The 288,358-nt window shown below is 45.0% G+C and overlaps 1 protein-coding gene across 1 annotated transcript; it reads left to right on the top strand.

Moving 5' to 3' along the window:
* Positions 1-10,549: 10,549 nt before the first annotated feature.
* Positions 10,550-196,369, top strand: LAPTM5 (lysosomal protein transmembrane 5). The gene is made up of 8 exons (XM_086957509.1): positions 10,550-10,788; positions 99,633-99,723; positions 137,172-137,248; positions 145,140-145,268; positions 146,907-147,035; positions 147,670-147,765; positions 169,591-169,689; positions 191,281-196,369. Exons 1-8 carry the CDS (start codon positions 10,699-10,701, stop codon positions 191,350-191,352), a joined length of 783 nt encoding a protein of 260 aa, XP_086813635.1. The 5' UTR covers positions 10,550-10,698; the 3' UTR covers positions 191,353-196,369.
* Positions 196,370-288,358: the final 91,989 nt, after the last annotated feature.

The raw sequence follows: 288,358 nt of genomic DNA on the forward strand, positions 1-288,358 counted from the left end.
TCAACATCACCTATATTGACGTTGAAGCGATAAGGGACTGCGCCTTCTGTACAAGGCAGAGTTATGGGGCATATGTATCAAGCTATTTTGAAGTCGCAAACACTGTGAATTGCGAAAAAACTGTTTACGATCGTAAAATAGTCAGCTCCGATGTATAACAGACAATCGCAGTGCAAAATAGGTATTCGCAAAATTAGAGAATCCTTATCTTGCGATACCCCAAATCTGCTAATACATTTGGCGAGTACGCATATAGCGACACGCAATTTGCAGTAATTTCAAAAAGCGTTATCGCAAATTGCGCATTCACAAACATGTATGAAAATGTCGCAAATTGCGAATTTACAAAATTAGCAATATTGCTAATTTATTTTACCACCAACTCAAAGCAGGTAGTAAAGAGGTGAAACCTATTTAAACTTGCCCACAATGCAACATGAACTTCCACAATGGCAGCGCTGTATGTGATAGCCAGGAGGATGCGAATTCAAGCTGCAGCACAGAGAAGGAGGGGCCAAGAATGGATATTTAGAGTGTACATCGCTCCGTTCCAGCAGACAGAGGAAGAGATCCATGAGAAGTATAAGATGGACTCAGCTACCATTATGGACTTGACTGATGAGCTAAAACCCATGCTTGAACACCCAACCTGCAGGACCCAAACTATTCCACCACATGTGCTAGTCCTGTGTTCACTGCATTTACTGCAATCAGGGAGTTTCTAGGGGGTGATAGCCTCAGCAGGAGGGGTCTCCCAGAGTTGCCTGTTGTGCTTCTTCCATGCATTCTCGGATGCACTGGTACAGAAGCTACATCATCATATCTGATTCCCCACCACACAACAGGCAGTACAGCAAACAAAACAGGACTTCTACCAGATTGCCCAATTTCCCCATGTCATTGGCTGTATAGATGGAACCCATGTAGCCCTCTCACCCCCCTCAAACAACGAGTATGTATTCAGGAACCGCAAATCATATAATTCCATCAATATACAGGTAATCTGCAATGCTAAATATATCATAACGGATATAGTTGCAAAATACCCTGGCAGTACACACGACTCATTTATATTTAGACACACTGGGATATACACACGTCTCACTGGTGGCGAATTTGGCGAGGGCTACCTGCTAGGTAAATGCATGTCTAACACTCTAACATACAGGTAAGGCTTGAAGTGAGAGAACAGTGATTAACAGCATGTCTTTCATCCTGTAGGTGACAGTGCACATGCCGCACAAGATTTCATCCTCACACCATACCTCAATCCAGCTAATCCAAGGGAGCGAAGATACAATCGCGCACACAAATCAACACACTGTGTGATTGAGCGAACATTTGGGACACTGAAGAGCAGGTTCCGCTGCCTGCATAAAAGTGGAGGAGTACTACAATACAGCCCAGAGACCTGCTGCAAGATTGTGGCTACTTTTGCCATGCTCCACAACATTGCAACTAGAAAAGGCATACCAGTTGAATTTACCAACACAGATTAATTTGAGGATGAGAGCCCAGGTCCACGTTGCAGACCAGCAGGTGATGTTTGGGCAGCTGCGGGCTGACAGAGACGTGATGATATAACACAAAACTATTTCTAGGTGAGTAATGATGACACAATGCAAAAGTTGATTTGTGCAAGACTGTTGTATTTTTCCTTTAGCTGCAGGTAAATATCAGTCACACAGCCTAAAAACACACTTTATGCGTGTCACAATCTGTTGCACTTGTCATGTCCACAGTGTCTGGATAAAGGCTAAACAAAAGTCCACATGCAATGGGTTACTTCACCCATTGGCATTCTGCTGTGGGGCCAGTTTATTTCTTGCATGCACGTCCTGCTGTCGCACGCTCAGGGTGCTGACTGCTCTCCGATGAGGCATCCGGTGTTGCTCCCTGCCTCACACTGCGCCGTCTGTGTTCGGCAATTGGTGGGGTGATGCTGCTTCAGCTTGAGAGCTCCTCCCTATCTCCTTAGCCCAGGAGACCTGTGTCACCTATGGTAGCTGTCTTCAGGATGAACCAACTCTTTGGCCACATTCTGGCTGCAGTGAGCCATTTCGACCTGCATGCTAACTGAGCGGCGTGACAGCACGGAAGTGGCATTAGACAGGCGGGTGACCGCCTTGCAATACGTCCTGTATAGACGTTGTCTCCCTCTGTGTCTGTCTTCCTGGTCTCTTTTTATGGTGGCACAGAGTTCTTTAATTGCACCCTTCATTTCTCTGATGCCCTCCTTCATGTCACTCAGGTTATGGTTAACAGACACCAGCTGCCTGTGTATTGACCTCATCGATTTTGTTTGCAGGCACTGTACCTTAACCATAGTGCCTTCCAGGCTGGTTAACACCGTAGGATCCTCTATAGCAGCTGCGCTGGTGGTTGCCCTTGGCCTGCGTCTCCTGCATGTTTCTTCACTACGGTGCACAGTGGGCTGATCATGGACCTGTTGTGCCTGTTGTTCCTGGTATGGCTGGGCCTCATTCCCTATGGACTCTGGTTCTCCCTCTAACAGTGGAAGTGGAGGCACAATTTTACGCTGTCTCTGTGGGACAGGTGTTGGCAGTGTCGTCTACTCTGTGTCCTCTTGCCCTGCCGGGACCTCTATGTGTGCTGCCTCTTCAGCTGCTGAATTGTCATCCTGTGTTTCAGGTTGAACTGTAAATGAAAAGGAACATTTTAATTGTGTGTTCTGCTTCACATTGTTCACTGAATAAAGTTTTTTGATTTTGGGTTAGCTAAGTACTGTCTAACGTTTTTTGCCTTTACTAATTTACTTCTACTGATTCTACATTGCTGTGTCTCATTGCTCCACTGTATAATGCATGTGAATACATCTCCCATGATGCATTGCTGGGTGTGCTGGAAAAAGTGGAATGGAGTTGCATTGTTACTTTGTTGTTGGTGCATTTCTGAGTGTATGCTTGTTTCCGGTCCAGGGAAGACATGGCTAGGCAGTTCGGGCTGGACTGTTCTCCTGAGGCACAGGGTCAGACTGATTTGCATATGTCTGAACCGGGGTGGCGGAGTGAGCTAAAGAATGATGATGGATTAAACCCAGATCAGTTGACTGGGGGTGAGTGCTTGCAATGTTCAACTCTCCGTCCATCATCCCTTTGGTTTTGCTTTGTTTGCCCTAAGTTGGCAGGATATGCCCAGACGTGGGTCCCTTGCTCACTTTGCTACTGGATTCAAGCTAGCCTGACTGATGATGGCTGATTAGCCAGAAACCGGTCCCAGGATGCTTGTTTCCGGTCTAGGGAAGACATGGCTAGGCAGTTCAGGCTGGACTGTTCTCATGAGGCACAGGGTCAGGCTGATTTGCATATGGCCATGTCTTTGCCAAAAGAATTGAGGAAGCGGCAAACTCCTGCAAGGAGATTTTCTCAATTGTTCGAGAATTTACTACCCCGCGTTCACCCTCTGTACAGGATGCTCCGGCTGAGACCTGGGCCAACACCATTGCTAATTTTTTTACCACCAAAATTAGGCAAATACAGGACTCTTTTCCTCCAAGACCAACAGTTGAGCCTCTGACTCTGCCGAACGAGACAGTTCATCTGTCTACCTCGGGCCCAGTTCTGCTAGACTTCCCGCCCCTCACGGTATCCTCATCCTTAGCTTTGATGAGGAACCTTAAATCTGGCTCACCGCGCGATCCTTGCCCAGCAAAATTTCTAGCGAGAATGGCAGATGTTGTCAACCCCATAGCCAATCCCATTCTTAACCTCTCCTTGAGTCAGGGAGCCCTGCCACGCCCCTGGAAACAGGCCATGGTCATTCCTCTCCTTAAGAAGCCCAACCTGGACCCAGAAGCCCCGTCCAACTACAGACCGATCTCGCTCCTCCCAGCACTCACCAAAATCTTAGAGAAACACGTTCATAGCGTGCTCTCTAACTTCCTGGAGTCGAATGAGCTTCTCCATGAGTCCCAATCGGGCTTTCGTTCGAACCTAAGCACCAAGACGGCGCTCTTGGAAGTCTCTGAGATTGTGAAGGAGGTGCTGGATGCCGGAGGCAGGGTGATGTTAGTCATGTTAGACCTGTCGGCGGCGTTCGACACCGTCCCCCATGAGGATCTCCTCACTAGGCTACATGACATCGGTCTAGGGGGGACGGTGCTCAACTGGTTTCGTTCCTTCTTAGCCAACCGCCGACAGACGGTCTGGGTCTCATCTGGATCTGCCGAAATGCCGCCATTGGGAGTTGGAGTCCCTCAGGACTCAGTATTGAGCCCTACTCTATTTAACATCCTCATGACCCCTCTGGCGACATTGGCGGAGTCCTATGGGGCCCGGATCGTCTCATATGCTGACGACACCCAGCTTCTTTTCACCTGCCGCAAGAGCGAAGATTTCGATGGGGAAAGTATCCGTGAGTGCCTTGGGGCTGTTTTCAACTGGTTCCAACTGAACAGCCTCAAGTGCAACTCGGATAAATCCGAGATACTTTTCTTCGGATGCCCATCGGAACCGGATTGGCATGGTTGGTGGCCTGCCGACATGTTCCCCCCAGCTCAGTCATCTAAATGGGCTAAGAACCTGGGAGTTAAAATTGACAACGAGCTCACGCTCAAATCCCAGGTGGCTACTCTGACAGGGACATGCTTCGGGATCCTCAGGATGCTTCGAAAGTTCTTTCCTCTACTTTCTGAGGAACACCGGAGGATAACTGTAAAGGCACTCATAGGATCCAGATTGGACTATGCTAAAGCTTTGTATCTGGGTCTGCCGGAATATCTCTTACAGCGCTTGCAGGTGACCCAGAACGCTGCAGCACGAGCGATTTTTGGCCTGCATCGCCGTACTAGTGCCTCAAACCTGCTCCAATCCCTCCATTGGCTTCCTATACGGAAGAGGATAATGTTCAAGGCCATGACCCTAGCCCATAAAGCCCTGCATGCCAATGGTGCAAAATACCTCCAGAAGAGGCTGGATTTTTACCGTTCTGCATGATCTTTAAGATCGGAGTCACTGGCTCGGGCTGTGGTGCCACGTATAAAGAGGGCCCGACTGGGCGGTCGGTCCTTCAGATTCCTGGCCCCCCAGCTATGGAATTCTTTACCGCTGTCCCTGCGGGCCACATCGAATCTGCTTGCCTTTAGGAAAGGTCTAAAGACTTGGTTGTTTTCTGGTTAGTGCGCTTTCCCCTTTTTTAGCCTCTGCTCTCTTTTCTGTTATGTTTTTCCAGTCTTTATGGGTCTGGAGCACAAAGCGCCGGGACACTCCTTTGGAGTAGCCGTTGCGCTATACAAGACTCATATATAACATAACATATATAACATATAACATAACTGGGGTGGCGGAGTGAGCTAAAGAATGATGATGGATTAAACCCAGATCAGTTGACTGGGGGTGAGTGCTTGCAATGTTTAACACTACGTCCATCTTCCCTTTGGTTTTGCTTTGAATTGGTAATGTGTCAGCGCTGATTTGGCATGCATCTTACCTTGTTTGGTGTTTGGAGGGTCGGAGCTGTCGATGTCGGCCACACCACTGATACTCTCAGGGTATAGGGTTGACTCCACCAATTCCTCAAGGGGTGTGGACTCAGGCTCAGTGGATGTTCCCCCACCAGTCTTCTTCGCCTCTGCAAGCCTGGTTGCCACCCTGTCCTTGGACCTGGAGCGCATATCATACCAGCGCTTGGGTAGGTCAGAAACGGAGCGCTGGGTTACACCAATGGCATTGACTTTTACCTGAATGTCCAGCCATAGTTTTTATTTTGGGGATTCTGGCACATGAAGGGATTTTCACCTAAACAGCAACTCATGGCTCAGGACCATTTCTTCACTTAGAACCTCCTGCTCCCTCTCACTGAACTTATGCTTCCTTTTCCTCCCAGCCTCCTCCTTATCCTTAACTTCTCCTGGGTATTCATTTGGTTTGGGAGCTGTTGCAGTCCAAAGTGGTCTGCTTCTCCTCCCAGCCTCTCACACAGCCTCAGGCAATCAGGAACAGCATGGGCAGTCTCACTTCCTGGGTGTGATGTCATCAAGCTGCACCTGAATTGCCGATTTGCTAATTTTGCGATTGCATATTTGCAAATTTGCAAATAAGAAATCGCTAATAACGAGTTCGCAAACGTATTCTGTGAATTTTTAGGAGTTGTGATTTTTTATTTACATTGCATTTTGCGATTCTCAAATTGTGATTCGCTGAAAATCGCAATTTGAAAATCACAATTTCCTTTTTTCATACATATGGCCCTATGTCACTTAGTGTGGGTTAATGCTGCCTTATACATAAGGCCCCTTTCATGCTATGATTAGCGTGAAAGGGGTGGGCAGTGGGTGTTCCGGTGGGCATTCCACCGCAACACCCATTAATTTTGACGATGCCCCCTATGTACAAGGGGGGTGTACATAGGAGGCAGCGCCAAAATTAAGACAAGGTAAAAACGGGTTTTAAGATGGCAAAACGAGGAGCAATGCAATATTTCTCCTCGTTTTTGGTTTTTCCCTGTGTGCTGCCTTGTGCAGCACACATGGAAAAAGCTAAATGTTGTTGTTTGGTTATGTGTTGGAAGATGTCCCTTCCCGAACATAAACAAACTTTTAAAAAAAATGCCATTTTGTCACTTTCATGTGTGCTGCATGAAGCAGCATGCATGAAAGTGACAGAATGGCATTTCAAGGATTGCTTATGTGCAGGAAGGGACACCTTCCTACACATAAACAATTCTCCCCTGCTTTCAGACACCCTTGCACTCTGGTGCAAGGGTGCCTGCGTTGGCGCTAAGTTGATAAACTTAGCATCATCGCATTGGGAAACGCAAGGCTGCACCACGTTCTTGTAAATATGGCGCAGCCTTGCGTTTCAGAAGTGGAGGAGAGAGCCATTAAGCCAGAAAGGCTAATGCCTCTCTCCTCTACTTCATTGTACATATAGCCCACAGTATTGCAGTCAGTAGTAAAGCATTTACAAGCATTTTTGTGTTCCCCGATTACTACATTTAAGAGTTGCCATCCAGCCTAGGCTGATGCTGACTGGTGACCTAAGCACTGATTATCTTACCTGCATTGTTCAGGATATTTTCCCAGAACATTGCCACCTTCGGACTGGCTCAAAGTATATGTTGCATCTACCCAGCCAAGATTTGAAGTATTTTCATTTATGAAATGGAGCCTGTGTGGGGTAAGTTGCCCACAGAGCAGAATATTACTAGTTGCAGCCCCCACTGTACATGTGTGATTCCTCTGTAGGCATTGCAGAATATGGGGTTCCATTACTCCAGTGGAAATTCCATCCCCAGTTACTTTTCCCAACTGATCTGTGCCCCACATTTTATGGTTGTTAGCTGTTTACTAGTAGAGGGTATATCCATGTGCTCAGACAAGTGTCCTCTGATACTCTTGTTAGTCATTTTTCAAAGTCCATAAGTGGATGGGTAGATGCCTCTTTAATCTCTTTCAGAAGAATTTAGAGGATAATATCAGTGTATCTATTGAGTTCCTTTTCTCCCAAAGCAAAGTCTCTCTTTACTTGTTCACAGGATTTTATTTAATTACTATGGAATTTATCACCTATTTTAATGGGCTTTTCCCGCTCTCGACTGCTTAACCCCTCCCTTGCTGGTGACGGAACCGTTCCATCACGCCCCTCTGGTGGGCTGTGCTGGTGACGGAACCGTTCCATCACGCCCCTCTGGTGGGCTGTGCTGGTGACGGAACGGTTCCGTCACGGCCCGCTCGCCGCGCCTGCGCGGCACTGATTTCCCGCCTGCGTGGCGCGTTCTATTGAGTGGGCGGGGCCGTGACGGAACCGTTCCGTCACAAGCACAGCTCACCCAAGGGGTGTGACGGAGCATTCCGTCACCCGCGTGGGAGCGCTGAGCGCCCCGCCCCTTAGCACTGCGGCGGAATAGCCGCCGCAGTGAAAGGGTTAAAGTCCTTTTCAGCTGGGAAAATTCTAGGTTCCTAAACAGGGGTGTAAAAGGGGCTGGATGTTTCATGAGCCCTAGATATTATTCTATTGTGTTCCATATTTGTATCTTAGTTATGGGGGACCGTGTTAAGTTGGTGGTCCTACACGTCGGTTTTTGCCATGGAATTTCCTAGAGGTAGCCCCTGCCAAGTGATGATCAAAACAGCACCATTGGCACTCTTATTCCAACTTAGGCAATTCTAATAGGAAGCACAGTTGCTTGTTAAAAGGTCTTAAAAAATCAGTGTCCCCAGACCTCCCTTTCTCAAGGGATGGTAGGTGTGCTCTGCTGCCATTCTAGATTTTTTACCCTTTTATATAAAGTCTATAGAGGTCTGTTGTAGTTGTCTCAGGACATCCAGGTAAATCGTTAAGAGGCTCTACCTGGAAAACAAACAACACTCTCGTCAGCACATTCATCTTAATAAAGGCTATACAACCCTGCCAAGCGAGAGAACCGCAATGCCAGCTCTGTTGATCTCTTTTTTTTCTCTCAGTAATGGCGGGAAGTTGGTGTTGCAAATTGGTCTCAAGGTGGGCCCAAGGTTTATCCCCAAGTATCTAATTGTGTGCTAGTAATTTGGTTGGGGGAGTCCACTACGTTCTTCCCAGTGCCAATTCAACCCTTAACTTACAAGAATGGGATACAACTCTGTGCTAAATCTTCTTCTAGGCAAAAGATCATAGCCACTCTTTTTGATTGTAAACTAAATCAAACCAAGTTCATCAACGTCATAATTAACAATTTAAGTTCAGTCAATAATGAGAGTTTTAAATCAGTTTTACAACTTTTATTCTCTTTAAGAGGTTAGCAATTTCTTTTTATTTAATTAGTAAATCAGATAAATCCTTTTACAGACATTATCAAAGAAAAATATGGTTAAAGTCATCAATAATTCAAATTGACAAGCGTGTTCCATAAAGGGATTAGCCCCTAGTCTACCTAAGGGAAGCAAAAGCTAATATAAGTCATAAAGAGTTCTGGAAAGGAGTGAAATCAAGTTTGAAGTCAAAATTGAATAGTTGAACTCCCAATAAAGAGAAGTTTGTGAAATTCAGTCGAGTCTCAATCTCCAAAAAGCATCAGCATACAGTTGCAGTAGCAAATTGTACAAAAATAAGACTCAACAAGGAAATAACGGAAACAGATGATGCAGTAGCTACACGTGTCAGGATAGAAAACTATAAGGTAGCGCCACCTCCAAAGTGGCAGGCAACAGTAATCGCCATCAGCAGTAGTACACAACAAATCACAGATCCTATAAAGGAAAAGCTCTGGGTGCATGGGAATTTGAGAGTGTGTGTGATGAACTAACTAGAAACACGTAGTAACATAAAAGACAAGAAAACATGCAGACAACAATTTTGTGGATTAGTCACTCCTGTCCAATTAGAAGACATGTTTCAATAATGAGAAGCTTTGTTCTTCCTTACCCACGGAAAACACATGGGGCAGATTTACAAGCCCCATGCGCCACTTTTGCGCCACCATTCTTTCACTTTTGTGACACAGTGGCAGTGTAAAAAATGCAGCCAATTTACAAAGTGACACAACTAGGGAGATGCGCCACGTCGTAAAGCCCTTCGTCACATTATACCTGCGACAGGTATAATGTATGCAGGGTGGGCTTTCCAACACAGGAAAGCCTCTTAAAAGTGATGCAGTAAAATCCACAAGATTTCGCGGCGTCACTTCTAGGACGCCACTGCGTCAAAACCTTACGCCTGCTTGAAGCTGGCATAAGGTGTTACGCACTGGAGTGGGAATAGGCCTCAAAATGAATTGCTGGAGTTGCATCATGCTTGCGAAATGACTCCAGCAATGCGTGACTTTTGCCCCAACAGATGCGTCAGAATTTCTGACGCATCTGTCAATTCTTGCGCTATGGTGCTCTGTATTGTAAATACAGAGCATCCATGGTGGCGCAAGGGTTTCCTAGGGTGGAGCAGGGAAAGTGACGTGCTGATACGGGTCTCTATTGGGTTCTCCATTTTTGCCCCCACCATCCGGGTCGTAAAAAATCTTAACTCTGAAGCAGTACCACCCCCTCGCTGCCTTTGGTGTAATTTCAAAGAGACTTGTTATAGGTCTCATCATTTCAGAACTGAAGCATTTTCAGTATTATATACAACAGAACCATAGTTGTTGCTTATTTATCTTATGCAACTAACAACCATTCACAAAGCCAATAGTCCTGGGTTGCTGTAGGTGTAATGTTACTTGTTGACTTACATATCTGGATACAATGGCAGAAGCTGCAAAACACCAGTTGGACCGCACACTATGCTAAGCACAGATTTTTAGCTTAGGTATTTTTCAGCCTCGGCCTTAACTACCTCGACCACGCCCCTTTGAGAGACCCCCATGTTTTTTTCAGCCCACTTAAACCCCTGGCCTCGCCCTAAACATATCTGAGGCATCCCATTGGTACCCTCTTAAAATGATCCTCACGTTCAGCAGTAGCCCTGTCCACCACGTGGTGCGGTCTTATTATTCTATGTTGCACTAATGCCAAATATTGGATGATTCAAGTAAATGATTTGCAATTCAAATGCGTCTTGCAAATGAGTTCCTTTCTGCTTTCGACAGCGAGAGTAAACCTCCTCACCACAGTCTAGTCAGCGACAGATGACACTGAGATCCAGGAAGGAAGCGACGCGTGTGACTCATCCTGGCCTTTTCTCTTCCTCGCAAGTAGCCGCACTAGTGCTCTGACAGCTTGACTACAACCCTCTTGGTGGTGGCTAAAGAGTCTACAAGCCCACTCTGAAGATGACCGCGCAAGCTTCACCAGGGCCTCTGCGGTGCTGCCTCTGCTTCAGTGTCCAGGTGACCACACTGTGCCTGGCTGTCTATCACATGGTAAGTGGACTTTGCAACTCGTGGCCCACGAAGATACTTCTAGGACTGAGTACCCACCAGGGGCATGGATCATTGGCTCTGTTCATGTAGACGCTGAACATGTGAAGTCATTGTAGGGTCCTTCCAGTCCAGCAACTGCTCAGGAAATCAACCAGATTGGTTTTTGTAGCGACTTACATACAGTATGACAGACCCACTGAGGAGGACAAAATAGAAATGAAGTCATGGGAAACATCCCGCTGTTTCCGAAGTTTTCTTTTTATTATGTTAATTTGCCCACTATATTTGTGCTTTATTATTCATTATATAGAGATCCGGCGACCCAAGAGTGCTTCTCACCACTTTACACATTACAAATTTAAAGTGCTTTAATATCTTAACAATTAAATACCACAAAAATGGAATTTAGTACATTAATTTAAATTATTTTACAGAGAAGAATAGAAAGAGAAGTGAGGCAGGTAGTCTTTGGTCGGTGGGGTACTGAAGAATGATTCAATCATTGGTTTTGTAATTGTAAATACATTTTTTCTGAAGATCTTGCTACTTACAGCAATCCACAAATCTATCTCTTAGCAAGATAGTAATTTAAAGTGAGAGGCAGTACAACTTTGAAAGAATTCTAGCGTGAAACAGAAGTGGATGAAGAACACTTTCAGTGACTCGTTCCCAGACACATCTCCAGGATTTTGAGAGGTCCCTCGTGCCCACCCTCCTGCTGAATATTTGATTTGTCAGGCGAATTGGAGATACCAGTTTCACAATATTTTTCTTAGTGGACCACACACAATTTATATTTTGCAAAATTTGGTTCGTTTTGTGATACGATGAAATCAACTTTGGTATGATTCCTTTTGCCTTCATGGAAAAATAAATTCGCAATCGTGGTTTCAAAACAGCAGTTGCAGTGTAGCCCAATCTAAAAATATATGCAAAATTCTTTCAATTGTGCTTTCCGACAAATGAGCCCACCTTCTTAGTCAGAGCGGCTGAAGGGATCAGGACCCACTTATTGAGATCAGCTAAGTGGGTTTTGGAAAACAGATTAAGAGGGCCCCATCTAAGCCGGCCATTTTCCTGGTCAATTCAGCCAGGTACCACTCCCTGTTCGTCATCCCGATCTGGTGAAGAAATGTACCTGTCCAGCCGACGGTAATAGCAACAGAAGCGGCCTTAGGCATGTGCAAGCTGTGCACCTGCACAGGGCCACCGAACCCCAGGGGCCACCACGCCAATATATATCCTTAATATAATAATCCTCTGAGGATGGATACATATTTGCGTGGCGGCCCCTGGCAGTGATTTGGCAGCCTCCGGCTCTGTTCCACTTCCAAACACCTTGACCCCCCCCCTCTTTACTGGCCTCCGTGCTCTGCCCCGCCCGGACCTCCTCTTCCGGGGCCCCCTACCTACGCTCCCTGCCCAGGGCCACCATGAGCCTATAGCCGCCCCTGACAGCAAGCAGTGTTGATGTTCAAGTGAACGCTGACCCTGCCATGATCTGGAGCAGCAACTTGTTTCCCAGAGGGACTGTGCAGCCTCCATTGATAATCTTCAGTCCTCGCTCAGGCAGAAGCGGCCACGCCTAGGACCGCCACTAAAGATTCCACGCCTAGGACCGCCACTAAAGATTCCACGCCTAGGACCGCCACTAAAGATTCCACGCCTGGGACCGCCACTGAAGACTTCTAATTCTCAGACTGCTCAGAATAAAAAACTATTTCCAGAAGCATCACCATCTCATGTCTGAGCGAAACAGCCATTGCTTCTCCCTACTAAAGTCATGCATGACCACAGAGGCAGGATAGGATTGGTAGTTCATGGTCTATTTCTGTATTAAAAATGTAAATATACAGCAAAAAACTAGCGAAGTTATGCTTTGGTCTGTATTGATAGAGCTGTGAAGGAGAAGGTCCTCTCGGACCGTGTCCTTCCTTTTGTCATTTTTACGTGTTCTGAACACACACACGGGCATGAGAAATAAGCGGGCAAGTGTGCTGGGAAATGGTACTAATTTTGAAGGATACCCGCCGGTTACCAGCACTGATCATTCCGAATAAGTATGAAAATAACACATACTCCATCTGGCTATCAAGACCATACTTGTGACCGACACCATGTCAACTATGTAGCTCTAAACGTCACTGCCTGAGCTCTACCTTACAACTCCAGACTGTGTGTGGTAAGCCTCTGAAGCTGCCAGCGTGTCAGTGTGTGTTCGCCATGTTAGTTTGGACTTAGAAAAACACCCAAGTAATTAAAATAAACTTGACCTATGCAAAATAGGATTTTCATTAAGGTTTGATCAATATTTGAGGCTAACAGAGGCCTCCCAGAAATGCACAGACTCAAAAACAGGGTGGTCTTCATCATTTTTATTGGTAAAATGAACGGTGTTAGCATGGCCATATATTTGTGTGGCAATAAAGCAGATTTTTCTAGTCAAATTCCACACCGTCGACTGATCCGAGGCCTGAGATTTAAATTACTAGATGAAAAGAGCCTGTGTGGCATAATGCTACCCATCTCTTCGTTTTTTGGTTTAAAGCTGGGTTTCCATGCCTCCTGGATCTATGAGGCAAAGTACTTTATTCGTTTATTATAGTCACGGTCACTGAAATTATGTGGCATTGCAGGACCAAAATATCTGGCACTTCTGTCTAAATTATGTGGTACGAAAATGCTAATTATTATGTGGCATAATATGGCACTTACTGTGGTGCATTATTTTATCATTAACATGCGTTATTATTATCACCGCATTAGTTTCAGTTTAACACATACACCAAAAGAACACAAGATCCCTTTGTAAAGCGGCTGCCACAGAGTGACACTCAATGTGATGTTTTTTAGAGTAACTTTTGATCCGCTTAAGCTCGAAATAAAGTTTTGGAATCTGCAAATTGTGCCTCAAATGGTGGGTTATGTACCAGGTGGAGTAAATTCATCATAAAGATGTAAAAACAGCAGTTGCAGAATTGCATTTTTTCTAGTAGCCCTGTTAATAATAAAATCACTAAAATACAGAGAGGACACGCCGTCCATTGGCCTGGGAACTCAGTGAATTGGCCCAAGGTTTCTCAGATGACCCATGAATGATTCAAGTAGGCAAAACATTTTACATCCCATGCCTGAAATTATACAAGGTAATGTAAATATGTAAAGCATTAAACTTTTCAATGTTGTATGCCAATTAAAGTAACTACCCTCTCTCCGTTGATCCTTTTTTCACAAATTTTGTGTCGACCAAATCCCAAACTGCTATATATGCCCCACTTCTAGTCTGAGAGGCTTTTGGTACAATAACATAAATTGGCAAAGCCAGCAGGTTTGTTTTTTAGGTTTGGCTTACATCGCAGCTGTTGCCATACCTTCTGTGAACAACGGCAAAGGAGCTTCAAGAAGCACTACAGAGAAAGGAGCGTTATATTTGCACAAATCTTGATTTTCGCGATCAAAGAATTTGATTGGGCATAAAATGTGTGCTTCTGCTGAAAGCAGTGCTTGTATTGGACGTTTTGCCTGGTGGGGACATTTATAGCAGGACTGAATAGGCTATGATGGCAAGCCTATGATCAAGGCCACAGGCCTGATCACTTTGATGTGAAAGTACAAAAAAGGCAGTAGGCATTGCTTTTTACTGAGAAATGCATATTTTAAAGCTTTAAATGCTAGCTGTTAGAATTGGAGCCTCTCGTTGGGAGAGGTATGCACCCTTTCAAGTAGGGAACACCACTCTAGTCAGGGTTAGCTAGCTACACACTAAAAGATGGCCTGTGCTCACCCTCTGGTAGCTGGGAACAGGGCAGTCAGGCTTATCTAAAGAGGCAATGTGTAAAGTAAAGTATTTCTGCAACACACACACACACACACACACACACACAGAGTAACACATTGAAAACACCACAAAGAGACCCCACAATAGATTAGAAAAAAAAGAGAATAATTTTATGAGTAAATCAAGACCAAAATGACAAATGCTCAATAAGGAGAAGTTGAGATATGAATTTTTAAAGAATAAAAAGAGTTCTAGCGATTAGTAGCAATAAGCGCTAATGGGAGAGATCTGGTTGCAGTGAACCGGGGAAAAGTCAATAGTACGGGCTGACCATGATGGTGCACAGTCTGGCTACAGGATCCACGCAGACCCCAGTGAACAAATTACCTTTTCCTGGTCGCAACAGCAAGTTGCGGGGTGTGTTCCAACGATGCGCTGAGAAAGGCATCAATATCAATACCACAGTAGATAATGCTTCGATTTTCTCCATGCAGTGATGGCAATGTGTCAGTTCCGTAGATGAACGTGTTATGTACAACACACACTAACACTGAGTAACACAACCATTAATCAAGGGAAATAAATCAAATTAGTAGCGAGTATTGTCCTTTATTTTACAATACCGGATTACAATCAATATAGAAAAATTCCTATCTAATCGATAGCCCCAATGGGGGGAGGAAAGGAGGGGAGGAAAGAATGTGCTCAGGGCGGTGTCAAGTCAGAAAAAGGTACACACAGTCATAAAGAATTACGAATTATAACAGTTTGCAATTCAGAGTCAAAACAAATCTGATACAAAAAAGCCTACATTTTTGGCATCCACTAAACTACTGTTATATTGTGGACATTCAACGGACACATACACAGTTTCAAATGATCAGGGGCATGTGCCGGAAGTCTGAAGAGAAAAGGCCGTCGACGTTTCGACCCCTAGCAGTAGGCTGCGTTAAATCCTTATACGGGGTCTTCATCAGGACGTGTGCAGGAGAAGGGAGGAGTAACGAGGGGCAATTCGGTCTGTAAAATGTAAAAACAGGAATCAGGATAATATATATAGAGTTGTCATCTTACTAGACATTATGACCAATATAATCATTGAGTAGAATTTACCATGGGGTCTGGGCCAAGGCCAGGCCTCAGAACATGGAATGTGAGTAAGACCCAACCAGTGGTCAAGGTCGAACTCATCGATATTCAATAGTACAGAGGAGAGATTAACCAGTATGGTGTAAACCAAATTAAAAGGGGACTGTTCTGTCTTGCAAGGTTGAATATGGGAATTCAAATCACATAGGCCTCTGCCAAAGAGCCATGGTTATCATCCTAATTGACAATTCTCAAGAGAGCTAGGTGTTGTCTATAGATGGAGAATGGATCAGTTAGGTCAGACGACAAATACAGCAGGAGCCAACAATGCAGTCTATAAAACCACTTACATTGGATACACAGGTGAGGGGCGTTCAACTTGGCACTTAGGGCGTCGTAAAAGATGAAAACGTTATAGGTCACTGTAAATTTGGAAATTAATAAAAAACGTATTGGTGACATGCCACAAAAATAATTACAACTAATGAGCACCAAGGTTAAATGGCATACCTCTAAAGTGATTAGAAACCAGTTTCCATGGCGTCGCACTAGAAAAATACACATGAAATAGCCATTTCTGTGTATGGTAAACTTCAGCGGTGATTAAATCAGACACTTGGGTCACGCGCTGGAGCTGTAGTTTAAAGGAGTGCCACTATACCCGAATCCTAGATGGAGGAAACGACTATTTAGAAACGCGTGGAATTACTAAAAAATGCAAGAGCTGATTTGCACGTACATTCCAGGAAAAGGGTTCGAGGCCACTTGCAATTTATTCGGAGGCTCATCTCTGTCAAAGGATTACACGTGAAATAGCCATTACCGTGTACAATAAACTTCAGCGGTGATTCTAGATGGAGGAAACGACTATTTAGAAACGCGTGGAATTACTAAAAATTGTAAGGGCTGAATTTACATTCCAGGAAAATTTTGACGATGTCCTGTGTATCTGGAATGGCAGCAAACAATATCAATAGAAATAGTAGTGATAACACATATAATCCGCTCGAGCAACTCTCGCACAGGAGGTTGTACACGAGTCATAAGTTGACACAGTAAATAAATCTCAATTAAATTGACAGTTAAATATTTTGGTATTACATTGATCAACAATAAAGCACATGTGCAAGGCTGTAGTTGGAAACCCATGTAACACTCGTGCACTACTCAAACATGAGGGTGTAGACGAGCCACTTACTTACATACTGACATATATCATATGACAATATGGACCAACTCATGCACTTCTCAAACATGAGAATGTAGACGAATCCAATGTACACATTTATCTTGTCAATTAAAAAGATGTTTCAACAGAGATGTAAGTGTCTGTATTCACACACTAGATAGTGTAGAATAACCAAGTGACAGCAGGGTATGGGATATATTAGCCAAGCGCTGCTAATTGTGCCAGACTACTGTCCTGTTCATTTAGTCCATTTTTTATGGAGTCCAAAAGGGACATCCATTTGGATTCGCGTGTATTCAGAATTGTCAATAGATTACCACTTCTTCTCCCTAGAGATACCTTCTCGATGACCAACCATTTTAAATCAGGCACTATATGTCCTGCCTTTTGCCAATGTTCTACCAAAGGCGCTCCTAACACTTTACATCGTAGTCTACTACAATGAGAGGAGATGCGAGATTTGATTTTTTGTTGTGTTTGTCCAACATATACATATACATGACTGCATGGACATTGAATGATGTAGATTACACAAGTCGAATTGCAATTAGTGTAATGTTTTAAGGTGTAGACACGTCCACCATGAGCAAATGTCTTTGTCTGAATGGTAGTGTCACATGCTGTGCATGTGCCACATCTGTGATGTCCAACCAGAGGAGGTAAGTTCCATAAGGTAGTAAGGGTCGGTTGACTTACTGGTTCCAGGTAGGAATGGACCACCAAATCCCTTATGTTTTTGGCCCTTTTGAAGGAGTGAAGTGGAAGGTCCGGTTGTTTAATCTCGTCAGCCACCAGAGACCAGTTCTTATTGATGATTTGTTTAATCTCATTACTTCGTGTTGAGAAAGAGGTAACACAGATGAGACGTTCAAGCTCAGTTGGATTGGTAGTTTCAGGGTTCAACAGGCTCTCACGAGGGTTATACCAGGCCCGTTTTCGGGCCCGTGTTACCATTCGTGCTGGGTATCCACGGGCAACCAGGCGCTCATTTAGGGTCTCAGATTCTTTAATATAATTTGCTCGAGTGGAGCAATTTCTTCTGATCCTCAGAAACTGCCCCACCGGCAAATTGTCTTTGAGACCACTGGGGTGGTGACTCCCATACTGCAACAGAGAGTTTCTTTCAGTAGGTTTCCTGAAAAGTGTGGTCTGTAAGTGATCCTTATCCACATAAATCGAGATATCCAGGAATGGAATGGTCTCATTGCTGGATTCCATTGTAAATTGAATGTGCGAATTTCTAAGATTGAGCCAATCATGAAATTCTGTCAGTTGTTGTTTGCTGCCATTCCAGATACACAGGACATCGTCAAAATTTTCCTGGAATGTAAATTCAGCCCTTACAATTTTTAGTAATTCCACGCGTTTCTAAATAGTCGTTTCCTCCATCTAGAATCACCGCTGAAGTTTATTGTACACGGTAATGGCTATTTCACGTGTAATCCTTTGACAGAGATGAGCCTCCGAATAAATTGCAAGTGGCCTCGAACCCTTTTCCTGGAATGTACGTGCAAATCAGCTCTTGCATTTTTTAGTAATTCCACGCGTTTCTAAATAGTCGTTTCCTCCATCTAGGATTCGGGTATAGTGGCACTCCTTTAAACTACAGCTCCAGCGCGTGACCCAAGTGTCTGATTTAATCACCGCTGAAGTTTACCATACACAGAAATGGCTATTTCATGTGTATTTTTCTAGTGCGACGCCATGGAAACTGGTTTCTAATCACTTTAGAGGTATGCCATTTAACCTTGGTGCTCATTAGTTGTTATTATTTTTGTGGCATGTCACCAATACGTTTTTTATTAATTTCCAAATTTACAGTGACCTATAACGTTTTCATCTTTTACGACGCCCTAAGTGCCAAGTTGAACGCCCCTCACCTGTGTATCCAATGTAAGTGGTTTTATAGACTGCATTGTTGGCTCCTGCTGTATTTGTCGTCTGACCTAACTGATCCATTCTCCATCTATAGACAACACCTAGCTCTCTTGAGAATTGTCAATTAGGATGATAACCATGGCTCTTTGGCAGAGGCCTATGTGATTTGAATTCCCATATTCAACCTTGCAAGACAGAACAGTCCCCTTTTAATTTGGTTTACACCATACTGGTTAATCTCTCCTCTGTACTATTGAATATCGATGAGTTCGACCTTGACCACTGGTTGGGTCTTACTCACATTCCATGTTCTGAGGCCTGGCCTTGGCCCAGACCCCATGGTAAATTCTACTCAATGATTATATTGGTCATAATGTCTAGTAAGATGACAACTCTATATATATTATCCTGATTCCTGTTTTTACATTTTACAGACCGAATTGCCCCTCGTTACTCCTCCCTTCTCCTGCACACGTCCTGATGAAGACCCCGTATAAGGATTTAACGCAGCCTACTGCTAGGGGTCGAAACGTCGACGGCCTTTTCTCTTCAGACTTCCGGCACATGCCCCTGATCATTTGAAACTGTGTATGTGTCCGTTGAATGTCCACAATATAACAGTAGTTTAGTGGATGCCAAAAATGTAGGCTTTTTTGTATCAGATTTGTTTTGACTCTGAATTGCAAACTGTTATAATTCGTAATTCTTTATGACTGTGTGTACCTTTTTCTGACTTGACACCGCCCTGAGCACATTCTTTCCTCCCCTCCTTTCCTCCCCCCATTGGGGCTATCGATTAGATAGGAATTTTTCTATATTGATTGTAATCCGGTATTGTAAAATAAAGGACAATACTCGCTACTAATTTGATTTATTTCCCTTGATTAATGGTTGTGTTACTCAGTGTTAGTGTGTGTTGTACATAAGGTTCTCCTTGCGGGGACCCTTCCTTACACATACCACACAGCGCCCAGGTCCCCGCGACTGTATGGGTAAAACCCCCCTTTTGCAAAGTTCGGTAGATGAAGCGCCAAAATCGAATTGCGTTGGTTCCAAAGTGATGCACCGGGTTTCTCCACACAGTCGAGGAGATGGGTTGATCTCACCAAGCTGCTGAGGCGGCGATGCACGGTTCTGTGCGTCGCATTCTGCAGGTGCTATGGTGGTTCAGATACTTATGCACTGAGTTCCTCTCCTGCCAAAGGGATAATGTGTCTATTTCTACTCTGCTGTCAGCGGATGTGTTGGTGCCTCTGAAGCAAGTATGTGGGTCCACTTCCAATGAATCAGGCACAAGAGCATGAGTAAACACTTTGATATCCCCGAATCTCAAGCAACAGGAGGCAAGTCAACAAGCCCTTGGAGATTACTTTGATGCAAGGCAGAGTCCAGCTCTCCTCAGCACGGTCAGAGAGCAGCAGGCAGCAGGGCAGCACAAGAGGAAAGCAGGCTTTTCAGATCAGTAGTCCAGCAGAGTTTCAGTACTTGTTGTAGCACAGCAGTTCTTATGACAGATTCTAGTTGAAAAGTGTCTGGTTATGAGGGTTCAGAGACCCAGTGCTTATACCCAGTTGTGCCTTTGAAGTGGGGATGACTCCAAAGAAAGTTCTTTGAAGCGCACAGATGTCCATTCTTCCCAGCCCTGGCTCCAGACTATCAGTAAAGGTTAATAAGCCCTTTGTGTGGGGACTTGACACTACCTATTGAGATGCAAGTGTCAGCTTCTTCTTCCACCCCTGCCCAAGAAGATGCATCAGAATGGAGATGAGTGCTCAGACACACCTAACCTTCCTGTGCCTAGAGGGAATGCACAAGGTGAAGCTGTCACCCACCCCAGACGTTTATTGGAGGCAAGCTTCAGTCACACAGTGCACTAAGAACTGAGAAACGCCCACTTTCTACAATTGACATTTCTAAACAAGTAATGTTAAATTTAACTTTACAAATAAAGAGGATTTATCATTACCATTCCAAAGATATAAAACATGATACAGCTACTCCTTTCTAAACAGGAATTATGGCTTTAAAGTGTATTAAGGAATTCCCAATGTTAACCTATGAGAGGAGTAGGCCTCACAGTAGAAAAAAAAGAATGTAGGCATTTTCACTACCGGGAAATGTAAAAATGAACAGTACATGTCCTTACCTTTTACTTACATAGCAACATAGCACCATGCCCTCTGAGCCGCCTAGGAACTACCTAAGGGGTGGCATATAAGTAATAAAAGGGAATTTTAAGGCTTGCAAAGGGTTTTAAATGTCAAGTCGAAGTGGCAGTAACCTTCACACACAGGTACTGCACTGGCAGGCCTGAGACAGGTTGTAAAGGCTACTTGTGTAGCATTTAATTTACAGGTCTTGGGTATATGGCATACCACTTTACAAGACACTTACAAGTAAACTAATTATGACAATTGTGTATACACCAATGTTACCATGTTTAGGGGAGAAGCACATGCACTTTAATACTGGTCAGCAGTGATAAAGTGATCAGAGTCCTAAGGCCAAAAGAAAGAATCAGCAAAAAGAGGAGGTAAGCAGGAAAAACGCTGGGAGGAAGACCACCCTAAGGATGACAGGTCTAACACCATGCAATACTATTCCTTGATGCGAGTCCTTGACTCCTTGCCTACAATAGTAGGAAAGGGTTTTGGTGTTGATTTACACCTGCGACAAACACTCAGGGTAGAAGATTTTCACTTTCAGAATCCTCGTTGTGGTGTTATAGAAAGGACTAAATATTGTTTTGCCAACTGAAATTATGTACATATATTGAATTTATTTGGAAAACAGACTTGCACCGGGCATAGTGCTATATACTCTGTTGTGCAGCAGTCATATAATAGATTTATGAATAATAATATACTCAATACTACTATTTTACAAAAATATTATCTTTTTATTTCTTTTTCTTATTACTTCTTATGACTGATGTCATATATTATAAAAAACACATACATACATATAATCAATGATCATTTGCTTAAAAAATACATCATAAATCTTTTTCTATGCACATATAACCACCAAAAATGACAGTGAGGTGTGGTCTACCTATAAGGTGCTGATAGCTTAAATTCAGACAAAGATAATCACAGTTGTTTCCGTATATATAAATAATGTGCAATGCAATTCATGCCCTTTTACAAGTGAACTGTTTGCAATTGGTGATTGCCGCACATCTGGTCTGCACTTATTATGCCACCTGTCAGGTGGCACTAACAGCTTGTAACCAGTGTCTTTTCCATAATAAGTGCAGACAAGATGGGCGACAATCACCAATGTGCCCATACTTTTACTTTTTATAAGAACAGTTCCCCTACTTTTTGTGAAAGAACAACCATCTTGGGACGGTTAACTTCGAGAGTTGAAATGCTTCAGCTGCATTGTAAGGTAGAAAGCTTTGTGTGCTGTGACAACGAGGGAGAGGCAGACAGCTAAACAAGCCTTCTTGCCAGGGTGTCTGCTTCTCTGAAATAAATGTAAATACACACACCAGGTCAATCTGCAAATGTAAAGGGTGCTTGGATGTCTGTATTGGTTTTAATTGATGGAATCACTGGAAGCTTCTGGATTACAAACATTTATTCATTTTGAGAAGTATTGTAAGTGAGCTACCATCCAATCTGTGAAGTGTGTGATTTTAAGATACAGTTATAAAAAAATGCTTCCTGATGACACACTTTTGTTCTTTTTGAGAGGTGTTGTCAGGGAGCCACCAGCTAACCTGTGAATCTTTTAAGACAGTTATAAAAAACTGTGCACTACGTACAGTCTGGGCATTACTTTAATCAATATTTTGGAAGCACTTTTTTTATCTTAAACCTTTTTGCACATTCTGAAGCAGTGTATTTTATACTGTTCGTAATCCTAGTGTAAAGTAATGACTTACATGTTCACAATACTTTCTCTCACAGACTAGGCCCTAGCCTTCAACCTACACTAGTCACTATTCTCCGCTACACCAATCAGGATTCGCTCTGTGGCTCTCTGGTGCAGTGCATTGACTAATAGAGGATTCCTAATGTACGATAGTACTGCTGAATAACATTTTGCATTTAGCTGTGTGTTATTTTCTATGTAGTTAGCTGAAGTTGAATGACCAAAAAAAGTTACTGAATATATTGTTTTTTCAGCCACGCCTTTGGCCACGCTTCCTCACTCACTCCACCCCCATTGCACATAGCATCACAGTTCCCATACTTTCTTAATGCTAAACTTCGAACACTGCCAGTGATGTACCCTTCGTTTGTTAGGTATCACTCTTGGAGAAACAATGGGGCATATTACCAACAACTAGAGATAATTTTTGTCTCTAACTTGTTTAGAGACAAAAATTATCGCCGCACATCGGCGATTTTTATCGCAGATAAACCTTGCTATTAGCAAGGTTTATCGCAAATGCGATAAAAAACGGCCGCAATGCATGAATATCGCTGAAAAGTCAGCGATATTCATGCATTATCGAGCAAATGCTCTTAGCCATGTTATCCACCTCCCATTGGATAACATGGCTAAGAACTGCTCAGGGTAGGTGTTAGCTTTTGGAGATATTCGCGCTTAGCGCGAATATCTCCAAAAGTTGGTAATAGGAGATAGCGATGTTAGGGACTGTTTCCAGTCGCTAACATCTTGGCACGCCCACTTTGCATGTCATTAGTGATAAATATCACTGACATGCAAAGCGGGGCCCAAGATGGTCGCTATCTCCTATTAGCTGTCACTAACTGGTGTTAGCGACAGCTTGGTAATAGGGAGATAATTTTATCTCCGCTTTCTTGGCTTTTAAAGCCAAAAAAGCGGAGATAAACCCCCTTGATAATATGCCCTAATATTTGCAGAGGGCGTATACTTTTATTGACGCTGAAAGAGAGAAAATATGTTATGGAAAAACAGGGCTTTAAGTGGGAAGAAAAAAATGGGGGGGGTGTCTCTAAAAGGGGGGTGGGCAATGAAATGAGGTCATGGCTTAAAAAGTAAGCTACAAATCTGTGCTTAGCTGCTTCTTTCGTTGCATCCAGATATATAATACAAGTAAAATTACACATACGACAATCCAGGACTATTGGTTTTGCCAATGGTTGTAAGTTACATAAGCTAAATAAGCAACAACTATGGCATTGTTGTATGGAATATTGAAAATGCTTCAGTTCTGAAATGATGAGACTGTTAAAGAGCTAAAACGAGTCTCTTTGAATGTAGATCAAAGGCAGTTAAGGGTGGTACTGTTGCAGGGCTAAGATTTTTGGTTCACTCTGAGGGTGAGGGCAAAAATGGAGTGCCCCATAGGGACCCGTTTCTGCACCTGCTTTTTCGAACTGCTTGTACTGAGCACCAGCAGGACCGGCCCACTTAAAGCCCTTCGGAAAACACCCAGAAACCAAGGAATTTCAACGGAGCACTGCCTGAAAACGTGTCACTCACCAGGTCAAGCGCCCCAGCATCGCCTGAAGGTAGTTAATCGATATGGTGTGGAGTTAGCTGCCAAGTGATCCGATGTCACGTGACGTCATAAGCATGTCCTGGCTGGTTAGCCACCGCTCGCTTTGCATTCTGGGGCTGGCAGCCTCGATGCTGCTGTTACGCTTCCCTGGCAACAAATACAAATTTGCCTAAAAGACCAACGCAGCTTACACATGTAAGGATAACACGCGGCCTCTTTTCGGATCATTTATTAATGTTTTCTCAGCAGAGACCTGAGAGCACCACAGAAACGCAAACAACTTCGTGAGCCACGTTTCCACGGCAAGCAGTTTATTAAATTAAACCATAGCCGAAAGCACGCATGAATCTTATTTTCGGCTGCTGAAGAGTTGCTTGAAATATGTTATTGTTGGAAAATGCTGTCAGCATGGGCTTCATTAAGGAGAAGGACGACTCGTAGTGGCGGAGTAATTTGAAAATTTCATTAATGCTAGAAAAATTGAAGCAGCGGGAAATATTTAAGTAAACACTAATCATCCATCAAATACGCATAAATCTTCTAGTGATGTCCCTATGAAGAGTTGCACCTGGATAAGTGAAGCAAAGTGACGTTTCACCCCAGCCCAGAGTTTTAATACTATTAATGCGTGCAAAAAACACAAAGTATTCTGCATAGTGGTTTATGGGTCGAAGCACCCTGTCTGGTTTATTAATGGCATCTTGGGGACATTCAGACAACTTCCCTAGGAATGCCTTCCACCCATTGCATATCAATGGCTTTGTGGTTTGTAACTCACATTTTCTGGCTTTCTATTTGCTGGCTCCATTCGGTTTGTCCCTCCCAAGGAGCAAAGTCGTTTCACACTACCTCTCCTTGTATTCTTCTATGAATGCTCCTTTCTGTAAACAGGCTTGCAAATTTTGTTCTCATGTGGTCACATTTGCTGTGCATTCAAAGACAGAGGTCAAATGTCAGGCTCTGTCTTCAGAGGGAGCCTGGTGTTTACTTTCCTTTCTCTGACTTCATAGTGAGAGGATTTATGTGACGATTTTGCAGGATACTGGGGGTAGAGCAAAGGATTTTTTTTACCTAGCCCACAACAACATTTAAATAAACTATAAAAGTATTTCAGAATATACCTGAATTAGAAAAGCACAAGTGAAACTAATTTTTTTGTTAATTCTAAAGTGTGTTGGAAACAAATACTTTAATATGATTAAAACTATCAATTGACTAGGTGATGCCATTTCCACACATTATCGTTTGTGTGCTTTGTAATTTTATTAGTAAAACTGAATGTCTGTGCAAATGTAATGGTCATTTCAACTGAAACAGTGTTGTTTGTAATGGCAGTGTGCTGCCACACCATGCATACTTCACTCTACTCCACTCCACTTCACTCTGCACCACTCCACTCCACTTCATTCTGCACCACTCCACTCCACTTCATTCTGCACCACTCCACTTTACCCATGTCACTGAACTCTGCATCACTGCACTCTACTCCCCTCTGCACCACTCCACTCTACGCCACTTCACTTTAGGCCTTTCTACTCTACTTTGCACCATTCTACTCTATGCCAATGCACTCTATGCCACTCTACACTAGTCTACACTGCTCCAGTCTAGGCCACTCCACTCTGCAACACTGCACTTTGTGCCACTCTACTCTATGCCCATACACAGCAGCAATGGACTCTACTCTGTACCACTCCACTCTATGCCTCATGCACTCTGTGCCAATCCACTGTAAGCTACTCTAATCTACTCTCAACAACTGCTCTCTATGCTATTACACTACTTTACGCCATTACTCTACACCACTTCACTCTACCGTGCACCACTCTACTCTGAAACAATCTATGCTATGCCACTGCACTCTATACCACTGCACTCTATGACACGCTACATCATTGCACTCTATGACATTCTGCTCTGCAACTCTGCACTCTCCGCCACTAAACTCTACACCACTCTACTCTGTGGTGTTCCACTTTATGCCACTGCCCTCTGCGCCACTATAGTCTACTCTGCACCACTCTATACCACTGCACTCTATCCCACTCTACACCACTTTACTTTGCTCTTTACCAGTGTACTCTACGCCACTGCACTCTATGCCACTCTACTATGCACCACTTCACTCTGCTGAATTCTTGCCGCCACACTCTAAGCCACTATACTTTATGCCACTATACTATACAACACTCAACACCAATGCACTCTACACTAGTCTACTCTACCCTCCGCACTCTACTGTGCACCGCTCTACTCTACGCCACTTCACTCTACACCAAAGCAGTCTCCAAAACTGCACTCTACAACATTCTACACACTGCACTCTATGACACTCTACTCTGCAACACTGCACTGTATGGGTAAAGTGCACAGGGTTTTTGTAGACAGGAAAGAATGGCGCTCTGCAAAATGTAACGTAAAGTGTGAAGTTGGAAGCAATTTGGTATTGTGCCAACCCGGAAGGGGAAACCCTACAACCCCTTAATCTGTGAGGAGAATCCTAGCACAATCGAATATAGCAATAGTCCCGTGCACTCATACAGTCTAGTAGTACATCGGGTCGACGTAATGTAGAAGCAAATGGACCCAATCCAACGTTGTTGTTCTTGAATTCTTTAATTGGTCATCAAACAGAAAGACAACAGCCAGCCGACACGTGTTTCGTTAGAGAAACAATGTACTCCGAATCTTCAGGGCTGGGAATGATACAAGGATGACCTGAGAACAAGGTATAGAATCAAAACGTATTGCAAACTGCAGCTTCTCACAATTGTGGAGAATCAAAACATCATCCAACACGCGTGGAAACCAATTAAAAAGATTATAATACAACCCTCAACAAGTGGTGAAGTGAACTACTCAATGCTTTCTTTTACACTCAAATTAAGTATCACACATGAATATCTGATTTAAACAAGCAATGGAAATGCAATAGGTCTCGCATTAGAAAAGTTGGAGCTATTGGTCTTGTAAATGACAAATATTTTATTTATTTGTTGGTTTTTAAAATAGCTAAATTGATAGCTTTGTCATTTACAACGCCAATAGTTATAACTTTCGCGAATGTGACACCTATAGCATTTGGAATGCAACATGTTTTGTATTTACATGACTTAGATGGCATCTCTGGTCGTTAGGCCACATCTCTAGAGAGCAGGAGAGTGCAGCAGGGGAGAAAAGCACAGCAATGCAATAGGTCTCGCATTAGGAAAGTTTGAGCTATTGGTATTGTAAAGGACACATTTTTTATTTATGTGCTTGTTTTGAAAATAGCGAAATTAATAGCTTTGTTATTTACAATGCCAATAGTTTTATCTTTCGCAAATGTGACACCTATTGTAACACAACATGTGTTGTAGCACTGAGTGGTGTGAGGGTGAGGGGTGTGAGGGTGAGGGGTGTGAGGGTGATGGGGTGTGAGGGTGAGGGTGAGTGGGTGTGTGAGGGTGAGGGTGTGTGATGGTGTGTGAGGGTGTGTGAGGGTGAGTGAGGGTGTGGGTTAGGGGGTGTGAGGGTGAGGGTGTGAAGGTGACTGAGGGTGTGTGAGGGTGAGGGGATGAGGGTAAGGGTGTGTGAGGGTGTGGGGGTGATGGTGAGAGGGTGCGAGGGTGAGGGTGTGTGAGGGTGTGCGAGGGTGTGTGAGGGAGAGGGTGTGTGAGGGTGAGGGTGTGAGGCTGAGTGAGGGTGAGAGAGTTGTGAGGGGGGTGATGGTGTGAGGGTGAGTGAGGGTGTGTGAGGATGAGGGGGTGAGGATGAGTGAGGGTGTGAGGGTGAGGGTGTGTGAGGGTGTGTGAGGGTGAGGGTGTGTGAGGGTGAGGGTGTGAGGCTGAGTGAGGGTGAGAGGGTTGTGAGGGGGGGTGAGGGTTTCCTTTCATTTGCCTCTTTTGTGAAGGCCTATAATTTGCCACCGCAGCAATGCGGGCGGAACTGCCCTCCCTCCCGCTCGAGGTAACTGAAGACAAGCCATCCATCTCCCAGCCCCCTTTATTCTCCTTTCAACTGTATATACAGACGGGGTCAGGCAGTTCACGCACAGGGAATAAGCCATCTTGCCATGGAGCGACTTTATGCAATTTCTGAACTGTATTTTTTTTTAAAAGCTTACGACTTTACTATTTAAAGAGGAAATGACAGACACCTTAAAAAAACTGAAGGAAGTAGGCAGAGTACTGCTCACCAATAGTCATAGTCAAAATAAATTGAGAGTGCAGAAAATAACTGCTGAAGCAAATAGGCGCTGAAGAAAGTAGACAGCAACTGAGACAAAAACACGCACGCTCACGTCGTAAGCGCACACGTAAGAGTACCAAAAAAGAGATCAGGCATACAGTGAAGTAGTGTGGCTCACTGGTTAGAGGCGGCAGACCCGAGAGCAGAGGACGGCCCGGGACCAGGGTTCGATTCCCGGCGCGGCAGGTTTCTGGACCAGGGTCAGCGGACTTGATAATTCTCTCGCCTCGGTGCCCACTCTGATCAGCGATCACACTCGGCAACTCTGGGCATTAGCTTGCCTCATCTTCACTAACGGCCCCACCAGACCGCCGGGGATGCCTGGTCTCACCCTGGAGATACCCATTAAGGGACCATCTCTCAGGGAAGCCAGGAAGGGTTTCGCAGCGGTCGAAGCGCCTTGGGACCCTACGGGTAAGTAGAGCGCTATATAAATGCCAATACATTTACATACATTTACATTTACATTTACAAAATGGGGAACGAGATGAACGAGGTAGAAGCCCACTTGGAGGTAATACAAAGGGGACATCTAGAGACCGGGGGAAGTAGTGAAAAAGCCAGGGCGATGGGGCAGAGAAATAGAAGGAGGGAAAGTTGAGGTGCGTGATAAATTAAGAATTAAGGCAGAGAGAGGAGAACAAGGGCGAGAGCGAGTAAAAAATCATTTGTCGGACAGATGGGCGAATGGATTGAGAGGAAAGGTGGGTGGATGAATAGATTGATGAACGGATAGGTGAGTGGCTGGGCGGATGGGTGAGCAGGCTGATGGGGGGAAGCCGACGGAAAGACGCGAGAGTAGGAAGACAGACTGCTACTCAGCAGTAATGAGTGTAAGAGAAGTAGGCAGAGTACTGCTCACCAATAGTCATAGTCGAGTGGCGCATAAGGAGTGTGGAGACACTGAGCGACATATACAAACACCAGAGAACAGAGACAGACCGAGTGGGATGATTAATCATATTAGATGCTGGAAGATGTTTCATATTAAAACAATGTCGCTACTATTAAGTTCCCGCAGCCACCCATTATTAAAAGTCTGGGCTGTGCTGAGCTCACTGTTCAGAGGGAAGGGAAAACAAGACGGAGGGTATTGCTGTGTAGGAGGGGGGAGGAGAAATGCGACACAGCCGCAGCAGGGGGCGGAGCAGGGAGAGCGGCGATGGGGGAGAGACACAGCCTTATGGCCGTGAATAGTGTGAAGCAGCAGGGGCCTTTGAAGTGAAGCTAAGCTTCACTTCAAAGGTGTGGGAGGAGTGCTGCTAAGGCAGAGCGCACGCTGGGGGAAGCTTGTGGGGCGGAGTGGGAAGAGCTGCTGGGGAACAGATGGCTGGCGATTTGATGATGTGCACGCGCATTTTAGGTCAATGCGCTTGCGCATTGACCTAAAAGCGCACGGGCACAGAATCAAAAAGCCAGTCTAGGTAAGTCTTGTTTAAGCCCCTATAGTCTTGACCGCTCAATGCGCATGCGCATTGAGAGGCGAGACCTAAAAATATATATCGCGCACTCTTTCGTGAAGATATTATTGTTAATCCTAAAGTATGTAGGTATATCTCGTGAAAGGCCCTGCATGATAATGATACCTAAATTAAGGGAGAAGATGGCCGATTCATGCATGTGTCCACTATATACATGGAATTGAACAATTTATTTCCTGTGTTAAATCTACAATGGGTGCGCCCGACAAGTCTAACTAAAAAGGACGGTACCTCTGTGGCTGAATTCAAAGTCTGTGGTATCTAAAATGACAGAAAGAGGATAGGAAGGGAATAAAAGGGGAGAGGGGAGGGGGGGTGGGAAAAAACAAAAAGGGGATGAGTATTCTAATGTCCAACCTGGTAGGTAAATAGTAAAAATTATTAACCATCCCAAAGCAAATCCTTACCCCAAAGCCTGTGATAATTCCAACCGGGTAGGGTATGATCAATCTTGATGGGGCAGTTGCCTGACAAGAGTAAAAGTACGAACTGGAGGGATTTAAGAGAATGAGGAAAGGTGTGTCAAGGCGATTTAAAGAAAACACAGACACATGCACTTTGCGAGGCGGTATGAAGGTACCTAGTCAGTAAGGCACCACCGATGGCTTGTACTGCCCCACCCTACCTGGTTGGAATTATCACCGGCTTTGGGGTAAGTATTTGCTTTGCAATGGCTAATAATTTTCACTATTTACCTACCAGGTTGGACATTAGTAAGTATGAGCGCAAAATCTGTTCCGCTCGCGGATTTTGCGAATTTTCGGTAAATTCGCGATCCGCGAACTCCCGCGAATTTACCGCGAATTCGCAAATCCGCGAGCGGCGGATTCCGGGGGCAAAAGTTGAAGCCTGGCTGGCCTGTCAACTTGTAACTATTTTAGGATGGCGCCGGCAAGCTGCCAGCGCCATCCTAAAATAGTTACTAAGTTAGCTTCAACAGGAAGCTCTACTAGATAAAATAAAGCAGGTGCTCGCACCTGCTTTATTTTATCTAGTAGAGCTTCCTGTTGAAGCTAATTTAGTAAGTATTTTAGGATGGCGCTGGCAGCTTGCCGGTGCCATCCTAAAATAGTTACAACATGCCCTTCCTGTGAGCCCAAAAACAATCGTGAGCGTCGTCGAGGCAGGTGTGCCTTCTTCACAAATCTACAGTGGAAAATCAGCTGTGATGCTGGATAGAGGCTTTTGCATCCTTGACTTTCACGAGTGCAATACCCGTGCTGTTTCTGTGACCAGGAGCTTATTTCTCTTCATCTGCTGAACTGATCTTTCTCTGACCTTTTATACACACAAGAAGCATGTGTGAACTCGCATGGTAGCCCTGCCCGTTTGGCCCCGCCCACACACTCGCGGTTTGCACCGTCTTCCCGCCATTCACCCACTATGATGGACAGCTCACTCAAGGGACCCCTGCGCCCTTCGGGGCGATTGCATAGTAACACACACATGGTCGCTCGAACTAGTTGATGCTCAAATTCAGTGACTCATTCATTAGCCCAAAAACAATCGTGAGCGTCGTCGAGGCTGGACAGGTGTGCCTTCTTCCCAACTCTACCGTGGAAAATCAGCTGTGATGCTGGATAGAGGCTTTTGCATCCTTGACTTTCACGAGCGCAATACCCGTGCTGTTTCTGTGACCAGGAGCTTATTTCTCTTCATCTGCTGAACTGATCTTTCTCTGACCTTTTATACACACTAGAAACATGTGTGAACTCGCATGGTAGCCCTGCCCGTTTGGCCCTGCCCACACACTCGCGGTTTGCACCGTCTGCCCGCCATTCACCCACTATGATGGACAGCTCACTCAAGGGACCCCTGAGCCCGTCGGGGCGATTGCATAGTAACACACACATGGTCGCTCGAACTAGTTGATGCTCAAATTCAGTGACTGCACTCGCATGGAAGCCCCGCCCCAAATCCGCAGATCCGCAAATCCGCAAAATCCGCGGATTTTGCGGATCCACGATCCGCAAATCCGCAAAATCTGCGGATCGTGGATCCGCAAAATCCGCCCATGCTTAGACATTAGAATACTCATCCCCTTTTTAGGTCTTGCGACCTGCGCAGCAGTGCACTCGCAGGTTGCGAGACCTTTAGTAAGTGAAAAATGGGGTTTTGGAGGTAGCCTATGAAACGTACATGCTCGTGCGTGTGCTTTTCCTATTGTGCTACCCCATTGGCCTTTGCGTGCGTCTTATTCTAAAAGACTGCACGCAATTGGCCAGAGGCGGGCGAATTGCTCAGCCCATGGCCTATTGGTGTCTATTATGTGCTTGGTGCGCGTAATAGACACCATTAGGCCATGGCTTGCAGTGTTGCGCACTCACACCACTCGCGGGCGTCTGTTTTTTTTTCAAGCCGAAGTGAGAGTGAACGCTTCCTTTGCCGCTTGTTGTTTCTGCCGCTAGTTCTTTTCAATTATACTCTGCTGCTCTGGCATTACCGCTGCATAATGCAAGCTACCAAGCTGCTTTCCTTTTTGGAGTTTAGGAAACTATTTCCAGGAACAAAAGTGGTTTTCTGTGACAGACAATGTAACAATATGTGCTGTTAAAACTTGTGTTAACAAGATATGAGCCCCGGTGTGTTTAACTTGTTATTGTCAAATTAGTTTGCCGGCCGCTCCTCTCCCCCCCGCCAAGTGACGAAATGCTCTTAGCCATGTTATCCACCTCCCATTGGATAACATGGCTAAGAACTGGTCTGGGCAGGTGTTAGTATTTGGAGATATTCGCGCTTAGCGCGGATATTTCCAACACCACGCCTGCCTTGCTAATAGGCGATAGCGACGTTAGCGACTGCTTTCAGTCTCTAACTGGTTGGGTACGCCCACTTTGCATGTCATTAGAGATAAACATCGCTGACATGCAAAGCGGGCCCCAAACCGCTCGCTATCGCCTAAAAGCTGTCGCTAACATGAGTTAGCATCAGCTTGCTAATAGGGCGATAGAATTATTGCTGCTTAGCGGCCAAAAACGGCTGCTAAATCGGCGATAATTGCCTATCGCCCCCCTTGGTAATATGCCCCAACGAGTCTTAAAATGGCCGGCTGCTTCTAGTTGTCATGCTTCTGCGGCATGTTCTTGCGTGCTGTGCCTCTCGCCAGCTGCCGTACACTCCATTTTGCGAGCTCACATGCAGATTATAGTGTGTCATCCCTGCAGTTTGGTGTGTCCCATTTTCTCCCAGCTGGAAGCTGTGGATCTAAGTGGTTTACTCAAGGTCGACAAGTGAGTCAGAGTTTCAGCTAGTGCAGTCATAAGTTTTGTGTTTTTCTAGTCCAAGCACGCTGCATACATAAAACAGTATTGTAATGCTGAGCAGCTATTTACAGCTTCTGATTGGTCGAGAACCTCAGGGTTACTGTCTTTGTAGAACACCACTATGTCACTAGTTTCTCAAAAAATATCATGAGTCATTTCATGGATCTCTCTTGGAAGAGACAATCTGGAACAAGCACTTGCAATGCAATAGGTCTCGCATTAGGAAAGTGTGAGCTATTGGTATTGTAAATGACAATTTTTTAAAATATGTGTTGGCTTTGAAAATATATAAATTAATAGCATTGTTATTCACAAAGCCAATAGCTTACAATTTCCTAATGCGAGTTCTCTTGGCTATGGCAATGCTTGTTGGTAGCAAGCAAGGACAGTGGTGTTGTGGTCTGGGTGATAATGTGGTTGGGCTGAGTGATATGGTGGTGTATTAGAGTGATGTGGTGGTGTCCCAGAGTGATGTGGTGGTGTCCCAGAGTGATGTGGTGGTGTCCCTGAGTGATGTGGTAGTGTTCCTGAGTGATGTGGTGGTGTCCCTGAGTAATGTGGTGGTGTCCCTGAGTGATGTGGTGGTGCCCCTGAGTGGTGCCCCCGAGTGATGTGGTGGTGTCCCCGAGAGATGTGGTGGCATTCCTGAGTGATGTGGTGGTGTCCCTGAGTGATGGGGTGGTGTTCCTGAGCGATGTGGTGGTGTTCCTGAGTGATGTGGGGGTGCCCCTGAGTGATGTGGTGGTGCCCCTGAGTGATGTGGTGGTGTCCCCGAGTGATGTGGTGGTGTCCCCGAGTGATGTGGTGGTGTCCCTGAGTGATGTTGTGGTGTCCCTGAGTGATGGGGGTGTTCCTGAGTGATGTGGTGGTGTTCCTGAGTGATTTGGTGGTGTTCCTGAGTGATGTGGTGGTGTCCCCGAGTGATATGGTGGTGTCCCCGAGTAATGTGGTGGTGTATTAGAGTGATGTGGTGGTGTCCCAGAGTGATGTGGTGGTGTCCCAGAGTGATGTGGTGGTGTCCCTGAGTGATGTGGTAGTGTTCATGAGTGATGTGGTGGTGTCCCTGAGTAATGTGGTGGTGTCCCTGAGTGATGTGGTGGTGCCCCTGAGTGGTGCCCCCGAGTGATGTGGTGGTGTCCCCGAGAGATGTGGTGGCATTCCTGAGTGATGTGGTGGTGTCCCCGAGTGATGGGGTGGTGTTCCTGAGCGATGTGGTGGTGTTCCTGAGTGATGTGGGGGTGCCCCTGAGTGATGTGGTGGTGCCCCTGAGTGATGTGGTGGTGTCCCCGAGTGATGTGGTGGTGTCCCCGAGTGATGTGGTGGTGTCCCTGAGTGATGTTGTGGTGTCCCTGAGTGATGGGGGTGTTCCTGAGTGATGTGGTGGTGTTCCTGAGTGATTTGGTGGTGTTCCTGAGTGATGTGGTGGTGTCCCCGAGTGATATGGTGGTGTCCCCGAGTAATGTGGTGGTGTCCCCGAGTAATGTGGTGGTGTCCCCGAGTGATGTGGTGGTGTCCCCGAGTGATGTGGTGGTGTCCCTAAGTGATGTGGTGGTGCCGCCGAGTGATGTGGTGGTGTCCCCGAGTGATGTGGTGGTGTTCCTGAGTGATGTGGTGTTGCCCCCGAGTGATGTGGTGGTCTTCCTGAGTAATGTGGTGGTGTTCCTGAGTGATGTGGTGGTGTCCCTGAGTGATGTGGTGGTGTCCCTGAGTGATGTGGTGGTGTCCCTGAGTGATGTGGTGGTGCCCCTGAGTGGTGCCCCTGAGTGATGTGGTGGTGTTCCTGAGTGATGTGGTGGTGCCCCTGAGTGGTGCCCCGGAGTGGTGCCCCTTAGTAATGTGGTGGTGTCCCTGAGTGATGTGTTGGTGTTCTTGAGTGATGTGGTGTATGAGGGTGAGGGTGTGTGGGGGTGTGAGGGGGTGAGGGTGAGTGAGGGTGATAGGGTTGTGAGGGTGAGGGGTGTGAGGGTGTGAGGTTTTGAGGGTGAGTGAGGGTGTGTGAGGGGGGGTGAGGGTGTGAGGGTGAGTGAGGGTGTGTGAGGGTGAGGGTGTGTGAGGGTGAGGGTGTAGGAGGGTGAGGGGGTGAGTGAGGGTGTGGGGGTGTGAGGGGGTGAAGGTGAGTGAGGGTGAGGGGGTGAGGGTGAGTGAGGGTGAGTGAGGGTGGGTGAGGGTGAGTGATGGTGAGTGAGGGTGTGTGAGGGTGGGTGAGGGTGTGAGGGTGAGTGAGGGTGTGTGAAGGTATGTCAGGGTGAGAGGGTGTGAGGGTGTGTGAGGGTGAAGAGTGGTGAGGGTGGGGGTCCGAAGGAAATAGTGGTAGGGCAGACATCATAAGACAGAGAGAGGAGACTGCATGGTGACTGTGATGGTCAGTTTCAGAATCAGAAGGGGCAGAGTCAGCACAGTCTGAGAGGGATCAACGTGTCTAGAGGCAAAGCATAGCGGATGTAGCATTGCAGCTAGCAAGTCGAGTGTTTTCAAGCTGAGTGTCCCTAGAGAGATGGCAACACAGCAACAGCATTTGAGGAGCAGGGCTACTGTAAACAAGCACGGTAGGCTTTCACTTTCGTCCAGAAACAAGCTCTCAGCATTGCTGTGGCGGAGGAACGGGAGCGCATTCCTTTGTAGTCTGATGCGCGGGACGGGGGAGCGGCAGCCTTTGAAGTCTGATGCCGAGGCACAGACAAATACTGATGTGTTCTGTGGCTGACTATGGTGTGCACGCGCATAGATCACATGAACTGTATGCGATCCGCAGCCATTTTGGAAGACTTTTCTTTTACGCTTACTATAATCTCGCCGGAGCAATGCGCAAGCGCATTGGCTCAGGCGAGACCTAAAAAAACAATGCACTGGGGGAAAAACCAATGCACCGGATGTGGCCAGAAGTGATTTCCGGTGCCTTAGACTTATTGAGGCATTCCACATATAAGCCTTGTGTTTTCCCGAGTGTGATGCTCGAAGGGCAGTGGTATGCCCCGATACTGTCCTTAAGCCATATCCCTGACGAGGCCTAGAACCTAACCCCTTTCGTTTGCTTGTGTTTCCCTTCGGAGGAGGTACTTGCCTGGACGGTTGTGGGGATTTTTCTTTTGGAGCAGGTTATAGGCTGATTTGCACATGCCTTGTGTGTTTCTATAGTCAGTGCTTGAAATGGAAAAATAGAAGTGTAGGTACCCTATACCAGAGCCCCTGCTTGTTTCAGAGAAGTGCTATACGCTCCGATTAAACGTATTACGTCACTCTTGAAAGGTGCAGGTTCTCTCCCTCTCAAAACAAACAAGCATTTGCAATGCAAAAAGTCTTGCATTACTGAAAGTTTGAGCTATTGAGTTGCAAATAATAATGCAACACAAATAACTCAAACTTTTAGTAATGCAAGACCTATTGCATTGCAAATGCTTGTATTTATGTGTTTTGAAAACATGGAAGTGTTGCGTTAATTAGCACTTTGTACTTGTAATCCTTGCTTACGACAAGCAAGTCTGACAGCAAACGAGGAGCAGTTACTACCAGCCTTGGTTCTCGTAAGCAACGACTATAAGAAGAAAAGTGCATGTTTACGACGCTTGTTTTTATAGATGAAGAATTGTGCTAATCTTATCGACCTCGGAAGGATGAACATCTTAGTGCTGCTAGGTAATTTTACGCTCTGTCAATTAAACAGCAGCCCAGTGCTGCTGTTCAAAGTGGGGCTGCATATTATGGTCAGTAGGGCTAAAAGTGACCCCCGGTCATACTTTGAAAATCCAAGTTATATAACACGCATTTTCAAACAAGCATTTGCAATGCAATAGGTCTTGCATTACTAAAGTTTGAGCTATTGGTGTTGCATTATTTAGCAATGCCAATAGCTCAAACTTTAATAATGCGAGACCTATTGCATTGTAAATGCTTGTTGTTTCTTCCCACTCCCCTTTTATTCCCTTCCTATCCTCTTTCTGTCATCTTAGATACCACAGATTTTGAATTCAGCCACACAGGTACCGTCCTTTTTCGTTAGTCTTGTCGGGCACACCCATTGTAGATTTAACACAGGAAATAAATTGTTCAATTCCATGTATATAGTGGACACCTGCATGAATCGGCCTTCTTCTCCCATAATTTTGGTGTCATTATCATGCAGAGCCTTTTCCGAGATATACCTACATACTTTAGGATTAACAATAATATCTTCACGAAAGAGTGCGCGATATACATTTTTTAAAATCAGATATTCATGTGTGATATTTAATTTGAGTGTCAAAGAAAGCATTGAGTAGTTCACTTCACCACTTGTTGTGGGTTGTATTATATTGTTTTTAATTGGTTTCCACGCGTGTTGGGTGATGTTTTGACTCTCCACAATTGTGAGAAGCTGCAGTTTGTAATACGTTTTGATTCTATACCTTGTTCTCAGGTCCTCCTTTGTATCATTCCCAGCCCTGAAGGGTCCGAGTACATTGTTTCTCTGACGAAGCACTTGTCGGTTGGCTGTTGTCTTTCTGTTTGATGACCAATTAAAGAATTCAAGAACAACAACGTTGGATTGGGTCCACGTGCTCCTACATTACCTCGACCTGATGTACTACTAGCCTGTATGAGTGCACGGGACTGTTGCTAAACACTGCACTGTACACCACTGAACTCTACTCCACTCTACTCAGCACTACTGCATTCTATGACAATACACTCTAAGCCACTGCACTCTAGGCCACTCACTTCTGCATCACTCCACTCAACAACACTGCATTCTGCAGTACTTCACTCTACGCCACAGCACTTTATGCCACTGTGCTATCCGCCACTATACTCTACTCTGCACACTCTATGAAACTTTACTGGGCACCATTCTACGCTCCTTAACTGTGAACTACTCTACTCCACTTCAATCTATGCCACTCTACTCTACTCTGCACCACTGTACTCTATGCCACAGCATTCAACTATGCAACACTCTAATCTATGCCACTGCATTCTACGATGCTGCATTGTACGCCACTGAGTTCTATGCCCCTGCACTCTATGCCACTGCATTCTATGACTCTATACTCTGCAACACTGCACGCCAATGCACTTTACACCAGTTCACTCTATTCCATGCCACTCTACTTCATGCCACTCTATGCAACTCCACTCTATGCCACTCCGATACATGACACTCTATGCCACTCCACTCTACAACACTCTACTCCACTCTTCACCATTCCACTCTATGGTACTCCACACTACTCTCCTCTATGCTACTAACTTTTATCCATGCTGAACAGCAGCCACGCTGGTGTAGAGCACGGCTAAAGCACATTGGCAAAGCCAATGGCTCTTGCCTGGGCAAGATTTATTGGCTTTGCCAATGCTTGTTGTAGAAGTGGCACTTTCCATCATACACAATCAGCTGTTTCCTGATGTCGTATGATTCTGACAGAGCTGGCGGACTCGGTCCGCTCACTGAGCTCTGGTGCACGGCTGCACTGATGGAATGTGATGCACTGAGCATGGAGGCTTAAGGCCTGTTAGGATGGTCAACTTTTCATCATCACTTCGCAAAACCCTTTGCTTGTGAGTAGACACTTTTTACAAACTGAGATACTTTGGGAACCTGGGCACATCAGAAGACGTTTGTTGGGGGGCAGAAGGGATTAAAAGTTGCAGAAATAATTTTTGAAGTTTAATCCCATAACCCCCTACTATAAATTAAGGTCTTTTAAAATATCGGAAGCTCAATACACAGATGATTCAAAGGGCTGATCGCTATGCTATGCTCTATTTGAGTTCCAGCTTCTTTACCACCTCCTCGAGTGAGACTTGACAGTTGCTATTGACATCTTTGGATAGACAAGTTTACAAATGAATAACTCCATCATCCTAAAGGAATGAAATTGCCTTAAAACCTGAAACAATAAAGGTAAACAACAGTATCCACCACGGACACTGTCCATTGACCACCTAATGCCCCAGGATCTAAATGAAAGGTCCCACGATCTACTTCTGCCTTTTTTCCATTCTATGGAAATATTGAGCAGAATGGGGGCTTAGAAATAGGCACAATAAAGATAGCGAGTGCTATAAAAAAATACCTTGACAGGACTCTAACATAGTGGGCAGTTCAGTGGGGTGGGTAGACACCACCACTAGACTTAACATCTAATCCTGGCTTCACCACTTTACCTAAATACACTGGAAATTAACTTAGAATTATAAATCTTGGCAGGGCCCAAATTATAATGGCATTTCTCTGGGAAAGGTAGTTTCTTGGTCTCTCAACCAAGATCTTAGCCACCCCTGGTGCGGTCTAGTGGGCTAGTTGGAAACTGTGGAACCAGCTTTGGCCAAACAGTGTTCTCTTAGCAATCACCTTTTTAATTTATTCCATTTCTATGTCCCCATTTCTGTATAAGACTTGTAGTATTTAGAATCACCCCAAAACCTGTTAGTTACTATTGGTTTAAAAAAAAAAACACTGGATATTCCCTCAGAGTCAAGTGGGTAGACGGTGCCCATTCTCATACCCTATTCACCAAATAACAATATTCTGCTAAAATAATCGTCCATACAACAAGTAGTACTTCATTACCTTCTCAGGTTCCCAGCGTTATCAAACTGTTTAAGCTACGCCAAGTCGTGTTCTTTTATCTAAGTGTGTGAGCGTTGAAGGAGGCTTAATGGAAGAGATAACCACCAAAGGCTTTTTCACAGCATAAGCCCCAGCACGATTTTCATTCACACAGTCAGGGCGGTTTAACTTCAAGTTTCCACATTCCCCATCAGCATATCAAGGGGCCCGCAGCCAATGAACCTCTGACACGACCTTCCACCGATCCAATCCCAGCTCACTTTCTTCTAGCTGTACACCTGTTCCTCATTCCTCGTTGATTGTCAGCATCGAGCTGCATGCCGTGCGTTCAGAACAAAAAATGATCGTGAAATCACTTATTTTAAGCCTAATAGGTGAATTGAGAGTTTTCAAAAATGTTACTTGTTAGTGCACATTACCACAGTTTTGACAGCATGCTAAATTATTCAAATTTTATGGCAAACACTATTCTATGCATTATTATAACAATTACTGTTATATATAAGAATAGTGAAAACTTTCACTGACACTATGCTTGCGAATATTCCACGCTCATTATAGCCTCAGTTTCAGTATTTAAGAAAAGACACAATTTCAAGATGGTTATTTTATTGAACAAATTAAATGACCAATCATAGGGAGGCAACAGGCACCTTTGTTTCTCGTGGCTGACCCTTCGCGAGTAAGACTCAGTCAAACTAAGAAGCAATATATCATTACTCAAGATAACTTACATCTAAATCACTGAATGACTTTCCTTTGGGCAAATTCCAAATCTGAATGACGCTGTAAACAGACCAATGGCTGAAGGGAACTGGCTTCTGCCCCTCTATATGTTTGTTATCCTGTGGGCTGATCCAAAATGTGAATGACACTCCTACGAAGCAATGGCTACAGGGGAGGGTGAACTATTTATGATCGATTCATTTCAAATGCTCTGAGAGACAGACAGCTCGCATTGTACGTTGCACACCTAAAAATGTTCTCTGCAAAGTCCACCACGGCTTCTTCGAGCAATAATGGTATTAAAAAAACGTAATTTATAATAATGCATGAGTATATGTACGAAGATGGTTTGCATTTGTATTTCCGTTGCAGTCACATCCACCTGGTAGACAGAAATGAAAAAGCAGCACTGATACATGGAGGTGTGGGCCATCTGACTAGACTCAGGCTACCCAAGTATTTGGTGGTTTGACTGGACATCAGAAGTTTTTATGTTTTTGTTGATGATCAGCAACTGTTAGGTAAAGCTATCACAACAGATACTCAAATGTAGGAGTGACAGAATATCAACCGTGCTTACCACTGAGCACAGTTCTGTAAATAAAAACACTTTCCCTGGTTCCAGAGTCAGTAAAGTGTGAAATACAGAAAGGGTGGTAAACTGGATAGCCCAAAGAAGAAAAGAGAAATGCAAGTGCAACTGCAGATGTTGTATCTGCATCAAAATGAGCTGCCAACTTGGACCCCTTGGGAGGGAACCTGAAACTGTTAACATAGGTGATAATTAGTATGTTACGTTTGATTCCTTGCATGCTGCTGAATGACCTAAACTTCAAAGCACAAGATACAAGCCCACCGGTAAGGACAGAAGGAAAGGACAAAAATTAATGGACAGCAAACCTTAGATGATCAACTACATTTTAAGAATGTGATAAAATCTAATTAGTTAAACAATACATCTGGGGAATTGAAAGAGTTGACTCCATAGTGTAGGCCTCCTTAACCGTTCATGTGTAGGCATCTAAACCGCTGTTGGGATGTGGGAGGGCTAGGGAAGGGGTTCATACATTTTCAGTAAAATATTGTATGGAAATGTAAGATTAGTTGAGCACTCTTTGTGTCCATGGATATATGATCTTTATTGAGATTTGTTAGGAGACAAGGCAATGTTACAACCATCATCAGGGTGTGAAACAGTTCAATGTGGTAGTCTCAAGATCAATAAAACAGTCAAAGCCCCCACTGAGCTCCCATTCCGCCCGCTCATGTCTGGGATCATTTCATAGATAATAAGAGTTAACTGTTTGTATGTGTATTGTGAGTCGGTGTTTAAAGGAAGAAGGAAAAAAGAGGAACTGTCTGCCACAGGGGCGTACCCTGTGGGTTCTTTAAGTTTAAAGAGCATGGCTTGTAATGCCTGTAGGTTGTCTACTAGTTTGTCGTCTCTTCGGACTTGCTTCATACGGACCTCATCAGCAGTCGCCCATTCCATAACGTCTCTTAACTGGGCTCTATGTTTTGGGGAATCCGAGCAAAATAATGTCCTCCTAAGGAGTTACAGTCACTATCTTTTCATTTTTGGACAGACATGGATTCTTCTATTTTGGAGAAGGGTTGGGGGACCATAAGGACATATATGTGGTATACGGTTCTCTGTATAGTATCCTTGTGACTGCCCCCTCCCAGATCCTGCAGATCAAGCGCACTAGAAATGGCATGTCCGACAGCACTCCCGAGACCCTCATCAAAAGAGCAGGAAGAGGGTTGTCCCTGAAGTAGTAATTTCTCCCAAGTCTCCCCTGTGTTCAACCAGTGGACTCCATTTTGAAGATGTGCAGCCATATATTACAGTTCCAGTTGAGGGACCTCAAAATTTGGGTCCATACCTATTTTTTGTAGTAACTGTCACAAATAGGACCAATTTAGGCAATCAAATGCCTGTTCAATGTTTAAAAGGGTTAGGGCACTGGGGGTTTGTCATACCTGAGGAGAATGAAATATGAGGGAGAGTCATCTGAGGTTATGCAGGGTGCTCCACCGAGAAATAAACCCTGATTGGTCAGAATGGACCAAGGTAGAGAGATGAGGGAACAGAAGTGCTGCCAGGATTGTGCTAAGGATTTTAACATCAATGTTTAATAACGAATTTTGGCTGGCAGGAAAATTTTTCAGGAGGTCCTTACCTGCTTTTCGTATCATTATTATCTGGGCTCCTCACATCGTGTTTGGTAGGGTCCCGCACCGGAGGGCCTCTTGGGTACACCTCATAGTTTATCGGTTACTTGTTCTGCATAACAGTGCTAAAACTCGGCAGGAAGCCCATCATTACTATGAGATGCAGCTAATTTCATACTCCGAATTGCCGCAAAGATTTAATCTCGAATCAGGGGGTTATCCAGCTGTGTGGTGACAGCAGTGTCTAACAATGGGAGCGGAACAACCCCCAGGTAATCTCCTGAAGTGACCATCGGACCCCATCACATCTGGCGTAAGTCTCGCTGAGGTGCTGCTTAAAGACAGGTTTATGGCTCGTTGGATGCAGACTAAAGAACCCTGAGCAGTCCAGAGGGCTAATCTTTTGGTAGAGTGGGCTTCTTCACGAATCATTCTGGCAAGCATTGCATCTGTCTTTTCATCCTCTGCATGGAGTCGTTGGCGATAAGTAGTGTAAGAGTAGTCTCTAGGCATCTCCTACAACTTTTATGGGTATGGGTAAGGCCTTCTCAAGGGCATCAAGGTAGTACACCCTCATGTTGTTGGAAAAGCCTTTCTAGTTACTGTCGAACCCCATGCGCCGTTTTTAAGCAGTTCCCCTTGATGTCATACCACTCTTTCTCTGGGAGACTATGTGGAATTTCACACTGTGAGAGACGTGTTATTTCCTTTTCACATGTCCGAACAATTGAGCTGTGCTTTTTTGCAGTACCTACTTTGAATATTTTAAGTTTGGGAATCCTCAATACTTCTACATCTAGTAGGTGTAGAATAAAGAATCCAGACTAAAAACAGTTTCAATGTCACATCCTTGATATTGACTGCCTCAATGATGGCCCTGCCAACTACCTTGACATCACGAGATGCAGCTATTCCTGTGCCTGTAAAATGTTCAGCTTCCTCCTACCTTCCTATAGGTCAATGTTAATGTCTCTCTCTATAAGAATGCAATTTTCTAAGACATCTGCAAAGAAAGTGAGGAATTTGCTCCTGTGGGATAACTTCTACATTAAGTTCAGATTCATGATTTTCATTGAATTCACAAAGAATGGCAGGTGTACTACTGAGAACCAGTGGAAAGCTACAACTGTTGCAGCTTCCCATGAGCACACACACGCATTATTATATATACATTGAGAAGTCCAGAAAGTTAGATAAACAAATTAGAAAATATTAGGCGTTAATGCATTTTGTCTTTCGTTTTCCACAGGCAAAATATTTTCATCATCAAGAAACCCCTTCCATTAAACCTCCCTTGATTTTGGCATATTCATTTCCCTTTATCATGGGGCTATATTACAATAAGGGCCCCGGGGCGCAATAGTTGTTTGCGCCCGCTGTGCGTGCCCCCGGGGCACTTTGGAATTACAGAAGGTGGCACAGATGCTTGTGCTTCCACTTCAGTAATACTGATAGCACTGGGGCACTTAAAGCGCCAGCGCTACCTTCATGGGGCCTTCCCTCATTTGCATAGGGGCATGCCCTATGCAATGGGGGGGTTCCTTTGCCTCCACGCCCGCGCCATATTACAGACACCCGCTCAGAGGTAAAGAAGATCTCAGAAGGCGCACTAACAGTGCGCCACCTATAAGGTGAGATGGGTAAAGTTGCCTCCAAAGGAGTTTGTTTTGATAGATAAATTCAATAACTTCTGTAAATTAATTTACTACAGGTAACTTAATCGTCCTGAAAAAATTGTTTAAATAAATCGAATGAACACATATATGAACAACATTAAATAGACAATACTCAACATAAACAATAACCAATAGACATGTGTATAGGCAAAGTGATAGATTTTATCAAATTTAAATCAAAACGGGAAAATACAATACAGAAAAATTGTAAACAGGAATACAGGACAAATGTATGAAAGTAAATCACAAAAATCTCTGTAGGGCCTGTTAACCGCCTATCCAAAAACAGATGTCTGAGTTCTCCTTTGGATCAAGCAGGAAGTCGACGTTTCGGTCTTGTCTGAGTAATTCTATAAGACCATCATCAGGACAGAAAAGTAATATTATTGTAACTCCCTAGTGAAAATAAATGAAACGTTTTTTACTCAAATATGAAGACTTAATCAAACATCATGTATGCACTATACACATCATTACAAAAATAAACATCAAAACTCTGTTAAAAGTCTATTGAAACATAAATGCACTTCACTTAATACAAAACATACAGACAATATTTACAAATGACAAACAGGAAGACACAATTCATTTTAGTAGTTCAACTCATTAGGGTGAATTCATAAAACAATTCATTAGGGTGAATTCATAAAACAATTTCAGCAGTTCGAATACCAGGGTGGTTAAGGAGATCTGCCTAATACCACACTGGATAGTGGACGTTGGATTAGAATCGAAAACAAGATTTTATAAAATGCCCTGTTTCCTCATATACATATATACAAAGTCTGTTCCACACAAATCTATTAATTCAGACATCAAACATTTTCTAGAATGCCCTATTTATTCAAATGTATGTAAACATCTGGTCTATTCACTACTAGTCTATTGATTCAAGAAGCAAACATAACTAAAAAATACATTGAATGATCGAGTGTTAGGCTTTGTGGCTATTCCACGCATGTCTATTGATTAAAAGAGCAAAACGTACCCAAAAACGAAAGGCTCACAAGAAGATCGAGTGCATTAAATTCTATGGGCATCAGAAATGTTGCTTCATACCTGATCTGTAAATATTAAATTGATTTCCGATATCATCACTATCATTAGCTAAAATTTAGAGGTCAGTCCATTTAACATCATTAGAGGCGTACCTTGGTTCTGTAACCGTCATTCAGTATGGTCAGAACGTGATGGTTAGGACAAATCGGGCGATGAATCAAGGATTAGTCTGTAACATTTGAGGAAATGGTATCAATGTCAGGAATCAGTTACAGTTATTTTGAACGGTCTAGTCTAAACTTAACATTAACTAAAGTATAGAGGCCAGTCTATTTAACATCATTAAATGCGTACCTTGGTTTTGTAACCGTCATTCAGTATGGTCAGAACGTGACGATTTGGACAAATCGGGCGATGAATCAAGGATTAGTCTGTAACATTTGAGGAAATGGTATCAATGTCAGGAATCAGTTACAGTTATTTTAAACGGTCTAGTCTAAACTTAACATTATTTTACCTTTCTCGATGTACCAAGTTGAGTGACCAAAGTTCCACTCTTAATGAGTCATTCAATGCACACTCGTCAAAGTTGATCGCAGTGCGCCAAGAGATCGTCACAAATATTCGATCTAAGGAAAAAAAATGGGCGAGGAATTACAACCCATTTCTAGCTTAACCACGTTGGTTAGCTGACTGCACGTGAGTCACAAGAACTCTGTTTATCGGTAAAGGACATTTACCTGCGTGAATGTTGAGAGCTGCAGCCGCGGGGCATCAATCGTCACTCTGCAAGCAAGAACCTGCCTGTGCAGAGGCTCGGGTTTTAAGCTCACAGTGTTTGGAGATCGAAAGAGGACTGGGCTCATGTTTTTGAGCGCCATCTTTGAACAGTATCAAGTGAATCGTTGGCTAAACGGAAAACTTTATTGTTTTCAGTAAGACTATTAGTAAGAGTCCATGATATTTATAGAAAGTTTAAATGTTAAAATGTATCGCAGTATCGATCGTTAAGTGATACATATATGACGAAGGCCTATATATCTTAAGAGGCTATTGATCTTGAAAGGATTATATTCATAAAGATCACGTCTGCTGAAATGCTAGACAATCTATTAATTTTTAAACTGCTCATCTAGCAGTGTGCTGAAAAATGGATGTTTATACACAGCTTAAACAGTGGTATTAGTTATGTAGTAGGATGAATTTGCCCTTTAGGACGGAAAATATCAAATTGCATTCATAACCACAATTAGTATGTGTTTACATTCTCATAAACAAAATAAGTCGGTCAGCATTCACAAGTTGCAACAGATACCATTACGTAGTTTCACCTCTTCAAATTCAAAGTGAAAGAACAGTAATTGACACAAGGACTTCATGGTAGGCATGCCAATGAGTGCCACTCCGTAGAGGAATTAAGTCCTTTGTTTACAGTGTCCGTAATACATATCAATTTGCCCTCTCTTAAAGAGAGAATTCTGTCCATATTATTTTGTCTTTTGTTAGCTTTAATGACCTCCAAAACCCACCAGGTCATATCGGTTTCTTTGTGGCCCACACTGAGATAATGCTCAACTAGTGGTGCATTATCCTTCCTACATCTGATCCGTGACTGATGCTGTAGGATCCTTTTTTTGACCGGTTGGACTGTTTTCCCGATGTAGTAAAGTTTACACGGGCATTGAATACAGTATACTACAGTGGTAGTGTTGCAGTTTGAGAAGATCTTCGCTGTAAATTTGATACCATTTATTTCACATGATTTGACTGTTAGAGTTGTGGAACAAGCTGTACAGTTATTGCATTTAAAATGCCCTACGACAGGAGTGGTTTGCAACATATTAGTCAAAGAATTTTTTACCACAGGTTCCTCATAGGCATGAACCAATCTGTCTCTAATATTGGTGCCTCTTTTAAAGGCAAACAACGGTTTCTGTGCTAGCTCGGGGATTGATGTAAGTAAATTCCAATTTTTCGAAATTATTTTCTTGATGTTGTTTGAGTGTGTGCCAAAGGTGGACACACACACCAAATCATTTTTAGTTTGGCGTTCACGAGTGCTAAGCAAAGCTTCCCGGTTATAATACCAAGCTCGTTTCATAGCTTTGCGAAGTAACCGCGAAGGGTAGCCACGTGCCATGAGTTTCAATTTAAGTTTGTTGGCCTCTGAGAAATAGTCATTTTTAAAGGTACAATTTCTCCGCAAGCGGAGAAACTGTCCAAAAGGAAGGCCATCTTTGAGGGCTTGGGAATGATGACTTTTATAGCTGAGCAAAGTATTCCTAGCAGTTTTCTTTGTGTAAAGGGTTGTGTAAAGATTGTTCTTCTCATCTATTTTTATCGTGATGTCCAAGAAGGGCATTTCAGTTGAAGGTTTATCAGAGGAGGGACGAGGAAAGCGTGTCCATTTATTTCCCCAGGTAATATCAAAGTTAATCAAGTGAAGAAATGGACACTTGTAACAGATCCAGACCATTGGTTGGAAAAACTATGGTACCCTCAAAAGACCCAATGTAAATAGGTTTAGCGGTATATATCGTTCCTCCGCCCCTACATTGTGGTTCGTTGGCAGTTATCATTGGGTACCATAGGTAGTGTGGGTGCCTGCCTCAGCCAGAGGCTCCTCTGGTCTGGATTGCAGTGACCAGAGAAAATTTTTTTTCTTGTGCAAGGAAAAATCAAAAAATAACTGTTAAAAATAAGATCAGCGCCTAATGAAAATTTAATGAAATGGTTTTGATCTTATAATAAAACCAATGGGTACTTAACCTAGATCAAGTTAAGGGATCCGGAAGTATAATTATTCAAGAGTGTCGACATGTTTCAGCCCCCCTTGGCTCAAAGGAGTCTACGGGGCTTTCGTCAGGACAAAAAGGGACAGACAAACATAGAAGTTCTACTCACACGTATTTAGTGGAGTTCAGTGCGATTGAGGGTCAAAAATTATTTGAACCACTCGGATATGTATAAGCCTGTAAGAGACAATACAAACAGACATGTTGTGCAAAAATAAAGAAACTTTCATACACAATGCTCAAATGAGGTAGGCACAATAGTAAGCAATTGTCTTAACTATTACAGCATAGCATAATTAGCTAAACACTTCACATTTCGATTTCTAAACAAAAGGAGCTTCCCCTGGTAGGGTAGAGGAGAGAGCGGAAGGTGAAGAGCGATGAACAGAACTTTAGAAGTGTAAAATGTATAATGTTTTATACAGCGTTATTTTTTATGTATGAGTCTTGTAGAGGATAAATATATTCATATATATAAACCTCCGATGAAAACTACCCCATTAAGCATGCTCAAAGGTAAAGAGTCAATTTCTACTGATACCAGGGCAGAGGGTACGTGTTGCTGCAGTTAAACACACGCTGTTACTGAAGAACGCGGTGTCCTTCACCCTAATACACTCCGGTAGTAAAGACGCGTCGGAAGGACGCTCTTGTATGGCACTTACCCCCTTATGTGGAGATTGCTGCTTCTATCGGGGAGGTTCAGAGCTGGAGGAAAACAGGTGTAGGTAGGTTAGAGTACTCTTACCTCGTCGGAACAGAAATTTAGAAAGTACCGACAGAGACCCGCAATACGCCATTACCCGCGTGGTTGGGATCCTGCACCGCTTGTGCTGACTCTGCCCCCGGACATCGAGCTAGCGTCCGGGGGCGGGTTTTAAGGCTACGTGTTTTGAAAAAACTTTATTAGGGTGATACAAGGAAACCTGAGCAGTTGTAAGTACACAGTGCCGTCAGGGAAAAAAGAAATTAAATTATGATTGTAAATAGAGCAACGTAGACTGTGAACTGGAAAACTGCACAACTGCCTTGGGTTCAGGGCTGATTGGCGAGTAGACTCTAAAATGAATAGCTACCCAGGGTAAAGGACTGAAAGCGAGTAGACTACATAACTAATCATGTTAGAGAAACGGACCAGTGCCAACATTCACAGCGGTGTGGAACACTCCACAGAAAGGATTGTTTTCTAATCAGAGAGTAAAGAAGGACAACCATGCCTCAAGTTTGAGGGGGAAGTATAAACTCAAAAACTGGAATGAGTTCAGTGAACCGCAAACTGATGCCAAGGGACATTATCATTCATCCCAGAGATGTTGGTTTTCAAACGGTCCACCCACCGTTGTTCTTTTTCGTGCAGAATTCTTTCTGCATTGGGGGTTTTTTCGGTTAGCATTTCTATGACCGTCCACCTGATGTCATCACATGAATGTCCTTCCTCTAGGAAGTGGGCACATAGTTTTGTGGTAGTTTTTTTCAGGCGAATATTGCTGCGGTGTTCCCCTATTCTGATCTTGATTTTGCGACATGTCATACCTATGTATTGTTTTTTACATGGGCAGTTAACCAGATATATGACACAGGAAGAGTTGCAATTGGTGTGTTGTTTCTGGGTCCAATTTAAGGTCTCTGATAATTGTAACTGTTTAGTGTGGGTAGTAAATTGGCAGGCTGTGCAGTTGCCACAGGGATAGTGTCCACTGACCGGAGACATGGATATGTTCCTGATGGTTTCTTGTCTGTGTGTTTTTCGTGGCCGGGTATGGACCAGGGTGTCTTTAAGGTTTTTTGTTCTCCTATTCGCGAAACGTGGTTTCGGCCAATTAAACTTCCCAGTATTGAGGATTTTCCAATTCTTATTAACTAATTTCTGGACTTCATAAGAAGATGGGCAGAAAGTAGTAACGCATGTAGTGAGGTCTGGGATAGGGTCTTTTGGATATGTTTGTAGAAGGCACTCCCTTGGTTGATGATTGGCACGTTTCATGCATTTCTGGATGGTCTTAGGTGTGTAGTCTCTCTGTTTCAGTTTTATACACAGATCTTTTGCTTGTGCTTTATAGTCCTCGGTCTTAGTGCAGTTTCTTTTTAAGCGTAGAAATTGACTATAGGGTAGATTGTCCCTGAGAGGTTTGGGGTGATGACTTTTGTAAGATAATAAACTGTTTTTGGCAGTAGGTTTGGTGAATGTCTTTGTTTTTAATTGGTTATCTTCTGCAAAGATTGTGAGATCGAGGAAGTCAATAGATACATTGTTGGCCATGTGTGTAAATTTTAACCACGGGTCTTTTGCATTTAACCACCTCAAGAAAGGATCAAGATCAAGTTTGATGTCCCAAATGAGGAGGATGTCGTCAATGTATCTCTTCCAGTACAGAATACTGGAAGAGAACGGATTAACCTCATTGAGCACAAACTTTTGTTCAAAATTGCTGACGTACAATCCTGCCACCGAGGGGGCAAAGGCACTGCCCATCGATGTCCCATGTTTTTGTAGGTACAACGTGCCGTTGTATTCGAAGAAATTCTCTTTAAGTGCAAGTTGGCAACACTGTAGGATAAAGTGTCTGGGAGTGTGGTATTCCCAGTCTTCCTTGTAGAGGACATCTTCCAGCATTTGTAGGGTGTCGTCTTGGGGCAGGCTGGTGTACAATGACTCAACGTCGAGACCTACCAGGAGCATGGTGTTCTGATCAAACGGTATATCTTTGATTTGTATTAGTAGGTCGCGTGTATCTTTAAGGTAAGTGGGTGTCTTTTGTACTATTGGTTTTAGGAACTCGTCTGCAAATTTTGACAGGGGTTCGAGCAGTGACCCTATGCCAGCCACAATAGGGCGTCCAGGTGGGGGTGATCTGTTTTTGTGGGTTTTGGGTAAGGAATAGAAAAAGGGGATTTTAGGTTCCTTAATGCATAGATAGTCAGCTTCCTTCCCAGTGATCCACCTGTTGGTTTCAGCTTCATTGATCATTATATTGATTGTGTTCTGGAGCCTTTCTGTGGGATCCTCCTCGATTATCTCGTAGTACTTGGTATCTGAGAGGAGGGAGAGACACTGCAGATCATAACCTTCTTGGCTGAGGATCACGATCCCTCCCCCTTTATCAGCCGGTTTCAGAATGATGTCTGTGTTAGATTCTAGGGCTTTTAAAGCCTGTCGCTCACTCTTACTCAGATTTTGAAAATAAGGTTTCTTTTTTGTGGTCAGTTCGTCTATACCTTTTAACAATGCCTGTTCAAAGGTGTGAATTTCGGGTGGTATACTGCCAGCTGGAGGGTTAAAGGTGGATCTCTTTCTTAGATTAGTGTCGCCTTCAGATGGTGAGAGGGGTTTGTCGGCAAAAAACGCTTTAAGTTTCAAAGTGCGACAGAATTCCGCTAATTCACATTTTAGCTTAAAGTTATCAATTGGTGGAGTGGGGACAAATCCCAGCCCTTTTTCCAGGACATTCCTTTGATCTTCTGTTAGCTCTATGTTGGCAATGTTGACTATTAGCGTGTGTTGGTTTTGCTCGTGCTCGGTTGGGCAGACGACATGCTTCTTGTTTGGACATTCCTCTGCTGGTCTTGCCAGACTATGGATTTCTTCCTGCCTCTGAATTGGTTTTGGCCCCTGCCTAAAAAAGGCGGCTGTTGCTGTTGTTGTTGTCCCTGTTGGCCTGGATGGTGTTCATTCCCTAGTTGTGGCATCTGTTGCATTCCATAGTTATATGGTGTCATCCATCCTCCATATGGTGGCATGTAGGCTTGAAAATGGGGCATGTTCATATTTGGGTAAAAGGGTCTTTGCCAACGGTTGCCCCTCCTGAATCTTTGTGATCGGTTATTGAATCCACCCCTTCTTGGTGTGTTGTCCTCAGAGCTACTTATCGAATTGTTTGAAGAGGCTCTGCCTAAGGATTCATTATCCGAGCTTTGGTCATTGGGGTTGAAGTCCTCTTTAGTGTAGGGATGCATTTTCTCCTGACTGAACTTTTTTAAGTCCTTACTCAGTTTCGATAGTTTGCTTGTCATTATGAATTCCTGTGTTTCTTCCATTTCTTTTGTGAGTTCTTCCAGTTTCTTTTTGTAAGTTAATGGATTTATTCCTTTTTTTAGTTCATTTTCAAGAGTCTGAATTTCTACTAGCAGTGCTTCAGAGAGTCTCTTTGCCGTCTTGATGATTAATACTAGATAGTCAAGGGTACATTTCCACGAGATGGAAGACCAATCTTTTCGAAAGGCCAAATCATGTAAGAAGATACGGGGAGCATTACTCACCCAAAGTCCTCGTGGAGCTGTTTTTTGACGGAGATATTCGGTCATAATGATACCGTGGATTGCAGTCCGTAATTGTTCTCTCTTCTTTTCTGAGAGTGTGTCCCAGTTGTCTGTTTGTTCCAAGGCTTCAGTTAGGTCTTTATTCTGAAGAAGTGATTGACCAGCTAAAATTTCTTCTATGTCGCTCTCACCAAAGCTCAGTCCAACATTACCCTCCATAGTTAGGCTCCAAAGTAAAGAAAAGTCAATATTGTGTTGTTTTGTATTAGGAAAAAGTTCCCGCAGCTGTCCGCTGCTTAGTACAAGGTTTATCAGAGGAGGGACGAGGAAAGCGTGTCCATTTATTTCCCCAGGTAATATCAAAGTTAATCAAGTGAAGAAATGGACACTTGTAACAGATCCAGACCATTGGTTGGAAAAACTATGGTACCCTCAAAAGACCCAATGTAAATAGGTTTAGCGGTATATATCGTTCCTCCGCCCCTACATTGTGGTTCGTTGGCAGTTATCATTGGGTACCATAGGTAGTGTGGGTGCCTGCCTCAGCCAGAGGCTCCTCTGGTCTGGATTGCAGTGACCAGAGAAATTTTTTTTTCTTGTGCAAGGAAAAATCAAAAAATAACTGTTAAAAATAAGATCAGCGCCTAATGAAAATTTAATGAAATGGTTTTGATCTTATAATAAAACCAATGGGTACTTAACCTAGATCAAGTTAAGGGATCCGGAAGTATAATTATTCAAGAGTGTCGACATGTTTCAGCCCCCCTTGGCTCAAAGGAGTCTACGGGGCTTTCGTCAGGACAAAAAGGGACAGACAAACATAGAAGTTCTACTCACACGTATTTAGTGGAGTTCAGTGCGATTGAGGGTCAAAAATTATTTGAACCACTCGGATATGTATAAGCCTGTAAGAGACAATACAAACAGACATGTTGTGCAAAAATAAAGAAACTTTCATACACAATGCTCAAATGAGGTAGGCACAATAGTAAGCAATTGTCTTAACTATTACAGCATAGCATAATTAGCTAAACACTTCACATTTCGATTTCTAAACAAAAGGAGCTTCCCCTGGTAGGGTAGAGGAATATCATACCTGCGGGTCTTCAGATTCGTAATATCCCAATCATCTTCGTTGATGACGAGGAGTTTAAAATAGGTTTCAGTTTCTCTGCAAATCGCTGCTCAAGAACATGGATGGTTCTAAGCATCGAAACAGCATTGAGACAAATTAAAATCCTCACAAAAGAAATTGAGACCTTAGAAAGTAAGATCACAGGTGACAGTACCATCACTAATAGCAAAGCTCTCCTTGATAAAGTCACACAAACAGTAAAAGAATTTGAAGAATTCAATTCCCACAAGAAAACTGAGAAATTACAAAACGACATCAGGCGATACAATAAAGAACACACGTATCCCTATCTCAGAAAGGATTTTTATACTAATCAAGGAACCAACCAACAGCAATCTAAAAGAGTCACCTTCTCCGATTCAGGTTCTGAATCAGGAAGTGAAAAATCTTATGACCCCAATTACCATCGGTATGAGCAACAACCATCTACATCTAACAAAAGTTTTTTAGCTCAGGACCAAAGATCTACCAGGCCCCCTCGGAGACCACAGCCACCCAAGCGAGGATGGTACCGCAATCAGTACACCCCAGGTTTCCGGAAAACACGGAACCAATATTACGAATGGTAGAAAATGATTTAACCATCCCAATTTTCAACCTTTCAACTCACCTTCTATCAGAACATGAAATATCAGTACTGTCCCAAGGATTAAGTTATGTACCCACATATAGAAATGATATTTTCAACACGAAACTTGAATTATATCGTTTCTTTCGTACCATTCGTCTTCGCAACTATTTTGCTAATAACATTAGTGACCCTAAGATAGGCATTACCGGTTTAAGAAATCCATCTACTTTTTATCCCACTGATGCGATGGTACGTAAGGAAATCCCCATTTTTGAAAATGCAACACTCATTGAAATAGAGAATCTGTTCAAAAAACCTCTAGGCTATAAATCCAACTTAACCAAACCCGAACAACAGGCCTTACAGAATCTGCAGAATCTCCCTACTGCTTTATTAAAGCCTGCAGACAAGGGAGGAGGAATTGTCCTCTGGGAAAAAGCTAAATACAACAAAGAAATGAATAAACAACTGTCAGTTCCATCTCACTACAAAAAACTGAGTGGAAATCCCTCAACACGCATAATGAAAGAAATTGAATTCCTCAGTAAACAAGGCCTTGAGGGAGGCTGGCTTAATGAAAAAGAAGCTTCATTCCTTGTTAATAAGTCAGCTACCATTCCGGTAATATATTTATTACCAAAAGTACATAAAGATTCGGTGGACCCCCCAGGCCGCCCAATTGTTTCAGGGTGTAATTCAATCCTAAAGCCCTTGGCACAATATGCCGATTTCTTTATTAGACCCTTTGCAGTAGACAATCCCAATTACATCAGGGATACCATGTCAGTAATCAATGCGGTGGAAAATCTAACTTTTGATCCCAATGGTGATATCCTAGTCTCTATGGATATAGAGAGCTTATACACCAATATTCCCCAAATTGAAGTACTAGACCTCCTACACAAACTACTAGACTCAAGACCTCGACCACATTCGGTGCCAACGACATTCATTATGGAATGCATCAGAATATCCCTTTGTGAAAACTTCTTTCTCTTTCAAAATTGCTATTTCCAGCAACTTAAGGGAGTAGCGATGGGAGCAGTTTACGCTCCAGACATCGCCAACATTTATGTCTCCTCTTTTGAGGACGAACATGTTCTCAATGTAGCGAATCCATTTGTCGATCATGTACGCAAGTGGATTCGTTACATTGATGACGTTTTTATGATATGGCACGGTAACATTGAAGAACTCCAATCATTTCACCTTTGGCTTAATTCCAGAAATGCTAACTTAAAGTTTACCCTAGACCACAGTCCAACTGAAATGCCCTTCTTGGACATCACGATAAAAATAGATGAGAAGAACAATCTTTACACAACCCTTTACACAAAGAAAACTGCTAGGAATACTTTGCTCAGCTATAAAAGTCATCATCCCCAAGCCCTCAAAGATGGCCTTCCTCTTGGACAGTTTCTCCGCTTGCGGAGAAATTGTACCTTTAAAAATGACTATTTCTCAGAGGCCAACAAACTTAAATTGAAACTCATGGCACGTGGCTACACTTCGCGGTTACTTCGCAAAGCTATGAAACGAGCTTGGTATTATAACCGGGAAGCTTTGCTTAGCATTCGTGAACGCCAAACTAAAAATGATTTGGTGTGTGTGTCCACCTTTGGCACACACTCAAACAACATCAAGAAAATAATTTCGAAAAATTGGAATTTACTTACATCAATCCCCGAGCTAGCACAGAAACCGTTGTTTGCCTTTAAAAGAGGCACCAATATTAGAGACAGATTGGTTCATGCCTATGAGGAACCTGTGGTAAAAAATTCTTTGACTAATATGTTGCAAACCACTCCTGTCGTAGGGCATTTTAAATGCAATAACTGTACAGCTTGTTCCACAACTCTAACAGTCAAATCATGTGAAATAAATGGTATCAAATTTACAGCGAAGAGCTTCTCAAACTGCAACACTACCACTGTAGTATACTGTATTCAATGCCCGTGTAAACTTTACTACATCGGGAAAACAGTCCAACCGGTCAAAAAAAGGATACTACAGCATCAGTCACGGATCAGATGTAGGAAGGATAATGCACCACTAGTTGAGCATTATCTCAGTGTGGGCCACAAAGAAACCGATATGACCTGGTGGGTTTTGGAGGTCATTAAAGCTAACAAAAGACAAAATAATATGGACAGAATTCTCTCTTTAAGAGAGGGCAAATTGATATGTATTACGGACACTGTAAACAAAGGACTTAATTCCTCTACGGAGTGGCACTCATTGGCATGCCTACCATGAAGTCCTTGTGTCAATTACTGTTCTTTCACTTTGAATTTGAAGAGGTGAAACTACGTAATGGTATCTGTTGCAACTTGTGAATGCTGACCGACTTATTTTGTTTATGAGAATGTAAACACATACTAATTGTGGTTATGAATGCAATTTGATATTTTCCGTCCTAAAGGGCAAATTCATCCTACTACATAACTAATACCACTGTTTAAGCTGTGTATAAACATCCATTTTTCAGCACACTGCTAGATGAGCAGTTTAAAAATTAATAGATTGTCAAGCATTTCAGCAGACGTGATCTTTATGAATATAATCCTTTCAAGATCAATAGCCTCTTAAGATATATAGGCCTTCGCCATATATGTATCACTTAACGATCGATACTGCGATACATTTTAACATTTAAACTTTCTATAAATATCATGGACTCTTACTAATAGTCTTACTGAAAACAATAAAGTTTTCCGTTTAGCCAACGATTCACTTGATACTGTTCAAAGATGGCGCTCAAAAACATGAGCCCAGTCCTCTTTCGATCTCCAAACACTGTGAGCTTAAAACTTGAGCCTCAGCACAGGCAGGTTCTTGCTTGCAGAGTGACGATTGATGCCCCGCGGCTGCAGCTCTCAACATTCACGCAGGTAAATGTCCTTTACCGATAAACAGAGTTCTTGTGACTCACGTGCAGTCAGCTAACCAACGTGGTTAAGCTAGAAATGGGTTGTAATTCCTCGCCCATTGTTTTTCCTTAGATCGAATATTTGTGACGATCTCTTTGCGCACTGCGATCAACTTTGACGAGTGTGCATTGAATGACTCATTAAGAGTGGAACTTTGGTCACTCAACTTGGTACATCGAGAAAGGTAAAATAATGTTAAGTTTAGACTAGACCGTTTAAAATAACTGTAACTGATTCCTGACATTGATACCATTTCCTCAAATGTTACAGACTAATCCTTGATTCATCGCCCGATTTGTCCAAATCGTCACGTTCTGACCATACTGAATGACGGTTACAAAACCAAGGTACGCATTTAATGATGTTAAATAGACTGACCTCTATACTTTAGTTAATGTTAAGTTTAGACTAGACCGTTCAAAATAACTGTAACTGATTCCTGACATTGATACCATTTCCTCAAATGTGACAGACTAATCCTTGATTCATCGCCCGATTTGTCCTAACCATCACGTTCTGACCATACTGAATGACGGTTACAGAACCAAGGTACGCCTCTAATGATGTTAAATAGACTGACCTCTAAATTTTAGCTAATGACAGTGATGATATCGAAAATCACTTTAATATTTACAGATCTGGTATGAAGCAACATTTCTGATGCCCATAGAATTTAATGCACTCGATCTTCTTGTGAGCCTTTCGTTTTTGGGTACGTTTTGCTCTTTTAATCAATAGACATGCGTGGAATAGCCACAAAGCCTAACACTCGATCATTCAATGTATTTTTTAGTTATGTTTGCTTCTTGAATCAATAGACTAGTAGTGAATAGACCAGATGTTTACATACATTTGAATAAATAGGGCATTCTAGAAAATGTTTGATGTCTGAATTAATAGATTTGTGTGGAACAGACTTTGTATATATGTATATGAGGAAACAGGGCATTTTATAAAATCTTGTTTTCGATTCTAATCCAACGTCCACTATCCAGTGTGGTATTAGGCAGATCTCCTTAACCACCCTGGTATTCGAACTGCTGAAATTGTTTTATGAATTCACCCTAATGAATTGTTTTATGAATTCACCCTAATGAGTTGAACTACTAAAATGAATTGTGTCTTCCTGTTTGTCATTTGTAAATATTGTCTGTATGTTTTGTATTAAGTGAAGTGCATTTATGTTTCGATAGACTTTTAACAGAGTTTTGATGTTTATTTTTGTAATGATGTGTATAGTGCATACATGATGTTTGATTAAGTCTTCATATTTGAGTAAAAAACGTTTCATTTATTTTCACTAGGGAGTTACAATATTATTACTTTTCTGTCCTGATGATGGTCTTATAGAATTATTCAGACAAGACCGAAACGTCGACTTCCTGCTTGATCCAAAGGAGAACTCAGACATCTGTTTTTGGATAGGCGGTTAACAGGCCCTACAGAGATTTTTGTGATTTACTTTCATACATTTGTCCTGTATTCCTGTTTACAATTTTTCTGTATTGTATTTTCCCGTTTTGATTTAAATTTGATAAAATCTATCACTTTGCCTATACACATGTCTATTGGTTATTGTTTATGTTGAGTATTGTCTATTTAATGTTGTTCATATATGTGTTCATTCGATTTATTTAATTAATTTTTTCAGGACGATTAAGTTACCTGTAGTAAATTAATTTACAGAAGTTATTGAATTTATCTATCAAAACAAACTCCTTTGGAGGCAACTTTACCCATCTCATTACGTTTTACCCAAGCCCCCAAAGGTTTATTGGGTTGATCACTCTATTGACTATACCACCTATAAGGTGGCACACAGTGAGTGCGCCCCCTGAGAAACAGCCCACTGAAGGAGAGAAAGGGGGTCTTTTGGACCCCCCAGACATCCTCTTGCAGCCGCTCTGTATTTTCACATGAATGCACAGCCCCCAGTGCTGCACGAGTTCACGGCTGCTGTGGGGTCAGCACATACATTGAAATAGGGCGCATTGTCATTGTGTGCGCCAGACGCACCTTTTAAAAGGTGTGCCAGACGCAAACAATGAAAATGCTTAATACCGCCTCTGAAATGGGTTTACTTCTCCCCTTAACTGGTCTACATTTGTGACTGTTATAAAGTGTGAAACTACCCACAAAATGCCATTTTCAAGTGTCCCCGAACCTGCGAGAACAAATTTACTCACGCATGAAATTAGAGCATACTATGGGGATTTCATTGAAGAGTGCACTTACATATGAGTACAAATTCATGCTCTGAGTTTCACAAAGTCGAATTTCTACTCCTAAATGCTTGATTTGTACATGTGTAGGTCACTTAGATGTACAACAGCTTTTGAGTATTGGACCCTACGAATATCTTTCTGAGTGCTATCACCATCAAGGGTAAAATATCGTCAGCTATTGGTGGGAGAGTTTGAGGAGTCACAAAGAATAGTTCCTATACTGAATTGTTCATAATATTTTGCATGTTCAATGTTTGCCAAAGCTTTGGTTCCTAAAGACTGTAAATAGCAGGGGCTTCTATACCTGGATTCTGTTATAAGTAACCTATGACCCTCGAAACGATGACTGACTGGAACAACATAGCAGGTTAGATCTTACTGGTTTCAGGTTACACACAGGTCTCTTTACACTTGACCTTCCAACTAATTTACTAGCTTAGATCAGTGATTGGTTTGCCGCTGATGATTAAAAGGAAAACATTGATCTGGTGGTGTTTGCCACTGAATTAATTTTCCTAGAAATCTTTGCAAATAGCTGCATTTGCTTGCGAATTAAAGAACAGACAGATGTTTGCAACGTTAAGTTAGATAATATATGGAGGTGTAGACAGCTAAGGCACCCAGTGAATATCACTAGTTTCACAGGTGTGCTCAATAAGGAGTCCACTGTTCAAAGCGGCTGAGTATACACACAGGTGAGATACCAGGGGCCTGATTCACATAAGGCGCCCGCAGTCGTGGTGGAGGTCCCGCAGTCATGACGGAGGTCCTGCAGTCATGGTGGAGATCCCGCAGTCGTGCCAGAGGTCCCGCTGTCATGGTGTAGGTCTTGCATTCATGGCCGAGGTCCCGCAGTCATGGTGGAGGCCCGCAGACATGGTTTAGGTCCTGCTGTCATGGTGGAGGTCCCGAAGTCATGGCGGAGGTCCTGCAGTCTTGGCTGAGGTCCCACAGTCGTGGTGGAGGTCCTGCAGTCATGATTTAGGTCCTGCAGTCATGGTGTAGGTCCCGCTGTCATGGCAAACCTCCCGCAGTCGTGGGGGAGTCTCTGCACTTGGGGTTAAATCTCCACAAGGGGAAGTCTCCACACTGCAGAGGCTCCATTACAAGTGCGGAGCAGCCGTGGCCCTTACAGATAAGAGCGGCAGGGCCTGGTGGTGGGAATTTCGAACAGACGATTATGAGGGAAAATGAATTAAATACAAAAATTTTCCTCGTCATCGTCCGTCGAAATCCCCCCTCAGGGGCCCACCGCCCCACCTCTCTTACCTGCATGGGCTGTGGCTAGTACGGAGGTGATTTGTGAATCAGGCCCCAGGTGTTAGTTAAAAAAAAATGCATCATTTACAAAAGGGCACATGAAGCCGGGTCTGACTCATTTAGCAGAGAGAAAGAACATTATCATCTTATTTTTAGATCTTCATGACTTGCACAAATGTGAACTTTAAATTACTTCTGAGAAATGAGTGAAAAGGGCCCCATAAGTTAGCACCTTCAGCGCTGTGGTTTACAGACAACAGGAAAGGGGGAAGTTGCACATTTCTTGGCAGGTTGAGGAGTCGCCGCCCCTTCCCCATGGCAGCTTTCTCAGAAATGTGCAAGAACAAAATTCAACTTTTTTAAGATGAAGGTTAGTTGGTTGGGGGCTGGGAGATTGTGAGTGTAGATTTGGGAGCAGGGTCTGCCTGCTGATTTCATGTCCCGCTCACTAGTATCATTGCTGTGGTAAAGGGCCCACCATACTTCCTCTTAAGATGTAGAAACTTACTTCAAACTCATCTCAGAGTAACCATGCGAGTTCGGGCAGGGTCGGATTGGGATCACAATTCGGCCCGGGCACTGACGAAAAATGTGGCCCACATTCAAGAGGCGTGGCCCATATTTAAGGGGCGTGGCCCACATTCAAGGGGCGTGCCCTTTCATGAAACACCATTTGCACAGACGAGTAATGAAAGTGGGAGGATACTGTTCTTGCACAGGACACAGGGCCAAGGTGACAATGGCCTACATGCTGAGCAACTAAAAAAAATAGTAAGGCCCCTTTTTGTCACAAAATTATTCCAGCCCTCCAGCACAGGAGCACCGGAAAAGCAGCAAAGCCCCTGCTATTACTAACCTACTTAGCCCTCCCCAGACCTTCAGCACAGGAGCACCTGAAAAGCAGCAAAGCCCCTGCTATTACTAACCTACTTAGCCCTCCCCAGACCTTCCGCTCAGGAGCACATGAACAGAGGTAAGGCCCCTGCAATAAGTAAATTTATCAACCCTCCAGGCCTTGGGAAAATGTCCTGGCAGGGGAGCACAAAACACAGCTTTCTGCGTCATCCAAGGTAGCCAGGTAGCCAGGGGGGAGCCTGAGGTGAAGCTGGTGCATGGGAAGTGCCTTCCCAGTGTGTTCTGGCAGTTTGAGTATTTACCATTTACTGTAGTGTTACCCTTGTACCTGTGTATGGTACCCTTTTGTAACTTGCACACGTCACTTTTCTCTTGTAACACACTGTTTGCTACCTCTGATTTTTGTTTGCTTTAGATACTTGCACAAGTGCCACCATTGCCTATGTAACGTGTGTTCTTGTGCTGGAGTGTCTGCCATTAATTGCAGTATTATACCTCTACTTGTATTTTGTACGCTTTTGTAACCTGCACACATATCACTTTTCCCTCCTGTAATGTATCGTTTGCTCCTCTTGTATTTTGGTTGCTCACTATTGTCACTTTTGATTCATGTAACTTAACGTTTGCTTTTGTAATTTGTCCACTTATAATTTTCTCCTCATGTATTATTGCTGTTCGTAGTGTGAAGCGCTCTGACACCTTCGGGTAAAGTCCGCGCTATATAAAATCGCATAAATAAATAAATAAAACAAAAAAATTCCAAACATCACCAGGCCCCCACAGCAAGACCCATTCTTCCTCGCCCACTATGCCCTGAATGTGAAGGGCTGTGGGCGAGGTGTTAAGACTAACACCGTTTCTGGGCTGCATGGGCGCCAGGGGGCCGAGGTGCAAATGGCTCAAAGGCCTGAGAAACACCTGGCCCCCAGGGAGGCCGATTATTGCAAACAATCACCCCTGCCCAGCCTCAGCTTGATTGCTTGGCAGGGCAGGGGTGAAGGAGAGGCCACAGCTGACAATCGCTGTCCGGCCGCACAGCGAGGCTGCTTTAATTTTCTGTGTCTCTGTCTCCGTGAACTCTGTGGGCCGTTTTTTTTTTCTCCCCTTTCCTAGTCCACTCTCTGTGGACTGGGACAGGGGAGAAAAAAACGGCCCACAGAGGGCACTGAGTAAGCATGGGCGGAAAATCCGTTTCGCTCGCGGATTTTGCGGATTTTCTCGAATCTCCCGCAAAATCCGCAAATCCGCGAGCAGCGGATTTTGCTCGCACTGTTCGCACTGTTCGCGTGAGTTCGCGCCCCGCGAATAAGTGCAAAATTGCAGAAATACGATCTTAGCAAAACTGAAACTACTTACCAGGTTCAAAAGTTCAGGCTCATCATTAGTAGCCATTTCCTGTAGTGCTTCCTGAGGGGCCCCTCCAGAGTTCAGTTGCCAGTTGCAACTATTATGTGACCCTGCTCTGAACCTCAGAATAGTTACACATATGCCACAAAGGTCCTGAATTACAGCTAAGGGAGACAAGCAGGAGCCAGGCTGGAAGTTCAAATCCATTAATCAGCCCCTAATTCATTATTGTCAGTTGGGGCAGGGCAGGTGTTGTAACTAATATTGCAACAATGAAAGCACTTAGCAAGTGCAAAAGATCACTAATCAGGAAGCACTAAGGAAGCAGGTGCCAGCTAAAAAATATTCTGTGACACATCAATCCGCCCCAAATTAATTCAGGTCACTTGAGGCAGGGAAGGTGTGCTTGCGTTGCCATAATAATGTACACTGACTGGACAACCAGAGGGTGCTGTGATGAAACAGAGGGTGGCATGGGTGGGCCAGAGGGTGGCATGAGTAGTCAGAGAGTGGCAGTGGTGACAGAGAGTGGCAGTGATGAAGAAGAGTGTCCCAAACAGGCTGGACACGTAGAAACAACAAGTTCGCGAAACTTGCGACCCGACAGGTAAGTTCGCAATTTGCGACATTGTACAAAACCCTCGCGAACTGGCAGAAACCCGCGCAAACACAAAAAAAAAAAATCCGCAAATTCGCGAGAATTCGCGGATTTTGCGGATTGCGAGTTCGCAAATCCGCAAAATTCGCGAACGCGAGATTCGCAAAATTCGCCCATGCTTAGCACTGAGGCACCGGCCCTTCGGCCCATTCCCGAATGCCCGCCTTGCCAATCCGCCCCTGAGTTCGGGTCATAGTCAGCAGCCGCGGCCCGTGGAGGAAGTTCCGTGGGGCAGGAAGGCGGGGCGGGGGAGTGTCGTGTTCTGTGTGCGTGTCGGGGGTTACACCAAACACGGGACTCAGGTTAGTCTCACATTTCTTTATTGGCATTTCTCATTGCTGCTGGTCAGCCCCTCGCGCAGCTGCTGGTCAGCACATCCGTCTCCGTCCATGTCCTGGTCATTGTCTGTCCCCTTTCCTGTCTCCTCACCGGATCTGGTGTCCGGTGACCTGGTCACTCTGCCTGAGGACCCACAGGGTCCTAGCGCCCTACTGTCTGTCGCCCACACTGTCGGAACACGACATCGAGGGGCAGGGTAGGGTTCGCTAAACTACGGAATATGGATAATGTGAGGTACGTAAACAATTTAATAAATAAAACTAATTTCGTAGCGTGCCCTGCATCTCAAAATGCGACGCAGGGCGCACTACGAAATTCATTTTATTTATTAAATAACTTGTTTGTTATTGTCCAAGATCACAGAGTGCACTGACTTGCCAATGTGGTGAGATTAGCTATTTACCAGTTCCTAGCAGCCCTGGTTTGAATATTTTTAAAGTCCCAGGCAAAATGGTCATCTGCCATTTGGGTGCTCCCTTTACTCTAGCAACAATATCATTTGTTACATTCTGTCACCCTCTTGGGTCATGGTGGTGGGCAGGGGCCAACTATGACCGTATTACACCAGGTGCAAGCAAGGACATCTGAGGCCGCTTTACACAAAGTGCCCGAGGCGCAACTGACATGTGCACCCGCTTTGTACGCTCCGTCGCATTTTGGTATTAAAGAATGGGGGGCAGAGGCTTGTGTGGCCCCTTCTGTAATATAGATAGCGCGGGTACACATGTAGCACCAGTGATATCATAAGAGGGCCTTAACTTTGCCTCTGCACCTGCACCATATTATGGATGCAGCGTAAAAAGGAGTGCCTCCGAAAGGCAGCCCTATGGAGGAGAGAAAGGGGGTCCATGGACTTCCCCAGACATCACCTTGCAGGTGGGTGCAGTCACTCACTACCACCGCCTACAGGAGGATCTCTTTCCAGTATTAAAAGTGAAAGCGAATTGCGTCTGCACTGTGAAACACCGAGCTGCTTTGAAGCAGCTGCTCTATATTTCACTTGAATGCACTTCCTCCAGAGCAGCACGAGTTTTCGGCTGCCCTGGGGACAGTGCCTTCATGGCAATATTGGGGCATATTACCAAGCAATAGCGATAATTATCGCTATTGCTCGGTTAGAGACAAAAAATTATCGCTGACCTGCGGCGATTTTTATCGCAAATAAACCTTGGTATTACCAAGTTTATCGCAAATGCGATAAAAAACGGCCGCAATGCATGAATATCGCTGAAAAGTCCGCGATATTCATGCATTACCGAGCTAATGCTCTTAGCCATGTTATCCACCTCCCCTTGGATAACATGGCTAAGAACTGCTCAGGGCAGGTGTTAGCTTTTGAGATATTCGCGCTTAGCGCGAATATCTCCAAAAGTTGGTAATAGGAGATAGCGATGTTAGCGACTGTTTCCAGTCGCTAACATCTTCGCACACCCACTTTGCATGTCATTAGTGATAAATATCACTGACATTCAAAGCGGGGCCCAAGATGGTCGCTATCTCCTACTAGCTGTCGCTAACTGGTGTTAGCGACAGCTAGGTAATAGGGAGATCATTTTATCTCTGCTTTCTTGGCTTTTAAAGCCAAAAAAGCGGAGATAAACCCCTTTGATAATATGCCTCATTGTGCTCTTTCCCTGTTTGCATACTGCACACTTATTTAAAGGTACTCCGTGGCACAAACAGGGAAACTGCGCCACATATGTAAATCAGACCATCTGGCCCTATCTTAGTTGGCTTTCTGGTGCAGAGCTGAGCACCTCTTTTATACGCCTGCTGTTGATTTATTTAGCTTGATAATTCTTTGAGTTGTTGCTTCTGATATAACACCTTAGAAACAGTGCCCATGGTTGGCATCTTTCTGAGCTGCGCTTTCTGAAGATAAAGCAGTGACTCAGAGAAATATCGCATTAAATGAATTCACTTTACACCCTGCAGGCACATAAAACAGGTGCTCGGCTCTGCTCCAGAAAAAAACCATCATCATAATTGGGACCCTTACGATGCACTAAGAGAACGAGAAGAGAACGAAAGATGGCACAAAATGGCAGATATTTTAGACATAGGCAGGAGCGGGTCTTATCTGGCAGTGGACTGTTGTATTGAGCAGTTGCAGATGTTCTCGTGTGACTCAACAAACACAATCTCGCTTCCTTCCCAGATACTACATGCGTCTTCAGCATTGTTAGATTTTCTGATTATGCGGGGTTGTGAGGGCCTATCTAGGGGAAGTGGCAGCGGAAATGATGCCACTTAGATTAGCGTCGTGCTCACTGGCACCCCTGGGAGGGAACCTACGAACTTCCTTCCTGTGTTGGCCTTTTGCAGTGTCCACCTAAAAGTGGAGGTGGATCTCAACGCGGTCTATTTTGGAATGCCTGAATGTGAATGGGGCCCAGAGAGCACATAATGTATTCCCTTTACAATAATCACTTCACTTGATCGCTTTCCAGAATAGTGCGGTCAGAATCTATGCTTACTAAGATAGTGCCAATCCCAAGTCATGGTAGCAAGCTACACAAATGAGGCACAAATAGCAGCTTCAAGAGCTCCCCCAGCACCCCTAGGAGATTTTAAAAAACTCCTATTGAGTTATAGGTAGTATCTTAACCTATAACAACACCACAAATTGAGTCAATGTACCCAGTGATGAAGATAGGTAAGTGACTTAAACTTACCTACCACAGAGCAGTTTGAATTTACATAACTTTCACCTCAGTCCTGATGAAGGTCTGCCGATCTATAGAGACATTTAAGGACTGAAACATGTCGACCACCGATAGCAATACTATATAGTGCATTGGACCACTTACACATCCACTACAGCACCTGTTGCTGTTTTTTTTTATAATCAATTTTTATTGAAATTTCTGAAACAAACAAGTACATTGGCAGCGAATCACATTGCAATGTTAAAAAACCTTCCCCACCTTGGCAACAACACTGGCATAATAAGTCCCCCCTGAGTGGATACAATAGCTTCCATATTACGTATATGCATAATGAGGCTCGGACCCTCAAGAAGGCAACAAGTCGAACCATTTTCCCTACACCTTGCTGAACATTTCCGGGCAACCCCGGGCTTCAAAGAGGGACTCCTCCTGCACCCCACACCAGTCCACACCCCGCCTCCATTTCCGTAGCGTCGGGGCCGCAGCTTGGGACCAACCAGCCGTTATGTCCCGCTTTGCCACTGCCAGGGCCGTTCCGAGGAAGCGCTTGTCAGCCCTAGATCCATCTAGGCCAGCGAATACACCAGCAGCAGGTGCCTCGGGTCATGGGGAACCTCCCACCCCAGAGCCTGCGCAAGCTCTCATTCCACCCCCTTCCAACACGGCTCTAAGGCTGGGCACAGCCACAACACATGGTAGAAGTCGCGCACATGCCGGGGAGGTTCTCAAGCCAGCTCGGAAGAGACGTGCTGGGGTTAGGTATGCTGCGTGTAGATAGCAAAGTTGGACCAGGCGTAACTTGGATGATGTAGTCAGGGTTTTGGGTGCCATAAGGGCGTCACGGCAGTCTGCGTCGTCTAAAGGACCCACCCACCCTACCCAACACTCCCTAAGCCGGTCCAGGGATGTAGGGCAATTGTTTACCAGGGCTCGGTATATACGGGACACCCACCCCCCCTCCCAGGTCCCCCATCATTACCTGCGCTTCCAGAGGACTGAATTCTGGGAGAGTGGTGGGTGCTGAGAGATGTGTGTGTAGTGCGTGGTGGAGTTGTAAGTATTTGTAGAACTGGGAGTGGGAGAGGAAATGTCTGTGTTGTAGGTCCGAGAAGGAGCCAATGTGGTCCCCCAACCACACATCCCCGAGGAGCAAAATCCCCACTAGTTCCCAGCGACGGAAACCTCTTAAGGACGAGACCTCCCTCAGCCAGGCGCCATGCCATAATGGTGTTTGCCTAGTTTGCCTCTGGTCCCATCTCACAAGTCTAAGGACCGCGCGCCTAGCCAAGAGCACCATCCTAGTGACTGGGGGTAAGGCCTGTGGCACTGGGGAGCCATAGAGGAATCCTTGGAGCTGTGTGAAATCTAAGGTAGTGAGTTCTACCCGGTAAGCTGGGTCGGACCAGCCGCCCGCAAACCAGTTGTGGATCACGATGAGCCTCGTGGCCAAATAGTAAAGGTGGAGATTGGTGACTCCCATGCCTCCATGAAAGGGGGGAACCCGGCAATGAGACAGAGACATTCGCGAACGCCCACCTCCCCACAGGAATCGTGTGAGTGAGCTGTCCAATTCCCGAAACCAGCCACTCGAAAGGTGGACCATGGTGTTCTGACCTGTCGCTGTTTTTAATCTCACCCTTCCCTGATGAGTAAAATACTTTTTACAGGAAAGGAGGTATTTTTAACTTCACACTTTTTTCCGCTAATTTTCAACAATCATGACCATCACAGAACCAGATGATCTCGGCCCAGGAGGAGGAAATTTGAGTACCAGGAGAACAGGAAACTCAGGCGAAAAAGAACCCAATGATGAAACCACTCACCTCACTTCGTCAAGCACAGAATCAAAGTATACTTCTACCAACTAGTTAGAGTGTATGAGGGCCTTTGTACAACATTCTAGACTCAGGTATTCCATGACACGTGATTTATTACTCCTTGATTTATCACAATGAATTAAATAAGGCAGCAGGGGGTGCCTTTTGTGTACAGTAGTCAGTACCTGGATGAGCAGAGACTGGCCCGTGAACACAAACATCCCTGGACCTCCCCCAGCTCACTTAAATTACTGATAGCTTGGCTGTCTCACTAGATGATGGTTTTGTTGATGTGTGCCAGCAGGGGTCAAAGGGTGAAGAGAGGCCAAGCAAGTGGGCACGAGGGGTGTTAAAAACATGGATTGCTGTATGACTAAAACCACTTTAATCTGGTGAATAAGACGGAAACAACTAACAAGCAGGGACAAGGACAAGGCTTGAGCAAGATAAGAAGGGTGCTGCTGTTGGCATAAGTTTAATGCCTCACTGCCTTCCAGCACGGCAAAAAAGGAAAAATAAAATGACAATAACACGTTGTTATTATCATTTTATATTTTCATGATGAGGCAGTTTTGTGGGGCAGGGCTCAGCAGGGCAGGGGGAAGGCTTGGTGGTACCCGCCTAAGTGCGCATGAAAGTTTGGCCGGTCGTTTCGGGCCGGCCAAACAGTAATGCGCACTTTGCATGTTCTCCACTCAGGCTGCATTACAGCCTGGGCAGAGAACATGACCATGGAGCGCCGAACCATGGAGATCAATCACAACACTGCATTGGGGAGCATGGGTGCTTCCTGCTTGCACAGAAGCCTATAAGAGGATGGGAGGACAGTAGAGGACAGTAGAGAGGTTGCGGCAGGCCAGCCGGCCGACCAACAGGTAAATGTTCTTTTTTTTAAAAAAAACATAAACAATTATAAATGGCGATTTGAAACTTCCAGATGTGCTGCATTGTGCAGCCCATATAGAAGTTGCAAATCATAATTTTTTTAATGATTGTTTAAGTACGGCTGCACATAAACAATCATTCATGGCGTTTTGCTGTTTCCATGTGTCCTGCTCAATGGAGAACATATAAACAGCAAAAACGTGGAGGAATATAGCATTTCTCCTCGCTCCGCCATGCTAAGATCAGGTTTTCCCTGGTTTTAGTTTTGGTGCTGCCGCCTATTTACGCCACCCTAGGTAGCAGCGTCAAAATCAATGGGTGTTGCGGCGTAACACCCACCACAACACCCATCGCCCACCCCTTTCGCTATAAGTGTAGCATGAAAGGGTGCCTTATTTACAAGGTGGTGTTAAGTCACATTAAGGTAAATTCAGCTGGCCCTATTAATTGTGATATTAATACTTGTTTCACTGGCAGACACCCAAGTACACACATTTATTTATCTAAATGCTATGTAAACTACTTCTTAGTACGTAACCTAGGGTGACCAACTGGCATGGGTGTAAATTCAGGACTGTGAGTGTAAAAATTCAGGACAAAGGGTCCGAATTCAGGACAACAATTCAGGACCGAAGGTCAAAATTCAGGACAAAAGCTACATTTTACAGAAACAACAGAGGAGGTCATGCAATAGTATATAAGTAAGTAAATAGACAACCAACATAAGTACAAGTCAAAATGAGTTTATATTAGGTTGAGACAATTGTGAACTTCCTATTTTTTGGTATGCTTGCAGCTTTGAGCAAATATGTAGGTCTTTTTATGGTATTTCATATGATCTTAATCTATTTATATGGTTACTGTACTGGGTTGTCCAGATTGATATTTTATTTACAGTTTATGGTCCTGAGCAGGCATGTTTAGTAAAAGAAGTGATCTATAAGATCTGATCGGATGGACATTGTTACTGGCATCTCTTATCTGATTGCCATTTTCAGATGGAAAGTAGCACGTGTAGAATATAGCTAATGGGGTCCTGCAATGCTGGACTAGAGTACAATCTTCCGAGTGGCCAGCTTTATGTGTCAGATCGCTTCACGTATTCCATGTCTGTTCAGCTAGTGATGACTGTTTTAGGGGTAGGTACTTTACTGAGTGATGAATAAGACCCACAGCAGACAGGCCTTGTGTGAGGGTAGGAGCAAGAAGCGGGAAAGGGGAGTTCTTAACCAGCCAGCATGAGCCATAATTGGCTACAGACTGCTGATTGTTATGGCATTATTGTAGGCCAGAACGGGTAGATAGGAGTTTACATTACTACATAATGCCCTGGCTAGCCTTTATCAGCCCTCCTTATTTTTCCTGTATATGGGAAATAGTATAGTGATTGGGCCATTTCATTTCTGTGAGCTGTAAACTGTAAACTGCAGATTCTCATTGATGCACAGTAGTGAGCTACAGACTAGAAACTGTGTTGAAGCATTATTGTAGGGCAGGACGAAGCACTGTTGTTTACATACAGAACATTTTCCATTGCATGGAAGCAAAATGACAACATGCAGTTTTAGTGATAAAACTATGTAGCGCACAAATGATAATGTGTGAAAATGTGGTTTTAGAAAATATGTATCATTTTAAAATCACCAAGTAAAGTGTCTGAATTACAAACAAGTGGTTTATTCGTGGTTTTCTAACTGTTGACATGTTTTGAAACATTTTCAAAGTTGATTTACAGGTATTTAAAAGTAGTTGTATGTTACAAAAAAACTGACAGCTTACACCTTTGTTTTCACAAGCCCTCTACCACCACAAGACTTTCAAGTAGTCCACTTTACTATTCTGTCTTTGACTGCAAAGTTAGAAAATGTTGTAAACACCAGTCCACATGTTAAAAGAATACTGCCTGACATATGCCCTAATTGTTTTACCACAGAGGGCCAGATTCTGAGTTTGGCGGTGTGGAAGCAGGGCAACATACCACTGTTCCGCTCCCACACTACCAAAACTCACCGACGGCCAGATTACGAGTTCTCATCTAAAGGGCAGTCCTTTGGCTTTCCCATGGCAGTGTCTATTAAGATGGCACCTCAATGGGAATATCAAAGCAACTTCCTGCACGGCACACTACATCCCCCCCTGCATGCACTCCCATGGCCCAGAGGCACCAGTTCCCTCACCACCAGCCTTTTAATGGCCTGCTCACTGCCAGGAAAATGGTGGCTGTGAAAAAACTCATAATATGCTTGGCAGTGCAGCAGCTGCACCACCAGCATATTACTGCCTCACACCGCTGCAAATCTGCCGGGGAACGGTGGTTCTGCTGCAGTTGCAGCGGGCCTGCGGAAGTCTGACCGGCAAACTCAAAATAGGGCGGTCAGACCACCGGTGTGGTGGCAGCAGGTAATAAGGGAGGAATCCATCCAAGGCTGCTGCACCACTTACTTGCCTGACAGGTTACAGTGCAGCACTAGAAGATTTTGGGATTAGTGCCGGTCATGTTATGTTAGACTTTTCTAATTGTGCTCTTCGTTCTCCATTAACTGGAAATGTTGAAATAAAAACTGTTCGGAAACAGGTATTACAATACAATGAAATTTCTCTGTTTATAGACTATGCCTTACTTCCAGTACATCCCACAATCAGCTCCTGAAGTGCTTTCGCCTTAGGGCCTGGGCTTGAACCTGGGGCTACAGGAATGAGAACTATGCCCCTGGCAGAGCCGGCTTTACTGCTGGTTCCACCCAGTGTGACAATCTTTGTTGGTGCTGCCTCCCAAAGACCTCATTCTCCATGGATTCCCTCATTACCACCATTCAACAGTGTCCCTCTTTTCTCCATTTATCCTCTCCCATGTGCACTCTTTTATAGTGGTACTCATCCCAATATAGTGTTAAGAGCACTGCACATCACACACATATTATTCACAGACAGTGACTCAGTAGTGTGTAATCAATGTAGAGGAAATGTTACTTAAGACAATGTGGGCTGCAAGATTGTAGGAGTTACATGTCATTTATACTGGTTGGCATTATACGCAGGGTCAATGGAATTATGCGGCAGTGTTGACTAACTTATACTGCAAGTAAAGGCAAAATATGCAGCATAATGCTGCACATATTTTGTAGTATTACTTTTATATTTTTTTATTTCAATACATGGTAAATTGGTGATACTGTCTGAGTAAAGATTTCACCTCATCAGTACCAGCTTAACAACTAAATACATAAATAAGCACCAGTAGATGACCTTTGAAGGGCCTTCCACTACTCCTGAACACAATTTGCCACTCTTTTAGTAACTTTCGATGCATTTGAGCTATTTGCAGATTAAGCAACAGGTAATGGGTATATTGTAAATGCGACAAATCAATAATTATGAGACAAAAACTGCGGCTGCAACAGTGCATAATTTAAGTTGCCCCAATTATATGTTAAGAATGCTTGGTCTGGAGAAATACAAACTCAGGGTTTATAGCATAACTTAGTGCTTGGGGGTTGTTCTTACTAATACATATTTATTATTATCCAAAGGAACCCACTGAGCTATCTACATTAAATCTATTTTTTTGAACTGCATGTTACACTTTGTGCTTTGCATTAGGCAAATTATCCCTCTGCTCTACTTTAAAACTGAGATCAGTCAAAGCTCAGATATCTCTCAAGGAGATACATTAATCACCAGCGTAAAATTGACATTCTTATGGTGGCATAATAATTGCAGGCTGGCAAAGAACACAGAAGTATTTACCATTAGCCCTGACATCTACTTCAAACTGCAGCTCACCAGGACCCCCAAAGCATGGCTCCTGTTTCAGTTGCCCTTAATTTGAATTTAGTTTGTTATTTATTCATCCTTCTGAACACTGGACAGAATTTTACTATTAAGTATGTTAGCAAGACACTTCAATTATGCGTGTCTGTCTCCGAAAGTTTATGGATTGCACCTTAGTTGCAAGATGTTGTTTTCAAAAGCAGAATGCAGACACACCACATGCTGTAACTTCAGCATAGCCCATTGTCATTCTGTATGAGAGAATATGCCACAGGCAGAGTGACAATGGGGCTAACTGACACTCTGCGAGGTCTGGGAGGGGCTGTTGAAGCCTCTTCACTTCAAAGAAATGCGAGCTGGCCCCCAACGGTGAGTGCTCTAAAACTCCTGAGGCTTGTCCCAGGGGCATCGCAGATTCCTGTAAACCCCAGAACAGGGGCGGCTCTAGGCTCATGGCGGCCCTGGGAAGGGAGCGTAGGTAGGGGGCACCGGAAGAGGGGGTCTGGGCGGGGCAGAGCATGGAGGCCAGTGAAGAGGGGGGGTCAGGGTGTTTGGAAGTGGAACAGAGCCAGAGGTCACCAAATCCCTGCCAGGGGCCGCCACACAAATATGTATCCTTCCTCAGAGGATTGTTATATTAAGGATATATATCGGCGTGGTGGCCCCTGGGATTTGGTGGCCCTGTGCAGGTGCACAGCTTGCACATGCCTAAGGCCGCCCCTGCCCAGATTTACGGACAAACAGCGCTGTAAAAAGAATTATGGTGGACAATGGACTTGGCAATAAAATGACAGATGGTCTGTGAAATTTAGGGACGGTTGGTCACCCTAACGTTACCCCTCCTCCCCATGGGAAGGAGTTCACTGTTGTTTTGACCTTCACTGATCCAGATTTGACCTCCCCAAGTTGGAAGTGGATAGGCGGTGCTTAAGTTGTAAAAAACATAAGTGCCAGGGCCTCCTCTCAGGAGGCCAATGCACTTTGCACCAACCGTTGCCCCTACCAGTGCTGCCAATGACAGTACCTACACAACTACTAACCATAACATTCCTACAAAGTGTGACGATTCATGCTATTCAGGCCCCCCAAGCTATAGAAAAGGCTGGGTTACTAGCTGATAGTCATTTTAGTGTATATATTACATTAATAAACAACTCTTGTTGAGCTCATCTCTAAATTGCACAAACAGCGCCATTAAGTGCCAGACTGTCATAAGTGTTGGTGTTGACAATGAAGTGCCGCTGCTTGCACTATAAAACGCCGGCTCAAATTAATCACTGTTTCAGGGGCACATTGGTCAATGTGGCAGAAACCAAGCCCATGCCCTGGGCGGATTGCACCATTTATTAAACTTGCGCAACATTATTGGTTGGCATATGTTGCACCTCATTAGTACCAGTTTAACACCCAAATAGAACAATAAGCAGCAGGAAGGTGACAAGTCAACCTTTGCAAAGGGCCTTCAACTGCGCAGCAAAGTGCGTCACTGCATTTTTTAGTGACTTTTGAACCGTTGGAGCTTAAAGCAAACTTTTATTGTTAGAATCTGCAGATTATGCAGCAGGTGAAGGATTATGTAGAATATGTGTCAAATGCATAATGATGCAAAAAACCCTGAAGACGCACAATCGTATACTTGCAGTGTTCTTGAGCATAACCCTTGCCTTTAATGTAATTCCCATAAAATTCATGGAAATGCACAACGTTCTTTCAGGCATGCCCTCCGAAAAGGGGCCAATTACATTCTTCCACACAGGCATCCTCATCGATGTACTAAATTTAAGAGGAAAAACAAGATTACACAGGAGGAAGAAATAACAAGAACCAGGGCACTTAATGCAGTTGTTGCTGACCAGCTGAGGAAAGGTCAGTTTTGTCGCCAGCTCCGTGCTCAATAAAGATACGTTCTTTCCTGATCATTGCGGACCCATCCCTACCTGTACAAGAAGATTTGGCGACAAGGGTGGAATCACCAAATCTTGTACTTTTTTCAGGCAGAGGTAGCAGGACATCCCCTTTGCTGGCTGCATATTTATAAAACCTGTGTTTTGCATTATATTATTGTAATCTTGCCCCCAGGTGGTTCATTGTGCCTTTCTGATTATTTCTGCTGTATTTAGTTTTTTTCCCCTCGCCGCTGGTGCCCATCTCCCCTCTCAGCACCCCTCAATGTCCCTCGTCACTGTTTTTCCCGCTGTTTCTCTCCCCCGCCTCCCAGCTGCTTGTCCCTCCCCTTCCCCTACTTATGGCGATTGCTGCATGACCGCTAAGGCAAGCCCGTCTGCGCCCATCTGCGACCAAACCATGGCCAGCACCAGGAACCCTGGATCTCCGGGACACCTCCGATACAACTCTGCCGAACTCCACACACTCAGCCCCGGAAGACACGCCGAATGCCAAAGATCCTCGCCTAAAAACACCCATGAACTGTTCTCGTGCAGACGCTGCCGAAAATCCTTCACCATCAACAAAACCACCACAACTGCCGAAGGCCCACCTGACGCACGCGTCGCCGAAACCCTGACATGTATTCTTCTCAATGTGCACTCCCTACACCGATACGGCGTAGAGATCTGGGATCTGTTCGACACCCTCTTGCCCGATGACGCATTCTTCACGGAAACCTGGACCAATGCCACCTCTGGCCTGACATCGCCACTACCATCCCCGGTGGCTACAAGATCCAGAGAACGGACCGCCCCCACTGCCCAGGAGAAGGACTCACCATTGTACACAAGACCCCTGCCAACTCTCCACATCCAGCATGAGTGACCCCCACTCCAACACAGAACACCTTCACTTGAATCACTTCCAGATCTAGATCAGCCCCAGAACCAAGCTACGCGGCACCCTCATCTACAGACCGCTGGGACCTCGCACCCAGTCTGCAACTACCATCGCCGAGCTCGCCGCCCCCCACGCCATCACCTCCACGGACTACATCCTACTCGGGGACCTGAACTTCCACCACAACAACTGCGAAGAGCCCGACTCCACCACTCTCCTCGACAACCTCGTCAACCTCGGACTGAAGAAGCTGGTCAACACGCCCACTCACAAAGCTGGACACACCCTCAACCTCATCTTCGTGGGAGGGAAAAACATCCGCTTCAGCCACACCATCCAGGCACTGGATGGACCACCAATGTGTCCATTTCACTTTCAACACCACCACTGCACCCCAGCGCCTGCCACGAAGTAACTGGAGCAAGGTAACAGAGGAACACATCAACACCCCCCTCCTCCAAGACCCCCTCTGAGACATGACCAACGCCGACTCTGCAGCCAAAGAACTTCACCACTGGATCTCCCGCTGCGCGGACAAGCTCACCCCCCTCCGCCACCCCACCAAACAACACCATCTGAAGGCCACCTGGTTCACCACTGAACTCCAAGAAACCAGAAGCTCCTGCAGACGCCTAGAGAGAACCTGGCAAAACCAGAAAACCACTGAAGCACGGAACAACCACAGGATTGCCCTGAAGGAATACAACCAGTGCATAAGAGACACAAACGGACCTTAATAAGAAACAAAGTCCAGACCAACGCGACCAACGCCAAGGAACTGTTCAATGTCATACAGCATTTTGCAAAACCCCTCAGCAAAGCCACGGCGGTCACACCTTCCTAGGAACTCTATGACAAGTTCAGCTCCTAATTTCATCTGAAGACCAAGGCCCTCTACGACTTCTTCAGTGAACAGACGCCGGACACCCCCCTCCCCCTAGGCCGACGATGAGCCATCCTTCAAGACCTGGAATCCCACCTCTGTAGAACACATCACTGCAACCATGAAGAAAACCCACTCAGGAGCCCCCTACAGGCCCCTGCCCTTGGCACATTTTCCACAGGGCCGCTTTCGCACCCGAACTAGGACGGACCATCAACAGACGACTGGAAGAGAGCGGAGGTTAAACCCCTCCTCAGGAAGCCAATGGCCGACCCAACAGACCTGAAAAACTACAGGCTCATCTCTCTCCTCCCCTTCATGGCCAAAGTCACTGAGAGACTCGTAAATGCCCAACTGGCCACCTTCATTGAAGAGAACTCCATCCTGGACGCCTCCCAGTCTGGATTTTGCAGCAACCACTACACAGAGACTGCCCTCCTTGCAGCCACCGACGACATCTGCATGCTACTCGACCAGGGACACACTGCAGCCCTCATCCTGCTAGACCTCTCTGCAGCCTTCGACACGTCTCACATCGCACACTCACAGCCAGACTTAAAGACGCAGGGATACAAGAAACCGCCCTTGACTGGATCCAATCCTTTCTCTCCGGCCGAACCCAGAGGACCAGACTCCCTCCCTTCCTCTCCAAACCCACAGATATCAACTGCAGACTGCCCCAAGGATCATCGCTCATCCCCACGCTCTTCAAAATCTACATGGCCCCCCTCGCTGCCATCGTCAGACAGCATGGTCTCAGCATTGTATCCTACACCGACGACACCAGCTTATCCTCTCACTTATGAAGTACCCCGAAGACACCAGACTGTTTCCTGGAAGGGATAAAGAACGTTTCAGCCTGGATGAAAGACAGCTGTTTGAAGCTCAACTCAGAGAAGACCAAAGTTCTCATCCTCAGACCCTGCACATCCACCTGGGACAACACCTGGTGGCTCTCCGCCCTCGGCAACCCTCCCACCCCTACAGACCACGCACAAAACCCTGGCATCATCATCGACTCCACCCTCTCCTTGAACTGCCAGATCAATGCAGTCGCCTCCACCAGTTTCAAATGCCTACGCATCCTCCGCAAGACCTTCCAATGGATCCCCCCAACTGCCGAAAAAGGTCCGTCACCCATGCACTCATGACCAGCAGACTCGACTACGAGAACACCCTATATGCCGGAATCAACATAACCCTTCTACACAGACTCCAAACCATCCAGAATGCCACAGCCAGACTCATCCTCGGGACTCCGCACCACGAACACATGACCCAACACCTACAAGACCTCCACTGGCTCCCCGTGGAGAAGCGGGTCACCTTCAAACTACTCACCCACGTCTACAAATCCCTCAACAACATCGGGCCCAAATATCTCAACGAGAGAGTATCCTTCCACGTACCCAAGAGGAACCTCAGCTCTGCTGAACCTACCCTGGCAGAGGTCCCACGCCTCCGCAGAAACAGAACTGGGGGAAGAGCCTTCTCCTACATCACGGCCAAGACCTGGAATGATCTCCCTGTGAACATCAGACGCGCCCCGACCCTGCACACGTTCAGGAAGGACTCAAGACCTGCTGTTTGCCTGATCCGGAGCTGCACCCCCCGCACCCGCACCCCCTCCCCCCCCAGCTCCTTGAGATCCTCACGGGTGAGAAGCGCACTTTACAAACCCCTTGATTGATTGATTGATTGATTGATTGATTGATTGAAACCCCGCGTCCTTCAGTCTAAGCTTAACAGGAAAAAACACCTGACATAAGAAGGCGGCAACCAGGTTATTCACCAGTTATTTTATAATAAATGACACTGTATTATTTATTTATTTATTTTATTTAAAGAGTTTTATATAGCGCTGGCTAAACCCAAAGGTATCAGAGCGCTTTACAAGAGAATCAACAATGTATCAGAAAAAGAACAGCAGTTACACAATACATCAAATAAATAATCAATACATTAGGAGAGGAGGGGAAGGAGAGAGAAAAGTAGTGGAGGGGGCAGGAAAGGTGAGAAAGGGAAGATAAGGGAAGAGACAACAAGGAGAGATGAGAGGAAGTCTGTCTAAAGGCCGACTGGGTAGGTGACGACCAAGGAGAGAGTCCACGGCCCATCTCCCCTATAGCTAAACCAGGTAGCTCCATCGGGCATCAGACAAAATAGTTCTGTCTCAATACATTGAGAGAGGAGAGAAGGAGAGACATGAATAGAGGGAGGATGCAGGAAGAGACGTCAGGAGAGATGAAAGGAAGTCTGGCTAAAGGCCAACTGGGTAGATGACATCCAAGGAGGGAATCCCCGACCTGTCTCCCCTATAGCTTAACCAGGTAGCTCCATCGGGCATCAGACAAAATAGCTAGATCTCAAATGACGAGGGAAAATTCACAGATAAACAAGGTGGGGACTAAGGGCCAGGACAGGTGAGGGCAGAGGTCAGTAGCAGGAAAGTGGAGAAGAGTAGAGCGGGGAGGGGTAGGGGGTAGGTAGTTCGGTTAAAGTTCCCATGGCTCCGCTTCGAATCATTATAAAAGAAGGTCCATTCCTTCTCAGGCGCCATCTTGATGTTAAAACGCTGGGCATAGCAGTGTAGTTGCTGAGTGGGGGGGCCCTCGCTGAAGGAACTATCAGTTGCAGGAGGCCCTGTCAGCAGGTTCACTTATCTCAGGAGGGTGCCAGCAGATGGTGTAGTATAGAAGCACAACTGAAAGCTGCAGACCTCAGGGACCCATCTGCAATGCGCGCTTTACAGCATCGTGTTTAGTGAGCAGCCGCCATCTTAAAGTCAGGCAGGGGTAGATGGAACGTTTGGGAGTTAGTGAGGCATACCCCGTGGGTGTAAGGGGCCCATCTTCTGCAGATGTGCCTCAAGTGTTGCCCCCTCTTGTCCTCTGCTGCGTATCTAGTTCCCCGGGGGATAGCAGTCCCCCGTGCATGTCTCCCTGCGAGGTGAGAGTGAGCCTTCCCACCCGCCTGTGGCGCTCAGCAATTATCGGGCTCAATCACCGCTTCGTAGGGCAAAAGGCGTCGGGCCCCCACAGGGTTGTGGAGGGGGTAGGGAGAAGGCGTCAGTCCCCGCAAGGAAGGGCACCCACGTCGGACCGTTGCTGCCGAAGCCTCTAGGTGGCTGCCATTTTGCGAGGACCGGTAAGGCGTATCCGCAGAAATCAAGCAGTCTCACTGAAGTTGGAGACTGACTTAATGGGGCCCCTTCGTTTCTTCTGGCAGGTCTGGGGTCGCTAGTGTCTGCTCCGGGTGAGTTGATCACATCAGGGAGCTCGCCACACACCCTCTCCTCATGCCGATCGCGGAGCCCCCAAGCCTTCTGTGGCGCATCGCAGATTTTGGGGTCGCTTACCGCCGTGGATAGCGGGAGTCTCAGGATGCTGGCACAGACGGGAGCAAGCTGGAGAGAAGCCTCCGAATTCTTACAACGGAGCGTCGGTTCAATGCCGCTCCCGGGTACTCGGTTTGAACTAATTGCTGTAGTTCAAACCTAACTAACAGATGTAAGCAGAACGCCGGAGATCATTTTATTGCATCAGCATCCTCAGAGCAGGAGATGTACACAGAGTTGTATTAAGTCTGGGGTCCTGTTCATGCTGCATTACAGATGCCAGGGAGGAAACATGTAATTAGGGATGTAGCACAGCCGTTCTCAACCTTTGATGTCTGTGAACCTCCACGGAATCTTTGCTGGGAGTATTTTTAAGGATTTGGACCTCCGAATATTACACAAAAATGCATACTTTCATTGAAAATTCAAATTCTGAAATATTTTATTTCATTCACAAAAAAATTATCACAATTCGAAATTTTAATAAGATTGTAAAGGTTGGAGCGTTACAAAATGTAGCTTTAGTGCGAAAAGACGAACTGATTTGCTAGACTGTAGCTAAAATTGGTCCTTTTTTGGTCCTAGTGCATGTCCTCTTTTTAACGGTACATACCAGTGCCTCAATTGAGGACACCAATCGCCCATACCACAGTAAGTTTGCTGCACTTGTACTGGTCCCATGGGTCAAGCTTAGTATATCGACTTGATTTTTAGGCTCCATTTTCAAATTCTGCCCCATTTACTGTGTTTTTAAATTTTATTTTTTCCCTTTTTTTTAGTATATATAGCTTATTATTCTGCTAATATTATTTCATTTTCTAAACAGTTGGCAGACACCATGTGGCACATGGTATGTTTTCTGCATCATGCGGTTACACAATTTTATAACCGAAGGCACAAAGGAATTTATTTATTTGTCCAGAATTAAATAGACTGGTGATCAGCTAACAATCCAATTTCGATATCTGGGATGCCAGTTAAGCAACCAAGCCATATCAGTTTTATATTAACACTGGCTTGATAAAGGATACCATTTTTATAGCAACATAGCTTAACCCATACATGTTTCTTTATTTGTCAGTCGTGAAGACATTGGCTAATATACGACTGTGAATGAACCAAGAAAAGACTGAACGCAAAATATGCGAAAAATGATAATTAAAAAAGTCAAGCGCCTGATATGCTAAAGTTTTTCCCTCACTTAAGACAGTCTTAAAATTTAGAGATGCCTTAAGTCACACAGTAAGCGCCTTATTTACTAAGGGGTTGTCTTCTGGCTTAAGAGACTCTTACTACAAATGGATAACTATATTTTTAACTTAAGACATTTTTAAGACTCATTTCTGGCTTCAGTCAGTTTTATGATTGCTTGAAGCCATGGAAATACTTTAGTATAATATGCCCTCACTTCCGTTCGAACCCATAACCATCTGGTAATGTCACGGGCTATTAGGAAATGTTGTGAAATGCCACACATGGTTCAATGCCACTCTGTTTATGGAACAAGACTCTAAGGAAAAAAACGCCCTGTGTTGCCACATCCACTCATGTGGCTCAAAATCCAGTCGAGCAGTCATTTTAAGTTATCACCCATGACGCTGTTTGCAACTCACCAAGAGTGAAGATGCAAAATACTGGGGCGAAAGAGGGGAAAAAGTAAGTAAACTGTTGCTCTTCTGAACCGTTGCATAGCTAGAAGTCACATGATGGAAGTCACAAGGCTATAAAAATAGCAAAAGCAAGTTTAAAAAAACAGCTGTTAGTATGACATGTCACCGTCCAGCTAGAGATCTCACTTGTTGTTAAGAGCATGTTTTGTTCCACATGAGTAAAAACTGCACTGATGTGCCTTCTTGTGTCTGTCATCCATCTGCATGGCTCCTGTGAGCCGCAACCGCCAAGCGGGCCACCACTCTGCACGCTTCTTGTTATCTCACTGTGGTTTGAAGATGTTCATAGTTTCAGTAAGCAGTGTGCCATCTAATACTCAGAGCTTCAAGTGGGAACAAGCCTGGGCAATGCTAACAAGTCTAGCTTTAATATCCTGATCTCACATAGGCACAGTGTTTACCTCTGGCTTACTGGCAGTAGGAGCAAGAACCATGAAAGAGCACCCACCTGCTATGGTGTGATGAACATAGGTATTTTCGTTGCATTGCTGGAAAAATACCAATACTGTAAGTTTCACTATTTACTGGGTGTAGTATTGCCCATCCATTGTGAGTGACACAGGTTGGAATGAGGCATAACATGTCATACCAGACATTCAGTTAATCAATCAGTTTTCCTTGAGCTCTAATGCTCACTCCCACCTCTAATCTCCAATCTAACTTGCCTATCCTAGCACATCAGCTGAACGACACACACTCCTCCCATCCCCCAGCGCTGTAGTCAGTCACCCACCAGTTGTAACCTCACCACACCTCTCATCCACGCGTGAGGACTACTCCCCCCCATATATCCCAAGCGCTGTAGTTGGTCACCTACCGGATATAACCTCTCCACTCCCCCCACCCAATGGCGGAGATTTCTCCCCCTCATACAGCCTCCATACCCCCACCTTCCCTACCCCCCAACTCTCACCTCCTATGAGTCTCGCAGAACCCTCCATCAGCCGGAACTTATCCCCCCCGCCCTGCGGCAGGTCCATCTCTCACACTATCTCCCCTCCCACGCTTACTCCCCACTACCCCACTCTCCGAACCAGAGTCGCGGAACACACCACCTCCCCTACCTCAACCCCTCCTCCTCGCTCCCCCCCCACTCTCAGCCCCCAGTACCCTCGACACACCCCCACTGTCTCCAGCCTCCCCCCACCCCTCAACTCACTTGCTCCGCCCCCCTCCAGCACCCCCACCTATGCCTCCAACACCCCCCCTACCCATCCACACCCCTCACCCACATTCTCACACACCCATCGAATGACACCCCACTCACTATTACCTCAGAGCCCGGCACCAATGCTAGCATAGCCCCCCACCCCCTTGCCAGTCCCCATTCCAGCTCCCTAATCAACGACTCGCCCACGGCACCCATCCCTCACTCCACCCCTAACCCTCCTCTGGACATGACTATAGCCACCCTCTTACAAGTCAAAGAAGAGCTCCACACCATCAAAGATCTACTTACCACACTCACCAGACAACCCCTACCTATCACCGCCCCCTCACGCAACAAATCCCCCTCCCACCCTACATACCCTCACAAATCATACTCCCCGCGTTGGCCCTCTATCCCCGCCCGCAATCACGCACGCCCCCCGTTCGCCCTCAACCCCCTTTCGGACCATGACCTATGCACCCTCCTTCGCTCATTCAGCACTGGTCCTTTAAAACACACAACCGCTACACACCTCCCCATTCCCACAATCCTCACTAATCCACTTAGGCCCCCCACTCTGAGCAACAGAAGTTCCGTCCCCAATAACCTCAGAGAAGTCCCCCGCTCTCTAGAACAATCAATCATCCTTCTCTCCCCCAGACTCAAATGCATCCTACTCAACTGTAGATCGGCCCCGATACACTCCTCCGACATCGCGGATCTCATTATAGCATTGGACCTCGACCTGGCCATTCTGACTGAAACGTGGTTAACTGAAACTTCTACGCCTATAATGGACATACTAGTCTCCCCAAACTACCACATCATTAGGCTCGACAGGACCGGCAAGACGGGCGGTGGAATCGCATGCACTTTTAGGAGCACCCTCTCTGTGACCAAAGTCACCTCCTCCACCCTCACTTCCTGTGAACTCTTCTGCCTCGATATCTCCAGCGAGGGCAAACCTGTATGCTCTTTACATGTCATCTACCACAACTCATGGACACGATCTCATCCAATGCCGGTCGGCAGTCCACTCAAATTTACCTGGGTGACTTCAATCTCCATTGGAATGATCAGAAAGACGCAGTGGTGAATAGTCTCAAAACTTTCCTTAATGCGCTTGACCTCACCCAAATCTGTATCAGCCCGACACACGACAAAGGCTCGATCCTCGACCTTATCATCGCCAAAGAGGACACTACCCAATTGGGGTCGATCCAACCCTGTGACTGGTCAGACCATCACATTATCTCTTTCTTCATCAACGAAAAAGTTAAACCTAACATGGCTCAACCCACCAAATCCAAGATCTGAAAAAGGGACATGAAGAATCTCAACCCGAACTGCCTGCCTTCTCACACTCGCAGTCTCCTCCTTCCCCCTGTGGGCGCCCCTGATGGTCAATCATTGACTGACCTCTACCTCGATTCTATGAACTCAATAATCAATGAAGCTGCCCCCCTGCAATTGAAAAGAGTCTCCACCAAGAAATCGAATCCCTGGTATGATGGCAGACTCAATGAAGACAGACGTGCCTTGCGAATGGCAGAGCGCACCTGGAGATCTGACCCCTCAGCACTGCACCTTAAAATGCTAAAGAACAAGAGAAATGCCTACTTTAGGAAGATCAAGCGTTCGAAATCAGACTTCTTCAGCCTCCAGCTGGAAAAAGCAAAGAACCGACCAAGGAAACTGTTTGATCTAATCAAATCTCAAACCAAGATGCAACCCTCACAATCAATCAGCGCAACAAGCGATATTCCACACTGTGAAGACTTTTCCGCATTCTTTAAGTTAAAGACCGACAACATAAGAAGTGATCTTCTCATTGATGCAAGCCGATACTCCAGCCCCATCAGCGTGACTACCACTCACCCTAAAAACAACGCATCATGGACGCCATTCGACACCTACACTGAAGAAGCAATTCGCAAACTACTCACCACCTTGAAGCCCTCTAATCACTTCACTGACCCCCTACCTGCTAATGCTGTGAAAGACTTCACCCCCCTGCTCCTCCCACTCTGGACTAAAATCTCCCTTCAACAAGGCCTCATCCCAGACTCCCTCAAGGTGGGGCAAGTCACACCTATACTCAAGAAACCTACAGCTGACCCGGCTGACTTGAACAACTATCGCCCTATCACCAATATCCCCACCTTGGCCGACTGACTAAACACATTGATCAGTTTGACCTCCTCAACCCTCATCAATCAGGCTTCCGAGCGAAACACAGCACGGAAACGGCTATGACTCACATAATTGATGACGCCCTCCAAATCCTTGACCGCAACGATTCCTGCCTCCTCATCCTTCTTGACCTCTCCTCAGCTTTTGATACTGTCAAACATGAGAACCTTCTGGAGCTGCTAAAGAACAGAATGGGGCTATCCGGAACTGTTCTCAAATGGTTCACTTCCTTCCTACATAACCGTTCACAGAAGTTCAAGATCAACAACGTGCTGTCCTCACCGGTGCCGGTAACTTTAGGCGTCCCACAAGGCTCCTCCTACCCCCACTTTGTTCAACCTCATCATGGAACCACTCACCTCCTTGCTTCAAGCATCCAATGTACTCTTCCATATGTACGCCGATGACACTCAACTTTACCTCAAGCTACAATCCCCGGAAGACATTAAGCTTCTGAACTCCACACTCAGAAACACCCAATCATGGTTGGCCGATAATCACCTCAAATTAAATGCTCTGAAAACTGAGTTCCTTCTGATCTCGCCCCCCACGAAAATTGCCATCACCCAAACCTGGCTCAATCAGCTAACTGCGCTCATTGTCTAACCCACCATTGTGGAATCTGCGAAATCCTTAGGCATTACACTTGACGCCAAGCTCAACATGCAGCAGCACATTAACAAAGCCACTAAAGGAGCTAACTTCCAAGTCAACACGTTGAGGAAACTTAGACCCTTCCACCCAGCTAAGGACTTCCAAACTGCTGTACAGGCCCTAGTCATCCCTCGCATAGACTATGGAATTGCGACCCTTAGCGGACTCCCTCTTTCAACAACCGCTCCCCTAAGAGCCTCCTTGAACGCTGCCGCGAGATTCATCACTGGTTCTAGGAAACACTCGCATATATCCCCTGATTTAAAATCTCTGAACTGGCTGCCCTTTGAGGCCAGAATACAGCTGAAAATAGCCGTTATGACACACTCGGCCGTACACCACAAGTCACCCAACCTCACCCAAAAGCTGACTATATCAGGAGGCTCGAGATCCAATAGAAGTACAAAAAATTTACTCCTGAAATCTCGTAGATTCCGGAAGGAAAAAACATACAAACGCTCCTTCTCAGGAATGGCGCACAGGATCTGGAACTCACTCCCGCCTGAAACTAGGCATATCCCCTACACGGCACTTTTTAAGAAAGAGGTAAAAGCCATCCTTATGGCCAAGTTCACCTGAACTCTTCTGATGCTGGAACAGAGACGTCTGTATCGTTGCTGCAGTACTGGTTACCAGTTTGTTTATTGTATTTTATTTGTACATGACTGATATCCTATTATGCTATTTCACTTACCACCGACTACTATTTTGTTCCCAACAGTCGCTTCCAACTACCTTTCTGTTGCCCCTACCCCTTGTTCCTGCAAGCATTAAGAAAGAGGTAATAGCCATCCGTTTTGGCCTAAGCTCACCTGATCTCTATTGTTGCTGGATCTTGCCCCTAGATGCATCAACGTTGTCATTTGCGATTCCTTAATTGCGAAAAATAAGGAATCGCAATTAAGGATTCGCAAATGGCAATGCATCATTAAATTCGCTATTTTATTGAAATTCGGTAAAAATCGCAATTTTTACCGAATTCCAATAAAATTGCGAGTTCCAAATAGCGAATCCGATATTCCCATTCATTCCTATGGGCTGAAATGCCCATAGGAATGAATGGGAATTGCGAATTCGCAATTTCAAATCGGAATGCATCAAAGCCTTTCAAGGGTGGAGAGGGGGGTCCAAAGGACCCCCCCCTGCACCCATGAAATGCACTTTTACATGTGAGTTACATACACACATGTCCTAAGGACATGTGTGCCTGTAACGTACACGTTTAAAAAATGCATTTTCATGCGTTTTTAAACATTTTTGCAAATTACCACGAAGTTCAACTTCGTGGTAATTTGCATTTGCAATTTTTAAAATCGCAAATGTTTTGAGGATGATGCATTGCTGTTAAGGAATCGCAAATTTGCGATTCCTTAACAGCAATCGCATTTTTTGGAACTCGCAAAAAAAAGCGATTTCCAAAAAATGCTTGATGCATCCCAGTAACCAATTTAGGAAGTGCAAAAGGCCGATTTATGCAAATCGCACCGTTTGCACTTCCTAAAAAGGTTGATGCATCTGGGCATAAGTCTCTGCACGACTTTTTGTTTTATTAGTTATTTGATCGTTTACTGGTTCTCATATATGTACTCGATTGTTATCCTATTCTACTATGCTATCATATTGTACCCAATATTGTATCTATTCTCCCTGCCCCTACCCCTGTCTCTGTAAAGCGCTCTGATATCTGCAAAGATCTTGTTTGCGCTATATAAAACTTTGAATAAATAAATAAATAAATAAATAATCAGGGTCTTATGAAGCATGACTACTCACCCGTGAGGGTCTCAAAGCGCTGGGGGGTGGAGTGGGGTTGGGGGGCTCAGTCTGCGGTTCAATTAAAGAGCCAGGTCTTGAGGTCCTTCCTGAATTGGGGCAGTGATGGTGATTGCCTGAGGTGCAGAGACAGGGAGTTCCAGGTCTTAGCAGTGAGGTAGTAGAAGGATCATCCTCCATCCTCCAGCCGTGGCCTTGCAGATCTGTGGGATGGCGGCCAGGGCCAGTTGGGTGGCGTGAAGATGTCTGGTGGGGGTGTGGAAGGAGAGACATTGTATAACAAATTAATTCTTTCAGGAGAAAATTTTATCTGGGAAAAATTGCAGATGCGTGATGTTTACCGCTAAAATTGAAAACCTAAAATTCAAGACCTGTTTGAGATTAGACTGAATCTTTGAAGCCCTGAATGTGGTTTTCATCAATGTGGATGGTGCTTTATCCTCCTAATGTGTAACTAATCGTGGTCATGCAAGGAATCCCCCAGAGCTGCCCGAGTCCCTCTAGATCTAGGGAGTTTCAATTAATGCCCAGGCTCTCTCCTGCAAGATAATGCATTCATACTTCGGGATTGTAGCTCTGTAATGGAATGCCGTTAATGCCTGCGCCTGGAGGCATTAATGCTTACATTGGATAAAGTGACTCATCACAAGAAAGGAAATGCCACTCCAAAAGACAATGCATCTTTTCAAAATCTGTAGATGAGCTAGTGCTACGTCCAAGTATTTGTCTCACAAAGCGATGGACTTAAGTGCTTAAGTATTGCATTGATTTGTTTACCGATTGGCCAGGTACATGTTAGTTTTTCGATTACACAGCATTATTGGGGGAAATAATTAGCATTTCATTCATTAAATGACTAACATTGATCTTTTCTGTGTCAGAGATTTAACTTCCCAGTGTTGACAAGTTGTGTAAGGGTGTGTGCAAATTGTGTTAATTTATGTTCGACTGGAATTCTTGCAGAACAATTCTCATTCTTGAGTGTTTCCTGTGTGGGGAAGTCAGAAGGAACTCTTATCCCAATGATCTACATTGCCAATCTACACGCAAATCCTACAGCAAAGCCATAGACTGGGCCATTTTTTTTCAAGTCCAAGAAAACCTTTTTTAAATTTTACCTCCCTATGTGAAGGTTTTTTGGGGCCCTGAGTAAGGCATATTTTGAGGACCCCCTGTTCATAACAACTATACATGTATTACACATTTTCACCTAAATCAAATCCTCATGATGCCAAACACTATTGAATTGTACATTCAATTTTTGGAAACATCGGCACTCAAAAATATCCAGGAGCTCAAGCTGCGTATGCCAACCAAAAAGTACCAAAAGATCACAAATCAACTTCACTCCACAACTGACATTCTCGCTGCTGGCTTGATATCGAAGCACTACTCTGAGGCTTTTCACCATTCCATCAATAATATCTTACAATTTTCTTCTAAATTCTGTTCCCAAGACATAGCCTTTTCCCTCTTTTTATGTGAACACCTCTCTAGCTAGACACAGACCTCCTGCTCTGCTGACTAAGGGGAATAGAAGGGGGAAGGGGACAGTAAATTGACCTTGACACCAAAATAAAAGTGGCCTCCATTAGTGAATTATAGTGATCCATGTCTGCACATTTGGGCAGTTGTGAATTTGCAAAGTCACAGTGTGTGTTTTGCAAGGTATGGGAGACTACATGGATTTGAGCTTGCAACATACAATAATATAATATTAATATCATGGAAATCAACAATAAAACTGGCATATTAGTCATAAAACAAGACCACAAACAGACCAAAAACCGACCCGCAAACTGACCTGTCAGACCAGCCCATCGGACACTTCCTCATTGACCTGTATGCCAGTCCGACCCTAGGCAGTAGGACAGATATGTTAAGATAATGGTATAGCGAGAGAGGTGAAGCAGAGTTAGAAGGGGTTGAGGCAGAGATTATAGATAGGTGAGGTTGGGAGGGATGAACGTCAGGACACCGCGATCATTTTGATTGCGGTACTTTACAATGCGGTTTTCACAACGCAAGTCGCTACAACGACTTGCGTTGGAGGGCGCTGGATTGAGGATTAATTTAATTTTCTATTCCAACTCAAGCCCACGTAACAGGAGGGAAGGTGTTGGAATAGAAAATCAAAATATTCCTTAACCAAGAGCGGCATCCAGCGCAAGTCGTAGTAATGACTTGCGTTGTAATGGCTGCGTCATAAAGGTCGCGCGGTGTAAACACCGCGTTGTAAACACCGCGTTGTAAAGGATGTTTCCCGTTGGGAGAGAAGTAAGGTGAAGAGAGAAATGTGAGATATCTAGAAAGAAAGACTCTGGAATATTATCTGCAAACTGCGATAAATATTGCAAAACGCTCTTAGGGCGTTTTTCATTATCTCCCTCTATTGCTGAATTACATCGCTGTGTTAGCGGCCTATTAGCAACGTTTTGCTAACAGGCGAAGTGCAATCCAGCGATAGACTGCGATAATCATCATTAGCGTGTGAAATCTTGTGATGATTTCACAGTGCTAAAGAAATGCTTGTTAATAGGGGACTGTGTACATAACCACACAATCCACCTCCCAGAGGCAATACTGCTAAGTCAGGTTTTTTTCAGGCGTTGGAATCATGTGATAATGGGGGCTCAGCGCAGGTTTTGTTATCGCTTCGCTGTTCAGGGGCAGCGTTGTTGATACAGCGATGTTGGTTTTGCGAGCATTTCACATGTTGTCTTAGGAGGGAACACCTACTTTGCATCTCATTAGCGATATCTATCACTGTCATGAGATGCATTACGAAATCGGCTGCTAACATGCGCTGATGCATGTTAGCGCCGCCTTGTTAATAGTGCGATAAGAATATCGCCGCTTTAGGGGCAAAAAGTGCTGCTAAAGCTCCGGTTCTGCCCTTGATAATATGCCCGTCAGAGAGGTAGGAAGAGGTGGGTCGAGAAAGAGAGCCAGAGAAATAGCTTACATTCTTGAGTGCGGCAGAGAGGTAGAGAGCGAGATAGGGAGAAGGTAATGTACAAAAAGGATAGTGGTGGGAAACACCAAAGGGTGTGGTAAAGAGAGAGGTAAAGTAAAACAGGTGTACTAAAGGAGTTGTGAGGTACATAGAGATGTTGTGAGGTAGAAAGAGGGGACAGCTACATAGAGATGTGGAGATAGCTAGGGACACAGTTGAAGAGAGGGATAGGAGGGGTGGGGTGAAGTAAGGAGGAAGGTATGAGAGAGACTTTTTAAATCACTTCACCGGGGGACCCTTGGAAGGTTGTGGCTTTGAGTAATTGCTCACTTTGCCCATTCCTTCTTTGTCTCAAGAAAAGGGGTTTATAAATAGTTTTTAGCACACCACTTTTTCAAATGATAAAATGCTAAAAATATTTCGAAATTAAACTTAGTTTTAACAATTCTTATTATCTTCCATTTGTTTTGAAAAGGACTGGACTTGTTTGTTCGTATTGCTACAGATTGTAAGAAAATATATGTTTACTGGAAAATTTGGACTAATCGTTGCTATTTCTGCAGGTTTGTCACATATTTTCACTATCTGTGCAGGAGGGGCACTTTGTTAAGGAGAACCGATTATCAATGCTTTTGACAATAACTGTTGCCAAATCGCGGTATTCATCTTTGTCTAACATTCCATCTCTATAAAAAATGCTTCACTTTAATTAAAATGTGTTAAAAGCTGGAATTAGGCACAGTTTTTAAATACGTAGATGTCACGGAATTCAATTCATTGTTTTGAGGTTAAAAAAAAGTGTTCATCTCAACACTTGGGTAGAATTTTGTTTTTGTTTTGAGGCGCTGTAATAATTATTTTATTTTTAGCTCTAGCCGTTATTGAGCTGAACGTTATCTCTGTGACGCATCTGCGTAACGGTCATCCTCCCCCACAGACTTGCAGGTGTCGCAGGTCTGTGCTCACCGGATGTTGGAGCACACTGTCACCAAACATCATGTTTATCCGTTCTGCTGTCAGCACACCTTATTTTTGCCATTTCAGCTTCGCACGCTACTGGTCTTGCTTTAAAACTTTTGCACTGATCCGTTCCATCTGACAAGCATTTATTCTTAGTGATTTCATCATTTTTCAATTATTTGAATCTGTTTTCGCATATTTCTGTTCGATGGATTCTGATGGTAGGGATGAATTTTATTTTAAAATTGACCATGGTCATGACTGGTGTTTGGGGCGTACCATTATGCACACACAGCCCTTACACACAAATTGGCATGGGGTAGAGAGATAGATTAGGGCCGTACACGTTTAAAGTCTCCCTAGTAAATTTTACTGTCACAAACAGCAAACGTGCTCTATATCTGAGTTCCAGGTAGGAAACCCCCTGTATCCTGCATATGGGATATTGCCCTATTTTCAGGTCGAGCCTGGACAGCGCATGCGTGGCTCTGTGAGGCATGTTGTATTGAGGTGGGGACTTGAAGCTCCGTCAACATTTTTCATCGGGTTGTGCCATTGTTCACTGTAAACTGTGGCTGTTCATTGGTCAAAAGGCTTAATAGACCCTCCTTTGTACCCCTTGTCTCATTTTGTAACCTCCCATGGCGACACCCCCATTACGTGTGTTGTTGCCTGGTAGGCTTTGATTACTGTCTCTGAGCACTATTTTCTCAAATAGCGCTCCCTCCTAAAACTTTTTTTATTTTTATAGCACGTATTTGCAATGCAATAAGTCTCGCATTTACGAGAGTTTAAGCTATTGGCATTGTAAATAACAATGCCTTTTATTTTTCTGTTTTAAAAACAACACATAGATAAAAGGCATTTCCATTTACAATGCCAATAGCTCAAACTCTCATAAATGCGAGACCTATTGCATTGCAAATGCTTGTTGGGAATTCCTGTGTCCCAATTGTCAGAAGAACCCAAGAACACAGAGCAAAACAACTACGTTAGTGTAACATTTTGTGGTTGCCACCATAATGTTGTGTAATTTCTTTCAGTGATTAGATTATGCCATTATGCCATGTTGCACAACTGAGATTTAGTTTGGGTAAAAATCATGTAGCAGGTGCATAGGAACAATCTAAACAAACAGAACACAAGTGGCTATTGTTCGAGACACATGCAATTTTTTCATTGTTTAAGTACAAAATGCATCCTTGTGTCAAAATTCTCCTGGGGGGTTCAAGAAACGTACTGAGCCGGGCAGAAAACTTGGTGACAGTATGTCAGGATGCAGGTCTGGAGATATTGCTTACCGCTTAGTGTGGTATGGGGAAGCAGTGTCCAAACCCACTTGTGCTAGATTGCTTCCAATGAAGGAAAGACTGATGTCTTAGGGATTGCCAGCGCTGTCTGGACTGAGGCTGCACATGAACGCAAACACACCACTGATCTGCACATTCTTATTCGTGGTGCCATGATCGGGATGAGCAAGAGGGAAGTATGCAGTAACCTAGAGTCCATGCATGGGCGTAGGAAGTGTGGGGGACGCGGTGGATATGTTCCCACCAGATTTTGGAGTGGGGGGGGGGGACACGGGGGACATGGGTTTGGGGGACGAGGGGACAAAAGAATTTCCCCCCTCCCTTCTGTTATTCAGCAGGGCCATTAGCACGCGAAAGCGCTACCTAATGGCCCTGCACGTGACCTGCCTGGAGTCAAAGAGGCCACCCGCCCTCTGCCCTTTGTTATGCTGCAGGAAGGCTCCTGGGAAGAGCAGAGAAGGCGAAAAAAACTGTCTCTTTTCCTTCATACCCATTTCTGTCTTTGTCTCGCTCCTCCTTAAGTTCTGATTTCAAGAGCTCTTATTACTCTCTCTTGCATCTCCTTTTCTTCATTTGTTTCTCTGTGAAATGGATCCAAAACAGGCGGACACTGGCTGGATATTTCCTCATTTACTGACCATAATTCCAAAGAAAAACCTTGGGACGGAGAGAAAAAAAAATGAAATAGCTAAATTAAGCAATACAGAGTGGTCAGCAGACAGGCCAGATTGTTATTTACACCAACACACATTAGAACCAATTTTACAGAGTTTGCCAGTGAAAGCGCTACTTTCTTTTTTTCTTCTTTCTTTGAACAACATTGTTTTCCAACCGGAAGTGCACAATTTCTAAAGGGACAGCAATACTTGGTTGATGAGTGGAGTGAAAATGTTTAATATGATCGTTTTCAACTGTTTTAATTATTTTAGCTTATAAAATGTGTACTGCAGCTCTGTGTTCGGGGATGCAATTTTTTTTTACCGAACTGCTTACATTTTGAAAGAATATAAGCAATGGACATTGAAACGGGTCCCTTCCTGGTCCTGTAGCCATGGCCTGAATTTTTCAGGCAAAATCACTTACTGATTTCTGAATAATGAGTTTAAAACTGTTACGGTAACCATGTTGTTCCTGAATACATTTCACATGATTTGCTTATTCTTGCATTCCTTATGAGTGTTTTTTTTTTCAGGGTGTTATTCATTTTTTTTCCAGACAGCATTTTACTGTTGTCTAGTGCATAATTTGAATTTAGTTGCAGCACAATTGAGTTGTAGCTGAAGGCAGTGCAAGTTTCTCTCAGTGGGGCACTATGGTGTTAAGTGTGGGAGAGGATGTGGCACTCTGACCAGAGCTGCTGAATTCGGAACTAGAGCACTTTTTTTTCAGCCTTCATGACCAGTCCACCAGACCGCACTCCTGACAGAGCTCATTCTGTTGCTACACCTTAGAAAGCCTGATAGACCTTAGAAGCCCTGGTGTCTTAGCACCCGCAGGTGGACCCCTACGGTGGCAAGTGTGAGTTAACCTGGAAGGCCTGTCCACCACAATCCATACTGCAGTTCACCTCCAGTCTTGCGAGCAGGCATACAAAGAAGCACACCCTAAATCGACAGTGACTGTCACTGAAGTCACAAAATCCTTGAGGCCAGTCCACCGCACCCATTGGTACCTCCATTGACCTTTTTCCGCAGTAGTGTTGCAACTTACCAGGGGTTGGCAATGTAGGATTTGCATGCACATCAAACTTAGGGGGTGATTATAATGAAGGTGGAACCGCCACGTCACCCCGTCAATGGCGGTCCCACTGCCATCGGTGACTGCATCAACGCCAACCATATCACAATGGCGGGTGCTTTCCTGGCGGTCGGAAAGACCAACTGCCACACACCCTAGGGGCTCTTGGTTCCTACAATGCTGGTGGTGCCTACCAGGTACCACAGTAGGGCTTACGATACCCCTTACCCGCCAGCCTATCCATGGCAGTTCACCCGCCATGGAAAAGTTGGCGGAAAGGGACATTGGAGGCCCATAGCGGGCCCCTTTCCCCTCAGCCCCCAGACATGGGACCTGACAGAGCGTCCACCTCCCCCCTTCCGTTCCAAAACCACAGACATAATCTGCAGCATATCCCAAGGCTCATCCCTCAGCCCAACGCTGTTCAACGTCTACATGGCATCACTCGCCCACGTCGCCTGACAGCACGACCTAAACATCATCTCCTATGCCGACGACACCCAGCTGATCCTCTCGTTCACCAAGGACCTCCACACTGCCAAAACCAACCTCCACGAAGGAATGAAGGCTGTCGCCGACTGGATGAGGAATAGCCGACTGAAGCTCTACTCGGACAAGACAGAGACCCTCATCTTCGGCTCAACCCCATCTGCCTGGGACGACTCCTGGTGGCCAACGGCACTAGGAGCACCCACCAACCACGCACGAAACCTAGAGATCATCCTCGACCCCACACTCTCCATGACAAAGCAGGTCAACGCCGTCTCCTCCACCTGCTTCAACACCCTCTGCATGCTTCGCAGGATCTTCAAGTGGATCCCCACCAAAACTAGAAGGATGGTCACCCAAGCCCACGTCAGCAGTAGACTGGGCTATGGCAACGCACTCTACGCAGGAGCCCCGGCCAAACTCCTGTCACGACTGAAACACATCCAGAATGCCTCCGCAAAATTGATCCTCAACGTACACCGCCGCAGCCACATCACACCCCACCTGAAAGACCAGCACTGGCTCCCCATCAACAAGAGGATAACCTTCAAGCTCCTCACCCATGCACACAAGGCACTCCACGACACCGGATCGGCGTACCTCAACAGACGACTCGGCTTCTACACACCCGCCCGCCAGCTCCGCTCCGCAGACCACGCCCTCGCCATCGTCCCCCGCACCCGAAGAGTGACCACAGGTGGCAGATCATTCTCCCACCTCGCCACCAAGACATGGAACATCCTCCCCATCGGCCTACGACAAACCGAAGATCTTCGAACCTTCAAGAGACTCTTCAAGACCTGGCTCTTCGAACAGTAGCAGCTCCCCCCCGCCAACCGCCTTGAGACCCTCACAGGTATGTAGTGTGCTTTACAAATGCTATGATTGATTGATTGACATGTCAGTTTTTACATTGCGGCAGATGATGCAGCCAGCAGCACCTGCTACAATGTAAAAGATAGGCACTGCGAACGCCATAGTGGCGGTTGCATTGTAATGCCTATCGTCGGGCCGCCACCTTGAAGGCCAGCGGTCCCATTCCCCGATTCGGTGGCAGACGGACTGAAGTCCACCTGCCTTCGTAATCAGCCTCCAAGTTTGCAAACTTCATGGTCTCTGCTTCATGCACAAACACTTTTAACATGTGCAGCCATCTTTCGGGCCATTGGAGTTATGCAGCAATGGAGACCAAAATGATGTTGCAGTGTTGACTAAATGATGCAACAATAAAAAGGCTGCAGCGTAATGCGGTGCATTTTATGATACTTTATTATTTTAACATATTTATACATACTAACAGCCTCTGCAAAGCTTTTGCCTCATTAGTACCTGTGTAACATACAAATGCAGCACAGGGAAAGGTGACCAGTCAACCTTTGCAAAGGGCCCTACACTTCACAGCAACATAAGTCACATTTCTTTTAGTAATTTTTGAACCGTTTGAGCTACAAAATTGTTTTGGGTCAAATCGTTAGATTATGCAGCAGATGATATATTATGTGGCAAATATGATACAGCCATAGTTAAGTGGAAATTTTCTTTCCACTTAACTTAATTTTGCCCCAGTATTGTAGTTGATCAATGTATAAGTTCCCCAAACCCAAAAGTCGAGTTTGGGCACAATTTGCATTTTAAAAGCAGTCCTACAACACAGGGCTACTTTTAAACTGACCTCAGGCTTCAGCAGTGCACACATGCAAACGCAGAAAGGGCTGCTGGCCTCTAAACTGCCATGCCCTAATATATTCTAGGGACTTAAAGGTAGTTCTAATCTCCCTGCCCTATTATGAACTAGGGCCTTATAGGAGAGGTCATGCCAATCATAGAGGTACCCTAACCCATAGTGCACCCTGGTGTATGTAGGTGTTTTCACAGTATCTTTAAGTGTCTCTTTCAGAATAGCACTGTCCCTGTGCCTGTTCAGGCAGAGATCAGGGTCAGTCAGAGTCAGGTACTACCAGTACCAGTCAGCAAAACGTTGGGGAGTGCCCAGGGCACAGGATGGCGTTGCAACACTAAAGAAGCACACACTCAGAATTTAAAACATAACACCATGGTTGGGGGGTTCTCTTTAATAATAAGAATTGATTTCTATCCTAATGAACCCATTTTCCAACATTAGGATAAGGAAATACTGGGGAAAAATCATAATGTTCTAATCTATACCTTGAAGTTTTCATGCAGCTCTTTGATGACGGTTAATAGCTCACTGTTCAATGTTAAGATTTTAACTTATAAACTGCAAATACCAACAGAATCTCTCAGACAAAGGCAGTAACTCACTGACCAATTTACATGATATGCATTTTGTGTTCTGCGTGGTACACATTCTTTGCAGCATGCATATTAACCCACTGTGCCTACCTTACCAAGAGTCAAAACTTCCACTAGACAAACCTACGATCTCTCTCAATAAAGAACATTAATCACCAAAGTTATCTTCACATTTTTATTGTTGCCTGAAAATTGCTGGAGACCAGGAATGCAGCAGCAGGTACTTTTCAAATCATAATGCACTTGCAAACACGACGCCCCCACCCTACGTCAGCCACCTATGTTTGCTTGGTGCATCAAGGTGATTCATATACATGTTTTTTTAACATTTGGTCTGATTACTATATGAATGTAAATAACAATAAAGCATAAATGAAAACTGTTACAACATGCCTGCTTTTCTTAATATTTCACTTCGAAAGTATGCGATTGTATTTGTTTAACGGGCGGTGATTTGTATAGGGTCACTGGAAAGTCCACAAGGTTGTCCCTGTCCCCCCCAGAATTTTAGTGTCTCCTACCCCCCTGAGTCCATGTGCTTGTACTGGACAGCTGCATGCTCATGAGTGAGACATTTGTGCTAGACAAAGTACGCCGTCACTGAGCTACGTACACCTTCAGTCTGTCTCACCTTCAGTCAGAGGGCCAAATGCATTAAAAAATGTATAACAACTGTAATGCTGCGCGCAAGTGGGAGGGGTGAGTGTGCATGTGGGCGTGGCTAAAAAACGAATTATTCTCTAACTTTTTTATCTTTCCCCTTCTGGTAATTACATATAAAATAATACACAGCTTAAATGAAAATTAAATACAAGTTATGTAAGTCATTATTTGAAACTTGCATTAAACACTTTAAAAGATAGGCTGCTACAGAATGTTCAAAATGATTTAAGATAAAAAAAAGCGCTAGAATATAGATTTTTTTGCAGACATTAAAGAGTGCAGTCTTTTTTCTTAACTGTCTTTTAAAAGCATGCACTTCACAGCTTAACTGGTAGCTCCCTTACAATAAACCTCAAAATGAAAAAATGTGTCGTCAGGAAGAAGTTTTTTTTGGTAACTGTCTTTCAAAAGCACACACTTCACATCTTAGCTGGTAGCTCCCTTGCAATACCTTTCAACGACAATAAATGTGTGTGGTCAGGAAGCTTCAAGTGATTCCATTAATTAATGTCAACACCGGCTTCAAGACACCTGTTACATTTTTAGATTGACCATGTTATGTCATACTGTGGGTCCATATCATGATTTATTGAGTATCACAGCTCTGTGCTCGAATGTGAATTGTTGTGCTTTCAGCCTGTGCTTCATGTGGCATGCACTTAATGTATTTGCTTTTATGGAAGATGTTATGGTTCAAGGGGCGGGTAGCGGTGGCTACAGTGCCTTCTAGGAGTAGCCATTACCGTTGTGATCCCCTGCTAAGAGTTCAGAGGTTCACATACTGATTAGTAATTTCATTGGTGTATGGAGTCCTAGTAAATCTCCACCAACGGTTCTTCATTTGAGTGAATGTTACCTTGATGTATATCGAGATACATCTGAGTTTTATGTGAGTAAATGGAAACCAAAAAGGGGTTCTGGGCTCCTTCTTGGTAGTGTTGCCCTGGAGTGTGTTGAGACACATTGTTTGTGAAGGGTGCTGCTGTTGGGAAACAACCTTTACAACACAACTTTTACAACGCACTACCATTACAACAAAACTTTTACAATGCAACATCCATTACAACGCAACCATTACAACACATGACACTACAACGCATACCACTACAACGCAGGTCATTACAACGCAGTCATTACAACGCATACCATTACAACGCATACCATCACAACACATAGTACCCTTACACTATCCAACACTTACCCTACTGTTGCACCACCTGGAGTTAGAATAGTAATTTTTACCCCTACACTATCCAACACTTACCCTACTGTTGCACCCCCTGGAGTTAGAATAGTAATTTTTACCCCTACACTAGCTACCACTTACCCTACTGTTGCACCCCCCTGGAGTTAGAATAGTAATTTTTACCCCAACACTATCCAATACTTACCATACATGCAATGTAATGGTATGCATTGTAATGGTATGCGTTGTAAAGGTAGTATGCGTTGTAATGGAATGCGTTGTAAAGGTAGTTTTTTTAAATTCGTTGTAATGGCATGCGTTGTAATGGTATGCGTTGTAATGGATGTTGCGTTGTAAAAAATGAGTTGTAAAGGTATGCATTGTAAAAGTATGCGTTGTAACGTCATACATTCGCTGCTGTTTCTCATACAAATGCTTTGCTTCCTTGAGTGCATGATGATTTAACTGTAGGACTCCTGTGACTCCTAAGGGTAGAGATCTGCCTTTGTCTTCTTTTTGTAAAGTGGAGATATGTGGCATGCTATTTGGGAGTACACATTGGTACGGGCATATGTGTGTGTGTTATGCGAATGGAAAGAGCTGCATGGGATCATGTGTGCAAAACCTGAGTGTGTGAGCTAGAGCTTGGAATAGGCGGAGTCATAAGTGTACTACCTGTGTTTCAGGAGAGACATTCATCCTGGTCTTGGTACTGGCCTGGAGACTGACTGAATAACAGGTTCCTTGTTTTTAGTGTAATCAGTACCAATTACTTGGAGGAACAAGTTGTGCCACATTTTATGTATCCACTGATTACCTTTTCTGTTCCCACAGGCGATGAGTGTACTGCTTCTGGTGGACCAATCTCTGGACGTGGCCAATGTAAAAGAGAATGGTGTATCTCTTCATGGCTACTACAAAATAGGTAAGTTGCCAAACTGCTGGAAAGCTACATGGTTTGGTGTTGGGATGTATATGCTCTTTCACGATTCGGAAAGAATGTACATAGATTGTTTATTATCTATGAAAAAAATAAACTTCTAGAATTTCAGTTTTAAAAATTATTTTCTCCTCACATCTTTCCTCACAATCTCCAAGAATGATCTTCATTTATCTCCAAATTGCATTCTACAAGTTTGTTTTTCAAAGTATTACATAAATCCTAATTTATTCCTATCTCACGCTCCTTTACCACCTGCGATATTGTTCCTTGTTTTTTCTTTTCTCTTTCTCTCTGAAGACCCCTTCTCCTAATCCCTGGCTTTGTTGACCATTTTTTACACCTCTCCTTCTCTTTCCTCCCTCCCATTCCTCCACCTCCTCATCCCACTTCTTGCTCATTTTTTAGGTCACGCCAGACAGACAGCTTTAGCTATCTGCTGTCCAAAATCTATTGTTTACAGGGCAATGTAGAAAGAGTGGGATTAGAGTCAGCCCCTTGCCCATGATTGGATGGCCTTCTTGTATATCTTATTTCCCTGCTCCTTATTCAATGTCTTGCTTCTTTATTCTTCCGACTGTCCCACCTGGGGCATAGTTTCTTTACAGTAATTTCTATTGGCTGACTTGCATGCTTACGCTACTGACTTAAGGGGATTACTTTGTTTTACTTTACTTTGAGAGTGGGTCGCTTTCCTTACTTTCTATCCTCTTATGGCTGCTCTATTTTTTTTTATCAACCTATTTTTTATATTATTTTTGTTAGAGACCAGCAGCTGTACATTGCTATCTGGCTGCTCGCTTTTGTTTCCCTGCTCAGTAGCACCTCACCTTCAATGCACATACCACCTGCTTATTATGCGTGTTTGTGGTAAATCTTTTTTATAAGGGACTGGCAGCTGCACTCTTGATTCCAGTTTGCTTGTTTTTGGTCCTCTATCCCTATGCTGTTATCTCTGCCATCACCTACTGGCCTTGTTCTGCTTGCTGGAGATTCCCTCTTCTTCCTTATTCTGTTGCTTTTTTAAATTTAAATTAAGAATAAACTGAAAAAATCCAGGGATGACTGCTGCATGCAGGGCGACCATCTTGAAATTATTTGTCTATAAGTGATTTATTACTTCCACTCAATACGATGTGGAAAGTGTTAGACTTTGGGAGGGTCATATATACTATTCTCACTACATACTTAACTGCGTTGGAGAAAGAGTTGGACTTTAAGAGGGTTACATTTATTATTTCCACTCCAAACCTCATCACATGGGGGACAGTGTTGCACTTTGTGGTGTCAGATTTACTCTTTACACTCCAAACCTAGCTACATTGGACAAAGTGTTGGACTTTGAGGGAGTCAGATTTACCATTCCCACTCCAAACTTAGCCACATTGGGCAAAGTGTCTGACTATGCAGGGGGACTTACTTCCTAACCCCACTCGAAACTTAGCAACACTGGAAAATATGTTAGACTTTTGTGGGGGTCCCTATGCGAACTTAACCACACTAGGGGAAAGTGTTAGACCTTTTAGTTGCCATATTTACTATTCCCACTCTAAACCTGGCCACATTGTGGAAAGTGTTGGACTTTGAGGTGGTTAGATTTACTATTCCAATTCTAAAGATAGCCATATTGGGGAAAGTGTTGGACTTTGGGATGGTCAGTAGTACTCCCAGTCAAAACTTACCCACATTGGGGAAAGTGTTGGATTTTGCAGAGGTAATATTTACTACTCCCAATTCATACTTCACCACAATGAGGAAAGTGCTTGATTTTGGGTGTATCATATTTACCTATTCCCACTCCAAACTTAGCCACCTTGGGTAAAATATTGGCCTTTAAGGAGGTCATATCTATCTATCTATCTATCTATCTATCTATCTATCTATCTATCTATCTATCTATCTATCTATCTATCTATGTATCTATCTATCTATCTATCTATCTATCTATCTATCTATCTATCTATCATTTTCTATAATCTATTACTTATATAAGATTAAATACACCTAGGACCAAAAAAAACCCACAATAATAATTATACATATACAATAAAATCACAATACAATCGAAATAGTTAAATCATAGACAACAAATGGCATACAAATATAGTTTTTTAAAATATCCTAATATAAAACCATGCCTTTAAAAAAAAATAAAAGTCAAGTTAAACACAGAAAAATTTACAAATGAAAAAGTCTCGTTTTTTTTAAATATTACTAAAATATTTCCATTTATATATATATATATATATATATATATATATAAAAAATCACTATTTATCTGATTACATGATGTCACAAATTTCATATTACACAATCATAGCATGAACCGTCGTAGGACAAGACATCAAAATTCGCTTTGGTTTAGCTATGATTGTGGCAGTGGTTTAGTGTGGTGTTAACTTTTGTGCATAGGTGTATGCACGCAATAACTCAACATAACATAATGTGTACATTTGTAAAGAGCAATGGTTACCCTCAAGAATGTCTCTTGGTGCTGACAAAAAATTGTTACTCAACTCAGTGGTACGCACTTTATTACTCTTGGATAGATGAAATGCTGAGCAGGCGTGCCAACATTTAAATCTGGGTCGATGGGGTTAAGAACGGATCTCTGGGGTGGATGTATTAGTTGAGCCACCAGATCCTGTTTAAGGATCTGACATTTTCCTCTCAATGAATTCCTGACAAGAGGGAAACCCATGGAAACAATGTCTAGGGTTATCTTCCTTGTTTCTAACATTCAGCTACAGGTTGTCCCCTCCAAGCTCCTGTGGGCACTGCCCACCAAGACCCTGTCGAAGGGGCAAACAGGTGGCGAATCTCCGGTGTTAGGTGTGAAGATGGAAAGGGGTGGGTACAAAAGTCATTCCGGGAGGAAATCGAGCTTCACAACACCTGCCATTCACAAAAAGTATGTTTCACTTATGGGAGAAGCAGAGATGTAATATTCTGCTGTAGGCAGGGTTAAGGGTACTGTAGATCGATGGGGCTAGAGACACTTCCCCTGCTGTTGTGTCAGTCTGCACGGGTTCACTCTAAGACAGCACTTGTGTGTGAAAAAAGCGCCTGTCCCAAAGGCCAACGTGCATGGCGCTGTCTTGAGAACCCAGGGCTTGGCTGTGACTGCCTTGTTAATGTTTCTGCTGTGAACCGGCTCTCATGGGCCTGTGATGAGGTGTTAATGACACTGATGGAGCTGTGGTGCAAGAGTGTGCAAAGTACCACTTCGTCCTCCCACTGAAGTGCTCTGTGCTTTGGGATTTCCATGTTCTTATTCCTTGGAAAAAACGCGGACTGTCACCAACATGGAAACTTTATAAAATGAGTAAACACTGAGCCTGTGTGTGGCGTGGAAGCTGGTGTTCGCCTGCAGCCCTGGGCTTAAAGGCCCGTTTTCAGGCCTCTCCTTGATTTGAGCAGGCAGGGTGTGGCCCCTCTCCTGCCTCCTGATGGATACACGCGACCACGAGAACCCACAAGAGGTGATGTGTGGCTAGTATGCAGGGGCGCAACTAGGTCTTAATTTCGGGGGGGGGCTAACATGGCAGATGAAGGGGCGTGGCTAATGTAAATCAATGGGGCGGAGCTAAAATGGCAGATAATCAGGATCGGTTAATGCTCAGGTCAAGCTGAGAAAAAAATGTGGTGAATTCTGCATTTGAAACTGGACAACAATTAAAGCACATATTTTTGGTAGCTTGATGCATTGCCCCCCAAAACCCATACTCACCCTGAATCTTAAAATTACCCCTGGCACACCAAAACACATACCCACGCTGAACCCTAAAATTAACCCCCTCACACCCTAAAACCCATACCCGCCCTGAAATCTATAATTACCCCTGGCACCCCAAAACCCATACCCATCCTATCCCTAAAATTATCCCTCCCCGGCACCCCAAAACCCATACCCACCCCACACCCTAAAATTACCCCCTGGCACCCCAAAACCCAATACCACCCTGAACCCTAAAATCACCCCCCTGGAGCCCCAAAACCCATACCCGCCCTGAACCTTAAATTACCCCTGGCACCCCAGAAGCCATACCCATGCTGAACCATAAATTCCCCCTTGCCCCCCAAAACCCAAACCCACCCTGAACCTTAAAATTACCCCAGGCACCCCAAAACCCATACCCATACCCATACCCATGCTGAACCATAAATTCCCATCTGGCACCCCATAACCCATACCCACCATGAACCCTAAAATAGCCCCCTGACATCCCAAACCCACACCTGCCCTAAACCCTAAAATTACCCCTGGCACTATAAAACACATACCCACGCTGAACCCTAAAATTAATCCCATGGCACCCCAAAACCCACACCTACCCTGTACCTTAAAATTACCCCTGGCACCCCAAACCCCATACCCATGCTGAACCATAAATTCCCCTCCGGCACCCCATAACCCATACCCACCCTGAACCATAAATTCCCCGCTGGCACCCCATAACCCATACCCACCCTGAACCCTAAAATTGCCCCCTGACACCCCAAAACCCACACCTGCCCTGCAACCTAAAATTACCCCTGGCACACCAAAACACATACCCATGCTGAACCCTAAAATGCCCCCTGGCACCCCATACCCACCCTGAACCCTAAAATAGCCCCCTGACATCCGAAAACCCACACCTGCCCTAAACCCTAAAATTACCCCTGGCACCCCAAAACCCATACCCATGCTGAACCATAAATTCCCCCGGCACCCCATAACCCATACCCACCCTGAACCATAAATTCCCCCCTGGCACCCCATAACCCATTCCCATCCTGAACCCTAAAATTGCCCCCTGACATCCCAAAACCCACACCTCCCCTGAACCCTAAAATTACCCCTGGCACACCAAAACACATACCCACGCTGAACCCTAAAATGTCCCCTGGCACCCCAAAACCCATACCTACCCTGAACCCTAAAATTGCCCCCTGGAATCCCAAAACCCATACCCGCTCAGAACCCTAAAATTACCCCCTGGCACCCCAATCCGTAACCCACCCTGAACCATAAAATTACTCACTGGCACCCTAAAACCCACACCCACCCTGAACTCTAAAATTACCCACTAGCACCCCAAAAAAAAATAAACACTACAAACTTACACTACATTTGCATATTTGGAGGGGACTGTCCTCTTTGACGTTTCTATGTATGTAAGTCAAGAACAACATTCACAGTAACCTAGATATGCAGGCAGTAGGTAATGCTGTGCTGAAAAATGCATTAAAGTTACTGGAACTTACACAAAAAACTGCTGCCTGCTCTTCTGATACTATACTGTGGAGTCTGGCTGATCAGCAGCACTGTGTCCTGGCATCCAGCCCCTCCCGAAGGTCTCACTGTGTAGATCAATGTGGGTCAAATACACACACAGCAGGGGGAAAGGGGTGGCCAGTGCAGGTGAAGCTTTCCCTTTGTAAATTAATTCCTGCTTGCGCCATAGCCCAGGGTTTGCTGTCTGTGCACATGTATGGAATACACATCTATACAAGTGCACAGACAGCACACCCTGTGCTAAGATGCCAGCAGAAATTCCTTTACAAAGGAAAAGCATCACCTTAACTGGCCATGCCTTCCCCCTGCTGTGCACATCTTCACACCCCATGCTCACAACCCATCAAGTGCTTAGGTGAAATCCCTGCCTTCAGGCAAGGATTTCACCTCCGCGCCACTCTAAAGGAAACACAAGAGGTCAGGCCAGGGGGGTCGGTTCACTCGCTGAAACTTTTCAGAGGCTCGCTGTCTGGCTCGGGCTGCTGGGCCTCTCAGAAATCATTAAAACAATCACATTCTCGGATCGGATGCGCAGCCTTCCTGCACCATTTCAGTGCGTGTCATCTTAGCCCGGGCAGAGGAGGCGACGGGGGGGGGGGGCTGAAGCCCGGTGAGCCCAATGGGTGTTGCGCGCCTGCTAGTATGCATGCAGGCAGGGCCGGACTGGGAACTAGAACCGGCCCTGCCAAAGTGCTCGGCCGGCCCCCCTCTCCCCCTCCGGGAGGAAAGGGGAGGGGGGAGAGGTGCGACCGCGCTCTGTGACAGGGCCGTTTTTCGGCCGTTATTGTTACAGGGCCGTTTTTGCTGCATAACGGCCCTGTAACAAAAACGGCCCCAGGGGCACAAAACCGGCCCCCAACCATGCGGCCCACCGGGGGATTGCCCGGTGCCCTCAACGGCCAGTCCGGGCCTGCATGTAGGCTGTACTGCAGCGGTCACTTAACCCCAGTGCTTGATTTGTGAAAAGATAAGTGCTAGGGCTCTCGTCAGGAGGCCACTGCAGCTTGTACTACACATTGCCCCTGTCATGCTGCCAATGACAGTAACTGCAAACAAAACAGGTGATGGACAGAATGTGGATCAATGTCACACATTCATCCCAGTCCAAAGATCTGGGCCCAAATCCATCGTTTTTTTGCACTCCACACCACCCTGGGTTAGACAATGGCGATATGCAAATCAGCTCTGACCCTGTGCCCCATGGGAACAGTCCAGTCCGAACTACAAAAGCCATGTCCTTCCCAGAACGGAATCAAGCATCCGAGGACCGGACCGGTTTCGAGGAAACACCTCTCATCAGCCCGGCTAGCTTGACTCCAGTGGTGTGGAGTGCCTGGGACCCACGTCTGAGCATCCCCAGCGCACTTATGGCGGCAATTGCAAACAAAACAGGTGATGGACAGAATGTGGATCAATGTCACACATTCACCCCAGTCCAAAGATCTGGGCCCAAATCCATCGTTTTTTTGCACTCCACACCACCCTGGGTTAGACAATGGCGATATGCAAATCAGCTCTGACCCTGTGCCCCATGGGAACAGTCCAGTCCGAACTACAAAAGCCATGTCCTTCCCAGAACGGAATCAAGCATCCGAGGACCGGACCGGTTTCGAGGTAACACCTCTCATCACCCCGGCTAGCTTGACTCCAGTGGTGTGGAGTGCCTGGGACCCACGTCTGAGCATCCCCAGCGCACTTATGGCGGCAATTGCAAACAAAACAGGTGATGGACAGAATGTGGATCAATGTCACACATTCACCCCAGTCCAAAGATCTGGGCCCAAATCCATAGTTTTTTTGCACTCCACACCACCCTGGGTTAGACAATGGCGATATGCAAATCAGCTCTGACCCTGTGCCCCATGAGAACAGTCCAGTCCGAACTACAAAAGCCATGTCCTTCCCAGAACGGAATCAAGCATCCGAGGACCGGACCGGTTTCGAGGTAACACCTCTCATCAGCCCGGCTAGCTTGACTCCAGTGGTGTGGAGTGCCTGGGACCCACGTCTGAGCATCCCCAGCGCACTTATGGCGGCAATTGCAAACAAAACAGGTGATGGACAGAATGTGGATCAATGTCACACATTCACCCCAGTCCAAAGATCTGGGCCCAAATCCATCGTTTTTTTGCACTCTACACCACCCTGGGTTAGACAATGGCGATATGCAAATCAGCTCTGACCCTGTGCCCCATGGGAACAGTCCAGTCCGAACTACAAAAGCCATGTCCTTCCCAGAACGGAATCAAGCATCCGAGGACCGGACCGGTTTCGAGGTAACACCTCTCATCAGCCCGGCTAGCTTGACTCCAGTGGTGTGGAGTGCCTGGGACCCACGTCTGAGCATCCTCAGCGCACTTATGGCGGCAATTGCAAACAAAACAGGTGATGGACAGAATGTGGATCAATGTCATACATTCACCCCAGTCGAAAGATCTGGGCCCAAATCCATCGTTTTTTTGCACTCCACACCACCCTGGGTTAGACAATGGCGATATGCAAATCAGCTCTGACCCTGTGCCCCATGGGAACAGTCCAGTCCGAACTACAAAAGCCATGTCCTTCCCAGAACGGAATCAAGCATCCGAGGACCGGACCGGTTTCAAGGTAACACCTCTCATCAGCCCGGCTAGCTTGACTCCAGTGGTGTGGAGTGCCTGGGACCCACGTCTGAGCATCCCCAGCGCACTTATGGCGGCAATTGCAAACAAAACAGGTGATGGACAGAATGTGGATCAATGTCACACATTCACCCCAGTCCAAAGATCTGGGCCCAAATCCATCGTTTTTTTGCACTCCACACCACCCTGGGTTAGACAATGGCGATATGCAAATCAGCTCTGACCCTGTGCCCCATGGGAACAGTCCAGTCCGAACTACAAAAGCCATGTCCTTCCCAAAACGGAATCAAGCATCCGAGGACCTGACCGGTTTCGAGGTAACACCTCTCATCAGCCCGGCTAGCTTGACTCCAGTGGTGTGGAGTGCCTGGGACCCACGTCTGAGCATCCCCAGCGCACTTATGGCGGCAATTGCAAACAAAACAGGTGATGGACAAATGTGGATCAATGTCACACATTCAGCCCAGTCCAAAGATCTGGGCCCAAATCCATCGTTTTTTTGCACTCCACACCACCCTGGGTTAGACAATGGCGATATGCAAATCAGCTCTGACCCTGTGCCCCATGGGAACAGTCCAGTCCGAACTACAAAAGCCATGTCCTTCCCAAAACGGAATCAAGCATCCGAGGACCGGACCAGTTTCGAGGTAACACCTCTCATCAGCCCGGCTAGCTTGACTCCAGTGGTGTGGAGTGCCTGGGACCCACGTCTGAGCATCCCCAGCGCACTTATGGCGGCAATTGCAAACAAAACAGGTGATGGACAGAATGTGGATCAATGTCACACATTCACCCCAGTCCAAAGATCTGGGCCCAAATCCATAGTTTTTTTGCACTCCACACCACCCTGGGTTAGACAATGGCGATATGCAAATCAGCTCTGACCCTGTGCCCCATGAGAACAGTCCAGTCCGAACTACAAAAGCCATGTCCTTCCCAGAACGGAATCAAGCATCCGAGGACCGGACCGGTTTCGAGGTAACACCTCTCATCAGCCCGGCTAGCTTGACTCCAGTGGTGTGGAGTGCCTGGGACCCACGTCTGAGCATCCCCAGCGCACTTATGGCGGCAATTGCAAACAAAACAGGTGATGGACAGAATGTGGATCAATGTCACACATTCACCCCAGTCCAAAGATCTGGGCCCAAATCCATCGTTTTTTTGCACTCCACACCACCCTGGGTTAGACAATGGCGATATGCAAATCAGCTCTGACCCTGTGCCCCATGGGAACAGTCCAGTCCGAACTACAAAAGCCATGTCCTTCCCAGAACGGAATCAAGCATCCGAGGACCGGACCGGTTTCAAGGTAACACCTCTCATCAGCCCGGCTAGCTTGACTCCAGTGGTGTGGAGTGCCTGGGACCCACGTCTGAGCATCCCCAGCGCACTTATGGCGGCAATTGCAAACAAAACAGGTGATGGACAGAATGTGGATCAATGTCACACATTCACCCCAGTCCAAAGATCTGGGCCCAAATCCATCGTTTTTTTGCACTCCACACCACCCTGGGTTAGACAATGGCGATATGCAAATCAGCTCTGACCCTGTGCCCCATGGGAACAGTCCAGTCCGAACTACAAAAGCCATGTCCTTCCCAAAACGGAATCAAGCATCCGAGGACCTGACCGGTTTCGAGGTAACACCTCTCATCAGCCCGGCTAGCTTGACTCCAGTGGTGTGGAGTGCCTGGGACCCACGTCTGAGCATCCCAGCGCACTTATGGCGGCAATTGCAAACAAAACAGGTGATGGACAAACGTGGATCAATGTCACACATTCAGCCCAGTCCAAAGATCTGGGCCCAAATCCATCGTTTTTTTGCACTCCACACCACCCTGGGTTAGACAATGGCGATATGCAAATCAGCTCTGACCCTGTGCCCCATGGGAACAGTCCAGTCCGAACTACAAAAGCCATGTCCTTCCCAAAACGGAATCAAGCATCCGAGGACCGGACCAGTTTCGAGGTAACACCTCTCATCAGCCCGGCTAGCTTGACTCCAGTGGTGTGGAGTGCCTGGGACCCACGTCTGAGCATCCCCAGCGCACTTATGGCGGTAATTGCAAACAAAACAGGTGATGGACAGAATGTGGATCAATGTCACACATTCACCCCAGTCCAAAGATCTGGGCCCAAATCCATCGATTTTTTGCACTCCACACCACCCTGGGTTAGACAATGGCGATATGCAAATCAGCTCTGACCCTGTGCCCCATGGGAACAGTCCAGTCCGAACTACAAAAGCCATGTCCTTCCCAGAATGGAATCAAGCATCCGAGGACCGGACCGGTTTCGAGGTAACACCTCTCATCAGCCCGGCTAGCTTGACTCCAGTGGTGTGGAGTGCCTGGGACCCACGTCTGAGCATCCCCAGCGCACTTATGGCGGCAATTGCAAACAAAACAGGTGATGGACAGAATGTGGATCAATGTCACACATTCACCCCAGTCCAAAGATCTGGGCCCAAATCCATCGTTTTTTTGCACTCCACACCACCCTGGGTTAGACAATGGCGATATGCAAATCAGCTCTGACCCTGTGCCCCATGGGAACAGTCCAGTCCGAACTACAAAAGCCATGTCCTTCCCAGAACGGAATCAAGCATCCGAGGACCGGACTGGTTTCGAGGTAACACCTCTCATCAGCCCGGCTAGCTTGACTCCAGTGGTGTGGAGTGCCTGGGACCCACGTCTGAGCATCCCCAGCGCACTTATGGCGGCAATTGCAAACAAAACAGGTGATGGACAGAATGTGGATCAATGTCACACATTCACCCCAGTCCAAAGATCTGGGCCCAAATCCATCGTCTTTTTGCACTCCACACCACCCTGGGTTAGACAATGGCGATATGCAAATCAGCTCTGACCCTGTGCCCCATGGGAACAGTCCAGTCCGAACTACAAAAGTCATGTCCTTCCCAAAACGGAATCAAGCATCCGAGGACCGGACCGGTTTCGAGGTAACACCTCTCATCAGCCTGGCTAGCTTGACTCCAGTGGTGTGGAGTGCCTGGGACCCACGTCTGAGCATCCCCAGCGCACTTATGGCGGCAATTGCAAACAAAACAGGTGATGGACAGAAGTGGATCAATGTCACACATTCACCCCAGTCCAAAGATCTGGGCCCAAATCCATCGTTTTTTTGCACTCCACACCACCCTGGGTTAGACAATGGCGATATGCAAATCAGCTCTGACCCTGTGCCCCATGGGAACAGTCCAGTCCGAACTACAAAAGCCATGTCCTTCCCAAAACGGAATCAAGCATCCGAGGACCGGACCGGTTTCAAGGTAACACCTCTCATCAGCCCGGCTAGCTTGACTCCAGTGGTGTGGAGTGCCTGGGACCCACGTCTGAGCATCCCCAGCGCACTTATGGCGGCAATTGCAAACAAAACAGGTGATGGACAGAATGTGGATCAATGTCACACATTCACCCCAGTCCAAAGATCTGGGCCCAAATCCATCGTTTTTTTGCACTCCACACCACCCTGGGTTAGACAATGGCGATATGCAAATCAGCTCTGACCCTGTGCCCCATGGGAACAGTCCAGTCCGAACTACAAAAGCCATGTCCTTCCCAAAACGGAATCAAGCATCCGAGGACCTGACCGGTTTCGAGGTAACACCTCTCATCAGCCCGGCTAGCTTGACTCCAGTGGTGTGGAGTGCCTGGGACCCACGTCTGAGCATCCCCAGCGCACTTATGGCGGCAATTGCAAACAAAACAGGTGATGGACAAATGTGGATCAATGTCACACATTCAGCCCAGTCCAAAGATCTGGGCCCAAATCCATCGTTTTTTTGCACTCCACACCACCCTGGGTTAGACAATGGCGATATGCAAATCAGCTCTGACCCTGTGCCCCATGGGAACAGTCCAGTCCGAACTACAAAAGCCATGTCCTTCCCAAAACGGAATCAAGCATCCGAGGACCGGACCAGTTTCGAGGTAACACCTCTCATCAGCCCGGCTAGCTTGACTCCAGTGGTGTGGAGTGCCTGGGACCCACGTCTGAGCATCCCCAGCGCACTTATGGCGGCAATTGCAAACAAAACAGGTGATGGACAGAATGTGGATCAATGTCACACATTCACCCCAGTCCAAAGATCTGGGCCCAAATCCATCGATTTTTTGCACTCCACACCACCCTGGGTTAGACAATGGCGATATGCAAATCAGCTCTGACCCTGTGCCCCATGGGAACAGTCCAGTCCGAACTACAAAAGCCATGTCCTTCCCAGAATGGAATCAAGCATCCGAGGACCGGACCGGTTTCGAGGTAACACCTCTCATCAGCCCGGCTAGCTTGACTCCAGTGGTGTGGAGTGCCTGGGACCCACGTCTGAGCATCCCCAGCGCACTTATGGCGGCAATTGCAAACAAAACAGGTGATGGACAGAATGTGGATCAATGTCACACATTCACCCCAGTCCAAAGATCTGGGCCCAAATCCATCGTTTTTTTGCACTCCACACCACCCTGGGTTAGACAATGGCGATATGCAAATCAGCTCTGACCCTGTGCCCCATGGGAACAGTCCAGTCCGAACTACAAAAGCCATGTCCTTCCCAGAACGGAATCAAGCATCCGAGGACCGGACTGGTTTCGAGGTAACACCTCTCATCAGCTTGACTCCAGTGGTGTGGAGTGCCTGGGACCCACGTCTGAGCATCCCCAGCGCACTTATGGCGGCAATTGCAAACAAAACAGGTGATGGACAGAATGTGGATCAATGTCACACATTCACCCCAGTCCAAAGATCTGGGCCCAAATCCATCGTCTTTTTGCACTCCACACCACCCTGGGTTAGACAATGGCGATATGCAAATCAGCTCTGACCCTGTGCCCCATGGGAACAGTCCAGTTCGAACTACAAAAGCCATGTCCTTCCCAAAACGGAATCAAGCATCCGAGGACCGGACCGGTTTCGAGGTAACACCTCTCATCAGCCCGGCTAGCTTGACTCCAGTGGTGTGGAGTGCCTGGGACCCACGTCTGAGCATCCCCAGCGCACTTATGGCGGCAATTGCAAACAAAACAGGTGATGGACAGAATGTGGATCAATGTCACACATTCACCCCAGTCCAAAGATCTGGGCCCAAATCCATCGTTTTTTTGCACTCCACACCACCCTGGGTTAGACAATGGCGATATGCAAATCAGCTCTGACCCTGTGCCCCATGGGAACAGTCCAGTCCGAACTACAAAAGCCATGTCCTTCCCAGAACGGAATCAAGCATACGAGGACCGGACCGGTTTCGAGGTAACACCTCTCATCAGCCCGGCTAGCTTGACTCCAGTGGTGTGGAGTGCCTGGGACCCACGTCTGAGCATTCCCAGCGCACTTATGGCGGCAATTGCAAACAAAACAGGTGATGGACAGAATGTGGATCAATTTCACACATTCACCCCAGTCCAAAGATCTGGGCCCAAATCCATCGTTTTTTTGCACTCCACACCACCCTGGGTTAGACAATGGCGATATGCAAATCAGCTCTGACTCTGTGCCCCATGGGAACAGTCCAGTCCGAACTACAAAAGCCATGTCCTTCCCAGAACGGAATCAAGCATACGAGGACCGGACCGGTTTCGAGGTAACACCTCTCATCAGCCCGGCTAGCTTGACTCCAGTGGTGTGGAGTGCCTGGGACCCACGTCTGAGCATCCCCAGCGCACTTATGGCGGCAATTGCAAACAAAACAGGTGATGGACAGAATGTGGATCAATGTCACACATTCACCCCAGTCCAAAGATCTGGGCCCAAATCCATCGTTTTTTTGCACTCCACACCACCCTGGGTTAGACAATGGCGATATGCAAATCAGCTCTGACCCTGTGCCCCATGGGAACAGTCCAGTCCGAACTACAAATGCCATGTCCTTCCCAGAACGGAATCAAGCATCCAAGGACCGGACCGGTTTCGAGGTAACACCTCTCATCAGCCCGGCTAGCTTGACTCCAGTGGTGTGGAGTGCCTGGGACCCACGTCTGAGCATCCCCAGCGCACTTATGGCGGCAATTGCAAACAAAACAGGTGATGGACAGAATGTGGATCAATGTCACACATTCACCCCAGTCCAAAGATCTGGGCCCAAATCCATAGTTTTTTTGCACTCCACACCACCCTGGGTTAGACAATGGCGATATGCAAATCAGCTCTGACCCTGTGCCCCATGGGAACAGTCCAGTCCGAACTACAAAAGCCATGTCCTTCCCAGAACGGAATCAAGCATCCGAGGACCGGACCGGTTTCGAGGTAACACCTCTCATCAGCCCGGCTAGCTTGACTCCAGTGGTGTGGAGTGCCTGGGACCCACGTCTGAGCATCCCCAGCGCACTTATGGCGGCAATTGCAAACAAAACAGGTGATGGACAGAATGTGGATCAATGTCACACATTCACCCCAGTCCAAAGATCTGGGCCCAAATCCATCGTTTTTTTGCACTCCACAACACCCTGGGTTAGACAAAGGCGATATGCAAATCAGCTCTGACCCTGTGCCCCATGGGAACAGTCCAGTCCGAACTACAAAAGCCATGTCCTTCCCAGAACGGAATCAAGCATCCGAGGACCGGACCGGTTTCGAGGTAACACCTCTCATCAGCCCGGCTAGCTTGACTCCAGTGGTGTGGAGTGCCTGGGACCCACGTCTGAGCATCCCCAGCGCACTTATGGCGGCAATTGCAAACAAAACAGGTGATGGACAGAATGTGGATCAATGTCACACATTCACCCCAGTCCAAAAATCTGGGCCCAAATCCATCGTTTTTTTGCACTCCACACCACCCTGGGTTAGACAATGGCGATATGCAAATCAGCTCTGACCCTGTGCCCCATGGGAACAGTCCAGTCCGAACTACAAAAGCCATGTCCTTCCCAGAACGGAATCAAGCATCCGAGGACCGGACCGGTTTCGAGGTAACACCTCTCATCAGCCCGGCTAGCTTGACTCGAGTGGTGTGGAGTGCCTGGGACCCACGTCTGAGCATCCCCAGCGCACTTATGGCGGCAATTGCAAACAAAACAGGTGATGGACATAATGTGGATCAATGTCACACATTCACCCCAGTCCAAATCCATCGTTTTTTTGCACTCCACACCACCCTGGGTTAGACAATGGCGATATGCAAATCAGCTCTGACCCTGTGCCCCATGGGAACAGTCCTGTCCGAACTACAAAAGCCATGTCCTTCCCAGAACGTAATCAAGCATCCGAGGACCGGACCGGTTTCGAGGTAACACCTCTCATCAGCCCGGCTAATCCAAACGATGGATTTGGGCCCAGATCTTTTGACTGGGGGAATGTGTGACATTGATCCACATTCGGTCCATCACTTGTTGTTTTTGCAATTGCCACCCTAAGTGCGCTGGGGATGCCCAGACGTGGGTCCCAGGCACTCCACACCACTTGGAGTCAAGCTAGCCGGGCTGATGAGAGGTGTTACCTCGAAACCGGTCCGGTCCTCGGATGCTTGATTCCGTTCTGGGAAGGACATGGCTTTTGTAGTTCGGACTGGACTGTTCCCATGGGGCAACAGGGTCAGAGCTGATTTGCATATCGCCATTGTCTAACCCAGGGTGGTGTGGAGTGCAAAAAAACGATGGATTTGGGCCCAGATCTTTTGACTGGGGGAATGTGTGACATTGATCCACATTCGGTCCATCACTTGTTGTTTTTGCAATTGCCGCCCTAAGTGCGCTGGGGATGCCCAGACGTGGGTCCCAGGCACTCCACACCACTTGGAGTCAAGCTAGCCGGGCTGATGAGAGGTGTTACCTCGAAACCGGTCCGGTCCTCGGATGCTTGATTCCGTTCAGTGAAGGACATGGCTTTTGTAGTTCGGACTGGACTGTTCCCATGGGGCAACAGGGTCAGAGCTGATTTGCATATCGCCATTGTCTAACCCAGGTGGTGTGGAGTGCAAAAAAACGATGGATTTGGGCCCAGATCTTTTGACTGGGGGAATGTGTGACATTGATCCACATTCGGTCCATCACTTGTTGTTTTTGCAATTGCCGCCCTAAGTGCGCTGGGGATGCCCAGACGTGGGTCCCAGGCACTTCACACCACTTGGAGTCAAGCTAGCCGGGCTGATGAGAGGTGTTACCTCGAAACCGGTCCGGTCCTCGGATGCTTGATTCCGTTCTGGGAAGGACATGGCTTTTGTAGTTCGGACTGGACTGTTCCCATGGGGCAACAGGGTCAGAGCTGATTTGCATATCGCCACTGTTTAACCCAGGGTGGTGTGGAGTGCAAAAAAACGATGGATTTGGGCCCAGATCTTTTGACTGGGGGAATGTGTGACATTGATCCACATTCGGTCCCTCACTTGTTGTTTTTGCAATTGCCGCCCTAAGTGCGCTGGGGATGCCCAGACGTGGGTCCCAGGCACTCCACACAACTTGGAGTCAAGCTAGCCGGGCTGATGAGAGGTGTTACCTCGAAACCGGTCCGGTCCTCGGATGCTTGATTCCGTTCTGGGAAGGACATGGCTTTTGTAGTTCGGACTGGACTGTTCCCATGGGGCAACAAGGTCAGAGCTGATTTGCATATCGCCATTGTCTAACCCAGGGTGGTGTGGAGTGCAAAAAAACGATGGATTTGGGCCTAGATCTTTTGACTGGGGGAATGTGTGACATTGATCCACATTCGGTCCATCACTTGTTGTTTTTGCAATTGCCAATGACAGTAACAACACAACCACTGACCATTACACTCCTACAAATGTGACAATTCAGACTATTCCAGGCCCTAAAACTATAAGAATGGCTTGGGCGGCAGATAATAGTAATTTTTAATCTATATTGAATTAATAATTAACTGCTGTTGTGATCATCTCTACGTTAGCCAGACAGTGCACAACCTTGTCGCACGACTGTCACAAGTGCTGGTGTTGACAATTAAGTGCTGGTGCTAAGCACCGTGAACCACCAGCTCAAATTAAGCACTGCTTAACAAGGTACCATCCGTGCCCCGCAAGGATGTAGGGTAGTTTAGAAAGGGATGCAGGAGATATGTCTAAGTCAGAGTGAAATGCGGAGTGGACCAGGTGTGTGAAAGGCACACACTATGCTGGGCCCAACCGCAGGACGCAGAGCACTGGGTCCTTTATAAGGCTCAGTGATATTTAAAATAATTGTTCTAATTCCACCGTGACCCCAACCCGTTCCCTCCTTTCCCACGTATCCGCTTCCAAGCCTTGCCACCTTGTGTTCACTGTTCACAGTACGCCAGTCAAACATCACCCAGTGTTAGTGAATTTGAATTTAAAAACATTTATAGAGCGCTCGTATACTAAAGCAGTTTCTTGGCGCTGGGAGCTACAGTGGTAAAAACAAACAAACGGGGGACGCGGCTAACCAGTAAATGCTTGCTGGAACAAGAGGGTTTTTAAGGCCCTACGATATTCCATATAGGATGGTAGGAGTCTAATTGAAGGGGGAAGGGCGTTCCAAAAAGTGGGGGCCAGAACTGTGAATTTCTGACCACCGGCTCTTTTCTTTTTAAAACGGGGTACTACTAGCAGGCCCAAAGAAGAGGAACGAAGGGCTCTCGGCGGGCAATAGTTTGTAACGGCAGAGTTGATAAATGCCGGAGCTGTGCCCGCTCGGGCTTGAAATGTAAGGCATCCTAATTTGAACAGAGCCCGTTGCTTGATAGGGAGCCAGTGCAGGTTTTTTAAAAGGGGGGTGGAATGGTGTGACTTAGCCAGGCCATATACCAGGCGGGCTGCCTGGTTCTGGACCAGCTGTAGACGGTGAAGGGCATATGCGGGGGCACCATTGAGGACGATGTTCCCATAATCAATTTTTGACAGTACCATGGCCATGACGATCAGTTTAAGTGCTGACACAGAAAAAAAACGGGAAATTTTCCTAATAGTCCGTAGGGAAAAGAAACAAGAGGAAACAACTAAACTAATATGTGAATGTAAGGTGAGTTGGTGATTAAGAGTAATGCCCAGCGTTTTAACTGAAGGGGAAGGAATGGGAGGGGTGCCTAAGGATGGGGGCCAAAAAAGAGGTGACCATGGATTTGCGACCCCGCCCGTCAGAACCAGCTCCGTTTTGTCCGGATTTAATTTGAGATGGTTAGTATTCATCCAATCACGGATGAATAGCATCACGGACTGGAAGCTGGTTTGACCTGGCGAGGTCGGGGATAAATCAAAGATGAGTTGGAGGTCGTCGGCGTAATTGTACACCGCGACCTCCATGTGCTGTAAAGCAAAAATAAGGGGAAAAATATATAAGTTGAAAAGTAGAGGGGACAGCGAAGAGCCCTTAGTGTGGCCCGAGGACCCTCCCTGAAGGCAAGCAGGGTCCTAGCAGATATCGCTTCACATCCAACTCTCAAAAGTGGCAGGCGCTTTATGATTGTCCCTCTTTTATCAGTGAGCTGTGAACGCATGGCCACTTCAGTGAGGTCCTTGAGGGTAGAAACCCAGAGTCGCCTATAGGCAGCCACGGCTGGCAGTGGGAGTACCTGCAGGGCGGTGACGTGGGGAGGGGGAGGGGCAGGGTGAGGGGTAGTAATGTATAGATTACGGAGTTTTACAGGTAAGTAACCATTTAAATAAATAAAACGAATTTCATTGCGCGCACTGCATCGCATTTGGGGTTGCAGTGCACTCAACAAAATTTGTTTTATTTATTTAAATGTTTACTTACCTGGGAAGCTCCGTAATCCATACATTACTAACCCCCACCCTGCCCCTCCCCTTCCACACGTCACCGCCCTGCAGGTACTCCCACTGCTGGCTGCAGCTGCCTATAGGGTATTCTCAACTAGGGAGGCATTATGGAATGTTAAAGTTGTAGAAAGTGCATGCTTATAGCAGGCTGTTGGGCTAAATGGCTCAATCCAAGGTCTGCTGGAAATCAGTGAAGTAAACCTCTGCCCTGGAAATGCGAATCTGCTCAGCGCGGTTTAGGTTGGATATTACAAGAGTGTTCTGATTTCATTACCTCGAAATTCAGGATAGCACTCACAGCACACTCCTAACCACCCCCTTAGGACATCTTTAACTCCCCATTACCTATTCACAAAAAATCCTATTACCCCATCCCATGCATGAATACTCCCATCGACCCCTCCTACTCTCGCCTGTCAGTACAACCACTCATGCGGTCTATAAGACTATGGGATCATTCTTACCACATTACCTCACCATATTCTGCCTCTGCTGCCCAATTCTTATTCAGTCTTCCCTTCCTCGCAACACTACCCACTACTGCCATGTCAATCCTACACGCATTGTTGCCCTTTAATAAGACTCTCCGTAAACTATCACTGCCAGTCATTCTTACTACTCCACCTTACTTCCTTGATCACATTTACACCCCCTTCATGCTCCCCGGTCTCTTCTAACATTCCACACATCTCCTCTTACAATACTTAGCCCAGTCCCAGCCATCACAAAAGGTCACAGCATCACTACTCTATTGCATTCCTCACATCTCTCTCAATCACAAGTTAAACCTCAGGCAATTTCAGTTTTACATAATACAAGCAAGAGTAAACTACTTTCACCACAAACATCTTTAAGCTTGAACAGTCAACACCTCGATCTCCAAAACCAAAAACTAGTATATATCTTATCTAACACACACATTCAGAGACCTAATCTCTAACCCATCCTCTTGCAGACAGCATGACACAATTTATCTTGCCTATATCACACCCAAACTCCTACCAACTGTTCTCCTACCAGTCTTTAGTCACAATCACACCCTCCATCCCACACTGCCATTAAACACCACACCACCTCTCATCCTTCCACAAACCAGCCACATCCTATAACTTAGTCATAATCACACCCTCCGCCAATCTCCCTATCTTCAACTGCAGCTTTCAGGGTAATAAAGTCATTCCCCCACCCCTGGTTCACAGCTCCTCCACCTTCATCAAATATACCAACACAAGCACTTACCCCGTTGCAAGCTATGCATAGCCTTACTTCCAACGCAAAAGGTCTCAATTTTCAACAATATACCCTCAAACCCTACCCTTCCACCAATTATCTCACAGGCAGACAACGATTCTTACTCACCCTCTCATAACGATCCTTAGAAAATCTTTTTTAAGTCTCCATGATTGCTACGGTGACAGCCTTAATACAGGCGAACTCAGTGTCAAGCAATCTATGAACCCTCAGCCACTCAAGTGGTTCCATTACACTCATTAAGAAAGCCAAATGGGAGTAGGGCTTTTTCTCATCTAGCCTCCGTTCATGGGAACAGCCTCCCTGATGAGATCCGTGCTTGCTCCAACCTGTCCTGATTCAAAAAATTGCTCAAGACCTGGCTGTTTCAAGATTCTTCTGCTCATTAAATGACCACTTCTCGGGCGCCGAGAGACCCCATGGGGATGATTCGCAGCTCAATACAACAGAGTAAAATAAATAAATAGTTCCATGAAGATAGACACTTACCTATCTACGATGACGTATTCTTGATGGGCACGAACGAACGTACAATTATTAAGATGGCCAATTGCATTTTTGCTGTAAGTACACTGTAACTGCATCTCAGTAGCATGTTGATCAATGCTCAGGCAATGAGCAAACACAATCACAAGATCTTTGACTTGTTTCTGGCTCAAAGCCAGACCTACTATTCAGAACAGAAACACAGTTGGCCGGAGATATGCCTCCAGTACTACAGAAAGCAATCCCTTTGGGATATTGATGCATCACTCATAATAGCCAAGGGAAGAAGGGAGCAGCAGTAGAAGCTGCCTTCAAGGAAAGCACAACAGCCACAAAAACAGACAATATTGTAAAGCAATGTTGTAAAGGACTTCTTGTTAGGATTGTACCCAGTTCTCCCTTCACCTGCAATTTCCTCTAGCTGTGGATCTCCTTCCAATATGGATATTTAACAGATGCCTTCATAGACACAATATCAGACATGCTCAACATTCACTCTTACCTATGATTCATGGATGATGTAAACATCTGTTTTGGAATACTTAGAATTTCTCAATCAAATGCAATCTTATCAAGATTGACCACAGACAACATAATCCAGATTGTCACCAGGCTGACCCACACAGCAGGCCAATGGCGAAGACCCATCTTCTGCAAACCAGATGTTATTAGACTCGGTGGAAACTCTCCAGTCACTGGGACCTATCACTACCTAATCTCCTTGTGGGATAGCACTCCATCCAAAAATATCTACTAACTCACCATCCTTTGAAGATTTTCTGCAGCCTTTGGAACAAGTTGAATACGGAATACCTGGAAGTGCAACTAATTAAATGCACGTAACCGAAGACAATAAGCTACGAAAATAAACTTTACATTGGATTGCCACAACCTTTGACAAAATACTTTGTCTAAAAATGCTAGACCAGCCCATAAAGAAAGAGGAAGCATCCTTGGATAAATGAAGACTTCAAAGAGATAGAAGTACAAATATCTACAGTTCAACGGGCCAGTGGTGGTTTCTCTATTAGGGCGTCGGGGCTCCGCCCCAGTTACATTGCTGGATGTCATTTATGAAAAATACCCATGAATTACGAGCTGCCAAAATTAATGCCTTGAACGCGAGGCACTGTATGCCCCACACTCACTCACCGATATCACCACTGCAGTGGTAATTGTTATGACCTCTCACCTCACATGACTCACCCTGCCCTGTTGTTTTCTCAGGGAAGCAACCTAGCCTAATGCTACGTGTTTGCCGGCTGAGAAGCTGTGATGTCATCAGCTCGGCAAACACCTAGCTGTGAGGGGCAGTCTCCACCCCCTGATGGCGTGGTGGTTTAGTTAGCCCTGGGTGTTTTGAATACAAGCTCGGGATCGCTGAACCTCCACGTCAATCAGGGAGAGTGGAGCTTGTCACCACACCCTTTCCCAACTCGTTACAGGGCATGGGTCTGGGCAGACTCGACCACCTCAGGGGTCCCGCGCATGAGCCTGCACTCTGCAGTGACTGTGGCAGTTGTAGGTCGGAGAGCATTTTTCTATTGCGTCATCATTATTTACCGCAGAGCAAGGCCAGAACTGATTACTACTCAGTGTTTCTGCCTTGCTTGCAGCAGCCTGCCAGAGAGTACTAGACCGGACTGCCTGCTGCTTACGTGATGTCGTCCACTCTGAACTAACTCGGGTCAGTTCACAAGCTCAGGTAAGGCCCAGGCGGGCATTTCTAACTTACCGTAATACCACCAGTAGGACGCTTGGCTCATGCTGTTAACACACAGCGCTATCACTGTCATGTAGGTGCTGGGGACTGCAATAGTGTCCCTGTCTCCTGTGACACACAGTCTGGGCTGCTTTCATGTTGGCCAGACCGGGGTGATAGCTGTGTCTGGGTCATCGTGCAGGGGTGCTTCGGAGGTTCTGTGTTTAAACAAAGAAACCTCCCATTTCTCTGAAATTAGCTGTCATTTCCCACTGGAATGAGAGAATAGTTTCTGGGAACTTGAGGTGATGGGGTACTGGATACATGGAAAAACAGAACAAGGTCTCCTCTCTAGACTTAGTGAGATCTGACTGCGGGGGACGGTGTTCACCTGGTTCGAGTCCTTTCTAGCGAACCGCCGCCAAACGGTCTGGGCCTCACCGTACTCTGCCATGGTGCCGCCATTGGAGGTAGGAGTGCCTCAGGGCTCAATTTTGAGCCCGACATTTTTTAACATCTTTATGACCCCCTTGGCGGCACTGGCGGAGTCATATGGTGCCCAGATCGTTTCTTACGCAGATGACACCCAGCTCCTCTTCTCCTGTAAGAGGGGTGGGCATTTCGATGGAGAGAGCATCAAAGGCTGCTTTGAGGCTGTGTTCAATTGGTTCCAGTCCAACAGCCTTAAATGCAACTCGGATAAATCCGAGGTGCTTTTTTTCGGCTGTCTTTCGGATCCTAGTTGGAAGGTTTGGTGGCCTGCGGCCATGTTTCCTCCTTCTGCCCCTTCTACCTTGGCCAAGAACCTAGGAGTGGTAATTGACAATGGTCTCACTCTGAAGCCTCAGATTCTTGGCCTAGCTGGTAAATGCTTCGGCATTCTCAAAATGTTGAGGAAATTTCTTCCGCTGCTGTCCTTCGCCCACAGAAAGATCACGGTGCAATCTTTAATAGGCTCTCGCTTGGACTGTGCGAACGCGTTATATCTCGGACTCCCGGAGTACCTTTTATCGCGTCTCCAAATAGTCCAAAATTCCGCTGCACGCGCCATCGCTGCCCTTCATCTGAGATCCAGTGCTAAAGAACTCTTGAAAACTCTACATTGGCTTCCCATTCGGAAGCGTATTGTTTTTAAGACGATGACACTGGCTTTTAAAGCTCTCCACTGAACTGGTGCGAAGTATATTAGTAAGCGGCTGACTTTTTACCAGCCATCTAGATCACTGAGGTCAACGTCGCCAGCCTTGGCCGCCGTTCCTGGTATTCGGTGTGCCCGTATTGGAGGCCGTTCTTTCAGACGCATGGCACCACAATTGTGGAATTCCTTGCCTATCACTCTGAGAAAGCCTGGCACATTGCTAGCTTTTAGGAAAGATCTGAAATCTTGGCTCTTCATTCAGTAGATCTGGTCTTCCTCTGCCTGCCCCGCTCTGCATCAGGTTAGAAGCGCCGGGACACTCCTCGGAGTAGCTGAGCGCTATACAAAACACGCAATAACATAACAATACGGAATTCCTTAAATGTGGGAGGGAGAAAGCACGGACGTCATGACAACACTTTCACTAGTGACTCAGTTTCACCCCTGGACGCAAATTGTTATTAGGTCTTCGGCTCTCTCGTGTAGAAACCTGATGAAACTGTTCAGTGTGGGCCTGGTTCACGAAAAAAGTGTCAAGTATGGGAGAAGTTCTATGAATGTATTTCCATGCTTTAAAAAAAATCATAAAACAGTATAATAGTATGCACAGAAAGCCACGGCGGATGCCGGTTTCCAGGGGACTTGTTGCATGTGATTTTTTAGGTTGTCTAGTCCCACTGTATGCAGTTGTGCATAGCGTGCATTTCTGTACATTAGGAAGGGCTGCCCAATGTAAAAAAAAACATTTTCTTTCTTTTTATTTTCCAAATAAAAACATTTCCCCACTGAAGAAAGCTTTCCTCATACATTCCCACCAATCCTCATCGAGATCTGCTCCTTTTCGTATCCTCATTAAAAAGAACAGTGTGAAGACGTGATTTTGTCTTCGGCACCCCTCTCCACTCCCTCTGCATTTCTCCATTCTCCAGTGGATTTCCAAATAAAAAATTCTACAGAAGTAGTCTTCACCCTCCTCGCCGGATTGCTATTATCGAGAAATGTACAATTAAGTGTGCTTTTTTCCTAGTGGATGTGGTAGGAGAGCCTTCCTTTTAAACACAGCAGTCTTCTGTATCTGTAATATTGCAACTGGCGTCTCATTTTCCAAAGTAAGTCATTGTTCACGTTTATAACAAGCATTTGCAATGCAATAGGTCTCGCATTAGGAAAGTTTGAGCTATTGGTATTATAAATGACACATTTTTTATTTATGTGTTGGTTTGGAAAATAGTGAATTGAATAGCTTTGTCATTTACAATGCCAATAGTTTTAACTTTCGCAAATGTGACACCTATAGCATTTGTAATGCAATATGTGTTGTATTTACGTGACTTAAATGTATTGATATTACAAATAAAAATGGCTTTTATTTTTTTAATAATTAATACTTAAAAGTTATCGTAATTTATAATGGCAATAGTTTTTGTAAATAACTTTTGTGAAGATTATGTTCATTGTATTTTATTATGATGAAAATCCAAGAACAGAAGTGAACTATTAACATATTTTGTGACATTTGTAATGAAGCTTGAAACATTGAGAGAACATATTTGAACCAGTTGTTAAATGGTTGCAAAGATTGATGCTGTGGTGGCGCGGAGTGATGTTGTGGTGGCGACAAGTGATGCTGTGGCGTTCAGTGATGCTGTGGTATCGCATAGTGATGTTGTGGTACCCCTGAGGGATGCTCTGGTGGTGCTGAGTGATGCTGTGGTGATGCGATAGATAGATAGAGTGAGTGCGATAGATAGATAGATAGATAGATAGATAGATAGATAGATAGATAGATAGATAGATAGATAGATAGATAGATAGAGTGAGAGAGGGCGATAGATAGATAGAGGGAGGGCGATAGGTAGAGTGAGGGCGCTAGATAGAGTGAGGGCGAGAGATAGATAGATAGATAGAGTGAGGGTGATAGAGAGATAGACAGATAGAAGGGTGATAGATATATAGATAGATAGATAGATAGACAGATAGAAAAGTGTATTTATGTTGCATTGAGTAGAGTGTAAGTATGAGGCATGTAATTATATGGCACTGAGTGGTAATATGGGGAGTGTATATTGTATTTAGTAGAGTGTAATTTTGTGCCGTGTAATTATGTGGCACTGAGTGGTATTTGGAGTGTATGTTGCATTGAGTGCAGTGTAATTATGTAGCGTGTAATTATGTGGCACTGAGTGGTAATATGGGGAGTGTGTGTTGCATTCAGTAGAGTGTAATTATGTGGTGTGTAATTATATGGCACTGAGTGGTATTTGGAGTGTATGCTGCATATAACTATGTGATTAAGGAACAGTGAGCAACCCAAAATACCCTTGAGGGCTTGGGTGAGTAAGTACAAAGGTACAGGTGCCTTCAAGGGGATTTGTTTAACAAAATATAATTAAACGTGATTCAACTAACTCTTTAGGACAGGTCAATGGTCCTTATTCTTGAAAGGACCATTGACTTGTCCTAAAGGGTTAGTTGAATCACGTTTAATTATATTTTGTTAAACAAATCCTTTCTGCATATAACTATGTGGCACTGAGTGGTATTTGGAGTGTATGTTGCATTGAGTGCATTGTAATTGTGTGGCGTGTAATTATGTGGCACTGAGGGGTATTGTTTGGAGTGTATGTTGCACGAGTGCAGTGTAATTATGCAGCATATAATTATGTAGCACTGAGTGGTATTGTGTGGAGTGTCTGTTGCATTCAGTAGAGTGTTATGTGGTGTGTAATTATGGGGCACTGAGTGGTATTTGGAGTGTATGTTGCATTGTGTGCAGTGTAATTATATTGCATATAACTATGTGGCACTGAGAGGTATTTGGAGTGTATGTTGCATTGAGTGCTGTGTAAATATGTGGCGTGTAATTATGTGGCACTGAGTGGTATTTGGAGTGTATGTTGCATTGAGCGCAGTGTAATTATGAAGCATATAATTATGTGGCACTGAGTGGTATTGTGTGGAGTGTCTGTTGCATTGAGTGCAGTGTAATTATGTGGCGTGTAATTATGTGGCACTGAGTGGTATTTGGAGTGTATGTTGCATTGAGTGCAGTGTAAATATGTGGCGTGTAATTATGTGGCACTGAGTGTTATTTGAAGTGAATGTTGCATTGAGTGCTGTGTAATTATGTGGCACTGAGTGGTATTTGGAGTGTATGTTGCGTTGAGTGCAAAGTAATTATGTGGAGTTTAATTATGTGGCACTGAGTGGTATTTGGAGTGTATGTGGCATTCAGTGCAGTGTAATTATGTGGCACTGAGTGGTATTTGGAGTATATGTTGCATTGAGAGCAGTGTAATTATGTAGCATATAATTATGTGGCACTGAGTGGTATTGTGTGGAGTGTATGTTGTATTCAGTAGAGTGTAATTATGTGGTGTGTAATTATGTGGCACTGAGTGGTATTTGGAGTGTATGTTGCATTGTGTAGAGTGTAATTATGTTGCATATAACTATGTGGCACTGAGAGGTATTTGGAGTGTATGTTGCATTGAGTGCTGTGTAATTATGTAGCATATAATTATGTGGCACTGAGTGGTAGTGTATATTGCATTGAGTGCAGTGTAATTATGAGGGGTGTATTTATGTGGCACTGAGTGGTATTTGGAGTGTATGTTGCGTTGAGCGCAGTGTAATTATGAAGCATATAATTATGTGGCACTGAGTGGTATTGTGTGGAGTGTCTGTTGCATTGAGTGCAGTGTAATTATGTGGCGTGTAATTATGTGGCACTGAGTGGTATTTGGAGTGTATGTTGCATTAAGTGCAGTGTAAATATGTAGCATATAATTATGTGGCACTGAGTGGTATTGTGTGGAGTGTGTGTTGCATTCAGTAGAGTGTAATTATGTGGCGTGTAATTATGTGGTACTGAGTGGTATTTGGAGTGTATGCTGCATTGAGTGCAGTGTAATTATGTGACGTGTAACTATGTGGCACTGAGTGTTATTTGGAGTGTATGTTGCATTGAGTGCAGTGTAACTATGTGGCGTGTAATTATGTGGCACTGAGTGGTATTTGGAGTGTATGTTGCGGTGAGCCCAGTGTAATTATGAAGCATATAATTATGTGGCACTGAGAGGTATTGTGTGGGGAGTGTATGTTGTATTCAGTAGAGTGTAATTGTATGGCATGTAATTATGTGGCACTGAGGGGTATTGTTTGGAGTGTATGTTGCATGAGTGCAGTGTAATTATGCAGCATATAATTATGTAGCACTGAGTGGTATTGTGTGGAGTGTCTGTTGCATTCAGTAGAGTGTTATGTGGTGTGTAATTATGGGGCACTGAGTGGTATTTGGAGTGTATGTTGCATTGTGTGCAGTGTAATTATGTTGCATATAACTATGTGGCACTGAGAGGTATTTGGAGTGTATGTTGCATTGAGTGCTGTGTAAATATGTGGCGTGTAATTAGGTGGTACTGAGTGGTATTTGGAAAGTATGTTGCATTGAGTGCAGGGTAATTATGTGGCGTGTAATTATGTGGCTCTGAGTGGTATTTGGAATGTATGTTGCATTGAGTGCAGTGTAAGATGTGGAGTGAAATTATGTGGCACTGAGTGGTATTTGAAGTGTATGTTGAATTGAATGCAGTGTAATTATGTGGCGTGCAATTATGTGGCTCTGAGTGGTATTTGGAGTGTATGTTCCACTGCAGAGTGTGTGAGGGTGCTGAGTGTGAGGGAATGGTGGCATGCTGCGCTTTAGATGAATATGTTTAAAAGTAAAGTGTGCCATACTGCGATTGCTACAATAGTTAATTGTGGATGCGTTAACAATTGATGTGTGCACTGATGGCTGGTGGTGTGTGTGCCTGTAGAAATGGTGCACTGACGGCTGGTAGTGTGTGTGGGCCTGGCCGGCTGGTGGTGTGTGTGCCTGGTGGAAGCATGCACTGATGGCTGGTAGTGTCTGGGCCTGGTAAAAGCGTGCCCTGATGGCTGGCGGTGTGTGTGTGCCTGGTGAAAGCGTGCACTGACGGCTGGTGGTGTGTGCCTGGTGGAAGCGTGCACTGACGACTGATGGTGTCTATGCCCGGTGAAAGTGTGCACTGACTGCCGGTGGTGTGTATGCCTGGTGAGAGCGTGCACTGATGGCTGGTGGTATGTGTGTGCCTGTTGAAAGCATGCAATGATGGCTGGTGGTGCGTGTGTGCCTGGCCGGCTGGTGGTGTGTGTGCCTGGTGGAAGCGTGCACTGATGGCTGGTAGTGTGTGTCTCTGGTGAAAGCGTGCACTGACAGCTGGTGGTATGTGCCTGGTGAAAGCGTGCACTGACGGCTGATGGTGTGTGTGCCTGGTGAAAGCGTGCACTGCCGTTTGGTGGTGTGTGTGCCCAGTGAAAGCGTGCACTGATGACTGATGGTGTCTGTGCCTGGTGAGAGTGTGCACTGACGGCCGGTGGTGTGTATGCCTGGTGAAATCGTGCACTGATGGCTGGTGGTGTGTGTGTGTGTGTGCCAGGTGAAAGCATGCACTGACGGGCGGTGGTGTGTGTGACTGGTGAAATCATGCACTGATGGCTGGTGGTGTGTGTGTGTGCCTGGTAAAAGCGCGCACTGACGGCCGGTGGTGTGTGTGCCTGGTGAAAGCGTGCACTGACGGCCGGTGGTGTGTATGCCTGGTGAAAGCGTGCACTGATGGCTGGTGGGGTGTGTGTTTGCCTGGTGAAAGCGTGCACTGATGGCTGGTGGTGTGTGTGTGTGTGCCTAGTGAAAGCGTGCACTGATGGCTGGTGGTGTGTGTGTGTGTGTGCCTGGGGCAAGGGTGCACTGATGGCTGGTGGTGTGTGTGTATGCCTGGTGAAAGCGTGCACTGATGTCTGGTGGTGTGTGTGTGCCTGGTGAAAGTGTGCTCTGATGGCTGGTGATGTGTGTGTGCCTGGTGAAAGCATGCACTGATGGCTGGTGGTGTGTGTGTGCCTCTGATGGCCGGTGGTGTGTATGCCTGGTGAATGCGTGCACTGATGGCTGATGGTGTCTGTGCCTGGTGAGAGTGTGCACTGACAGCCGGTGGTGTGTATGCCTGGTGAAAGCGTGCACTGATGGAGGGTGGTGTGTGTGTGTGTGCGCCTGGTGAAAGTGTGCACAGACGGCCGGTGGTGTGTATGCCTGGTGAAAGCGTGCACTGATGGCTGGTGGTGTGTGTGTGTGTGTGCGCCAGGTGAAAGCATGCACTGACGGGCGGTGGTGTGTATGACTGGTGAAATCATGCACTGATGGCTGGTGGTGTGTGTGTGTGCCTGGTAAAAGCGCGCACTGACGGCCGGTGGTGTGTGTGCCTGGTGAAAGCGTGCCCTGACGGCCGGTGGTGTGTATGCCTGGTGAAAGCGTGCACTGATGGCTGGTGGTGTGTGTGTGTGTGTGTGCCAGGTGAAAGCATGCACTGACGGGTGGTGGTGTGTATGACTGGTGAAATCATGCACTGATGGCTGGTGGTGTGTGTGTGTGCCTGGTAAAAGCGCGCACAGACGGCCGGTGGTGTGTGTGCCTGGTGAAAGCGTGGAATGACGGCCGGTGGTGTGTATGCCTGGTGAAAGCGTGCACTGATGGCTGGTGGGGTGTGTGTTTGCCTGGTGAAAGCGTGCACTGATGGCTGGTGGTGTGTATGTGTGTGCCTAGTGAAAGCGTGCACTGATGGCTGGTGGTGTGTGTGTGTGTGTGCCTGGGGCAAGGGTGCACTGATGGCTGGTGGTGTGTTTGTATGCCTGGTGAAAGCGTGCACTGATGTCTGGTGGTGTGTGTGTGCCTGGTGAAAGCGTGCTCTGATGGCTGGTGATGTGTGTGTGCCTGGTGAAAGCATGCAATGATGGCTGGTGGTGTGTGTGTGCCTCTGATGGCCGGTGGTGTGTATGCCTGGTGAATGCGTGCACTGATGGCTGATGGTGTCTGTGCCTGGTGAGAGTGTGCACTGACAGCCGGTGGTGTGTATGCCTGGTGAAAGCGTGCACTGATGGAGGGTGGTGTGTGTGTGTGTGCCTGGTGAAAGTGTGCACAGACGGCCGGTGGTGTGTATGCCTGGTGAAAGCGTGCACTGATGGCTGGCGGTGTGTGTGTGTGCCTGGTGAAAGCGTGCACTGACGGCTGGTGGTGTGTGTCTGGTGGAAGCGTGCACTGATGACTGATGGTGTCTGTGCCCGGTGAAAGTGTGCACTGACGGCCAGTGTTGTGTATGCCTGGTGAAAGTGTACACTGATGACTGGTGGTGTGTGTCTGCCGGTTGAAAGCATGCAATGATGGCTGGTGGTGTGTGTGTGCCTGTCCGGCTTGTGGTGTGTGTGCCTGGTGGAAGCGTGCACTGATAGCTGGTAGTGTGTGCCTGGTGAAAGCATGCACTGACGGCTGGTGGTGTGTGTGCCTGGTGAAAGCGTGCACTGCCATTTGCTGGTGTGTGCCTGGTGGAAGCGTGCACTGACAGCTGGTGGTGTTTGTGCCCGGTGAAAGCATGCACTGATGACTGATGGTGTCTGTGCCTGGTGAGAGTGTGCACTGATGGCCGGTGGTGTGTATGCCTGGTGAAAGCATGCACTGATGGCTGGTGGTGTGTGTGTGCCTGGTGAAAGCGTGCACTGATGACCGGTGGTGTGTATGCCTGGTGAAAGCGTGCACTGATGGCTGGTGGTGTGTGTGTGTGCCTGGTGAAACCGTGCACTGACGGCAGTGGTGTGTATGCCTGGTGAATGTGGGCACTGATGGCTGATGGTGTCTGTGCCTGGTGAGAGTGTGCACTGAGGGCCGGTGGTTTGTATGCCTGGTGAAAGCGTGCACTGATGGCTTGTGGTGTGTGTGTGGGCCTGGTGAAAGCGTGCACTGACAGCAGGTGGTGTGTATGCCTGGTGAATGCGTGCACTGATGGCTGGTGGTGTGTGTGTGTGTGTGTGTGCCTGGTGAAAGAGTGCACTTACGGCCGGTGGTGTGTATGCCTGGTGAATGCGTGCACTGATGGCTGGTGGTGTGTGTGTGTGTGTGTGCCTGGTGAAAGTGTGCACTGATGGCTGGTGGTGTGTGTGTGTGCCTGGTGAAAGGTAGAAGGAAGCGCTATGGACTGTGTGTGAAGTCCAAGAAAGAGTTCAGAATGCAAAGGCAGAGGGCAGCTCGGGTTACAAGCTGCCTTTGAAGAAGATCAGGCAGCACTGGGCAACCATGCCAGCATTCCAAGGAGCAGACGGTCGTTCACGTTAGAAGTGTGATGCCTTGAGGACATATGGCACTGTGAGGAGTCTGGGAGACACACGTAGACGCTAAGTGCCTGAGGAGATAAGGAGCGGAAGGAATTCCTTTGAAGTGTGATGCCAAGGCTCGGGAGAAAAGCGCATGCACGGGCACATGCACTGTGCGTTATCCGTCTCCCAAAGCCCTTGGTTTTAAGAGTTGGTTTCAACACAATAGTTTCGAGTAATAAATTACTCGACCTAAAAAGGGGAATATAAATGTGGGATATACTGAACTGTAGGGATTTAAAGCACAGCCTAAGAAAAGCCTCTGTGCCTGGGACAAAGTCAACAGGTGAGGCATGAGCAAAATTAAAAGCTTACCTTCCAATTCTTAACCTAAGAAAATTACCATATAGGTGACCTTGAATAGCCATTCCAACCATGGTAACTAACGTGCTGTGCTGTCAGGATTGCCGTGGTGTAATGCTGCCTCCGATGCAAAACTGCAAACAAGTTGTGTGATGTGTTTGGAGAACTCCTGCTCCATAGTGATTTCAGAGAAAGACTTCAAGAAATGTGAAAGTTGTGGTGATGGTGTAAGATGTGAGGCAGGTAGATCCTTGCACAGCTGGCTGCATGTACACTGGCCCCTTTCCACACAGATTGATTCATTGATCTTGTGGGTATAGCTGTGTCATTGTGTTGTATATGTCCCACTGATACTGTGACAAGCTGGTCTGTGGTGGTGTGATGTGTCTTATGATGTTACAAGTTGCCTTGAGCTCTGATGTTGTGATGGGTTGCAGTGAGCTATGATGCGATACAGAGGTGTGCCTTGAGTTCTGATATTGTATTGAGCTGTGAAGTGTTCATATGCTTTGCTGGGTGCTATGTTCTGTCTTGTGCTACATACGAGTGACATTAAACCTACAACCAGTCAGGACTATAGGCTTTGTCAATGGTTGTAAGTTGCACAAGATAAATAAGGACAAACTGCAGCATTTCCATTTTATATACAATGAAAACAGGTGGTTCAGAGACGTGTTACAGATGGGAAACACTTAGATGGCCTGTTTCCGTTGGTTGTATGTGCTTGGCTTGAGGGTCATTTTGCAAGCAGACTAGTTTAAGGATTGGGCACATTTTGTATTTGATTATAATGTATTTTCTTCACACTTGTGCTTCAAAATGCTATATTTAGATCCTCCTTTTTCAACAATTTGCAGTAAATATGTGGTGTAAAACCCACCATTTGAATCCAATTTTTTCACAATTTTCTTGCGGGGAAAAAAGCCCCGCACTCCTTTTTGCGGTATTACATTAGGGTACCACATTTTTCGTCCCACCACTTTCAAAATCCACCAGCCACCACTGCAATGGACCTTAAATATACCTTTAGATTGCAGAGAGGAGTCAGCTTTGAGAACACAGGACTAAAACCACTAACCAAAACATATTAAGCTAAACACTAATACAGTGGTCCCAGAGTAGTGTGCTACTCACCATAAAGTGCTACAATGCCACATTAGAAGTTGAAGTGCTTTATAAATACAATTAGAACATTGTAATATTGGGAGTTCCATTGAAAACAATGGAGTGCTCCAGGCTTCTAAGGGCAAGTAGAAGCCCGGAGCTCCAACATTCTAATGTTGTAGATCATAGCTGTTGCTGTGAACACCCCCGGGCTCCGTGAGGCCTTTGTTTTATTTGTTAGAACATTCTGCCCTCTATGGCAGAATGGTCTAAAAGCCTTATAGCCGTCCATAGCTGGGCTATACCGGCCATTAAAGTCCCACTCCCACATTAAAGACCCGAGCCCCGAATGGCTGGTATAGTCCGCTACGGCAGGCTATAAGTCTATATTAGAACATCAAAATGTTGAGAGCTCCATTGAAGACAATGGAGCAGCTCCAGACTTATAATGGCTGGTATAAGTCTGGAGCTCCAACATGCAAATGTTTGTTTTCATGTGGCTCCCATTTTTATTTAGAACATTAGTAAGTGGAATGTTCTAATAGCATTATAGTCATTCTGCTAATCTGGTCTTCATACTACCTACATCTCTTCTAGATGGGCATCAATAGGCAGAAGTGATTTTATCACACCGTCCTGCTACGTCTCAGACAGCAGCACATAACTGAAGCACACACTACAAGACCCACAAACCAACGCTGACTCATTCGAGTCGCCCATTGGAGGGCTCATATTTTTAAGTGGGAGGTGTGGCCTCTATGCCAAAATGACTGTCGCACCGCTGAAGAGTGCATTGAGTATGAAATGCGTCCGGCGTGAATCGACAGGCATGCTGTAAACTGGATCCACCCACTGATCCGGCTTTTACCTCATGAAGGTTGCAGCAGTGAATGTCAGATTGCGTCTCCAACAGTTGGGAACCTTGGAGCTTTGATTCATACAAGGCCTCCCAGCCGCGGGAGATGCCCCACCCAGAAATTTGGGGCCAAGAGGCACCGAATCATGGAGTCTCAATGTGGAGGCATCCATGGAGGATTGACAAGCCGGATGTGCGAGTGGAGGCCCATTGGTGGGCTTGAAACATCTCAGACTGTGGCACATAACTGAAGCACACACTACAAGATCCACAAACCAACGCAGAATCATTCGAGTCGCCCATTGGAGGGCTCATACTGTTAAGTGGGAGGTGTGGCCTCTATGCCAAAAGGACTGTTGCGCCGCTGAAGAGCGCATTGAACATGAAACGCGTCTGGCAGGAATCGACAGGCATGATGTAAACTGGATCCACCCGCCGATCCGGCTTTTACCTCATGAAGGTTGCTACAGTGGATTTCAGAGTGCTTCTCCAACAGGTGGGACCCTTGGAGCTTTGATTTATACGCGGCCTCCGAGCCGCGGGAGTTGCACCACTTGGAAATTTGGGGCCACGGAGCTCCGAAACGTGGAGTCTCAATGTGGAGGCATCCATGGAGGATTGACAAGCCGGATGTGCGAGTGGGGGCCCATTGGCGGGTTTGAAACATCTCAGACAGTGGCACATAACTGAAGCACACACTACAAGACCCACAAACCAATGCGTACTCATTTGAGTCGCCCATTGGAGGGCTGATATTTTTAAGTGGGAGGTGTGGCCTCTATGCCAATATGACTGTCGCGCCGCTGAAGAGTGCAATGAGCACGAAATGCGTCTGGTGTGAATCGACAGGCATGCTGTAAACTGGATCTGCCGGCCGATCCGGCTTTTACCTCATGAAGATTGCTGCAGTGGATGTCAGAGTGTGTCTTTAACAGGTGGGAACCTTGGAGCTTTGATTTATACACGGCCTCCCAGCCGCGGGAGATGCACCACCCGGAAATTTGGGGCCACGGAGCTCCGAATCACGGAGTCTCAATGTGGAGGCATCCATGGAGGATTGGCAAGCCGGATGTGCGAGTGGAGGCCCATTGGTGGGCTTGAAACATCTCCGACAGTGGCACATAACTGAAGCACAATCTACAAGACCCATAAACCAACGCGAATCATTCTAGTCTCCCATTGGAGGGCTCATACTGTTAAGTGGGAGGTGTGGCCTCTATGCCAAAATGACTGTCCGCCCGCTGAAGAGTGCATTGAGCATGAAACGCGTCCAGCATGAATTGACAGGCAAGCTGTAAACTTGATCCGCCCGCAGATCCGGCTTTTACCTCATGAAGGCTGCTGCAGTGGATGTCAGAGTGCGTCTCCAACATGTGGGAACCTTGGAGCTTTGATATAAGCTTCAAGGGTACAGGCTGTGCATCTGTGCAGCCTTCAAGTGGCAACCAAGGTATTGGACAGCTTTAATCCCCCGCGGCCAGGAACCGTGGATCTTTCGCTGCGAGCAGCAGTCCGTGACTTCATGGAGGGACGAGCTCACTGCAGTTAGCCCCCGATGCTACAATATCCTGGAGTAATGCGGTGAGACGTCGATGGGGGCCAGGGAGAAGAACTTTTACTGCAGAGACACTGTGAAAATTATTTTAACTGCACCACCCACGCCTGTTCATACAACGCCAGCACTCACTATGAGTTTCAAGAAGGCCAAAAACGATGCTTACCTGAGGGCCGAGATGGTGCCTTCTGGGAGTAGTGGTCCGCCGATGGGGACTGCGATACGGCGCTCATACAACCAATCACCTTCGCTGGGCTTCCGCCAATGGGAACTAGATGGTTTGAAAGGCGGCGGTGACAGTGCGTAGCTCACAGGCATTTGATAAAAACATAACGTCAAAACGCGTCATGCCCTCTGTGCGGAAATAAAGTTTCTTGGCCTGGTCCCCTGTTGTGTCCCTTCGGTTCTTTGGAGTAGTGAGGAGCCTTTCTTTTGATATATATATACGTGAACAAGGGACCTAGACTCCCGAAACGCGTAAATGTACCTCGTCACAAGATTAAAAAGGACTTTTGTAATCTACCCTGGAGTACCGGATGATTTATTATTTATATATATATATATATATATATATATATATATATATATATATATATATATATACACAAGAATGGCGTGCTTCTGCCGCTTTACACAGCGGGCATTCGACAGGGTCGCCAAACCTTCAATATGTCAGATTCCTGGTACCGCAATCCTTTTGGAAAAAACCAGAGTCGAGGCCCAAATAGGTTTCAAAGTGCTTAAAGATTTATTTGGCAGAAAAACAACCCCTACGCGTTTCGAGGTACGCCTACCTCTTGCTCACTTGACCCGTGAGCAAGAGGTAGGCGTACCTCGAAACGCGTAGGGGTTGTTTTTCTGCCAAATAAATCTTTAAGCACTTTGAAACCTATTTGGGCCTCAACTCTGGTTTTTTCCAAAAGGATTGCGGTACCAGGAATCTGATATATATATATATATATATATATATATATATATATATATATATATATATATATATATATATATATATATATATATATATATATATATATATATATATATATATATATATATATATATATATATATATATATATATATATATATATATTCAATCAATCAATCAAAGACATTTATAGAGCGCACTACCTGCCCGTAGGGTCTCGAGGCGCTGGGGGGGGGGGGGGGGGTGCCGCTACTGCTCGAACAGCCAGGTCTTGAGCTTCTTCCTGAAGGAGAGGTGGTCTTGGGTCAGGCGCAGGTCGGCCGGGAGGGAGTTCCAGGTCTTGGCGGCCAGGTAGGAGAAGGACCTTCCTCCTGTAGTGGCTCTGCGGATGCGTGGGACGGCGGAGAGGGCGTGGCTGGCGGATCGGAGGTGGCGTTTGGGAGCGTAGAAGTTGATTCGTTTGTTGAGGTAGCTCGGGCCTTGGTCGTGGAGAGCTTTGTGTGCGTGGGTAAGGAGGCGGAAGGTGATTCTCTTGTTGACCGGGAGCCAGTGCAGGTCTCTTAGGTGTCCGGAGATGTGGCTGTGTCGTGGGATGTCGAGGATGAGTCTGGCTCAAGGTTTCCACCAGGTTACATTAGAAACCTGCAGGGGATTGAGCGCGAATATATATATATATATATATATATATATATATATATATATATATATATATATATATATATATATATATATATATATATATATGTCTTGAACTATGTATACACGTATATCTACCTACACATTACATATCGTCACGATATATAGATGTAGAATTAGGAATAGTAAATAATACTTATATTTTTACATCTATATCTATAGGAAATATTCACTTAGCTTTCGATATTCTGTCCTCGATGTTCTTGCACCACAATATTCTGCGGGTCAATATTTAGTAGTGCAATCGAATTGGAGGCTGTGTTGGGGTGTACTGACCTCACACAGATCTGAGATGGGTGTCAAGAGTTAGCTAAGTCTTTACATGTCTGTGTTAGGGATGATTTGCTGTCACATGATGAGGGCCAGAATTGTAACTGAGTTAGTTGGGTTCTACACAGCAAGCCATTCAGAAGTTAGGCAAGTGTGAAATGCAGCGAAGCTAGCAAAAGAGGATGGTTCATTCCATTGTAATAACCAGGCATAGGACCTACACAAAAAGAAACTTATGTGCATTCAGAAAACTAGACTGTTTGTAGTTGTGCCATAATTGCCTTGGTTTTTACTTCATTGAATTGTTTTTTAATGTTTTAATTTCAGCGGATGTAGCCTCCAGCTTCCTCCTGATCATCATGCTTTTGCTGATTAGCGTCTGCCTCTTCTTTGGTGTGATAAAGGTGAGGTATGGAGCTGTTTCTCATTCCATGTCCCTCATAAAGGGATCAGATGGCAGCTGAAAAAACTTTCTGCTGCATGTATAGTCATGTGTTATTGTTCCTTGCATATATGTGTAACGCTTTTCGTAATTGGCTATTACTTGGCTATGTCTGGAGTACAAATGGATATATGGAATCTGTCTATCCTGTAGCAAAACTTAGGGGCCGATTACCATGGCGGGCGGACCTGCGTGGGCCCGCCATCGTTGCGGTGCATGGGACCGCCCGCCATGCATGCGGTGGTCCCACCACTGCAATCACGATGCGCCCGCCAGTATGGCAGGCGCATCCTGGGTATTTCACTTTGCGGACGGTGCTGCTGGCTGCAGCAATGTTCACAATGCGAAATTGACATGACGTGCATTTCGCCTGCCACTTTGTGCAGGGAAATGCAGGGGGGTACCATGGGTACCCCCCACCGCACAAACACCCTCCGCCCACACAGAGGGGGCCCACAACGGGCCCCCAAATCCATTCTCCACCAGCCTTTCCATGGCGGTTGCCTGGCCATGGAAAGGTTGGCTGAGGCCAGCATTGTGATCTGGCAGACAGTGCCTGATAGGCACGGTCTGCCACCATTTACATCCATGTGTATGCTCTGCCAGGCAATCATGACGATTGCAGAACGATTCCCCCTGCCATTGTGATGTGGTTGGGGAAATTGCCAGTCAGATGGCGGAGGGTCCACCACTGCACGGCTGTCGGTGGTGGGCCCACCGCCATCCTAATGAGCCCCATAGTCTCATCTTGCACCACTTGAGATAATTTGTTAAGGGCAGCCTTAAAGGCAATTGTTCTGAGTCAAAAGAACCTGTTGGCTTTAAATGGCTCGGGTAGATAGCAGTTCCAGTGCTATGGAGGGCCGACTACCCCACAAAGTGAATATGATGAGTCTGGTTTTGCATAACAACACAGTCTGCAGCAGAGGTTAGGAAGGCATGACATCTGCTCCCCTAGTTCTAGGTACAATCGTCAGCCAGTGTCCGAGTGGTTAGCCAGGGCATGTATTTTGGGTGTCAAATTCCTGGAAACCATGAGATGCTTTGCATAATGGCTAATAAATGGAAAGATTACTGTGAACTAGGAGCCAATGCAAGTACCTTATTGCTGGAGGGATGTGTAATAGTTAAGATACAGGTAAAGACCATGGGCCTCAATTTGAGTTTTTGCCGTAGGGCAGAGTCGCAGGCCTTCCTGCTGCGCTGACTTACGGCAAAAGAAAAGGGCAGGGATGCGCTGTACCTATCATATACAGCGCATTCCTGTCCTTTTCCCCAGTGTTGGCTCACAATGGGCTGCTGTGCGCCAACGTAGGCACCTTTGCACCATGGTGAAAGGATGCCTGCGTTGCTGGGATGATTATTTTTGTGCATGAAGGGAAACCTTCATTCACAAAAAGAATCACAAGAGGTGTTTTCTCTTTCTATGTGTGTTGCAGAATGTAGCACACATAGAAGAAGGAAAAACAAGTAGAAATAAAGATATTTCTCCTTGTTGTGCCTCCCTTAAGCCTCCCCCATGGAGAAGTATGTTTTTGGCACTGCCTCAGAGTTATAATTTCTCGTAAATCTGGTGCAGTATCAAAAGGCAATAGATGTTGCTGGGAATGCCCACATCAACATGCCCCTTTAATGCAGAAAACTGTGTTAAAGGAAACAATATTTACAAGGCAGCATTAAGCCAAAAAAGGCGGTTTAGTGCCGCCTGAAAAATATGGAGCAGGCCCCTGCACAACCTCAGCGTCACAAAAAGTGATGCACCGGCAGCGCAAGGGACTTATAAATAAGCCCCAGTGTTGTTTTTGCGCAGTGACCCATCCCAAGTTTTTCAGGGTGCATTGAGGGCTACCCAGATACAGCCCATTGGGGAAGTGTAGCCTGAATGTCATAAGGACCACAACTGTGGTTACAGTCCATTGGAAGGCTGTATATAGGACTTTGTGCCTGACGTGTACCTATCATCGGATGGTTCCTGCGACTATCTGAAGTAGGCATATTAAGTTGGAGTTTACGAAAGCCATTAGGTTCAATGCAGAGAGTTGGGTTTCCCATAGACCATAAGGAGCTACAAATAATTCTTGTACATTCACCTGTCTATCTCAAAGAAGGAAACCTTGAATTGAGCCCCTTGAGTCTCAACACAAGATGCGTGGCATCCAGTTAGGTATAAAAGTGCAGGCAAAGGTTTGGATAAACCTGGCCAGAGATTGCACACAGACTGGTAGTAAGTACAGATGTCTACTACAGATACTAGCTGTGACAGTTACATATATACAAGTTGCAAATTCACTCCAGATTACTTTTTAAGAAAAGTTGAAGCGATTACGGTTGGACAAATATATATTACATATTTACAGAGCATGATCTTCTCGCCATTACTGGGTAATGGGGACAGGGCTGAATATTACACTGACCCATAGGTGAGGGGCTGAGGCTGGGGGGTCAGTGGCAGAGGGGACACTGATTGTATCCAAAACTGCCAAGAGTGAGAAAACAGCTGAGCTCCGTGTCTCTGATACCATCGTCGGGAAGGCAGCTGAGTTGAATGGCATGGTTGGTGTGTTAAAAGCTGCCAACATGCCCTAAAGCTTCATGGCTCTGACATCACCACCACCCACTTTTGCCCTAATGCTGTAGTCTTCTAAGATCAAACAAGTTTGTTTCCTCTCTATCTAAGGTGGATTTCTATGGTGACCTGCACACTTTACATGGCTGCTTTCCTGGGAGTTTGGCTGGGCATTAGACATTAGAAATTGGGGGAAGATTGCTTAAGTCCAGAGAGGCAGTACCAGCAGAGATATTATTTATTTATTTATTTGTGGGTTTGTAACGCGCCGGAATCACACCCGAAGGTGTATCTCCGCGCAGTGCTGTGGGAGGAAACAGGTCTAGGCAGGCGCGAATACTGAAATAAGGTTGTCTTAAGACTTTTCCTGAAGGCTAGATGACTAGAGCACTGTCTAAGGGAGAGGGGGAGGTTGTTCCACAGACGCGGACCCATAACAGAAAGAGCACGTCCTCCCTGTCTGGTCTTGTTATGTCGGGGAATCTGTAGTAACAGCTGGTTACTGGACCGTAAATTACGAGGGGGGTGATGATGAACAAATTTTTCGGCCAGATAGAGCGGCCCTAAGTTATGGAGACTCTTGTGCACCACACAGCAGGTCTTAAATTCCACCCGTCTCCGGATAGGAAGCCAGTGGAGCAGTTTGAGAAGGGGCAGAGATGGTGTTCTGGGGGGGGCATTTGTCACCAGGCGTGCCGCGGTGTTCTGCACCACTTGAAGTTTGTTGAGCACTCCTTCATTGGCCGCTAAAAGTAGACCATTGCAATAGTCGAGGCGACTCAATACGAGGGCCTGGACCAAGGTCTTCCTTGTGCTGTCAGGGAGAAGGGGGAACACTTTCCGGAGGAGGCTGATGATATGGAAACAAGACCCCACTGTGGTGTTGGCATGATGTACAAGATTGAGGTCATGGTCCAGACGGACCCCCAGATTTTTCACCACCTGTTTGGGGGAAGGGGCCTCTCCCAAACTTGTAGGCCACCAGTCAGGGGTCCACAGAATTTTTGCTTCCCCGAACAGCATGACTTCCGACTTCCCCACATTGCACTGGAGAAAGTTCCTGGCCATCCAGCCGGCGACCGCAGTCATGCCATTCGAGAAAGCTCGCCTTATCTCCGGGGTAAAGGTTTTAAAGGTAAACAACAGCTGTGTATCATCAGCGTATGAAATGGGTGAAAACCCAAAGGACCTCATAGTATCTGCTAAGGAGGAGACATAAACGTTAAATAACGTAGGGCTGAGACAGGAGCCCTGCGGGACTCCTCTGGTGATTTTGGTGGAGATGGAACTGAAGGCGCCCATGTTAACCTGCTGGGTACGATCTGCAAGGAAGCTGGTGAACCACGCCAGGGCAGATTTCTCTATGCCGATCTCCTTTAATCTTGTTAGGAGAATGGTATGGGATATGGTGTCGAATGCTGCGGACAAGTCCAACAGCACCAACACCACAGATAGACCCCTGTCCAGAGACATACGTATAGTATCCGTGACAGAAAGAAGAGCCGTCTCGGTACTATACCTAGGTCTGAACCCTGACTGAGAGTGGTCCAAACAGCCGGTCTGCTCTATGTAACTGGAGAGATTGAGATTAACGTGTTTCTCCATTATTTTGCCGACAAACGGCAGAAGGGAGATAGGCCTCAGGTTGGTCATATCCGACCAGGGAATGGAGGTGTTTTTCCTTATGGGCTTAACCAGGGCCTTTTTCCACTCCAGAGGGACCAATCCTTCAGAGAGGGATCGATTAATCACCATCTGAATGGTGGGACTCAGAGCATTCCCTATAAGATGCATCACTCGGGCGGGAACAAGGTCCGCCAGGCTGCCCGATTTAATCGTCCCAATCAGTGAGTTGACATCATCCAGACTGATCTCGGGGATAGCGGACAGTACCGGAGGGCCAAGGCCAACTGTTCCGAGTTGTGGGCTAGGCGAAGAATCCTTAATATCGACCAAAGTGGTGGCTTGAGCAATATTTTGGTAGATAGTGTCGACTTTATTTGCAAAAAACCCAGCAGTATCATCGCACAATTGTTGGGACACCGTCTCTGGGCTGTCGCACGCAATGGGGTTAGTAAAGGTTCGAAGAACCTGATACAATATTTTAGGGTCATTACCTGCCTCAGATAATTGGAAAACAATATGGGTTTTGCGGGCAGCTCTGATATTTCTATGGTAGGATCTCAAAGCAGAGTGATAGCGGGATTTATCTACTACACTATGGGAGATCCTCCAGGCCTTCTCCAACTTCCTACATGCTTTCTTTTCTGCACGCAGTGAGTCGGAGTACCATGGTTCCTGCCTGCGGTTATACCGCTGATTACAAAGTCTTAGAGGGGCAATGAGATTAACAGCAGTGTTCAAGGCAACATTGTATTTGGAGAGGGCCGTGTCGGGAGTATCCAAGGGAGAGAAGTCCGGGGGGATAAAAACATCTTTAAACGTTTCTGTGGACACCTTGTGCCACTGCCTACGCCATAAAGGGAGGAGAGCAGGTTGGGGACGTTCCTCTGTAAGGGTAGGGAGGGAGAAGCTTATCAAAAAATGGTCGGTCCACTCCACCTGTGTGGGAGGGTAACAGGTCAGAGTGTGTGAATTAGACAGGATAAGGTCAAGAGTGTGACCAGCACGATGAGTAGGGCCCTGGTTACACTGTTTGAAGCCCAGAGTTGCTAGATCAGCCAGCAAGGTATGGGCTTCAGCATTATCGACCAATTCGCTATGGACATTAAAGTCTCCAAGGAGTACAAAATTAGTCCCCATGCTAATATATGGGGCCAGCGTCTCCATAAGGATGGTGGAAGCATCTGAGCAAGGGCCCGGAGGGCGATACACCAATGCCCCCTTCCAGCTAGCCTCCAGGTTGGAACCAATTTTGAAGACCAGGATTTCAATGTCCCTGGTAGTACATTGGTCTAGAATGGTGATGGTAAAGGTGTCCTTATAAATAATGGCGACCCCTCCGCCGGTCTTAACAGGGCGGTCCAGCCTAAGCATCTTGTATCCCAGAGGAACATTCTCTGATTCAGTTTTCTATGGACATATCTGCAGATAGAGAGCAGTTTAATCAGTGGCGTAGCAATGGGGGGGAGAGAGGGGAGGGGGGCGGTTTGACCTGGACGGCACAAGTTTTAGGGGAGGCGGCCTCCCACTCCCCGCTCTTACCTGTGCCTGTGGCCGTCGTAGGGCGGCAGATGCAGGGGCCGCCACTGGTGGCCAAAGTTCTAGCTACGCCACTGTGTTTAATAGCAGTTAGAAACCAAAGGACAGCAGTTGGGGATTTCATGATAGTTTTAAAGTGGGGTTTTCAGAGGAGTTTTAAAGTGGGGATTTCAGGATATTTTGAAAGATGGCAGTGGGGCAATGGTTCTGTTAAGAGCTCTGAAGCTTTCTCTTTTGTCTGATAGTGCTACGAATCTCTAATTTCCGAGAAGGCAATAAACTGAGAACAATAGTTCAGGATCTGACACGAATTAAAAACCTTAATTAATCACAGCCAGCACTTGAGGAGGCATAAGAAGAACATGCAATGTAGACTTGCTATGAGAGTGTCTGTCAGGATCTCGTTTTCACGGGTCCTGTGACAAGCCAATGCAGATTTTGGGGAAAAAGATGGAGTCCAGTGCATTGCCTACTCTCCATGCAGGATAACCTCCTAATTTTTGGCAAACAGTATTTGATGGGGGATTAAACCAAATGTTAAATCCTGCTGATGTCAGGATCCACCGTTAATGTTTCAAGTACAGGGTCTCTTTCTCTGCCAGGCGACCCATGAGGCTTTTTACATTGAAATAACAGAGTGAGGACTTAGTACCATTACTTTCCTGTACCTCACCTTGTGATTTCGTTTTTAGCCCACCACCCCTCACTAACGGTTGAATATACCCTCACAAGCTCTATGGAGTCCCCAATGAGCTCACCATAGCCGCATATAGGTCGAACACCACCTTATAAGCCGGCCAAAAGTGGTTCTTTTACTTAATGCAAACCTAATATGACTCTTCCTTGTACGTCTTGTCTTTGTCCTATGTGTTCTGTGTAGAAAAGCTTGAGGGAATCCCCCTCTAACAGTTACAGCGCCTTAGCGTGCGCGACACATAGAGAAAATAACAACACTCACTTAATATAGTTTATTATTATTTGCACTTTTTCACCCTCTTTTGGTCCTGAGGAAAGCCAGCTTATAACAAAGGCACTGGCTGAAACATGTAGACCACACTGGACGCTGGAGGTCATTGTAACTCTCCCTTAAAACGTCCTATTGCCTTTTTAACCTGCTAACAGAGGCCCAGTTTATTAAATATTGCTAATACCCTCGGGTGCTGGGACCTCCTGGATAGCATTATAATTTCTCACCTTCACACCCCTTCACTGCACACTCAGCAATATACCAGCTCCGCAGTCACCTGGCGTTGAAGCACACCCGGGGCACATTCGGTGCCACTGTGGTGGGCCCAATGATGAAGCATGCCACCGACTAGGTCGGTGGGTGAGGGCTTTCAAAGGAAAACAGTGTTTTTTCCACATATTATCACTGCTGACGTACCAGAGTCTCCCTAATATTTCCCTTAAACTAGCTAGCCTTTATTGATTTATATATCAAGTAAATTAGTAACATTGAAAACGATTTGTAATGTGCAATGGGATATCTGGGGCCTAGCCAGAAGTATCACTGGTTCATGGCCAGACCCAGTGTGAGAGGGTGTGAAAAGCTTGCTCTAGGCAGGATTATGGCACTCCAGCAGAATCTCTACCTTTGGGTTATGGTATGGGAGTCCCTTTGACTGATTGAGAGGATTTACACTCTGGGCTGTGAAGAGTATAGCTTAATGCATCACTTGACTAATTGATAATAATTACACATTTGGGCAGACTGGATGAAATGAAGAGAGATAAAAGTGCCAGATAACTCAGACAGTGGTGATAGAACCGAAAACACCTATATCTGAAGGAGGTGTGTGTGTGTGTGCGTGCGTGTATGTGTGTTAGGTTTGCACTATAGAAATACCACATACATACAAATCTATATTTACGTATCTATACTTATCTCCTTGATCTGTTGGTCCCAAATATTTTAGCTGCTATATTCTGGTACCTCGATATTCCCTACTTGATATTCCATTCTTTAACGCCTGTGATGCAATGGAACCACTCATTTCAGATTTTTTTAAATTCAGATTTACCTTCAATGTAGAGATATTCTACCTATTGTACATCTTTTAAATAGTTATGTGCATTAATGGACACCAAAGAAGCTCTAAAAACACTGTACTTTGCTCTCTTGTAGAACTTGGAGAGATTCCTGCTTCCATTTGTTGCTTTACAAGTCCTGGACTTCCTCCTCTACATCCTCACCGTCTGCAGCACCTACATTCAGCTTCCGGCCAACCTGCAGTTCAGTACGCTGCAGGACTTGGTAAGAACCTCTAACGGGTTGCATTAGAATCATCCATGTTATCATCCATGCTATTAAGTGGAACAGTATTGTACCATGGTAACCATCACAGTGGGAGGAGCTACCCAGGGCTTTAAGTGAGATGAGAAAAACTGCAGAGTCTCTCAAAATGGGAATGGCCTATGTAATTAGAGGCATGACTTTAAAAAATTCAGCTAAAAATCTGAGTTTAGCATATTGTCTGATCGACTGGTATTTTGCTGTTTTTGTCATTGCATCCAAATATATAGTTCAACAAGTAACATTACACCTACAACAAGCCAGAACTATATGCTTTGTCAATGGTTGTTAGATGCAAAAAAATAGAGAAAAGCAACAACTATGGCTTTTATTGTACATAATATTGAAAATGCTTCAGTTCTGAAATTATGAGACTGTGAAAGGACTATAACGAGTCTCTGAAGTTACAGCAAAGGCAATGAAGTTTTTTTTCCACTCTGAGGGCAAAAATGGAGAGTCTGATAAGGACTCGTCTCAGCACCTGCTTATTAAAACTGCTGGTGCCGAGCAGCGGCAGGACCCGGCCCACTTAAAGCCTTGAATATTAGGACAAAGGGCATGTTCCAGTCGGTATTCTGCCAGATGTTGTTGGTCATAAATATCTCAACAGTTCAGCTTAAAAACAAGTACAGGATATTTAGCATGCCCTTTCTGGTGGCCTTCTCACTGACGGTCCTCGAGTGAGGAATAGAGTCAGTCAGTCAGGTTTTCCACAATTAATATTCATGAGATACTTTTAAATACAAGTGAGCCCAAGGGAGGTGGAAGGGGAGAGGGGGTCGTCTGAATTTTTTCTCTCCTGCTTGAACCACCGAGATGTAAGAAACAAAAAACTATTACCAGCTCCTTCTCGGAGGGCGCTCCCAAAATGTGGAGTTCTGCTTCCCCAAGAGATCCAGAACAACCTCTTGTTTGAATCTTTCAAAAGAGATATGAATTCCCTCTTGTTCGCGAGATAGATTCTTAGCTAACCCCCACCCTCATTGATTCTTCGGAGTGCTGGCCCTCCCATATCTTGATCCACGCCGAAATTGCTTCCCGAATGCCGTACTGCATTGAGCTTCATTTTCCTTTGATCCAAGTGCCTACCTCCCTCCTCATCCATTGGCTAAGATTTATCTCAACTATCCCTCTCCCCTCCCCCCGGTGGCCTACTAACCCTAACCCTGCTTCATTCCCTTGAGCTTTCTGAATTATTTATACATCAAATTATCCGAGGATTTTTGTGATAGCCATTTTGCTGGACTATATTGCTGTTCTTTTATGTGCTCATGCTTATTGTGATTTATGTAACTTGCACTGTCCCATTTTAAGCGCTCTGATGCCCTCAGGCCTAGTAGGCGCTATGGACAACTCTGAAGTAAATACATCAATAAACAAACAGATAAATAAAGATGTCATATTTTGATGCCGCCCTCAAAGACTTTCAGCAAGGGGCCATGGTCTATGCCTTACACTGCTGCATACAGGACAAGGGCAATGAATGTATGGAAGGGCCTGTTTAACGTTGACAGGGCTTCACACAGGCCTGTAGCACCCAGCGCACCGCCCAACAAACCCAAGCTCCATCAAACAGTTGTATTTCCTTTGTTTCTTTAGACGGGCCCATCCTCGCAAGACTCCTTCACAGCCATGCAGATAGTGGACTTCACCCTCAGCCTCTTAACCCTGTGCAGCTCCTACATGGAAATCCCTGCGTACCTCAACCTCAGGTGTATGAAACACATGGTAGGTCAATTGCGGCGCTGATTGACAAATGTCACCCTGAGGGTCACAGAAGAATCATTGTAGTCCAACTTGACTTGCATAACAAAGATTCACATTCTTATTCTTCATGTGTATGTTTTGTTTATGTTTACTGTGCCCATATTGCACACATTGCAAAACATAATTGCTGTAGGAGCCAAGGCATTAATTATGTGATGACTTGCAAAGATGCAAATGTTATTTCGAATATTTGTATAGTGCTTTAGGCCACACCTCATATAAGTGCTGAAGGAGAACAGGAGAGGTGGAAAAGAGTATCTCGTAGAGGGGCAGATGGATTGAGAGAGGGCAGAGGAACAGGAGGTAGGAGGTAGAAACGTGGAAGACCTGAATCCCCATAAAATTCAATCCAAGCCCCTTTTAACACCCCCAAGCGAGCACAATTTACAGTTTAACACAGCACATTCTTAGCTTATCTTTCTGAAACACACACGTTGGTCTAACCTTTAAATTGGAGTATCTGAGTCAATCAGACAAGGTTCACCCTCTGACCCTCAATTTGTATGTATGTCTTTTTTCTAGGGGCCCAACCCAGTCATCTATGTTACATGTACTGTTCAGCTAGACAAAAGATTCTCTTTGTTTTCTATTTCAGAATTACTTTCCAAGCAAGCAAGTCCTATCGCCGCAGAAGTCAATCAAAATGCTAATCTGCATCAGCATTATCTTCCTCGCGGTCACTGTTGTGAAGGTAATTCCAGTACTTCAAGTGGGCTGATAAAGATGGGGTACTCTAAAGGGGATGTAGCAAAATATTAATAAGTGGAAAACAAATAGAAGAAGCATGACCTCTGTGAATAAGGTTATGTCATAATACATGTGTCATGGAATCACTCGGGGTCAACCTGGCCCTGGTCCCAATGGCTCTCCTGATGGACCTAGTGCTCTCACGCTTCTTCCTCTTGGTTCTGGATCTTTTGGTCTTGACCCTCTTGATCTTCAAGGTGTCTCATCGTCTACTGATCCACTCTTTTCTCCCCTTATTCCTAACATTACTCATTAGTTCTTCTGGTCCAGGTCCTTTTGGTATTGATCCCCCTGTTGTTAGCACTCCTGATGGTCTTAGTGGTGATGGGTTTGGCCCTGCCCTTGGAAATCCTGGTTGTGGCAATATTAGCTCACTTTAGCCTTATAGAGCTGCCATGCTGGTCATTCTGGTGGTTCTAGTTTTGCACCTGCTTGTGGTCCATGTTCAGTAACCTTGGCTCTCATGCTGACCCTGGTCATCTATCTTCTCCTTCTGGTTCTACTCCTTTTCCTTTCTGACCTCCCCTTCATATTCATGGGTGACCTCCTATTTGTCTTGGTTCTCTTCGTCTTGGTTGTTCTGTTTTTGGTCATTCTGACCATGGTCTTCATGATGGAGCTCCTTCATCTGGCCCTCCTGCTCCTCCTGGTTGTTTCTCCCCCTATCCTGGTTATTCCTGTCCTGATCCTGATGATCATCTTGGTCCTTATCCTCATTGTCTTCCTGGTTAACCTGGGCACCATGGTTTGGGTCCAGCTGTTCGCCTGGTAGTCTTGGTCTTATTCTCCTTTTCCAATTCCCAATTTACTCGGTACTCCTTGCCCTGGTCCTGCTGGTCCAGCTCTTCCTGGTCATGACCACTCCTAGACCTGATTATCAGGGTTTTTGCCCTGCTGGTACCAGCCCTTTTGACCTTAGTCCTCCTTGTCTTCCTCCTGGGTCTTCTGGTTTAAGTGGCTTTCGGTCTTCTTGGTTTTGATTCTTCAGGTCCTTGTCCTCTGGTCTTGATCTCAATCTTCCTGGTTGCTCTGGTGCTGAAGTCTCTGTTCCTCCTAGTGGTCCTAATGCTCATCCTCCTCCCAGTCCTCCAACAGCTCCTGATCCATCCCATCACACGCCTCCTATACCCAATTCTCCTCCTCCTGGTGTTCCTCCTCAACATCCTGGATCTTCTCTTCCACTCCCTATTACTCCACTTCACCCTCTTTTTCCTCCTTTCTCGCTAATCCTCTTCTCCCAACATTGTCAGCCAGCTATGACCTCCAAGCAAGGGGAATGCAGGGTCTGTCCTGTGATATGTCCCTCTGGCAGCCCTGTGCAGATGTGTAGAGGTGCCTTTGAGCATCAATTGCTTGTATACAGAGTGACTGAGAGAAAGGATTTGTCCCACAAAAAGTATCAATACAATTTAACAAAAGCATTTTCACCTTTGAACACGTTCATAACAAGAAATATGAACACCTGCAAGTGAAGCAACCTTGATCTAGATGGGTACTCAACCTAAGGAGAAATTAGCCTGATGGTGTTAATAATTACCCTGCCTCCGCCTTTAAGCGTGTCACTCAATTTAGCAACCAACGATTTCTAGAGCGCTGCTCATCACCCATGAGGGTGTCCAGGTGCTAGGTGGGGCTGCTGCTGGGAGTTGTCAGTTGAACACTGAGGTATTAAGGCCATCTCTGAACTTCTAGATGGTGAATAAATCCAGAGGTAGAGTGGGAGGCCACTGAAGGTCTTGGCAGCCAGGTAGGAGAAGGTGCGGCCGCTGCTTCTGCGGAAGCAGACCGTGTAAGCAAGGGAGAGGGAGGATGAGCGTAGAGGGAGTTCCCAGAGTCCAGGTGGCTGGTGATGAGAGCTTGGGTGACGGTGCGTCTGGTGTTGATGAGGAGCCATTTGAATATTTTCCAGAGCATGCGGAGGGTGAGAATGCAGGCTGTGGACACAACATTTATGTGCTTCTTCCAAATTGGCTTGTTGTTGAGTATGATGCCGAGGTTTTTGGTGTGGTCTGTGAGAGTGGGCGAGGAGCTCAGTTCCGCTGGCCAGCAGGAGTCATTCCTGGTTTTGTGTTAGGGGGTTGGAGGATAGGAAGAGGATGAACTGAGAGTCGTCAGCATATGGTATGGCAGGGCTTTAAGTGGGCCGGGTCTCAAGGGGTCTGAGCACCGGCAGTTTTTTAAAGGGGGCCTCGAAACAGGTCTCTATCGGGCTCTGTTTTGAGCCCTGGCACAGGCGCTCCGTTTTTTTCCGGACTGCAGTAACAGCAGTTTGCTGTCAGTGCAGTCCAGAAAAAAGTGCCAGGGCGCACAGAGCCTGATAGAGACCCGTTTCAAGACAGCAGGCACATCGGTGTGTACGTGCTCACATTGCTCACTTCTCACTAGGGGAGAAGTTACGGCATGACGTCATGCCAGGTGAGCGTTGTGGGGGAAGGGAAATCCTTTAAAGAGTCATTTTCTTTCTGGATTTCCCTTCTATTTCTGAAACGCAAGAGCAGCAACATTGCGGTAGGGTCACCAGGGCTTCAATTGGAAGCTTTTTCAATGTTATATGTAACCAGCCATAGTTGCAGCTTATTTATCTTATGGAACTGATAACCATTGACAAAGCCAATAGTCCTTACTTGTTGTAGGTGTAATGCGACTTGTTGTCTCACATATTTGGATGCAATGACAGGAACAGCAAAATACAAGTCGGGCGGCACACTATGCTAAACACAGATTTTTGGCGTAAGTGTGTTAAAGCCACGCCCCTAATTACATTGACCACGCCCCTTTGAGAGACCCCCCAGTTTTTTCATCCCACTTAAAGCCCTGTGGTATGGTGTTCAAACCATAGGATTTGACCAGCGTGGCCAGGGGGGGCATGTATGTATTGAACAGGGTTCAATACATAAGGCGTAAGGTGTAAGGCGAGAGGCGTACACCCTAGGCTCTCCCGATGAGGAAGGAAGCAATCCAATTAAGGGCATTTCCTTGGATCCACATCTGATGGACGCTCTGTAAGAGTAGTGAAACACAGTGTTGAAAACTGTGGTCTCTCCCTGGTCTAGGAGATATCAGATTTCATCTGTGGCTGCGATTAGGGTGGGTTTCTGTGCTGTGATTAGTGCGGAATTACGATTGGGATGGATCCAGGAGATTGTTGATCTCTAGGTAGTTGGAGAGTTGTCTGTTTATTGCTTACACCGGGACTTTAGCTGGGAACGGGAGCAGGTAAATGGTGATGCGTCGGCTTCTTACACTCAGGGGAGTGGATGGGTTTGTTCCTTACTGCTGCTCAGTGGAGTTGATGCTCGCTTCTTTACTGTGTGGGGAGGTGATGCGTCGGTTTCTTACTGCTCTCTGGTGTGATGCGACAAAATGGCACCTCAATGGGATACTCTTCTCTGGTGTGATGCGAGAAAAAGGCGTCATGGTTACGGTGTGACAACATTGATGCAATGTGTGCACATCCGACGGCCGTGCGGCAACTCGCTGATCTTTGGAGCCGCGACAGGCCCTGCGACATGCTTCTCCGGTGATGCGACGTCGACCTCTGCAATGGAGGCACGCGTCTCCGGTGATGCGCTGCGCTTCCGCGATGTGATGATGACAGCGACAGCAACGGCTCGCTTCTTCGGCGCTGTGACGACAGCTGCTGCAGCAGTGACACACTTCTCGTCGTTGCGTTGCGCTTCCAGCTCCCAGCGAGATGCAGTCTCTCAGAAGGCCCTGCACAACAGCAGGCACTTCGATTCCCAGCAAGGGAATTCAGGGAAGAGCTGGTTGGTGAAGTCTTGTATCCCTGAGACTTCAGGCAGGAGGCCTATCTCTAGTTGAAGCCCTTGGAGATTCTTCTTCAAGTTGATAAAAAGCGCACTCAGTCCTTTTCTCCTTTCTTTGGCAATGAAGCAACCACTGCAGGCCAACCCCCAAACACACAGCACAGGTGTAGTCTCCTCCTTCAGCTTCCTGGTTCTCCTCCTCAGCAAAGGTTTGTCTTGATTCCCAGAAGTGATCAAAAGTTCTTTGGTCTGGGTCCCAATATTTATACTCATTTTCCCTTTGTTCTGTTAAGGTAGAGAGGCCTTTGCCTAGTCCAAACCAGTCATGGTCAGTTCTGGAGCACTTTGTTGACAAGACTCCTTCTTTCCTTTCACAGTGTAGGCCAGGGACATCAGACGCACCACAGAAGGTGGAGCCAGCATTGTGGAGGAAAGGCACAGCCCTATTCAGGGCTCAGGTGCAACTCCTCCCTCCCATCTGCATGCAGATCTCTCTATTCAGCCCTGTGCTGAATCACCCTGTCTCCTGGAATCCCCTAGCCCCTGTCACTCAAACTCCAGACAAGGAATACACAACCTAGCCGAGGCAGGCTTGAATAGTTACGCAAGAAAATACCTACTTTCTAAAAGTGGTATTTCCAAACACAGAATCTTAAAATCAACTTCACTAAAAGATGCATTTTATCATTCTGAGTTCATGCATACTAAACTCGAATTTCTACCTAGTTCCCTGAGTCAATTAGGATTATAGAATGTTATATTCAAACTGCCCATTCTGGCCTATGGAGACCAGGTAGCCTTGCAATAGTGAAAAACGAAAATGGCTGTAGTTTACTATTAGGACATGCCACACACATCAGGGCATGCCCTACCTTTTACCTACAATGCACCTTGCAATTGGGCCTACCTTAGGAGTGACTAATACGTATAAAATGGAAAGTTCAGGGACTGGCAAGTGGGTGTACTTGCCCAGTCAACACGGCAGTACCAGCCTGCACATAGGCTCTGCAATGGCAGACCTGAAACACACTTTACAAGCTGCTCTGGTGGATGGCACAATCAGTGCTGCAAGCCCACCAGCAGCATTTGATTTACAAGCAGTGCACTGTACTAGGTTCTGACAAGTAAACCAAACAAGCCAATCAGGAAGTCACTAATCCATACATCAATTTACCATAGGGAGCACTTGCACTGTGGCACTGAACAGCAGTGGCACAGTGCCCAAAAGCATCTAAAACCAGCAAAAACATAAGAGGCAACAGAAAAAAAATGAAGGGAGACCCACGCCAATGGTCCCAGGTCTAACAGGTTTGTTCCCAAAGGTGAACATGTGGTGGGGGGCAGGGGTCTGGGGGTGCTCTTGAGTGGATGGAGCTCATGATGGTAGAAGTGGTTTGTGTGGTTAGCTGATCCCACGTAGCGATTATAGTGTTTGAGGTAGAGTCATTGCTGTTGAGAAGTTCATCAATGGTGCCACATGTTAGTTGCTGGTCGAAGTGTTCGTAGATGGAGGCAATTTTGTTGTAGAAGAAGTCCACGAGGGTGCAGCAGAGCTCCTTCGAGGGGGTTACGGTGTTGTCGGTTAATAAGGGGTTGGTGAACTCTTTGATGATGCTTAAGAGTTTCTTGCTATGGTTGGAGCTAGCTTTGAGGTGGGTGGCTAGGGCTTCCTTTTTGGCATATTTCAGGCATATGTTATATTTATTGAGAGCTACTTTGAAGTTGGCTCGGTCGCTAGGTGTTTTTTTGGTGCACCAGATTCTTTCTAGTCATTTGCAATTTCATTTGGAGATTTTAGTTCAGGAGTGAACCAGCTGGTGTGTTTGGAGGGTCTTCCTTGTTTTACAGGTTTGAGGGCTGCGCATTTGGTGATCCAGGTATTGAAATTTTGGATGGTCACCTTGAGACAGTGGTGGTGTCCAGAGTGAGGTGTTGAGGGTGTTGGCCCATAGATATTCTGTTACCTTGCTCCAGCTCCTATGGGTGGTGCTTTTCTGGTCGGTGGCAGTGGGGGTGGCGGTGTTGGGGGTGGTGGGGATAGAGAAGTGGACGATTGAGTGATTGGACCAGGTGATCTCCGAGGTGTGGCAGTATTTGATTCCGTGGCTGGCTGTAAAGATCAGGTCCAGAGTGTGTCCCGCTGTGTGCGTGGGGTCGGTGATAATTTGGGTGAGGCCGAGGATGTTCACGCTCTCTAATTAGTTTGCAGTGTTGGCGTCGCTTCGGTTGTTAATGTGGAAATTGAGGTCTCCACGGAAGATAAAGGTCTCGGAGAGAATGGCTGGGGGGGTAGGAAGTCGGAAATGTCCTTGCAGAAGGTGGGGTGTGATCCTGGTGGTCTGTATGCGACGGTGCCCCTGATGGTGGACTTGCTTTCTGTGTTGAGTTTGAAATTGAGGTGTTCCATATTGGGGGTGGTGTCATTGGCGGCTGCTGCGCAGTGGAGGGACTCTTTTTGGTTGATTGCTATACCACCTCTGTATTTTTTGTCTCAGTGTATGATCCTGTAGCTGCTGAGAGTGGCAGTGGCGATGTCTGGTGCAGAAGCAGGGTTGAGCCATGTCTCAGTGAGGAAGACGACATCGGGGTGGGGAGGTGATAGTGTCCCAGATTTCTGTGGCGTGTTTATGGAGTGATCTGGAGTTGATCAGGAGGCATTGGATTTCTCTTTTGTCAGTGGGTATGGGCTGGGTTCCGTGGGGGAGGGGGGATCGGCAATGTTGGCAGGAGAAAGGTACTACCATTGATCGAGGTGAAGTGAGGGCTTCTGCTGGGTTCTGAATATGGGAAGAAGCCATCAAAAAGGGTTCTCCGAAGGGATCAGCCTCAAACAACCTATTTTTTATTTGCCACAGCTCAGCGCAAGAAGGACCTGGTCCTCTTTATAGACTGAGTTATTCACCAGTGTATTCCTTCCATTGACTTTCCCTATGGGACTGCTGTGCACGAGAAGTGTGAGATACAATATAGCTAATATCAGCTGAGAGAACTAATAAATTAAACCAGCTCCTGACAGGCGTGGCAGGGAAAACAATTGTAATTAAAGTCACGTAGCCCTGCAACAGTAGCTCTGGAGAAGCATAATTGGCTGAGTAGGGGAATGCTGGGGATCTCCCAAGAATTTTGAGAAAAGAGAAGACAGGCATAACTAAGAGACCTTTAAATCCTAAACTACTATGGAATTATTTCATCCTTCAATTATTGGAGGTTAGGAACGAAGGGAATGGCAGGTTGCCAGGCATGGGAGAATTGGATGTCAGCATTGGCAGCTACGAAGTGGTACTGAATACCTGGTGAGCCTGGATTCATAGGACAGTGTTTGTTGTGGACGTTGTCACGCTTCTGTACCATGCCGATGGTGGTAGGCAGTCATCAGAGCTAGGCTCTAGATTCAGATGTCTGCTGGGCAGAAAGCAACGATGTCTGGTGCAAATGCAGGGCACTGCACGGGCGCTTCATGTCTCCTTATAGGAACACAATCCAACTCCAAATGAGAGGAAGATAGCACACATTCCAGGGGATACAACCACTCTAGCCCATGCCTGCCAGTGTCTATCTAGTACATCTCACCAAGGAGCTGAGGGAGGAGATAAATAATTTAATAATTCGATTATAGGGATATCATTTTGTTTAACCGTTACACCTGAAAACGGCAAACTCTCTCTAAATGAAAGCAAATGGGCTTGGAAGGTCTCATTGAAATGTGTTTTCATTTTCCTTTTAGTTAGTAAAGACAATTTAATGAAAAGCTTTAGATGACAAAAAAAAGAAAATCTTAGTCGCTTGAAATATTTGTATATCACGCTGGCCGGTTTCAAGATGACGCACCCCGGCAGATTTCCGTCACGTTTAGCTGCAGATGCGCGCATTGTAGAACGCTGTGCTCGCGCTGCGCACCACACAGGTGCAGCCAGTCAGCCACGCAGGCAGACGTACAGCGGCGCGCGAAGATCTCTCCTCCCACAGCCTCGCGCTGCAGTAGACGCCGAAGGTGACCTGCATTCCAAGGGTCCTCTGAGGCTACTGGCTGCTCTAGCTTCCTCACCGTGACCAGTGTGATTGTGCAGGGCACAGGTAACGGAGGGCGGATGTTGGCTGAACATTGTGTTTCGCGAAGTGACAGAACGCCGAGTGCCATCCTTACCCTGGAATGGAACCGAGGGGCTGCAAATTAGGTTTTCCTTGGCACCTGGGCTGTTTGACCATACCTGGCCACGCTGCACCAAGAGCTGCATGAATCCCAGCAGTGTGCGAGCAGCAGGCCAGGTCGGCAACCAGGCACGCAGAGACATTAGAATATTCCCTCAACATGGCCGTGTCGGCCACAGGCACGCGCGACTTCTCACTCGTAAACCCTTACAAAATATGCGATGCAGTTGGTATTTGCGTAGCACGTGCCTTCTAAAAGCGCTGCTTCTTAGCCCTGCTGCCCCGCTGGAATGTGCGTTGCCCCGTTGTTCTGGGCTCGTTGGCTGCCAATGCAAATGTGTTGCCACGTGCCTCTGAGGGGCGCAAGGACCAGGATTTGCTTTTAGACTGTTTGTTCGGTAAGAGTGCACAGCGTTCTGTACGTGTGTTTGTGTACACTGAATGTGAGATTTGTGTGCATGGTTGCCATGCCAGGTCTCCTGGGTCTAGGTGAATTAAGGGCAGTTAGTGTTGCCACTGTCATTGGACACAGAGTAGCCAAATACTGCTGTGAGCTCACAGAATTGCCTAGTATACTTTGCCTTCTGGGGCTGTTAGGTGGAAGAGTCAACATTACCCTTGGAGGGTTATAAGGTAGAACGTGGTTCATCAACCACGAGCATCATTCACTCCAAATCAATTTTATTCTTTATGTTATGGGAACCCTTGCTTCGTGCCTCATACTTTGACTGCCCTATTTCCAGCTTTTAGTTGGTAAGGAAAAATGGACAAGAGGAAATTGACCAACTACCGGAGGGCATTTATATAGCATACTAAAACACTGCAGGCCAGTGGCGGCTGGTGACATTTGAACCTGGTAGGGCGGAAAATGATTTCCGCACTGTAGCTCGCGAGCGCGGCGCGCGTACCCGAACAGTTGGGTGGCCAATTATGCTGAGCACAGATTTTTTTTAAATGCCTGTTTTAAGCCACGCCCTTAATGATATAGTCCACGACCCCTTTGAGAGACCCCAGTTTTTTCATCCCACTTAAAGCCCTGCGTGCAGGGCCCACCCTCGGACTCACTCACCTGCGCACTTCACTTGAGCACCAGTTTCGATACATATTTGACCCATTTATTTGTCATGCACGGGTGGGGGTTGAGTGAATTGCCAAGAATCACAGGATGTTGTGCGTTCCTGCTGCGACTCGAACCTGGTTCCCTAGTGAGATACTAACCCAGCCCAACGCTGCTTGGCATTCACCCAGCCATTGCATGTGCTTACCAACCCAGGTGACGCGCCCCCCAAAATGCAAGACTCGCCCTGATATTGCCCACACCAAAATAGGCTGCTCCCGCCACCGCCAATGCTGCCCGACTGCCTCACTGAGGTAACAAGCAGAAAGAAACAAACTGCAATGTGACGAGCCCGCTGCAGTTGTGAATAGGATTAATGCAAGTTACCACAAAAATTTAGCAGAAATACAATCTAATAATCACCATAAAAAGGACCAACCAGGGCAACTACGAAGAAATGCCCCCAGCAGGCGTACTGTTCAATTAGCATTGTGGTCAATAACACATTTAACCAAATGTGCGCATATATGAAAGAGGCTGTGATGCATGTTTAATGCCCTGGGCTACACAAACACACTCACGCACAGGAAAGTGTACTAAAATCAACACTGTGGGACTAAGTAGTTAATTAGAAACCCTTTGGTAGATGTCATCAATAACCATGTACGTGCCTCCCGATATTACTGATGTGAGGGCCATCTTAAAACCTTATGCCCACGACTAGGGGGAACAGATTTTGATAAGCAACATCTATGAATGTCCAGACATAAAAATAGACTTACTTCTGTCCCGATGTTTGCGTTGCCTTGAAAAGCTGTGTATTCCCAGCGACGCGGCAGCGTACATAACATTACCTATGGCACGTCCTTCACCCTGAGCCCCCCTCTGTCTCCCCACTGCTGCCGCGTGCACGCAGCTGGCGTCCTCCTGCGCCCCTGAAACAGATACATTAACATTACTTAAAGAGAGTATACCTTTCAACTCTCATTTACAGGACGACCTGGCCTTTGTTCCCAAAACCATGTATTTTAACAATTACAGAGAACACCGGGACAGTCCTCTGAACACCGAGAACGTCGAGGCAAATCCGTGAAATCTGGTCACCCTACCACGACTCGCTTGCAAACTAACCAGGACACCTTCCTAACAGTCACGGCTCGCTCACAGTGGGGGCCAGGGGGTGGGGATAAATAAAATAAAAAACTTACCTCGTCTTCGTTTGACCGGGTCCGCACCATCTCTGCTCTGGGGTCCCGTTGGCGCCTAGACTGATGGCTGCCAACTTGCCGATGACGAGAGACAGTAGTAGCCAATCCTGATGCTGCTCTCTTTAGAGGAGAGCTGCTCTCTAAAGAGAGTAGCATCAGGATTGGGCTGAGCATTGAAAAAACGTCGTTCGTTTTTTCAGCAATGGGGTACGTTGCATTAGGCAGGCAAACCCCTAATCGGTGGTTTTTTTTAAAACCACATAGCTATTTAGTTAAAAAAGCCCTGCCGGGCAAACACCACATGCGCAGTGAGTGCGCACTGTGCCGGCACAGAGTCAGTCCAGCGCCACCCAGTGTCAGACAGTGCATACTGTCCATGTCCATGACACACACCACGGCCGCAGGGCAATAATTACCGGGCAATTTATTCGAGCGGCGCGTTAATTTATAAAACTTTTACTAACGCGCCGCTCGAATAAATTGCCTGATAATTATAGGTGGGGCAACGCCCAAACGCCCTAATGGTAAAACCGCCGCTGCTGCAGGCAGGGCCGGTTTTATTGCTGTTAGCGCCCAATGCAAAATTAATCTTTAGTTCCCCCACTTCCCCTCTTCCCCCCACTACCTCTTCCTCGGGATCGCTCACTACCACCTGACAAAAGTTCTCCTCCTCTCTCCATAGCCCCTCTAACATACATTTCATTTGTTTTAAAGTGCTGCAAAAGGATGGCTTTGCTAATAAGAATGTATATCTACTCAAACAAACCATTATCAGCATCATAAGGAATAGATAATGAAACACTGGAGAAAACCATAACTCCCTAACCTATTTTATGCAGTTTGCATGCAGCTCTTTGATGACAGTTCATTACAGTCACTGTTCTATATTAGGGTTGTATCTTATGAACAGAGGTAACAAAATAATCTCTGTGACTAAAGCAGTAATCCATCAGCTATCCACATAAAATTCAGATTTGTGACCTGCATGGTACGCGTTCTTTGCACTAGGCCTATTAACACTCTGTGCTACTTTATGGTAAATCAAAACTGCCACTAAACAAAACTCTGATCTCTCTCTCTAGCAGGAACATTAATTACAAGAGCTATCTTGATATTTTTGATGCCGCCTAAAAACTGGATGTACAAGTAACTCTGCCATAGGTGTTTTTAGTTATAGCTAAACACAGCAATGGTCAGCGCCCAGTGCGGCTGCACCGGTAGCACTGCCCTAAAGCCAGCTCTGACTGCAGGAGCCTCTAGGCACATCAGTTAGGAGGTTGATGAAAGAGGGAGGCATTAAAGAGGTATGGGGGTATATTAAAGTGTAAACTAGCCTTCTTATTTATTCCCAGATCTGACCAGGCAGATTTGTCAGACATATTTGTCAAACACCAGTGCCTCGATCAGCAACTGAAATGTAATGTGTTGTAGGATTCCTGGAATCAGTGTACCTCTTTCTGCACAGTGTCAGGGGCCTTAAACATTAAAAAGAGCTCCTGCTGTCAGCCTTTTCCTATTTAATAGTATAAATATTGACATTTATTTGGTCTATACATGCCAGAAACCTACGGCCAAGATTTACTAACTTTCTCTCAATGCAGCGCTGTGAGAAAATCTGCAGGGCTACATTGATCGAACATTAAAGAAATGTGCAACCAGGGCTCGAGTCGGGGTATCACGTGGGTGGATCACGTCCCCCCACTTATTTTACCAGGAGCTCGATAACTATAAACTGCAACTGAGTGCAAGCCACCTTTCATGACGTCACTTCCTGTCGTGACGTCAGCGTCCCCCCACTTCTTTTTTTAGGACTTGTGCCCTGTGTGCAAAGCTGGGTTTTATGGAAGTTGGACAATTTTAGCGTGGTGCTAAGCTTTGTGCTATTGCATACTTACGAGCCAGTGGTGTCTTGAGAGAGATTTTCTCATAGGGCAAACCTCCAGTATAAATTTCCCTGTGAGGCCGACCTCCCAAAAGTAGGACCCAAAAGTGTGTAAATATAATTGCATATATTTCATATGTAATATGTAGGATTGACATGTTATATTATGCATGTTCCTTAATTGCACTCGAAAGTTGTTCAGCACTGCCATTTTCATATCTTTCCTTCATGAAGTGCCGCCTCGAAGAGCCTATATATCATCTGTACAAAAAATACATGTATGATAAACATATGATAACAGCTTGGATAGTACATTGGTGCATTACGTGTGGATAATAAAGCTTTAAAAAACCAGCTACATTAACATATACATTTGCAGACTGGAAAATGTGAAGACAGTGTGTAGATTATGAGGCCGGGCTTTATCCAGATGTTGGGGTGGGTGAATATATCTCTGACATTCCCTCCATAAAACTCTCCATCACTCCCAGCCTATATCCAGCAGATTCTCTGCTACAGAGACATCTTGGGGATGCAAGTTTAATGCAGTGCCACAAAATTCTCCTATAGAAGGCAAACTGTTTGTGGGAATCAGTGCAGAGTCCAAACCTATCGGTGTCTATCGTAGGTTCAGGATGGCAGGACGTGTGCAGATTTGAGAGGAAATACCGCTGCAGTGAATTTACACATAATTAATGTAAATAATAACACATTTACATAATCTCGGATTAGCCTAGAAATCTGCCATGCATCTAACTAGTGCCTATTTTGTATAGGTGTTTTCTAGTGGTGTGTTTATCCTCTGAACTTGTGGTGGAGGCCCGCACTCGTGACTGGGGGCCCACAATGGTTTACTGAAGCACAGAGGTCCCACCACTACTGCGAACATGGGCGTCCGCAGGGGGGGCAAGGAGGGGCGCTTGCCCCCCCCCTCTGGAGCGCCTGTCCTTGCCCCCCCTGCGGACGCCCATGCTTTTATGGACGCCTTTTGTCCGTAATTCTGGGTCCCACATGGAGTAGAGCTGTTCGCTGCGAGAGGCCTTAACTCCCTGATGGGGCGCCTCGCACTCCTCCTTGCAGCCCCTCCAGCCCATTGTCATTCTGTATGATGCATAAACTCAGATGCATGCACACATATGCTTACATACACACACAGGCATGCATGCACACATTCACACACACGTATACACACATGCAACCAGACACGCACAGGTGCATACACTCAGACGCATGCACTCACGTGCACCCACAGGCACGCATGCACGCATTCACACATGCGCACACACAAATGCAACCACACACCCTCACGCACAGGTGCATACACTCAGACACATGCACACACATGCTCACATCTACACACAGATGCACACATTCACACATGTGTACACACACACACACACACCCACACAAACATATACACACACACACAAACACACACACACGCGTCACATTTATTAAAGGAGCATTTTCAAACAAACTATTGGATTTGCAAATACTCACTTGTTTTCGCTAAACAGGATAGCTGCTCCCTTCAGTAACTAAAATGGAGAAGTCAAATCTTGAACTCTCCACAAAGGTGCCCCTCCGGGATCAGCTTGTACAATAAATGCTAGGAACCCCCAGGATTGTGTGTGCCAATGAGTGGGCTTATTAGTATTTATATGGATTGAAGAGAGGGACCCTAAGTTAAAAAGATGCTGTTACACACATGCACATAGAACAGCTGTCTTAGTACTCACGTGCGAGGGTGTACTGGTGTCGCAGGTTACTTGTGGACTCTCCTGAGGGTCACAGAGGGAGGCAGAGAGGTATCCAAGAAACCTAGCCTCAGAGGGAGGCAGAGAGGAATCAAAGAAACCTAGCCTCAGAGGGAGGCAGAGAGGTATCCAAGGAACCTAGCCTCAGAGGGAGGAAGAGAGGTACCCTATGACCCTAGCCTCACAGGGAAGAAGAGAGGTACCCTATGACCATAGCCTCAAAGGGAAGAAGAGAGGTACCCTATGACCATAGCCTCTCAGGGAGGAAGAGAGGTATCCAAGGAACCTAGCCTCAGGGGGAGGCAGCAGTTAGGTGCCTCAGGACCCCAACCTCAGAGGGAGGCAGAGAGGTACCCTATGACCCTTGCCTCAGAGGGAGGCAGAGAGGTACCCTATAACCCTAGCCTCAGAGGGAGGTAGAGAGGAGCTCTATGGCCGTAGCCTCAGAGGGTGCCAGGTGGTAATTTTAGGGTTCCAGGCGGGTATGGGTGTTGCTGTGCAAGGGGAAAATTTTAGCGTTCAGTGTGGGTATGGGTTTTGGGGTGACAGGAAGATAATTTTAGGGTTCAGGGTGGGTATGGGTTTTGGGGTACCAGGGGGGTAATTTTAGGGTTCATGGCGAGTATGGGTTTTAAGGGGCCAGGGGGTAATTTTAGGGTTCAGGGTGGCTATGAGTTTTGGGGGGCAGGGGTAATTTTAGGATTCAGGGTGGGTATGGGTTTTGGGGTGCCAGGGGGATAATTTTAGGGTTCGAGGTGGGTATGGGTTTTGGGGTGCCAGGGGGAAATTTTAGGGTTCTGGGTGGGTATGGGTTTTGGGATGCCAGGGGGTAATTTTAGGGTTCCAGGTGGGTATAGGTGTTGGTGTTCCAGGGGGTAATTTTAGGGTTCAGTGTGGGTATGGGTTTTGGGGTGCCAGTGGGGTAATTTTAGGGTTCAGGGTGGGTATGGGTTTTGGGATGCAAGGGGGGGCATTTTAGAGTTCAATTGTAGGGGCCAGGGGGTTTCTGGATTTTGGGGGGGTGTCAAGGGGCTACATTTAGGTGTCAAGGAATGTATGAGTTTTAAGGGGCCAGGGGGGTAATTTTAGGGTTCATGTGTGCTCTAATTGTTGTCCAGTTTCAAATGCAGAATTTACCACTTTTTTTCTCAGCTTGGCCTGAGTAGTACCCAACCCTGATTGTCTGCCATTTTAGCCCCGCCCCTATTGATTAACATTAGCCATGCCCCTTCATTTGCCAGGCTAGACCCCCCCTCCCGACCCTGGAAAAATTTCTGCAAGGCCTCCACCACAAGTGCGTAGGCCATTTGTGATCCGGGATCTCATGTTCTTGGGTGTGGGACTTCTTTTTCATCAGCAGACTTTGACCTGGAATAAGAGAAATGAAGGTTGAAACTGTAGAAAGAAGTAGGAAGAGAAAGATAGAAAACAGCAACAAAGGGGAGAAAGCAGGAAAAATGAAATATTGGCCAAGGTAATATGTCTGGCACTGGCCACCAGCCCTTTGACTTTGTCAGTGAATGGATGATTGGTTATGGTTTCTACAAAACTTTATTGTTGGGGAAGCTGCCGGGCCTTCATCATAAAAATGGTTGTGTCGTACTCTCTGCAGTCCAGATATATAACTCTGATATCCCGATACGTTCCCTAGCTTCTGCTGCTAACTTACTCCACTGTAACTCTCTGCACCTTGCATCTTCCTTTTTCCACGACAGCACTTGCAGAGCTCCATGAGAATCTTCCTCTCTCTCCCCCCTGCCTTCCCAATACAACTCATGAAGAAGGCCTTCCAAGTCGGGAAGTTCAGACCTCAGAGTATTTCACAAAGCTCATAGTTTGCAGAAGGCTTCATTCAAAGTTCCTCATTTATTTACTCGATTAATTAAAATTACAAATCTTCACGGGATAGTCAATACCGATGGGAAACAAAGAATATAAAAGCTAAGGAATATATAAAAGCGAAGCATACAATATGCATATGTCAAAAATCTGATTACCCTGACACAATGATCAAAATAAGTACATAACAGATAAAAGAAAGAGGCACGGCTACTTGGTCTGCCACAATCTATATTGCCCCTAACTAGAACACTAAATAAAAAGAGACTGACATGGTGACTTGCGAACCCAACATCCATCCATATCTTTGTATTTCATATGTAAGAATCATCCGACCCCTTTACGGCTGTCAATTTACACTGTGCATGCCCAAAAATACATGTCTCAAATATCAAAATTTAAGAACACGGACACTTTGATCAAAATAGGTGAAAAACAGATGAAATAGACAGTACTAATTGATCCTCCACAAGCTCTTATACACCTAGATAGAGTAGATAATAGAGAGAGTCTCGCATGGTGACTTGCTGACCCAACATACATCCTTATCCTTGCCATTCATGTGTGGTGAGTATATCTTCTAGACAAACTGCTTCGGCAGCTTAATGTCCAGTCTAACTGACACATACGGAGTGTCTTCCTTTAAAGTGCAAATGCTACCAGTTCTATTTAGCGACTGCATTTAACATGGATACTACAACCTTCTCGTATTTTATTAATCTTTCGACCAATTGGCCTGAGCCCCTTTTTAAACACTCCTCCACTGCATCTCTACAGGTTCTAAGGCTCCATAATCTGGTGGTTGGCAATGGATTCTTTTGTGGACTTCCATTAAGTTCAACTCATGACACCTTAGGAGCTAATGTGAACTTAGTACAGACCATTGGCTGGATAAACTCGTACTCAGCGCCTGCCTCAACTGTGCTATAAAAGAGAAACAAGCGCTGCATTGATGAGGGACATTTTACAGAAAGACATGCATTTCCAGGTAGCATCCCTGAGCTGCTGTCCTTATTTACTTGTTCTATAAACAGACAACCCTTTTCCTCTCCTGACCTATTTTCTTGCCACCTGGAAATGTTTCCAGTTACCTCACAAAAGCGCCTTTTGAGAGCAGCAAAACAGACTTTGCAAAGTTCTGAAAGTTTGTTTATTTGACAAGGCTGGGCAGCAACAAAATAGGCCTTTGCGCTGTCTTTGACACCTTGCATTGAGGGAGCAGCACACAGTTCCAGCATGTAGAATGAGATGCCAGCTTCAAAGCGGAAAACTCTCATCTGAACATCATAAACCCTCCACTGAAGACAACCATTAGATCCTCTTAATTTAATCAACCACAAAGAAACTAGAGTAGAGGCATGTAATGGATCCTTGGAGCACCAGTCTTATCCCATTCACAAACAATAAATGATAAGTATAATAACCAATAACCACTGCACTAACCACTAAACTTGAGTTCCAGAGGTGCTAACCACCAGAAAGTGCTTGAATGCCTTGTTAAGGTTAGTAAGCGCTGTATAATTGCAATTACAATGCAATACAATCTACAATACTGATAAAAAATACAGGTTGGTGGGCCTATGTGGACCGCCATGCATACCTTAACAGGCAGAGGCTGTGGCCGGAAGTAGGGCAACGGAAGAGTGGCTCACTCCATTTGTCACCGATTGTCTTTATCATGATGAAATCTGCAAAGTAAACCCACAACAAGAACAGCACAATTAATATGAACGCAATACCTCATTTAGCTACTCTGAATAGTTTTTTTCGCCGGCACGTATAAACAGTGAATGAGGAAAACCTCAAATACCCATACATTTGGATTTAGTAGTGGTCCTGCCCTTGCATTCGCATGTGGTGTAATAGGTCTGATTCTCGGAGCTCGGCGAGTGAAGTAACTCATTGTTCTCTTCTGTTGGTGAACTCCCGGAACGTCCAACAACATGACGTTGACCTACTGGAACTTTCCCCAATGAACTCGGGCTTTCCATATCTTCAAACGCACTGTAGCTTCGACCAATGTATTTTAATGTATCTAACTTGGAAAACTGACTTTTTTGTTGTGGGAATTTACTGATTTCTATAAAAAAATAACCAGTGGTGCAAACGACGTTTGCCCCAGAGGTAAATAAAATGAGTAGATAACTCTTGAAAGTAAATTAAAATAAAAAAGGACACTAACATTATGGAAATAATAAAATGGGAACAAAAGTCTGGAAAAAAAAGAGTATATATATATTTCTAATTATAAATATTATTGATTCAATTACACCGTGCAATATATTTTTTAATACTCGTGGGAAATAAAGAATAACATGAAATGGGGTTGTAAAAAGAGGGGCAAAAATACATTATTTAATTAGAGGATTAAATACTATGTGACATATGTTATTTCAGGTCGAGGTCATAAAAGTCAAGGAAAAGGGGTGGAAATTGTGGGCATTTCTATAGTAAATGAGAGAGGTCGAAATAGTGGTTGATCGAGGTTGTTCTGTTTCGGAGGTCAAAGTTCTGACACGCATTGAATTTTATTTAATTTGCTGTTCATCAAACATGGCAATCCGTCCAAAAAACTGAATAACTCCAGCTCACCCAGAGACCTTGAAGAGTATTGGCATTCTGAAAATAAACAATGCAATGTCTTTCAAGATATCAATGAGCTATTTCCACTCTTGGAGCAGTATTTTCTAATTTGTTATAAATGCCTATTGAGTAGCGGTCACTGGTTTGGAGAGACGGTGGTAAGCAATTAGATATATTTAACATGACAATAGAATGCATTTAATGCCTGTTATCCGTGACGTGCTAGTCATTGGTGACCTGATTTACCCTTATAGTTGAGTGTGCCAGATGTGACTTGACAGCGTTCATTTTCACAAAACTATGCAAGCTTATTGGTTATTAGCAAAAATCGATTTGTTGCCTCACCTGTTGACTTCACTCCTGGAATTCATAATGTCTTCCTCTCATGATGCACCTACAATGGAAGTGAAATGGAAAAGGCACGTATGGACCTCAATACTCTTTTTACCTCCAAAGCTAAGTATGCGCTGCAGAGTTTGAAATACTGGCACTACGAACAGTGAGATAAGGCGGGAAGGCTACTGGCGCCGCAGTTCAGGCAGAGGGAGGAGGGCATGACCATTCCTGTTATCATCACAGACTCAAGGGTGTTAGTCACCAAGCCACAGAAAATTGCAGACACATTCACATTCTACCGTAGAGCCCTCTACTGCCCGGAAATTGTCCAGGGATCAGGGCAGATGAACGCCTTTTTGGATGGTATTCACTTACCGCGCCTCTCAGATGAAGGTAGGAAACTGCTTCATGGTGCGATCACTAAAGAGGATATTAAGCAGGCCACCTCTGATCTACCCTGTCATAAAGCCCCAGGCAAAGATGGCTTTCCGGCATGGTTCTACAAATGGACCAAATCCGAGTTGATGGATCTACTCAATGAGGCCTTCGCTGAGGCTGATCGCACAGGCTCATGGGTTTAGTTTCCATCAGGGTGCTCATTTCGGTCCTTCCCAAACCAGGAAAAGACCCTCTTCTTTGCGACAGTTATGGCCACATATGCCTGCTCAATAGAAATGTCAAGATACTTGGCAGTATATAAGCTGCTTGCCTCAAGCAGGTCCTCCCCTCTCCTATTCACCGTTTGCAAGTAGGCTTTGTCCCAGTCCGCTCATCCCGTAATCATCTTCGCACGTTCGTTCATGTGGTCTGGCTAGCAACAGATCTTCCAGATGAGGCCTTGGCACTGTTGCTGGATGCCGAGTAGGCATTTGATAGGATAGAATTGGACTACCTGTTTGCCGCACTCTGAAAATTTGCTCTTGGTGGCTACTTCATCTCCAGAGTGAGATGTCTCTGTGATTCCCCCTCAGCACAGGTCGATTGTGGGGGCTTTATTGCTGATCCCTTCCCAGTCCACAGTGGTACACATCAGGGTTGTCCACAGTCTCCCATGTCATTCCTCCTTGAGATGGAGCCTTTAGCGACCTCCCTACTCCAATCAGACCAGATTATAGGTATCCTTATGCCTGGAGGACCCTCAACACCTTATTTGTATGATGATTACATTATGCTCACCCTATCAGCTGTACCGTCCTCCATTCCTGCAGTGCTAGAGATCATTGATGCTTTTGCAGAAGTATCTTGCTGTAATCACAAATTACCACATTTGCTGCCGTCGCTGGTTATCCACTCTAGTGGATGAATTTTTGCCTTAGGTTCTTGGACATCGTAGTAAAAAGAGGCCTGGAATTCATGGTAGCGTATAACCTGGACCCTCTTATGGAGCAAATGCAATTAGACTTCATGAAGTGGTAACACCTGAATCTCCCTCTCTGGGGACAGACTCAAGCAGTGAAAATGGTTACCCTCCCCCAAATCACGTATGTGTTGGGCATGCTCCCACAACTAATACCCTCCTCCGTCAGATAGGCAAGACCATTAAGGCCTTCATTTTCTGTTCAGAGAGAACTTGCCTGGCAGTCTGGAAGTTTATCACCCATAAATCGGCAGAAGGACTGGGCCTGCCCTCTACAGAGCATTATTGTCTAGCCTTACACTTGTCCCAAATGGTGTACATGCACCTTTGAGTCCAAGACCTCCCGTTATGGATTGCGATCGAACGTAGACTCCAAAAGGCATTGTTGGGACTACAGGTCCTCTATCATTCTGGCCCAGCCACCGGATTCAGCTGTGCTGAAAGCCATGTACGCCATCTGGATACGGGCTCACAAGCTCTTTCGGTTGATGCGCATCTCCATGACAAGGATCCCCTCTAGAACAATACTGGTATTTGCATTGGGGGCATGCTTGACTGGGGTCCCTGGCTTAGAGCTGGGATTCTAATCCTCACATACCTGATTTCTAGTGGCGAACTCAAGTACTTTGTGATGCTACAGGACAAATTTGGCCTGCTGCATACTCAACAATGGTGCTACACACAATTACCTCATTGCCTGCTGGCTGAGCAAGCTGGGTCCTCATCCCTGGATCATCCCCTGTTCCCTGGTGCTCTCTTATCTTAATATTTGGGGTCAATTGAAAGGTGTGATGTCCGGGTTCTACTATCTTCTGATTTGCCACCTCTACTCCCAGCGCAATTGGCTAGTCTTAGGACGACCTGGCAGGCCCGCCTGCAGGTGTAATATGATGAGGAGGACAGGGTAGCACTCTGGAAGCCCTGGAACGGGGAGTACGGGAAGCACGGATCAAGTTCAGTCTGTTTAAGATTCTTCAGGGCTGGCACTGGACTCCGGCACAGCTTCTGGTTGCAGGGTTGCTCCCTCACTCTGCCTGCTGGCGATGTGACCATGCCCCCTGTGATATATTTCACATATTACTGGATTTTCCTGCCATTCATCCTTTCTGGACAGCATTGGTGTCAACACTCCGGGAGTCCATGGATTTGCCCTCAACACTTCCAGACCCCTAATTATCCTCCATGACTTATCGGACCTTTCTGAGATGCCCCACCATGCCTGTCATCTGCTCGTGACTGCCCTTGCAGCTGCCAAGATCTGTATTATATGACATTGGCATTCTCCACAACTGCAGTCGCATGAGGAAGGGTTCGCGGAAATGTTCCCAACCACGTCCTAGGAACTGGCCATTTACTACTTAATGGACGAAGCAGATTTCTTCTCACATGGTCTCCCTTTCTGCAGGAGGACCCCTTCACAATTTCCCATGACTCTTGCTTCTGTCTTGTCATTGTCACCACACTCCCCACCCCAGCATTACTATACTTGGGCTTCATCTGAATGATCCATTTCCCTTCCCTCTTTACCCTGCTTTGTAGTTTAGTTTCATCTTCTCTCCCTTCTTTTTTCTCCTGTCCTTTTTCCTTTCTTTTCTTTTCTTCTAAATGTATGGCTTATTTCCTCACTCCTTTCCATCCTTTCTCTTCCTTTATTATATTTTAGAAGCATTTGGTATTGGTACATGGATCGCAAACAGCATTGATATATTACTATGCATTTATGCTCGTCTTGCATGCCATTGAATTTGCTGATACTTCTTTTCTGGTACTTAATTTATGCCAATAAAATAATTGATGGAAGTTCTTAATTCTGTTTGTGTTCTCTCTCCTGCAGATGTTCATGATGAATTGTGTCTGGAGGTGTTTCAAGCTCATTCGCAACTCTCATAAATCTGTGACGAAAGAAACGCCCCAGCTGAACTGCCCAGACAAGGTGAATCACAGTTCTTGCTTTACGTCTATAAATGAGATCCCACCCATGAACTATTTAATTTCAATATGGAGGAAGTGGTTGATGTATTGTGTACTACAGTTTGACATTTTTTTGCCGTGGATATACGTTTCCACATGAACCCTTTGAGAGGCTTTTATACTGTACCAAGAAAACTTTCAGGAATGACCAGTCAAAAGAACCAGGTAGCACTAGGTGATACCATTTGTGGAAGCACAGACTTCACCACAAGTGAAGCGGCAGAAAATCAGATCCCCCTTTCAGTAACTATAGATATGTAGGGTTCAGAGCCACCAACTTTTACATTGTATTCTTTTAATGCTTGTTTACTGATCTTATTTTTAGTGGGAGGAGTGACGTATTTCCCCATGAAAGCCTAAGAACATTTAACACTCAAGGAGAAGTCACAGACAAACGACTGTGAATGACCCCCACTCAAAAAATGTGTGGTGTTTGTATAAGTCACTAGAAAAAATATTTTCTGAGTAAATTTATTTTTAGCAAATAATCACAACAATAGCGAAGCTACTGATATCAACATATACATAAGATCACAATATTTGATACGAACATCACCCTAATGGATTATCATCCACCATATTTAGAGATTTGTGCCTTCCTAGAAGAGACCTCAATGCCTTCAGAGGAAGACACTGAAAACACTGAACTTTTGCAGAGCGAGTGTCCGCTGTGGTTCATGCATCTGCTCAGCTATTTTTTTTAATATCAAACTTTCAAAGCAAGAGTTTGCTTTTGAAAACCAAAATATTAATGATCCTAACACCCTGAGAGATTTCTTCCAGGGTGTGAATCATTTTTATGTCGAGCCTAGTGGCAGCGGGCATGTACTCCTCGCTCTGCGAGACTGCTGTAGTAGAATGTGGGAGAGAAGCCTCGCCCACTCTCTGCCCATATTTTTCATTGGTTTGTGTCATTGTCTTTCGTAAATTCTGCCATCGGATTTGTTAATAGGCTTGTTAGTCCCTCCTTAGCCTTGTCTTCATTTGTAATCTCCCATGGCGACTGGCCCTTTTACTTCGGTTGTTACACAGGACCTGTTATTTAGTCTGTAAGCACTATTTACTTTATTGAGTTTCTCATACTGCAGGCCGGACATGCACTGCTGCTTCAGCTGAAAGCGCTTGTGTTTAAGTAGCACGGCCACCCCAGTAACACGGGCGCCCACTTTCAAGCACTTTAACCCGGCATTATCTTGTGTCTGTTTCAACCCCCCAAGTAAAATGGATTTAGAAATGATTATCAAATTAAGTAATGTGAATTCCAGGTATCACATAATCATGTGCTAATGGGCTGAAGCTGACAACAGCACATCTGTGTTACATGTCATCTGCACTAAAGCCACAGGGTAGGTTCTTTTCAAAAGCCAGTTTTATTAAAAACAACACCACGACCACCAGCAATACCAGCAATACCACCACCACCACCAATACCACAACCACCAATACCACCACCAATACCACTATCTCCACCACCACCACTACCAATACCACCACGAATACCACCACCACCAGTACCACCACCAACACCCCTGCCAACAATACCACCACCACCAATACCACCTCCACCAATGCCACCACCAATACCACCACCACCACCAAACCACCACCACCAATACCACTACCTCCACAACCACCAATACTACCACTATCAATACCACCACGAATACCACCACCAATACCAACACCACCAATACCACCAACAACACCCCTGCCACCAATACCACCACCACCAATACCACCTCTACTAATGCCATCACCAATACCACCACCACCAATCGCATCACCACCATTCCAATATCACTACTACCACCACCAATACCAATACAGACGCCAATACCACCACCACCACCACCACCACCACCACCAATACCACCACCACCAATACCACCCAATACCACCACCATCCCCAATACCACCACCACCAATACCACCACCACCAATATCGGCACCACCACCAATACCACCACCAATATCACCACTACTAATACCACCACGAATAGCACCACCACCAATACCAATAACACCACCACCAATACCACCACCAATATCACCACTACTAATACCACTGCCACCACTACCAATACGACCACCAATACCAATACCACCACAACCAATACCACCACCTCCAATACCATTACCACCAATACCACAATACCATCACCAATACCACCACCATCACCAATACCACCACCACCAATACCACTACCACCAGCAATACCAATACCACCACCAACACCAGTACCAATACCACCACCACCAATACCACAATACCATCACCAATGACACCAATACCACCGCCACCAATACCACCACAAATATCACCACCACCACCAATATCACCAATACCACCACCACCAAAACCAATACCACTACTACCAATACCAATACCACTACCAATACCAACACCCCCAGCAATTCCAATAACACCACCAACACCAATACCCCAGCACCAATACCACCACTAATATGACCACCACCACCCCCAATACCACCACAAACACCACCACCACCACCAATACCCACAATATCACCACCACCACCAATACCAGTACCACCACCAATACCTGTGGAAAAAGGTAGGGGCGAAGTTGATCGAAAACCTTTTTCAGAGTTGCCTGGCGCTAACCGCCTCTAATACCACTCAAGTTACCAAACAAAGAGGCAGGCGCTGGAGACTGGAAGGCAGGAAACAGAAGTTTTATTCCGACGGAGCAGAACACGTCAACTCAGACAACAGGGTATCTTCTCGAGGTGCTCTAACCGCATCTCTGAGGCTTGGCCTCTTATACACAGGTTTATGATCTTTATTACAGTTTATTGCATGTGGCACATTCTTGCAAATACTTTGAAGTACAGAAAGGCATCCTCGGAATCCCCGCTTCAAGCCCGTTCCCACACACATTTACAGTAGAAGTCCCCACCCCGGTCACAACAGGTGACGATTGTCGCGCAGCTGGGCATTCCGCCGATTCCCGGAATGCATGTGGTCGATCGGATCTCATGGGGTGGGGCGCTTTGATCAGCTCGTGGATCCTTTGATGGGAGAAGCTTCCTACTGTATGGGGGCAATAAACAGCATCCGCAGGGCCAGGTGGCGGCCTGGGAACGAGCAGGATAATCGGGCACAGAGGAAAGGGGAGTTTTATCAAAGGACCCGGGATCATGAAAGAAACGGAGGGAGGTGTTGAGCTGGGAACGGGATGGGTTTCCGAGGCAGGGTTGCGCTGAAGAGGGGTTTCTGGCTCAAGCATGTGAGAGCGGGGGCTGTCAGCGGGCGGGGGATGCCTGCGAGGTCAGGAGAGAGAGAGAAAGAGACGCGCTGGCTATCGGCGGTGGGCAGAGAGGCCATGGCATTTAAAATGGCTGCCGCTTACGCGCATGAATGGGCCCAAAAAGGGACAAGATGGCGCCGATAATGTTGACGCTGCAAACTAGATTTTAACATACCAAAACCACCAATACCAATACCAGCACCACCACCACCACCACCAATACCAATACCGTTACCAATACCACCACCACCACCAATGCCACCAGCACCAATACCAACAATACCAGCACTACCAATACCACCACCACCAATACCACCACCACCAATACCACCACCTAAGCGCCTCTCGCTCACTAGTAATAGCAGGGGCACTGTACAAGGCTGGAGCTGCAGCCGGGACCCTCCCTCCTTCCCTCCATGCTTGACATAAAGCACAGCCTGCCCTGCACCAGGAGGTGAAGCCAGGGCCCTACTACAGCTTAAGTGTTTTTTATTAGGCCAAAGATAGAAATGACATTACGCAATGTCACACTGCACACTCAAATCGCGGAATGGGCAGGAAATAGCCGCCCCTCCCTCTCTTCCTCCTGAGCCGTGACAGTGTAATCAGAGGGTGAAAACTGTTGGAGCGCTTTGTTAGTGTTTATAGCTCAGATCATGTGTAACTTTCACTTCACACTTTGTGTCTGTGTAAGTTACAACACTTACACATCTTCTTCACTGCACTATTTATCACTAATTTGAAGACGTTGCAGGCCTATCTCGTCCTCTGATATTTACAATCTAACAAGCGGTCATGAAGACCCTTTATTGCAATGCAATAGGTCTCGTATTTGCGTGAGTTTAAGCTATTAGTATTGTAAATGACAGTGCCTTTTATTTAGGTTTTAAACCCAAAACATAAATAAAAGGCATTGTCATTTACAATGCCAATAGCACAAACTTGCATGAATGCGAAACCTGTTGCATTGCAAATGATTGCTCTTTTTTTCAGGTCGTGACTGCCAGGCTTTTCCTGACAGTCCAGAAAAGAAAAAAAGTACATCAGAACGTAAGTCCTAAATCAGATGGATGATCTGAGGCTCAGGGGCGTAGCTTGGTCAATGAGATTCTAGGGTGTGAGCTTCAGGTTTCCCAACAATCACACTGAGATATTTTGTTAAAACACAATATCTGAGAAGCACACATGAGATGAAGGGTTATGCGGCAATGGAAAGAGAGCGGAGGGTGTATTGTTAGGGGCACTTAACACAACATTTTTTAAGACCTTAAGAACAGAGACTAGAGCGGGAATGTGTGTGTGTATGTTTTTTGTTAGTGGCTGTGTGTTTTTGTCAGTGTGGGCATGTAAAAAACCTGCGTGAAATTCGACTGACGCTTCACCATACCCAACTGAAAGTACCTGTCTCCACTATTTACAACAGAATAAATGTTTTAGGGGGGTGTAACACCCCAAACAACCTCACCAAAGCTACGTCCCTCCTAAGGTTCTTACAACTAGAGCCTCAAGTCTATCAGGCAGTGGGTGTAAGGTTTCCACCAGCAGAGCTAGAATGGGCTCTGCTGGAGGCAACATGATGGGCCACCTGGCTATAAATAGAGCGTACAGACCTTGAGTTTGGTGGTTGGAGTATCCTGTCTGGCAAACTTGAAATGAAGTCCCACCATTTCAATGAATAAAATAATTTATTGCTTTACAAAAGTTAGAATTTTTTTTTAGCAAGGTCCATTGTCAGATTTTTTTGTTATTGTATTCCTCTAAAGCATTCAGAGCCAATTTTATTCAAAAGACTGTTCTTTCTGTTACTATATTGTTAACTTTTTTGAATATTTGAGTGTAGCCGGCCAATGTTCGGTGGAAAGACACGCATATCTTTCACAAAAGCCCCCTTATCAGCTTTGTCCAAATTACATTCTTTTATTTTTATATTTTTATTGTTTTATCACATTTGCGCATGAACACAGTTAACTGCTTAAACAGAGTCGCATGATATCACACAGGGGTCATGACCGAGAAGAGCATCAGTGTACCTATCCATTTCAAATACCCTTCACGTTAGGCTGAGAATACTTCGAGGACCACCCTTATACAAGCTTCCCCTCCCCCCTCCCCCCACCTGTCCACCTCCACCACCACCACCACCAATACCACCACCACTAATACCACCCACTACCACCACCATCCCCAATACCACCACCACCAATACCACCACCACCAATATCGGCACCACCACCAATACCACCACCAATATCACCACCAATATCACCACTACTAATGCCACTACCACCAATACCACCACCACCACCAATAGCACCACCACCAATACCAATAACACTACCACTAATGCCACCACAACCAATACCACCATCAATACCAATACCACCACCACCAATACAACCACCAATACCACCACCACCAATACCACCACCACCACCACCAATAATACCACAATACCACCACCAATACCACCACCACCACCACCAATACCACCACCACCAATACCACCATCACCAATACCACCACCACCAATACCACCATCAATACCAATACAACTACTACCAATACCACTACCAATACCACCATCAATACCAATACCACTACCAACACCAGTAACAATACCAGCAATACCACCACTGCCACCAATACCACAATACCATCTCCAATGCCACCAATACCACCACCACCAATATCACCACCACCACCACCAATATCACAAAGAAGAAGAGCATCAGTTTACCTATCGCATTTCAAATACCCTTCACGTTAGGCCGAGAATACTTCGAAGACCACCCTTATACAAGCTCCCCCCCCTCCTGTCCAAATTACATTCTTGTGATGTGCTCCCACGTGCATGCCAAGACTATTCCAGGAAGGGAAGCTAAGTTGATGAAGGCCTCTCTAAAAGGTGACTAATTGATGCCCCAAAAGATACCAAGAAACCCTAACCTCAGAAGTGACACAAAAATATCTAAAGCATGAACCATCTTCATCTTTCGGTGAACCTGGGAGGCAAGAAAAGGGCAGAAAGTGGCTCCTGGTGTGATCAGATGCCTTAGTTAAACCCATTCCAGTACTTCAAGAGTTATTGCCAAAAAATAGGTAATTTCGCTTAGGCAAACTAGGCTATTCTACTCTAGTTATGTCATCGTCACCTACAGAACTCGCCCAGACAATATAAGTCGACACCTATGTATCCATGTTTTCTTTCTACACCTGTCACTCCAGAGAGCCTATAAGCAAATGCTTTGTTTGCAGAATTTAACAAAACATCATGGCTGATGATCTTGGATCAAAATTGTTTGCATTTGGCAGCCTAGCTCTCTGTACTTAACTGGTGAGGTATACATATGGGCGCACTAAATCCTTCGAATCTGTTCTGCAGGACAGTGGCACATTGTAATGTGGATGAATTGTGGGGTGGGTGCAAATGTGTGCTCTCACTTTCAACCATCCGCTCTCAAGTGCACACATATACTTACACCCACCCACCTACATGAACACTCACTTACATCCATCCATTCATTCATAAGTGTACAGACATACAGCCAACATTCACGAGCACATACACATGCACATACCTATTCAAAGTACACATAAACAGTTAAAGATTAACAAATAGGCAAAGAGGCACCTGCCTATGGGCCCCACTCCCTTTAAGAGCCCAAGACAACGAATCAAAATAATATTGATTTGATCTTGAAAGAAAATTACAAAAAAAACGTTCTTAATTTCTGTTTCCAAAAGATAGGAAAAAATGAATCCACTACCGAAACAGAAACTTTATATTAGACTCTATGGAGAAAATACTGTATTAATGTAATGTACCCATTAGCAAATTACTGTACATACACCAAAGACATCAGATTTAGATAACAGTTTCTCTCTTAAACGCTCATCTTCTGGCAGCTGTCAGTTTGCAAAAAAATCTGGTCCATTGGGTATAAGGAGATAATTTGTGAGGCGGTCCCCGAAATTTTGACTACCTAGGGGTCACCACAGGCTTTAACCAAAAGGCACACAATTGATGGACGGAATGCAGAACAAAGCAATACATTCACCCCCACTAAAGAGATCTTTGTTAAATCTGTCATCCTTTAGCTTACCATGCCACCCTAGTTTTGACCTGGCCATATGCAAATCAGTCTTGACCCAGAGCCTCATCGGAACAGTTCTGCCCGTACTGCCAAGCCAGGTCTTCCCACGTTTGGGCATACCTGGCGCACCTAGGGCGAGAAAGCAAAAGACACACAATTGATGGACGGAATACAGAACAAAGCAAAACATTCACCCCCACTCATGAGATCTGGGTTAAATCCATCATTCTTTAGCTCACCATGCCACCCCAGTTTAGACCTGGTCATATGCAAATCAGTATTGACCCTGTGCCTCATGGGAACAGTGCAGCCCGCGCTGCCAAGCCAGGTCCTCCCTGGACTGCAAACAAGCATCCTAGGACCGGTTTCTGGGTTTTGCCCCTCTTCAGCCAGGTCTGACTGTTCCCATGGGGCACCTGGTCAAGACTGATTTGCATATGGCTGGGTCCAAACTGGGATGGCATGGTGGGCAAAAGAGCGATGGATTTAACCCAGATCTTTTCACTGGGGGAGAATGATAGCATTGTCAGCATTCCGTCCATCATTTGTTTGCTGTAACACTTTTTGCCCTAAGTGGGATGGGTATGCCCAGACGTGGGTCCCTTGCTCACTGTGCCACTGGATTCAAGCTAGCCTGGCTGAAGAAGGGTGACATACCCTGAAACCAACATATAGAAATTGGCACTGAAGCTGGAATATCAAATAACAAGTTTATTAATCACTCATGAGTGGGACTACATCAATCAAACACCCTTGGGCATTGTATGAAGTAGTACAAGGAATACAGAAACCAGGAGCCTTTTATACACACTTTGTTGCTCAGTAAGCATGGAGACTAAAATAGAAGGTAGAAGCATACACAGGAATAGCTATTGACTAACATGGGCAGATAGATATGACTTGGATAGCAAAGTGGGAGGGGAGACAAAACTGCTCATGTCAGTTGAAACAGCCTGACAGTTACATTCTAAGACAGGTGCATTCTAGCAACTACAGACCTTTCTGAGCATGCGCAATGCTCTGGCTCGGTACTGAAGGAATTAACTACAGTTGATGACTGGAGCAAAATAGAAAGGTAAACAACAGTGAAGACGGCAGAATCACATGGCTAACACATGGTTAATGCAAATGGATGCCACAAACAAAATGGCTTCAGCTTATGCTAATGGTAATTCCTGCAATTTTCACATGAGGTCGATAAATTGAGTGCCATTGAGTTAGGTAGCAAGCAACATCTTATTCAGCATCAAGATATCCTTCTGGGTGAATGTGCACATTACAAATACACATATTATGCTATGTTTTTTTGGTATAGGGCAGAGAAAAGTGCACCCACATTTGATATGAGGTTATTGAAAATTTTCAATTTACCTAAGTCTGGTTGAATTGTTGCCATTATAATTAGTTGGACATATCCCTGCAGCACTGGCTGGATTTAAGAGAGTTGTTTGGTCTAGCATGTTCTGTTGGGTCATCACATAGGAGAAAAACACCTATTCAGAAGTGATGCAAGCTTTACAAGTGCAATTACACTCATACCAAGGCAGTCAGCTAGATACAATTTAAATGGAATAAATACTGAATAAGTAAGGTGGTACACCCACCCTCGCTTTTACACGAGGAACAGGGAGATGAAGGGATGCTCCCAGTGTACTTTGTCAATCTCATTTCTCATTACGTTGAGTTTCTGCAATGGACTATTGATGTGGGACTGTGATGTTTTCAGTGTTAGGTCATGCAATCACGGACTGTTACTGAGGGACCTTTGATGTTGTCACTCTTTGACACAGAGAGGGCTCACTGAGTCCCGTGAGGAGCTGAGTGGTTAGAGTATGTGCAGGAAAACAGAAGGAAAGAGAACCACCTGTACAAACTGGCCCTCTGGATAGACAGGGACTAAAGGACAATGAATCATCAACGGAAGCTGGGACCTGGTTAACAATCCACCTCTGTCAGCAATGTGAGCCCATCCTCTTTCACCCGACAATAAGAGAGGAGCTTGCAGCACTAAGGGCTTATCATCCCAGAACTACACACAAATGGAGTGAAAAGATGCATCAGTGGGAGAAGGAGCGGCGAGACGGCTTGCATCAAGGCAGCTTAAGATGCACAACCGACCCAAGAAAGTGGGTCGTGGTACAAAATATCACCAAGGGTTCAAAGAAGTTGTTGTGCACAGGAGAAGTTTGGAGATGATTAGCCTCCTTGTAATAGAAGTGACCCCCATCTGCAATCGCTTGTCCTGTTTAACCAGAAGGTTGTAGGAGACCCTTGAAGAAGATTGTGGTACCCTGATTACCCTCATTACAGCAGATGTCAGTTATATCAAGAGAGCTCCAATGATCAATACTTAATTTGTGCCTGTGGCTGTAGGAGGCCATCTCTGGCACTTGGGTTATGGGATTAGGAGTCTTGTAGCAGCATATTAAAAATAATAAAGACATGCACACTGAGTAAATATAATAGCTTGCAGAGCAAGTGCCTCTGCTGATAATCCGAAACATGCTCCGGTGACACATGCTACCCTGTTCTTCTTATTTTACTCACTGCTTTTCAAAACTATAAAGCAAAGATGGAAATAAATGGAGTGGGTGGCTATGGCTACTGGAATGTTCAATAAATAGAGCGGGGTGGAAAAGACCAACAGAGTGCACTAAAACTTTCAGTAGTAGCAGCAATGCTTCTTTTGAGTCTCATCCCATAATGTCAAGATTCTCACTATGACTACCAAGAAACAACCAGTCAAACCATATGTTGCACACCTTGGAAGAATCCATTATATTCAAGTTCCCCTCTTTGTAAGAATCGTGTAAACATCTCTGAAGAACTCTGCCCAGTTGCCACACTAACTGTGATCGCTAACTTTACTTATATCCAGCCCTCATAATTGTGCCTGTCTTTTCCTACCCCATTTTTTTTATGGTCTAACCCCTTCGAACCTCCTTCCACTTATCAGTTTTTCTCCCTCTACCACTAGCGATAAACTCACTGAATAAACAAAGCCAAAGGCCAGCCATGATTCAGAGAGCACACAACCAAGAACGCTCTGACACCCACCAGCCAACGCACACAACACACAATCCAGACATCAAAACATTCCCTTGCAACGTTTCCCGCTTTTTTTTTTACCACATGCCATCAGTAAAGAAGTGTGTGTAGTTTGGCATGGTGCATGAGCCATGTTATATGTTACGTTATGTTAAAATGTTTTTTGTAAAGCGCAGCAACTACCTGGAGGCACCTCGGCGCTGCAGGATCAGAGGTATAAGGAGAGATTGCCGATTAGATGTTAAAAAGCCAGGTCTTGAGAGCCATTCTGAAGATCAGTAGGTCAGGAACAGACTTAATATGAAAGAGGACGGAGTTCCAAAGTTTCAAAGACTCCTCACAATCTGGCTTCCGAGCTAAACACAGCACTGAGACCGCCCTCATCGCAGCAACAGACGACATTCGAACTCTACTGGACAATGGAGACACAGTCGCCCTCATCCTCCTCGACCTCTCTGCAGCCTTCGACACAGTCTGCCACAGCACCCTTCTACAACGCCTCAATAACATCGGAATACAAGGAAAAGCACTTGAATGGATCACCTCGTTCCTCTCCGGAAGAACCCAGAGAGTCCGCCTTCCACCATTCAAGTCCGAGGCCACTGAAGTCATCTGTGGCGTACCACAAGGATCCTCACTCAGCCCCACCCTCTTCAACGTATACATGAGCCCCCTCGCGACCATCGCCCGCCAACACAACCTCAACATCATCTCTTACGTGGATGACACTCAACTAATCCTTTCTCTCACCAATGACCCCAGCACCGCCAAAACTAACCTACACGAAGGAATGAAAGAAGTTGCCGAATGGATGAAACACAGCCGTCTGAAACTGAACTCAGACAAAACAGAAGTCCTCATATTAGGTACATCCCCCTCTGCATGGGACGACTCTTGGTGGCCGGAAGCCCTTGGAAAAGCACCCATCCCGACAGACCACGCACGGAACCTAGGCGTCATCCTGGATTCTTCACTCTCAATGAACAGACAAGTCAGCGCCGTATCCTCATCCTGCTTCAACATTCTTCGCATGCTCAAAAAACATTTCGCTGGATCCCCACCGAAACCAGAAAAACAGTCACCCATGCTCTGGTAACAAGCCGACTGGACTACGGAAACACCCTCTACGCAGGTACTACCGCTAAACTCCAGAAGAAACTCCAACGAATCCAAAACGCCTCAGCCAGAATCATATTAGACATCCCGCGCAACGAACACATCTCTGGTCACCTGAAAGACCTCCACTGGCTACCCGTCAATAAGAGAATCACTTTCCGACTGCTAACCCACGCACACAAATCACTCTACGACATCGGACCAGAATGCCTCAACTCACGACTGTCCTTCTACACCCCCTCCCGCCAACTACGTTCTTCCAGCCAAGCCCTCGCCACCGTACCTCGCATCAACAAGACCACCATGGGAGGCAGATCCTTCTCATACCTGGCTGCTAAAACATGGAACTCACTCCCTACCTACCTTCACCTTACCCAGAACCACCTAGCATTCAGAAAGCAACTTAAAACGTGGATATTTGACAAATAATCCTCCTCCCCTTCCTAAGCGCCTTGAGACCCTCTGGGTATGTAGTGCGCTATATAAATTCTTTGACTTGACTTGACTTGACTACCATGAAACTTCTTCCGCCCCAAGCCAAGAACCTGAACTTAGGGAACACAACATTCATGGCTGAGCTGAAACGTAGGGTCCTCTCTGTCTGGTACCATCTGAAACTATCTTTAAAATAATTTGGGCCTAGGTCATGTAAGGCCCTTCAGGTGATGCACCAGGCCTTGAAACTCACTCTGTGTTTTACAGGGTGCCAATGTAACTTCCGTAAAGCAGGATTGGTTGACTGTGTTTTAGGGATTCCCAGCAGTGCCTGGCTGTTGTTGTGGAGAGCCTTGAGCTTGTTAGCGTACTGCAAACACAAATTGAGGTATGAAACGTTGCAGTAATCAAGTTTATCTAGGACTAGCGCAGTCACCGCAGTGGTTTGCAACGTTGGGGGGATGTACAGCAAGTTTTTCTTGATAATCGCAAGCGTGTAAAAGGATGCTGAAATAGTTGCATTTACTTGGTCCCCGAATGCAAGTTTGTTATTCATCAGGATACAAAGAACCTCACATACAAGGCCCTAGCTGCACTTTTACATCGCTCTGGAGTCACTTGTTTGATGCTCTGGTGGCGCAATGTGCCACATCATATTTACAAGGCCATGCAAAGCCACTTTACATGGCTTTTCATGGCCTTGTAAATATGTGCTCGTTTTGTGCAGAACACTGCGTGAAAGGGGCGTTCGATGGAATCTGAAGCATTCCCAGATTTGTGAGGAATCGTAAACATGAGAATGCAACAGATTCCTATTCCTCCCTAAGGGAGACGTAAAGAGGCGCAACGAGGAGAAATACTTTTATTTCTCCTAGTTTTTTCATCTTTCTGTGTGTGCTGCATTCTGCAGCATGCATAGAAAGAGGAAACTGCCATCAATTGTTGTTTTTGTGCAGTAAGGTGTCCCTTCCTGAACAAAAACAAGCATCCCCACAGGCACTCTTGCAACACAACGCAAGGGTGTCTGCGTTGGCCCGCAGCTGTGGTTTGTGCGCCGGCTCAGGGGAGAAGGACAGGAATGCGCCGTACCTTACAGATACGGCGCCGAAGCTGATGAAGCTGCTGATGTGAGTGCAACAGCGCGCAACATCATCCTCAACTTTAAGCTTTTTTTGTATTGAGATACATCTTGTGGTTCAGAGTGACACTGTCACAATAAATGTTACTGTAGCACTGACCTTAGGAACTATGGCCTGTCCGAGCGAGAGTGTTAGACTAGCTGAGCATTGACAGTCCTCTCCTTGTTGAATGCAAGCAAGAAAGTGATTCCAAACAGTGCTAAATCCGAAAAAATGCAGCGCCAGATGACAACACTCATTAATTCTCCTAACATCCCACAAAGCCACATCTCAGGACTGAGGGCTACCTGTGTGTTAAGAGCAAAGGAATGTTTCCGCAGTTTGAAGGCCAATTATCGAATAAGTGCTTTCCGGACGGTGGACTGACTTTATGTTAATAAATGCAGTATTTTTCCAGGTTTTCAGATGAAAAATATGTACGTTCATGCTTGGTGACTCCGTCATCTCACACCATTTTTGATCCCTATCCCATTGTCACGCCTCTACCATCTACTGTGTAAATACATTGTTGGTATGGGTAACATTTTTATAATGTAATTCAGGGACACCCTAGGTCTCTGCCCATCCTACCTAACCCCTTTACTTCTGCTGCAACTCACTCAGTCACTACCGTAAGCTGAAGACCAACTTCCTGCAACCAATGGCCCGATCCGAACCTCAAAACAATAGAGAAAAATACAGAAACACGTATGCATCAAACAAATACACAACTAACAAAATATTTTATTTAATTTACAAAGAAATATAGAAAAATCAAAATTGTAATGTTAATCGGAAGGTTAAAACATTTTAGTGTTTGGTTCCATTACCAAAAGACGCAGTGATATGCCAGACTCTAGTGCATCACTTTTTCTTTTTTACTTCTCATGCACACTTTCTGTCTTTCTGCACTTACCAGTGCTTCAAATGGGCTCACCATCGTCCATACTAGATTTTGTTTGCTGTACTTAGGCTGCTCCCACAACTCAAACTAAGGTTACCAACTTAGGGGCAGATTTACAAGCCCCTTGCGACACTTTTGAGTTGCCATTGCATCACTTTTGTGACGCAGCGGTGGCGTACACAATGCCCCACGTGATGTATCTAGGGAGATGCGTCACGTTGTAAAGCCCTGCGCTACATTATACCTCCGTCAGGTAAAATGTATGAAGGGTGGGCGTTCCCACACAGGAAAGCCTCGTAAATGTGACTCTGTGAAATCTACACGATTTCATATGACGCCACAGCCTCAAAACCTTACGCCTGCTTGAAGCAGGCTTAAGGAGTGACGCAGCACAATAGTATAGCCACACCTGAGCATAGCTGGAGTTGCGTCATACTTACGACACAATTCCAGCAATGCTTGACCTTAGCGCCATCACATGCGTGATGCATCTGTCAATCCTTGCACCATGGTGCGCCGCATTATAAATTCAACGCATCCATCGTGTCGCAGGTTTTTTTTTTTGCACGAAGCAAGTAAACTGATGCATCTCTGCTATAAAGCAGAGATGCGTCAGTTTCTTGTAAATATTCCCCTTAATTTGCAGCCTCGACACTTTTATTTCTTCACAATTACAGACCATTTAAACTGTTTCATTTTTACATTTGGCTTTTCTTATGTTTACATTCTTGATTAATCTGCTATTATTATTGAATTTTTCAAACAGTTGCGGAAATCCTGAAAAGGTGCCCCGGAACCTGAGGACACCAGGTTTAGAAATGCTGATTTAGCGATTAGCACTAAGCCCCATGGTGGCAAATCTGATTGTGCCAGGATTTTGGGAAAGACCAGGAGCAGAACAATTTGAAGTCTATCTTTATAACGCAGCGGTTTTACCAACCTATTGTTATCAATTCTTTGTTAGAGAGAGCTTTGGCTTCTCCTCGAGTACTATTTCACTTTCTCCTCATACTATTGGCTGGTTAGTGTATCATTCCGTTTCACATGGAGTGCTTGGATTGCTATATATAAAGGACTATTTTATATCTCAAAAGTACATCATCATAAATTATTTATCTTATAGAACTATTGTATACAGAAAACTATTTTGTTTTCACTGCAGCAGCACTTTTTTATTTAAACATATCAGAATGATTTGCAAACTAGTTTATAGTTATAAGTAAATTGAGTTACAATTACTGAGTCCAACTTGCTCATAACTTGCTACAGGAGGAAGCATAACAATAGCTATAAACATTATTCTAGCCTGTTTTCAACTTTGCAACAACCTGTAAATTATCTCACTTGTGTCACTGACCAATGAGCACAGCAGGCAACTCCACCCTATTAGTTTTGTGACATGCACGGGATGTAACAACATTTTCTTGAATAAGAAAAAAGTATTTTCCTTTATCAAGGTTCGTATTAATATCCTAATATTTCACAACACCCCACAGTTGATTCACACCTGCAAGCATATCTATATTATATTAATAGCTATTCTAATATAATACAAATTATCTGGATATCTTTACTTTTAAAAAGTCTTTCTAAAACTAAATATTGTGGCTGTAGAGACAGTACTCCTCCAGTCATAATCCTGATTGAGTAATTCTTTTCTTTCTATACGCTTGTACTCTGTGTAAATCTTAACAATTGGGTTTTGTGTATATCGCAAACTCTTTGTTTTTCTACACTTATGCTTTTTCAGCAATGTTTTGCATTCAGGAGCCTGGCTTAAAGAGAAAGTTGAGTAGATTAATTGGATAGAGTAAGTGTTTCTGTGTACCCAATAGATTGAGTAGATATTTTGAATTATGTTTGCAGTATTGCACCAGAGGGCATACCTTGAGTGTACAACCATCCACTACAATGAGGTGGTATCTTGCAGGACTTTTGTGTCCGATGGCACGCCTCGTGTACAGGTTTTGAGCAGACAACCACAGTTTGATCTGGCATCATTAGTGTGAGTTTCCCCTGTATTTTTTGCCTTTGCCTCCTGTGGTTTTGCTGTGTGTTGGACTCCGTTTTGCTGGTCTACATGCTTTGGGCAATTTGCCATTGCTGTTCAATGCCAACGTGCAAGTGCCCCCTTTGTAAATTGTTGTTATGGATTGGTTTTGCCATGATTAGTCTATTTGGTTTACTGTTGAGTGCCTAATACAGTGCACTGTGTGTGCCCAGGGCCTGTAAATCAAATGTTGCTACTAGGCTTTTGCAAGGATGTTGGTAAACCTTGTTCCAGACGCGTCTTGAAGCATAATTAGCCGTGTGGACTTGAGCCGCCAGAGAGAGAAGAATTGAACTTTTCCTTTGCTGTGAATTTTGCTACCGAGTTGGCACTAGAAGTGGACGCCAACCCCCAGAGGTACCCCTCGTTGGGAGTACCCCACCTTGGATTCCCCAGCCACGGTGCACAGGGTCCGTATTTTTACAGTGGATCCCTGTACTTAGGCCCTTCTGTCCTGAGGAAGCCCATAGATACGTGTGGCTGAAACGCGACCGCGACTGCGTCGACATTCTGTGGAGGAGTCCGTTTCAAATGTGAATTTGTGCTAGATTGTAGCATAAGCGCCGGTTGAAATAATTAATTTGGGGTAATTGGTTTCCTAAGGCGCTGTTACATAGGACTACCTGGGAGTGTAGCATTGAAATTCAGGAATGCACACATAGATATGTGTTTTTGTGTAATTTTTTTGTTTTATTTTTGTAGGGCTGTGTTGTTGTGATATTTGTGTGAAAATATGTATATTATTATTATAGGGGTTTGTAAAGCGCCTGGTGACGCCTCCCGGCGTGTCCCCGCGCTGTGGAGAGAGAGTATTAAAAAGGTGGAGCCAAAAAAGCAAGCAGTTATAGAGTAAAAAGATAAGTTTTTAATAGTCTTCTAAAGGATGCCTCATTTTTATCCTGTCTGATGTTAATGGGGAGGGTATTCCACTTCTTGACCGCAAGAGTACGAAAGGACCTGCCTCCCAATCTGGCCTTTTTTGGGAGCGTTGTTTTAAGCAGACCTGTTCCCTTGGAACGTAGGGATCTGTTGGGTTCATAGAGCGAGGCTAAATCAGACATGTAGAGAGGGGCTTTGTGATGAATGATCCTGTGGCACCAGAGGAGTGCCTTGAATACTATATGTATACTATACTATACTATATGTATACTATATGTAATGTATATGCTGTATATTGTATTATATGGAAAGATTGAGTGCAAGTGAAGGTACTCTCGTTGTATATAATCATTTGTTGATTTTTGTGTGCTCCACCTAGTTGTTTGATATATATGTGATTGTAATTTGTGTATTCATTCCTTGAAAAATTCATTTTTGGATATATCTGGGTTTTTAATTTAGCCTGGATTACAAATAAATACTGAATCGATCCCTCTGTGCTCCTTTGTATTTGTATACATCTTTTTGATGTTATGTGCTCATGTACATGAGGGTAATTTGGGCACTACCCCTATTTTTTCCTAGCTACTAGGCTTGCAGCACTGATTGTGCCAACTACACAAGCAGCCTTGCAACAAGGTCTCAGGCCTGCCATTGCAGAGCCTGTGTGCAGTCTGGTGCTGCCATGTCGATTTGTCAAGTGCACCCACTCGCCAGGCCCTAACCTTCCCTTTTTTTACATGTTAGTCGCCTCTAATGACCCAAGGTACCGCTGTGCGCAGGGTGCAGTGTATGTAAAAGGTAGGACATGCCCTGATGTGTGTGGCATGTCCTGATAGTGAAACACATCCAATTTCGTTTTTCACTATTGCAAGGCTACCTGTTCCCACCGGACAGAATGGGGAGTTTGCTTCTATCATCTTATAAACAGAACTACCCCTGGGAACAAGGTAGGAAGATAAAGTTTAGTACGCCTGATCCCAGAATGGTAAAATGCATCTTTTAGTGAGGGTGACAGGGTGAATGTCTGGTTTTGGAGTGACAGGCGCTGGGGATGTGCAGTAGCTCCAGAGAGTATGGATGAGTGGGGCTCGGCTGACTAGACCTGGGCTGCATTTAGAGTAGGGGGAGATTTTCTTTCACCTGAATGGGCCTGGTCTGCCTTCCACAATGCTGTCTACACCTCCTGCCAGGAACCTGCACCAGAGAGGACAGAACTGGTTTTGACTGAGCATAGGGCTTCTCTGCCACCAGAGATCAAAGGATCTTGCCGTATACATATTGGGGCCCAGGCCCCGGAACTTTAGATCACTTCTGGGAAATCAAGATGAGCCTTTGCCAAGGAGAAGAGCTGGAGAATCTGAGGAGGAATACTGCCCCTGTGCTGTTTGCTGTTTGCTGTCTGCGGTTGGCCTGCAATGGCTACTTTCTGCCTAGGAAAGGGAAAAGGACTTTGCTGTTTGCTGTTTTCCCTGCTTGAGGAAGATCTCCAAGGGCTTGAAGAAGAGCTTGCCTCCTGTTCTGAAGTCTCAGGGGCATAAAGACTTCACCTCCAGCTCCCCTGAACTTCCTTGCTGGGAGTTCTGACCTACCAAGAGGTGCCTGTAGCCTTTCTGGGCCTCTGGAGGTTGTTCTGGCTGTTGGGAGCTGGAAAAGTAATGCAACAACGAGAAGCATGAGCATCCGCACCTGTTTCCGATGCATCACCAAAGAAATCGTCACAGCGCCTGCCCGCAGCTCAAGAAATCGCCCAAAGCTTCATATAGTGCACCGATCTTCAAAGTCCGAGATCACCGCACCGATTCCGACGCAAGCCCTGCTGTGCGGCTGCAAGAACCCATGCGTCATCCCGGATAGTCACATCGCATCGAGGCATCAGGTCTGTCGCATCGTTGGGGGATGCAGTAAAAAACTGATGCATCACCTCTGCATGCAGCAAGAAACTGACGCATCACCTCCTCTCCGGTAAATAACCGACGCATCACCTCCCCTGCGCAGCAGTAAGGAACCGATGCATCACATCCCCAGAGCAAGGAACTGACTCATCACCTTCCCTGGGTGTAAGGAACCAACGCATCACCTTCCCTGTGGCCCTTTTTGTTTGTGTGCGTGACACATCCAAGGTACTCTGTGTGAAAAGTGTTGCATTTGCAATATGCTTTAAACTGAACTATTTCTACCATTGGAAAGTCATATTTTTATTACTGTATTGTGAATTTTTGTTTGGTTTAGATAAAGAGTACTTATTCTTCAAAACTGGTGTGGTGTCCATTTATAGTGTTTTCACTGTATTACTGTATGTGGTCACAAATGCTTTACACACTGCCTCTGAGATAAGCCTGTTTGCTTGTGCCAAGCTACCAAGGTGGTGAGCAGGGGATATTTACGAATGTATCCCCTTACCCTGACTAGAAGCAAGAGTCCCTACTTGGACAAAGGTACCTACCTCTGCCAACTTGAGACTTCGTTTCTAACAACCACCAATGCACTGAGCAGATCTCTTGCATGACTTATGTATGCAAGAGCCTACCTTCAGTACAATTTTAGGCAGACAACTGCCCAATTTTCATTTGCATAATATGTCTATTTTTGTGAAAGTTATGCATATTAAGAATGGAAAAAATATACAACTTCACCTACCTGTACTCTCCAGTCAATTTGTTCATCCTTTGCCCTCTTCAAGTATAAATGGGGCAAGAGTGGGGCAATGGCGGATATGGTCTACTGACTTATTTAGAGTTTTGAAAGGCATCCAGGACACCCCCTCTCCTCGGGGTTGGGGGTTGAGGATTTTATTATTGTACTCCGAACCACCAGCATTTTCCTGGTGGTTCTGAACAGAATAAACGTATGCCAGATTGTCCTCCCTAAACAGGGTAGGCGGTCTGAGGAACTTATGCCAACGGCTTGATGTCCCTCGGGCCGCCTCTTTAAGGTTTCCTCTGGTGCAGCCCACAGGGGTTCTGCCGGCAGAAAGGTACAGATTCACCTGGCTCCAAATATTGTTTGCGCTATATAAAACTTTATAAATAAATAAATTACAATAACATTAGTCTGCACATTACATCAAATCGCGTTCATTGAGTCCCAAATCATCAACTTTTAAAATTGAAAACATGAAAAGTAATTCATTGCATTTCAAGGAGTATGGGCATCCTCTCACACCTTAACAGTAGTCCGCTATCACTAATAGTACAATTACACCCATTGCTAAAGGTGCTATTAGTACTACGTTATCCAGTAGTACTAATAGCACAACCATATGTAATGCAAATATAACTAGAAGCACCAGTACAATTGGAGTCAGTACTTGTACCACAACTCATGAACTACTACTGGGACTACTACTTTATGTATATCTAATATCTACTATCACTGGTACTACTATTATTCACCATATTATTAGTATAATTACTATTATTATTATTATTATTATTAATATTATTGTTAGTAAAAGTAAACTGCTGATGTAAACAGTGTTTAAAATAAGAGTAATATTGCTGCTACTTTTATGTCAGTCTAATAATCATACTGCTTCCAGTGTGCCGCCAACTACTGAAAGTACTGCAGTTGCCACTTCGATGAGTTTACTAACACTTTTAGTACAATGGCTAGTAAATCTGCCATTTTATGTTTTCCCAAGTTTAAAGTCATCACATTTTGAACTATCAAGCCAAAGTCATAAACTGCTAACAAATCAGCACAGGACCAGAATATTGCAGTCAACATATTGTCTGACATAAATATTGTGTCCTGAATACCATTTACAAAAATATTGTCCCATTTGAGTAAAAAAAAAATATATAAACCCAGTAATAGATATTTCTGCCAACACTGCCTAGATCACGATGCTTATGCCAGATGATAAAGTGCATACAGTATCCTGCTATGCAAGCAGAATGTCAACAAGCAGCGTCTCGTCCATAAGGACGGATGGGTCATGCAGTCCTGCCAAGTACCACGCATCAGGCATTAGACTAACGCATTTCAGTGTGGTGCTCCGCATCACCACACTGAAGATGTCACAGCTCCTTTGGGCGTCACCTCCCCAGCTTTGCAACGGAACTCAAGGCCCTCCCCCATGTGATGAGGGGGAGCTTCAGTGCTAGGCTTGTACCTGTTTTAAGCCCTGAAGCCCCTAGGGTCGAGTGTCTATCACTGACACCTTGTCACAGAGTGGGGTGAGGTCAGCAGAACTCACTGACCCCATCCCACGCTGTGACGAGGTAGGGACTGCTGCCTCCCCTTATTGGCTGACCTTAGGTTAGCCAATGAGTCATATCACTCTTTTCACGATTTTCAATTTTTTTTAAACCAAATCAATATACTTTGTCTATAAATTGAACCTATCATTCAAAATATGTCAATAAGAACAAGCTGATAAGTGTAACACTCAATGAGGTTGTAGATATTGAAATTGGACCGTCGGGGAGAAAAACTCGGTGAGTGAGACACTCAGTGGGCTTGTATGCTGTGAAAAGGAGCAGTCAATGAGAAAAACAGTATATGTTTGGCTCTCTACGAGTTTGTAGTCTACAGAAAGAGATGGTCCTGTCTCTAACAAACACAACAGGAGTAAATATGTGCCAGAGTAGCAAGGAATGTGTGCTAACCTCTTCACTCCTTTCTATCTGCAGCTCCTCCTGCCCTCATACGATGAAGCTATCAAGAGCTCCAAGGTCCTGCCGCCGCCATACTCCCTGGCGTAAAGGATGTCACCCATGAGCCTCCTCACTGTATCACTGTATACTGCTGCCTCGCCTCACTGCACATTTGATATTTTTTTTTTACCAGAAGTGACAAGGTTTCTCATCAAGCTTCTTGAGATGACCACCTCCTGGTTCCTCTTCCAGCCTAGGGACAGCCACTTGAAAGAGCATGTTCAAAGTTTCATGTTCCTACTTCTTTTACTTGTAGGTGAATAGGCCTTGTCATTGGAGCCTGGCTCGGCGTTGCTTAGCAGTGTGCTCCTGAAGACGCTTAATGTATGCAGGATGTTGCTTGATTGCCCGCTGCTGGCCTGCTAGTAATTGGTACCTGGCAAAGAGTACCACTAGTACTGTACAGCTATCATGAAGATGCACTCATTTGTAATGTTCATATGTTAATATTCAGTTGACATATTCTGCCTCTGCCAAAACGTTAAGGGATCGAGGGACTTTTAATTATTTAAACATTTCCTATTTGTAATTGGAATATTCAATGTACATTTTTTCTTTTTAATCTTGGTTATGTTTCTTTGACAGAACAGATGTTGCATAAGACTGTCACAGCAGCGCAGCTGAGGCAGAAAAGTTTATTTTCTTACCGAGCCCAGGGCCCCTGGCACTGATTTAGCATGTCAGCTGGTATGAGGGTAGCGACTGTGCTACCAAGGAAGCTATCATGGGTTTGTAAGGTTGCGAAACCTTACGGCTCACAACTCCAGATACATTTTTTCAACTATGCTGGCTCAAAGTACGTAGCTATTTGTATTTACAATTCCTAATTGTATGGCTGCCCCTGGCAACAGAGGGACTGGCAACTCTTGTCAGCCGTCCACCCTACCTCGTGCTGTGAAGCCGCAGCCACCAGACTGAGATTCGGGATCTTGCCCCAAAAACTGCCATCCTCCCCAAAACACATCCAACAAGTTTCCCTGCCAGCCTACAACTTTATTGAACAATTTCTTCAGGACATATACGCTGCTCTTTCACCTGCTACTGTTGCAGCATTCGTAACACTACTCCTTTCCCCCTCTGACAGGGCCCTGGCTGCCTCCTCGGCACCTCACAGAGGCTCATGGGAGAGTGCAGCCATCTTCTTTCGATCTCCAACTGTTGGATATCTTGTCCAGGCACATCCTGGAATAGGATATTGACATATCTGTGCTTGGGGGAACTGTGCCTACGGTTTGTAGCTATTTGTAGTTGTTGTGGATGTACAGGCCGTCATTCGCACAGCCTAGCAGTTACACAAACTAGTAGAGAATCTGGCGATCACCCGTGTAACCTTGATAGAGGTATCACCAATGGAGTGATTATTTCCTTCCTTTTGTGTAGGACCCGGAAGAGCCAAGTAGGCTTCTTGTGCAAAGGACAACTAAGGACAAAGAAAGGTCACCGGTGTTGCTGTCTAACAATACCATTGTTGCAGCTGCAATCTACCCAGCTCTAAATTAGATGATGTCTATGACCTGTCAGCATGAAGCTCCCTTTACAGACAATACCATTATTGAGCCCCACAGTACAAAGCGCCACAGTGAGCCCCAGGGGCCTGCTGGGGTAGGTACAGATATTGTTTTCATTCACCCTCTACATCTTTGGTGAGTTATAAAGTATAGTCCAATGCGTCCTCATGAGTGGTGTGTCCTTTGGATACAGACAACCAGCAGTAATCCTTCGGTAAAGTGCTGGGTGATAGCATAAAACTCGTAGGAAGGAATGGTTCTATTCAGACGATGGATGGGAACGGGGGTCAGACTGATCAGCAGTGGCTGAAATGAGTTCAATCCTTCCATCCAGAGCTTTTTTGTTTTTCTCACGGTTTTTCCCAGATGTGGTTTCTGTATCTCACAGTGCCTGAGTCTCAAGCGGCACCTCACAGATGACGGCACAAGCAGACTGGAAATATTCGAGGGTTGCTGTGTTACCTTTCAGAGTGGACTGGTGTAGTATTCAAAGAAGCTCAATAATTAATAGTTAAATTGTAGCTTTAATGTAAGAAGAAAAGCACATCCATGTACTTCGATGTCAGGAAGTAGAATGACCTCAAGGTACATCATAGAATAGAAAATGTGCACACTAGAATACAGAACTCCAGAATTCAAAGGATGCATCAGAAGTAAAGGCATGCAAGAACGAGACATTTAAAGGGAAAATACCAGATACTACATATCCTCCCTTTTTCTGAAATAACAAATACCTAACCATCCCCTTTTTACTAAAAAAAAAAACCTAAATTATGTTCCATAAAAACATATAACAATTTTCTAAAATCTCTACAGTACAACTAAAAGATTTCACTATCCACAACAATGCACTGTATTTAACAGTAACTTTTAACACTCTTGTCAGTACATATCACCATATTGCATTGAAACTCTTCAGATGTAGATTGAGTATCGTTGTCAGAATCTTAATCAGAAGAATCCTCATTAACATTGAAAACTTTAGATGACTGTAAAGAACTTCTGTTACAGACTTTTGCATAGTGCCCCACAACCCCACAATTAGAACATTTAACAGATATAGCGGGACATCTCTCAAACCCTGCATTGTGGCTTTTATCTCCACAACGATAACAAGCAAAGGAAAAAGAATTACTATCATTATACATTTTCTTGGAGAAGGATTTAGAGTTATAAGACTTTTTGTGAGAATTCACATTAGATTGAAACTTCCTATCATTCTTCTTGTCCGGTAACTCCTTATTAGTTTTTGCTAAAACTTTATTGACTGTAGAAGTAGAAGTAGCAGCTCCAGATTGATCAGCTAAAGCTTTAGAGCTTCTATCAGATAACTCAGCTTTTTTCAATAAAGTTACCACATCCTTTAGACTAGATTCTCCCTCAATCCATAGTCTGTCTTGAATACTTTTATTCTTAGAACACACAACAACTTGATCACGAATAAATTTGTCGTGCAGAACTCCAAATTTACAATGCATGGCTAGCAATTTTAAGTGAGAAACGTACTCCTCCACTGTCTCATTTTCCAATTGTTTTCTTTTGAAGAATGCTCGTCTGGTAACACCAATACAAACCGTAGGAAAGTAATGTTCAGTTAAGTCGGAAATTGCATTATTGAAGATGTCACCATCGCCTGCTCTATCCGGTTTCTGCATTTGATTATAAACTCTCAAGCCTTCAGGACCCAAGCTATGTAAAAGCATACGCATTTTCCGTTCAGGAGATAATAGTCCAACATTATCCTCCAAAGTAGCAATATAATTAAGAAAGTACTCTTTCCATTCAGACCATTGTATAACTGGATCTCCAAGTGAAGTCAAAAAGTCTTTAGGTGTGCTAATGTTTATATTAATACACAAAGCAGATGTAGGTATCGAATTAGTACTAAGTACATTACTAGTAGAAGCAGGAGTAGTGTTTGTCATGATGCCAGTGAAGACAAATTAATTGAATGAAGAGAAACAAAAAATGGAACAATATAAATAAATAAAAATAACTTACAAATTTGCTTCACTTACTTAGTAATGCTGCCAAAAACAATAAAGATGAAGAAGAAAACGAAGTACTGATGTGCTTGTATGAAGGTGTAATCATTCAATAATTGACGCGTGTTGAGATGCTGATGCTCGCATTAAATATGCGAGATAGCCCGTAGAAGAAATGAAGCCAAAAGCATAAACTCACAGAAATCCAATATGGCGGCACATTGATTGCATGTACACGTAGCGTAAGGTCACGTTGATTGACCTCTGATGTGTCACAAGTGCGAGGAAAACGTCTTCCTGAGGCGTTTCTAAGCACTAGCGCAATGGAGCACTGAAGCGCGAGGTAGCATGTAGCAATGAAGGAAGCGTTTGAAGGTAAACACAAACGCACATTGTCAGAATGCGAGACAATCCACTGAATGCTGCAGTTTTCACGAAAACCTGTATATTTACTCACAGTTCTCGAGTAGCACAATACAGCTCAGGCAGTTGTTTCTCCGTCCTTCTTCTACTCTTTGTAATCTTAAAAATATTCTCCTAAAAAAAAAATATATATATATATAGATTTCAATGGCTTACAGGAGTAGGATCGTAGGATGCTTCGTTGGTTCGTAGGTTAGCAGAAGTAGAAGTACAATAATGTAGCTGAACAAAAATGTTCTCATGGAGAAGAAAACGGCATAAAATGAAGAGTTGGTATAATGGATCCAAAATGATAAGTTACAAGGGTTTATCCTTCTTTATCCCAATCGTCGCCAGTTTGTAGTATTCAAAGAAGCTCAATAATTAATAGTTAAATTGTAGCTTTAATGTAAGAAGAAAAGCACATCCATGTACTTCGATGTCAGGAAGTAGAATGACCTCAAGGTACATCATAGAATACAAACTGTGCACACTAGAATACAGAAATCCAGAATTCAAAGGATGCACCAGAAGTAAAGGCATGCAAGAACGAGACATTTAAAGGGAAAATACCAGATACTACAACTGGCCTGGCAGTTCGGACTGGTCCGTTCCTTTGAAGCAGGGCCCAGACTGATTTTCATATGGTTGGTCCTCACCGTAGTTACACAGCGAGAAAATAACCAATTAACTGTATTTCAAACCAGATTATCAGCAGCCAGGATTAATTCAGATAGTATATCAATATTTTATTTTAGTTTATATCAGCAAGTATGCCCTGTTCTATTTTTTAACTCACGCTCATTAACACAGTATAGTAGAGTGCATGATTTTACCTAAGATCGCTCTCGACCGGTGGTTCCCAAACTTTTTGGAACTGTGACCCACTTTTTAAAACGACAAACATTCATGCCCGGCCTACCTTTCATGGACACGAGGAGTGAATTTTTTAATGTAACTAAAGCATCGTATGGTAGCGCATTATCATTTACAGGCAGCACATTTTCCATTGCAATTGTCAGTAAATTGGAACAGACATACAGTTTTACTGTGAAACTATACAGCACATTTGTGGAAAGAGTGTTTCTGTGAATATTTATAATGTGCGCATCACTAAGTAAAGTGTCTTGATTTGTTTTGATTCCTAATAAAATATTTGTTTCCAGAACACTTCAGGTCCAAAAAATGTGGTTAATTTTTGCTGTACTAACTGCTGAATGTGTACAGTTTATTTGCGTGTATTTATATTTCGTTGTGTGTTGCAAATAGGGTAAAATATTAGGAAGCAAGGACCGCATGAGACTGCCTGATGGACAAAGGAGTCACCATGACTTTGCCATCAATGGAATTTGCATCTCCGCAGCACACCTGCCACTAAAATGTATTGAAAATGTGAACATACTCAACAGATCCAAATACTCCTGGCCTAGTGGGAGAGATGGGCAGCCTGACAGGCAGTGTCAGAGGAATGGGTCATTCCCTTTTCAGACGCAGCCAAGGAGAACAAGAAAAGCCAACTCTTCATTCGGTGGCACTGGCAAAGGGGAAATGTAGTGAAAGTGGGGACCTGGGCCGTTTTACGTAAGGTGGCCCAGGTCCTCACAATGGGTGTTTGCGCCCACTTTGCGTGCCCCCGGGGCACTTTGACATTATAGAAGGGGGGCGCAGATGCTTGTGCGTCCCCTTCTATAATACCAATAGCGCTGGCGCACTTAAAGCTCCAGCGCTATCAACAGAGGGTGTACTCTCATATGCATAGGGGTGTGCCCTATGCAATGAGGGAATTCCTTTGACTGTGAGGTCGCGCCATATTACAGTCAGGAAGCCCTCAGGAGGTGCACTGACAGTGGGCCATTTAAAATGTGGCACACTGTCATTGCGCCTCCTGACGATAGCCCTCTGCAGGAGGTAAGTGGGGTCCCATGGGCCGCCCAGACATCCTGTTGTAAGCAAACCTCAGCTAGGCTTACTTAGTGCAAGGGTTCGCCCTTCTCAGCACAGAGTCCTCAGACCTTAAAAAGAAGTTGGCAATGAAACTGGAAAATACAAAAGCAAAGTTTATTAACCTTTAAAGGTGGTACTACAACCCACACAACACCCTTCGGTATTGTATCGAGTAGCACACCGAACTAAAGCACATGGCCCCTTGGCCCCTTTTATACACAATGAGGGGGCTCAAGAAAAAGGTGGTATAGGGGACAAGAGCAAATTTATGACCATACAAGGACATTTTGGAAGGCACAATTGATGAATGGGCGTAGGCACTTTCCTATCTGGAACCAATTAGTAATGGTCACTGATCCTACTGCGCATGTCTGGGCATGCTGAAAGCGGAGACTACTAAAAATAGCCTGTTGCCGGGCAGACTCCAGGCGCGATGAACAAGAAGGTAGGACCAAGCACATGGCGAGCACATGGCAATGTATGGCATACAAAATGGCCGCTACAAATTCAAAATGGAGTCGGCACATTTATTACGATAATGGTTAAAACCGAAGCATGTCTTCTGCTAATGCTTAATCTAACCGCTGTTGATTTAACACAGACGACCCTTTCAGCATTAGCTGAAGACATTCGACTTCCTAGGAAAGGCCAGATATTCATCTCTTATAACAATGGCCATCATACTACCTATTTCCTTTTTCAGATCATTTTGCATTTTGACTTCTGTAATATTATTTTTCGTTAGCATACAAGCATTGACACACATAGAACAAATTATCGGGCTGCACTGAATACAGACGCAGCAGGAAAAAATTATTGCAATGATTATACATAGGACTGTTAATACTTTCCAGCCCCAGGCAGAAATCAAAGTCCAAAGCCATCCTGTAAAAGTCTATGTACCATTTTCTGTGTGAATGTCTGCAGCAATTTTATGAAGTTTATTAATCGCTTTATACACTGATGGAGTATGGTCGGGGATAAACATACAGCAGCTACTACCTATAACACGGCATGCACCACCTCTATCTGCTAACATCACATCTAGAACCATTCTGTTCTGCAAAGCTACAATTCTCACAATCTGCAATTCTTCAGTAATATTTCCTAAGGCTGCGGCTGTTTGTTCGGTAACAGCATTCACTACTCTAGTCAACCGTCGCACTTTCCTGCTATTTAATGCAGCACCAACAAAAAAGAACAATCCTAAATTGAAATCTACATATTGTTGTAGGCTAGTGTCAGTCTGATCAACAATATCAGTAGTCAATGTTCTCTTGTACCTATTCACATTAATATTATTGAACAATTTTAGATTTTGGTGATACAGTGGAGGGGCTAAAAACACCAGGGGCAACAAAAAAGAAACATAGCAAATACCAGTCCATCCGGCTGGCAATCGATAATAACCACGATTTCCACACATAAAATAGGTGTTGTGTGAAGTTAAAAAAGTACTATTATTAAGACCATCTATATTCAATACAGTGATACAGTCACTGATCCCCACAGGGATATGTCCAATGCTATGTACACATAGTTCTGCTTGCGTCTGAGTAACAGAAATAACAAAATGTTCAGCATCAGATGAGTCTCTCGTGTTGGTGAAGATATATGGTGTTGAAGCATTGTCCGGTCGATATTCTTCCCACTCCCATATAGTTCCATTCGCTTGGGGGTACCCATCTTTGTCCTGATGGCACTCTTTATTTAACCGGAAAAGCAGTCTGCCCACTGTAGGCTTCCTAGTCGCAAAGAGCAAAGTATACCAGGCTCGACAAGAGCCATTATGCGAAAAAGGGAGAGGTATAAACGGTGTACCACCTTTCTTTTGGTGCGCAGGTATCATCCCACAAATCCAACAGTTTGTCGCATCAGTAGCGATGTGGGTATGATGTAACATTTGAATGAATGTGTTATTCAGATAAGATTGTCGATGTTTCAATTCTTGATATGGGAGCGTAAAGACATGATGCTCCTCTGATGCAGGCGTAGTAACAATGAACAACTCACGAGCAGGAGTTGTTTCCTCAACAGACCATGTTATTGTTGCCACAATCATCAAGGCAACAACAAACCCTACAACACAAAAAATCTTCTTCTTCTCCATTCTCAGTCAAAACACAAAACAAATCTTCCTGAAACTAAAGTAGTTGTCAGAGCTCTTACTCCTGGGTAGCCGTTGATTTCTTCACCACGGGCCAAGACGGGTGTCACTACTCTAATGCAGGGCTGATCCCCCCCCCCATACCACATTGGCTCTCCGTTTCACTGACCCAGGGAATACTCAGACAACTTTCATAATGCTGCAGATTTCTCTCTCGGCCTCAAATTATATCTGGTTACTCCAGGAACTCTTTGGTCCGGGAAGAACTCCTCAGATCCGTCACGCATCATAGCACGACCTCTTTCTGCAGTCAGAACCTCTCGGGGTCGGTCAATACAGCAGGCTCCACCAAAGTCGGGAGTACTCGGCGACAATGAGTTCCATGAACCCAGTTCTTCTGATTCGTGACTCAAACTGCTGTTCTTGTAGCAAGTAGCACCTGCTCCGGCCCCCGCCACTTCGGTTCCAAACTGCTCGACCTCTCGAAAGATTTCAGAAGAACGAAGTCGCCAGGTCCGAGGTTGTTGCCCTCTCCTGCGGACCTGTCGGGAAGTGCTTCTCAAACCTGTTGATGAATAAAAACCAAGTTATCAGTTAATTGTGCCAAATAGTCATTCATTAAGACACAAGGTACATCATACACAGAGCTTCGTTTAGGAATTCCCCAGAAATTCATGGGTCGGCCAAAAAGAACCTCGTAAGGTGTGAGACCCGTTCGAGAATGAGGCACTGATCTGATTGACAACAATACCAGTGGCAACACATCTGGCCGAGTCAGAGAAGTAGAAGCCTGTATTTTAGCTAGTTTCAGTTTCAGAGTTGCATTGTATCTCTCCACCAAACCTGCTGATTGTGGGTGGAATACTGCATGAAACTTCTGTTTGATCCCTAATCCCTTCAAGACATACTTTATAACGTCCCCTATAAAATGAGGTCCGTTATCATTCCATAAAAATCTGCAAACACCATAACGAGGAAGGAATTCCTTCAAAAGCACCTTTGCCGTAGTAATTGCAGTATTGTCCTTGGTAGGGTACGCCTCAATCCATTTACTGAAGGCACATATCACCACCAAGACGTACTTCAAATTATTACAACGTTCAAGCTGGATATAATCCATCTGTAAAACCTCAAAGGTGCAGTTGGTGTAGCAAATCTTCCTGCTGGAGTTCGTGTCCCTTTTCCAGGATTAAATCGTAAGCAAATCATACAGGACTGTACTACTCTCTTAGCTGTGCTAGCAATTTCTGGATGCTCCCAAACTTATGTTAGCCATTTCACTATTGCTGAAGCTCCAACATGTGCTAGCCCATGCGCCATCTGAACCATAGGTTGTACAAAAGCTATAGGCAATTTCCATTTATCCAATTGTTTGTTTCGCCAACAACCTTCATCGTCCAACTCTCCATCTATGGACCATTGCTCCCGTTCTTAGTCAGAAGCGGTCCTTTGTATCTCTAGTACTTCTTTCCTGGCATCGTGCCACCGCTCAGCTTGCGATTTCACTATATACATGGAAGTAGTATCAGGCTGCATCGCAGTTTCACGTGCCACTTGGTCTACAAAGGCATTTCCTTGTCCCACCTTATCAGTCACTTTCTTGTGTGCACTACATTTTACTATAGCTATTTTCTTTGGATATGTTAATGCAGTCAAAAGTTTATGCACTAGTTCTCCGTGCATTATCTGTATCCTGTGTGATGTCAAAAAGCCTCCTTCCTTCCAGAGCAGGCCAAAATCATGGGCCACTCCAAAAGCATAGCGGCTATCTGTATAAATGTTCACACACAATCCTGTACTAAGCTCACACGCTCGTGTCAAAGCTATCAGTTCTGCTGCTTGAGCTGACTTCTGTGGTATACGAGCTGTCTCTACTATCGTGAGAAGTGTAGTAATTGTATATGCGGCTGAAGTTGTACCATCCGGTAACTTCAGACAAGATCCATCAACCCACAGTTCTCCATCCACATCTGGAAGGGGCGTATCTTGCAAATCAATACGACCCTTTGTTTGTTCCTCAGTCAGAAAAATACAATTGTGTGTTTCCTGCGCCTCAGGCTGAGTCGCCGGAAATGGCAACAACGTGGCTGGGTTTAACGTTGCACATCTCTTCAATGTAATATGAGGAGCGGGTAGCGTCAGCTCATATCCTGTCAGGCGAGCACTAGTTAAATGCTGCATCTTTGTTTGATTCAAAAGCGCATCAACAGCATGAGGTACCAACAGTTTATGTGATAAGACTATCCCTTCACTCTGGCATATTGACACAGCTGTTGCTGCCACTGAGCGAAAACATCCAGGCAATGCTCGAGCAACAGGATCAAGTACTGCTGAAAAATATGCACAGGGGCGTGCTTATCGCCGTGTGCCTGTACTAAAACTGACAATGCACATCCATCCCTCTCATGTACATACAATGTAAAGAGCTTTGTGCAATCTGGAGTACCTAACACTGGTGCTGAACAAAGGGCTTGTTGTAACTGTCGAAAAGCATTCTCACATTCATCTGTCCAGGAGAGGGGTACTGGAGTATCTTTCGTCAATAATGCTAACAAGGTTTTGGCAATATGTGAAAATCCTAATATCCACTGCCTACAAAAAGAAGTAAGGCCCAAAAATGCTCGAACCCCTTTCTGTGTAGAAGGTACTGGTGTATATACAAATTGCTTGAATGCGATCTGATGTGAGTGCACACCCCTCCTTAGACAAAAGGTGACCTAAGTAGGTTACCCCTGGTCTACAATATTGCAGTTTCTTTCTGGAGACTTTGTGATGGTGCGAAGCAAGGAAAGAAAGCAAAGACAGCGTTCATTTCTCGCATTGTTCGGGGGTATCAGCTGCTAACAGAATATCATCAGCATACTGAATGAGCGCCACACCCTCGGGTAGAACAAAAGAATCAAGTTGTCTTTTCAATGCTTGGCTGTAAATACTAGGACTCTCAGTATAGCCTTGGGGAACTCTGCAAAATCTATACGATCGAATATTCAAAGTGAAACCGAACACATATCGGCTATCAGGATGAATAGGGATCGAAAAGAAAGCGTTCTTCAAGTCTATAACAGAGAACGTTGTTGCAGTAGGCGGAACTAGGGTAAGAAGCGTTGTGATATCATAAACCACTGGATATTGTGGCACCACTTTCTTGTTGACCTCCCGTAAATCAATAATGAATCTGTAGATCCTAGTATCAGTATCTTTCTTCAAAATTGGGAGGATCGATCTGTTACAAATGTTAAATGGAACTTCCTCAACAACCCCAACTTCAATAGGATCTTGTACAATTCGTGTGAGTGCTACCTCACCCTCCTGTGAAATTCGATATTGAGGCAGGTGTGGCAACACAGCTCTCTCCTTGACACTAATATGTACTGGTTGAATAACCATCTGACCCACATCTGTATCTGAAGTGGCCCACAGAGTGTTAGGTAGAGAAGCTAATGCAATATCTTCTTGAACAATACAAACTCTGTCAGTTATTGGGTAATTGTCATTCAAAATTACACGCACTCCTTCAGGGGACTATCGTATTGTGGCTCTGAAATACTTGAGCATATCAAGACCCACAATATTATCTGGCATGTTCTGGGAAAGCAAAACCGGACATGGAGCAGCAAACTTATCAACTTGAAATGCAAGTGGTTGTGACAATGGGCTAAGGGAAGGTGTTCCATCTAACCTTATCGATGTAATCGTTAAGCCAGACAGGGGAGCCCTCGGAACCAATTGTTTAGACAAAGCGCTACAAGTAACTCCTGTATCAACCAGAAACTGATCAGTAGAACCCCAAACATGTGCTGTAACATAAGGACCCCTCTGATCTATTGGAACTTTAACTGATTCCTTACCCCATCCTACGCAATCCTATGCAAAAGCAGAATCACGCAACTTAGGCTGCGCATAATTAGACATTTGGTATTGGTTACGCCTATCAAAAGTATTGAACCCATTTTGCACCCGCACATTAGAATCAAACCTAGCACGATCATTCATAGCACCTCTAGATCCTGAGTTCCCCGAGCGATTCCTCATGGATCCTCGGCCATGGACATAGCGCTGTGTGCGCAACAATGGACACTCATCTGCCAGTGTGACCGAATTTCTTACAACACGCGCATTGATCAACAGCCAGAGAGTAACGAGTAGCAGAGGAATTAGAAAATCCCTGTCCGCATCTATCGTTACTTCGAAGAGGTGGACCATAGACCTGAGATAACATAACTTTTGTTTTTAATTCTTTAGATTTCTTATCCTCATTGCCCTTTGCTTCAAGTTCCTGACGCTCGTAATATTGAGCCATTGTCACGACGGATGCCAGGGAAGAAGTTGTCCAAGAGCTTTTGCTGGCTTTCAAGCGGTTAGCCACTCCTGGTAATAGGTTCGTAACATACTTGTCTACAAATAACTGACGGCCCGTATCATCCGTTAGCGACTGGCCACTAAAATCATGAAAAGCCTCCTCAAAACGTGTAAAGAAATCAGAAACCGATTCATCTGTCTTTTGTTTACAGGATGCTAAAATAGTCCAATCAATCTTTTTAGGGGGGATAATTGTTTTTAATTTAGCTAATATTGCACCAGGGAGATCTAAAATCAATTGACATGGCTTTTGCGCTGGTTCCCTATCCGCATCTTCCCTCTCTATCTCTTTCCATAATGCCCCATACGCTCCGCGATCATCGACTTTACGCATGGAGCGCCATATATCAGGCGGCAATATGAGCCCGAAAAATAAATCAATATCAGCCAGCGTCATAGTACAAGAATTTAAGGCTCCCTCAACTTCCTCATAAAAGGCGGCAGGATTTTTACGCGGATCAGGCAGTGCAGTTTTAAGCGCCATAACATCTGCTCTATTCCAGGGAGTATACACCCAATTATAAATAAAATACCCTTTTGCATCTACAGAATATTTATCGTCACTTGTACCCGCTCCTTTAGGAGGAACATATAAAGGCGCGGCCTCTCACATAGGCTTTGCATGCACTATCGTGGTCTTATCTGTTTCAAAAATAGATGATTGTTTCCCATCGACCAATCCCGCTCGGTCATCTGTTTTAGCTTTTCGTTTCTCCTCCCGTAGCCGAAGCGCATCGTTCCGAAGTTTAACCAGTCGCCTGATGGTATCAGTCACCTTGGAAAGAGGGAAAGAACCTTTACGTAATTGCTTACAGTCAGTTGCCACATCATCAGGTTCAAGAATCTCAGATACTTTCCGAAACATGTCAACGACTTCATCTGCAAAATGTTCAGTAAAATACATCTGCTCTCTATCATGCCACACCTTAAAAGCTTCTAGAATATCTGAAACAGTAACAGTATCCTTGAGTGACTTCCGAGCTAAGTTCCTGAGTTCAACCGCACGTTCGACCGGAATCATGGAGCGGGTACTTGGTTTCGTTTGATCAGCATCGGAATCCTCATCATCGCCGGATGGGGCGGACGGAACGATATACGGAGGCGGAGGACGATCTAACAAAGAAAAATCATCTTGCGATTTATTAAGGACAGGATAAAGAGGTTGTCGAACAGCATATTGGCCAGATATCTGTAATCTACCCTCCTTTTCCTGTTTCTCTTCCAACTCTTTCGCCTCCTTTTTCCTCAATTCTTGCGCTTTTTCATACACATTCTTCCGTTGCTCTTTCTCAGTCAGCGCTTGCTCACGTTTCTCACGCTCACGTGCTTCTTTCACCCACATTCGCACACTTTCAAACATATCTTGTCTAGACTTTCGCTTAAACATACGCTGTTCCACATACTCAATTTTTCGCATATCAAATGACCCATACTTCGGCCAACATTACTCAGGAGCCTTTCGCGTGTATTTCCTCCACAACGTGCTGTACATTATAGAAGAAAGACCATATTTTAAATACATTTCTCTATGAGGCGTCCCCTCTGGGGGAGCCGGCTGCGATTCCTCAAGTTTTAACCGGTTATGTCCACAAAAGCAGCACATTCTACGAAGTGCGCTAAAAATAGGCATGCCAAAAATAGTGCAGAATATGCAATATTATAATGCAAGGGGCACTTAAAGTATCTGTAATACGTTGTGCCGTTCAAATCAAAATCGTATTATGGGGAAAAATCTCCTCATTACCTGCCTATATTTATTGCAAACCATATATTTCACATACACATATACATACACATCAGGGACTAGTCCTTCCAAAATTGCCACAGCAAGCGTATCCTAAAACTGCCTTGCCACTCACAGGCTTCCAAAACCCACAGCAAGTACCGTACAACGGTTCTTACCACTCACAGGGTGTCCAGTCTCCAACTGCCAAGTTCTAAATTCGACCAAACGGCCACTGCACGGCAAGCCAACAGAAGAGATCTCAGTCGAGGACCGGCACCACTTGGATGGTCAGATGGGAAAGAAAGGAAAAAATGCCTTGGATGCCAAGACTCGGGTCTCCTCTGGCATGTGTACGCTTCCGCAGCGAGATTCCAATCCTTCGTCATGACCGCTCCTTCGGGCATCCGAGTCGCCGATGAGCCCCACGTGTCGGGCGCCAATTTGTTGCAAGCAAACCTCAGCTAGGCTTACTTAGTGCAAGGGTTCACCCTTCTCTGCACAGAGTCCTCAGACCTTAGGAAGAAGTTGGCAATGAAACTGGAAAATACAAAAGCAAAGTTTATTAACCTTTAAAGGTGGTATTACAACCCACACAACACCCTTCGGTATTGTATCGAGAAGCACACCGAACTAGAGCACATGGCCCCTTTTATACACAATGAGGGGGCTCAAGAAAAAGGCAGTACAGAGGACAAGAGCAAATTTATGACCATACAAGGACATTTTGGAAGGCACAATCGATGAATGGGCGGAGTTAACAGTCTCCGATAACTGGTAGGCACATTCCTATCTGGAACCAATTAGTAACGCTCACTGATCCTACTGCGCATGTCTGGGCATGCTGAAAGCGGAGACTACTAAAAATAGCCTGTTGCTGGGCAGACTCCAGGCGCAATGAACAAGAAGGTAGGACCAAGCACATGGCGAGCACATGGCAATGTATGGCATACAAAATGGCCGCTACAAATTCAAAATGGAGCCGGCACATTTATTACGATAATGGTTAAAACCGAAGCATGTCTTCTGCTAATGCTTAATCTAACCGCTGTTGATTTACAACCATCCCCTTGCAGGCGGGTGCCGCCACTGACTGCACCTGCCTGTAAGGGGATCTCTAAACCCCTCTGAAAGTGCAGGCAGGTGCCGTCTGCACTGTAAAAATACAGAGCAGCTTCTCCGTGTTTTCACATTAATGGAGGCAGCGCAAGTTCACAGCTGCCCCCAGGGCTGCGCATTCATCTTAATGGGGCTCATTGGCATTTTTTGCGCCCAGCACACCTTTTCAAAGTTGCGCTGGGCACAAACAATGCCAATACATATAACGGCCCTTGGTCTTGGATGTTTTGTTACGCCTTTCCACCACTTTCCCTTATTCTCAAGGTCCGAGTTTGTCAAGTCAATACTGCAACTACAACATGTGTCCATGTTGCCCACTCCTCATGAGACTGAAGGTCCTTCCATTTCTACTAACCAAGTAGAGTGGTGAAGTTCTACATCCTGGTCCCAGCTCAATACAGTGGCCAGCATGGCACCTGAGGAAATACAATTTCAACACTTTAACATCATGGGAGACTATAGGAACATTCTATCAACAATCAGAACCATTTAGCTACCAACATAAATACATTAAAGTAGAAAAGCATTTGAAATTGGTGCAGTAGCAAAGATTGTATCTGTTATCGTCACAACAACATCAGCTGTTGCTATACCTTGTATCACTTGCCAAACCAGGTCTGAAATATAGTTTAGAAAGGGTTAATGTTCTTGTTTTCCGAAGGTTTAGATGTTCTTATTAACTTATTTGGCACTGAATCATTGAGTCGTTCATCAAGAGCTCATTAAAACCTTCCGTCTAGTAAGGAAACCACTGGTGCTTGGTATGGTTTTGTCTGCGCTGATGGCCCGTGTGTTTGAGGTGGTCCACAAAACAAAGATCACGTTTCTCTCCTACAATTCTGCTCTTTTGTTCACCTTTACATCTTCCAGGAGGGTGGGAAAGATTTAGGCCTTGACTGTAAAAGAAAACCACCAATCATATGAACAGAGCTATGTTGCCAATGGACTTTTACTTTAACACATTCTTGGCGTTGAAGTCTTTCTTTACAAATTCAATAACTCCAGCCAAAAGAACGCTAGGCTTTGGATTCAGCTTTACCTGAGTAGGACCAGGAGCAATCACTCATCGGACTAGCTGCTGTAATTTTGGCAGGGCTAATACGGGTGAACCTTGGCTAATTATTCACTTTCCCCATGCTTTAAAACACCTCTGCTCGGTGGCAGTGTCACCCACAGCACAGTAGAATGGAACATTTTCATGAAGTGAAATTACAGGCTGGAGAACTGAAGTGAAAAAACATCAATTCTATCTTTGTAGTTGATGCTTAGAATAAATGGCTACTATTAATGGAGCGTGTCACACACATTTGGAATGTGTTTTCTGTGCACTGCAAATGTGCAAGCCCACTTTCCTTAGTGACACTGGCTCTGAAGCGACAAGACAGGGGTGCAGGTCAGGGTCGCTGTCCAACCTTTGGACTCATAATTATTGTGGGTGAATGGTGATGTCATGCTGAGGGCCTCTTCACCTGTATGGTGTGAAAGCGCCTTTCCCTAAGCAGTCCCTAAAGGTTCTGTCCGGGAAAATGTAAAGGAATAGATTTCTATGAGGTGGGCATGAAATACTGTGGGGCTTATTTATGAGCCCCGTGCAACATTTTTTGTGCCACCGTTGCATCGCTTTTCATGACGCAGCGGCAGTGTAAATAATGCGACACATTGCGCCATATTTACAAAGTGACGCATCTAGGAAGATGTGTCATTTTGTAAACCCATGCACCCTAATATATCTACGTCAGGTATTGTGTATGCACGATGGTCAATCCCCCCGCAAGAAAGCCTCGTAGAAGTGATGCAGTGAAATCTATTAGATCTCAATGTGCCACTTCTAGGACGCCACTGTGTCAAATCTTACGCCTGCCTCAAAGCAGGCGTAAGGGTGACACAGTGCCATAGGTATAGGCCTCCCCCATGCATTGCTGAAGTTGCCTCATGCTTGTAAGACCTGTCAGCCCTTTGGGTGGTCCCTCCTTATTTTTTCTTTCCCTTTCTGCCTCCCATTTTGGTGTCCACTATGTTTTTTTTGTGTGTTGGCTTTAAAACCCCGGGCGCACCATCAATACTGATTAATGGTGGGGCGCAGGTGCTCTTTTCAAAATGGGGAAGAGTAGGACTCTCACAAAATGGTGGCCTGTCAAGATTTACCTCACAGCCTTGGGCCATAGGGTGACGTGAGGGGTTCCAGAACCTTCTGGTCCACTCTAGACACTCTGGGCCCAGGCTATATAAGATGGAATATTAGGCGGCCATTTTGAAGAGTGAGGAGATTGTTTGTGGAGAGAGAGGTCAAGCTGGAGTACAGGCTGTGGAGTGGGGAGGTTGGCACACTGTGGGGGGTTGACTGCCTTCAGGGGCTGCTACTCCTTTATGTGATGCTACCCCCAGCCCATTGATCTGACCCCGCGAGGAAATTTTTAATTTGAAACAATGATACCACCAGTACAACTAGTGGAAGACCAGGTTGTGGACTGAGGGAACTTGACCAGGCTGGTGAGAGTGAGTGGGGCTGCCTTCCGTAAGGGGCTGTAACCTTGGTGAAATAGTCCCTTATGTTAATTACCACCCCGTGCCCGGCATGACCCGTCAACTGGCTGCCCTGCTGTGACCCGCTTGAGCCTGTCATATCGTGCCTCCGGACTGACCTGAGCTCCCCGCGCTTTTGTGGCTTCACCGCCATTGCACTAGCGGATCTCCTGTGGTGGGATCGTGGTTCCGGTGGATTGGAGCCGGCAGCGCCCCTGGTGACTGGATCCGCATAGACTGGCGGAAGGGTCAGAGGAGAGTCCGGGCCGTGAGGAACGCCGACTTCCCCACTGAGGAGAGTGTGGGGGAGGTCCGGCGCTGATAGGGTGTCCGCGGCATTGGAGAGGTAGTTGCCAGGCATCTGAGGCTGGAATAGAGTCCCGCCTGATGTTGACAGGAAGGAGCGGGGCGGGTTTGAAGGAGGCGCGCCCTGCCTTGAGGGAGGAGCTGCCGCAGAGGCGCGCCCTGTCTCCGGCGAGAAACTCCACTTCTGTGAGGGTGAAGAGGGAGTTGCATGGAGATAGGAGGAGGAATTGCCGCGGAGGCGTGCCCTGTCTCCGGTGGGGGTTCCGCCACCGGGGGCTTGCTTCTAGTGTTTGGGAGGGGACACAACTGGAGAAGCCCTAACCACTTCCATTTGCCATCCATTGGACAGTGTGCAAGAACTTCCCAGGCAGAAGTAAGCAGGGAGCCAAGCCAAGGGGGAAAGGGGGGAAAGAGCGACTCCAGAGTTAATTGCTGAACCACATGAGAGGTGTACTTTTCCCATGAGTTCTACAGCTGTCCAGGAGTCCGGGCATTGCCGATTTAATCTACAGGTGGCAGGGTTACTTACCAAGATTAATGTGTACTCTTGCCTGACTTAATGCTTGAACTCTATTGCTCTGCTAAAGCTTATGTATTAAATGAAAACCTTTTGTTATTGATTTTATGCATGAATGGCTTAATGTATTTGTAGGAAGGTGGATACCTGACTATGGTTGCCCCCAACTTTTTGCCTAGTGTTTAGCTGGTTTTCGACTTAGGTGGCCTGGGATCCTGCTATTCAGGACCCCAGGCTATCTGCTCTCTCTGTAAAATGGACTCCATGTACTGTAGGTACATAACAAATTGGATATTGGGTCACCCTTGTGAGTCCCTGTATAGTGTACCATAGGTACCCAGGGCATAGGTGCACCCAAGGCCTACCAGGGGCTGCAGCATATATTATGCCACCCCTGGCTGGCCACCTAAATTGACACAACTGGCTGATCACTCAGCTGGGGCAAGGTCGTGTAATCACCCCTTGCTTAGGTATAGTATTCCTATACCTACCTTATATATAGACACCTAGTAACCTATAAGTCACTCCTACAGCAGGCCTTAACAATCCTGGAGGCAGAGTGCTTGGTTATGTGTGAGATGGTGCTCTAGCATGAGCTGAGCCTGTGTGCAGCTTTCGGAACCATGTCCTTATAGCTGTTCTATGATAGTGCTATACCATATACTCTTAAGTGCATTATAATCCACGCGGTTAATGCTAACTTTGGTTTGGCTTTATCAAAACATGTTGTGTAAGGTGTCATACACTTTGGAATACTAACCCCTCGCCAATTCTGGCGACGGGGGTAGCATTCCACCCTTCTAGAGGGAGAAGACATGTTAGTTCTGACTATCCCGGTTAAAGGTAACCAGAGCCCCAGCATCTCAAAATGGATGCTGCTGCCACAGACACAGGTCTGACCTCCTGCTGCTGGGAGTTCTTCCAGTCACAGAGGTTTGGACAATAGGTTTCCTGCTTGGGGAGGTGCGAGCACCACCCCAGACAGGAGGATGTGTATTGGGACAGGGAGGGCTGAATAGAATCAGACACTACCTATAGCACTCTAGGTGCTCCACGCGTACCCCAGTTCAAACCGGTTGCAGGGGCTCTCCAGCCCCAGCTCTGGCACAAAACTGCACAAGGGAAAGGGGGTGTAACCACCCCCCCTTCCTTGTCCCACCCATAGGTGGGACCTAGTGACCAAACCAGCCCCCTTTAGTTGTATAAAGGTAGGAGCTGACCAAGGAGAAATTAGATTAATCCTGGAATCGACTGAAGACAAAACTCTGGACCCTTCGACATTCATCCAAGCTGAAGACTGAAGAATCTCCCTTGTAGCCAAGGAGTGACCACCCTGGGCAAACAGGCGCCATCCAGCGACTCGACGGCTTGCTTTGTCCCCGTTCCAGCCGGAACCCGAGCACAGAGCCTGAAAAGACCTCAACTCCCGGATCCCTCTGACCCCTCTGCACGACTCCAGCACAGCTGAGCCCCGTGGAAGGCGTCGGGACCCGTGGAAGAAGGTAACTTGCTACCAGCGCAGCTCCTGAGGCCTCCTCGAAGCTGTGCCCTGGGAACTGAGACACCTCGACATCGAGCTCCACCTGCACCGAATACCAGCCCTCCACACTCCATGAGATCTGCGTGGGGCCCTTCTGCTTGTGTTCTGCTTGACACGTTGTCCGGTTGCTGGCCCATTGGCTAGTAGCCCCTGGCGACGATCCTTTTTGAAACTCCGCCACTGGTCTGGTTGATCCAGACTGGCACTTGCTTCCCTGAAAAGGTGAAGTACCCCAGACCCTCCTGGTCTGCACCAGAAGCTCCTTGTGTATGGGTTGCCTTTGATTAGACTTGTTGGCTCTGATCTTGAAGCCGACCCCTCCATCTGCGAGAACCTTCGTGGGACAGCTCCTCTCCTGCACCTGGTCGTCCTCAACGCCTCCTGGTCCGCGTGGCTGCAACGACAAGCTTCACCCCAGCACCTGATTGCTCCTCGACGACGTCTGGTTCCTTCCCTGGTTCCACCCGGTCACTGGCTAGTGACCTAGACTCTTTCCCCTCTGCTTTCAGGTTCTCTTCATCCTCGATCCACCCTTGGATCCACCTGGACATCTTCCTCCTGGTCGCCTGCAGCATCTTTCTTCACAGGCTCCATAGACTTCAACTGTGAAACCCGACACATCTTCACACCTATGCACCTGCTTCCTGTGGCTGAGGTAACGCAAGTACTTCGGTGCTCTCAAGGCTATTGACTTTCCAAGTGTCTAGGCTTTTAGTTGTATCCCTCTAGCTAGACCGGAAGTGTCCTAAATCTTCATTTACTTACCTTTTACGTTCCTGGGTATTGACTTTCCAAGTGTCTAGGCTTTTAGTTGTATCCCTCTAGCTAGACCGGAAGTGTCCTAAATCTTCATTTACTTACCTTTTACGTTCCTGTTGACTTTCTATTGACTCTCGTGTGAGAGTTCTGACTCCTAACTCCTAACCTAAGGGTCGGATAGTGTAGCCCCAGCGATTACCTAGACCCTAGACCCTAGGCCTTCTCCTTTCCCGAGTCGTGGTTCTTATACCACTTACTTAGTATATGGTTTTACGCGCCCATAGGGCCTAACTGTAAATTGTGCTATTTAAAGTATTTCTAAGTGTAACTTGTTATGTGCTTTTGCCTCTGATCTCATAAAGAGTTCAGAGGATTGTGTTAGTAAATAAATACATATATATTTTATATATATCCTGTGTGGTGTCCTTTCATCTGGTATTCAAGGGGTTACATATGGTAAAACAGCTGGCTTTACACGCCCTCAAGAGTCTTTTAGCCTAAGACTGTTCTGTCCACGCTACCTCTAGGATAGCTGGTCTATAAGGTTGACTTTACAACAATCACCATAAGGGTTGTGTGGACTGGTGCAAGGTGTTCACTAGAATAGTGAACATCATATATCAGGCCAACTTCTCACAGTATTCTCCTGCCTTGTCCATTTTTAGGCACTCCTCTGCTTGACAATTGATATAACCAAATGCTTGAATCAGACTAATAAGGTGTCCTGCTGATTTGCCTCTAGGCCTTCCTCTAATTGCTCCTAGTATTTAAATGAGTGTTTACCTGAAATGAATATACATTTTAACCTGCTGTTAGTGATGTAAATGAGTAAGGTTCACTAGTGTGACATGAACTAATGCAATACCCTTTGTTTCAGGAGACAGGAATTTTAATGGTGAAGCATTTAAAATGATGATTTGTTAATGCTGTCCCAACTGAAAATCAAATTTAAAGGAAAGATAAAGCTTTTCTACTTTTTCTAAAGACGATATGGTGTCATTTTTTTTAAGTGGAGGTGTGTTGAGTTGCTGTGGTGAGTGTGACGCAAGTACAAAACGGTTGCCTTGAAGTTAGGCCTTCCCACTTGGTGCCAGGCTACCCTAAGTGGACCGGAGATCCCGGGTCCAACATATTGGTGTTCAGTGGTGGAATTAGGGCTTGAGCTTGCATTCACTTGACAGCAGCCCAGTGTGAACCACGCACCCTACATCTGAATTTTTTTTTTTTTCTGATTGGAGTTTTCTCCTGGTTAGTCTCTTTAATTGGCATTTTTGGTTTTTCCAAAATCCTTTCTTGTGGTGGTTATAAGTAACTCCTATTTGACGCCTCTCTGTTGAGTAACCCAAACAAATGTCTGAGGGCCCGTCTGGTAAAATGGAGTTCGATCTGGCTGAGTTAGAGACTTACTCAGTGACACAGCTTAAGGAATTTTGTCAGGAGAAAGGGGTGTTCTTTAGGTGTGGTGCGAAGAAAGCGGAACTTTAAACCAGCTTGAGAGCATGGGTAGCAGCTCACCCAGATGAGGGGAGGGATGAGGAAGGAGGGGAGCCTGATACCATCGCAGAAGTGGACATGCTGTACCAAACCGAAGAGGGGAATCTGTTACCAGGTCTTGGGACACCTTCGAGGGCGGGCAGTAGTGTGTCTGGAAGGAGCCTGTCCTCAGCAGAATTAGCGGACAGGAGGGAGAAGAGGCAACTAAAATTGGAGTTGGCCCGATTGGAGAAGGAGTGGTGGGAAAGGAGGTTTATCCATGAACTTACTTTAAGGGAGTTAGACCTCAAAGCTCTACAGATAGGGACCCCCAGTAATCCTATTGGTGGCAGCGTACCTAAGGAAGTTACCAGGGAGCCCAGACCCTACCTGCCCAAAGATGTAGTTGCCAGTTTTAGTGTAGGAGATGACATTTCCAAATGGTTGGCTGCCTATGAGGTCTCGCTAAGAGCCCATGGGATTTCAGAGAGTTTTTGGGGGGGTGGTCTGTATAAGTACATGCCTCCGGTGGGGAAGGATGCTCTTTTAGCTATGGAACAGGAGGAACAGACCAATTACCCTACAATGAAGATTGCCTTGATCAGGAAGTTTGGGCTGACCCCTGAAAAATATCGGCAGAAATTTCAGGACAGCCATAAACTAACTACACAAAACTGGGTGGATTTTTTGTACTACGCTAAGAAGGCATTAGAGGCTGGGTGCAAGGCAGTGAGGTGACTGATTACGAGGGATTGTATAATCTGTTCCTGAAGGAGCACCTCTTTGAGAAATGTTTTCCGGAGCTGCATCAACACCTGGTGGACTGTAAGCTGACTAGCCCTAGGAAGCTTGCAGAGGAGGCGGACATCTGGGCTAGTACCCAGGTGTCCTCAAAGGGAACTGGAGGGGATTCCCAAAGGACCAGTCAGGGCGCTCCCCAGAAGAAAGAGGGGGGGAGACAAAAAGGAGTTCTCGAAGGGCCCCCAAAATAGCTCGCAGGGGAAGGGGTCAGGTTTCACTCCCAAGGTTAGCCAACAAAAAAACCCTTATCCTGACTGTAGTGAGCAGCCTAGGGTTGTCCGCTGTTATGAGTGTGGCGAGATTGGGCACTATAAGGGGGATACCAAGTGCCCCAAGAGACCACACCCTCCACTGGAGGAAAAACCCCTGGGGCGGTGAGTGCAGTGCCCGGGGAGGAGCTGCCCCTAGACAAGGGAGGTGAGTGGGCAGGGCTAACCCTAGTGTCCCTGGGAGACAGCGAGATGGTTCCTAAGGTCCATGTGCCTCCAAATACCATAAAGTATAGGCAATGGGTCACCATCAACGGCCAGAGAGGAGAGACTCTGAGGGACACAGGTGCCAATATGACCATGGTAAGGAGATAGCTGGTGTCCCCAGAGCAGGTGATTCCTAACGTACTCCACGCAGCTGTGATGGCTGACGGCAGAATCGGTCACTATCCCGTGGCCGAAGTTCCCTTTGAGTGGGGAGGGGTCGCGGGCCTTCTACGAGTTGCGGTGAGCCCTGCTGTGCCAGTCGATTGTCTGTTGGGAAACGACCTTGAGCACAATGCTTGGAAAGAGGTAGAGTTCCAGACACATACAGAAATAATGGGATCACCTGATTGGACCTGTGCAAGCACGCGGTCCGCGACTGCCCGGAGGGGGAGTCCGCAAGGGCTGGAACCTGGAACAAAGGCACAGCCAGCTGCCAACAAGGGGAAGATCCGGGGACGGGGAAAACCTACCTCGGCGTCCACCCTCCATGAGATGGATGGGGCACCAAAGGTGGTGGTCCCGGAGTCCACGGAGGGGGATGTTGTCTCCCTGGAGGACTTACCTATCCCTGCGGAGCGGCAGGAGGACCTACCAGGGAGGAGTTTTGTCAAGGGCAGAAGGAGTGCCCTACCCTTGAGGGACTGAGGCGACAAGCCGAGGCCCAGGCAGCAGGTAACATTTCAGGGAACTTCCACATTTACTGGGAGGATGGCCTCCTCTACAGTGAACCCAAGGCTCTGGTGCACGGTTCGTCCTGGGCCTTAGTAGTTCCCCAGCGTTACCGAGCCTTTCTCTTGGAGTTGGCTCACGAGATTCCTTTGGCAGGACACCTGGGCCGGGACAAGACCTTTGCCCGGATTGTCCTTCATTTCTATTGGCCTCAGATGAGGGTTGCGTCCGACACTTTTTGTAGGACGTGTGTGTCCTGTCAAGCCAATGGGAAAACAGGGGTTACGCTGAAGGCACCTGTCGTTAGCACCACCTTTGAAAGGGTGGGCATCGACATTGTTGGGCCACCAACTTCTGCTTGTCACAGGTTTATCCTGGTTCTGGTGGATCACGCCACCTGGTACCCAGAGGCTATTCCTCTGAGGACCATTACTGCACCTGCGGTGGCCCGGGCCCTGATGGGGATTTTTACCGAGTGGGTTTCCCCAAGGAGGTTGTGTCTGACAGAGGGACCAACTTCATGTCAGCATACATGCAGGCTATGTGGAAGGAATGTTGAGTCACTTACAGGTTCTCCACCCCTTACCACCTCCAGACCAATGGTCTGGTGGAAAGGTTTAAAAAAAGCCTGAAGGGCATGATCAGGAGTCTGCCTGAGAGCCCGCGGAGGAAATCGGACATCATCCTACCCTGTTTGTTGTTCTCATACAGGGAGGTGCCACAGAAAGGAGTGGGCTTTAGCCCCTTGAGCTTCTGTATGGGCAGACTGTTAGAAGACCTCTCAGCCTGGTGAAAGATGGATGGGAAAAAACTCCCAGGAGGCTTCCCCAGGATGTGGTGAGTTACATGCTGGCTTTCGTAGCCAAATGGCTAAGTTGTGGAAGCAAGCTTCTCACAACCTTGAAGCCAGCCAGGCAGTCATGAAAGAGTGGTATGACGACAATGCTCATCTCGTGGAGTTGGAGCCTGGACAGAAGGTGTGGGTCATGGAACCTGGAGAGCTTAGCGCCCTCCAGGATAGATGGACAGGCCCCTTTGGGGTGGTTGAGAAGAAGGGCAAGGTCACCTATGTGGTGGACCTGAAGACCCCCAGGCAGCCCCATCGGGTGCTCCTTGTCAACCGTCTCAAGCCCCACCATGAGAGATCTGAGGTCAACTTGATGATGGTGACTGATGGGACAGAGGAAGAGGAAAGTGAGCCTCTCCCTGATCTCTTTGCATCCCAAGAGAAGGATGGGTAAGTGGAGGGAGTAATCCTCTCACCATCCCTGACTCCCGAACAACGGAGAGACTGCCGTCAAGTCCTGGAGCAGTATTCCTCGCTGTTCTCTCTTATCCCGGGAAGGACCCACCTGTGTACCCATAATGTGGACACAGGGGACAGCCCACCTGTGAAGTACAAGTCCTACCGGCTGTCAGATAAGGTGAAGGCCAGCATCCACAGTGAAGTCACTAAGATGCTGGAGCTGGGAGTGATTGAACTATCAAGCAGCCCCCTGGTCCAGTCCGGTGGTTCTGGTATCAAAAGCTGCCCTGACGGGCACTACCCCAAAACTCAGGTTCTGTGTGGATTACAGGGGACTGAACTCTGTGACAAAGACTGATGCCCATCCTATCCCAAGGGCGGATGAGCTCATTGACTGGCTGGGAGCTGCCCAATACCTAAGTACCTTCGATCTCACATCAGGGTACTGGCAGATCTCCCTTACAGGTGGAGCAACTGAGAGGTCAGCCTTCTCCACTCCTGAGGGCCACTACCAGTTCTGTGTGATGCCCTTCGGGCTCAAGAACGCCCCTGCCACTTTTCAGCGGCTGGTGAACCAGGTCCTCTCCGGTATGGAGGCCTTCTCTGCTGCTTATCTTGATGACATCTCTGTCTTCAGCAGCAGCTGGGAGGACCATTTGTGTCACCTCCGGGCAGTCCTTCAGGTCCTGCAGCAGGCAGGCCTAACGATCAATGCCAGCAAGTGCCACATCGGGCAGGGGTCAGTAGTGTACTTAGGATACTTGGTGGGCCGAGGTAAGGTGCTGCCCCTTCAGGCCAAAATTGAAACTATCATGGCCTGGGTACCCCCAAGACTCAAACTGAGGTCCGAGCTTCTCTGGGTCTCACTGGTTACTACCGCCGCTTTGTCAAGGGATATGGTACCATCGTGGCTCCCTTGACTGAGCTCACATCCAAGAAACATCCTCGATGGGTAGTCGGACCGAGGCGTGTCAACAAGCTTTTGACACCCTGAAACAAGCTATGTGCGCGGCACCTGTCCTCAGGGCCCCGGACTTCTCCAAAGAATTTGTCGTCCAAACAGACGCGTCAGAGCATGGCATTGGGGCAGTGCTTTAGCAGCTCAATGAGGAGGGTCTGGACCATTCTGTGGTTTTTCTTTCCAGGAGATTGCTCCCCCAGGAACAGAGGTGGAGTGCGATCGAACAAGAAGCTTTTGCGGTGGTATGGGCTCTGAAGAAGTTGAGGCCATACCTGCTTGGCTCGCACTTCCTTGTTCAGACTGACCACCGGCCCCTTCGTTGGCTGATGCACATGAGGGGCGAAAATCCCAAGTTGTTAAGGTGGTCCATCTCCCTACAAGGAATGGACTTCAGGGTGGAACACCGAACAGGAGTGGACCATGCCAACGCTGACGGTCTCTCCAGGTACTTCCGCCTTAGTGACGAGAACTCCCAAGGGGTCGGGTAGCTCCCCGCCTCTTTCAGCTGGGGGGACGCGTGTTAGACCTGTCAGCCCTTTGGGTAGTCCCTCCTTATTTTTTCTCTCCCTTTCTACCTCCCATTTTTGTGTCCACTATGTTTTTTTTGTGTGTTGGCTTAAAAACCCTGGGTGCACCATCAATACTGATTAATGGTGGGGCGCAGGTGCTCTTTTCAAAATGGGGAAGAGTAGGCACTCTAGACACTCTGGGCCCAGGCTATATAAGATGGAATATTGGGCGGCCATTTTGAAGAGTGAGGAGATTGTTTGGGGAGAGAGAGATCAAGCTGGAGTACAGGCTGTGGAGTGAGGAGGTTGGCACACTGTGGGGGGTTGACTGCCTTCAGGGGCTGCTACTCCTTTATGTGATGCTACCCCCAGCCCATTGATCTGACCCCGCGAGGACATTTTTCATTTGAAACAATACCACCAGTACCCCTAGTGGAAGACCAGGTTGTGGACTTGGGGAACTTGACCAGGCTGGTGAGGGTGAGTGGGGCTGCCTTCCTTAAGGGGCTGTAACCTTGGTGAAATAGTCCCTTATGCTAATTACCACCCCGTGCCCGGCATGACCCGTCACCTGGCTGCCCTGCTGTGACCCGCTTGAGCCTGTCATATAGTGCCTCCCGACTGACCTGAGCTTCCTGCACTTTTGTGGCTTCACCGATGTTGCACTAACGGATCTCCTGTGGTGGGAGAGTGGTTCCGGTGGATTGGAGCCGGCGGCGCCCCTGGCGACTGGATCCGCACAGACTGGCGGAAGGGTCAGAGGAGAGTCCGGGGCCTTGAGGAACACCGTCTTCCCCGCTGAGGAGAGTGTGGGGGAGGTCCGGCGCTGACAGGGTGTGTGCGGCATTGGAGAGGTAGTTGCCAGGCAGCGGAGGCCGGAATAGAGTCCCGCCCTGACGTTGACAGGAAGGAGCAGAGCGGGTTTGAAGGAGGCGCGCCCTGCCTTGAGGGAGGAGCTGCCGCAGAGGCGCGCCCGGTCTCCGGCGAGAAACCCCACTTCTGTGAGGGCGAATAGGGAGTTGCACGGAGATAGGAGGAGGAATTGCCGCGGAGGCGTGCCCTGTCTCCGGTGGGGGTTCCGCCACCGGGGGCTTGCTTCTAGTGTTTGGGAGGGGACACAACTGGAGAAGCCCTAACCCCTTCCATTTGCCATCCATTGGACAGTGCGCAAGAACTTCCCAGGCAGAAGTAAGCAGGGAGCCAAGCCAAGGGGGAAAGGGGGGGAAAGCGGGACTCCAGAGTTAATTGCTGAACCACATGAGAGGTGTACTTTTCCCATGAGATCTACAGCTGTCCAGGAATCAGGGCATTGCCGATTAATCTACAGGTGGCAGGGTTAGTTTCCAAGATTAATGTGTACTCTTGCCTGATTTATTGCATGAACTCTATTGCTCGGCTAAAGCTAATGTATTAAATGAAAACCTTTCGTTATTGATTTTATGCATGAATGGCTTAATGTATTCTCCTGCCTTGTCCACTTTTAGGCACTGCTCTGCTTGACAATTGATATAACCAAATGCTTGAATCAGACTAGTAAGGCGTCCTGCTGATTTGCCTCTAGGCCTTCCTCTAATCACTCCTAGTATTTAAATGAGTGTTGGCCTGAAATGAATATACATTTTAACCTGCTGTTAGTGATGTAAATGAGTAAGGTTCAATAGTGTTACATGAACTAATGCAATAACCTGTGTTTCAGAAGACAGGAATTTTAATGGTGAAGCATTTAAAATGATTTGTTATTGCTGTTGCAACTGAAAATCGAATTTAAAGGAAAGATAAAGTTTTCTACTTTTTCTAAAGACGGTGTGGTGTCATTTTTTTTAAGTGGAGGTGCGCTGAGTTGCTGTGGTGAGTGTGACGCAAGTACAACACGGTTGCCTTGAAGTTAGGCCTTCCCACTTGGTGCCAGGCTACCCTAAGTGGACCGGTGATCCCGGGTCCAACAATGCTTACCACACAAGTACAGAAATATGTGAGTTTTGCGACAAGAGATACGTCAAGATTCCTAACGCATCTGTCAATCCTTGCAACATGGAGCGCTTTACAGTAAATACGGTGCAAGGAGGGCACAGTGAAAAGTGTTGCATTGCTGTTTTATCGCAGCAATGAAACACTTTTCATAAATGAGGCCTGTTTACCAATGGTCGTGCTTTTGGTTATGCTTATTCAAACACGACGAGAAGGGAACTTATCTGACCACTCTCTGCTTTACAGCTTCTCATTCAGAATATCATAGACGTAAATCGACTGAGAAATATCGTGTCTAAATATATTTTCTCAAAATATCGCTCCATTGAATTAATAAGAGACCATCAGTCTTCACCCATTGAAAAAGACACAATATTGCTGTAAATTATACATTATGCTAACATATTTTGATATTCAACACTTGGAGAGGAAACCGCGAGCAGGAAGCCAATGACCGATGCATCCCTCAGTAAAAGAACAAAAACTACAAAAATCAAACATGACAGTCAAGTTCTTTCTGTTCATGTCGCTGTAGTCAAAGCAGGCTGTAGCAAGGACAGTGCTACTGCCATGGATACCAAAGAGCAAACATGGATAGCTCCTGCTGCTGTCCCTAGTGACCCCTAGTTGACCTCCATTCCTGCACATGTCACATTCCAGCCGCTCAAGCGCAGATTGTGTGCAAGGGGCACCTATGTTCGCGATCTTCCGTTGCAGGAGCATAGCACACTTTTTATATGCACATAACTTATGTGAATTGACTCATGCGCCAAATTTGACTTTTTTCGAGTTTTGGTAAACAAAAAGAACACATTTGTAAGTCTGGTCCGAAGCAATTATAGTTAGCGTTCAAGGTTTCGAAAAACATTGACCCCAAGACTCCCATGGGCCAAAAAAAGTCTCTCCTGAATTTTTGACATTGCACAAACAAATGGGGCCCTTCTGCAACTAACAGATAGGCACTTTTCTATCAATCGTGCCAGCATGCAACATTTGACAGAACCTCTCTTTGCCGCTGCCAAACCTGCACGCGCCACACACCTGACTTTATTCATCTGACCAAGAACGTGAAGCCGTCCGCTCCGGCTGCATATCTTCCCACCTCGCGCTGAAAAGACTGCCTGATTAACAGGGTGTCCGAAGCCAGCCCCGAGATCTGGTGCCAATGTATGGATGGCTTGTGCGCTAGCAGCCAGGTCAGGACTGGGTGCTAGACGGGAAATGGTTTGGGTTTTGCAAAAGCCTTAGATGGTCGGGCCAAGGCAAGCTGGATGCGGTGGGGATGGATCGGTTCATCAGGGAAGCGATTGAGCTATCAATGCTGTATTGAGACGCAGAAAAAGGCCCTTTTCAGGTGCCGCTGCCTGGACGTCTAGTTTAAGGCGCAGACATTCCTGCTTCAGATATGCCCCCAGAGCCTGCTTCGTGGAAAGGGAAAGTGGCAAATGGTATCTTCACTCAGTGCTCCGAAAAATATGTGAATATAAATAAGGGCGATGAATGGAACAGTGTGCATTCCCCCGAGGGCTCCGCCATTTTAAGAGCGCTCCCCTTACTGCAGAAGTTCTCGGAGGGCCTAACCTGCTCTCACAAGTGAGTAATTCCTGTTAAAAACCTCCGTGTGATCAGAGCATCTGTCCGAGTTAGAAGCCCCATGTTATCTTGCAGTAAGAGGAATATTCCATGTATACCCTTGGAGCCAGAGAATAATATATCAATCAGCACCCTGCATGGAATGCTGAGAATGGATCAGCCAATCAAATTTCTTAAAATGCTGACGCTAACTATTGTTGTTTGCCTGCAGTTCTGGGTCAGTGACAGGGGCAGGCAGTATTTATTGTCCTGCTTTGGTGGACATTGTGTGGGAGCTCATAGCGTTATCGCCCACCTACTGATAATCATTACCATTTGTTAATACAGTTTCCTCTCATTATCTGCCATTGCCTACAGGCGCCCTCTTTTTGTGTGGTAGGGAATTAACAATGGTTAATGTCCCTAGTAGATATTGTGATCCTAGGCAAAAGGGTTAATTACAGTTCCAGTCCAGTTGTATTTTTTATAGCACCATACATTTTATTAGGTATCCAGGCACTGAGCGCTTGACACCAGTGTTGGTTAAACAATTAGGTCATCAGCATCTTCTTACAGCATGAGGTAACTTTGGGGCATATTATCAACGGCCAGCAATAAATATCGGTGGCCGTGCTTAGTAATAATTTTATTACCTCAGGCTATCTCTGGAATTTATCGCCCTGGTAGCACGTTATTAACAATGCGTTTCTCCAAGGTGATAAAGTTCCAGAGATAGCGAGGTTATCGCCGTTTTGCAGGGAACATCTCTGGTTTTTCAGCGATGTTCCCTGCAAAACGGCGTCAGCATAATCCACCCCAATGTTAGGGATAGGTAAGTCTACATTTTTCTCCAAAAACTAACGTGTGCTAAAATGTTGGGGCAGCCTTGCAAATATCACAATGTGAACATCAGCGATATTTGCAAGGTTGTCCATCCGAGGTACGCCCAGTGACGCCCACTTTGCATCTCTAATGAGATGCAAAGGGAAGCGTTTGGAAAAAGGGTGCTAACATGCGATTATGCATGTTAGCACCCTCTTGTAAATAGTGTGATAGATTTATCTCCGCTTTTTTGGCTTTTTAAGCCATAAAAGCGGAGATAAGGCCCTTGTAAATATGCCCCTTTGACCTTTCTGACGTCCCCAGGTACACTGGTCAACAGTCTGGCCCATTCCAAGTGCAACAAACTAGCCCCAATGCGCTTCTGCGAATGCAAGGGTTTACAGACTTTTATCGCTAGATCTTATAGCTCTCCCTGGGACGTACGCCCATCACTGTTTCCTTCTAGTGTTCAAAGCCCCATCCTGCTGTGACTTCAATATTGCAGTCAGAGCCCATTGCTCCACCCTACCCTCCTTAAAGGAGCTGTTCAGTGTATTGAGCTAAGAATAATATGTTGGTGGTAACCAACATTCACCACTACTCTGGCTGCATTATTTGGTATCTGCTGTAACCTGCCAATAATTTTTTAACGTAAGAGAGAACAAAGCACGACAACAATCCACCTGCGGTTAGATCCAGCAAAAAAATAAAAACCGCTCTATGAGCAAACTCTAACGGTAATTTAGGTCAAGGCAGGAGTAGCTTTTCACCTCTCCTTCAAATTTCCTTTCCTTGAAATTTAGTCTTTATCATAAAGATAGATATTTTTGATAGCATGTTTCCTTATTGAACTGCTGGGACTTACCACAAGAAAGCAGCAATCTAACTGCATGTTACAGCATCTTCTGAACTATCCTCACTAGAAAGTAATTTACATTACATTTGATAAAATATGCATGTGTCACAAATTACACACTTCATGTTTTTTTTCAGCACATATTTCACATTTAATAATTTTATATCATTCACTAACAGCGTAATAAAACTGGAGCATTAAAAAGAAAAGATTTTTTTTATTTTTTAAATTACAGTAAACTGGAAAGACTTTACTAAAATCTCTTATAAGGCTTGGTGGCATGCTGTATGCCATAATCATAGGTTAGAGTTAGACACATCCTTTGCTTACCCTATATATATGGCAATGAAACGCCTAGATTTATGGTCACACTATACATTGATGCAAGTGCCAAAAGGTCTTCCCGGCCACAACCATCTCAGCAAGAACATTTTAAACCACTTTGAATTCCCCAAATTGCAGGCTGGTGACCCTGTGGCAGGGGGTCCACGCCTGTTGCTGAGGAAGCAGCAGAACTTACTCACTTGGAAGACATTGACTTTTGCTATTTTGCTATTTTAACCGGCGCTCCGCCGAATTAAGCGCAGAGGAGCGCTTTTAACCTACGAACTTTTCATCTGGTCTTAAACTCCTTTCCGGATCCTGAACACTACAGGACGCTCACCTGCTCACTCCTCCTGAGAGCACCGGCGGCCGGCTGGGTGCTGATCGCCTCGGCGGGCTCTCAGCGGCCGGGGGCGCCATCTTGAGCTGGGTTGCTCAAGCGAGGCAAGTGACATCATCGCCACACCCACCGAGTTCCGCCCCTACATAAACGGTCCCTCATGTGTCAGCGCAGCGGGCGCGACGAAGGCGCGCCGGAGTTGCGCCTGAGTTAAGCCCGTCTGCGCCCGTCCGCGGCTGACCGGGACCCGGGCCCATTCCCCCTGGCCAATTTCTCAGGTACTCATCTTTGGAATTACAAACCCTGCGTCCCCACACACCCCTTGCACCTTGCCTTTATTCATTGCCCCCGCACACACTGACACGTATCCAACAGTTAGGTCTTTCCTCCCTCCCTTTTCCGGCGGACGACGCTCAGTCTATCTCGCCATCGAATCCTGAGCGTCGGTCTGCATCTACAACAATTCACAATCTGTGTTGTTACTATCTTAACACCCGGTCCCTGATTAAAAACCAGGTTGACATTTTTCTATTCTTGAAGGAGGTAAAACCTGACATCCTTTTACTATCTGAAACCTGGTTAACCCCTCACTCCCTCCCCGACATTCTTGCTGCACTTCCCTCAGAATATTATATTCTGACAGCCAATCGCACATCCGGGAAGGCGGGAGGAGGCGTAGCAGCTATCATCCTCAAGTCCCTTCACTTCAGGGAATTACCCTCTCCGACCCTCCCGGACACGGAGAATCTGGTGATCAAGTTGGACACTGAAAGTGGGGCCCTTATCCTGGTCTTGATATACCGCCCCCCCAATATATGGCCAACTATCCATCTCTTTTGGCAGAGCAGCTGGCCTCACATGTAGTCAGCTACTCTAAAACCATTCTAATTGGGGACTTAAACTATTGGTTCAATAGCATAGATACAGACACTCAAGCTGCAGAATTAAGAGACCTGTTCACAGATCTTAATTTAACCCAGCATATCTATTCACCTACTCACCAAAAAGGTCATAGCCTTGACCAAATTTGGACACACAACCTACCACTACCTAACCCTGTTATCAGTCCATGTGTTTGGTCAGACCACTTTGTCATTCAGTTCACGTTAGAAATACGAGGGAATGTCAAGGCCAGATCACTCATGGGCAAAGAATTCCGTAAATGGAAATCTATGGATCTTCCTGGATTCATTGATGTATTAAGTAAATCCATACCTTTGTCACATGACGACCTGGACTATGGCGAAAAATTATTGTCAAACTGGCTACGCCACGCAGCTGACCTTTCTGCCCCCCTTGTACAGGTCTTTAGTATTAGAGGGAACGATGCCCATAAATGGTTCACCCAAGAACTGAGAACTCTTAAATTAGGGGTACGACAAAAGGAATGGAAGTGGAGAGTAAATTACTCCCCACAAGACAGAGAAGTGTACTGCGCTGCTAGGAAGGAGTTCCAAAAAATCTTGCACCAAAATAAAACTAACTACTTTTCTCAGAAAATTTTAACCTCATCCAATAATACTAAAGATATATTTAACATAGTTAAGGAGCATTGTGACGATGATAGGACAGCCCCTTCAATAGTTTCCACTCAGAAGTTGTGTGACTCTCTGAATGAATATTTCAGAGAGAAAATTGTTATGATAAAACGCAACATTGCGAGCTCCCCTATATCATCTCCTTTGGATGATATTTTTAACAACCCTGTCACGTTAGATGCCTTCCCGGCTATAGACTCTAAAACCTTTTCCACACTCCTGGCACGTGTCAAGTCGGGTTCACCCGACAACATTTGTCCACCCCATATCTTTACAGAAATAGGGCAAACTATACCTCAAGGGATCCTTCCACTGCTAAATGATTCACTGGATCAGGGAAGGGTACCTGTAGGTTTTAAACATGCCCTACTTATTCCCTTGATCAAAAAACCTGGCCTGGACCCCCACGATCCATCAAATTATCGTCCAATATCCTTGTTACCATTTCTTTCAAAAATTCTGGAGGCACATGCTTCTAGCTGTCTCTCTAGCTTTGTTGAATCCACAGGATATTTGGAACCTAATCAAGCCGGGTTTCGACCGGGCCACTCTACCGAGATGGTGACACTGGCGGTCCAGGATGTACTTAGATGCAATGCGGACAAGGATATTCATCAAGCGCTAGTACTTCTGGACCTGTCGGCCGCGTTCGACACGGTCGACCACACCATCTTGGTCGACCGTGTCGAGCAGGCGGGCCTCAGAGGCTCGGCCTTGGGATGGCTGAAATCATTTATTTTGGACCGCACCCAGGCAGTGAGACTGGGAACCTTTACAGCCCCTAAAAAAAAGTCCCTCAGGGATCGTCCTTGTCCCCACTTTTATTTAATTTGTATCTATGGCCCCTGCTGTATTCGCTGAGAAAGTTTAAAGTTTTAATTTTTAACTACGCTGATGACCTGCAATTGATTTTCCGCCTGGATTCCCCTGGCGCGGCCACCGAATTTCGGGAGACCATGGTTCACATCCAGAGATGGATGAGTCTTAATCATCTAAAACTAAACCCAGGCAAAACTGAATTGATTTTGCCTGGGAAGAGTGAACTTCACTGGGGGCCACATTTTTGGCCTCCAGAAATGGGAAATCCCCCGGCCAAGTCTCATACAGTGAAAAGCCTAGGGGTTACTTTTAATGAAGATCTCTCTCTTAAAAGTCAGGTAGGGACGGTGGTATCCTCTAGCTTTTTCCAACTCCGTAAGATCAGGAAAATTGCCCACCTGTTAACTTACTCTGCTCTGATCCAAGTTGTGATCGCTCTCATGCTGTCCCGACTGGACTACTCCAATAGCTTGTATTTGGGTCTTCCAGCCGGGCAGCTCAGGAGATTACAGCTGGTTCAGAACCAAGCGGCCAGGCTGATCTGCAAGCTACCCAAGTGGCAGTCCATCAGGCCGGGTCTTGCTAGTCTCCACTGGTTGCCAGTAGCGCAGAGAGCAACCTTTAAAGCTGGATGCATTATCTTTAGGGCTCTACAAGGTAAGGGCCCCGGATTTATTAGCAGCCTGCTCGTTAGGTATACCCCCTCACGTGCTCTTCGCTCGGGTCATAAGAGCTTGTTAGTTGTGCCTCGCATTAGGAAACAACCTCAGGGAGGCAGCTCTTTTCACTTTCTAGCTGCTTCCCTGTGGAACTCTCTGCCACTGACACTGAGACTCCATGAAGACATCCTGGCTTTTAGACAAGCCTTTAAAACTTGGCTTTTTAGGCAAGCTTATCCATAGTTAATTCTGTCTTTTCTTTTGTTGTGTTATGTCTCTGCAAATCTTCCATAGCGCCATGAAGCCTACGGGCGTACATGCGCTCAATAAATTTTATTTAACATAACATAACATATTTAACATAACATAACCAAATGTTCCCACAAAATGTCTCTTTATATTTGAATGATATTCACATTTCCCTTATATTGCTTTACTTTCTCTACTTTTATTAATACGTCCAATTCTTGTAGTTTGGATGTAGTAAATTTGTAATGTAATGATATGAGTTTGATATTTTGTAATGTATATGGACACCTTTATCCTTCTCACCAAAACTTTTCTTGAACTTAAAAAAAATATATTTTTATTTTGTGTGTGTGCCTGTGGGTGAGAGAGTGTTTGTGTGAGAAAGGGAGTGTTTATATGCAAGCGTGTGTGTATTTGAATATGTGTGTGTGGGTGAAAGAGGCAGTCACTGATAGGAGTGGAAATAAATTAGATTAAATGTCGGTAAATGAGTATGAGTAAGTCAGGGTGAGTGACAAAGATGGATTGAGTGTAAGAATGGGTGCAAGTCAGTGTGAGTGAGTAGCTGTGAGTTAATCAATGACGAATGAGTGACAATGTGTGAGCCAGTGTAAGACTTAGTGCAAGAGAGTGAGAACACATGAGGGCAAAATAGTGAGAATTGTTAGGTAGGAGTGCGTAGGTGAGAATATGTGTGATTTTGCGAACGTAACTTAGCATGAGTGACAATGTGGTATGCTGGCGAGTCTGCTTTTGGCCCTTGCACCATACTGGTGTGCGCATATTAGGGATAATATTTGATATATGGAACATCCATGGCAAAAGGATGGTGCAGGAATACTTGGGGGTAAATCTTTGTATGGGACATCCATGCCAAAATGCTTGTGCAGGATGCTGGATGTGAGTCATGGCTTAAAAAGATGACAGCTGTGGCATTTAAGAGGGGGACAGACATGACAAAATGCTGGCCATGTCATACTAGAGGTAAATTTTGGATCACCCATGATACATTTTTTTTATTTTTATTTTGAAACGTCTGTTTATTAAGTTTTACATAGTGAGTACAATTTATAGCCATACATTATCTATCAAAATCGTAAACATTTCCAGTTGGTAAGTTCGCACATGCGGAAATCAGGAAAAGAAGAAAGAAGTATCATCAGGGGCGGACTGGCTACCGGGTGTTTTGGCATGCTGCCGAGCTGGGGGCTTATGTCACTGCGGTGGGGGCTAATTTCGTTGAAGGAGACCTGCGTGCGCTTTGAAATAAACAAAGCAAAACAAATTTTGTTCAGCACACGCAGGTCCCCATCAACTAAATCAGCCCCCAGCTCGGCAGCATGCCAAAACGCCCGGTAACCAATCTGGCCCTGAGTATCATAACAGAGCATTCATTGTACATATCCTTCTGCACCATGCAGCACTTCTATTTACGACAACATCTCTTACAAAGGTGGGGATTTGGTCGGGTTGGCATTATTCATGTATTACATTATAATAGCTTAGTTTTTTTTTTTTAAATAATAATTTTTTTGTTGAGCAGAAGGAGGTTAAAATACAATTCATGAATGAAAAATTTAGAGCAATAGAAATGAAAACAAGGTTAAAAAAAGCTTCTTCTTCAAATAGAGTCACACAAGAGTAAAACATGATTGAAGAACAAGTTAAAAAGGGGGAGAGATTTAAAATATATAAAACTCGAAAGCAGTCATTATTGTAATCCTTATTACACAAAATATTAATAAATTTTCAAGTACAAGCAATGTGCAACGTCCGCAAACTTTGATCATAAAGTGCAAGTGCAATACAGTACAATCCAACCTAATACAGGCAATGTGCAACATCCGCAGGCTTTGAACGTAAAGTGCAAGTGCAAAATAGTGCAATCCAACCTGGAATAAAGTGCTTGAGCTAAGAAATTTGCTTGTTTAATTAAGTCTAGCAACATTTCATGACTGCTTTAAAAAATCAAATAGATTCAGTTTTAGTATTCAATCTAATTTTTAACTTAACCCCCTTTTATTGCCTCCAGATTCTCAAAATACTTCCATTTTCTTTCAAAACCTCTGACTGCTCCCACTCTACAGTTATATGCTTTTTCCAAATTCCTGGACCTCCTCATTTTGTTAAACCATTTTAGATGGGGTGGAGGTTCCTTAGATTTCCAATTTTGGAGTATTAGGGAACGAGCAACTGTACAAGAAATAAACACAAATATTTCCTCGTTATCGTTGAGAGTACATCTATCTTTGGATATACCAAAGAGGGCCAATTTAGCTGAGGGTATTAGTGTTTTCCCTAAAGCCTCCTCAATGTCTATGAGTACGGCCTCCCAAAAAGATTTCAGTTGAGGACAAGAAAAAAAGGTATGGAGCCAACCCCTCTGACCGGCAGCTTGGCATCTAAAGCATTTATTCTCGACCTCTGGGAACCTTTTCTCGAGTGCTTCCGGAGTCCAGTACGCTAGCCAACGGGACAAGAAGGCCATCCTCTTAAAGTTAGCGGCACGTAGTGATTTATAGCCTAACAAACGTATAGTTTCCCATTCCTTGTGTGTTAAATTACATTGAGTTTGACTAAGTATTTTCTCAAGATGGCTATCCACTGTGTCTAATTGACCGGAACAATGGAGCCTTTTGTACCAATTTCCTGTGCCGGTGATTTTGGCCTCATAAAGGAGTGTTACCGGTTCACCCATTGTGAGGAGATGTCCACCAATAGTTTTTCTCAGGAAGTGAACGATTTGTAGAAATTCAAAAAACGTTGGTTGCATTGGAGTGGTTATTCTAGCCAGTACTTCATGCCATGAGATAATTCTATTCTGGACAAAGAAGTGTCTTAACTCCCAAAATCCCAAATTCTCCCAATTTAGTATTCGGCTATTACTAATTTGGAGTCCCAAACCGAAACACTCTTGTAAGCTTAAAAACTGGGAAGCTAAGGAGCTCAGATTTTTCTTGAAAAAAGACTGTAATCTAGATAGATGTTCTTTTATGGTCTTATATCTCGTCCTTTTAGGGAGTTTTGCGGTCTTTAAAAATACCTGGGTTTGAGAATCGGACTCTTGTAGCATTTTTACTAAGAAGAAGCTATCTCGTTTGTTTTTTAGACCCATCAGACCTGCCACCAAGTCCAAAAAGGCTGCCTCATAATATATTTTTATGTGTGGAAGAGTAAGTCCCCCCTGGTCAACTGGGAGTTGAAACACGGATAGCTTTACCCTAGGGGACTTTCCCCCCCAAACAAAACTTCTGATCATAGATTCGATATCTTTGAAAAAAATAGAATTTAATTTAATAGGGACATTGCTAAACTAAAATATTAGTGAGGATAGAATCGACATCTTGATCAAAGATATCCTACCAATCAAGGGGAGAGGGATTAAAAGCCATTGGGAGAGAAGATTCTTAATTTTATTCTTCATTCTCACATAATTAAGGAGATTGAGCTGATGGTAATCACAGGTCACGTATAAGCCTAAATATCTAATAGGGTCTCGACTTACGGCCTGGACAAGCAAGCGCGATGGAAGATGGCTAAGACTGGTGTTTAAGTCGAGGACCTCTGTTTTTTTTTGTATTAATTTTGTAACCTCCTATTTGTTCATATGCTTTAAATTCTTTTAATATGCTTTCAATATTCTCCTTGTTTGGCTTTGCATAAAGGATAATATCATCCGCGAATAGCTTAAGCTTCGCCATCCCGGAGATAGGGGGGAGAATGTTGGGGTTGTTTTTAATTTTAATAAGCAAGGGTTCAATAAAAAAAGTAAAAAGGAGAGGAGACAAAAGACAGCCCTGCCTGGTCCCGCGGTTAACTTGGATTGAGCCAGCTTTTTCTGAATTTATTATGATCTGTGCTGAGGCACCTTGATAGATGTTCTGGAGCATCTTAATCACTTGTTCTGGGAACCCGAATTTGGTAAGAGAATGGAACAGGGTAGCCCAGTTAACTAGGTCGAACGCTTTTTCCGCGTCGACCATTAGGATACAGGCGGGGATTGAATTAACATTAAAATAGCCTATTGAGAGGGGAAATACCGATTGCCATCTTATGTTTACATCTTCATTTGAAACGTAGGATGAGTTTAGGCAGCTGCAGGAAGAAGCGAGTGATGAGGAAAAGAACATTTGGAGAAATTCAGGCTGTAGAAAGAGAGCAGAGGATGAAGTATGGGTCTATATAGACGAAAGACCAGTCATGCCAGATTCTTTACTTTCCCACATTGCAAGGGTGTACCATGTAATTGCACATGCTGGAAGAGATGCAATGATCAGACTCTTCAAGCAGTCATGGTATAACCCAAAGTTCAGGGCCATTGCAGAGAGCCTTTGCCAGAGGTGAGTAACCTGTCAGCAGCAAAATCCAGGCAGAAAGAAAGTTGGTAGTTGGGGACAAATTGGAAAAGCAGCAGAACCATTTACCCGTCTCTAATTAGAATTTATAGAGCTCACCCATGCAATGGGCTGAAATATGTTTTGGTTGTCTTCTGCTTGTTCTCTCGCTGGGTGGAAGCCTATCCCACGAGAAGAAAGGACAGCCTAACTGTAGCCAAATTGCTTTTGAGAGATCTGATTCCTAGATTTGGATTTCCAGTCACTTTAGAGACAGATAGAGGAATGCACTTCAATAAAGAGATAATTCGGAGGATTTGTTCAGCATTACAAATTGAGCAAAAGCTGCATTGTGCCTATCGACCCAAAGCATCTGGAGTGGTTGAACAGATCATTGGCACTATAAAATCTAGGTTAGGGAAAGTGTGTACATCCACAACACTGACATGGCCTGATGCTTTACCCCTTGTGTTGATGAGTCTTAGAAGCATTCCTGACAAAAAGACAGGATTGAGTCCTCATGAGATCCTAATGGAAAGAGCAATGAGACAAGCATACATACCAGCAAACAAACTGATGAATATATCTGATGAAATAATGCTTGATTATTGGAGAGGATTGGCTGATCTGGTGCATTCTGTGTCTCATCAGGTTGGAGAAAAGGCCACTACAACACAGCCGAATCAAGCTCATGATCTGAGTCCTGGTGAGTGAGTTCTCAACAAGAAATACATAAGGAAATCGTGTTTAGAACCCAGGTGGAGCGGACCGTATCAAATAATTCTGGTAATGAAGACAGCAGTGAAGTGTGGTGGCCTGCCAAACTGGATTCACGCGAGTCATACCAGACGAGTCCTAGGTCCACTTGAAAGACAAGAAGAACAGCAGCTGGTAAAACTAAGTCAAAGACCAGAGGCTGAAGTGTGTGAGGCTGAAGAATCTAGAGTGACAGATTCTGAAGAACAATCAGATGATGAACAGCCAAGCACAAGTCAAGTAGAGTGAGCCCCAGCTACTGGGTCTCAAGAGACTGCTGTTGAACCAGAAGAAAGTGAGTTCACGATTAACCCAAAAGAAAGTGAGTTCACGGTTGAACCAGGAGAAAGTGAAATTACTGTTGAATCAGCAGAAGCAGAAGTTGCTGAAAATCAGGAAGAAGAACAGATGGAAGAAAGGCCGCATAAAAGAACCTGTGAACCCGATACAGAAGGTGAAAAAGTAGTTCAAACCAAAAGACCAAGAAAGGGTGATAATTGGCCATGTGGAGTGAAAAGATCCAGTCCATGGAGGACCTGGCTTGGCAGTTCAGGCTGGACTGTTCCTAATGGGCGCAGGGTGAAGACTGATTTGCATATGGCTGGGTTCAAACTAGAATGGCATAGTGAGCAAAAGAAACAATGGATTTAGGCCCAGATCTCTGTACTGGGGTGAATGTATGACATTGTTCTGCATTCTGACCACTAATTGTTCTTTTTGAAAAGATTGAAATACACTCTTATGAGGAGAAAGTCAAAGAGCAGACCAAAGCAAAGTAATGAGGTCTCAAGTCAAACAGAACAAGAAGAGTCAGGAGAAGAATCAGTACGGAAAACTACGAGAGTAAGAATTCCAAGCAAGAAATACACAGCACCAGAATGGACACATGTTATCTTGGAAGACATTGAAAGCTCAGATACAATTGAAGAAAAAGACAGTTCTGACAGTGAGCAAGTTGATGAAAGCAAATTGAGACTGCCTTAAATGGAACTGTGACAAATTAAGGTACAACCTTGTTAACCAAAAGAAAATGAATTGAAAGACATAGAAAACCAGAAGAAAGAAATTAAAGAAGGGGGTGAAAAATAAAGCCTTGAAAGATTACACTTTTATTTTTTAGAAACCTTTGAGCAAATTAGAGTTCACAGGTCTAGATAGATTTTTATATTTTTGATAGAAAACAAAATGGCTGAAGCAGAAGTGACTGAACATCCAAAATCTAGTCTAAAACGTAGATGTATTAAAACTTGCTAATGTAGTATCTTTCTATTAACACTTATGTGAATATCAGTAATTGTCATTGTACCTATTCTCCTGGAAACCAATCATGGAAACAACACAAATGACGTAACAAGTGAAAGAATGAGTGATGTTACTGAAGAAAGAATGAATATTAATATATATTAATATAAGACAAATGGATGGAAGCATTCTCATCATGATAAATCAATTAGTGATTTACCGTTAAATGTTTTTACTAAATTGTTGTATGAGTATATTAACACAATGAATGTGAGTGATTGTTATGTGATTGTTATGTGTGCATGCAATTACCTACGTCAGTCTCAGAGGGGGTGACATATCATCACCTACCTTTAACTTATGGTGTCTTGCAGTGTTCTAACCAGCCTCTTTTACGTGACAAGGAAGCTTGAGTATCATTATTCCAATATAGATTTAGTATTTTCAGAAATACCTGTTATAAAGGAGCTGAATATTGTTTTAAGTAGTAAAAATGCATGTTATATGGGCGAGTTCTTCCATATTACCAAAACTTTAGATATAGAATATGCTTATTGAAATAACTTAGCATGTAGTTTGCGGGTTGAAGAAAAGGTGTTTATAGAGATGGTAGAAAACAGAAGTGAAAGTTTCCAAAGAAAAGCTGCTGAACAGAAGTCACAGGTACTACCGTGGGCTTTCAGAGAGGGAAATTATGAGAAAGGCGAGGCATACGCTGCAGTGTCCCAGGACTGGCATCAAAAGGAAACATCTGTTTGCTTAGACTAAAAACTAACTATAACAATTATTTCATTGGTACTAGTGAATGTGAGCATACCTTCCAAATTACTGGAGGTTGGGTATTGAAGGGTGGAACTGATCCTGTCTTCCCAGGAGTCTATTATGTGTGTGGTACAAAAGCCTATTACAGGTTGCCTGCACATTTGTATGGTAGCTGGTATTTTGAAATATTCTTCCTCAAGGTCTAACACGTAGACAGAAACAATAACAGACTAAATGAAATAAAACAAGGACTAACACGTAACAAGAGGGCAAGTTTCTCAGAAATATAAGGTGATATTTTTGGTGCACTGATACCCTCAGTTGGAGTCATTCTAAATTCACATAAAATTCAAACGTTGTCCACAGTGGTTGATCGCTTATCGACAGATACTGCTGGTGGGTTCTTGATGATTGACACAGAAATGGTTGCAATTAGATCAATGGTTTTGCAAAATATACTTGCCCTTGATATCTTATTGGCAAAAGAGGGTGGAGTCTGTAGCATGTTGAAAATCCAACACTGCTGTATTAATATCCCTGACAAAAGTAAAGGTATTAAGGGATATATTCAGAATATTACGAAATAACATGAAGGTTTGACCCAGCTGGAGGTTGAGTGTGTCTGGGAGAGACTTGGTAAAAGTTTCTCCTCTGTATGTAATTGATTATCGTCCTTTGGTAGTAGCTTATTAGGAAAGAAAATAATGCCAATTATTTCAGTAGCCATAGTGTCTTACTGGTAATAACAACTTATAAATGTTGTAAGTGTAAGAGTGGAAGAAATGAAGTGACAGAAACAGAGAATAAATGAAGAGGAAGAAAAAAAAAGAGATGAGCTGGAACTAGAAGATATGAAAGGAGAATATTATGATATGATGAAAGATTTAGATGAAAGTGCCATAAAAAGAGAGAAGAATACTGAGTTTTAGATCAATGAAGATGGCACTCAGTATGGTAGGCATTTTATGATGGCTCCAAGAAGCCATCAGAGGGGGGATTGATGGAGCAGGATTTCACAAAAAGAAACCTGCTCAGATTGAAACCCCCATAATACGTACTAACAGTTTGCCGTAATAGAGACTAATATACACATCACATGAACACAAGGGAAACTGCTTTGCAGATGCAGACACTAACATGAGCTAATGCATGAAAGAACTAAAACTGTATTTACATTGTGCTTTGAATGAAATGAGAAATAATGCATGACTATGCCGCATGTGTATTTCGTAGTTTGCACCATGCATTTTGCTTTAAAATTAATAAATAATGCTGCTTTTGCCTTAATCTTCTGCTAGGAAAACATTAACAGGGAATAGTACAAAGGTGGGTGGTAAACAGTGAAAAGTACATTTCTGTGAAAATAATGAATGTTTATGTTCCATTTGCCATAGTGAGCTGAATGGTCCTTCATTATTCTTAAGTTGGCCTGATAGATGAAGGGCTGGAGAGAGAACGAAAATGTCATGAAAGAGCAGACAGAAGAGGTGAGTGCTGCAAAGAAGGGACAAAAGTTCAAGGATACTAAGCACTGAATGCATTGCTTGCCTGCCAAAGGATGTGACTGACCTTGGGACTAAAGACTCCTTCCGCGGCCATTGCTAAAAAATAACGTGCGAAAATGTTGAAATGTATCATATATTAAATTGTGTGAACAAGTCAATTATTAGGTAATGGGATAGGATGAAGAACAATAAACATGACTAAATTATTTGTGAAGTAACAGTTGTGTGAAAAACCACCCCAAAAATCCACAAATCAACTGTCATATTTTGTGAAATGTTTCAACTGATGTGGGACGGACATGTAGGTTTTAGGGTATAACTGGGGTGCCTTTGGGGGTGTGGTTTATGCTTAGCTGATCTTGGGTCGGATGCAGAGCAGAGAGGGGTAATGCGTTGCTGTTCCTCAGTTTGCAGAGAGGCCTAGCTAGCCCTGTCCTGTTCCAGTCCCTGTCCCTGAAGTCTTTGTTCCCTGACTCTATCTCAGGGGACCCCCACCATCACCTTGGCTAGGGGGTGTGTTATTCCACAGATCCTTTGTGCTTATATTATTATTCTGACTCGTACTTTGCATATTTATTTTGCAAATGTATTTTTGTCTCTGAACTTATGTCTCTTCATCTATCCACTGCATCATAAGTATATTGTTTTGCATACATTTTTGCTGAAACTTATGTCTCATAATATATCCACTCCTTATTATATTGTTAATTGAATGATGAGTTTGACACTGTTTAAATATGCTGATGTTTTCTCTCCCTTTTGTGGATTTCATTGTTTGCATTTGTAACCGTATGCAATGAGCATTTTCAATCATATATTTTTAGGTAAACAGTCAAAATATCGAGTACAAAATATCGAATGGACATAATATCGAGTTCAAAATATAGAATGGACAAAATTTCGAATGGACAGAATATAGACATCAAAAATATAGTTTTTAAGGTAAGTAATGTAATATCGAATGTTAAAAATATAGAAAGCTAAAATATCGAAGTACATGATATAGGTTATTAAAATTATCGATTTTTTAATAATATCGAATTTTTTATAGTGTGTGTTATGTTATTATATGTGTGAAAAGTGTGTATTTATGTTATAATTAATTTTAATTAATGAATTTAGTTTTTTAATTTTTGCGTAATTTAATTCTGTAGCGGGTTGTGGGTTTATAGGGGAATAGGGTGGGAAGTAATTTAATTGTAATAAATTAAATATGTAAATTTATTTATTGGTATAAATTTTTAATTAATTGTTAATTAGGTTTTTATGGGTAATTAATTAAATTTTAATTGCCAATTAATTTAATGTAATTGATTAATTGCTAATTATGTTAATTTTACTAATTTATTTTCTGTAGCGGGTTGTGGGTTTATAGGGGAATAGGGTGGGAAGTAATTTATTTATAATTAATTAAATAATTACATTTATTTAATTGTATTTAATTTGAATTAATTGTTAATTAATTTTTAATTAAATAATTAATGGTTAATTTGAAATTAATTTGTATTAATAGGTAACTAATTGTAATAATTAATGTTAATTAGTAATTTTAATAGATTAATTATTATAATATATTAAATTGGTAATTACTTTTAATACATTTTTTATAGATATTAATTTATATTTTTTAAAATAATATATGAAGTATTTACTTTCCCTAATGTTGCACTCTCTGGAGTGGGAAAAGTCATTTCAACCCTTACGCTATCCAATGCTTTCCCTACTGTTGCACTCTTTGGAGTGGGAATAGTAATTTTGACCCCTACGCTATCCAACGGTTTCCCTACTGTTGCACTCTTTGGAGTGGGAATAGTCATTTTTACCCCTACGCTATCCAACGCTTTCCCTACTGTTGCACTCTTTGGAGTGGGAATAGTAATTTTTACCCCTACGCTATCCAACGCTTTCCCTACTGTTGCACTCACTGGAGTGGGAATAGTAATTTTTACCCCTACGCTATCCAACGCTTTCCCTACTGTTGCACCCACTGGAGTTGGAATAGTAATTTTTACCTCTACGCTATCCAACGCTTTCCCTACTGTTGCACTCACTGGAGTTGGAATAGTAATTTTTACCCCTACGCTATCCAACGCTTTCCCTACTGTTGCACCTACTGGAGTGGGAATAGTAATTTTTACCCCTACGCTATCCAACGCTTTCCCTACTGTTGCACTCTTTGGAGTGGGAATAGTAATTTTAACCCCTACGCTATCCAAGGCTTTCCCTACTGTTGCACTATTTGGAGTGGGAATAGTCATTTCTACCCCTACCCTATCCAACGCTTTCCCTACTGTTGCACTCTTTGGAGTTGGAATAGTAATTTTTACCCCTACGCTATCCAACGCTTTCCCTACTGTTGCACCCACTGGAGTGGGAATAGTACTTTTTACCCCTACGCTATCCAACGCTTTCCCTACTGTTGCACTCTTTGGAGTGGGAATAGTAATTTTTACCCCTACGCTATCCAACGCTTTCCCTACTGTTGCACTCTCTGGCGTGGGAATAGTAATTTTTACCCCTACGCTATCCAACGCTTTCCCTACTGTTGCACCCACTGGAGTGGGAATAGTAATTTTTACCCCTACGCTATCCAACGCTTTCCCTACTGTTGTACTCACTGGAGTGGGAATAGTAATTTTTATCCCTACGTTATCCAACGCATTCCCTACTGTTGCACTCTCTGGAGTGGGAATAGTAATTTTTACACTTCTGCTATTGTACGGTAATAATATTGGATATTATTTAATTATAATATGTTACTATATATATATATGTTTTAACAAATATGATAAAAAAATTTTTTTATAACTTTCATTAATTATTTAATTATTATAAGTTAATTTAAGTATTTTTAAGTATATTTTAGTAATTAATTTTTAATATTAATTTAATTTAACATTGTTTTTAATAAAGTCGATATTTTTCTACACTATATTTTTGTAAACGATAATTTTTACTCAATATTTTTGTACTTACCTGTTTGTAGATACAAACTCGATATTCTGTCTGTCGATATTTTGTCAACGATATTTTTGATAGTCGATATTATGTCCCTCGATATTATGTCAGTGATCCATATTTTTAGATAAAACTTTATTAACTTTACCGAGATTCTGTGATTATTTCGGTGACTGAATAGTTAGTTAGATAGTATTATCATTACCATCAACTATTCAACAAATTGGTCCGTCGATCAAGAAGAAGAAAAGTTGATGTATAAGTTATATATATATATATATACTAGCAGCCCGCCCCAGCGTTGCCTGGGGCAGAAGGGGGCCTGGGGCAGCATTTCAGGCTTGCGTGCACTTCCGCCCCGGCCCCCGCCCGCCACAACATTGTTTGTGTCCCAGACAATGTCGTGGCGGGCGGGGGCCGGGGCTGGAGTGCACGCAAGCCTGAAATACTGCCCCCAGAACCTGAGCCTTACCGCAGTTGTTCCGGGCCAACCTCCCGCACCGGCTCCCTCCCGTCCCGTGTCCCAGAGCCTTACCTGAGCCGCCTTTCCTCCCCGAGCTCCTCACTTCACCGCCGCTCCTCATCGTCATCACTTACGTTGCAGCCAGCGCTACGTCGTGGCCATCAGTGTCACGGCCGGCGCTACTTTCAGGGCACTACTTTTTTTTTAAAGTTATATTTTTAAATTTACGTTTTATTTTTATTTTCTATAGCCTATGTCCATCTGCACACCCTGAGGATTACAAAAATGTATTGGGTGTGTGGATTGGCGCTGTGGTTCCCGAGTTTACCTTGCCAAAACGTTTGTGTTCTCTCTTTATAATAGTAGTATAGATATTTAGAGATGCCAACATGAATCTGTGAAGGGAACTGGAATTTGAAGTCATTATAAAAATTGACCCCCAGAGCATCAGGGATTTGGTTGAATGTGTATGAGTATTGATCCCTGATTAGATGCGGTGAACTCTGGATCAGTGCCAACTCGGGAAGGGCGATGGATTTAGGCCCAGATCTCTGTACTGGGGTGAATGTATGACATTGTTCTGCATTCTGTCCATCAACTGTTGTTTTTGAACTCGGGAAGGGCAGGCAGAGGACTCATCAAGGAGGTGCAAGCAAATATTCTTAGATGACGAAATTGCTATACTGGTGGACAAGTGTGTAGCAAACAATGATCAGTTCTTCGGGGAGGCCTCCTTAACTGTACCAGAAGCCACCAAGGCTTTTTTGGATCCGCATCCACAAAAGCATAAATGGTGTGGGTGTAAAGACACACAGTACTGCAGTAATTTTGAAGGAAGCTTGCCAGCAGGAGGAAGGAAGCTGCTGTTACTTGAGGTGGACCTTCCAATGAGCCACCAGCAACAGCAATGCATGAGTCCCTTAAGAGCACCTTCACTACTGAAGCTATACCTGGCCTCACAAATATTGACACCTTGGATTCTCCCCAACAGCATCCAGAATACATCTACATAATTATTTTAAAACAAGACACTAATAATGATCTTAGTTTAAAAAAAAGTGATAAAATCTTTTTTGAACAAAGTAACGTGATTGAAAATGCACTCCTATCCTTGCCTTCTCCTGTTTTAGTACAGAGCAATCAGCGTCATCCTCCTCTGTATAGCATACAGAGCAGCCATTGTTGAAAACACTATTTTACTCCCCTTTTAAAGTTTGCAGAAGATTACCCCCTGCTTTCAATTTATGCCAATTTGCGCGTGCAAAACCTGTTTTTGTAATTTTGCAATTAGCGAATCAACAGTACATTGCAAAATAAGAAATGTAAATTGGTAATAGGCCATCACAAATCCCAGTTGCAAAAATAGTGAGTCAGTAAGGGTCAGTTGGCTTCCTTACTTTTGTGCCTTGATCTGAAAACCATGTTGGCACATTCCAAACTTACCTGTTAATGATTGCTAACCCATTTGTGACCAATTGCCAAATCTCAAATGCTTTGTACATCAGGTCCTTTGTTCTTATCAGGGCTCATAAATTTTAAAAGATTGGAGTTGACCATTGCAAATATCTGTAAAGTTAACGCCACTAAAAAAGTCAAGCATTTGCAGATGTTTAAAAAGAATTACAGAGGCAGAGAACCCTCTGTTAAAAAATTCTAGAATGTTTGAAATAAAACTACTGAGAAGAGGTTAGCAATACTATTTAGCCCCTCATATGCCCAAGCTTTATAGAGTCCCGAAATACACGGTGAAGATGAATAAACCCATAACAGAGACTATCAATTAATTTTAAGACTATTAAATGGGTCACACCAACCCAGCTATATTCATCTAGCACAGTGATACTCAAAGTACGGCCCGGGTGCCCGCTGTGGCCCTCTTGACCTTTACATGCGGCCCCGGTGAACAGTAGCACAAGCTCCTGTTTACTTGTTGAGCACTAATAATTAGAAAAAATGTTAAACAAACGGGCAAGCACTTATTTGCAGGTTAAATGAATTAAATACTGTGGTGTCCGGCACCACTTAACTTCAGTTAACCTGCAAATAAATGCTTGCCAGTTACTTTAACATTTTTTAGACCTCCTTACACAATCCTTGACGCACCCAGGGCCCCCCTGTCGCCACAGTACATCCCTCGCTCACACCACAGACCATACTTTGTGGCCCTTGGACAAATGTTTACCAGTAGCTATGATCGAGCACCTTTTACTGCTTAAATACTGAGAAAAGAAACAATCAGCATCTTTTACAAAAGCTATCTGATATATATCGGCCAATTGACAATCATAGCTGACTGATTAAAGATAGGGCAAACTTTGGTATATTGGTGCTCGATAATAAAATTAAAATGCTTCTTTGGTATCCCCACATAACATTACTAGTATCTGAAGCTAACCACTGAAAAAAAACTAATTAGGAATATGAAGTTATATAGAATTGATCAAATATAGAAGTTTCACTAAGATATTCATCTTCACTATTTTGTAGCACCCAGCAAACTAAAAGGTAAACAATGCTAGTGCCTTGTTTGATTGATGCACTGTTTGAAAAAGGTTTTCATAATTTAAGCAAAACATCTGGTCAAGATCACAACACAGTAACACCTAAATCATCTGTAACTTTCACTACTTACTTATTCAATTTGCGTCTTGAAACCTCCCCAAAATATATAACCTCTTTTTCAATAGCATTCATAGTTAAATGAACATCGGTCGAGGAAACAGCACCATCAACTTCATAGGCAGTGATTTTGACCTCAGTTCCATTGACTTCTACAGGTACAATATACATTTTTTCTTCAATCATAATATTGTTTAAAGTAAAGCTCACATAGCAGTGGGGAGATTGGACATCCCTGGCGAGTTTCTTGAGTTCTCTAAATGTGACCAGAAGTTTGGCCCATAATTATAAACCTAGCAGGGTTATAGTTGTGTACAAGTCTGTACATGACAGAGAAATGTTTTACCAAGCCCCACCATTGTCATGACTTTCCATAAAAATCTACCTGACACTGTATCAAAGGTCTTTTCGGGATCTAGGCGGGTCATACTGGCCTGTATGTACATACCATCGATGGTATCAAATAGGGACATAGTGGTGTTAATATATGTTGTTGAATCTCAACCTGACATAAGCCCATTTTGCTGTGGACACACAAAAAAAACAACAACCTGGGAAATATACATGGGATCTTTGAGTATATTTTGGCAAGAGAGTTAATTAAAGAGATGGATTTGTATGATCTTCGTTTATCAGTAGGTTTCCTCTTCTTTGTAGAAACATAGCAATATTAATGAAATTCCATAAAGGTGGCATGCCAGACCAAAATCAATCTTTATAATTATTTTCAATATAATGGAAACTAATAAATTAAAAAAATAATTCTACAGCTCAGGAGGTTTCCATCATAACCTGCAGCATTACAAGTAGGTATTTATGTTATAGTGTGCACCACATAATTAAGAACTATCTCAGAAGCCAAGCATCATTCTGGAATCTGTTTAACTGTAGAGCTTCCTTCAAACGTTAATAACTTTCAAATTGTTTCATAAAAGACTAAGAGTCTGCTTTAGAGTTCAGCAGGCAGATCACTCATCACAAACATGACAGATATCTGGTCTGTCATATTGCAATTGCATTATATCTTATGGCACTTGTAATACCCAGAGAGGATATGGGTCAGGTTTGTGATGGAGTAACCCATCTGCTGAACTCCTACTCAGGCCCTGAGTGTTCTCCTTATTTAACTGTTGATAGTAAGTATGAAACTTTCTAAGAATTCTAAGGGAACATTTGAAATTATTACAATGATCATCCATGATACTTTTAATCGTAGCCATTTTATGTTGCTCGTTTATTCTAGAAGTAATAACTTGGCTGATAGATTCTCCATCCTCATATTGCTGTGCTATAGGCAATATGTGCCTGAGCATCTTTCTTTATAAAACAGCAGTCAAATTTGGCTCTAAATTCGTTCAATTGCACATATATTTATTTTTCATTGGGATCAGAATGGCGCATAGAATTGAAATGCTTGATTTCTAATTCCAGGATATCGACTTGACTTCATATCTCTCTATTCTGTCAATTCCGATTTAGTACCCCACATCACTCATTCCTCTTACATAAGTTAACGTATATTCTAGACTATGCTAATAGATGCTGTACCAGCATTGAATGATATGAATTCCTATACAAATTCACCGCCTGTGAGAAAGTGGATTATTAGTTGAGGTGGCTGGTAGTCCACTACAAGTAATAATGGCACTATTCCTGTTAGGTCCAGTAAAGGTTTCAGTCCTCAATGTTCAACGAATGGCAGCTATAGCACAGAGCAGACAGGCTTACCTTGAGAAAATGTGTAAAGCATTTAGAAGTACCAAGACAATTAAAAAAACAACAAAAAAAACAACACGATAAAAATTGCTCTCCAATTTACAGAATTATAAAACAATTTAATGTACAAAATGACACCAAAACAAGAGAAAGCCAGTAAGGGGAATTTTTTTGAAAGTTCAAATGTAAAATAGCAGCAAAAATGTTAAACGCCAACTGCACTCATCTGGTTGAGCTTGACTGAGACTTAGGCACAATTTAAATCCAATCGCAATAGAGCTTGGGTCAAATAATCACTGTCAGAAGTTTTACCTTGTGACTCAGTCTCTGAAATGGAAATCCTCAGGAAGACAGGGCAGCAGGCTGTGGCCAAGATGGGATCCACAAAGCTGGATAGTCGTCAGATGAAGGCCCAAAGAATCAATTGAATTTCAACAGGAAAGCTCAGAGCGGGAGAAATTCAAAATTCACACTCAAGAATGGTCCCTCGCTGGCTCAACACTTTTGGTGCCTATACCTGTGAAGATTTCTACCTTTGGACGTAGTTGCTTTTTTGACCTCGAATTTCTCTGGTGGGGCAAAGCTTAATGCTTACCCAAACAGGGCTCCAAATGGCCGGATACCTCCTCCACAACATTCTACTGAAACAGATTTGCTGCTACAGAAAAGTTCTGAGTGATAGCAACCTCAATCTTTGGCCTAACGGCAACACTCCTTCATTGGATTGTCTTTGCAGGTCTTTGGTGCCAAAATGTTTCTTAGTCTCAGGATTTTCAGGATGTTAGATGAAGTGCACTTTGACAAAACCAAGGGTCCCAGGTCCTCAGTAACAGCACTTGGAGTCAAAGCTTACTCCAGCACAAGCCACCAGCAGGGCCGGAGCACGTCCAGTCGGAACTAGTCAGCTGGGCTGTTCAGAAAAAGGGCTTCTAGCAGCTTGTTGTGCCACTGTAGCTTAACAGGAGGTCAGCCAACTGACCCTTGGAGACCACTTATTTTCCTGGGTACAAGCGGGAGCAAGTCCAGCTTTTCAGGTCTCCTTGCAGGTTTCATCAGCAGGTGCAGTCCTTCTTCTGTCTTCCACCGGTACAGTAGTGTTCTGAAGATGACACCTAGTGGTGCCATATTTACGCCTGGCACTAGCCTGGGGGTGGGGGTTGACTCCTGGCCTCTCCTTAATCAATAGGGAAAAGGGTTATCCCAAACCCCTTTTGCAGCAGTTCCTGTGCTCTACTCTAAACAGTCCTACAGTGCTTTCTCTACCTAAATTCAAAATGGCAAAATGTTTCTTTCTCTGTGCAGAGCTCTGGCCCCCAATGTAGAGGTGTGGGCAACAGTAGCAGCCGGCAACATTTCAAAGTGGTGGGCAAGTAAACAGGCTGTACAGACAACATCTAAAAAAGACTTACCTGCAGATCACCAAGTCGGCTCAAGAAAGTCATGCCTCTTTCTTCGCTCGGGTGAGCTCTTGTACCACCACTGGCCTGCTTTCATTTTAAAGTGTGCATTGGGACTCATATACTCACATTGCGAGACCCCTCTCTCTCCTGCTGCGTTCCTGATAGGCAGTGATCCTACTCCAACTTGCCCACAATATCAACACACAGAGTTGTGGGGAGTCTTCCACTTCATACCTCAATATGGTCCGACCCCACTAACTTTATACACTCATGGCAACTCACCATAACTATCATACAAAGGTATAGCCCTAAGGTGAAATCTGAATTTCAACCATGCATACGGTATTGTGACAAACACTTCAACAAGACTTTCTTAGCAGTAGCTATTCTGAGTTCATGAATTGCATGGCAACTCAGTGACATAGCTACACCTATGGCCACCTGTGGCGGTAATTCCTTTTGCCCCCTGGTGGCTGGTAAGAGCTGGGGGTTGCTGGTGATTCCACCACCACTGTGCCAACTCAACTCTGTTTTACAGAAAAAGAGAGGAATGTACTAACGAAGTTGAGTTTGCAAGCCTAAACTATGAATGCAGTCAAAATAAATAAGAAGTGCCTTGAAAATTCCTAAGCGAGGGCCACACATAGAATAAAGGAAGCCAACAGTATTTTACCAAACTATTGCACGTGACCGTGGAGTTATGTGACCACTGTGCTTTGGAGCTTGTGAGCGGTGAAAAAGAATGGTGCATTATATTAAACTCCAGTGTAATGTAGATCATGGGGCTAGAAAAATCTCTATCAATATGGTCATTACCATTTGGGGTCATTTATGCCACATTAGTATAGACACACAGATGGGGCTTACCCATCATAATGTCACTTATTTCACTGTATTAAAAATATGATGCAATGATTCATTTTGTGTTGTAGTGTCTTTATAACATTTCTATAGTGTGGCCAATTAATGGACAATTGATACCCTGAAATCGAGAAAAAAGTAAAAATCCTTGGGCCTAAACACCCATATACCTAAAACTCTTCCCTGAATCTACCTCATTTACTTTCACAATGACTGAGGCAAAAATGTTGCACCTAAAAAATTAATAAACTCTCTAATAACAACATGCAACTCAACACCACAAAAGCAACAGCCACTATCAAACAATGAATCACCCAGTTCAAATGATGGTCCTTCCAGACCTGCATGAAAGGGTGACGACCAATGGGAGACAAGCTATGATGACACAATTGGCTTCCTTTCTATTTTGATGTGTGCCTCTGAGGGTGCTAAATGGCGTCTGTGTTTGAAGTCAGACAGATGATTCTGCAAGTTGTGCCAGCAGGTTCTCATGCGGATAGCCAGCATGAAAGCAGTGCTGGGATTGGCTGGAGCAGGCTGGCTCACTGCTCACACTGGCACTGGGGGCCAGTGCTGACTATCCACCTGGTTCTATCACAGCTCGGGTTTGGAAAGTTTAAACTGCACATGTCAGGCTGGCCGGCCTGTCGCAAGATGGCCGGTCAAAGTGACATGCGCAGTTTAAACTGGTGTAGTAGGGCACCCCTCGTCCCAGCTCCCATTGTGCACTTTAGCAATGACCCTGCCCCGCAATGCCCTTAATCTCAGCTCCGGTGGCAGTGGCAGAGCAAAAAAAGGTAATAAAGTCACTTTATTACCATTTTATTTTTCACATTTTGCTGTGCCCACAGCAGGATGCCAATGCTCCTCCGCCCAAATGGAGCAGCTGCCGCTGCTAGGCAAGGAAATGCGCTCACATAAAACCAGTTCTTTGGTTAGCTCCTCTTCGCCTAGCATTGGTGCCTGGCTGACTGGAGGGATTGAGAGGGGCAGACCCAGGTGTTAACTACATCTCTCTGTAACAGAGTAGGCCTCTTTAAAGTTAATTAAGTTCCTGGACACAATCCAGAAGGTCATCCTGCCAGTGGAACAGAATGGCTCCGCACACCCAAGATCTTTGTCTCAGCCCTAGAAGCAAGTTCTACTCATCAAAGTGGCTATTCTGCTACTACTCTATGACTGCTGGAAGCTCATGCAAATGGACTTCTAGAGGCTTTTGGCATGCAAAAGGTGACTTTTTTAAAACACTTTTTGTAAATTATGCAGTACAAATCAGACTTTACCAGTGAATTGGACTTGCAATAAATATTGTTAAAATTCCAAGAATGAACTTTGTACCTGGTTCCTAGATGAAACTGTTAGCATAATTAATTTTGATGTTGCATCCCAATGATTTCTTATGGAACAGCTAATTCTGCTACTGATAGGGGCTTATCAATGTAAGGACATGTTTACCATTAACGTTTTACATGTCATACTTTTAATACCATTCATCCTACCTTATGGGCATTTAAGGGCTACTTGGGAGTGACTTATCAATATTTAAAAGTAGAGGTTAGGTCTGATAAAAGGGGTTATTTTGATAGGTAAAAATTTCAATTTGTAACTGAACACACTGGCTAAAGTGGTAGTCCTGCAGTCGTGTTTTGCACTCTCACTTTAGTGGTGACGCAATGTGTGCTGCAGCCCACTAGCGACATTTACCTTACAGGCCCTTTGTACAATTTGTACCATATACTGGGGTCTTACAGGTAAGCTAAATATGCCAATTAGGAGTACAGACAGTGTAAAACATTTTTTAGGGGTCAGAGCACATGCACTGGGCCTTGGATAGCAGAGTCCCAGCACACAGCCTGAACAGACTACAGCATAAGTCCCCCAAAAATGGGGCGTCAGGCAAAAAGAGTAATTTTTCCAATAGTGCTGATATTCAGAATCAGAAAGCAGAGATCAATCAAAGGTCTGCCTTTTATATCCATCATATCCTGGCTCATTCTTAATAGACAATAGCAAGGGATTGTGTTCAGAAGTCCTAGTTTAAAGACTTTCGGTATTCACAGAAGGCATTTAGGAGTCCTAAAGTTAGGAGTCCTAACTTTACTACTACTAAATTGAGAAAAATCCTAACTTTAGGACTTTCGGTATTCACAGAAGGCATTTAGGAGTCCTAAAGTCGGGACTCCTAACTTCTGTGAATACCGAAATGAGTAAGTGTCTTCTGTGAATACCAAAATGAGTAAGTGCTTTCTGTGAATACGAAAATGGTAGTAAGTTTAGGATTTTTGTCTTAAGTTAGTTCTGTGAATCGGGCCCGCTGTCATTGGATAGTAAACTATGATGCATGAATGCCATATCGATAGGGGAGTAATATTAATCTGCATGAGGACAGCAAGCATACCTCGGTTCATTCTTATTCAAAGCATGCTATACACCAGAAAGCCCATATGCTTGCTCTAGTTTAAGTATAGCAATGCAGACTTTCTGCACCCGTGGCCTTGAATGGTGGTAAGTCTATTTCACTCAAATAAAGTCTCCAATAATGAGGCCTCTCAATTACTCTCAGTTAACTCGAGGGATAAAATATCAAACTACCAAGGGTCCTCGCAGTTTGGGCCGTAGATGGCACAAGTCACATATATTTTGTGCTTGTACCTGATCTGTGCAACTGTCCACCTTGCTTCTCTGTCTACAGAGGTCTTAATCATTTACATACACCCTTATATTTTTTTATCAATACAGCCACACATCTGATAGATACCTGCTGAAGACTGCAGATAGCTAAATCATAATTGAATTGCCTCAGCACAGCCCTGTCTTTATAAGCAATATTAATTTTAGTTAGGAAAATAATAAAAGCAATCATGGCTATTGTCTCATCTCCTCCCAGGAGATTATTAAGAAATGAATAAGGCTGCATACATTCCAACACGTTATTTTAAAAATGATGATAGTGAAATTAAATTATTTGTTTTTTTATCCTCTTTACCAAAAGTCTCTACTGCTTTTTTGCCATATGATACAGTGTATGAAAAGGGCCTTTAAATCTTAGTCTGCCCCTTTTGATTTTTTGTATTTCTCCCATCTCCTGTCCTTTGTCCTTGCCCACTTCCATTGACTACACCACACGTGTAAATTGCTCTTTTACGCACCCCTGATAAAGGGAAACACCATTCCCTTTCTTGCTGTCCACAAACTAGCCAGCAATATTGGTCTGCCCACCATCCCACTAAATTTCTTAGGGGCAGATTTACAAGCCCCTCGCACCACTGCTGCTGCTCACTTTTTGTGACGCACCGGTGGTACATTTTACTGCCACATATTTACAAGGACAGGAAAAGCCACCCTGCGTGACTTTTCCTGTCCTTGCAAATATGGCCCCTTTGCACGCAGCACTCTACGTGAAAGGGGCCTTCCATGGGTGTTGCTGCGGGTGTTCCCACCCAGCACCCATGGAACCAGACATATTTCCAGATTTACGAGAAATCGTTAATCTGGAAATGTGTCTGATTGCTACGCCTCCCCAGGGGAGGCATAAGAAGCCGCAACGAGGAGAAATGTATTCATTTCTCCTTGTTTTTTTCCTCTTTCTATGCGTGCTGCATTCTGATGATTGTTTATGTACAGGAAGGTGTCCATTCCTCTACATAAACAATCAGTAAACCCATGACGCTTTACAAGTTCTATGTGTTAAAAAATGCCATTTCAGATTGTTTATGTGCAGGAAGGGAACCAACAATCTCCCCTGACGCAGGCATCCTTGCAGCAGTTTGTGCACCAGCGCAGGGGGAAGCACAGAGATGCAACATATTGTTGTAAATATGTTGCATCCCTGTGCTTTGAAAGTGACTCAGTGCAAAGTGGCTTGTGGCACACACTAAGGGGCAGATTTACAAGGAAAGTGACTCAGTGCGTGCCGCAAGCCATTTTGTACAAATCTCACTATTGGTTTGCTGAAGTGCAATGTAATGCATTGTGCTAAAACTGCTTATTTTACATGAACAAAGTCTAAGGGCCATATGTATCAAGCTATTTAGCATTCGCAGAGGCCGAAATTCTGCGAATTTTGGCCTTTGCAAATGCTAAATACCTAAATGGTATGTATGAAACATTTTTGCATCAAAATAAGGAATCGCAAAAATTGCTATTCCTTATTTTGCGATTGCACTTAAGGAATCGCAAATTAATGCAATGTATAAAACAAAAAAAATGCAAAAAATGCCATTAAGGAATCGCAAATTACCACCAACTTATAGTTGGTGGTAAGTTGCGAATTCTTTAAATAATGCTTTTTTCAAACAAACCAAAGGTGCCATATGACGCCCATACATGCCCTTAGGCAATGTATGTGCGCCATATGCCCCCAAATGTCTTTTTCAGGGGTGCAGCTGGGTGTTCTTGAGACACCCCTGCACTCTTGAAGAATTCCTAATTTGCGATTAGCTAATTGCTAATCGCAAATTGCACCTTCATTCCTATGGGCCTCCTGGCCCATGGAAATGAATGGGTAATTTGCGATTAGCAATTTGCTAATCGCAAATTAGGAATGGTAAAGAATCGCTATTTAATAGCGATTTTGTACATACATACCATTTTGCGAATTCCAAATAGCGATTCCTTAAAATTCGCTATTTGGAATTCGCTAAACGATAGTATGATACATATGGCCCTATGTAATTATCAATGCCTGACACTTGCTAAACCTGGTGCTAAGCAATTGTTCCCTATTTGCTGCTGATTGGCACCCAGAGTTGAGTAAATTGTAGTTAATCTGGATTTGAGAGTAGAAAACACACTACAGCTTCATGTTGATCCCATCCCACAAACCACTGGGCCTTTGGAGCTCCTTGTTTTAAATGATCCTTGAGACAGCTAGAACATTCTCCTGCAGCAGCAGAACCGTGCGCTACAAAGGCCTTTGAGTGAATTACTTTTGAAAAGGGCATAACTCCAAGAATGTTTTAACAAAGTGCTTCAGTGGACTATCCATACAAACTCTCTCACCCCAAGAAACTCTTTTTTCCCTATTCCTTTCATCCTCCATGTACCTTAGAGCTTACCAGCAGCTTTTAATAAACATTGTAGTGTTAGAGTACAAAACCACACACATTTTCAGTGTTGTGATACAGTTATAGAACCTCCCAAAATGACATATATTTTGCTAACTTGGTGCATGCTCGTGTTGGTTTGAAGGGATATATTTACCATGATGAAAAATATTTATTTTAATCATATAAACTAACAGTGAAGTACTTTAGTTTGAAACCACTGGCCCCTTCTCTGTTTCTATACTGAATACTGGACCAGCAGTGTTTGTCCTCGAGGTTGGGGTCCTGGAGTACACAGCAAAGTAGCTAGCAGTTACCTTATCTTCAGCAAAAAAGAAATATATTGCTGTCAGTAAATTGACCATACGCAGACTTCAACGAACATGTTAAAAAGAAGTAAAGCATCAACTAAAGCCAAACTGAAAATAAGATTGCAGATTTTAAACAAACAGCATACACAGATGATATGGGCTGTGAAATGTGAACAGATGGAAAGAGAATGGATGCATTATTACTCAATGATGGGTTAATGGGGTCAAGCTGACTTATGGAGGTACCTCAAGAACCAATCAATCGATCAATCAAGAGTATTTGTAAAGCGCGCTACTCACCCGCTAGGGTCTCAAGGCGCTGGGTGTGTGGGGAGGGGTGGGGTGCTATTGCTCGAAAAGCCAGGTCTTGAGTTGCTTCCTGAAGGAGAGATGGTCCTGGGTGAGTCGTAGGTGGGTGGGGAGGATGTTCCAGGTCTTGGCCGCCAGGTAGGTGACGGATCTTCCTCCGGTGGTGGTTCTGCGGATCCGTGGGACAGTGGCAAGGGCGAGGCTGGCGGAGCAGAGCTGGCGTGTAGAACGTGCGGAGGTTGTTGAGGTATTAGGGGCCCAAGTCCTGGAGAGCCTTGTGTGCGTGGGTGAGGAGTCTTAACGTGATCCTTTTGCTGACAGGGAGCCAGTGCAGGTCCCTCAGGTGAGCGGAGATGTGGCTGTGTCGGGGGATTTCCAAGACGAGTCGTGCTGAGGCGTTCTGGATGCGCTGGAGTCTTTTCTGTAGTTTGGCGGTGGTCCCAGCGTAGAGGGTGTTCCCGTAGTCCAGACGGCTGGTGACGAGGGCCTGGGTGACCATTTTCCTGGTTCCAGTGGGGATCCAGCGGAAGATCTTACTGAGCATGTGGAGAGTGTTGAAGCAGGAGGCGGTAACAGCGTTAACTTGCTTGGCCATCGTGAGGGAGGAGTCAAGGATGAAGCCCAGGTTGCGTGCGTGGTCCATGGGCTTGGGTGAGGGGCCCAGAGCAGGGGGCCGCCAGGAGTCGTCCCAGGCGGAGATGGATGGGCCGAGGATGAGGACTTATGTCTTGTCTGAGTTCAGTTTCAGACGGCTGAGCTTCATCCAGTCTGCGATGCCTTTCATTCCGTCCTGGAAGCTGGCTCTGTCGGAAGTGGGGTCGTTGGTGAGGGAGAGGATCAGTTGGGTATCGTCGGCGTAGGAGATGATGTTGAGGTTGTGCTTGCGTGCAATGGCTGCGAGGGGGCTCATGTAGACGTTGAAGAACAAAACAAGCCTGGCAATGGCCAGAATTAAGGTCAACCCCAACCCACAGTGGATCTTGCACATAAAAATCTATATGCTTCTGAAACAGCAGCAGTCGATGAATTGGAGGCTCAGAACCATTACCCAGAAACCTAGTATCCGGAAGCACCACTAAAGGAAAGCAGAATTTCCAAAATGTTGAAGAAAGTTATATCTGCAGAGGCTTCTGGTCCAGATGGTGTCCCGGCACAGGGCTTTAAAGTAGACCCAGAACTGTGGTCTGCAATACTCTTTCCCCTCTCCCAAACATGTCTATTGAACATGCAGGTCCCTGAGAGCTGGAAGGGTTCTACCTTGAACACCACGTACAAGAGGGGAGACAGGACAGATCCATCCAACTACCGCCTCATAATCCTCCTGGAGATTGAAGCCAAAGCTATGCCTCCACCCTCTTGAAAGAATTAGAGCACTCGGTGGAAGCGAATTATATAAATCCATTCACTCAAACGGGTTTCAGAGCAAATTCCTCTATGGCAGAACACATTGTGAGCCTCACCTACCTAGCCCACTGGGCTAAGAGCACGAAGCATCTCCTGCTCTTTGTCTGTTTTGTGGACTATTCTGCCGCTTTTGACCTCGTAGACAGGACAGCCTATTAAGAAAGCTTGGAGGGTGGAGCACACCGAATAATCCACTAACAACCCATCATATCTCTATACACTTCAACTTGGGTGAGGGTCAAGCAAACTCCAACAGCGGTCACCAGAGAGGTCAAGAATGACAACGGCCTCAACAAGGCTGTTTGCTGGCTATTCAACCTATTTACTGCTAGTATGGCCACAACACTTAAACAAGCAAACCTCATACCCCCGAAAATTGGAAATACTGAGGTTACAATACTTCAACAAGCTGTTGACATCATCTTCATGGATAATTTTTGGGTAGGCCTATAGATACCCCTTAATGTACTACATAATTACAACTTGACCAACAAAATACTAATGACTACAAATTCAAAGTTCTAGTCTTTGGCAAGCCGATTAAAAAACACAAATTTCAGTTGGAACCTGGGTCCAATAAAAATTGAAACAGCTGAGGCTTATAATTATTTGGGTGCTTGGATAACATCAACAGTAAGACACAAAAAGCCCTTAAGGCACACGGCAGCAAAGGCTGATTCAATAATAATTAGTGCCTGCAAACTAGACAACTCTCTGGAAAGCCCGTCTACTAGCCCCATAAGACGAGAACTAACAGCAACCTATCTACCAGCGATTAAAAATGTCAATGGAGCTTATCCCAGACAGCTAGTTAACATGATGGACAAATACCAACATGAGAAGTTCAGAATGGTCTTTAGACTACCGTTACATCACTGGAGCTGCCTGATGAGGCTGGAATTTGGAGTGGAGGCCTAAACATAGGCTAGCATGGAGTCTTTTGTAAGCTACTACTTTAGGGTAATAAAAACACTCTCTAATACCATGAAGGCATTCCTCCAGTACATCTTTGCCCAAGAAGGGAACCCCCGGTCACAAAACCTTCAAAACTCAATTAACGCACTGCAAATTGATCAGATGGTACTAAACAACCTACAGCTCTTGTGTGCTGCTCTCAAAGCCATGCTGAAAAAACGAACAAAAACTCTATTGAAGGCAAGTGATATGGGTAAACTTAACACTTCAGGACTATTACAAGCGGTGGGGCAATCATGTATTAGTGCACAGCCAGATAGCCTCAGATCTCAACCGTATCTCTCCTGCCTCTCTGTAAAAGCTGTCTTAGATAAATCATGTTCACAAGGCTAATGAGCCTGCAAACCAAAGAAGTAAACCCGAGATGGTTGTCAATTACCATAATTGTCAACTGTGAACTCTGGGATTACAAATATGAGTCTTTTAACCACCTATTATGCTGATGCCTGTCACTTTTGTTACACACCACAGACTGTTAAAACAACTTTAGCAGAAGCCGCCCCTGAAGGGGCCTCGAGTTCCAGCGCCATAATGGCAGACAGAGCCCGACAAGGATCTGGTTTGCACTGCTGGGAAGCGCCCTGAATCAGAGTTCAACGGCCGAAAAGAGGGGATATAAGGCAACGCTCCCTCCTAGTACAGCTCTCTTCTACATCGTGGAGCTTGAGGAGCGGCGCCATAAAGATTTCCACCTACCCACACCTAGGTAACAGCAGCGTCGCAGTGTTGGCAGAAACACGGAAACAAAAGGTGCATGGGCTTGGTTATGGGCGGTGTAGAAGGAGGGCCACTCGCTTTGGGTTGCCGAACGGCAGGGCGAGAAGGTCTGACAAAAAGGGGGTAGCAAACAGAGAAGGTGCTCAAAGCCCAGCCCCCGCCAGACGGCAGGGCACAAAAGAGACTAGAAAGGTAGCTAGTTGGGGGCCTAACTCCAGGGAAAGGCTACCCCCCGCACACACAGGGGGCGTGGAGAACAAAAAGAACAACCTATGAACTGTCGGGGTGTTTTACAAACCTAGTCGATGCAAATGAGCAAAAGACAAACAAGGGATTTATGACCAGCCAATGATTTATGGCTGTTGATTAATGATGATCATGTAGAATGATTTATGACTAGAAACGTGCTCCTAATAGTGCATTAGTTGCATCCCCAAAGGCACACTCGTACTCCTCAATCAGAAAAGAGGATTCCACACTTTTTCATATTTGATGATGCTTGTTATTTTATTGTTCGTAATTTCATAGAATTTTCTTTTTCATTCAGTGGTTTAACTGTTCAAACATCATTACTGAAGCATACTCCAATGTATTTCGGGCATGCAGACCGCCCTTCTTCAGGGAGAAGTAATGACGTCGGCTGATGAACTATTAGCAATCTGTGTATGCCATAATCCTGTTCTTCGTGGCTACAAGTTTCCTGATTATTTGCAGTTAGAATGATTTATGACAACACATGATGATCAATTGTGACAGATTGTGACAGAAATATTCATGATACCCCAAGCATTTATCACCTTTGATTTATGTTGTCCAATTGCACTGTATGATACCCAATTTGCAATGACGTATGATGATGATTTATGACCCCGGCCCCAATAAGGCGTCCAGGTGAGTTGCATCTGTATGACGCATGTAATAAGTAATAAACTGCGGCCAACAATGACAACCAAAGACAATGACTGTTGGCTGTGTTTAGTATTGCAGATGCATAAGTATGGTACTGTTCCTGGAATGGGCAAAGTGCAGGCGTTATTTCTCACCGACGGCATCCAAACGTGTCACGAGGCCACAAAGCTATTGTTCACAATCACAGAGCCAAAAGAACTGGCAAAATTTGGCACATACATCAGTCTCACACAATCCTACATAGAAGTGGTGTATAATTGTGGCAACTTACCTTCAGAGACAGCTGATACAAGAACTAGGCAGCTATTGACAAACATGTTATACACATCACAACTATTTCTAAGCAAGAGAATATGCACCCGGATCTTTATAACATCCTCACTAGAACATTTTAAGCTTCTAAACATGATCTTTTACACCTGAGCACATGTGTTATAGAAACTCACTATCTCAGCCCAGTTGTGAGAGCGGAATTCTGGACGATCACAGCCAGCACTTTATCTGTGACTAAGCACTTTATGCTGCTGCGCCTACTTAAATTCATGCTATTACAATTCTTATTTGCCCTTGGTTCATCAGATCTTAAACAGTGCCTGTTTTAATGTGCCTCTTGCCAATGCACCTTTTATCCTTAAATAAATTGTGGGTCCTATTCATTTTATGTGTTAGTCAGAAAATTGTATTTTAATGAATCACACAATAAAGCTTGCATTCATTCATTCAGTAGAACTATCCATACAAACGTTCTCACCCCAAGAAACTCTTTTTCCCTATTCCTTTCACCCTCCGTGCACCTTGGTGCTTCCCTGCAGCTTTTAATAAACATTCTGTTGTTAGGGAACAAAACCACACACAGTTTGAGTGTTATGATACAGTTATAGAGCTTCCCAAAATGACATATATTTTGCTAACTTGGTGCAGACTCTTGTTGGTTTGAAGGGGTATATTTATCATGCTGAAAATATTTATTTTTAATCATATAAACTAACAGTAAAGTACTTTAGTTTGGAACCACTGGGCCCTTCTCTATTTCGATACTGACCACTGGACCAGCAGTGTTTGCCCTTGAGGTTGGGGTCCCCGAGTACACAGCACTGTAGCTAGCAGTTACTTGGTGAGTGCTGACAAACATCTGTCTATTAATCACTACATACATCCTGGAAATGATCTGAGACAGGTGTGGACTGACCCACATGGATATCAGTCCACTATATTTGAAAGGCAGACGTTGTACACGCTTACCCTGTGGCGCAGTAACACACCTGATGGTGCAATACTTTTCAAATGCCTTTTATGAATTCAAATATTTGTGAATGTTGAATCATCTAAAACTGAGGGCCGTATTTACAAAAGAAGTGATGGAGTACAGAGTTAGAAAAGGGGGTGGTGATGGACAGAGTGTCTGAATTAAGCAGACCACTCTTACCCAGTCCAAAGATCAGGGCTTGATCCATCACCGTTTCTTAGCTCACTGCACCATCCCAGCTCAGAACTTGGCTATATGCAAATTAGTCTGACCCTGGCCCAGTGCATCATGGGAACAGGGCAGACCAAACTACCAAGCCAATTCTTATACTGGGAAGGAAACGAGCTACCGGGGACCGGTTTCTGGCATTTCAGCCGTCTTCGGCCCGGCTTGGTGGAATCCTGATGGTGCAATGAGATAAATAACGGTGATGGATCAAGCCCTGATCTTTGGACTGGGTAAGAGTGGTCTGCTTAATTCAGACACTCTGTTCATCACCACCCCCTTTTCTGAATCGTTTTTGGCCACTATAGGTGTGGCAGGGTATACTCAGACATGAGTCCCTTTCTCACTGCACCATCAGGATTCAAGCAAGCCGGGCCGAAGAAGGCTGAAATGCCAGAAACCGGTCCCCGGTAGCTTGTCTCCTTTCTGGTGAAGAATTGGCTTGGTAGTTTAGTATGCCCTGTTCCCATGATGCACTGGGCCAGGGACAGACTGATTTGCATATAGCCAGGTTCTGAGCTGGGATGGTACAGTGAGATAAATAACGGTGATGGATCAAGCCCTGATCTTTGGACTGGGTAAGAGTGGTCTGCTTAATTCAGACACTCTGTTCATCACCACCCCCTTTTCTGAATCATTTTTGGCCACTATAGGTGTGGCAGGGTATACTCAGACATGAGTCCCTTTCTCACTGCACCATCAGGATTCAAGCAAGCCGGACCGAAGAAGGCTGAAATGCCAGAAACCGGTCCCCGGTAGCTTGTCTCCTTTCTGGTGAAGAATTGGCTTGGTAGTTTAGTCTGCCCTGTTCCCATGATGCACTGGGCCAGGGACAGACTGATTTGCATATAGCCAGGTTCTGAGCTGGGATGGTGCAGTGAGATAAATAACGGTGATGGATCAAGCCCTGATCTTTGGACTGGGTAAGAGTGGTCTGCCTAATTCAGACACTCTGTTCATCACCACCCCTTTTCTGAATCGTTTTTGGCCACTACAGGTGTGGCAGGGTATACTCAGACATGAGTCCCTTTCTCACTGCACCATCAGGATTCAAGCAAGCTGGGCCGAAGAAGGCTGAAATGCCAGAAACCGGTCCCCGGTAGCTTGTCTCCTTTCTGGTGAAGAATTGGCTTGGTAGTTTAGTCTGCCCTGTTCCCATGATGCACTGGGCCAGGGACAGACTGATTTGCATATAGCCAGGTTCTGAGCTGGGATGGTGCAGTGAGATAAATAACGGTGATGGATCAAGCCCTGATCTTTGGACTGGGTAAGAGTGGTCTGCTTAATTAAGACACTCTGTTCATCACCACCCCCTTTTCTGAATCGTTTTTGGCCACTATAGGTGTGGCAGGGTATACTCAGACATGAGTCCCTTTCTCACTGCACCATCAGGATTCAAGCAAGCCGGGCCGAAGAAGGCTGAAATGCCAGAAACCGGTCCCCGGTAGCTTGTCTCCTTTCTGGTGAAGAATTGGCTTGGTAGTTTAGTCTGCCCTGTTCCCATTATGCACTGGGCCAGGGACAGACTGATTTGCATATAGCCAGGTTCTGAGCTGGGATGGTGCAGTGAGATAAATAACGGTGATGGATCAAGCCCTGATCTTTGGACTGGGTAAGAGTGGTCTGCTTAATTCAGACACTCTGTTCATCACCACCCCCTTTTCTGAATCGTTTTTGGCCACTATAGGTGTGGCAGGGTATACTCAGACATGAGTCCCTTTCTCACTGCACCATCAGGATTCAAGCAAGCCGGGCCGAAGAAGGCTGAGATGCCAGAAACCGGTCCCCGGTAGCTTGTCTCCTTTCTGGTGGAGAATTGGCTTGGTAGTTTAGTCTGCCCTGTTCCCATGATGCACTGGGCCAGGGACAGACTGATTTGCATATAGCCAGGTTCTGAGCTGGGATGGTGCAGTGAGAGAAATAACGGTGATGGATCAAGCCCTGATCTTTGGACTGGGTAAGAGTGGTCTGCTTAATTCAGACACTCTGTTCATCACCACCCCCTTTTCTGAATCGTTTTTGGCCACTATAGGTGTGGCAGGGTATACTCAGACATGAGTCCCTTTCTCACTGCACCATCAGGATTCAAGCAAGCCGGGCCGAAGAAGGCTGAAATGCCAGAAACCGGTCCCCCGGTAGCTTGTCTCCTTTCTGGTGAAGAATTGGCTTGGTAGTTTAGTCTGCCCTGTTCCCATGATGCACTGGGCCTGGGACAGACTGATTTGCATATAGCGAGGCTCTGAGCTGGGATGGTGCAGTGAGATAAATAACGGTGATGGATCAAGCCCTGATCTTTGGACTGGGTAAGAGTGGTCTGCTTAATTCAGACACTCTGTTCATCACCACCCCCCTTTCTGAATCGTTTTTGGCCACTATAGGTGTGGCAGGGTATACTCAGACATGAGTCCCTTTCTCACTGCACCATCAGGATTCAAGCAAGCTGGGCCGAAGAAGGCTGAAATGCCAGAAACCGGTCCCCGGTAGCTTGTCTCCTTTCTGGTGAAGAATTGGCTTGGTAGTTTAGTCTGCCCTGTTCCCATGATGCACTGGGCCAGGGACAGACTGATTTGCATATAGCCAGGTTCTGAGCTGGGATGGTGCAGTGAGATAAATAACGGTGATGGATCAAGCCCTGATCTTTGGGCTGGGTAAGAGTGGTCTGCTTAATTCAGACACTCTGTTCATCACCACCCCCTTTTCTGAATCGTTTTTGGCCACTATAGGTGTGGCAGGGTATACTCAGACATGAGTCCCTTTCTCACTGCACCATCAGGATTCAAGCAAGCTGGGCCGAAGAAGGCTGAAATGCCAGAAGGCGGTCCCCTGTAGCTCGTCTCCTTTCTGGTGAAGAATTGGCTTGGTAGTTTAGTCTGCCCTGTTCCCATGATGCACTGGGCCAGGGACAGACTGATTTGCATATAGCCAGGTTCTGAGCTGGGATGGTGCAGTGAGATAAATAACGCTGATGGATCAAGCCCTGATCTTTGGACTGGGTAAGAGTGGTCTGCTTAATTCAGACACTCTGTTCATCACCAAACCCTTTTCTGAATCGTTTTTGGCCACTATAGGTGTGGCAGGGTATACTCAGACATGAGTCCCTTTCTCACTGCACCATCAGGATTCAAGCAAGCCGGGACGAAGAAGGCTGACATGCCAGAAACCGGTCCCCGGTAGCTTGTCTCCTTTCTGGTGAAGAATTGGCTTGGTAGTTTAGTCTGCCCTGTTCCCATGATGCACTGGGCCAGGGACAGACTGATTTGCATATAGCCAGGTTCTGAGCTGGGATGGTGCAGTGAGATAAATAACGGTGATGGATCAAGCCCTGATCTTTGGACTGGGTAAGAGTGGTCTGCTTAATTCAGACACTCTGTTCATCACCACCCCCTTTTCTGAATCGTTTTTGGCCACTATAGGTGTTGCAGGGTATACTCAGACATGAGTCCCTTTCTCACTGCACCATCAGGATTCAAGCAAGCCGGGCCGAAGAAGGCTGAAATGCCAGAAACCGGTCCCCGGTAGCTTGTCTCCTTTCTGGTGAAGAATTGGCTTGGTAGTTTAGTGTGCCCTGTTCCCATGATGCACTGGGCCAGGGACAGACTGATTTGCATATAGCCAGGTTCTGAGTTGGGATGGTGCAGTGAGATAAATAACGGTGATGGATCAAGCCCTGATCTTTGGACTGGGTAAGAGTGGTCTGCTTAATTCAGACACTCTGTTCATCACCACCCCCTTTTCTGAATCTTTTTTGGCCACTATAGGTGTGGCAGGGTATACTCAGACATGAGTCCCTTTCTCACTGCACCATCAGGATTCAAGCAAGCCGGGCCGAAGAAGGCTGAAATGCCAGAAACCGGTCCCCGGTAGCTTGTCTCCTTTCTGGTGAAGAATTGGCTTGGTAGTTTAGTCTGCCCTGTTCCCATGATGCACTGGGCCAGGGACAGACTGATTTGCATGTAGCCAGGTTCTGAGCTGGGATGGTGCAGTGAGATAAATAACGGTGATGGATCAAGCCCTGATCTTTGGACTGGGTAAGAGTGGTCTGCTTAATTCAGACACTCTGTTCATCACCACCCCCTTTTCTGAATCGTTTTTGGCCACTATAGGTGTGGCAGGGTATACTCAGACATGAGTCCCTTTCTCACTGAACCATCAGGATTCAAGCAAGCCGGGCCGAAGAAGGCTGAAATGCCAGAAACCGGTCCCCGGTAGCTTGTCTCCTTTCTGGTGAAGAATTGGCTTGGTAGTTTAGTCTGCCCTGTTTCCATGATGCACTGGGCCAGGGACAGACTGATTTGCATATAGCCAGGTTCTGAGCTGGGATGGTGCAGTGAGATAAATACCGGTGATGGATCAAGCCCTGATCTTTGGACTGGGTAAGAGTGGTCTGCTTAATTCAGACACTCTGTTCATCACCACCCCCTTTTCTGAATCGTTTTTGGCCACTATAGGTGTGGCAGGGTATACTCAGACATGAGTCCCTTTCTCACTGCACCATCAGGATTCAAGCAAGCCGGGCCGAAGAAGGCTGAAATGCCAGAAACCGGTCCCCGGTAGCTTGTCTCCTTTCTGCTGAAGAATTGGCTTGGTAGTTTAGTCTGCCCTGTTCCCATGATGCACTGGGCCAGGGACAGACTGATTTGCATATAGCCAGGTTCTGAGCTGGGATGGTGCAGTGAGATAAATAACGGTGATGGATCAAGCCCTGATCTTTGGACTGGGTAAGAGTGGTCTGCTTAATTCAGACACTCTGTTCATCACCACCCCCTTTTCTGAATCGTTTTTGGCCACTATAGGTGTGGCAGGGTATACTCAGACATGAGTCCCTTTCTCACTGCACCATCAGGATTCAAGCAAGCCGGGCCGAAGAAGGCTGAAATGCCAGGAACCGGTCCCCGGTAGCTTGTCTCCTTTCTGGTGAAGAATTGGCTTGGTAGTTTAGTCTGCCCTGTTCCCATGATGCACTGGGCCAGGGACAGACTGATTTGCATATAGCCAGGTTCTGAGTTGGGATGGTGCAGTGAGATAAATAACGGTGATGGATCAAGCCCTGATCTTTGGACTGGGTAAGAGTGGTCTGCTTAATTCAGACACTCTGTTCATCACCACCCCCTTTTCTGAATCGTTTCTGGCCACTATAGGTGTGGCAGGGTATACTCAGACATGAGTCCCTTTCTCACTGCACCATCAGGATTCAAGCAAGCCGGGCCGAAGAAGGCTGAAATGCCAGAAACCGGTCCCCGGTAGCTTGTCTCCTTTCTGGTGAAGAATTGGCTTGGTAGTTTAGTCTGCCCTGTTCCCATGATGCACTGGGCCAGGGACAGACTGATTTGCATATAGCCAGGTTCTGAGCTGGGATGGTGCAGTGAGATAAATAACGGTGATGGATCAAGCCCTGATCTTTGGACTGGGTAAGAGTGGTCTGCTTAATTCAGACACTCTGTTCATCACCACCCCCTTTTCCGAATCGTTTTTGGCCACTATAGGTGTGGCAGGGTATACTCAGACATGAGTCCCTTTCTCACTGCACCATCAGGATTCAAGCAAGCCGGGCCGAAGAAGGCTGAAATGCCAGAAACCGGTCCCCGGTAGCTTGTCTCCTTTCTGGTAAAGAATTGGCTTGGTAGTTTAGTCTGCCCTGTTCCCATGATGCACTGGGCCAGGGACAGACTGATTTGCATATAGCCAGGTTCTGAGCTGGGATGGTGCAGTGAGATAAATAACGGTGATGGATCAAGCCCTGATATTTGGAATAGGTAAGAGTGGTCTGCTTAATTCAGACACTCTGTTCATCACCACCCCCTTTTCTGAATCGTTTTTGGCCACTATAGGTGTGGCAGGGTATACTCAGACATGAGTCCCTTTCTCACTGCACCATCAGGATTCAAGCAAGCCGGGCCGAAGAAGGCTGAAATGCCAGAAACCGGTCCCCGGTAGCTTGTCTCCTTTCTGGTGAAGAATTGGCTTGGTAGTTTAGTCTGCCCTGTTCCCATGATGCACTGGGCCAGGGACAGACTGATTTGCATATAGCCAGGTTCTGAGCTGGGATGGTGCAGTGAGATAAATAACGGTGATGGATCAAGCCCTGATCTTTGGACTGGGTAAGAGTGGTCTGCTTAATTCAGACACTCTGTTCATCACCACCCCCTTTTCTGAATCGTTTTTGGCCACTATAGGTGTGGCAGGGTATACTCAGACATGAGTCCCTTTCTCACTGCACCATCAGGATTCAAGCAAGCCGGGCCGAAGAAGGCTGAAATGCCAGAAACCGGTCCCCGGTAGCTTGTCTCCTTTCTGGTGAAGAATTGGCTTGGTAGTTTAGTCTGCCCTGTTCCCATGATGCACTGGGCCAGGGACAGACTGATTTGCATATAGCCAGGTTCTGAGCTGGGATGGTGCAGTGAGATAAATAACGGTGATGGATCAAGCCCTGATCTTTGGACTGGGTAAGAGTGGTCTGCTTAATTCAGACACTCTGTTCATCACCACCCCCTTTTCTGAATCGTTTTTGGCCACTATAGGTGTGGCAGGGTATACTCAGACATGAGTCCCTTTCACACTGCACCATCAGGATTCAAGCAAGCCGGGCCGAAGAAGGCTGAAATGCCAGAAACCGGTCCCCGGTAGCTTGTCTCCTTTCTGGTGAAGAATTGGCTTGGTAGTTTAGTCTGCCCTGTTCCCATGATGCACTGGGCCAGGGACAGACTGATATGCATATAGCCAGGTTCTGAGCTGGGATGGTGCAGTCAGATAAATAACGGTGATGGATCAAGCCCTGATCTTTGAACTGGGTAAGAGTGGTCTGCTTAATTCAGACACTCTGTTCATCACCACCCCCTTTTCTGAATCGTTTTTGGCCACTATAGGTGTGGCAGGGTATACTCAGACATGAGTCCCTTTCTCACTGCACCATCAGGATTCAAGCAAGCCGGGCCGAAGAAGGCTGAAATGCCAGAAACCGGTCCCCGGTAGCTTGTCTCCTTTCTGGTGAAGAATTGGCTTGGTAGTTTAGTCTGCCCTGTTTCCATGATGCACTGGGCCAGGGACAGACTGATTTGCATATAGCCAGGTTCTGAGCTGGGATGGTGCAGTGAGATAAATAACGGTGATGGATCAAGCCCTGATCTTTGGACTGGGTAAGAGTGGTCTGCTTAATTCAGACACTCTGTTCATCACCACCCCCTTTTCTGAATCATTTTTGGCCACTATAGGTGTGGCAGGGTATACTCAGACATGAGTCCCTTTCTCACTGCACCATCAGGATTCAAGCAAGCCGGGCCGAAGAAGGCTGAAATGCCAGAAACCGGTCCCCGGTAGCTTGTCTCCTTTCTGGTGAAGAATTGGCTTGGTAGTTTAGTCTGCCCTGTTCCCATGATGCACTGGGCCAGGGACAGACTGATTTGCATATAGCCAGGTTCTGAGCTGGGATGGTGCAGTGAGATAAATAACGGTGATGGATCAAGCCCTGATCTTTGGACTGGGTAAGAGTGGTCTGCTTAATTCAGACTCTCTGTTCAACACCACCCCCTTTTCTGAATCATTTTTGGCCACTATAGGTGTGGCAGGGTATACTCAGACATGAGTCCCTTTCTCACTGCACCATCAGGATTCAAGCAAGCCGGGCCGAAGAAGGCTGAAATGCCAGAAACCGGTCCCCGGTAGCTTGTCTCCTTTCTGGTGAAGAATTGGCTTGGTAGTTTAGTCTGCCCGGTTCCCATGATGCACTGGGCCAGGGACAGACTGATTTGCATATAGCCAGGTTCTGAGCTCGGATGGTGCAGTGAGATAAATAACGGTGATGGATCAAGCCCTGATCTTTGGACTGGGTAAGAGTGGTCTGCTTAATTCAGACACTCTGTTCATCACCACCCCCTTTTCTGAATCGTTTTTGGCCACTATAGATGTGGCAGGGTATACTCAGACATGAATCCCTTCCTCACTGCACCATCAGGATTCAAGCAAGCTGGGCCGAAGAAGGCTGAAATGCCAGAAACCGGTCCCCGGCAGCTTGTCTCCTTTCTGGTGAAGAATTGACTTGGTAGTTTAGTCTGCCCTGTTCCCATGATGCACTGGGCCAGGGACAGACTGATTTGCATATAGCCAGGTTCTGAGCTGGGATGGTGCAGTGAGAAAAATAACGGTGATGGATCAAGCCCTGATCTTTGGACTGGGTAAGAGTGGTCTGCTTAATTCAGACACTCTGTTCATCACCACCCCTTTTTCGGAGTACAGAGTTAGCCTTGTTGGCTTAGCGCCGTGTTCCGCCACTTCTGAAATGCAGGTCTGCACCTTATTTACAAGAATACGGTGCAGCCCTGCGTTACTCCCTGCGCTGGTGCTAAATTTAGTAGCCTGGCGCTAACGCAGGCATCCTGACACCATAGTAAAAGGTGCCTGCGTTGAGGGGAAGGGTGGTTTATGTGCAGGAAGGTGTTCCTACCTGCACATAAACAATCTGAAATGGCGTTTTGAAACTTCTATGTGTGCTGCTTTGTGCAGCACACATAAAACCTGCAACTCATCATTTTTTTTGATGATCGTTTATGTGCAGAAAGGGACACCTTCCTGCACATAAACAATCAATGGTGTTTTGCTGTTTCTGTGTGTGATGCACATCACAACACACATAGAAACAGCAAAAGCGCTGCCCCATATTTATGCCATCCTTGTATTGTAAATATGGGACAATGTCGAAATCAATGGGTGTTGCGGTGGAATGCCCAACACAACACCCATTGCCCGACCCTTTTACGCTAAGTATAGCGTAAAATGGTGCCTTATTTACAAGGCAGTTTTAACACTGCCTTGTAAATAAGGTGAAGCCCATATCGCCACAGGAATGTAACTAAAAGTGACATTCCCGTGGTGATAGTGGCTTGTAACTATGCCCCAGAGCTCGTTGCATTACACGTGTTAGCACATACTTTGTGAAGTAGCTTACATATTTACCTTCTGGTCAGTGATACTGCTAGCACAGCTACTATCCTCAGGGATATAGAAGCTATTGTATTCACATTCTATTCCTTCCATCAGGGGTGTGTAGTTTCACCAAACTAAAATAAAATGCTCTCATCCTTCCAATATGGTCAACTGTTCTATTCTTACAATTTCCTTAAGGGGAAGCCAGACAGTCCCCATCCTGTTTTTTTTTCTTCTGTGCAGATTAGTCACCAGACATTGGTAAGTGAACGTTTTCTATTATTTTTCAAAATGGCAAATCCATTTTGGTATAAAGCCTTGCGCGGAAAGAGGATTTGCTATGGCGCTCCCAATGATCCCAATTATAATTTCTCATACACATGGCAGTCCTGCTGAAGCTGACTTTGGCGGGTTATGTAAACAATGTGAGGGGACAAGCTACACTGATGTAGTGTCCCCTGAGACAGACTGTGCCATAAGTATTTCAGAATCTGTTTCTTTGATTGAGGAGATGCAAAAATGAGAAAAACATGTGTGTAATTTTATTATGGTGGCAATTGCACAAAAATCAGAGCTGTTGGACTAAGGGCCCAAGTGGAAAGTCCAGGCATGGTTAGACATGCTGGGCATCAGCTAGCGTCCTTCAGTGTGTGCTAAGTGGCGGATTAGTAATGCTCCAGCAAGGCAGGTTTCAAGCAGCATAGAAAGAGATCATAAAGAGGCATCATATTGACGAGGAAACTCCTTCAGAGGCACAACAGTCACCAGACCAGGCCCCCACAATGGGGGATATCCAGAGGGTGATTGGGATGGAGGTTGCACCGGCTTTTATAGCGAGGGAGTTACTGTCATCTTCAAAAAGGCTGGGTTTGAATTTGTCTGAAGCTCCTTGTCAAGCTGCAGATGATGAGGAGATCAAGGGAAGATTTATTTAAGGGTCAGGATTGTAAGAGGTACTCCAACACTAGAAAGAACACATAGCTGTTCTCAATGTCCCAGTGGTATAGGAAGACGTGGATTTATTTTTCCATTATCAGATAAATGGCAGTGATCTTGCCTCCTCATAAAGCCATGGGCAAATTCATGAACACTAAATGAAAAGAGGTGTATAAGTGTTCATTTCTGCATTTACTTTTCAGGAGAAATCCACTTCACTGACCGGTTTCCCTCCAATGTTGAAGTGGATTCTCTAATGGGAGAGAGAACTTCTGACGGAGCATTACCAGTGGATCCTTTGGCCAAAGAGTGGAGTTAGCAATCAAGTGGTTGTATGCAGCTTCTTAGTTTGCTACAAGGGCATCTGTTATGTGAGTTATGCCTTCCAATCTTTACTTAAGGATTTCCAGAAGCTAGCAGAATTACTGGATCAAGGAACTGAAATGACTTCAACTCTAGCAATAATGGAGCAACACATCCAGTTTTTCCCAGATATAACATTTGATTCTCTGAGTGCCTCTGTTTTTGGATCATCAATTGCTGCCAGATACAGATGAGGTCATGGAAAGAAGACGCGACTCAGAAAAACATTTTAATGCAAATTCCATTCTAAGGCTCAAAATTGATTGGGACTCAAATTGAGAATATGTTGAAGAAAATCAGTAGAAAACAGAAAGTTGATGGCCTGGCCAAGCAAGCAATAAGAGGAAAAAGTTTTGGAGCACTAAGAGTTTGATCCACCATTCCGAGATAGATCAGCAAATACCTCACACTCTCGTGAGTGCGCAAAACAAGATGCCCGCCACGATGTAAGCTCTGATTTACGGAGCCGTTTTTATCGACGAAAATCGGCTTTTTGCTCTACTCTTCATTTATAAACATTGCTGGCAGTCCTGTGAAACATACCTGACCTGTTTGGCCGTTTTTCCTGGCGCTGGAGTCTTTGTTTGCAGTGTGCTGCTTCCTCTGATGACTGCTGGAGCTCCTCATCAGGTACTGCCCAGATTTCCTGTCAGGGGCGGAGCAATCTCTTAGGAAAGGGCCTGGCTTTGGCCTAACCACTCCCACAGACCATTTTAGCTGCTGCACCAGCCTTATTTGCTGCATTGTTTTTCTGTTTTTCCTCATTATTTGTGCTTTACGGTTATTTACTTCTTCATTTTATTTAAATTTCGAAAATGGAGAGTAAAAATGCACAAAATCCCAATAATAAAAGAAAACAAAGCTATCTTCTCCTCCTGTTCAATCCAAAGTGATGGAGTTAAGTGAACCCTCCTTGTCGAAATTCATGCTCTACATGCCAACACTGATAATATTGCATCAGAAATAAAAAATCTCCGTAAAAATATGGCTAGCATGTCGATGAGGGTCTCGGATAACTCCATTAAAATACAGGATAACAAGGTTAAAATCGACGCCTTTTCACCTCTCGTGGCTAGAATCTCCCCTATAACTGCTCAATTGTTGGATATGGAAAATCGTAATAGACAATACAATCTACTCATTTTCAATTTGCCAGAAGATGTTGAAGGCTCAAATTGCAGGTTATATCTGGAGAGTTTGCTTCCTGGTCTTTTTAATGTTAAATATCCAGAGAAATTTTAAATAGATAAAGCGCAAAGGATTTCATCCCATCGCAATCCTCATCATACCAAGCCACGACAAATGATTTTTAAGGTTCTTCGTCATCATCATTTGGTTTTGATAAGGAAAGTGGCACGTGAAATTTCATCTTTAATGGTAAATGGCAATAAAATCTTTATCCACCAAGATTTCACCAGAGACTGTTAAGATTTGCAAGGAATTCTCTGATTTGTATCCCTAACTGCGTAGTCTTGGATTTAAGTATGGCTTTTTTGATCCTTCAACGATGCGCATCTGGAGAGATCATTTTTCCTAGTCATTCCATCGCCCAGAAGATTTAAAATTATTTCTGGAACAACAGTCTCATCTTTCAAAGCATTCTATGGATACGCATGACTCTGCTACTTGAATAATATTTTAGCTGATATTTCTGACAAATTTTTTCACTCTCTACATGCTGGGCTCCAATTTTTGGTCGTAATTTACCCTCATAGTATCTCGCCTCACTTTTTTAATATTGTCCAGTTGCTTGTAAATAAAATGTATCTCTCCACTAAGTCAAACCAGGACAATTTTTAACACACTTTTTCTGCACTTACACTCACTACCTGCACCACTGTACTTTAGGTGTTGTAGCACACCCTGGTGACGCTAGGCCGCCAGGGTGGACCACAATGAAGAAGCATGTCACCACTCGGCTGATGATTGAGGCGTTTTTAACAATGTTTTCCTTTTGTCAGTCAACCACTCCATTAGGAACTCTCTTGATCTTTAATGGTGGTACTCCTCCTTTTGTTTACTTAGTGCTTCCTCAGGGGAACAGGAGTACTCTCCGTTCACTTAAGGTGAACACGATCCCTTGCTCTCCCTTTTGTTAGTCAATATAAAAATAAGTCTCCAGATCCGATGGTATTCCTGCTGAGTTTTATAAAGAATTTCAGTTACAGCTTACTCCTTATTTATTTCAACTTTTCTCCATTTTTTGATCTACAGGAATTATATAAATTTCTTTTACTGAAGCTTTAATTATTGTACATCCCAAATCTGATAAGGATCCCACACTTGTATCAAATTATCGCCCAATCTCTTTAATTAATCAAGATTGTAAACTATATGCTAAAATACTTGCTTCTAGATTGTCCCCTGTGTTAGATTCTATTATTCATCCAGACCAATATGGTTTTATGAAGAATAGATTTTCTGCTAACAATACAAAAACTCTGCTACATGTCAAATTCAAATTTCAAATGCTTTATTCGGTATATAAAATATAACCATATAGCAGGCAGAAAAGTACAGACTATACATTATAATATTTATAAAGTGCAATTACCATATTGAACAAAAGCGTGAACTATGTCTCCACAAGTAAGGTGAATGTAAACATTTATAAATGTGCAAGAAATGCAGTATTTCGCTCATGACATCTTACAGTTAAAAACTTATATTATTTCCATTTAAGTATAGTATCAAGATGCACATCCCAAATTTAAACATTAAAAATAACGCATATTTCATAATGATCTACAGTTTCTGTTTTTCAATTTACTATTTAAAATAATGATGTATAATGATTGTACAAATTTCATCTAAAATAAATATTCAATTAAGGTTTTAAAAATATACAATAATAAAAGCCAGAACCAATTCGGCTCACTTCTGACTACCCCACTTTCCGCAAATCTCTGAAAACTCATTTGTTCCGTCTTGCTCACGGTTAGCTGCCTACACTCCCTGTGTCCTACTCCATGGTCCTTGAGCGCCAAGAAACCAATTGGTGTATGTGCGCGGTATTAAAATTTTTTAACATAACATAACATAACCAATGTGCAAATTTAAAATTACAGAAAGATCATAATATTCTAAATCATGTAATGATCGATTTCCTGTTAGCGACACATTTTAAAATATAGGTGGCTACATGGAAACATATATCTATACTATTCAGTTCGAACATTAACCCCAAAGCTTCAGTGGTAGTTCTTTTGTTATATTTTAAAAACATAGGCTTTAAATATATTTTTCTAAAAGAGATATAACATTTACAAAAAAGCATAAAATGGCAGCAACTCTGTTTAGATGTCCCATCGCATGGACAAGGCAAAATGCTGTTCCTTCCAATATGGGGAAAAGACACTAGATGGTGCACAGTACCTAATCTCAGCCGTGTCAATACGAAACGATGGGAACCTCTAGTAACGGTTATCAGGTATTGCTGAAGACCTTCTTTGGTATTGTGTTCTTTATAAAATGTAAATGTACGTTGACTTGCATATCTGGCGACCCTAACGTTCTCTGCATTTTTCAGGAACAGATTTTTTAGCTCTTTTTTTGAAAAAGGGACTCCCAGTTCTGGGTTCAAAAATGGGTTGTAATCAAAAACTGCCTTGAACCAAAACCGGATATGCCTAAACCAGGGAATACGCATATAATGTTCTAATTTTAAACAGTCCATAATTACGGTTTGGGTAAATTCTGTTTCTAGTTTGGACCATATAGATCTCCATAGGGTAAGAGGGCGTAAAGCAGCCAAATCTCCAATATAGGATAGACCTACTTCTCTGTATATAATATCAATGGAAGAAGATGCCGGGGTACATAATAGGCGGTTCAAAAAAAGATTTTCCTGGTGTTGAATCAGCTTACAACTGTTAGAGTTATGTCCCCACACACCAGCCCCATACAGTGCTGATGACAAACACATTGCGATGTAAATATTAATCATTTCTTTTATTCTACGATTCCCCAGTTTAGTTGCAAATCTAAAGATGCTATTGGTGTTCCTCGACAGTTTTAGATGTACACACTCCTGTTCACCGGTCCATCCCCCATCTCCTGAAAAGGTTATCCCTAGATAGCAGAATTTTTTAACGGGTTCTAGCCTAACATTTTCTAAAAAGAAAGTCCTATTTTGTTTGGTCTTTTTCCCACACACCATTGTAAACGTTTTACCTTTGTTAACCCCTTCCATGCGGCCGCGATTCCCCTGGTGTGCTGTAAACAACACGAACAGGGGCGGGCCGTGACGAACCCCAGCCATCATCAGCACAAGAGCACCGTAGTGCATGACGGCTGGGGTTCGTCATCAGCATGGAAGGGGTTAAATACCAATTTCCGTTTAGCAATAAATAAAGAGAAATTGTCAATGAGGTGTTGCAGTCCATTTTGAGTACGCGATAAAATGTCTGCGTTGTCTGCATAGAGCAGAATTGGAATGGGCTTGCCATCAATAAATAGCGCATCCACAGCAGACGTTCTAAGTATCGTATCTATCTCATTGATAAACAAGGAAAACAAAAGTGGTGCTAGGACACATCCTTGCCTTATGCCTCTGTTGACTTTAAAATAAGGGGTGCACTCACCAGCCAACCCATAACGTACCTTGCATGTTAGTGTATCATATAATCTGGCAAGGAAATATATGATCTCTTTGGGTGCACCCATGTCTATTAAAATAGGCCATAAAAGTGAGTGTTCGACCAAATCGAAAGCAGAACTAAGATCGGCAAAACATAAAAAAAGGCTTCCTTCCTTAACTGTTGTGTATTTATTGATGATAAGGTCGAGGTTGATGCATTGCTCCATCGTACCACTCCCCCTCCTGAATCCATACTGTACCGGTGATAAAATAGATTCCTCTTCCGCCCATGTTTCCAGTCTGTCCAAGAGGACTCTACTTAGTACTTTAATCGATGAATCAAGGAGGGAGATGGGTCTGTAGTTGCATGCCTCTGACCTTGAGCCCTTCTTAAAAAGTGGTACAATAATTGATTGGCCCCAAGTTTGAGGAAGCTAAAATGTTATTGCGGCGTTAAAAAAGTGTGTAAGGATTGGTGCCCATAGTTCCATTTCATGTGTATACAGGTCTATGGGCACACCATTCTGACCAGGGGCCTTGCCACCACTGCTCTTCTCAAGTCCTGCATATACCTCATTCAAGGTAATGGATAACAGATTGGTCGGCCATGAGCTAGAAGTATCTAAAAGCAATTCATCTGAATTAAAAACCTTGGAGTAATGTTCTATCGATTCTTTACAGTTAACATTAGAAGTTACTGCAGGTATGGTGTCGTTCTTCAAAAATGGGCAATTAATTGTCTCCCATGGTAGTTTACTATTTTTTGTGACTACTGCCATATCTAAATTTTGCCATGCCTCATCTTGTAGCTGTTTTTTCCTTAATGCTAACTTAGTTTTATAAGCATGTCGCATTTCCCTAATTTGTTTCGGGTCCCTTGGTTTGAGTGACAACACATGTTTTAATAAAGATAAGGCTTCTGTACAATCTTTATCAAACCAGCCCTGTTGTTTGGCTCTATGTTTATGATTCTTGCCAGTTAGTAAACCCTCTATTGTTACATGAATCTTATTGATCATGGCTAGCATAGTTTCAGGATTAGTCGCCTCTTTGAGACAATAACTTATTTCGGCGCCACATTTGCCATTTATTTCTGCAAGGAGTTTATTGGGTTTCATTTTAGCCCACTTAATTCTGGGTCCATTTGGGCTAGAGGCCATAATTTCTTGTATCGGTTTACTATAGGTTTGAGTTTTAAGGCCCCAGCCAAGCAATGTCAATGAGATACTATTGTGATCACTCACTGCTTGCTCCTCTATCCATAAATCACAATACGCAGTACCGCTTGAAACTAGCATATGATCAATGTTAGAACTAGAGTTTCTACCTTTAAATGTAGGACATCTAATGTTTCCCCGCTATTTGGACCGATCCAAAAGTTCTAAATCTAATTTGGCGGCTAAACTATTCAGTGCCAGCCCATATTTGTCATGTGAAAAATGATTATAAATTATGGTGCTTCTGTCCTCATGATAGTAAACGGTACCGCAGATCCCCTTATGGGTGTCTACACTAACTTGCAAGTTAAAATCCCCTACCCAGAGTATAACTGGGCAGTCTCTGTAATCTGCGAGGAGCTTATCTATTGCAGTTTCAATATTCTGTACCACAGATTCTCTATTGGCATTAACAATATTATTATAAAAGTTGACAATCATTAAATCATTAGTTTTCTGGTGCTCGAGACAGATTATAAGAGCATGAGGGCCAACATCTATGCGTTTTCCTAGTTTAAATTATGTAAGCCTTGTAGAGATCAGGGTCAACAAGCCACCCTTGGCCCTACCGGCAGCAGAATCTTCGGCATTTATTAAAGGGATGTGTAACCTTCAACAGTAATTTGATCTCTGTACCATGTCTCTTGGAGACATATTATGTCATGCCCTTAGGTAATAAAATCGTTCCAAAAAGGAGTGTTAAATTTACTATTTATGCCTGCTAAATTCCAGGTTATAACTACTGTGAATGATATCAGTTACAGGTGTATTATTGTGGTTTGATAAAACATTCGACTCTATACTAGGAATTATTTCCAACTCGCTTTGACTTTTATCCAGATTTAGTGGGGAAACTACATTCTGGGCTAAATCATTCGTGATAATTCTACAATTATCTATTTTTCCCTCAACAGTGTGCTGGTGTGACATTTCCACAACCTGCCCATCTTCCTGGCCTTCGTCATGCCCCTCATCCTGACCATCATTTAAAACTTGGACCACTTTGGGTATTTCCGAAGGCACCCCACAATTCATACTATTAGGTTCAATGGCTTCGACGGGGTCAGCATTACAGAACAGTCAGTCTACCCCCTCTAAAATGAAAAATGGCTCAAATCGATTTGATAGTGGTAATTGAAACATATCCCTTCTGAAGGGGTTCGTTACATAAGGCTCCTTTCTATATACGTGGCGTGGGAAGAAGGATGGGCCATATTTTAATCCTGGGTAGAAGTAATTTAAATCTAGTGTTTGGATATCCCCCTCTCTGCCAAACCTTGGTTCTCTACGGATGAAGTCAACCACCCAGGGATCTTTAAAACTCACGATGACGCAGTCACCTACCAGGTCCTTGACGGTGTTCCCTACCCAACTTACCCTCCTAACATTTAGTATCTCTGGGTTAGAGAAAGGGGGGAGTGTTCTATTGTAATTAAGCCAATAAATTACTTTATGCCTCAAGTCCCTATGTGTTTCCCGTTTCTCAGTGCCAATCCCACGAACTCCCACCATAATAATTGCGTAGGGTATTGCATCTGGGGGGAGGTTTACACAGGGAGCTCGTTGGGAGATATGCTTGTTGGTAGTAGGGCCCTGCCCCTTGGACTGATTTTCTACTGTATGGACGCGCGTCTCAGATTGATTCTTGGCCGTGGCACCAGTCCTTACAGTTTTACTTCTAGCAGACCCCATTGAGTTAGTGTTTGGCATACTTTTATTTGCGATGGTTATAGCAGGTTGAGTTGCTGGGGGTGCAGTAGCATGGGGTTTCGTTGTTACGCTATTACTACTGGGAACAATAATTGGTGCAGCAATAATAGGAGGTGAGGCCTTTGAATTTTTTTAAGACTGTTGTCATAGTATCTAGTCTGATTGTGTTTCCAGAAACTAGATTTTCCAGATTATCTAATTTGGAATTAATTAATTTTGTCCTTTCAATTAGTGGTAGTATTAATGATCGGACCAACTTCTCCATTTTCTCCATAAGCCTTTCTTCACTAAAACCTTGTAAGACTGGTTGCGGTTTGTCAATAACTACTAAAGGTGGACTGGTGTGCTGTACAAGCTGTCGGGGGGCCCTTGGCACTTTTTTGCTCCGCTTTACTATGACTTTCTTTAGTGGGCTAGCTCCTCTTTTCCTTTTGCCCTGTAGGTCGTTAGTACTAATATTGGTGGTCTCTGGTATCATTGTATTAACGGGTACAGAAATCACAGGTGAGGATACCGACAGGGCTGAAATGGCTGATAGAGGTGGTGAGACATAAGAGGCATGAGAGACCAGACTAGTTGGTGTTGAATTTAGTAATGAACATGCCTCGGCGATATCAGTTTCCCCTTGTGTGTGACTAGATATTGGGCTCAGGATAACTAGTAGTGTTATATTTAAAGCTGGCTCAGGTATAACAGATGGCCCAATCTTGCCAAGAGAGGAATGTTTCCCTGTCAGTAGGTCTAACGACAAGCACTTCTATACTAGTGCTATCTCTTTCTCTATGACCACCTTGGCCCGTGTCAGGAATTGGTCGATAGTACCAGTTGCCACCCCCCCCCAGTTGATGCAATGGTGACCTTACGGTCCCTCCTAGATGGCCGAACCATAATATAACAGATAAATCGATACAAATTATCACATAAAGCAATAAGGGAGCAAGGTACAGATACCTAAATGGTAGATTCAGTGTCCTGCAAGTCAGAGGGGTGGCCCAGCCCAGCCTTCTCTGGCCTCTGAGGGCCTAAGAGGGACCGCCCTTTGCCCGGGCTTCACCCGGCTTCCTGCTCGCGTTCCGCGAAGCGGGTAACGCGCGCTTTAGTAGCGCCTCCGGGGGCAGTGTCTGGCGGTGGCGGCTCCTGCCGCAATGGCCCAAGGGAAGCGTAGTCCTCCACTCGGTGGCCGCAGATGTCAGTAGCGGCGGCGGGAGGACTACGGCGCAGATTGTGGTTGACCCGGTGTTGGGGTAGTATAGGTGAGTGCCAAAGCAAAGTCCCAGGAAGCGGAAAGTAAGACACCCGCTCCACCGGTAATGCGCGCTTTAGTAGCGCCGCCGGGGGCGGTGTCTGGTGGTGGCGGCTCCTGCCGCAATGTTATGTTATGTTATGTTAGCCGGATCTGTAGAGCGCACAGATGCCCCAGCAAAAGGGGCGTCCTGGCGCTGACAGAACAGAAAAAATGGACAAGGGTGATAACAGAACTAAACACAACAACACTAAGGGGCCGGGGGAAAAAGGAAGGTTTCTACAGCCTTCCTGAATGATAGAAGTCCATCAATAGCACGAATGTGAACAGGGAGGGAGTTCCATAACTTGGCAGCAAGGACTCTAAAGGATCGGCCGCCGATCCGAGACCTCTTAAAGCGCGGCACTATGGCCTGGTGGAGACCAGAAGACCTCAGAGAGTGTGTTGGAACATACGGGGAGATGAGGTGCTCCAGAATCTGAGGGGAAGAGTGTTTAAGGATTTTAAATGACAGACAGAGGAACTTGAACTGGATTCTCTGGGCAACAGGGAGCCAGTGTAGCTCGTGAATGGTTTTTCTGGCTGAGCAAAATCTGGGTAAGCCAACCAGAGCCCTGGCAGCAGCGTTCTGGACGCGTTGGAGACGAGAGAGTTCAGCCTGATTAGCTCCGAGAAGAAGAGAACTGGCATAATCTAACTTGGACATAATCATTGCTTGTACAATGAGCTGTTCAGTGGGTGCGTCAAAGAATTAAAAAATGGATCGAAGCTGACGCAAAGTCCCAAAACACTTGGCAGCGACCTTTTTTGTGTGAGTGGAAAAGCTCAATTGAGAATCAAACCATACCCCTAAGTTTTTAACCTCAGTAACGGAGATAGGAGTAGGACCAAGCTCATGTGGCCACCAGTTGTCGCCCCATAGATGAATCTGTTTCCCGACAATGAGCACCTCGGTTTTCTTGGCGTTCAATTGAAGGAAATTATCAGCCATCCAGCGAGCTACAGCTATAAGTCCCTCGCGGAACTTAGCAGCCTCGAGATCGGAGGCCCCACTTATGGCAACCGCCAGCGGTGTGTCGTCGGCGTAGGACACCATAGTCAGGTTCCCACGCCTGGCGACAGCAGCTAGCGGCTGCACATAGAGGTTGAATACAGTGGGGCTAAGAGCCGATCCCTGCGGGACTCCCTGAGCAATTGCATGAGGTTTAGATTCAAAAGGTGGAGTGGCAACCTTGAAGGTGCGACCAGATAGAAAAGATCAAAACCACTCAAGTGCTAAATAGTCAACACCAGCCTCAACCAGACGCTGAAGTAAGATATCATGGGAGACAGTGTCAAACGCGGCACTGAGATCAAGAAGAACCAGTGCCGCCGTATGACCAGAATCAACCAACATGCGAAGATGTTCAGCCATAGAGAGAAGCGCAGTCTCGGTATTATGACCGAGCCTAAAACCATTCTGCGATGGATCTAAGATATTTTCAGAGTGGAGATGGTTAGCTAAGATGGAGTTAACATGTGCCTCCGTCAGTTTAGCTGCCCACGGGAGGAGGGAGATGGGACGATAATTCTCCAATTTATGTGGGTCCAGGGCAGGTTTTTTTAAAATGGGAATCACCTGGGCCTGTTTCCAAGCACCAGGGACAGAGCCTGAAGTTAAGGACAGATTAATAAGCTCACATAATGGGGGAAGACAAAGGGAGGCAGATTCTCTAAATTGAGCAGGTCGTAACGGATCCTTAGGAGAACCTGATTTAACTTTAGCTACAAGTTTATTAAAATCCTCCATAGAGAGCTCTGGGAGGTAAGATAAAGATAAGGTAGATTTAGATGTGGATATCGTTTCCTGCGGAGACCCTGTGGAACTGGGAAAGGCACGATAAATACCTTCCACCTTACAGATGAAGAAAGCAGCTAAATCTTCACAATGAGAAGAGGAGCAGATCTCGGCGGCAGATGCTCTGCTAGTATTAAGATCTTTAAGCGCCTTAAAAATAAGTTTGGCAGGATTAGTACTAGCACTAAATTCACGAGAAAAATAAGCGGCCCGAGCCCTACAGATTGCTCTATGATACTTCTTAATAGCAGCGAGGTACTGAGTTTTCCTTTCAGGTTGGTATGACTTACGCCAGGCTCTTTCAGCTTGTTTGCAGGATTTTTTTAAGAGCCGAAGCGAGTCATCATACCAAGGGCTAGAGTCAGTACGCCGCTGTTTACTCTCAGCAATAGGGATCAACTTATCCAAGGCTTTAGTCAGCCAGTTACAGTAGAGATCATAACCAGACTCAACGTCCGTAAAAGGACCCAAGGGAAAAGCACCAAGAAGCTGATGAAAATCACTCAGTTTCAATTTTTTCCAAGGACGGCTGAGAATAGTAGGAGTAGGGGTAATGAGAGGTAACTCATTCAGCGTGAGATGGAATTCAATTAAATGGTGGTCCGTCCAGGCCATAGGCCTTGGAGACAAGACCTTAACCATTGCAAGGTTGTAAAAAGGGGGTCCAAAATGTGACCACCAACATGTATAGGATGTTCAACTAGTTGGGACAGCTGAAGAGCCTCCAGATCAGCAAGAGTATTACTGGCCGCCGAAGGGCATGGAGAGTCAAAATGGAGATTGAGATCACCAATAATGCTGAAATTAGCAGCTTTCAAGGCCAAAGAGCTGACTACATCAGGAAGAGCGTCCCTAAAGGCAACGTCCGGACCCGAGGGCTGATAAATAAGTAGGCCAGAGAAAGTAAAATGATGGTTAACAGAGACTGAAAAATGGGCACTTTCACAGCCGGCAATATCGATGGCCTTCTAAATACATAAATAGCTGGATTTAACAGCCGCCGCGATGCCACCACCTCTAGAGATACGGTTAAGGGCATAGAAAGTGTACTCAGGAGGGAGTGCAAGATTAATCGCCGCCAAAGCATCATCATGGAGCCAAGTTTCTGACATGAAGAGGATATCAGGGGTCTCATCTAGTAATAGATCATGGATATCCAGATGATGCTTCACCAGAGATCTAACATTAAGATGGTAGACTTTAAATATAGTAGAATCTAACATCAAGGGAGAGCTAATGTTATTAGGCGCTTGTAGAGAAGCTGAGCAGTGCGTAGTAATCGGGACAGACGAAGGGAGAGCAAAATCACAGCGAGGGCAGCAAAAAGGGCCACATAAAGGATGTAGAGAGGCATCAGAGCAGAAAGAATGAACCGAGCAGTCTAGATCTGGAATACATACTTGGGAGAAGAGCCACAAACGCAAACAGGTAGAGCGGTAGAGCCCTGCCCTAGCACTTCCTATGCGCTGATGAGCGCAGACGGGCAGGACTCAGGCGCAGTGAAGGCACGACCGCAATGGCCCAAGGGTAGCGTAGTCCTCCGCTCGGCGGCCACAGATGTCAGGAGCGGCGGCGTGAGGACTACGGCGCAGATTGTGGTTGACCCGGTGTTGGGGTAGTATAGGTGAGTGCCAAAGCAAAGTCCCAGGAAGCGGAGAGCTACATGTCATTGAACAGGCTTCCACTTTATCTTTACCTTCAGGAATTCTCACATTAGATGCTGAGAAAACTTTTGATAAAATTCACTGGCAATTCTTATTCCAAACATTATTATTATTTCATTTTGGTGACACATTTATTGGCATGATTGCTGCTCTGTATTATGCCCCTACTGTCTACGTTTATTTATCAATGGTCAAATTTCATAACAATTTTCCCTATTTAGAGGTAAAAGAAAAGGTTGCCCTCTCTCCCCACTATTGTTTCTTATAGGTATTGAACCTTTACTTACTTCCATAAGAAATTGTGTTAATTTTAAGGGAATCAATATTAAGGACGTCAATATTAAAACCTTAGCTTATGCTGTTGACATGCTTTTATTTATTAGTGATCCTTCATACTCATCCCCTCCTTTATTAGACATTATTTCGAAGTACTCCAGAGTGTCTGGCTACAAATTGAATACTCATAAAACGGAATTTTTTCATTTAAATGTTTACTGTACTCCTGATATGTTACCTATGAATGATATTATTTGGAAAAAGGATAAACGGAAGTATCTTGGTATTCTATTCTCTTCATCCATAAAATCTACAATAACATTGAACTGTGACGTTATCTTAAATTATGTTAAAGACAAAACTTCCAAATGGTCTTTACTTCACCTTGGTGGGGGAAGAATGGATTTATTAAAATGTCTATTGCTCCTAAAATCTTTTACACAATAGCCATGCTGCCTATTCAATTTTCATTAAAATTTTACAGAGATGTTGATAAACTTCTCTCCAAATTTCTTTGGAATAAAAAAACACCTTGTATTAGTTACATAAATTAAAATTCCCCAATGTAATGCAGGTTTTGGTTTGCCCTACTTTTACCAGTATCACAAAGCTTTTATTTTAAAACATAGTTCCACATAGTTTAATCATTCCTCTTTAAATAATCCACTTAAGTGGCTTCTTATTGATCAATAGTTGCTCCATTTCCATTACCCACGTTGTTAACCATGTCTAATAAATCTCCAATTTTTCATTAATCTGGTATTCTTAAATCCACTAAATTGATTTATAATGATATAGACTACTTTTCTCAATCTCCCATGCTTACTATAGAAGACATGTCATTATGGCATAGCACAGTTATTAAATGAAATAGAAATATAAGTTTTTGGTATTCGTGGATTAATGCTGGTATTTTTTATCTTAAAGATGTCTATTCCAACAATGCATTTATATTATTTGATGCTCTGCAAACAAAATTTAGATTACCTCAGTAAGATATTACCGAATATGAATATTTATGTAATTCAATTTTAGATTAATTTCCTCATGGCATTCTTTCTAATGTTAAAGCTGACTTATCAATTTATATTCAAATTGTTTCCACATCTTCTCATGGTGTCTCTACTTTTTATAAAAAAATTCTAATTCCCTAGGAAACAACATCATTATGATTTCAGTATTCTGAAATAATGAACTCTCACTCTCCCTATCTGTTGATATATGGAAATATATTTGGCTTAGCAATATTTCTGGTTGGTTACCTGTCTCATTTTATCAAACTAACTCCTATATTTTATTCAACTGTTTATGGACTCCATTACGTTAATTTCAAGCTAAGGTTCTTCAATCCTCAACTTGCTGGCACTGTAATTTACATCCTGGTACATTAAGACATATGATTTTTGATTGTCATTTAGTTTTTCAATTTTGGACTGCTGTTTGAGATATTATAGAAAAGATATTACCAATTCAAGATGATGTTTCATTTGAAATGTTAATATGTAAATCTGCTGTTTTGTCACACAAATTAAATTACTTAGAAGGTAAACATTTTAATGTTCTAATATCAGCTGCTTAAAAATCCATTAGACCTGTGTTGGAAAGATGTTATGTTATTATCAGTGCATGCTTGGTGGTCATGGGTTATTTTTAAGAGGTGCTCAGTTATCTCTGTCCAGTATTGGTCATAATTCTAACTCTTATCACTCTTTTTTGATACCTGTTTTGATATAGATTTATCTTCTTCATTATATATTTATATCTAGTGTTTTGTTTATTGCAATTATAATAGTCAAATGTTCTCGTTATAGTAGCTCTTTTTTTGCTAGTTAATAGTTTCATTATTGCTCCCCTTCCCTCCCCCCTTCTTCTTTATTTTTTTATGGAGTACTTATATTGTTGTTACCTAAAATAATCAATTTGATGCTTTTAAATTTCTATATTATGTTTAGGTATCGATTGCTTTATATAAAAACTCAATAAAATCTTTTGAACACCAAAAAAGGTCAGCTAATACCTTTTGAGGAAGAGAACATAAAGGAAGAGACATAGCCAGGGTTCTCATCTTCAGAAAAGTCCCAGATACAGCAAACAGCAGTTACTAATCAGAACCAGCTGCCACCAAGTGCGTCTCATGGTTCCCTTTCACCTTCTGGTAGTGTATCGTCTAATGTTGTTTTTAGACAAGTTGAGAGCCTCAGGAACAGATACATGGGTTTTGGAGATTATACTGAAGGGACATCACATAACGTTCCAAAGTCAGCCACCAGATTATTTACCCAAAGTCCACTTCCAAAAAATCCTCAGAAAAAGCAATTTTTCATGGAGGGAAAAAAGGGCTATAAACCCAGTTCCACAAAATCAAAGAGGAAATGGGTTTTATTCTATTCTGTCCCTGTTGCAGAAACTATAAGAGGATTACACTGGAGGCTTTCTTGCGTCATTGGTGCTCCTTGATGCTTATCTTCATGTTCCAGTTCATTAATCATCACAGAAGTATCCCCACCTCCGTGTTCAAGAGGAACATTATCTGTTAAACGTTCTCCCTTTTTGACCTGTGATCCTCTCCATAGGTGTAGAGAAGAGGTATAGTGCTATAAGCAGGTGTAATTCACTATGAAGGGATACAAGTGTTCCCTTAGCAAATGACTATTTGATTTACCCTGCTTCTCTTTCAAAGATTACCCATCTAAATGTGGAGGGCATATGCAAACTACTCCAAGACCACTTATTTTTGTTGAACCAGTCAAAGTCCCAACTGGTGCCCACTCAGGACCTTTATTTCATAAGGGCACACCTCAGGATGAATTTGAGGAAGGTGTTTCTTCCATCAGCAAGAAAATAGAAACGGGTGTCTGTTGGACTTGGCTCTCTCTGCAGGCTCACCCCGAAAGTTTTGCCTTCACCCATCCTGGTTTTATGCAGAATTTCTTTTTTGGGGATCTAGGACTCTGTACACTTTACGACTGCTAACCAATGGTAAAGTGCTTCTGTTCACTCTCTAAAACATGGTAAAATAGGCTTACACTGGTTTAGCATATTTCATTTACTTATAAGTCCATAGGAAAGTAGAATAGCATATACCCAGGGTCATTAAATGAAATGTTACTAGTGGGCCTGCAGCATGTGTTGTGCCACTCACTCAAGTAGCCCCATTGCAGGCTGAATGCAGTTTTAAACTGTCAATTTGGCTTGGCAATATAGCCACGCCTTAAACTCCCCTCTTATTGCATATAAATCTCCATGTTAGGTATGCCCTAGGTAGCTCTTAGGGTAGGGTGCATTGGAATTAAGAGGTTCGACATGTATTTTTACGTTTTAAATATCTTGGTAATAAAATTTCCAAAATGGGTTTGTATCTACTGTACGGCATACCTCTCCCTTAGGATAACAATGGATTGGATTATTAATTTTAATAAGTGCTAACATTTGATTAGGAACAGGTAAGGATTTCATGTTTGGTGTCTGAGAAATTGTAATTTGAAATTCCGGTTAATCGTAAAGTCAGTGGATTGTATTATTACATTTAATAAGTGCTAACATTTGATTAGGAACAGGTAAGGATTTCATGTTTGGTGTCTGAGAAATTGTAATTTGAAATTCCGGTTAATCGTAAAGTCAGATTTTAGGTAAAAATCTGGAAAATTCCCCTTCTAGAAAGTTAGCATTTTGCCCCCCTATTTTGTGCCTGCAGCCTGATCCGGGGTCACATGACTGGGCGTAGTTGGCAGTTGGACTTTTTATAGTCCTCCTAGATAGCCAAACAATAGCGGGTATTTGGGTGTACCAGGATGGCCATCGCTGGCAGGATGGGAGGGTGGACCTGGGCACAGGCCCACTTTCAAGTAGATAGGCTGTGCCCTGCCTTCACACTTAGGACTTGTCACCACTGTATTGTTCATGGAGCCAGTCTGGAGCCAGGGCATGGAAGGCAGGAAACTTCAAGCACCTCAAATGGAATTCTCTAGAGACTTCTCGTACTTCAAAGAGGACATCAGGTATAAGAATATGACTGCCAGACACACTCTTCTGTTCACTTTCTAGACCTGCAAGAGGACTGTCAGAAGACTGCCTGCTGCTGTGGCTTGCTGTGTACTTCAGAAGACTGCCTTTCTGCACCTGGAAGGACTGCTTTGCTTCCTGAAGTCTACCTTGAACCCCAAGAGGCCTGTTCTGCTGTTTGAGCCCTGTTTTACTTCTCCAAGACTTCCAGAGTGACTCCAAGTTCTAGTTGGCTGGCTTACTGATCAGAGACTCAGGGACAGAAAATGCTCCAACCACCTTGGATCTGCACCTGGACCTACCCTGAGTGAGCCCTAACTCCTAAGTACAGCTCCGAGAATTGAGAGTAGATTGGGACCAAGCTGCTCATCTATCCATCCGAGGTGCATCACCAGTCGACTTGACTTCATGGCAACTCCTGCTACATTCTTTTCTGCAGCAGCAAATTCTGTTCAGCAGTCCTTCACATAAGCGGTATTCGAGCCTTGTGGAAATCTCTGCAGCTACAACCTCCAGTTGTATCTAGCTGGAGATTTTTGAAGTCCAAAAAAAGAGACTTAATATGAATGTGGAAATCTTCCCTACGACTTTGTCCAGTGGCTGCCCCAATGCTCTACTGAACTTCTCAGAGAATTTCTGCCGAGTTTTCCTGTTAGTCCGAAGGTAAACTCTGACCAGGCCCAATGCACTCTTTGAATCTGACATGTGTTTCTTTGCAGTCTGCCATATTTTTCTGCTTCGACTCAGTCTTGAATGATTAACCTCTTCGATGCTGGTGACGGAACCATTCCGTCATCAGTCACGGTTGAGCTGTGCTGATGACGGAATGGTTCCGTCACGACCACACCCAGTCATAAAATTGCAGCACAGCAGGAAAATTCCTGTAGCAGCGATGTGGTTAAATGTAGTTGCCACTTTGATCATTTAGGTGCTTGTTTTTACCTTAAATTTAAAGAAATCATAACTCTGGTTGTACTAACTCTTGCACCCACTCAAGGTACACCAAAGAGTAACAGCCGAAATTCAACTTATTTACGAGGAGGACTCATCAATGCCCGATCACTTTGTAAACATGCCCAACTCATAAATAATCTTATCCTCAATGACAACTTAGATTGTCTTTTTATAATAGAGACCTGGCTTAAATCCTGGTGCAACCCAGACATTGTTTGTGCCCTCCCCCCTGACTATCTCATTCATACACAGGATGGACCTGAACAGCAGGGAGGAGGCCTGGCGATCTTTTACCACAAATCAATCACATGCTCAGTATTTGAAATACCTGACCTTAGAGGAGCAGAGAGTATTGGCTTCAGTTTTCAACTAGATGACTCCTTTGGCTTCTTAGGAGCCTTGTTCTATCGCCCTCCAAGCCACAATAACATCTTTCTACAAAGTATAGGTGACATCATGAGTGCACTCTACCTTGGATTTGCCAATTCACCCGTTTAGGAGATTTTAATATTCACTTAGATGTCCAAAGTGACCCTGGGACAATTCCAATCCAAGAAACCATGGCCATTCTTGGCCTTAAGCAGCATTTACTGAGGTCCACCTATGACACAGGTCACACCTCGGATGAAATTTGCTCAAACCTTACAACCATCATTGTTGAGGAACCAGTCCTCCTTACCAGGTCGGATCATAAGCTTATACTGCTGGCAATTAGGCGTGAGCATATGACAAAGCACTCAGCCCCCGTACGCACCAACCAAACTTTAACGCCCAGATGGAAGGACATGGCTGCCCACCCTGATCATAGTCTTGTAGCCTCAACAAGCAAGCCTATACTATCAGTGGACCCCACTGAAGTTAACAATCGATTTACACTATGGATAACCACTCTGTAGGATCATTTGACATTGCCCTGTCCTGAAAAGAATCACTTATTAAAGAAACCTTTAGCCCCTTGGTATACTCAAGAGTTAAAAGAAATGCACATCCATTGCAGACGATTGGAAAGTAGATGGCGACACAACTATAATCAGACAGAACATATCTATTTTAAGCCCCCCTTAAAAACTACCACCAAAGCATAAAAACTGCCAAGAAGTCATATTTTACTGACATGCTTGAACAGGCAAACTCCAAGCAAAAAAACATTTTTAAGATTGTGAGTTCTTTTTTAAATCCCACAACTCTTATTTTTTTTGGGGGGGGAAAATCTTTTTGTTGGCAGAATAAGTAAGAGCAATCATAGTAGGTTCGACATCATCATAATTTGCACATTTCTTAGTTCTTACATATTAGTCGTATCTGTGTAGTGATTAAACATTTTCATTTTTATATGGCTCCAGTTATTCCCAACGAAACACCTCCCACTCTCTCCCTCCCTCCCTTGGCACTTACATTTAGGCACAATAGTCATTTGTGGTACTCGGCCTAGTCTAGTACAATCAGTTCACTGTTGTTATCCCGTCTTAACCTTACAGAGGACGATATACCGTTCTAAGCATATATTGATTCTGTTCCTTTCACCCAGAACTGCTCACAACATCCATAGTATGGATTGGCCATAATCATAGAGGGGGCTACGTACGCTTCAAGTACGTCACCTTACACCTAGGCATCGGTGGTTGAATTGTCAGACGCAGCGCCGTCGCCCGCCTCAAAGGACCCCAGCAGAGTGTTCCAATCTAGGGATATTAGGGTCTTCCTGAGTCCCCTATGCTCTTCGTGCTGCAATGTCTTGCCCTCGGCCTTCCCCCAGCGCACTACCTCTGCCCTCCACATCTCTGGATCTGGTGGTCTAGTCGACTTCCATTTCATTGTTATGGTTCGTTTAGCAAGTAGCAAGGCTAGGTCAGTGAAACGTGTAGCTACGCTCTTTTTCCGTTCTACAGGACCCAGCCCCAGTATGGTATACTCTAAGGCAGCGTATGGTTTGGAAGGAGCCAGCCAGACTAAGGCATCATGAACTGTCTTCCAATAGTAACCCAGTTTCGGGCAATCCCATAACATATGTATTAATCGCGCATTGTCTGCGCTACACCGGGGGCATGTGTCATCCGTGTTGGGGAACATTGCGTGTAGGCGGTGGGGTGTCAGGTATGCCCTATGTAGTATCATAAGCTGTATGAATTGAAATTTCGGGTTTCTCGACACCTTCCTTGGGAACTTGAGAATACGCTCCCACTCCTTATCCCTGACCGGTCTCCCCAAATCGCCTTCCCATTTGTCTCGCAATCGCTGCATTGGGACTGCCCTTCCCTCTCGTATACCATTCGTTATCCATTTCGTCAGGTGACTGCCCCATCCCATTAGGTACTGCATTGTTAGTAGCGGGTTCGTGAGCGGTTCTTCTCCGTTCGGTGCCCATGTCTGTGCTATATAACGACGCACCCCAGCATGTAAGAGAAACAGTCCTCCCGAGGTGTGATGCGTGTTCCGAAAGTCCTCAAAGGACATAACCCGGCCATCTGCAAACAAATCCCCAACCTGTGACACTCCCGCATCGTGCCATGCAGTGAGTATTTGACTCGATAGTGGTCTCGGTCCTACAGGGATTCCTAATAGCGGTATCGTGGGGGCATAAGAGGACGTAGGGGACATGTATTTCACCGCCTTCCTCCAATAGTTAATCGCGAGTCTAAGCAAGGGGGGCGTTGATCTTGGAACTTTCGCCCTTGGTAGTAACAGGGTGTGGATCCTCCCCCTATTCCAGTCTGCTTCTGACATGTCTATTTCATGCAAGTTGCGCCCCGCCAACCAGTAGGCCAACCATTGCAGCTGACAGGCGTAGTTGTACGCTTGTAAATCCTGGACGCCCATACCGCCCCCCGCAGTGGGGAGCTGTAGTTTAGTTAGACTAATACGTCGTCTCCCCGGCCCCCACACCAGCTCCGTTAGTAAGGTATTTAGCGTCTTAAACATGGAAGCAGGGACCATGAACGGCAGGCTCGTGAAGTAGTAAAGAAGGTGGGGCAGTACTACCATCTTAGAGATGGCCACCCTGCCCGCTACCGATAGCGGTAACGCGGTCCAGAACTGTACCTGCGATTTCTGCGTTGCGGATGCCCTGCCCAGGTTTCCATCATGCATATCCCTTGCACCTCTATATACCTGTATCCCCAGGTAGCGAAAGGTTGTCTCCGCCATCTGGAAAGTGTGCGGCGCAAAGGGCAGCTGGGCGGTCGCCCCTGTGGCGAGAAGCAGAACCCGTAGGACTTGTGCTCGCTAATGGTAAGTACCGATAGTGTTCGGAAGTTTTCAAAGATTTCAGGAACAGGGTCTAAATCCCCCCTCAGATCTCGTAAGTATAGGATAATATCATCAGAATAAGCCGATACCACATGAATTGTCCCATCTCTACATATGCCCCTGTGGTGCGCCGATCTACGGAGTTTGCAGAGCAATGGCTCTAGCGCCAAGATAAATATTAGCGGGGACAGCGGGCATCCCTGTCTTGTTCCCTTCACTATGTCCAGTTGCGGCGTGATGCATCTGTTTGTGCGAACTCTGGCCGTTGGGCGGGTGTACA

Source organism: Lissotriton vulgaris, chromosome 2_1 (genome assembly GCF_964263255.1).
Source record: "Lissotriton vulgaris chromosome 2_1, aLisVul1.2, whole genome shotgun sequence".
Taxonomy (NCBI): domain Eukaryota; kingdom Metazoa; phylum Chordata; class Amphibia; order Caudata; family Salamandridae; genus Lissotriton; species Lissotriton vulgaris.

Excerpts from the sequence above, each read along its gene's own strand:
- LAPTM5 (XM_086957509.1), top strand. The coding sequence starts at position 10,699 with ATGACCGCGCAAGCTTCACCAGGGCCTCTGCGGTGCTGCCTCTGCTTC. Across the intron at positions 145,269-146,906 it reads TCAGTACGCTGCAGGACTTG|ACGGGCCCATCCTCGCAAGA; the intron begins GTAAGAACCTCT and ends TTGTTTCTTTAG. Across the intron at positions 147,036-147,669 it reads TCAGGTGTATGAAACACATG|AATTACTTTCCAAGCAAGCA; the intron begins GTAGGTCAATTG and ends TTTCTATTTCAG.